The following is a 288358-nucleotide window of genomic DNA, read 5'->3' as shown; positions in this document are numbered from 1 at the left end:
AGATATCAAAGAGGAAATCAAAAAATACCTAGAGACAAATGAAAATGAAAGTATGACAACCCAAAACCTATGGGACACAGCAAAAGTGGTTCCAAGAGGGAAGCTTACAGCAATAGAAACTTACCTCAGGAAATAAGAAAAATCTCAAATAAACAGCCTAACTTTACATCTAAAGCAACTAGAGAAAGAAGAACAAATACAATTCAAAGTTAATAGAAGGAAAGAAATCATAAAGATCAGAGAAGAAATAAATGAAATAGAGACTAAAAAAACAATAGAAAAGATAAATGAAAAAGCTGGTTCTTTGAAAAAATAAACAAAATTGATAAACCTTTAGCCAGATTCATCAAGAAAAAAAAGGAGACCTCCAAATCAATAAAATCAGAAATGAAAAAGAAGTTACAACTGACACCACAGAAATACAAAGGATCATAAGAGACTACTATGAGCAGTTATACAGCAATGGACATCCTAAAAGAAATGGACAAATTCTTAGAAAAGTACAACCTCCCATGACAAAACTGGGAAAAAATAGAAAATACGAGCAAACCAATTATAAAGAATGAAACTGAATCTGTAATTTAAAAACTCCAAACCAACAAATGTCCAAGACCAGATGGTTTTATAGGTGAATTCTACCAAACATTTAGAGAAGAGCTAACACTATCCATATGAAACTATTCAAAAAACTGCTGTGAAAGGAATATTTCCAAACTCATTCTATGAGGCCACCATCACCCTGATACCAAAACCAGACAAAGATACCACAAAAAAGAAAATTACATGCCAATAACACTGATGAACACAGACGCAAAAATCCTCAAAAAAATACTAGCAAACCAAAGCCAACAATACATTAAAAGGATCATACACCATGGTCAATGGAATTTATACCAGGTATTCAAGAATTTTTCAATATATGCAAGTCAATCAATGTGAGAGACCACATTAACAAACTGAAGAATAAGAACCATATGATCATCTCAATATATTCAGAAAAATATTTTGATAAAATTCAACATCCATTTATGATACAAACCCTCCAGAAAGTGGGCATAGAGGGAACTTACCTGAACATAACAAAGGCCACATATGAGAAACTCACAGCTAACATCATAGTCAATGGTGAAAAGCTGAAAGCATTTCCTCTAAGATCAGGAACAAGACAAGGATGTGTACTCCCACCACTTTTATTCAACATAGTTTTGGAAAGCCTAGCCATGACAATCAGAGAAGAAAAAGAAATAAAGGGAATCCAAACTGGAAAAGAAGAAATAAAAACTGTCACTGTTTGCAGATGACATACTATACATAGAAAATCCTAATGATGCTACCAGAAAACTACTAGAGCTCATCAATGAATTTGGTAACGTTGCAGGATGCAAAGTTAATAAACAGAAATCTATTACATTTCTAAACACCAACAACAAAATACCAGAAAGAGAAATTAAGGACACTATCCCATTTACCATCGCATCAAAAGAAATAAAATACCTAGAAATAAACCTACCTACCTAAGGAGGCAAAATACCTGTACTCCAAAAACTAGAAGACACTGATGAAAGAATTTAAAGACCACACAAACAGATGGAAACATATACCATGTTCTTGGATTCAAAGAATAAATATTGTTAAAATAATCATACTACCCAAGGCAATCTACAGATTCAGTGCAACCCTTATCAATTTCCCAATGGTATTTTTCACAAAACTGGAACAAAAGTTTAAAAAATTTGTATGGAAAGACAAAATACCATGAATAGCCAAAACAATCTTAAGAAAGAAGGATGGAGCTGGAGGAATCATGCTCCCTGACCTCAGGCTATACTATGAAGCTACAGTCATCAAACCAGTTTGGAACTTGCACAAAAAGACAAAGATAGATAAGTGCAACAGGATAGAAAGGCCAGAAATCAACTCATGTACTTATGGTCAATTAATCTACCACAAAGGAGGCAAGACTATGCAATACAGAAAAGACAGTCTCTCGAATAAATAGTTCTGGGAAAATTGGACAGCTACATGTAAAAGAATGAAATTAGAACATTCTCTAACACCACATACAAAAATAAACTCAAAATGGATTAAAGACCTAAATGTAATACCTGATACTATAAAATTCCTAGAGGAAAACATAGGCAAAACACTCTTTGACATAAATTGCAGCATTATTTTTTTTAATCAGTCTCCTAGAGTAAAGGAAAAAAAAGCAAAAATAAATGAATGGTAACTAATTAAACTTAAAAGTGTTTTCACAGCAAAGGAAACCATAAACAAAACAAAGACAACCTATAGAATGGGAGAAAATATTTGCAAATGATATGACCAACAAGGGCTTAATTTCCAAAATATACAAACAGCTTATACAGCTCAATATAAAAAAAAACCCCAAACAACCCAATTAAAAAATGAGCAGAAGACCTAAAAACACATTTCTCCAAAGAAAACAGGCAGATGGCCAACAGGCACATGAAAATATGTTCAACATCACTAAGTATTAGAGAAATACAAATCAAAACTACCATGAGGTACCACCTTACACCAGTCTGAATGGCCATCATCAAAAAGTTTGTAAATAATAAGTGCTGGAGTGGGTGTGGAGAACTGGGAACCCTCCTACACTGTTGCTGGGAATGTATATTGGTGCAGCCACTATGGGAAACAGTATGGAGTTTCCTTCAAAAACTAAAAATAGAGTCACCATATGCTCCAGCTATCCCACTCCTGGGCATATATCCAGCAAAGATGAAAACTCTAATTTGAAAAGATACATGCACCCTAATGTTCATAGCAGCACTATTTACAATAGCCAAGACATGGAAGCAACCTAAATGTCCATCCACAGATGAATAGGTGAAGAAGATGTTATAAATATCTATATATACACATACCTACACACATACACAATAGAATATTATTCAGCCATAAGAAAAGAATAAAGTAATGTCATTTATAGGAACATGGATGGACCTAGAGGTTATTATACTAAGTGAAGTAAGTTAGACAAAGACAAATATCATATGATATCACTTATATGTGGAATCTAAAAATATGATACGAATGAACTTATTGACAAAACAGAAGTAGTCTCACAGACATAGAAAACAAACTTATGGTTACCAAAGGTGAAAGAGGAGAGGGGTGAATTGGGAATTTGGTATTAACAGGTACACATTACTATATGTAAAATAGATAAACAAGAACCTACAGTATAGTATAGGGAACTATATTCAATAGTTTGTAATAACCTATAATGGAAAAGAATCTGAAAAGAATACATATATATATGTTTATAATCACATGTGCACATAATTTGAATTCCAGGAAATGGAAGAATAAGTATTTGAGAAAAATGGCCAAAATTGTATAAAATTGATGAACATGGTAACCATATAAATCCAGAAAATTTAATGAATTCCAAGTAGAACATAATACATACACAAACACAGACACACACACACAGAAACACATACTCTCTCACAGTCCAAAATACATTTCAAGACTAAATTACCAAAAGAGAATGATTAAAGTGTTCTTGACTAAATATGCAAGCCAGAAGACAACAGAACAACATATTTAAAGTTATGAAAGAGTAAAAAAATAAAAAATAAAAAAATAACCTCTGTCAAACCAGACTACAGATATTAGAGCTATAGCAGTTTCTATAATTTATTGAATTAAGTTGGTATTATTCTGAAGAAAATTGTGTAAGTTATGATGCATATTGTAATCTGTAGAGCAACCAAGAAAAAAATAACTTAATAATGATTTAAAAAAACAGAAGAATTGAGTAGGTACACCACAAAATATCTATTAAACATAAAAGTAGGCACAGGTGAGGAACAAAATCAGCATCAGTCATATAGGAAACTAATCACAAAATGGCAGAAATGAATTCTATAGTATTAATAATTTTAGTTATAAATGGATTAACATCCCAATGAAAAGGCAGGGATTTTCTGACTAATAATTAAAAAAATACTAACCAACCTCCCAACATCCAACTATATGTTTTAGAGTCAAACAAAAATAGTTTGAAAGAAAGGAGGTAGAAAAAGATAAAGCATTCAAAAGAGTAGCAAAGAGGGCTAAAATGGCTATGCTAATATTAGATAAAATGAACTTTAAGACAAAATATGTTATTAGATACACAGAGACATATTTTATAATAAAAGGATCAATATATCAAAAAGAAATAACCGTTATAATCATGTACGTATGTAACAACGGAGCCCCAAATTTTATATGAAATACATACTAAAAGAACCAAACGGAAAATAGATAATTCAAAAAATAGTAGTTGGAGACCTCAATACCTCACTCTTAATAATGGATAGAACGATTTGTCAGAAAATAAGCAAGGATACAGAATACTTGCCCAACGTAATTAGCCCACTTCACCTAACTGATATCCATAGAATACTCCTCCAAACAATAGAAGAATAAACATTCTTTCTAAGGTCACATAGAATATTCTCCAGGATAAAACATATGCTCTGCCATAAAACAAGTATTAGTAAATTCAAAAGGATGGAAATCATACAAAATATGTTTTCTAATCAAAACAGAATTCAATCAGAAATTAATGGCATTACAAAATTAGGAAAATGCACACACACATTTTGAGGAAAAATAAGAAACACTTCTAAGTAAACCATGGGTCAAGGAAGAAATCACAAGGAAGGAATATAGAAAAAAATTAAAGGATAATGAAAACACAGCATATCAACATTTATGAAATGCACATAAAACAGTACTTAGAGGGAAACTTTAATTTTCAGCCCTTTTTAAAATATAGGAAAGATCTAAATTCACTAACCAAAAGTTCCATCTTAGGGAACTACCCAAAGGAGGCATAAGGAAATAACAAGATTGTAATAGAGATTATCATACTAAGTGAAAGAAGTCAGACAGAGAAAGAAAAATATCGTATGGTATCACTTATATATGGAATCTAAAACAATGATACAAATGAATTTATTTACAAAACAGAAATAGACTCATAGACATAGAAAACAAAATTATGGTTACCAAAGGGGAGGGAGGAGTGATAAATTAGAAGTTTGGGATTAACATATACACACTACTGTATATAAAATAGATAAATAACAATGACCTACTATACAGTACAGGGAACTATGTTCAATATCTTATAATAACCTATAATGGAAAAGAATCTGAAAAATAATATATATGTATATGTATAACTGAATCACTTTGCTGTGCAGCTGAAACACTGTAAATCAACTATACTTCAATTTAAAAAAATTAAAGATTGTAATAGAAATCAATTAAATAAATGGAAAAATCAATAAAACTGAGTTAGTTTTTGAATAATATTGACCTGTAAATAAATCTAAAAAGGAAGAAGAGAGGATTAAAATTAACAAATTAAAGAACTGAAAATTGGATATCATTATAATCACTACAGAGATTAAAAATATTTTAAGGGAATACTATTAACAATTATGTGCTAACATTAGAAAAATTAAATGAGATAGACAATTTCATGGAGAGTCACAAATAACTAAAGCTGAAGAAGCAGAAAATATAAATAGACTGATAACAAACTAAAAATGCACTAGTAACTTGAGAATTTCCACAAAGAAATGTCTAGGCCCAGATGGGCTCACACATGGATTATATCAGACATTTAAAGTAGAAATAATGACAATACTTAAAGAAACAACAAAAAAAAGAAAATGAATCACTTGTAAACACCTTTTAGGAGACAAGTATTACTCTGAGATCAAAGTCAGACAAAGAAACAGAAGGAAAAACAAAAGAAAATAACAATAACAAAAAACACAAACTCATATTTCTCACGATTATAGATGTAAAAATCCTGAACAAAGGAGTATTAAATCATTTCAACAACCTGTAAAGGTTGTTACACAGCATGCAGAAATATACTTCGTCATAAGAATGAAAGGTTGGTATACATCCAAAAATCAATTAATAAAAAATTTAATGGAATAAAATACAAAAAATGCCCTCCCTTCACCACTCCAAAAACTGTTAGAATAGCCAAAATCCATATCACAACCAAATGCTGGTGAGTATGTGGAGCAATAGAAACTCTCATTCATGGCTAGTGAGAATGCAAAATTGTATTCTGCCACTATGGAAGATAATTTAGTGGTTTCTTACAAAATTAAAATATTCTTACTGTACGAAGAAGCAATCTTGCTCCTTGGTATTTACCCGAAGAGTGAAAACTTATGTCCACATGAAAACCTGCACACAGATGACTATAGCAGTTTTATTGATGATTTCTAAAAGTTGGAAGCAACCAAGATGTCCTTCATTAGGTAAATGGATAAATATATGGTGGTACATCTGCACAATGGAATATTATTCAGCACTTTAAAAAAAAGCTATCAAGTCATGAAAAAATACGGGGGAATCTTAAATACATATTATTAAATGAAAGAAGACAGTCTGAAAAAGCAACATACCATATGATTCCAACCAGATGACATTCTAGAAAAGGGAAAACTATGGAGACAATAAAATCCAGGGGTTAGAGGTTAAGGAGGGCTGAATAGGTGGAGCCCAAGAATTTGTAGAGCAGTGAAACTACTCTGTATGACACTATAATGGTGGGTGCATGTCATTATACATTTGCTCAAACCCATAGAATGTACAACACCAAGAGTGAACCATAATGTAAACAAAGGACTCTGGGTGGTAATGATGTGTCAATGTAGGCTCATCAATTGTAACGAATGTATTCCTCCGGTGGAGAATGTTGATATTAAGGGAGGTTATGCATGTGTGTGTGTGTTGGGTGGGGGGGGGGGGTAATGGGAAATCTCTGTACCTTTCCATCAATTTTGCTGTACACCTAAAACTACTCTTAAGAAAAGCTCTCAACAATATAGTAATTCAGATGATGTTTTTCAACCTTATAGTGGACATCTATGAAGATTCTACAGGTAACATCATACTTAAAAGTAAAGACTGAATGCTTGTCCCCTAAGGTGAGGAGCTATTCAAGGATGTCTGTGCTTGTCACTCCTCTTCAACATTGTACAGAAGGCTATAGCCAAGGGAATTGGTAGTAAGAAAGGGGAGTGAAGGTAAAAGGAAAAGAAAGAAAGAATTAAAAGCATCCATATTGGGAAGAAAGAAGCAAAAATGCCATTGTTTACAGACAACTTGATCCTAGATGAAGCAAATCCTAAGGTATTCTGTACTAGAACTACTAAACAAATTCAGCAATGTTACCACATATAAGATTAATATATAGAATTTATGTTTTTATATAATAGCAATAAAATCTAAAAATGAATTTAAGAAATTAATTCCAGTCATAAGAGTATCACAAAGAATAAGATACTTAAGAATAACTTTAACCAAAGAAGTATAAGACTGGCATACTAAAAACTATAAAATATTACTAACAGAACTTAAAATCTCAATAAGTGGAGACATATTCCATGTTCATGGATTAGAAAACTCAATATTGTTAAGATGAAATTCTCCCCAGTTTGATCTACATGTTCAATGAAATCCCTATCAACATATCAGCAGGTTTTTTTCAGACTTACACTTCCTGATTTCAAAACTTACTATAAAGTGTAAAACTACAGTAATCAATACTGTGTGGTACTGTTATAACAACAGACATATAGATACATGGAACAGAATTGAGAGTCCAGAAATATATCTTCAGAATATAACAGATTTTGGACAAAGGTATGAATAACATGAATGGAAAAATGGTAATATTTTAAACAAATACATTTAATAATTGTATACATACATATAAAAACATACATACATAAAAATTCATTTAAGATTTAATATAGACCTAAGTGGAAAAGGTATAACTATGAAACTTTTGGAAGAAAACGTAGAAGAAAATCTTCTTAAACTTCAATTATGCAAAAAGTTCTTGCATAATGATATGATGTAAGATACGATGCCAAAAGCTTATTACAATTAAAAAAAAATCTTCCTCATCCCAATAAATAAAATTATTGAATCTGCCTATTCTTTATATCATGCTTAAAAAAGTTACTTAGATGTTCCCTATAAGATAGTGATTAAGCTATGCATTTCCACTCTCTTCACTTCTATTCAACATTTTGTGGAATTCCTTGCCATTGCAATAAGACAAAAACAACAAATAAAGTGTATATAGATTGGAAAGAAAGAATATGTTTTAATTCACAGGTCATATAATTATGTGTAAAGAAAAATCCAAAAAGACTTCAAGAAAACTCCATCAACTAATATTTTAAATTAACATGATCACAGGATACAAGGCCAATTTACCAAAATTAATTAAATCTATAAATTAGCAATAGAAGCTTGGCATATGAAGTTCTAAAAATAATAATGTTTAGTATTTAAAGATAAATTGAACAAAATACGTTTAAGAGCTGAATACTAAAACTACAACATTCAGGTTGAAATTACAGAGGATCCAAATAAATAGAGATAGGTAATTTTCAAAGAATAGAAAACTCAATATGACTAAGATATCAATTTTTTACAGTGGATTTGTTGATTCAACATATTCCCAATCAAATTCCATCAGGGAGATGTAATAGATAACTGACTCAAAAATATTTATGAAAATGTAAGTAAACTATAATAGCTGAAACAAAATTGATATAGAAAAAAAGATGTAAGATTTCACTATCTGATTTCAAGGCTTACTTTAAGAACATATAAAAATCAATGAAATAATAAGAGTTCAAAATCAAACCCATGCATATATGATAGATTGACAAAGTTACTGATGTAATGCAGTGGGGAATAAAATTCTTTTCAACAAATGGCTCTGAAACAACTATAGTTTGTAATAGAGATAAATACCTTGATCCTCAACAGAGGCTATGCCCAGAAATTAACTAAATCTTGATAAAATATCTACATGCAATGGCTGAAACTCTAAAATACCTAGGAGAAAATCTTGGTAAACTTGGGTTGGGCATAATTTACTTTGATGGAATACAAAAAGTATGAACAACGATAGAAAAGAAATAATGAACACATTAGACTTTTGGTCATTGAAAGTGATCATTAATAAGATGAAAATCCAAGTCCTGGAGAACAATATAACAACAATTATAAAGAACAGAAAACAGCAGATTACGTATGTTCACATTAAAATGGAGAATAAGATTGATATTTTTATGAAAGTCACCATTTGCCATTTCATCAGAATAAGGATAATTATGATAAACATCGCCAGCCTTTTCGCAACAGTAGCAGTAGCGTAATACAGGTCACTTTCTACTTTTTAATTCTTCTGGGTTTATTTTTACTACCTGTTATAATAGAGGGGATAGAATTGTGGAATTCAAGCTCTGGAATCTTATTGGTGAGAGTCAAGCAGGACATAATTTTAAAATTAGACGTAAATACACTACCATGTGTAAAATAGCTAGCTAGTGGGAACCTGCTGTATAGGGGGCTCAGCTCGGTGCTCTGTGATGACCTAGATGGGTGGGATGGGAGACAGGGAAGTCCAAGAGGGAGAGGATATATGTATACATATAGCTGATTCACTTTGTTATAAAGCAGAAACTAACACACCATCGTAAAGCAATTATACTCCAATAAAGATGTTCAAAGAAATGAATATAGGGCATGTACTTTTTTGTCTGACAATTATCTTGTGGTCTCTAACAATGCACTATTTTAATATGAACATGTTCTTTCCTTTCTTTCTACAATCTCAGTTATGTATTGGGTAATTTTCTTCAATATAATTGTTACCTCCTATAAGATGAAAACATACATTCTGTAAGCAGTATCACTTTGTCATCCACTATACTTCTGTACTATACTCGTTAACCCAGAAATAAAGTGGCATTATATGTTTTAAAAAATGCAATCTTAACGCTGCCTACGTTTACAAACACTGATCACCAACAACACAGTTCAGTCATTGACAAAGCACATTAATTCCAGGTACATTAGTGTATAAAGGCAGAAGACATATTTCCCACTGGGGTCAAATAGAAAAATGTCAATTATGAAAGGTTAGATGAACACAATACCCAGAATATTTAGAAAGATATCCACATGCTATGACCTTTCCCCTAAGATGATAATGTTGTGTGGTATGTGAAAGCAAACCTAACCTCTGGAATTTTTAAAGTCTTTTCAAATAATAATAAAGTCACAATAGTATATTGTATAATATCTGTGAATTTGTAAAGAAAGGAGCAGAGAAAATAACTATTCACAGGTCTATCATTTTCTAAGTGCATCAGCCTTACAGAATCTCCAATATTGAATCTTATTCATCTTATGAGTGAGGTTCAATGACCAGACCTGAAAGTTCCATTGGGATAGTACAGGATTAATGGTCTTGTAGTGCTTGTTTGCTGACATACTCTGCTGATTACTCTGCAAATCCTACCTTTTTCATTAATGGTAGAGAAGGGAAGGGCACTCTTTTTCAACTTCTATTACAACTTATTTTCTGCTGTAAAAATGGTCTAGTCAATTCCTAGTAGAAAAGAATTACAAGATTTGTAGTCACTTGATCCTGTTTAAAGGTCACCAAGGCTGAATAAATCAAAATATTTAAGGATAGTAATATGTCCATAGTTGAGGAAGACAGTTTACAAAGTTTTCAAAACAAAAAGGTTAATTCAAAGAAGACCTTCTTATTGACAACCAGGAATGTTCAGTATTGCTTAGTTAGAAATTTGTCACTGAAAGTTTCAAAACAAAACTTCGAGACACCCTAGGACATCAGGTAAATTTTACTCGTCACATGCCCAAGTAGTCTCAGGACATAATTAGGAGCTTCCAGTTGGATATCATTACAGGTAGGGAAATCAAGTGGGAAATGGGTTGCTGACCTACCTACGTGCTTAAGAGAAAAACAAATCTCAACAATATGTTGCTCCAAAGTGAGTGTAGCCCTATGGACCTCTCAACTTGCAGTTGGTATCAGAAGTCTTAGGCAGACTTGGCAGTCTGGCGAAATGAAAACTAAGGGTTTGTCTAAACCTGGATAATATCTTAGTTGGAAGAGATATTTATTTGATGGTTCTATATATGATTTGGCATTCTGATTAGTCATGTCAAATAACTGATTTACATTTCCTAATCACTGTGTACTATTTGACATGAACACCATCACTTTCATCAACCTGTGTAATGGTCAATGTTATGTATCAACTTACCTAAGCTATAATCTCCAGTTATTCAATCAAAAACTAATCTAGATTTTGCTGTGAAGGTATTCTGTTGATGTGATTAAACTTCACAGTCAACTGACTTTAAAGGAGATTATTCCAGGTATTCTGGATGGGTCTGATTCAATTAGTTTAACAGCCTTAAAAAGCAGAGCTGAAGCTTCCCTGCAGAAGAAGAAATTCCCCCTGTGGATAGTAGCTCCAGCTTATGACTGAGAGTCCCAGTCTGTGATTCCTGATGTTGTGGCCTACAGATTTTGGACATACCTTACCTCTCTCACATTTGCATATATCAATCCCATGCAATGATTCTCTTAACATGTATCCCTATGATTTTGTTTCTCTCATTGATTTCTGACTGATTCAACTTGGAAAACAATAATTTTATTTTAAGCAAAAGGTCATATGTATTATTTGAAAATATCCTCTGTCTCTAATAGCAAAACTTCATTTTAATAAAATTAATTCACTTACATGTTTAACAAAGTTTGGTAGAGTTATAAATATGTTTTGGTCAACTATGTATGTGCTTGTTGAAATGCAAAGTTAAATAAAATAAAAATTCTGCCCTCAAAGATTTGTGTGAAAATATGTTTATGAATACCTAAAATACAAGGTAGGAAGTGTGAAGCACTATAAAACCTAGGCAGGTAAATTACTGTGAGAGCTCTGATGAAGAAAATATTACTTCCAGTTGGGGGAATTTGATTTTCCCTCAAAGTTATGTAATAGAATTTCATCTCTATCCAGACCCAACCTTTGACTTTGGTGTTGAAAGAAGCCATCGTGGTACTTATTGTATAGTCAGCTATGTGGGGACACTTAACAGAGACCAGCCGTTCACTTCCCATGAACCAAGGTTATTCCATAATGATTTTGTGTCACAATTGATATGAACCACAGTTGAAAGAGTCTGAAAGGTGAAAGGATCACTAGAAAAGTCCATGAATCTTGTAAAAGATTACTTTTGTGGCATAGGATTTTTTAGTATTACTAACATACAACTTAGAAATGAGAGATAGCATAAGAGTTCAAATGTCACTGATAACTTTCATTTTCTGCATCTTGAGAGAGGAGAAAGCACATTTAATCTTGTCTACACTTGGGGTTTGGGTTTTCCTGTATAAGATTCATTATTATAATAAATGGCTTGCTAGAATATGTGTTAGAAAATTATTAAAATATTCCTTACATGATGTACTGCAATTTTAGCATGATGGACTTGAGATATTTTACACTTAAATAAATAAAATGCAAAACTGTCATCTCTGCTCCAGAGAGTGTAAGGATAATAACAATAATTTTAAAAGCTTTTAAAATTTAGAAACTCAACATGAGAAATACTGGCCCAAGTGCTAAAAACAAAACAAAAAAATTGAAGATCACCTATCTACTGTCTATGAACGAGCATATTTAATATGCACTGACATTCACTTTTCAGTCTGAAGAATGATATCTAAATTGACATGGTACTAATTATTCACTGGAGATGTTTTCTAAACACCAGCTTTTCTTGATGATTCCATATTTTCATAGATCTGGAAGTTAAACTTTTCTTTCTGCAGCAAGAACTTTCTTACTAATGACTACTGGTGTTTTAATTAGAGGAAATATACTAGCACTGAGAAAACTGGGTTCTCCTTATGTAGGCTTTTTCATTAAAATCGCCATACAACCTCAAGAAAGATCTGGGCCTCAATTTTCTCAACTTGTTTGAACTACATGAACTAATATTTATTATTGTTTTATATTTTAGTCTGTTATCTTTATCGTATGCTTCTTGATTCATAGAACAGTGAAGTATAAGTCTGTTGAGAAACAGAATTTAAAATGGCCTTTTCTTATATACATATTAATAACAATATAATAAGTTTTTGACCTATAAACTGCATCCTCTCTGTGCCTCAAGGTTCTTCTTAACTCAGTCCATTCTTCACAGCAAAAATAATAATTTTCATAATATGTCATTTGAACATATAACTCCCACATTAAAATGTCTTCCATGGCCCCTTGTTATCTATCAAATGAGATCTAGGCCAAAACTAGTAAAACTTGTCAAATCACTGGTCTAAGAATATAGATTTTGATTTAGAGTCCTGGTTTCGAATCCTTTTCTAACACTTATTAGATATATGTCTCAATTTCAACATCTGTAAAATAGTGACAGTAACATTGTATATTCCATAGGATAATAGGGAAAATAAAAAATGATATATTTGAAAACTGCTTGGAACTATGCTTATTACTTGTAAGCATTCAACATATATCACCTATTACTAGTAGTAGTATCATTCCCAATGCCTTTCTGTTCCTTACATATGTTCCTGTTTTATATCTCAATCTTTTCTTATACTATCAATCTTACCAGCTTAATGTCAATTCCTCTAATAATAATTCCAAGTAGTCAATAAATATTTATTAATGATGGAGTATGTTTTATCCCTTATAAATACATGAAAGGAACTTATAATCTTGTAGTGAACCTTACAAGTAAAAACAAAATTCCGTAAATTAATTAGATATGCATGAAATTCAGAAGGACATAATAGAGAATATAAGCCTGTATTTGGGAATCACAGAAAAGAATGTTTAAATTGAAGTTTGATGAGTAAATGAATAGAACATGTCCAAGTTATTAGAGCATTCCAAGTTGTGAGAAACTGACATGATCATTCCAGAAATAAGGAATTGCTTATGAAAAAGAATACTTGGCATGATTAGTTGACTAAAACTGCAACTAAATATAATTTATTTAATCTCCTTAATTTTCTTCTAATACTTACCTAATATCTAGGTGAATCTAACCATTGTCTTATTTTTTTCAACTTTAAAATGGGGATGATAATAGTGCAAATATCATAAAGATTTTCTGAGGACTAAATGAGTTCATGTAGGAAAAATGATTACATCAATATCTAACACAAAATGCCAGACAATTATTAAGTTATATGAAAACATATCATTATCATCATCTTGACAAGAAAGTACAGAGGTGATGGGGTGGGAACTTGGGTAGCCATTGATGGGGCAGGAAATGGGACCCATTATAAAGGATCCTGATCAAGAATGGCCTTTTATATCTATCTTACAAAATAATTTGGATTTTATCACTGAACCTTGGAAAGTCATGGAATTCTTTGGGACAGGGAGTGGAGGATCATATTTTCAAGTAAGAATGATAATCTGTAAAAGACAGCCACCAAGATGGTCCTCAGTGATGCTATTTCCTGGTTTTCATGCTCTTATTTTATCTATCTCCTCTCCCCTTTATACCAGAGTTTGTTTCCATGAGTAATAGGTTATGGCACATATGATGATATATGACTTCTAAGGCTAAATCCTATAAGACATGGCTCTCTCTTAGAACACTCACCTTGGCCTTGGGTAACGTCAGCTGCCATGTGAAAAGGAAACCAAAGCATCCCTGAGAAGAGTCCACTGGTGAGGAACTGAAACTTCCTGCCAATAACTAATGAGAAACTGAGGCATGCAGCCAACAACCATGCTAGTAAGCCATCTTGGGAAGGGCTGCTTCTTCAGCTTTATTTAGACTGTCAGATAGCTACAGTGCTGGTTGGAAGTCTATGAGAGATCCTAGCCTGACCACAGTCTATGAGAGACCCTAGCCAGAACCAGTAATCTAAGCTGTTGTTGAGTTCTTACTGTAAAGAAACTATGAAATAATAAATGTTTGTTCTTTTATGTTGCCAAATTTGGGGATACTTTGTAACATAGTATTAGGTAAATAATAAAAAGTTCAAGAAACTTTCATTGATATATTTTTTTTTTCCACTTATTTACCAGAGCAGTAAGCACTGTATTTGAATATAATTTACTTTCCCTGGTTATAAGTCAAGAACTGCTAATAAATGTGCTTATTAGGATGCTTTGCTCATAATACTTAAGGAGTAAGTGAATTAGTGCATTTGTACCATCACATGAGAATTACAATGGTGAATATTTCAATGAATTAAAGGAAAATCTAATTATGAAACAGTATATAGTCAAAATACCAGTCAATTTTGCTAGACTCACAAAAATTATTTGAACATTTGATAGTAGGCTCCAACACAATATTTTAAATTTTATTAGTATGTTAAAACAAACCTTTAATTTGCCTACATCTAAGTTTTCTTTTATTGTCTGGGGAAAAATATTAATCAAAATTTTTCATTTCTTTGAGGAAAAACAATTTTCATTGGTTTCTTGCTTTGAATATAAAAGAAAGATATTGTGTGTTGCAATGACACTGCAGTTAGATATTGCAGAGTAAATTGTCCTACTTAAAAGTCATTAAATGGCAGAAACCATATGGATGCTATCATGAGATGATTGTGATAATAAGCAATGGCTGCAAAACAGTGAGGAGGGCCTACCTGAGACTGAGATGAAGAATGTGGGATACAACCAATATAAGGTAAACAAGATTGAATATGTCTTACATAGTAACTGTTTGACTAACATTAAGTTATGTATATAAAATCCATCTCCATGTGAATGAGAACATTTCATAATAGCAGGATCCTGACTGAGAAAACCATACATGGAAATTTATTTTTAAAAGACATGAAATTTTGTATTTCTAAAACTAATCAATCCTCCTCAACCCCAGTGGCATGATTAGGGCTCATATTGCAATCTTCTGTTTCTCCCCTATGGGTTTCTATGTTACAACTAACTGCATTATTAACAGTCCTCAAGTGTATCTTAATTGTCTGTTATAGAAAACTGAAACAACTGAATAATAGAAGTTATTTTCAAATGCAGATGCAAAATACACCCAAATAGACCATGTGTAGTTCCTTAGAACAAATTTCAACAAATTTCAAAAGATTGAAATCATACAGTGTATGCTATCTACTATGATAAAATAAAACTAGAAATGAATAAAACAAGGAAACCAAAGATACCAAAATAATTAAAAATTAAATCATGTACTTCAAAATAGTTCACAAGACAAAGTATCAAAAAAATTAAAAATATGATAAAAATAAAACAGCAAAACTTGTAGGCTCTAGCTAAATTGAGGCTTAAAAAGAAATTAATCTTTTTACATCTACATATGAGAAACAGTGCATATTTCTGTCTCTTTCTCCATTTTGGATACCACAAATGCTAAGAAAAGTGGATGCAGTCATCTTTTATTAAAAACAAATGAAAAGAGCTGATAAAAACAAATGAAATTTTGCTTTGATCCCAAGCAAAATTGATCCAGAAAAAAAATAAAAGTCATCAAGATCAAAAACAAAATAAAAATCACTAGATAGTGTACAGACAATAAAATGACAATAAGAGAATATTATTAAAAAATTCATACAAATAAATTAGACATCAATGAGGAAGTTGAAATATTCTTTGAAAAATGAAACTTATTGAAACAGATACAAGAAGAAATAGATGATTCAAATAGTTCAATATCTGTCAAAACTTTAATAATCTTACCATGAAGGAGTTTTCAAGCTCTGATGACTTCATTGGTAAAGCCTACAAAAGATATATGAAAAAAAGTATACTATCTATTTTGAACATGTTTTTCAGACAATAGAACAGAACATCTAGCATTTGTTCAATGAAGTCAGCCCAATGAAAATAACACATCCTTATAAGGATATTAAAATAAATGAGTCTTATAATCAGTATCCCTCATAAATACAGTGTTTTTAATATTTTAATAAATTGAATAAAAAATTATAAAATATATTAACTTCATGACAAGGCAAGTGTACACAAAGGATACAAAGTTAAAGGTAATCAATTCAACTAACCACATTAAGAGACTAAATAATTAAAAAATGCTAAAATTAATGGCTCTATGATTTAAATAAATGAAAAAATAAATTATCAGCAAACTAGGAGGAGGTATTCTGGGTGGTGCTGAAATGACTGGGTTACAATATGGGGAAAGTAAACCTTTATCAATACCTCACACCATACACACACACACACATACACACACACACACACACACAAATACGTGGTGGATTACATACATCTAAATGTATTAAAAAGATAGATTAAATATCTTCATGGTGTTAGGGAAAGACTTTTTTCATGTCAGTAACAAACATATTATAACAGAAGACAAAAGATAAATTGGACTACAGGAGAAATAGAAGTTAAAAATTTCAAAACTTATCTTAAACAAAAAAAAACATTAAGCAAGTGATAAGTCAGATACTGGGAAAAAGGTACTCACACTTCACAAATCTGAATAGTGACTCAGACTAACAATATTACAACTTTTACAGATATATAAAAATATCAAAACAATTTAAAATGGACAAAATATTTGAACAAGTACTTCAAAAGAAATGATATCTAAGTTGCCAATAAACATAGGAAAAGTTGTTCTGCATTATTACTCAGTTCAAATTAAAATCACAATGGGATATACATACACATTGACTAAAATGGCTAAAATGAAGGAAATACATGTTTATTGAGAATATGCAGTGACTAGATTTTCATTCATTATAGTGTAATTGTAAAATTGTACAATTAAGTTGGAAATTATTTGGTAGTATTTGTTATAGATAACCATATACTTTCCCTATAATGCAGTGATTCTACTTTAAGTTTTTATAAGAGAAATGTGTGTTTATATCCATAAAAATGACTTGTTCAAGAATATTCAGTAAATATTTATATAAAATAACCCACATTGGAAACATTTCAAGTGTTCACCAAGAAGAGAATGAACACACTTTGTAGTATATACACAGTACTTTACAGCAATAAAAAAAGATCTAATTATTCATATGTGCATTAAAATAATTTACTCTCAAAGCTATTCTGGTGAGAGAAAGAAGCCAGTCATGAAAGAAAGAGTGTATTCTGGATTAGGCAGGTGTTATTCATATCAACAGAAGTCAGATTTGCAGTTACTTCTCCAGGTTATTTGCTGGAAAAGAATGATAGAGATATTCTATAATATTATTTTTAATGTGATTAAAAGATTTTTACATATTTTAAATGCCTTTAGCTCTATGCTTAGGACTTGTGGTTTTTACTGTATGTAGATGATATCTCAATTTAAAAAGAGAAATAATCTTAGCCTAAAATATAAAATTTTCAACCATCCTTTCATAATTCTTGCTCCAAAACATTGACTTTCAGATAATGCCTTTTGTTTCTGTGAGAGCTCACTAAACTTATGTTTCCATTTTCTTAATGTTTACTGTAGTTATTTACATTATTTATACCACTGCCAAGTTGATGATATAAATTATTTTTCTACACATTATTTTCCAATGCTAAAGGAAAGTGTGAATTTTACTGCTACTTTGACAAGAAGTCATCAGGGGAATTTGTGAAAATGCCAATCAGTACATATTTATTATTGGGTAAAATCTTTTAGGATCTTCTCATTTCTCTAATTCTGTATTCCTCCCCAGCTTTATTTTTTACCAAAAGGAACTCTCCTCTGCATCTTAGCCACACCAGCATCCTCTGGGTTTTTTCTGCACATCAACATTACCTTCTGTCACGTTCTACTATTGATATGTTTCATTTTTGCAGACATATTGCACTGGAAATTTGCATTTGTTTGATTATTTATTCAATGTTTATTTCTGCCACTAAATTGTAAGTTTCATAAGTAAAGACGTTATGGTTTGAATTTGTGAGTTTTTGGCTTGTTTCATTGGTTGATTGGTTATTACTAGGTTGGCTGATGATGGTTCTTGCTGTTTTTCTCTGTAACTTTTTGTCTCCAGCACCTTATAGTTGGTACAACATACAGTAGGAACTTAGTATCCATTAATAAATGAATATTAATAACATTTGGTTTAATCAGTTTGAGACACTGTAAAAATTACCTAGACTAGTTGGCTTAAACAACAGAAATTTATCACAGTTCTGGAGCTTGGAAAGTTTGAGATCAGCATACTGACATGACCATGTTCTGCTGAGAATTCTCTTCCTGATTTGCAGTTGCTCATCTTCCTGCTACTGCACATGACAGAGAGCAGAGAGAGAGGAAGCAAGCTCTCTCATATTTTTTTCTTAAATAAGCCTACCTCATTTTATTGTGCTTCATTTTATTCAGCTTCACATATACTGCATTTTTTACAAATTGAAGGCTTGTGGCAATTCTGCATACAACAATTCCATCGGTGCCATTTTTCCAACAGCATTTGTTCACTTCATGTCTGTGTGTCACATTTTGGTAATTCGCATAATACTTCAAACTTTTCTATTGTTATTATATTTGTTATGGTGCTCTGTGATCAGTGATCTTTGATATTACAATTGCAACAAGATTATGACTTGCTGAGGGCTCAGAAAATGGTTAGTAATTTTTTAGAAATATTTTTTTAGGTATGTACTTTTTTTCAAGATATAATGTTACTGAACACTTATAGACTACAATATAATATAAACATAACTTTTATATGCACTGGGAAACCAAAAAAAATTAAGTGACTCACTTTATTTTGATATTTGCTTTGTTGTAGTGGTCTGGAATCAAACATTCAATATATCCAAAATATGCCTATAATTGCTCTAATTCTAATTCCATTATAGGGGCCTTATGATCATAATTCCCTCATGATCTAATTATCTCCCAAAGGTCCCATCTCCAAATATGACATTGGGAATTAGGTTCAATGTATGAACTCAAGTGGGACACAAACATTCAGTCCATAGCAACACTGTAAATATAATTAGTCTTGGGTTTTACAGACCCTTAGTACAGCCCCTGTTTCTATATCTCAACAATGTACTCAAGCTTTCCTCAGCCTTCAAAAATTAAAGCCTCTAGTTTTCTGGTTCAAGATGGTAATGTAAAACTTCCTTAACCCACCTCCATCTATGGAACTGAATCTTCAGCTACGTATGGAACAATTTTCTCTAAAAAAAAAATCTCCTGAAAACTAGCTGAACAACTACTACACGTCAGGCAAATGAGAAAGAAAATAAAAACACATCAAATCAGGTAGGAGAGGCTGAGATACAATCTTGCCATAAACCCTACTCTTGGCAAAGTGACCCACAATTGGAAAAGAACTCAAAACATGGAGCTTGTCCCTGAGGAATGAAGAGTTTGAACACTAGTTATGACACCTCAACTTTTAAGACCTGCACTTGAGGGATGAGTCCCCAAAACATCTACCTTTGAAAGCTAATGGTGCTCACATCCACCAGAATCAAGAGGCCATAGTAAACTGAGAAATAGCTCTTAAAGGGCACACATGCCAAGACTCACTTGGCTCTGGGACCAGAACAGAGACAACAGATTGAGAGGTACCCAGACTTTAGGTGAAAGAACTTATTTTTTGTCTTAAGGTATCAGCTTGAGGGGTAGGCATCAAATTTAACACACATCTAGGGACTTCCTGGGATATTTTCTGAAGATGCAGGCTTGGGGGCGCCATCTTTGGCGTGTTCTCCCTCTGCCTTGCTCCGGTTGGTGGGCACCACATTTGTGGTCTTCTCTGCCACAGTCCAGCTCACTTGTATCTCTCAGAAAGAAGCTTGTACCCTCCTCTAGCACAGCCATTTTTGTGGCTGTCACCCAGGGGACACCTCTAGATTGCCTGGCTCTGGTTGTCACCAGGGCTAACACTCAAGGGTCACACAGGACTACAACCAATAGAGAAATAGTTCTTAAACAGCTATACCCGCAGGTGATAGCAAGAGGAAATCCTTCCAGAAGCCAAGACTTTCTGTGAAAGAGGCCTATTAGCTTATCTTCATAGCTGTGACCCGAGGGGCAGCGTTCTAATTAAACACTCATCTAAGGGATGACGCTAATCTTTCTAGAGACCTTGGAGGGTGGGCACTATCTTCATGCTCTCCCATTGCTGCATTCCAGAGTGCCAGTATCTCCTAGAGAGGAGCTTTTACATGTGTCTGGTGCCCCAGATTTTATGTCTGGTGCCATGGATTTTGAAGCTGCCACAAGGGATGCCTCTTGATTGCCTGGGTCTGGTGACTAGGAAAGCTTGTGATTCTGGATCCAATGGGACTTTAACAATTGGAGAGAAAGTTCTCAGCAGGTTACCACCCAAGGGCATTTCACAGGTAGCAGACTGATACACCCTTAGTTTTTTGTGAAAGAAGCCTATTTGCTTGTCCAAAATATTCAACCTGAGAGTCTGAAGCATATATCAGACAAAATATATGTAAAAATAGACTTACATTCACATCAGACAAAACAGACTATAGAACAAAGACTGTATTAAAAGACAAAGAAGAGAATTACATAGTGATAATCAATCCAACAAGAGGCTAGGCTATAACATTTGTAAAGATTTATGCACTAAACACATGAACACCTAAATATATAAAGTGAACATTAACAGACCTAAAGGGAGAAAAATACAGCAATATAACAATAGTAGGGGATTTTAATACCCCACTTTCATCAATGGATAGATTATTCAGACAGAAAATCAATACGTAAACACTGGTCTTAATACATATAGAGAAAGCACTTGACAAAATTCAAGATCCATTTCTAATAAAACCTCTCAACACAGTAGATACAGAGGGAAGTTACCTCAGCATGACAAAGATCATACACTCACTCTTGCTAACGTCAAAATTATTAGAGAGCTATAGCAATCAAAACAGTATGGTATTGGCATAAATCATACAATAGATCAATGTTACAAGACAGAGAACCCAGAAATAAACCCACACATATATGGTCATTTAATTAGGGAAAAGAAGCCAAGAGCATATAAAGGGGGAAGGATAGTCTCTTCAATAAATGGTGTTGGGAAAACAGTCACATGCAAAATGATGCAACTAGATTACTATCTTACACCCTATACAAAATTTAACACAAAGCAGACTAAAGACTTGGATGTAAGACCTGAAACCATAAAACTCCTAGAAGAAAACATAGGTAGTAACCTCACTGACATCAATCTTATTGATACTTTTGTGGATCTGCCTCCCAAGACAATGGAAACTAAAGCAGGAAAAAAAAAAAAAAAAAAAAAGGGAATTACATCAATCTAAAAATGTTCTGCACAGCAAAGGAACTCACCTTCAAAATGAAAAGACAATTTACTGAATGGGAGAAAATATTTGCAAATGATATGATCAGTAAAGGGTTAATATTTAAAATATATAAAGAACCCACACAACTCAATAGTAAAAAAACAAACAAGTTGATTAAAACCTGGGCAGAAGATCTGACAGACATTTTTCCAAAGAAAACATACAGATGGTCAATGGGTACATGAAAAGGTTCTCAGCCATCAAGAAAATGCAAACCAAAACCACAATGAGATATCACCTCACACCTGTTAGACTGATTATTATGAAAAAGACAAAAAATTACAAGTGTTGGTGAGAACGTGGAGAAAAGAGAACACTTGGGCACTGTTGATGGGTAAGTAAATTGGTGTAGTCACTGCAGAAAATAGTATTGAGATTCCCTCTAAAATTACCAATAGAACTATAGTATATGATCCAGCAATTCCACTTCTGGGTATTTATCTGAAGAAAACAAAAACACTGTCTTGAAAAGATATATCCCCCTCATGCTTATAGAAGCATTATTTACAATAGCCAAGATATGGAAACAATCTAAGTGTCTACTAATGGATGAATGGATAAAGAAAATTGCCTATATAGATATGATTGAATATTATTCAGCCATAAAAAGTAAGGAAATCTTGCTAATTGTGACAGCTTGGATGTAACTTGAGGACATTAACGCTAAGTGAAATGTCAGATAGAAAAAGACAAATACCATATGATCTAACTTACATGTAGAATAGAAAACAACAACAACCAACAAAAAACTAAGCTCATAGATAGAACAGATTAGTGGTTGCCAGTAGTGGGGGATGACAGGTGGGTAAAGTGGGTGAAAGGGATCAAAAGTTACACGCTTGCAGTTATAAAATAAAGGTTGTGGGAATGTAATGTACAGCATGGTGACTATAGTTAGTAACACTGTATTGCATATTTGAAAGTTGCTAAAAAAGTAGGTATTAAAAGTTTTCATCACAAAATAAAGAAATTTTGTAACTAAGTATGGTGATAGATGTTAACCAGACTTATTGAGGTGAACATTTTGCAATATATACAATTATCAAATCATCATGTTGTACACCTGAAACTAATGTAATGTTATTTGTCAATTATACCTCAATTTTCAAAAGAAAAAGGAAGAAAGGAAGGAGGAATGACAGTATTTTTAGTATAGGTAGTCAGAAAGGGACTAAAAATTTGAGGAAATGGGCCTTCTGCATATGGCTGGATGACTCACTGGTTGATTATATTCCTCAGAAAAGCCCAAAGAAGACATCATTCACAGAGGCAATCAGGACTCAGTCTGTGCTGTTGAGAGGGACACTGGCATCATTAAAAAGTCAACCGGTGACTGTCTTCTGTGGACTAGGCTGATGATAGAATGGACTGCTATAGAACTTATATTTGCTGATAGAAATAGAGATGATAGCCTCCCCTTAAACAACAGAGTCCAAGTAATGGTGCTTAAATGTAACAAGCTAGAGTAATACGTGCTTAAATGTAACAAGCTAGAGTAATACAATTATTCTAGTGAATGATAATGTTAGAATGGCATCATGAGGGTGGGGTAGGGGAGATCAACATGGAAATATGGAGATGGTTATGAGAACACAGCATCCCTAGGGACAAGTATATTGGTATTTAGCAAGGGTGCAAGTGAGTTTATATCAGGAGAACTAATCCTTATGGATGACAAAGAGGCTGAGTGCTAAAGTCATAGGGGATGTCCTTTCTCAGAGATAATATTTTGTGAGGATGAGATTTACGCTCTGATGTAGATTGTGCTCTAAGTCAAAGACTTTTATATGACACTGTGTTCTCAATAAGAAGCATACATTGTGCTTAGAACCAAATGTGGGGGGGAATTGAAAATTAATAATACATACAGTCACAATATTTGGAACCCCCTGAAGTCAGTACAGTTATGACTTTATTCTTGGACTAATCAAATCTAAACTCTGGGGGTGACACTCTGACCTGACAGTATTCTAGGAACTGAGTTGAGGAAAAATCATGACATTAATTCATTAGCTCAACTTAAATTTAATTTCCTTTATACAGGTTGTTATCTAGGAATGAAAGGTTAACAACAGGTAGGTAACTCAGAATCATCTAAGAAAGTTTTGACTTATACGGAACATCCTTTTTAACAAAATGCTGTAGTTTATTAGTTAGTAGATAAATGTATTAGTTAGAAGAAGGTAAATCAACTAATAATATGTTAGATAGAAACTCAAGATAGCACAATCCTAAACTGACTGTGGAAAAAATTTGAGAGGCAATCTGACCGCACAGGAATTCCCAAAGAATAAGGAATTGTTATATATATGAAAGTGAAGGTGAAAGGATTGGTTTAAAGTGTGTTTCTAAGAAAAAACGAGGATGGCACTCTTTCATTCCCTATGTATTCGGAGTATTTGCCATTGGATGCATTTTGGTTTTATTGTGTCTATAATTACTATGTCAAATACTTTGCATTATGTGTGCATTACAGAGTAACCCAGAGAAACCACTTAGTGCTGGGATCTATTCGTTTTTACACATGGCTGACCACAAAATCCTTCTAGCCAATGTTCTCTAGCACAACAAAAATTCAGAGAATATGGGTATATCCTGCTAAAATGATTCTTTTGATAAGGAGCCAGTACATAGGACCCATATTTACTGTTCATCCATCTGCTTTCCAGGTTCTAAAATTACTATTCTCTTTTCTCCCATTCCCTTTGTCCTTGTGAATTTGTGTCTTTTACAATTGCTTTTGAAGTATAATTCAACCAGAAAATTGCACAAACCATAAATTCACAGCTGGATAAACTGGAAGAAATTTAAAACAATGGAGATTAATGAATTTAACAACACCAGCATCTTAACCCCTTTCAATCATTGCCCTTATTCTTAACTATCACAGTTAATGTTGCCCATTTTTGATTGTTCCATAAATGAAATCAAATTGTAAATACTTTTAAGTGTCTAGGTATCTAAGTTTGTTCATCCTTTCAGTATGTTCTGTATTCATTTAAGGTTAGTAATGAGTAAGCCAATTTTATGTATTCTCTTTAATGATAAAAAATTATTAGCTTGGTATTATCAATAAAGCCATTATGAACATTCTGCCACATGTGTTGGTAGACTTATTACTCTTGGGTGTAGAACTTCTGAGTTATAGAAAAGGCTTATGTACAGCTTTATCAGATTACCAAACTGTTTTTAAAAGTATCTGTATTAATTTTTACTTTGAATAGAAAAAGATGGATGTTCCAGTTGCTCCACAATCAAACACTTAATATGATCAGTCTTTTTACATTTGGGGCAGTCTGGGGTATGTTTAGAGGTTTCATATCATGCTTTAATTTCCATTTCTCCATGATTAATTAATGTTAGTACCCTTTCACATTCTTAATAGCTATGTGGATATCCTCTTTTTGATGTTTCTGTTCAAGTATTTGTCAGATTATTCTATTGGGTTGTCTTTTAGATTTATTTGCTGAAGTTATATGTTCTATATATTAGCCCTGTCACTTAATATGTATTAAAATGTAATCTGTTTCCCTTTTTATTTTCCAAATAATGTCTTTTGAAGAAAAAAACTTCTTGATTTTATTCCAGTCTAATTATCAATATTTTCTCTCATGGTGTATTTTCTGTGCCTTGTTTAAGACATATTTGCCTACTTCAATATCATGAATGCAGTTTTCTCGAATGCACATGTAAATCCATGAATATATTCTTCTACAAGCTCTTTTATGCTACCATACACAATTATATGAACAACACACCTGGATAAGATTTATATTTTTGTATAGTGTAAGATAGGAGTTGGGAATAATTTTTTCTATCTGAATTTTAAGTTCACCTGTAGTGTTTTAAAAATTACATTTTTTCCTCACCTTTGCTTTAAATAAAATGACAACATCTGTGGATTTGTTTCTGGACTGTATATATTCTAAAATCTATTTACTGTTATTTGAGTGGACCTTTGAGAGGGAGGGAGATAAAGGATAATGATTCCTTAATCTATAAATGGATGCCTGTAAGCATTAACAGTTGAGTTTTGAAAAATTTATTAATAAATTGGACATTTTAATAATAGAACTAAGATTGTTTTTAGAACAGTTACCTAAATTTTTGTTATCTGAGAGTGACTTTGACTAATGACTCCTCTTGAGACTTTATCCCAAGAGGAGGGCACAATAAATCTGTGTGATGGTTAACTGTATATGTTGACTTGGTTCGCCTATGCTGCCTAATAGTTTGGTCAAACACTAGTGTAGAAGGTGCTATGAAGATATTTTGTAAATGTGATTAACATTTATAATCAATTGACTTTAAATAAAGGGGATTGCTTTCAAAGATATGTATGTGCATCATCCAATCAGTTGAAGATCTTAAGAACGAAAACTGAGGTCTCCCATAGAAGGAAGAATTCAACCTCAAGACCGTAACATAGAAATCTTGTCTGACTTTCACTTACTAATTTTTGTTCTGAAGACTGCAACTCCAACCCTTGCCTGAGTTTCCTTGCTGCCAGTCTGCCTTTCAGATTTCAGACTCATCACCCTTCAAAATGATGCAATTCCTTAAAAATCTCTCTCAATTCTGTGTGTGTGTATGTATGTGTGTGTGTGTGTGTGTGTGTGTGTGTGTGAGAGAGAGAGAGACACACACACATGTTGAAATTACTCTCTAACTTATTGATTACCTAAGTTTGGTGTTCAATGATGACTACAGTCACTATTTGAATGTTAGAATATGCCATGTGTATCAGTTTGCTAAGGTTGTCATAACATAGTATTACAAACTGTGTGGCATAAACAACAACAAATTTATATTTCACAATTTTGGAAGCTAGAAGTCTGAAATCAAGATGTTGCCAGGGTTTGTTTATTTTGAGGACCATGAGGGAAGGATCTGTTCCAAGCCTCTGTCCTTGGCTTGTATGTAGCTGTTTTCATGTTCATGTCGTGTTCTCACTATATGCATCTCTGTGTACAACTTCCCCCTTTTTATAAGGAGACCAGCCATATCGGATTAGGTCCCACTGTAATTATTTCAGCTTAACTAATTACCTCTACAACAACCTTATTTCCAAATAATCACCCAGATGTGATTCCAGGCAAGAGTTGCGTTAGTACAGTAAGAATAAAGTCACATTTTGAGGTACTGGGTATTAGGACTTCAACATATGAATTTTAAAGGAATATAACTCAACCCGTAACACTATTTGAAATGTGGCAGTTCCCCCTGATTTGATTTTTTTAGAATATTATGAATCAGGTAATATTTGTTTTTCTCTAATGTGTTATAAATCTGTCATTTAAAAATTTTACCTTCCTCCAGATTATGATCTGATATGCTTGACTTCCTTTATTATTAGCTTTTCATTTATTTTCCTCATTTCACAAGTGTTCCCTGGTTAATAACAATATGGTGGGTTTTGTTTGTTTGGTTGGTTTTTGACAACTAAATACCTAAAAGCCATGAATCTGCCAACATATTAATTAAAAGTTATTTTTATTAAAAATTTAACATTGTAAGAAAATTTTATTTAACTGCATAAAACTCATCTTTCACACTTTCTACATCATATGTTATCATAACTAGTGTACCATTCATTGACACACATTATTTTCTTTTCTATAATCTGTTAATGAGTGAGTCTACTTTGATTTTTTAGGCTTGATAAGAGTTATTAATATTAGACATTTTAATCTTCATTGTTGTGCCATAGAATGCTATGTCATAGATTGGCAGTGAGAAAAACTCCCATCCATCTCCACTATGTTTACTCAGGAATAAATGAATGCTTCAGCTCTTGCTGAAGCTTTGTTGGGGCAAATGTTTCTCTCATTGAATCCATCCAGGAAACTTGAAGGGCACATAGGGACTTTGGATAATCCTGTTCATTCATAAAATAACAGAGAAGTATACTTTAAAACACATTTCTGATATTTCTTTTATTGTTGCAGTGAAGTTACATGCTGATTATAGGCACTTTCTTTATTCCTGTATAACCTTAACTATTCAGTTGTGTAGGCATAAATATATTGTAAATTGTATGCTGCAGGAAGTATTGTCATTCAAAGAGAAGCAGGGAACATACTTACTTAGATTAAGTAAGCCTTCCAAATGGTGGCATTTATTGTACACATTTACATATTGTAAAAAGCTTTAAAAATACATGGAGTTAGTTAGAAAAAAAAAGAATAATGTGTTCTCAAAATCATTGGTGGCTGGAGTATATTGTTTTTATAAGTATATGTTTATGTGTCTTTTTCTGGTAGCTTAGACTCAACCTATGTTTGAATTTATATTAATAATTATGCTTACTAATTTAGATGGGTTTAAGAATCAATGTTTGGTTGTGAGAGCATATACCTGCTTACTGTCACTTGTTCTTAAAACACTGATTTATAAAATAATCAACACTAATATGAATAAGTCCATTAAATAATTTAGGAAAGAAACACAAGGAACCAACTTATTTTTTACTTTTGGATGATAAATAGTAGAATAGCAGGATTTTTTATTTTCTCATCTTATTACATGAGAAGTTAGCTCTATAAATCTCCATGCATATCACTGCTTGTTAAATAGCACAAAATAAAATCAATAGTCAATGAAATTGTATTTTCAAGCTTCAAAGTGCTATAAACAATAGAAAACTATTTTTAAAATCTTTTGTAAGGAATGTAATTGACAGCTTCTTTTCTGGTGGTGATAGTGGTGGTATGATTTGAATATCAGTAAAGATACTATTATAATAATAGCTATAATGTGCTACTTCAGTTTCTAAAATGATTGTGACTTATACATAGGTTGATAATATTTTCTGTCAATTGCCTAAGCACGGTCTGTTTCACTGCTGGAGAAAGTGTAGACTAGGAGACTTGGAGTCAGTTGTGACCACTGCAAAGAAGTGTGATCTTGAAGTCAGTCACATTTATTTTAGAAGGAGGTAGGCCAGATGTGGCAGTTAAATGTGCCAGCTCAGACCAATAAACATTAAGTTGATTTAATACTCAGTCCAAGAAGGTTAACAGAGAGTCCCTTAAATTTATTTTACTTGGGGTCAGTATCTCCTTAGAAAAAAATCAGTAGATTAGAGATGCTAAAAACCAGGCCTGAAAAAAATAAATGTCCCCAAAGATTCAAAAATTTTAGAAAAAGAATGACAAATTTACTAACAATCTCCTAACTTAATATTACTAAGAATGTCAGATAACATTTTCCTCAATCTTCCTTATGCCACCTGAATTTCTGAAATAAAATGAAGACTTTTGTACACATACAGAAACTGCCAAAACACCAATATTCCCCTTGAAAGGGGAAAGTAATAAAATAGAAGAAAAAAAAATGAAACCTAAGATCATACTAGAATACAGAAAAGTGTTGGTTCATACAGATTTCAGATAATATGTGATAAAAGGGAAAACAAATCAAGACCAGATCTTGTGAATAAATTTTGGGGTCATACCTGAAAAGCACCTGAAAGACACCAACGACTGTCCAGGACTCAGATGGTGAAGGCTACCTCTAACCCGATTCTGTGACAAAATAACAAGCCAATCAGCATCCAGTTCCTTGAAGTTTAAAAGTCCCTGTACAGTATCAACCCCAATAAGACTATGCCAATACACATAATAATCAATTTGTTGAAAGTCAAGGACAAAGAGAATTTTGAAAGCAGCAAAAGTGACATATAAGGGAAGCCCCATAAGACCATAATCAGATTTCACAGCAGTAACTTTGCAGGACAGGAGAGTCGGATGAAATATTCAAAGTTCTGAAAGAAAAAGCCTGCCAACCAAAAATATACCTGGAAAAAAATCCTTTAAAATGAAGGAGAGATAGTCTTTCCCAAACAAACAAAAACTGAGAGACTTTGTAACCAATTTCTTACAAGAAATGCTTAAAGGAGTTATTCAAATTGAACTAAAAACAAGCTAAACAGCAGCATGAAAGCCAGTGAAGACATAAATAAGGCTAAAGTTAAATACATAATCAACATAGAACAATTCAATACAATAATGATGGTGCATAAATTATTTTTTACCCTGATATAAAAATTACAAGACAAAGATATTAAGAATAACTATAATCACAAAAGTTTGTTAATGGATACAATATAAAAAAAAGTAAACTATGACTACAAGAAAACAAAGTGCGTGTGTATGTATGTGTGTGTGGAGTAAAAGTGTAGAGATTTTATATGCACCTGAAGTCAAGTTACTATCAACTTAAAAGAGACAATTTTAACTATAAGATACTTTATGCAAGTCTCATAGTAACTGCATAGAAAAAAAACTATGCAGATGTCAAAAAAATAAAATCAAGAGCATCAACTAAAATGATTATAAAAATGATCACATAACAAAGGAATACATCAAGAGAGGCAGAGGGGAACTTAACAGCAGCAAAACAGACAGAAAATTATTAACAAAATGGTAGTAGTAAATTCTAATCTATCAATAATTACTCTAAATATAAATAGATTAAACTCCCTAGTCAAAAGACGTAGGGTGGCTGAATGGAGTTTAAAGAAACAAGCTACAGTGATTTGTTGTCTAGAAGAGACTCACTTCAGATTTAAGGACATATGTAGGCTAAAACTGAAAGGACAAATGGTAACCAAAAGAAACCAGGAGTAGTTATGCTAACATCAAACAAGATAGACTTTAAATCAAAAACTCTCTCTAAGAAAGAAGGAGGTCCTTATATAATGATGAAAGAGTCAATTCAACAGGAAGATACAAGTATTTATATATATTACATATATGTATAATATATGTATATATATATATATGTGGCCAACATCAAAATACCTAAATATGTATAGCATATATTGACAGATCTGAAGAGAGAAATTAACAGCAATACAATAATAGGAGGCTTCAATACCCCATGTTCAATGATGGATAGGACATCAAAACAGAAACTCAATAAACAGTAGTTTTGAACAACACTATAGGCCAAACAGACCTAACAGACATATTTAGAACTTTCCATAAAAAGGAAGAGTACATATTCTTCTCACGTGCACGCAGAATACTTTCCAGAATAGATCACATATTAGGTCACCAAACAAGTCTCAACAATTTAAGAAGACTGAAATCATTCCAAGTACTTATTCAGACCACAATGTAATGAGTTTAGAAATTAATAATAGTGAGAAAATTAACAAATATGTGGAAACTGAAAAACTAATTTTTTAATAACCATTGAGTCAAAGGGGAAGTCAATAGGGAATTTGAAAATCTCTCAAAAGAAATTAAAACAAAAATATAACACACCAAAGCTTACAGAATGCAGCAAAAGCAATGGATATGGAAACAACCTAAGTTTCTGTTGGTGGATAAATGTATATACATATGTATATACATGCACACACACACAAAATGTTATTCAGTCTTTTAAAAGGAGATCTACCATTTGCAAAATTATGGATTAACCTGGAGGGCATTATGTTCAGTGAAATAAACCAGACATAGAAAGAAAAGTACTCTATGATCTTACATATATGTAGAATCTAAAAAATTTATAGATTTTATTAAATTTATAGAAACAGAGATTGGAACGGTGGTTACCAGGGTCAGAGGGTGTGACAAATGGTAAGATATTGCCAAATGATACAAAGTTTCAGTTTTGTATGATGAATAAATTCTACATAGCCAATGGTTACTATAGTTAATGACATTGTATTGTATACGTGAAATTTGCTAACAGAGTAGATCATAAGTTTTCTCTCCACCCACACACAAAAACATAACTATGTGAGGATTTGGATTTGTGTTAATTAGCTTGGCTATAGTCATCATTTCACAAAGCATGTGTATATCAAAACATCATGTTGTACATCTTAAATATAAACATTTTTTAAAAAGAGTAAATGCAGTAAGGATGATACTCTTCAGAATAAAAGAATAATAACTTCGGTTACTACTTTTTCTCTGTCCTTAATACTGCCAGTTTGCTATATTCCTGAACTGGCAGAGTAGAGCTGTTAAAAATCTTATCTTGCCTCTTTTATCTCATTTTATCTGAACTAGAATATTTCAAGAAGGACCTATAAATGTCTCACCCAATAGATACATCATTCCTCAAGAATGGGAAAACAATTACTGAAGAATAAAAGAGAAAAACAACAACAACACAAAAGACAGAAAGAAATACCCTTGGTGAGTTAAAGAAAGAAAGAGTAAACAAACCAATCAAAAATGTACATAGAAGTTAAGCAAGACTTTGTAAATGGTGAAAGTAAAGACAAATTAAGTGTTGTTGCTCTTATTGTAAGTCCCTGAGATTTTTGTGATTTTTGTTAAGCAGCATTATTGAAGTATGCTGGTTATTACAATGCCACAATCCACAATTAGCTGATAGGTTTAATTCAATCATGATCATATTACTGAGATGATATTTTAAATGTCTAATCATAAATGACACTAGTAAAATTAGTGTCATTTATAAAATTTTTAAGTACTACACTGAGTTGTACTTGAATAAGCATTATTTTTTTTCAATAAAATAATCTAAAACTAAAGAGTGTATAGTACCAGAGAACACAAGTTAATCAATGTACAGTTTGCAAAGATCTAAGAAAAGTTTCAAATCTGTGTGGATATTTCATTCATTTGTGAAATTTGCATTTCACAGTAGCAGAGAAATCTTGAGAGTTCAGCTGCTTATTTGAGGTTGTTTTTACTTCATGGAAATTGTAAACAACAAATTGAGATTACTTAAGATATAACATAAAAGATATAATCAAATAAATACACTGAAAAGAAAAATAATATACTTTGAATTTCATAATTTAAAATTTTTGAAATGCAATACATAATACCAATATGTATTAAATACCTTCAGTTTGTTAAAATCTTCAAGTTTTAAGAGTAAAATTTTAAAAAGTAGAAATGTACAAGTCCTCTGTGTTAATATATTATTTGGCATATTGTCTAAGTAAACAGACTGAATATCAATTAATAACTGACTAAATAATAGTAACTTAATAATAAAATAATGCCTAAATAAATTGAGTACAATGAAAAAAGCATACTTAATATGGAACCATTAGAATCGTGTTTTTAAGTAGTATATACTTGTCACAGTATGATACATTTTACAAAAGCAAAGTACATGTGTGTACAATAAGATTCCAGTTTCACATATCATAATTTTAAGAGTGTTTTTCTATGGTAGAAGAATTATTAGCAAGTTTTAAATTCATGATAGCTGTATGTATTGTACAAATGTTTTGCTCTAAAATATAAATTATTTCATAATAATAAAAAGCAAATATTATTAAAATATTTAATTTACTGTAGATGTTTTTGCATCTAAAATATAACATGGCACTATTTCCTTTCAAAATTTTCTAATACACTAAATGGCTTCTAACTTTTCCATTTTTAATTATCTATAGTGTAATACTTTTCATAAATGATTTTTGGCCTATATTTCAGCTATTATTAACTATCACCAATACCCATAGTGACCTTCAGAGGCCAGTGAAGAAAATATGAAATCATCGTAATTTTTTCATTTCTAAATTCAAGCAACCTTAATTATACAATCTAGGTTTTCAGCATATGAAAGTGAGAAAATTAGAGACCAGGCATACAGATTTAAAATAATAATATTCAATTTAATGTTATTCAAGGAATCAAGAAAACCCAGGCAATGAATTTCCAGTTATAAGATACAACACATTTGTAGAATCCCCATTTTCTATTTACCTCCTTGGATTAGGCAGGTAGGCAGTAATGAAAGTCTGACTTTTGAGAAAAAAATAAATGGTAAAATTTCACAAAATACCTAATCAGTGGAATAATGTTAATCACTTTTCCATTCATATTAGGACTCTCACAAGAAATGTGTTCTACTAAATATTCTTTTTCTTGGCAAGTTTTTTTGGAGGGATTTTTTTTTTTCAAATGTGAACTTACATATTATAACTTGAGTTGGTAATAACTATATATCACACATTTTAAAATCATGTGACATTACTTAAAAGAGAATTTAAACATATACCATAATCAATGTTCTAAATTTAAAAATATATTGTTTTCAAGCATAATTGGTAGGAGATAAGGAAGCAGTCATTAGAAATAAGGCAAAGTATTAAAATAATTGGATGTTTTCAACCTTAATTTTTATTTCAAGCTCTCATAGAAAGGAGACAAATAAGATATAGTAATTTTGAATAGTTCAATTCAGAATTTGTATGTGTAAAAAGAAGCCAGATGCCATTCTACTTTCTTTTAATGAAACTTTCCCCCCAGAATGTTATAGTTACTTAATAAAGGTTGTTGGAAATCAGCTGAATTACTGACACTTTCACAAAGACAAAGAAATAAAGTTAGGCTACAATATGTTTCCTGTTCTGAAATAAATTGAAGAAATATGTTTTTATGCTATTTCATTCTTACAAGTAAGATATAGTCTTCTAGTCCTCAGTGGTGGGTATTATTTGTCACACTGAGTGAAAAATTTGTTTCACATTATGGTAATCTAAAGTGGTAAAAAAAAAAAAAAAATTGTTTTTAAAAAATCTGAGACTTATAGAAGATCAAAAATCAACTGAAATTTTAAGACAAGAAAAATCTATATACATACCCTTCTTAAAGATAAAACATGTCTGAAACTTTAAATAAAAAAATGTTGTGTTCTCAGTTGGGTGCCTCTTCAAATGAGTAATTCATGACACTACTTTTAAAAATATCTCTTTTGCTTTTGGCTTATTTTTGCTTGCTTAGATAGGAATTCACTTGACTATAGAGAAAAACTACCTCTTCTCAGATAAACTCAAAGAAACTTAGAGGAAGTTACACCATGATCTGAACAATTGTGAATAGACAATTCATGTAGTTGAACAATAAAAACTTGAAATTTCCTGAATAGTTAAATTAATTTTCTTTCATTAATTCTTGGACTATTTATCTATAATCCTTATAAAGATAGTGCTTTGGTTTTAATTTTGCAGACTTCTCTTTGGCTTATTTTTGTAGAAAATTTCCCTATACTGTACCTCTTTAAATTTTTAATAATAACAAATTACAAATTTCTAAGTCTTAATAAATGTTAAAGTAACTGTGCTCAATTAAGAATAAGTTAACCTAGAGATTTTGTGAATTAAAACCTGCAAAATAGGAAATCATATTTTCAATATTTGCAAACTGAGAACATTTGTACAGTCTTAAATATTTGCACTAGGAACATATGTGCATTAAAACATTTAACTTTGTTTTCCTTTCTGTCCATATGCAAAGATTAGAAACCAGTTTTTTAATCTGGATTTTATTTTTATTTTCATATTTTGTCAAAGAATGTGTTCAGACAAATTAATAGAATTTATAATAAAAAATGAATGGAGTACAGCTATTTTAATTTTACCCTGAAACCTGAATTGTCTATAAGAAAATTTTAGTAAAAAAGACAATAGAATTCCATCTCTATTCAAATAAAGGAATGGCTACAACCCTTAACCACAGATTTATATGTATTGTAAAGACACACAGAAAATAGATGTAATACAGGGAGGATACTAATCATAGAGTTGGTACTCACCCCTTTAGACCAAGCACATAATTTCAATCCCTCTATTAAAAGTAACAAATACCTGATAAACTCAACCAACAATCTGTTATATGAGGTTAAAATGTCTAAAGGAATAAACAGTGCAAGAGTAACAGAGACTATCTCATGAAAATGAAATAGATTGATTAAAGATGGTATCTTTATTTCAAAAACATCAGAAATAATTATTACACATAAGAGCCTAAGTGCTTAGAAGTATGAGGAAAGACAAGGCTAACCTAAGAATCTTTGATACTACATAGTAGTGTCTGAAACTGTGAGGAGATATGGAATAGAGTATCTCTCAAAACTTCAATAATAAAAACTTAATGACCAATGAATTACGTTAAGTAAAAACCAATTTGAAAATGTCTAAATATAAGAACTGAATCATGTAAAATATGAAATTAATAAATTTGGAAAATTCTCATTAAGAATATAGGTATACCTCAGAGATATTGTGGGTTTGGTTCCAGGCCACTGCAATAAAGAAAATACCCCAACAAAACCAGTCACATGAATTGCTTGGTTTCCCAGTGCATAAAAATGTGTGTTTACACTATATTGTAGTCTATTAACTATGCAATAGCATTATGTCTAAAAAAGCAATGTATATACCTTAATTCAAAAATACTTTGTTGCTAAAAAATGATAACTGTCATCTGAGCTTTCAGTGAGTCATAAACTTTTTGTTGGTGGATGATTCTACATCAATGTCGTTGGCTGCTGACTGATCAGAGTGGTGGTTGCTGAAGGCTGGGGTGGCTGTGGCAATTGCTTTAAACAAAACAACAATAACACTTGCCAGCCATGTCAACTGAGTCTTCCTTTCACGGACAATTTCTCTGTAGCATGCAATACTGTTTAATAGCATTCTACTTACAGTAAAACTTTTCAAACTTGGAGCCAATCCTCTCAAACCCTGCCTCTGCTTTATCAACTAAGTTTAAATAATATTCTAAATCTTTGTCATTACAACAATCTTCACAGCATCTTCATCAGGAGTATATTCCACTTCAGAAAGCCATTTTCTTTGCTCTTCCATAAGAAGCAACTCCTCATCCATTCAAGTTTTATAATGAGATTGCAGCTATTCAGTCATATCTTCAAGCTCCACATCTAAACCTAGTTCTGTTATTTCAACCACATTTGTAATTATTTCCTCCACTGAAATCCTGAACCCCTTAAAGGCATCGATGAGGGCTGGAATCAACTTTTTCCAAATTCTTGTTAATGCCAATATTTTAACCTCTTCCCATGAATCAGAAATGTTTTTAATGGAATCTAGAATGGTGAATCCTTTCCAGAGGTTTTCAATTTACTTTTCCCATATCCATCAGAGGAATAAATCTCTATGGCAGCTATAGTCTTAAGAAATTTATTTCTTAAATAATAAAACTCAAAAGTCAAAATTATTCCTTGATCTATCCAGAATGGATGTTGTGATAGAAGGTATGAAAAGAATATTCATCTCATTGTACATCTCCATCAGAGCTCTTGGGTGACCAGGTGTATTGTCAATGAGCAGTCATGTTTTGAAAGAAATTCTTTTTTTTTCTTAGCAGTAGGTCTACACAGAGGGCTTAAAGTATTCAGTGAACTATACTGTAAACAATTGCCCTGTCATCTGTGCTTTGTTGTTACATTTATAGAACAGGCAGAGTTAATTTAGCATAATTCTTAAAGACCCTAGGATTTTAGGAATGGTAAAGGAGCATTGGCTTCAACTTAAAGTTACAAGTTGCATTTGCCCCTAACAAGAGTGTCAGCATGTCCTTTGAGACTTTAAAGTCAGTCACTGAATTTTCCTCTCTGGCTAGGAAAATCCTAGATGGTATCTTCTTCCAAAATAAGGCTGTTCTGTTAACATTAAAAATCTGTTGTTTAGTGTAGCCATCTTTATTAATCATCTTAGCTAGATCTTCTGAATAACTTGCTGCAGCTTCTACATCAACACTTGCTGCTTCACCTTTCACTTTTATGTTATGGAGATGGCTTCTTTCCTAAAACCTTATGAAAACTTGTAGCTTCAAACTTTTTCTCTGAAGCTTCCTCACCTCTCTCAGTTTTCATAGAACTGAATAGAGTTACAGCCTTTCTCTGGATTAGGTTTTAGCTTAAAGGAATGTTGTATCTGGATTGATCTCATATCCAGACCACTAAAACTGTCTCCATATCATCATTAAACCTGTTTCACTTTCTATCATTCACTTTTTATCAATCTTATTATTGTTACTGAAGTAGCACTTTTAATTTTCCTTAAGTACTTTACCTTTGCATTCACAACTTGACTAACTGGCTCAAGAGGCCTAGTTTTCTGCCTCTCTCACCTTACAACATGCCTTCCTTACTAAGAATAATCATTTCTAGCTTTTGATTTAAAGTGAGAGACATAGGATTCTTCCTTTCACTTGAAGATTTAGAGTCCATTGTAAGGTTACTATTTGGCCTAATTTCAATATCATTATGTCTCAGGGAATAGGGAGACCTGAGGAGAGGGAGAAAAATGGGGGGATGGTGGGTTGGTGGAGCAGTCACAACACACACAACATTCATCAATCAAGTTTGTCATTTCATAAGGGTGAAGACTGTAGTTCTCCAAAGGTAATATCAAAAATCAGTGGTCACAGATCACCATAGCAAATACAATAATAATGAAAAAATTTGAAATATTGAGAGAATTACCAAAATGTGACCCAGAGACAAGGAAGGATTGAGCAATTGCTGTTGGAAAACTGGTGCCAATATACTTGCTTGATGAAGTGTTGCCACAAACTTTCAATTTGTAAAAAAATGTAATACTTGCAAAGCATAATAAAGCAAAGTGCTATAAAACAAGGTATGCCCGTAGACTACAAATTTTATGACTGTTCATTCTGTAAAATCAATGATACAACTAAAATATACAAAAGTAGATGGTATAAATAGGTGTGAAAATGAAAGTACAATTTCTTTATTGAGAATCAATGGACCTTGCATTTAGAGAATAAATAGATTAGCTATTAATCAAAATAATAAAAGTAAATCCTATAAGACCTCAAAGCAAACATACAGATTCTAAATATATTCACCCCCACAATACCAAAATAACCACAAATCATATAATGGGGGAAATCAAAGGAAGCATTTGAAAGAGATATTGTGACAAATAGAAGATGACATAATCAAGAATAAATATGATTTTACAATAAATATAAAGATCTATTTATGAAAATAAATGTTTCATTGTTTAGATCACAGGGGAAAAAAGCCCTTTAAGTCAACATGAAACAAAATCTGATGACATGGTATTAAGAGTTGAAGACAAAGTAAATGCATTGAACAAGATAAAGAATGTCACCTTATAATTATTAAATTGCAATGAAATTTTAACTAAAGTTATATATACCTTATAGGATAACCAACACAATACTGAAGGAGAAAAACTAAGTTAGAGGACTGGCAATACCCAACTTCAACACTTACTTTAAGCTACAGTAATCAGGACAGTATAATGCTGGCAAAAGAATAGACAATTAGACCAATGGAAAAAAATAGAAAGCCCGGAAATACACCCCCACCCTGCAAATACTGTCAAGGGACATTTGACAAAGGAGCAAAGAGAATAAAATGGAGCAAAGATAGTCTTTTCAACAAATTGTACTGGAACACCTGGACTTCCACATGAAAAATAATAAACCTCTACACTCGTTTACTCTTCACAAAAGTATCTCAAAACTGATCATAAACCTAAATGTAAAATGAAAAACTATGAAACTCCTAGAAGATAACATAAGAGAAAGCCTAGATAACCTTGGGTATGGTGATGCTTTTATAAACAACACCAAAGGGACAATCAACAAAAGGAATAACTGAAAGCTGAACTCCATTAAAATTAAGACTTCTGTTCTGTGAAAGACAATATGAAGAGAATGAGAAGCCAAGATGGACTTGGAGAATATATTTGTAAAAGACATATCTGATAAAAGACCATAATCCAGGGGCTTCCCTGGTGGCGCAGTGGTTGAGAGTCTGCCTGCCAATGCAGGGGATGCGGGTTCGAGCCCTGGTCTGGGAGGATCCCACATGCCGCGGAGCGGCTAGGCCCGTGAGCCACAACTACTGAGCCTGCGCGTCTGGAGCCTGTGCTCCGCAACAAGAGAGGCCGCAACAGTGAGAGGCCCACGCACCGCGATGAAGAGTGGCCCCCGCTCTCCGCAATTGGAGACAGCCCTCGCACAGAAACGAAGACCCAACACAGCCAAATAAATAAATAAATAATAAATAAATTAAAAAAAAAAAAGACCATAATCGAAAATATACAAAGAACTTTTAAAACTCAACAGTAAGAAGACAAACATCCCCATTACAAAATGGGTCAAATAGCTTAACAGACACCTCATCGAAGAAGATATCCAGATGGCAAATATCATGTGAAAAGTTGCTCCATATAATTTGTCATCAGAGAAATGCAAATAAAAACAAAAATGAGATACCATTACATAACTATTGGAATGGCCAAAATCCAGAACACTAACAATGCTGAAAGCTGGTGAGAACATGGAACAACAATCATACATTGTTGGTGGGAATACATTGCTGGTGAGAATGCAAAATGGAGTAGCCACTTTGGAAGACAGCTTGGTGGTTTCTTAAAAACTAAACATAGTCTTAGTATACAATCAGCAATTGCACTCCTTGGTATTTACTCAATAGAACTTAAAACCTATGTCCACACAAAAACCTGCACATGGATGTTTATAGCAGCTTTATCCATAATTGTCAAACCTGAAAGCAACCAAGACATTCTTTAGTAGGTGAATGGATAAATAAATGGTGGTACTTCCAGACACTGGGATATTATCAGTGTTAGAAATAAATGAGCTATCACACCATGAATAGACATGGAGAAATCTTAAATACATATTACTAAGTAAAGGAAGCTAATCTGAGAAGGTTGCTGTGTGATTCCAATTATATGACATTCTGGAAAAGGCAAAACTATGGAGACAATAAAAAGATCAGTGTGTGCTAGGGGCTGAGAAGTGGAGAAATTAATAGGCAGAACACAGAGGGCTTTTAGGGCAGTGAAAACACTCTTCATGATATTATAATGATAAGGATATATCAGTATACATTTGTCCAAACCCTAGGATATATGCATAATGCCATGAGTGAACCCTAAGATAAATGAACTTTGAGTAATTATCATGTGTCAATGTATTAGATATTCATCCTTAGTAACAAATCTACCACTCTGGTGAGTGATATAGATAATGGGGGAGGCTATGCATGTGTGGGGGTAGAAGATATATGGAAAATCTCAGTACCTTCCTCTCAATTTTACTGTAAAACTAAAAATTCTCTAAAAAAAGTAAAGAGTTAAAAATAAAGAAAATAAACAAATAATAAACTGTCTTTCCTTACAAGGAAAATAACTAGAAACAATGGTAGAAACTGACCCCTGCTATTATCTCTCACTTTATACATATAATGAAAAAAATAATCACAAATAATAAAAACACAGTAGCTAAAGAAATTTTGTTTTTATGTCTTTCCTTGTGTATTCATATATAAAGCTTAGAATTAGAGAATATAATTTCTAGGTGTTATGATTATTTAAAGCACATGGAATTACATTAATAAAAAATCAGATTGTTAGTGGGACTTTTCACCTTCATGCCTCTCTCCTTGTCTACATACCATCAGTGCAGTTATGGAGAAAAATTCTGAAATGGACAGTGTGTTTTAGTGATAAATTGTGTTTTCAGTGCAACTCATTTGTAGTAAATGGCTCTCATTCTTTAGCATAATAGTTTCCATAATATTGTGAAGGGATGCTATGACCCTCATTGGGCAAGAAAAGGAAACTAGAAAGAGAAGCTAATTAAAATTGTCACTTTAGTTTCCTTCCTCCTAGGGAGAAGAAAGTGGCACTGTTTAATAAAAACATGGGTAGAAAAATTGTAAACCTGTTTATCTTCTTGTTTTCTAAGAAAATTATAGAGAAAAGACATCCCCATCTATAAAAATAATCATACACTACATATTGCTAAAAAAGTGCCCAAAGAAAAATTAATGGACTGAACTCTTCACTGAATAAGAAAGAATGAAAATACACTATGAGTAATTAGCTCAAAAAGCAAGAAAACTACCAAAGGGGGAAGAAATCACAGGGATAGAGAGAGAAAGATTTCATATGGAAAACCCACAAATTAACAAACTGAATTACTTAAAAATCAGAGGTCTTTCCTTTATGGAAAAAATTTAAATTTAAAAATATAAATTCAAGCTACTCTTATTTTGAAAAGAAAAAAACATTGAATTACACATGTGAATAATATTAGATGAGTAAGCAATCACTTTTCTTATACACAAAAAATATGTATATATCACAAATTGGATTTAATGGATTCAACTTATATTTTATGAATAATAAAACTGACTCAAGATCACAGAACAACTGTAATACAACAGTTGAAGATTAATCAATATGTTATAATAATAACAAAAAAATCAAGACCAGGAAGTTTTGCAGTATCTCCCTTAGGTCCTCTATGAAGCCACTAAGGAAAAGAAGATGATAATACTAGTTTAAATTTATGGAGATTGCAGAAAATATAGACGTTTGAAAATATTTTTTAACATTTCATCAAACATATGTTTCATTAAACATAACATTAAGGATGCCCAACATCACTAATTGTCTGGCAAATGCAAATCAAAATCACAATGAGAAATCACCTCACACCTGTTAGAATGTTGATGACTTGAACCCATATTAATACTAAGAACTTGTAGTTTTATAAAACACCAATAAGAGAGTGAACATTTAACCAAAAGAGTACAAGTTATACACACTATATATTTCTGAAGAGATGTGATTTGCATTTTTTTCCTTTAAAGTCTGTCAAGATGGTGATATAGGTCTTCCCCAACTTCAGTCCCCCTCACAAGAAGACCAACTAGCAACTATCCATAGACAAGACACCATTGTGAAAATTCCTAGAGCCCAGTGGAGTGGGCTGAAGCACTCTCATGGACCACAGAAATCAAGGAGGACCACATTAGAAGGGAAAGAGAAGTGGCTCTGCTCTGACTGCATCTCCCCTCTTGTAGGCAGGCACAATGTTTCACCAAGGAGGCTTCCCTGGGCCTAAGGTTTCTCCAGTGGGAAAAAGAAACCAGAAGGTGAACATCCAGAATCCCCAGTATTGCAGGATGCTTCCCCAAATCACATTCAGGTCTTGCCTCACAGAGATTACCGAGGGAACCTGGAAGGCTTGACAACAGGGGATCCAATAGGGACTAAGAAGGCAGGTGACAATCATTTTATGGATATGACACCAAAAGCTCAAGCAACAAAAGCAAAAATAAGCAAGTGGGACTATATCAAACTTAAAAGCTTCTGCACAGCAAAAGAAATATTAACAAAATGAAAAGGCAACATAGAGAATGGGAGAAAATATTTGCAAACCACATATCTGACAAGGGGTTAATATCCAAAATATATAAGAAACTCATACAACTCAGTAGCAAAAAAATAAATGAGTATATAAACTGATTAAAAAATGAGCAAAGTATCTGAATAGACATTTTTCCAAAGAAGGTATTCAAATGGGCAATAGGTACATGAAAAATTGCTCAACATCACTAATCATCAAGGAAATTCAAATCGAAACCACAATGAGAAATCACCTCACACCTGTAAGAATGTCTATTAGCAAAAAGACTAGATAACAAGTTCTGGAGAGAATGTGGCGAAAAGGAAGCAGAAAATCCTGTGCACTGCTGGTATGATTGTAATTGGTACAGTCTCTATGGAAAACAGTGGGCAGCTCATAAAACAAAACAAAACCGCTAGACCTACCATGTGACCCAGCAATTACATTCTGGATATATATCTGAAGGAAATTAAATGTTATCTCAAAGAGATATCTACACTCCCATGTCCACTGCAGCATTATTTGCCATGGCCAAGACATGGAAACAACCTAAGTGTTCATCAATGGGTGTATGGCTAAAGAAAATGTGAGATATACATATAGCAAAATATTATTCAGCCATAGAAAAGAAGGAAATCTGCCGTTTGCAAAAACAAACAATGGATAAACCTTGAGGGCATTATACTAAGCAAAGTAAGTCAGAGAAAGACAAATACTGTATGATCTCACTTTTATGTGTAATCTAAAGACAAACAAACACACTGAAATAGAAAGCAGATTGGCTGTTGCCAGGGATGGACAGTGACGTTTGAGGGAAATGGGTGAATGTTGTCAGAGGGTAGAAACTTGACAAAATTATAAGATAAATGATTTGTGGGGATGTAACGTACAGCATGGTGACTGTAGTTTACAATACTGGATTGCATATTTGAAACTTACTAAGAGAAGAGATCCTTAAGGTTCTCACCACACACACACAAAAAAACCTGTAATTATGTGAGGTGATTGGATGTGTTAATTACCCTTAATTGGTAATTATTTTGCAATGTAAACATACATCAAATCTTTATATTGTGTATCTTAAGCGTACACAATGTTATGTTAATTATATCTTAATAAAAATGGAAAAAATAAAACCTCACATAATCTAGAGCAAACATCTAAAACATTTAAAGTCTAGTGTTATAGACTATGTAAAATAATAAGCAAAATACTTGATCATATCAACGTATGTTTAAATATACTAATGCTAAGACACCAAGACACCATATATATTTCATTGACTTATATAACATTATATAGCAAAGCTTTCTCTAACTCTGATATACTTTCGCTTTGAAGACAATATTAAAATTTTTTTTTTCAGTATTTATAACAGATATTTTGTATATTAATTTTTCAAGAAAATTTAAAATGCTATGAAATACTTTATGAAGACTATGTGATGAAAAGGGAAGTTATAATATAACATATAAGATACCATTCCCCTTTCAGGTATCATATTTCCTATCAAAGAAAATAAATCTAACATTTTTGAATGCTCCAAGATGATGAAATATTTTATACCAATCAAAAGCAAAGTAAAAATTAAAGACAAGAACATATACTAGGTAATTTTCATTGAACAACATTTCAAGAATATTTTCTATTTGAAATAAGCAAAATAAAACATGAAATATGTGTAACATATTGAATATATGCTTTTAAACAAAAAACACAAAATTTAACACAAATATTCTGTAACAGGAGGATGAATTGGCCATTATTTACTAAATATGCTGGAACTTTGTAATTCCTGCACAAGAAACTTTGTCTTTCCAAAAGTAAATAATGTGCTAAAATGAATGATTACTTTCTAATCATGAATGGCAACAATCTTCTGGTCAAGGCTTATGTCAGTAATTTCTTAAGCCTAGACAGTAGTTTTCAATTCTTTCTTTCTTTTTATCATACCTGGCTTATTACAGAAAATATATTGTGTTTTGGAAAACTCTTTCCTGTACTTTCTAGCATTAAACAAACAGGCTTATTTCACTGATTAGAAAAGAGTGCATATATTATACAAAATTTTCTAATTATTCTGAAGAGATAAGTTGGAATATAACAGTATAATCCAACTCCCTTCAAATATTTAAGAAGTGTAGAATTGAGTTTTAATAAAACCATACCAAGTTTGGTGGTGCTTATATCTATAAATACTTTGAGAAGTTTTTAGAAGGGGATAATTTTAGATAAATTATAAATCATACTATGAGTTTAGTATTTGAAAAGCATTCATTATATTAATTCATTAATTTTTATCATGGGTTCCTAGCTTACAGAACGAAATATTTATATTTGGAAATTATTACTGCATAATTAATATTATAGAGAATGAAATATACTGTATTCTGTCACATAAAAACTTACCTGCCAACATTTTACCATTTTGACCCATAAAAGCATCAATTCCATATGCTTCAACTAATATATCTATGAAGTAGAAAACAAGTAGTTTTACTGAATGTCATACTTAGAAAACCTCTCTCCATGTATATTGAAAAATAAAGTGCTCAAAAAAATTTATAAGAATTTGAAATTGTGTTTGCGTGAAACTATTTCTACTAAATGGAAAAACTTACCAGTAGTTATTTGATATCAAAAATGATATGGAACTCCAAGTACTGACAATAAAGATCTTTAATTTTATATAGAAGGGGTAAAATTTTCATATTCACAAAGTCAATTACTTGGACTGTTTAAAAAGCTTAACACTGGAAGTTGTGATATAGGCTCTCAATCTATTGGCTAGTTTAGTTGACATTAGTTATCAATTAGATATCAGTGCAATTGAGTAGTTGGAGTCAATCCTAACATCCAAGTTTCTATCTTAAAGGCTTAGGGAATAATGCCAGTAAATAAGAAACGGGAGAACAGAAAATCAAGACAGTTAGGGTGAAAAGATCTGAGATCAGTTTGGGACATGATGAATGTAAGATACCTATGCCTTATCTAAATAAACCTGACTAGGAGGAAGGTATAAGTACATGGAGTTTCAGAAGAAGAGTTAAACAGGAGTTGAAATTTTTGGAATTATCAGCATATTAAGTATATGGAAATCATAAGAAAAGATAGAATCTTCCATAAAATCTATCAAAAAAAAAAACTGCTCCCAGTCAAGTAGATAAAAAGGATAAGTTTCTCTTTACAGAGCTCTCATTTCAAAAGATAAAACACTATGTAAATGTCTTATATATAGAAAGGATGAGCAACAAAAATGACACCAAATTTAAACCCTTTAAAAGATAAGGAATGAATCCAATACCGTTTGACCAATAAGTCAGAGAAAGAAAATGTAAAATTTAAAAATATTTTATACTTTATTATAACTTATAGATCATACAACTTAACCATTGTGAGTATACAATTCAGTGTTTTTTAAAGTAAATTTATAGATGTGTGCAAATATAATCCAGTGTAAGAACATTTTTATTATCCTTAAAATATCTCTCAAAATTCATTTTTACTCAATCCCCAATCACACCCTCCTAGTCCCAGGCAAACACTGATCTAATTATTATATCTATATGTATCTTTTCCAGACACTTCAAATGAAATGGACTCATAGAATATTTAATATTTTTCATCTAGCTTTTACAATTAGAATGGTGTATTTTTGAGGTTTACCATGCCAAGGAGTGTATCAGAAGTTTGCTCCTTTATATTGCCAAATGGTATTCCATTGTATGGATTTGTGACATTCTGTTTATTCAAAAGTTGAACAACATTTGATGTATCCTAAAGAAAATTTCAGCATCTATTGGAACATTCTTCTTAATCTAGTAATATTTAAAAGAAAATGATTGCCCCTACCACCCTTCATTCCTTAACCAGTAAAATCAGATTATTTTAAAGACACCTCAAGTTTTAGAAAACTGACTTGGCCTTCATCTCAGGTTTTCAAGTTTTAAACGTTGGATGAATAAACATCATCTTTCGCTTCCCTTCTCCGAGTTTCCCTTTTGCCCATAAATTGTGAAGTCTATTAAATTATCCCTCTTCTCTGTCTCAGACATCTATCTCTCTTTCCATTTGAAATGTCAGAAGTCTAAGAACTAATCATTTAGACATACTTTCTGGTAGAAAAATACGTTCTGTGTTTTTGCTCAGAAATAAAAAATTCCTTTAATTTCCAGTAAAGAATTCTGTAGATATAAGTGTTTATGACCTCAAGAATGTGTCCTATTTCGATCCTTGTGCAATGGGATAGAAATGTGCACAGTTAGTGGGAAAATTTTTCTTACTCTCTAGAAGTTGAGTATATCTCTCTAGTATATCATTCCTTAATATAACATAGGCATCTATTTTCAGTTATAAAACACTCCTCATCCAAACTACATAAATCAGAGAGTTTCTTTACAAGGAAATTTAAACACACTGTCCTTCTGCTAACAAAATACACAGCTTAGAATGTGTGAGAAATGAAAAGATAATATACAGTAATTTTTTTAAAGGCAATATAAAGAAAATTTAATATCAGAACAAAAAAGGCCTAAACAATGTAAAGGCAATTTTATATTAGGAAGAGTTTCAACTGACAAAGAATATAAGGGGCAAGTATTTCTATGCATAGAAGACACATAAATACATTTTAAAAAATTGAAATATGAGAGAAAACTGATAGTAACAGCTTAAATTGCAGATTTTAATAGACATCTCTTTGACAAAACAAATAAATGAACAAAATGATTCTATATGATATTTACAATTTTTGACAATACATATCAAATACTATGCCTTATAAATAGAAAATTCATTACAGCTATGCCACCAAAAAAACCCATTTGTTTCCTAAAAATAAAAAGCAATTCTCTTATTTTAATAAAATAATCAAAACAGTAGTCTTAAAGAGATCACAAAGATAAATAAACCAACTGAAAATTTGAAGGAAAAAAATCTTTATCATTCATGAATTTAAAGTGGTACTCATAATAGCAGTCATAGTTCATATAGAAAATTGATTATGAAAATATATGCATCAAATCAAATCAATTGCAGTCAAAGCTGCAATTAGAAACATAACTATAGTCTGAAACCTCTGAATTGTAGACTAAAAGAATTAATGTAGAAATTTATGTAGAATAATAAAGCAGAAAAAAAAAAAAAGACCATAAACCTAAGAAATAAACTGAATAAGTTAAGATTAAAATCAAACTAAGAAATTAGGGAATCAATCTTAGTATTTCTTTCTTACTTAATAAATCCAAGCTCTGATCTCAAGGAGAGGGGGTAAAAATAACAAAAAGTTAAAAAAACTGGGAAGTTTGATAAAGAATGAGAGAATTTACAAACACAAACTTGAGAAGGAAAAATGGAATATACAAAAAAGGTAGAAAGGATTTTGTTTGTATTTATTTTTGTCTGTAATTATTCTTTAAACTAGATGATATTTATGCAACTCTATAATAATATTTTTTTTTACAAAACAAATTATTTTCTTGGAAAATGTAAGTTAAAGTGGACTGAAAGGAAAATGGTAAAAATTTGATTAGAGCAATAATCATCAAAGATTTAGAAAAAAAGCTTTCAGTGTAATCAAAGGTCCATTTTCCTATTATGTTCCATTTATGTAAGTTAAAATACTTCTGATAAATTTTATCCTATATTTTTTAAAACTTGAAAGAGGAAAAGTACCTAAAGTATATGATAATGCAATAATAGCCTAGATTTTTGTGCTCTACTGAAAAAAAAAAAAAGTTACAGATCTTCTTCAACTATTAGCATTAATACAAAATGATAAATGAAATAGAAGTAATTAATCAATAATTATCTGGTCAAAGAGAATTTACTATAGTAACAGAATTATTTAAGATCATATAAGTTTTAATATAATTTATCATATCATCTGTTCATAGGAAAATTACAATAAAAATTAACAATTCTAAATATGTATTGGTTCTATTTACATATGTGTGTTAACATATTCTCTGGAAATGTATTTTATTTATTTTCCAAATTCTAAAATATATTTAAATTATTTGCAACAAAGTTCTTTTCTAGGAATCTATGCTACATAAGTAAAAATATTCTAAAAGCTGGGCATCAATTCTTAATTTAAAAAAAATGCTAATATGGATTAAATGAATTGTAATAGATAATAATGTATTATTTTAGTATATCTGCTTATAATAGAATTGTATGAAGAGATTAAGTATTGTAGCCATGTTGCAAAAGAAGATTCAATGACTAAGGAATACGTTTAGTTTACATAGCACAGAAATAGAGGCAGATGGGTGAATAGCAGACGAAGCTATCTTTGTAAAACAAGTTAACAAGTGAACTGTCTGCTGTAGACATGTAGATGGGCAGAGGAGAATGACCCTCCCCCCAAAAAAGGTCAAGTAAATGGTATTTTTTTCCTCAGGGGTTGATTAGGCAATTTTAATTTACTTATTTGTTTTCAAAAGATCATATATACCATCTCTAAGTCAGATAAAATTTAAATGAATATTTTTAATTGATTACCTTGGTAACCAAGATAAGGATATCAATATAGCTATTAATAAGAATAATATAAAATAACAGACAGAAATTCAAAATGAACAGCTATGTTATCAACATCACTGATTCCTATCTTCTTCTATGCTGTACTTTATTAGTTACTACAAATGTAGATCTATGCTACATTATTATCACTCTCCATTGTGTTTTTTTCACCCAGCTCCACTTACAGAGCTATAAAACCTCACAGCCCACATAAAGAAAATCTACATATGTAAAAATGAAGCTAAACACTGTCCAAAAATTTTTCAGAATGCTTTGCTGTGTTTAGCACAGAATGTACTTTACAGAGGTTTGATGTAATACTGACAGCAGAAGTCCTTATTCCAATTTGATACTAGTATAATTTGTCATATAACTCTAGTCTTTTGCCTGCCATGCCTCAAATTTTTCACTTGACACTGCTTCTTTATGGAATATTCACAATGTGACTGAAAATTGGCATGTTTTCAGTTCTTCAGAATACTGTTGACATATAACTGTCCATTTTTCCTTTATTTTAATTTTAAATGTCTCATGTTTATAAATAGGTTAGCTGTAAAATGGACTAGTGTTTGTATAATCACCAACAGTTTGCCAGTATTCAATTCCCTTCATTTTATTCCTCTGAGGATTAAATTCTTGTGGTCCTGACTACGACGCTATTAGATTAGAAACCAATTACAAAAAAAAAAGCGTTAAAAAACACAAACACATGGAGATTAAACAATATGTTATTAGATGACTAATTGATCACAGAAGAAATCAAAGAGGACATCAAATCCTGAACAAAATACTAATAAGCAGAATTCAACAACACATGGTGTATGATCAATCCCAATTGATCATACACCATGATCAAGTGGGATTTATCCCTGGGATGCAAGGATTCTTCAATATAAGCAAATCAAAGCAATGTGATAAACCACATTAACAAATTAAGGAACAAAAATCATCTCAATAGATGCAGAAAAAGCTTTTGACAAAATTCAACACATATTTATGATAAAAACTCTCCAGAAAATGGGCATAGAGGGAACCTACCTTAACATAATAAAGGCTGCATATGAAAAACCCACAGCAAGCATCACACTCAGTAGCAAAAAATTGAAAGCATTTCCAATAAGATCAGGAACAAGACAAGGATGTCCACTTGTGCCACTCTTATTCGACATAGTTTTGGAAGTCCTAACCACGGCAATCAAACAGGGAAAAGTAATAAAAGGAATACAAATTGGCAAAGACGAAGTAAAACTGTCACTGTTTGCAGATGACATGATACTATACATAGAAAATGCTAAAGATGCCACCAGAAAACTACTAGAACTAATCAATGAATTTGATAAGGCTGCAGGACAAAAAATTAATGCACAGAAATCTCTGGTATTCCTACACACCAACAATGAAAAATCAGAAAGAGAAATTAAGGAAACAATCTCATTTACCATCACAACAAAAACAATAAAATACCTAGGAAAAAACCTGCCTAAGGAGGCAAAAGACTTGTACTCAGAACTCTAAAACACTGAAGAAAGAAATCAAAGATGACATAAACAGGGAGAGGAGGAACCAAGATGGTGGAGTAGAAGGACGTGCTCTCACTCTCTCTTGCAAGTACACCAGAATCACAACTAGCTGCTGGACAATCATCGACAGGAAGACACTGGAACTCACCAAAAAAGATACCCCACATCCAAAGACAAAGGAGAAGCCACAATGAGATGGTAGGAGGGGCACAATCACAGTAAAATCAAATCCCATAACTGGTGGGTGGGTGGCCCACAGACTGGCAAACACTTATACCACAGAAGTCCACACACTGGAGTGAAGGTTCTGAGCCCCACGTCAGGCTTCACAACCTGGGGGTCCGGCAACAGCAGGAGGAATTCTTAGAGAATCAGATTTTGAAGCCTAGTGGGAATTGATTGCAGGACTTCGACAGGACTGGGGGAAAAAGAGACTCCACTCTTGGAAGGCACACACAAAGTAGTGTGCACATTGGGATCCAGGGGGAGGAGCAGTGACCCTGGAGGAGACTGAACCAGACCTACCTGTTAGTGCTAGAGGGTCTCCTGCAGAAGCAAGTGGTGGCTCTCTTTCACCATGGGGACAAGGACACTGGCAGCAGAAGTTCTGGAAATTACTCCTAGGTCTGAGCCCTCCCAGAGTCTTTCATTAGCCCCACCAAAGAGCCCAGGTAGGCTCCAGTGTTGGGTAGCCTCAGGCCAAAAAACCAATAGGGAGGGAACCCAGCCCCACCCATCAACAGTCAAGTGGATTAAAGTTTTACTGAGCTCTGACCACCAGAGCAACAGTCAGCTCTACCCACCACCAGTCTCTCCCATCAAGCCTCTTAGATAGCCTCATCTACCAGAGGGCAGACAGCAGAAGCAAGAACTACAATCCCGCAGCCTGTGGAACAAAAACCAAATTCACAGAAAGATAGACAAGATGAAAAGGCAGAGGGCTATATACCAGATGAAGGAACAAGATAAAACCCCAGAAAAACAAATAAATGAAGTGGATATAGGCAACCTTCCAGAAAAAGAATTCAGAATAATGATAGTGAAGATGATCAAAAACCTCGGAAAAAGAATGGAGGCAAAGATTGAGAAGATGCAAGAAATGTTTAACAAAGACCTAGAAGAATTAAAGAACAAACAAACAGGTATGAACAATAAAATAACTGAAACAAAAACTACACTAGAAGGAATCAATAGCAGAATAACTGAGGCAGAAGAACGGATAAGTGACCTGGAAGACAGAATGGTGGAATTCACTGCTGCGGAACAGACTAAAGAAAAAAGAATGAAAAGAAATGAAGACAGCCTCTGGGACAACATTAAACACAACATCATTTGCATTATAGGGGTCCCAGAAGGAGAAGAGAGAGAGAAAGGACCAGAGAAAATACTTGAAGAGATTATAGTCAAAAACTTCCCTAACATGGGAAAGGAAATAGCTACCCAAGTCCAGGAAGAGCAGAGAGTCCCATACAGGGTAAACCCAAGGAGAAACATGCCGAGACACATAGTAATCAAATTGGCAAAAATTAAAGACAAATTATTGAAAGCAGCAAGGGAAAAATGACAAATAACATACAAGGGAACTCCCATAAGGTTAACAGCTGATTTCTCAGCAGAAACTCTACAAGCCAGAAGGGAGTGGCATGATACACTTAAAGTGATGAAAGGGAAGAACCTACAAGCAAGATTACTCTACCCGGCAAGGATCTCATTTAGATTTGATGGAGAAATCAAAAGCTTTACAGACAAGCAAAAGCTAAGAGAATTCAGCACCACCAAACCAGCTCTACAACAAATACTAAAGGAACTTCTCTAAGTGGGAAATACAAGAGTAGAAAAGGACCTACAATAACAAACCAAAAACTATTAAGAAAATGGTAATAGGAACATACTTATCAATAATTACCTTAAATGTGAATGGATTAAATGCTCCAACCAAAAGACACAGGCTTGCTGAATGGATACAAAAGCAAGACCCATATATATGCTGTCTACAAGAGACCCACTTCAGACCTAGGGACACATACAGACTGAAAGTGAGGGGATGGAAAAACATATTCCATGCAAATGGAAATCAAAAGAAAGCTGGAGTAGCTATATTCATATCAGATAAAATAGACTTTAAAATAAAGAATATTACAAGAGACAAGGAAGGACACTACATAATGATCAAGGGATCAATCCAAGAAGAAGATATAACAATTACAAATATATATGCACCCAAAATGGGAGCACCTCAATACATAGGCAAGTGCTAACAGCTATAAAAGAGGAAATCGACAGTAACACAATAATAGTGGGAGACTTTAATACCTCACTTACGCCAATGGACAGATCATCCAAAATGAAAATAAATTAGGAAACAGAAGCTTTAAGTGACACAATAGACCAGATAGATTTAATTGATATTTATAGGACATTCCATCCAAAAACAGCAGATTACACTTTCTTCTCAGGTGCGCAAGGAACATTCTCAAGGATACATCACATCTTAGGTCACAAATCAAGCCTCAGTAAATTTTTTTTAAAAAATAATTTATTTATTTATTTTTTTGGCTGTGTTGGGTCTTCGTTTCTGTGCAAGGGCTTCCTCTAGTTGTGGCAAGTGGGGGTCACTCTTCATCGCGGCCTCTCTTGTTGCAGGGCACAGGCTCCAGATGCGCAGGCTCAGTAGTTGTGGCTCACTGGCCTAGTTGCTCTGCGACATGTGGGATCTTCCCAGACCAGGGCTCGAGCCCATGTCCCCTGCATTAGCAGGCAGATTCTCAACCACTGCACCACCAGGGAAGCCAAGCCTCAGTAAATTTCAGAAAATTGAAATCATATCAAGCATCTTTTCTGACCACAATGCTATGAGGTTAGAAATGAATTACAGGAAAAAAAACGTAAAAAGAAAAAAAAAACCACATGGAGGCTAAACAATATGTTACTAAATAACAAAGAGATCCATGAAGAGATCAAAGAGGAAATCAAAAAATACCTAGAGACAAATGACAATGAAAACACGATGATCCAAAACCTATGGGATGCAGCAAAAGGAGTTCTAAGAGGGAAGTTTATAGCTATACAAGCCTACCTCAAGAAACAAGAAAAATCTGAAGTAAACAATCTAAACTTACACCTAAAGGAACTAGAGAAATAAGAATAAACAAACCCAAAGTGGGCAGAAGGAAAGAAATCATAAAGATCAGAGCAGAAATAAGTGAAATAGAAACAAAGAAAACAATAGCAAAGATGAATAAAACTAAAAGCTGGTTCTTTGAGAAGATAAACAAAGTTGATAAACCATTAGCCAGACTCATCAAGAAAAAGAGGGAGAGGACTCAAATCAATAAAATTAGAAATGAAAAAGGGGAAGTTACAACAGACACCGCAGAAATACAAAGCATCCTAAGAGACTACTACTAGCAACTCTATGCCAATAAAATGGACAACCTGGAAGAAATAGACAAATTCTTAGAAAGGTATAACCTTCCAAGACTGAACCAGGAAGAAACCAAAAATATGAACACACCAATCACAAGTAATGAAATTGAAACTGTGATTAAGAATTTTCCAACAAACAAACGTCCAGGACCAGATGGCTTCACAAGTGAATTCTATCAAACATTTAGAGAAGAGCTAACACCCATCCGTCTCAAACTCTTCCAACAAATTGCAGAGGAAGGAAGACTCCTAAACTCATTCTATGAGGCCACCATCACCCTGATACCAAAACCAGAAAAAGATACTACAAAAAAAGAAAATTACTGACCTATATCACTAATGAATAGAGATGCAAAAATCCTAACAAAATACTAGCAAACAGAATCCAACAACACATTAAAAGGATCATACACCACGATCAAGTGGGATTTATCCCAGGGACGCAAGGATTCTTCAGTATATGCAAATCAATCAATGTGATACAGAATATTAACAAATTGAAGAATAAAAACCATATGATCATCTCAATACATGCAGAAATAGCTTTTGAAAAAATTCAACACCCATCTATGATAAAAAACTCTCCAGAAAGTGGGCATAGAGGGAACCTACATCAACATATTAAAGGCCATATATGACAAACGCACAACAAACATCATTCTCAATGGTTAAGAACTGAAAGCATTTCCTCTAAGATCAGGAAGGAGACAAGGATATCCACTCTCACCACTATTATTCAACATAGTTTTGGAAGTCTTAGCCATGGCAATCAGAGAAGAAAAAGAAATAAAAGCAATACAAATTGGAAAATAAGAAGTAAAACTGTCACTGTTTGCAGATGACATGATACTATACATAGAGAATCCTAAAAATGCCACCAGAAAACTACTAGAGCTAATCAATGAATTTGGTAAAGTTGCAGGATACAAAATTAATGCACAGAAATCTCTTACATTCCTATACACTAATGATGAAAAAACTGAAAGAGAAATTATGGAAACACTCCCATTTACCATTGCAACAAAAAGAATAAAATACCTAGGAATAAACCTACCTAGGGAGACAAAAGACCTGTATGCAGAAAACTATAAGACACTGATGAAAGAAATTAAAGATGATACCAACAGATGGAGAGATATACCATGTTCTTGGATTGGAAGAATCAATATTGTGAAAATGACTATACTACCCAAAGCAATCTACAAATCCAATGCAATCCTTATCAAATTACCAATGTCATTTTTTATGGAACTAGAACAAATCATCTTAAAATTTGTATGGAGACACAAAAGACCCCAAATAGCCAAAGCAGTCTTGAGGGAAAAAAACGGAGCTGGAGGAATCAGATTCCCTGATTTCAGACTATACTACAAAGCTACAGTAATCAAGACAATATGGTACTGGCACAAAAACAGAAATATAGATCAATGGAACAAGATAGAAAGCCCAGAGATAAACCCACGCACCTAAGGTAAAATAATCTATGACAAAGGAGGCAAAGATATACAATGGAGAAAAGACAGTCTCTTCAATAAGTTGTGCTGGGAAAACTGGACACCTACATGTAAAAGAATGAAATTAGAACACTCCCTAACACCATACACAAAAATAAACTCAAAATGGATTCAAGACCTAAATGTAAGACTGGATACTATAAAACTCTTAGAGGAAAACATAGGAAGAACAATCTTTGTCATAAATCACAGCAAGATCTTTTTTGATCCACTTCCTAGAGTAATGGAAATAAAAACAAAAATAAACAAATGGGACCTAATGAAACTTCAAAGCTTTTGCACAGCAAAGGAAACCATAAACAAGACGAAAAGACAACCCTCAGAATGGGAGAAAATATTTGCAAATGAATCAACAGACAAAGTATTAATCTCCAAAATATATAAACAGCTCATGCAGCTCAATATTAAAGAAAGAAACAACCCAATCCATAAATGGGCAGAAGACCTAAATAGACATTTCTCCTAAGAAGACATACAGATGGCCAAGAAGCACATGTAAAGCTGCTCAACATCACTAATCATTAGAGAAATGCAAATCAAAACTACAATGAGGTATCACCTCACACCAGTTAGAATGGGCATCATCAGAAAATCTACAAACAACAAATGCTGGAGAGGGTGTGGAGAAGAGGGAACCCTCTTGCACTGTTGGTGGGAATGTAAATTGATACAGCCACTATGGAGAACAGTATGGAGGTTCCTTGAAAACTAAAAATAGAATTACCATATGATCCAGCAATCCCACTACTGGGCATATACCCAGAGAAAACCATAATTCTAAAAGATATATGCACCCCAGTGTTCAGTGCAGCACTGTTTACAATAGCCAGGTTATGGAAACAACCTAAATGCCCATCAACAGACGAATGGATAAAGAAGATGTGGTACATATATACAATGGAATATTACTCAGCCCTAAAAAGGAATGAAATTGAGTCATTTGTTGTGACGTGGATGGATCTAGAGACTGTCATACATAGTGAATTAAGTCAGAAAGAGAAAAACAAATATCGTATATTAACGCATGTATGTGGAAACTAGAATAATGGTACAGATGAACAGGTTTGCAGGGTGGAAGTTGAGACACAGATGTAGAGAACAAACATATGGACACCAGGCGGGGAAAACCGCAGTGGGATGGGGATGGTGGTGTGCTGAATTGGTCGATTGGGATTGACATGTATACACTGATGTGTATAAAATTGATGACTAATAAGAACCTGCAGTGTAAAGTGTCAAACAAACAAAACAACTAATACTAAACTTTCTTTGGGTTATTTTATGGAAATATGTTAATATAAGTGTTTCAGACATTACATGAAATTTCTAAAAATATTATATGTTCTGGTATAATGTTATAAGTCATAATTCTAGTTATTACTTTAAAATTTATATCTCAGAAATAACTAAATTTCCTTGTCAATTGCATTATTATGAACTTTCATCAAATCTTTAACCATGGTCATTTTTAAGTCTTTTGTCATTTACAGACAGTTCTGGGTGTACTCTGATGCTTTTGCAAAAAAGTTCCTATAAAAGGGTTTCATCTTCAAGGAATTCATGGAAAAGACTCTGACAAGTACAGGTTTCTGGTAACTGACTATACTGCTGAACTGAATGAATAAGCATTTTCAGAACTCTAATGGAAAACTGATGAATTCTTAAAAGTGCTAACAAAAGATCAAGATGAAAAAAAAATTAATTACATGGGACTGAGTGAACTGATGAGGATGATTATAATTTTTGTGACTTTCTGTTTTAATAAAGAAAAAAAAATCGCACAAGGACTCAGAGGCAAAAAATATACAAATCAATTTTCACTGCAAAGTAAAGGAGCTGTTACAGTGGAGGATTACTGGACTGAATGTCAATATTATGACATAGTATGAGTGTGTTTCATGTTTGGTAATTGCAATCATTGTTGCTTTTGTTGTGGTCATACATTTACAAGGCTTGTTGTCAGTTTATTTATCTCTTGTAAAAATAAAATACAGTGTGTGTGTGTGGAAAAAAAAAGATGACATAAACAGATGGAGAAATATACCATGTTCTTGGATTGGAAGAATCAATATTGTGAAAATGACTATACTATCCAAAGCAATCTATGATTCAATGCAAATAGAACAACCAATGGCATTCTTCACAGAATTAGAACAAAATTTTTACAATTCATGTGGAAACACAAAAGACCCTGAATAGCAAAAGCAATCTTGAGAAAGAAAAATGGAATTGGAGGAATCAGGCTCCCCAACTTCATACTATACCACAAAGCTCAATAATCAAGACAGTATGGTACTGGCACAAAAACAGAGATATAGACCAATGGTATAGGATGGAATGCCCAGAGACAAACCCACGCACATATGATCACCTAATTTATGACAAAGGAGGCAAGAACATACAATGGAGAAAAGGCAGTCTCTTTAATAAGTGGTGCGGGGTAAACTGGACAGCTACATGTAAAAGAGTGAAACTAGAACTCTACCTAACATCATACACAAAAATAAACTCAAAATGGATTAAAGACCTAAATGTAAGACCAGACACTATAAAACTCTTAGAGGAAAACATAGGACAAGCACTCTTTGACATAAGCCACAGCAAGATCTTTTTTGACCCATCTCCTAGAGTAATGGAAATAAAAACAAAAATAAACAAATTGGACTTAAACTCAAAAGCTTTTGTACAGCAAAGGAAACCATAAACAAGACAAAAAGACAACCCTCAGAATGGGAGAAAATATTTGCAAATGAAATAACAGACAAAGGATTAATCTCCAAATTATACAAAGAGCTCATGGACTTCAATATCAAAAAAAACAAACAGGTTAAAAAATGGGCAGGGGGGCTTCCCTGGTGGTGCAGTGGTTGAGAATCTGCCTGCCAATGCAGGGGACACGGGTTCAAGCCCTGGTCTGGGAAGATTCCACATGCTGCGGAGCAACTAGGCCTGTGAGCCACAACTACTGAGCCTACGCATCTGGAGCCTGTGCTCCGCAACAAAAGAGGCCGCGATAGTGAGAGGCCCGTGCACCGTGATGAAGAGTGGCCCCCGCTTGCCGCAACTAGAGAAAGCCCTCGCAGAGAAACGAAGACCCAACACAGTCAAAAATAAATAAATAAATTAATTAATTAAAAAAAAAAAAAGAGAATGGGAGTGCATTTCACTGTCTGTGAATTAAAAAAAAAAAAAAAAAAAAAAACATGGGCAGAAGACCTAAATAGATATTTCACCAAGGAACACATACAGATGGCCAAGAGGCACAGGAAAAGATGCTCAACATTACTAATTATTAGAGAAGTGCAAATCAAAACTACAGTGACTTATCACCTCATTCCAGTCAGAATGGTCATTATCAAAATATCTAGAAACCATAAATGCTGGAAAGGGTGTGGTGAAAAGGGAACTCTCCTGCACTGCTGGTGGGAATGTAAATTGATACAACCACTATGGGAAAAAATAAGGAAGTTCCTTAAAATATGAAAAATAAAACTACCATATGACCCAGCAATCCCACTAACATATGACCCAGCATATACCCTGAGAAAACAAAAACCCAAAAATAGACGTGCCACAGTGTTCATTACAGCACTATTTACAATGGTAGGATATGGAACCAACCAAAATGTCCATCGAGAGATGAATGGATAAAGAAGATGTGGCACATATATACAATGGAATATTACTCAGCCATAAAAAGAAATGAAATTGAATTATTTGTAGTGAGGTGGATGGACCTAGAGTCTGTCATACAGAGTGAAGTAAGTCAGAAAGAGAAAAACAAATACCGTATGCTAACACATATAAAAGGAATCTAAAAAAAAAAAAAAATCGTTCTGATGAACCTAGGCCAGAGCAGGAATAAAGATGTAGACATAGAGAATGGACTTGAGGACATGGGGTGGGAGGGGGAAGCTGGGGTGAAGTGAGAGCGACGACATATATACACTACTGAATGTAAAATAGCTAGTGGGAAGCAGCAGCATAGCACAGGGAGATCATCTCAGTGCTTTGCGATAACCTACAGGGGTGGGATAGGGAGGTTGGGAGGGAGGCTCAAGAGGGAGGGGATATGGGGACATATGTATGCATATGGTTGATTCACTTTAGTGTACAACAGAAAGTAACAAAGTATTGTGAAGCAATTATACTCCTGTAGAGATCTATTTAAAGAAAAAAAAAAAATACACAGGGACAAATGACAATGAAAACACAATGATCCAAAACCTATGGGATGCAGCAAAAGCAGTTCTGAGAAGGAACTTTATAGCAATACAATCTCACCTCAGGGAACAAGAAAAATATCAAATAAACAACCTAACCATACACCTACAGAAAGTAGAGAAAGAAGAACAAACAAAACCCAAAGTTAGTAGAAGGAAAGAAATCATAAAGATCAGAGCAGAAATACAAGAAATAGACATGAAGAAAACAATAGCAAAGATGAATGAAAATGAAAGCTGGTTCTTTGAGAAGATAAAAAAAAAAAAAAAAAACTTTTAGCCAGACTCATTGAGTAAAAAAGGGAGAAGACTCAAATCAATAAAATTAAAAATGAAAAAGGAGAAGTTACAATGGACACCACAGAAATACAAAGGATCATAAGAGACTACTACAAGCAACTATATGCCAATAAAATAGACCAACTAGAAGAAATGGGCAAATTCTTAGAAATGCAAGGATTCTTCAATATTCACAAATCAATCAGTATGATACTCCACATTAACAAACCAAAGAATAAAAACCATATGATCATCTCAATGGATGCCGGAAAGGCTTTTGACAAAATTCAACACCCATTTATGATAAAAACTATCCAGAGAGTGGGCACAGAGGGAACCTATTTCAATATAATAAAAGCCATATATGACAAAGCCACAGAAAACATCATTCTCAATGGTGAAAAACTGAAAGCATTTCCTCTAAGATCAGGAACAAGACAAGTATGTCCACTCTCGCCACTATTGTTCAACATAGTTTTGGAAGTTTTAGCCACAGCAATAAGAGAAGAAAAAGAAATAAAAGGAATCCAAATCGGAAAAGAAGAAGTAAAACAGTTACTGTTTGCAGATAACAAACAGTCATCTTTACATCAAAAGTTACTATACATAAAAAATTCTAAAGATGTTACCAGAAAACTACTAGAGTTCATCAATGAATGTTTTAAAGATGCAGGATACAAAATTAATACACAGACATCTCTTGCATTTCTATACACTAACAATGAAAGATCAAAAAGAGAAATTAAGGGCTTCCCTGGTGACGCAGTGGTTGAGAGTCTGCCTGCCAATGCAGGGGACACGGGTTCGAGCCCTGGTCTGGGAAGATCCCACATGCCGCGGAGCAACTAGGCCCGTGAGCCACAACTACTGAGCCTGCGCGTCTGGAGCCTGTGCTCCGCAACAAGAGAGGCCACGATAGTGAGAGGCCCGTGCACTGCGATGAAGAGTGGCCCCCGTTCGCCGCAACTAGAGAAAGCCCTCGCACAGAAACGAAGACCCAACACAGCCAAAAATAAATAAATTAATTAATTAATTAAAAAAAAAAAAGAAAAACTCATAGCTAACATCTTAAAAAAAAAAAGAAAGAGAAATTAAGGAAACAATCCTATTTACCATTGAAACAAAAAGAGTAAAATACCTAGGAATAAGCCTACCTAAGGAGACAAAAGACCTATACCCAGATAAATATAAGATACTCATGAAAGAAATCAAATATAACACAGACAGAGAGATATACATTTTCTTGGATTGGAAGAATCAATATTGCCAAAATGACTATACCACCCAAAGCAATATATAGATTCAATACAATCCCTATCAAATTACAAATAGCACTTTTCATAGAATTAGAACAAATTTTTTTTAATTTTCATGGAAACACAGAACCCCTGAATAGACAATGCAATCCTGAGAAAGAAAAAAGGAACTGGAGGAATCAGGCTCCCTGACTTCAGACTTTACTACAGAGCTACAGTAATCAAAACAGCATGGTACTGGCACAGAAACAGAAATATAGATAAAAGGAACAGTATAGAAAGTCCAGAGATAAACCCATGCACATATGGCCACCTAGTCTATGACAAAGGAGGCAAGAATATACAATGGATAAAAGACAGTCTCTTCAATAAGTGGTGCTGGGAAGACTAGACAGCTACATGTAAGAGAATAAAATTAGAACACTCCCTAATACCATACACAAAAATAAACTCAAAATGGACTAAAGATCTAAATGTAAGGCTAGACACTATAAAACTCTTAGAGGAAAACATAGGCAGAACACTCTCTGACATAAATCGCAACAATACCTTTTTTGGTCCACCTCCTAGAGTTATGAAAATAAAAACAGAAATAAACAAATGGGACCTAATTAAACTTAAAAGCTTTTGCAAAACAAAGAAACCATAAACAAAATTAAAACACGACCCACATAATGGGAGAAAATATTTGCAAACGAATCAACTGGCAAGGGATTAATCTCCAAAATACACAAACAGCCCAAGCAACTTAATATCAAAAAAACAAACAACACAATCAAAAAACGGGCAGAAGATCTAAATAGACATTTCTCCAAAGAAGACACACAGATGGGCAAGAGGCACATGAAAAGATGCTCAATATTACCAATTATCAGAGAAATGAAAATCAAAAGTACAATGAGGTATCAACTCACACCGGTCAGAATGGCCATCATTAAACAATCTACAAACAATAAATGCTGGAGAGAGTGTGGAGAAAAGGGAACTGTCCTACACTGTTGGTGAGAATGTAAATTGGTATAGCCACTATGGAGAATAGTATGGAGGTTCCTTAAAAAACTAAAAATAGAGCTATGATATGACCCAGCAATTCCACTCCTGGGCATATATCTGGAGAAAACCATAATTAAAAAAGGTATATCCACTGCAATGTTCATTGTAACACTATTTATTATAGAGAGGACATGGAAGCAACCTAAATGTCCATTGACAGAGGAATGGATAAAGAAGAAGTGATACAGGGCTTCCCTGGTGGCGCAGTGGTTGAGAATCTGCCTGCCAATGCAGGGGACACGGGTTCGGGCCCTGGTCTGGGAGGATCCCACATGCCGCGGAGCGGCTGGGCCCGTGAGCCACAACTGCTGAGCTTGCGCGTCTGGAGCCTGTGCTCCGCAGCAGGAGAGGCCGCTACAGTGAGAGGCCAGCGCACCGCAATGAAGAGTGGCCCACGCTTGCTGCAACTGGAGAAAGCCCTCGCACAGAAACGAACACCCAACACAGTCATAAATAAATATATAAATAAATAAATAATTAAAAAAAAAAAAAAAAAAAAAAGAAGTGATACATTATACAATGGAACATTACTGAGCCATAAAAAAGAATGAAATTATGTCATTTGCAGCAACAGGGATAGACCTGGAGATTATCATACTGAGTGAAGTAAGTCAGACAGAGAACGACATATATCATATGATATTGCTTATATGTGGAATCTTAAAAAAAATGGTCCAAATGAACTTATTTACAAAACAGAAATAGAGTCACAGATGTAAAATATAAACTTATGGTTACCAGGGGAGAAAGGAGGGAGAGAGGGATAAATTGGGAGATTAGGACTGACATATACACACTACTACATATAAAATAGATAACTAATAAGGACCTACTGTATAGCACAGGGAACTCTACTCAATACTCTGTAATGGCCTATATGAAAAAAATCTAAAAAAGAGTGGATACATGTATATGTATAACTGATTCACTTTGCTGTACATCAGAAATTAACACAAAATTGTAAGGCAACTATAATAAAAATTTAAAAAAAGAGACTGCATTCACATTCACTCAGTGTGCTGCTTGAGAATTCTAAAATTATGACTATAGGACCAAAATTACTATTTAAAAAAATCCAAATTAAAAACTTTTATTGGAGTTGGTGTTTCTTAATTTGCTCTGATTTGTAAAGCATTTTAAATTGTGAGTAAGAAGTGTTATATAAATACAAATAATTGACTGAAAGATAGGTTGTTATAGATTAGTGAACAGGAAGTCAACAGTTATTAACAGAAATTATATTAGAAACAAAAATTCTTCCTAGAGAATAGTAAAAATCAAAATACCTCAAACACCTCTAAATCAAAAATTCAGTTACTAAAACACCCACCAAAATTGTATATATTTAAAAACAATAACAGCAAATATATTCTTAAACAGACAATTCAAATTACAGAAAATTTAATGGATATTCAACTTAAATATTTTGTATTGAATATAAAATCACAGAGCAACAAACATCTTGAACTTTGTTACCTTGCTATTTACCAGCAGAATTATAACTTAAACCTGGTCATTCCAGTTTCCAATTCAATATTTTCTGGACAAAATATACTTGAATTTAGATAGAATAAGAGATAAAACAATTAAAATTCTAATTTTAATGTATTTTTAAAAACACACAATATCATCAATGACATTATTAAAAGGGACTGTGATTTTTTTTCTTTAAAAAAATGTGGTTCAATGAAATGTTCTGTGACATCTCTCTCTTTCTCTCTCTCCCTCCATCCCTCCCTCTCTCCCTCTCCCTCTCCACCAGATTTTTATTAGCTGGAACTGAGCACCTGAAAAAAAAAAAGGCTTTGAAATGTTGATATTAAACATTTTCATTAAAAAAGGGGTGGGGAGTAAATTACTTTTTCACTGAAGTCTTCTAAGATCAGAACATTTAAATGTTTGCAATGGGTTGATAATCTTTAAAAAAAAAACTGCAATTAGTCTAAATTCTAATGAAAATATATCTAATGTGATTATGTTCACAGTATTTAAAAATAATAGAAGTATGTTTTTCTCCTGATTAGCTTCTTGTATATATGTTGTCTAAGCCAGACTAGATTAAAATGGGTTCTCTTTAGGACAAAATATTTACTAATGCAAAGGGTCACTTTAGGCTTCACTAAAAGAACAATTTAGTATTTGGGATGTTTGTGCACATGCACAAAACATTCACCATTGTGCTTCTACTCTACAGTGGGGACTAGTCCAGATTTTTCTCAGCAAAAGGATTCTTGTTCACTGAGCCCCCTTTCATTGCCTGTTTATTTCTACCAATGTTGTCATTTTTCAGAGGTTTAAAAATGCTGAATTATGAAATCAATGGAATATTGGTTTCATCTGGTTTTGGACAAACTACCACTCTATTTTAAGAATTAGACTGGCTCAGAATGGTTTTCATGTCACTGCTCTAAATCAAGCATGTTACATTAGATTAGGAAATGCATATTAGAAGTATGTCACTAAAGCACTCAACTTCTCTATTGAAGTTCAACTGCAATTACATTTTAACATTTTTTTCTACCGTATTATTATATACATTATGATACAGCAAGCTTTCTTTATTACCCTAATGTTTTTCCTTCCCATGCAGTTAAAAAGTGTGTGGCAGCAGAGAAGCTCATGATATCTGAAGGACAACATGACAAAGCAGCATTCCAACACCAGACTCAACAAAGTGTAGCAAAAGGACAGAGATAAAAACCTAAGTGAGAAAGTGAAATAGGTTTCTATTGAAGTACGTTAGATTGCAGAGTGGGATCCCCTGGGAAGTAGCAGAAGCTCTTTTACTGGAATCATTTAAAATCTTTCTTAGACAGAATATTTAAGCATATATTTCCTGGAACAATCTCATATTGGAACAGAGAGAGATAAGATGACCTAGAAGTCTTTACCTTCTCTAGCTTCTAATTCTTTATGATTCTGTACATATCAAAAGTATATTAAAGTCTGAGGTGCAGTTTTAGACAGCATTAAATTGTTTGTATAGTTTTATAGTTGTGTACAGAAATGTCAGGTAGTGGTCTATAGGCAGAAATACTGCAGAAGAGCACCCTGAAATTTACAAATGGATTATGTTAATGTACCAATGCAAGTTTCTGCTGAACTTAACCACCTTTTATATTCATGCAGGATAATGTGGTCCTCTAAAAACAAGGTACTGAAATTTATACTCTGTTCTGTGTGCAGTGTACTGAACCTACGAAATATGGTGATAAAATTTTTATTGAAAATCTAGTTTATAAAATAAAAGGAAAATAAACTCCGGTTATTCTTATTGACACATGCCTTCCAAAAATTAGAAATGTCTTTGAATATATTTAAAAATTATAACTGAATATATGAGAAATTCAAAATTATTTATACTTTTCAAAACTAATATTATAACAATTTAATTTTAAATATAGTCAACTCTAAAAATAGTCTGAAACCTTGCATGTCTACTTCAAACTATCATAAATATGTACTTACTCTGCTATGGAAAATGTACTTACTGGGAAAAAATATTCTTTGAGCTTGTTCTTAGATGCTTCATTGTATGATTACAACTTGACAAATCTAAAAAAAAAAAAAAAAAAAAAGATGATTTGAGTAAAAAGCTTACCTAAAATACAGAATGACATTCCTCTTAAGTAGTACATCTTAGGCAGAAGTATTGATTATCTTTAATAGCACAAATTTGTTAAAATGTAATATATATGACTTTTTTTTCTTTTTATTCAAAAAGCTAGAATTAAAAAGGTGACAAGGTAGGAATGATGAACAAATTACAGATAAAAAGAAAGTTAAGGGACACATAACCGATCATAGTAGGTATATATATACCAATAATAATAGGTGAGACCCATTTGTAATCAAATTTGAATGAATTAACTTAAACACATTTTCAGATAAGCAGAGAAATTTGAACAGAAACCAGATATTGGATATTATTAGAGAATTGGTTATATTTAAAGATCTGTATGTGTTCATGTTACATAGTGGGACTTTACTGAAAAAAATGATATGGTGTCTGTGATTACTTTTAAATAATATGTAGGTGGGCCCTAGCAAGCATATACACAAAATAGTATTTTAAAAGAGGTAGTGTTGAAGTTTCATGATGGGTTCAAAGAAATTCATGATGCTATTCTCCCTATATTTATGTATGCTAAGGACACTTTCATATTTTTAAAAGTAATATCTGATCATCATAAGAAAGTTGTAAACTGTATAAAGAAAAAAAGCACTCATAATCAATTATTTGAAGCTTTTCTATTCATTTACAGTGTTTATTGCAGTTGTTTTCTACATTTTTACTATTATTGATGCTCAGATTAATATGGCACCAGTACAGATTTTCCTTCTTTTGCACTATGAATGATAATATAGGAAAGTACAAAAAATATACATTTCTTTTCTTCATGGAATTATTTTTTTCCTTTCTGGAGATTCTATTTAAGAGGAATTTTACACAGACAGTTTGTCTTTATGTTGTCTTTCTTGGGTTTTATCAATAATTGTGTTTATCAGTTGCAAAATGATATTTATGCATATTCTATAACATATTATTACATACAAATTTCAGGCTGTATAAATCATTTAACAAACTTTCTATGATTGCTCCTAAACCTACTTCACACAAACAAATTTTGGGTGCTAGGTATATAGTCAGTGACACGGGATCAATATTATAAAATCTCATGGGGAAAAAAGGTTTATTATCTTATACACATACTCAAAAATTTTAGACCTTGAATTTGTAGAGGGTGATTGTCAACAGCTGCCTGAAACATTAATGTTGGTCATTTCAGTTACTCCTGAAGGGGTTCTGAATAGCATTTCTGCTTAAATATCTACCTCTTCCACCTTCAAAAAAAAATCCCTGCCATTAAGAACTCCTCACAATTAAGGCTACAGGCACCTATCAATTGTTTTTCCTTTTGAAGTTAAGGTAGATACTGCAAAATAAAATAAGCATGCTATAGATTCAGTTTATAGAGTCATTAGAAAACTTTTCTAACCAAAATCCAAGAGAGTTACCATTAATCACATTTAAATTCTGCATGTATTGCAGAAGAAAATGCTTCAGTGAACTTTGGTAAGCCAATGACACACTCAGTAAGACTTTTCTAACATTTACTGAGGTCTACTATGGGACTCAAATTTCTTAAGTGTTTTTGAAATTGAAATGTAAACTAATGGCTGATATTCTTAATATTCCTAATATGTTAAACAAATATTTATGAACAAGTTTAAATACATATATGGATATATTTTTATCTTAATGTTCATTAAGAATAAAGACAATAAAGCTTAATGGAAAATATTAAAATAGGTGTGAAATATAATACTAATTGAGAGTAAGTCACAAAATGGTATAGAGGGAGCATAAGGAGAGAAAACACATACACAATTCAGAAAAGCACTTTCAAAAGAGAGGAGATAAATTTGCTTAGGTCACTTATTTTCAAAACTAATCAACTGAACAGTTGGAAAAGTGGCCCACATAATATTTCTAATTCTCTTTCAGTTCCTTGGGGGAAGATAAGTAAAATCTTGATGTTCTCATCCCCATTGTAATGATCTACCTGTGGGACAAAATACTGTCTATAAATAATTTTAGTAACTTATCAAGTTCACTGAAAATGGTGATATATGGATGTTGAATTTAACATGATATTAAAGAAGTATAACAGAAATTATTTCTAGAAAAGATAGAAGAACAGGAAAGTTTATCTTCTGTGAGGCTGGAGAAAAAAATATTATGTTTCTTCACAGTTAGGTCTTTCTGAGTAAATTTTACTAAAACTAAATTTTATTTACTAAAATAAAAGCCTAAAAGTTAAATTATGACTAATTAGCCAGTGAGATGAATATCTCTGGAGTTTTATGTTTACATTTCAAGAGTAAATAAATCACCCCTTCTGTGGGTATACTCCCAGATTAAAAATCTGCAGATACTAGTATCATTTTTTCCCCTGAAAAATTTTACTTACATTCCAAAAGACTAGGGTAAGAACACAAAATCTTTCCTATTATATTTCTGAGGAGACTCAGAGTGGGAAGGGTGACTCTTTCCTATATAAATATCCACATTCACTTTTTTTGGATTTCTCCTTCACATTAGACTACATTATATATAAAATGACATCTTCTAGTTCTCCTTGTTTTACCCCAGGGTGAAATATTGGGGCAAAGGCAAAGCCACATTTGTTATTTGCTATATATAAATAGTATTTCCTTTGCCTCTCTCCATGCACCTTGTGTTGGCATTCATGACAATATTAATACATATAGATATTAAAAACTGAACATCCATATTGTGGAAATTTACAGGAAACTGGCAACACAAATACAGTCCTTCTTACATAGAGTCATTCAATACTACATAGGAATTCAATAATTCAATAATATTTTAAGGATCCAGGAAGAGAAAAAAATTAAAACCCTTAGTTTTAGATAATTTAGATTTCACAGAATGTTATTCCATGGATGCTTCCTCCAGCTTAACCCAGTGTTAACATCTTGCATAACTGTAGCACAGTGTCTAAACCAGGGAATAGACATTGATGCAAACCATAGATATTATGCAGATTTCATCAGTTATACCTGCACACGTTTGTACATATAACTTTGCACTTAGTTTTGAGTGTGTGTAGCTCTATGCAATCTTATCACAATTGGGACTTCACTTGATGGAGGCTTCACCACCAAAATCAAATTACTATTGCACCTTGATCGCAAGACTCCAACATGTTACCCTTGTAGCGCTGTATCCTACTCTTCACCATCTCAAACCCCTAACGACCATTAATCTGTTTTTCAGCTTTATAATGATGTTATATATATTCACATATATTACATATATACTCACAAATGTTATATAAGTGCAATCATGCAGTATGTATTCTTTTAGGTAAGTTTTTTTTTTCCCCCATTCAGCATGATTTGAGATTCACACAATTTGTGTGTATCAATAGTTTGTTACCTTGTATTGCTGATTAGTATCCCATGATATGGATGTACCACAGATTGCTTAACAGTTCAGCATTGAAGGACATTTGGGTAGTTTCCAGTTTCTGGCTATTATTAATAAAACTTTCATGAATATTCATTAACAAATTTTAAAATGAAAATAACTTTTAATTTCTCTAGGATATTTTCTCAAGAATGCAATTGCTGGGACATATGGTAAGTCCATTTTTATTTTTTAAAAGAATTTGCCAAACTATTTTGCTGAGTGGCTCTACACTTTTACATTTCCACCAATGTGTCAGTGATCCAGTTTCTCTGCATCCTCACCAGCATTTGCTGGGATCATTAATTTTATATTTAGCCATTCTGATAGGTGTGTAGTGATATCTCATGGTATTTTTTAATTTGCATTTCTAGATGTTGACCTTTTCTCATTTGTTTATTTGTCATCTATTCATCCTCTGTAGTAAAATTTCTGTTTATGCACCTTAACCATTTTCTAACTATATTGCTGTTGAGGTTTAGGGGTTTTTTTGTTTTGCTATTTTTTTTGGCAAATGTTTTCTTCCAGTCTATGATTTGCCTTTTTATCCTCTTAACACAATCTTTCACAGAGCAAATGTTTTTAATTTGATGAGGTCAAATTTATCAATTTTTTTTTAATGTATTGTATTTTTGGTGTCAAGTCTAAGAATTCTTTTCCTAGTCCTAGTTCCCAAATATTTTCTATTTTTTTCCTATAAGTTTTATAGTTTTGTGTTGTACATCTAAATTCATGATCCATTTGAGTTAAATTTTGTATATAGGGTAAGGTTTAGTTAAGTTTCATCTGTTTGTCTATGAATGCCCAGTTTATCCAGCATCATTTGTTGAAAAAGCTAACCCTCCTCAATTGAATTGTTTTTGCTTCTTTGTCAAAAATTAAATGGGCATATTTATGTGGAAATATTTCTGTGTTCTTAAGCTATTTTTTATGAAGATATCTCTATGGCATTATATCACTCAGAAAAAAAAAAAAAATAGAAATAAAGGCAGATAATCAACTTGCATTTAAGCTAAGAAAATAGGACAAACCGGCCTCTCAAAGACTATACTTCCTGTCCTGATTCTATTATTTAGAATTGTTCGATAATTGGGAAATATCACATCAGTACAGTATGACTGACTCAATCAGAATTCATTGTTAATCAAGGAAATAATATCCATATGCATGATCTCAATTTCTGTCTACAAGATGATGGTCTTCAAGACCTGCCACATCTCTGTATGGAGCCAAAATATATATTTCCAATTTTTCCTAAATATTCTTCAATTAAATATCCAGAAAACTCAATATCTTTAAGTTTAAATCTGAATTTATGGGGATTCCCTGATGGTCCAGTGGTTAAAGACTCTGTGCTTCCAATGCAGGGGTTGTGGGTTCGATCCCTGGTGGGGAAACTAAGATCTCACATGCTGCGCGGTGGCCAAATAAAAATAAAAATTTTTAAAAATCTGAATTTATGATTTCCTCAAGATAAGAATGAGACACGTTCTTTTCACTGCTTTCACAATTTTAGTTAATAGCAGTTTTATTTATTCAGGCACCTAAACACATGGTCAAATGTGACTGTATTTTTTTCCTGATTTTAAAGATCCAGCAGATTACCATATTCTGTCAGCTAAGGATCCCAAATATCACATAAATCATGTATGCTATCTCCATTTTCTAATGCTACTGCATTAATTTGTGTTTTTAATATTTCTTCCTTGGATGTCTATAGTAGTCTTAACTTGGCATTCTAAAACAATGACCGTGTCACTATTTCTTAATTCTGATTTCCTCAATGCTTTTGGTCACACTGCTTGAAAATAAAATCCATAACTAAGATATTTAACTTCTCTTTCATCATTTGTAAAATGAAGTTAATTTACCAATGTTTTAATGCCATTCAAAATATAAAATTAGAAAACAATTGACACAAGCTACTTAGACCAGTGACTGGCATGTAACTGCTCAAGAAATGGTAACTATTTTCATTATCATTAGTAAGTTATACAAAACCCTTGATATTTGAAACCTTGACTACATTTTCAAACTAATATTACTCAAACTTCCATGAGTAGTTTAAACTCACCCTAATGTATCCCAGTAGCCCTGTTAATGACTGAACTCCAACCCATTCTTTGGGATTCTGATCAAACATCATCCGCTTGGTAAAACATTGCCTGTTCTCTCTGGACAGTTAGGCATTTTCTCTTCCTTCTGTAAACTAATATATAATGTGTGTATTAAATTGTTATATAATATTTTCAATATTTTTACAATTTATTTCCTTCCCTGAGTTTCTAAAGATCTGGTACCTGAGCTATTATTGTACATTTTCTGTGCTTAAATGTCTAGTTAAATTAATGGAAACTTTAGTTATTAAATATAATTAAATAAGAAACATGAGATTAAAATATGCATTAAAACACTTGGTTGAAAATTAGAAATAATGACACTTCCAAAATGAGTTAAAATAATATTTTTTCATAATTTTCTAATATTACCCTCACACTTTCTTAACACATTCTCCTTAGACTAACTAGAATAAGCAAAACTGTGGTTTCAATTTCCCTTGTTTAGGTACTTACATGCATGATTATATCCTAATAAAGCTCTCTTTTATAGCTTTATTTTCTAAAGAAAAATACTCTAAATATAACCTTCAACTTGTTTTTCTTTTCTTTTGTTAAATCATGGATATACCTACAAATCTGTAGCTAGAGTGATCAGTGATCCAACACTATCTTCTTTTTCCCTTTTTTAAAAAGAAATGTTTATTTATTTTTTATTAAAGAATAGCTGATTTACAATATTATATTAGTTTCTGGTGTACAATAGACTGATGTGATATTTTTTATAGATTATACTTCATTTAGAGTTATTACAAAACTGGCTATATTTACCTATGCTGTACAATATATCCTACTTGCTTATCTATTTTGTACATAGTAGTTTGTACCTCTTAATCCCATACCCTTATCTTGTCCCTCCCCCTTTCTCCCTCCCCAGTGATAACCACTAGTTTATTCTCTGTGTCTGTGAGTCTGTTTCTGTTTTGTTACATACATTCATTTGTTTCAGTTTTTAGATTTCATATATAAGTGATAACATAGAGAACTGGTCTTTATCTGATATTTCACTAAGCATAATACTCCCTAGGTCCATCCAAGTTTTTGCAAATGAGAGAATCTCATTCTTTTTTATGGCTGAGTAAATATCCCATTATATATAGATATAGATATAGATATAGACACACACATAAACACACACACACACACACACCACATCTTCTTTATCCACTCATCTGTTGATGGACATTAGGATGCTTCCATATCTTGGCCATTGTAAATAATGCTGTGAACACTGGGGTGCATATGTATTTTCAAAACAGTGTTTTCAATTTTTTTTCCAGATATATACCCAGGAGTAGAATTGCTAGATCATATGGTAGTCCTATTTTTATTTTATTTATTTATTTATTGTTTTTTTGATGTCTAATCTTATTATTTGTTACTTTAGAACATCTCATTTTTGACTACACTCAGACTTAGAGGTAGAAGCTCTCAGAGAGGACAGCCTCAACTCTTGGCAGTCTGTTCCTGGCATTTTTCTTTGGCCTCCTTCATTCCCTTGGCCAAAAGTTTAGCATATTCTGCAGCCTTTTCCTTATTTTTCTTAGTATGCTGTTCCTTCAGAGCAATATGCCAACGTTTGTGTTGCAGAACACGTGGAGTAACAAGATGCTGAATCCTGGGTACTTTGGTCCTAGGTTTCTTACCTTCTTTGTTTAGGGGCTTTCTCACAACATACTGGCAGACATTGTCTTCTTTAGAGAGATTGAAAAGTTTGCAGATTCTGCTAGCTCTTTTGGGCCCCAGATGACGAGGCACAGTAGTATCAGTGAGTCCAGGAATATCCTTCTCCCCTTTTTTTATGGTGACCCAATTGAACACTCAGATTGGCATCCACAATGCAACCCCGTACAGATTTGCACTTTCTTTCTTCAGTCCTCCTTGGTCTATAACAGGAATGCCCATTACTCAGTAGCAGGCGGACTTGGCCATGGATCAAGACACCTGCCTCCTGGTGAAACCTTGTTTGTCATTCCCACCACTGATTCAAACCACATAACCCTTCCATTCTTCACCCAGAACATCAGTAGCAACTTCTGTGGCCATACCTTTCTCATAAAAGGTACAAAGTTTTCATTCATCGTCCACTTCAATGAGTTTCTGACAGCCAGGGGCTGGGAAAGAGATATTCACCTTCGTCCTGAAGCAGCTGATGGCCTCCAAGTCACTGCGAAGAAGAGTGGTAGTACTATTTTTAGTTTGAGGAATCTCCATACTCTTTTCCATAGCGGCTGCACCAATTTACATTCCCACCAACAGTGTACAAGCGTTCCCTTTTCTCTACATCCTAACCAACATTTATTTGTAGATTTTTGATGATAGCCATTCTGATAGGTGTGAGGTGATATCTCACTGCAGTTTTGATTTGCGTTTCTCTGATGATTAATGATGTTAAGCATCTTTTCATGTGCCTGTTGGTCATCTGTATGTCTTCTTTGGAAAAATGTCTATTCAGGTCCTCTGCCCATTTTTAATTTTTTTTTATATATATACATACAGTTCTATGAGCTGTTTGTATATTTTGGATGTGAACCCCTTATCAGTAATATCATTTGCAAATATTTTCTCCCATTCAGAAGGCTGTCTTTTCATTTTGTCAATGGTTTCTTCTGCTGTGTAAAAGCTTTTAAGTTTAATTAGGCCCCATTTATTTATTTTTGCTGTTATTTCTTTTGATTAAAAAAAAACATTGTTATGATTTATATTAATGAGTGTTCTGCCTATGTTCTCTTCTAGGAGTTTTATGGTTTCAGGTCTTACAGTTAAGTCTTTAATCCATTCTGAGCTTATTTTTGTATATGGTGTGAGGAAATGGCCTAATTCGTTTACATGTATCTGTTCAGTTTTTCCAGTACCATTTATTGAAGAGACTGTCTTTTCTCCATTATATATTATTTTCTTTTATTTATTTATTTTTGTCTGCATTGGGTTTTCATTGTTGTGTGCAGGTTTTCTCTAGTCGTGGAGAGTGGGAGCTACTTTTTGTTGCAGTGCACGGGCTTCTCATTATGGTGGCTTCTCTTGCTGCAGAGCATGGGCTCTAGGCACGTGGGCTTCAGTAGTTGTAGCACATGGGCTCAGTAGTTTTGGCGCATGGGCTTAGTTGCTCTGTGGCATGTGGGATCTTTCCAGACCAGGGCTTGAACCCGTGTCCCCTGCATTGGCAGGTGGATTCTTAACCACTGCGCCAGGGAAGTCCCTCTCCATTGTATATTCTTGCCTCCTTTGTAGTAAATTAACTGACCATAGGTGCATGAGTTTTTTTCTGGACTCTCTATTCAGTTCCCTCGATCTATGAGTCTGTTTTTGTGCCAGTACTACATTGTTTTGATTACTGTAGCTTTGTAGTATAGTCTTAAGTCAGGGAACTTGATACCTCCAGCTTTGTTCTTTTTTTTTCAAGATTGCTTTGGCAATTCTGGGTCTTTTGTGGTTCCATATCAATTTTAAGATTATTTGTTCTAGTTCTGTGAAAAATGTCATGGATATTTTGATGGGGATTGTGTTAAATCTGTAGATTGCTTTGGGTAGTATACACAGTTTAACAATATTAACGATTTTCTTAATTTACTTATCACCTAAGCACACACACACACATACAAATTTCACATATATGACATCATAGATATATGTAGGAGGTTTCTGAGAAGTTTCTTTTCTTTTTATTTTTTTTCCTTTCCTTTTCTTATTCTCCAAAAATATTGTCCTAAACCACACATACACTCAATAGTAGACATAAGGCTATGTTTCGTATTTATATATCATCATAAACATATAGAAAATTATAAAATATACAATTTGTAACCACATGCTTTCAGAAATGTGTTATTGTAGAAATTAAACTTTTTGGCACTCAATCATTATGTAAATACTTTAAAGTCATTTGACATAATTTTAATTGCTTCTTCTGAATGCTTTTATAAAGTATGCAAAATCAATTATGCCAAAATTTGTCTCAATTCACATTGTTGCCTTCTTTTGCCATTACAGTGTTCCAGCACACATGTATATCCATTAATGCTTCTATTTCATTTTTTTTAAATCACAGGAGCAGGCTTGACGAATAAAAGAGCAAATACATCTCTAAATTTTGATATTGTGGTACAATTTGCATTTGCCTTACCAATGAATAAAAGCACCCTACATATACCTGTGAAAGTCTGATGGTGGTGAAACAATTTAGCAACTTTACTAAATTTTAATTTCTCTACTTTGCAAATAGAGCAACCACTTGGTAGCTAACACCCATTGTTGCTGGTTTGCATTCTTGTCCTAAAGCACCAATTGAACTTTACTCTATTAGCCTTTGCCGGCAGGGTGGGGAGCAGGGAGAGAGAGATAGACAGACAAACAGAGACAGAGACAGAGACAGAGACAGAGACAGAGAGGGAGGGAGGGAGTTTAAGAAACTGGTTTATGCTGTTGTGAAGTTCGGCAAGTCCAGAATCTTCAGTGTAGGCTAGTAGGCTGGGGACCTAGGGAAGAGTTGATGCGACAGTCTGAGTTGCAAGGAAGTATGCTGGTAGAATTCTCTTTTCTTCAGAGGAGGTCAGTCTTTTTCTATTAAGTACTTCAACTAATTTGATGAGGTCCATTCACATTATGAAGTATAATTTGCTTTACCCAAAATCTACTGATTTAAATGTTAATCTCATCTAAACAATACTTCACAGAAATATCTGGAATAATATTTGACCAACTATCTGAGTACAGTGGAGAGCCAGGTTGACAACTAAGTTTAACCACAACAACTATGTATATGATTTCATCTTCCTACACACAAGGAAACTGAGACCTAGTACTGTCAAAATGCTGTGTTAAATCAAAAACAGACATTTTACATTTAACTAATTTTGTAGCTGAAACCACTAGTTTTCCCCCCAAGTAAAGACTATTTTCTTCCTTTCTTTCTTAGAAATAGAATCCTGGAATTATTTGGATACATGACCATTTGGAATAAACACTGTATTTCCAAGACTTACTTGGAAATAGTTGTAGTCATGTGACTAAGATCTAGCCAATGGAATGAAAGAATATTTATCAGCTGTCTTTTCCAAGATGTATCTTTAATACGAATGGGTGTGTTCTTCAGTTTTCTTTTATCACAATTGATTCTGGAGTAAATTAACATGCTAAGTATGGCAGACCAGGTAGATACTAGTAAACTGGCTTCCTTTATAAAAGCTTTAGACTGCTGTCATATTCAATTTGCTTGAGGAAGAAAGATGTTTCTATTTTTATTAAGTCACTATTATATTAGGCTTTTTATTACTAACAGGCAAATAATACGCTTGTTTTAGATAAACTCTGGTGGCTGATTACAATGTGCCTTTCTATGTTCTATACAAATCTTTCTACTTACATAGAATGGCCCACTAACTCATTCTCAAATAAAATTATTTTTCAATGATATTTTTTCCATGCTACCAATTATCTGGCATGACTTTCCAATTAATTATGAACATATTTCACTTCCATTAATTAAGGAAATATAAAATTTTAAGGTACATTTACAAATCAACGATCTACATGATATACTGACACATTGTGGGAGAGTCCTAGAAGTTTCTCAGTTATTTAGACAAAATATCAAATAGCTTAAGACCTTTATCACTTTTAAACAAGGATTTTTTTTCTAATTCTGCTTAATCATGATTTTGTTTAAAAAAAAACAATCAAAACAGTAAAGTTAAGGCCATTGTAATCCTTTTGTTCTAATAATATTACAGATTTTTGTAAAATCAGTGTTTTTATGATGCTGGAGTAATATATCTATTCAATTGTTCTTTCAAACATTGATTCATTTATCCAGCTATTTATTCTATGAAAGAATTAACAAGAATCTACTGAATACCAGCTCTGAGGATAAAAGTATACATAAGGCACAGGGTCTGCTTTCAAGCTTCTGGTAATCTTCGAAGGAAAAAAAAGATATTTATCATGCCATGTATCAGATACATGAAAGGAATAAGTATAGGATATTAGTGTGGCTAACTTAATGTTGGTTTTAATAATTCTCTCTGTTGATGTCCTCCCATGAGAAGTAGAAAAACTGGAGCTGTGAATATTGATTTCTCAATGCCTGGAGTTTTTCTTCTTTAGAATTGCTGAGAAACTAAGAGAAGACTGGAGAGTCATTTGGACATAGATTAATGGACATCTCTTTAACGTGGATCCACAGGGACTTTAAAAATTTCTCTGGTCATTATATGGCTAGCACCAATATCTCAGGAAGTTTGCCACTCATTTTTTTCCTTTAAACAACAGTTTTGTGGTAAGAATGAATCCCTAGGGGTGTAAAAAGTGTCAGTTGTTTGTATTCAAAAGAATACTCTTCTCAGACTGCAGTGGTAAATATTACTCTTTCTTTCTTAAGTAACTCATGTTGTCTGAGTCTAGGAAGAAATAACATAGACACGGTTTGTCAATATATCTCAGAAGAAAATATCACAGATGTGTCCCATCCTTTTCAAGTTCAACGTGTACCCCCACTGGATTTATCAATATTTCATGTTGATAAAAACAAACGGGGTGAGGATGAGATTTGATCAGATTTGCTGAGTCTTAAAGGAGGAAATAGAACTTAGCAGTATGTGATAAAAGTGCTAAATGGCTGAAAATAACCATAAGATGTTCTGGAACCTTTACAGGCATGCTTCTGCAGTTTTCATGACGTTATGGGTGGTAAGGAGAGGTACATAAATGTGAATAATTTTACTCATTTGTTTAGGAAATGTAAAATGATTAATTTAGTCAAGTAAAGAAACTTTTCATTCCGTAAATGTAGGTAGCCTTTGTCTTGAAGTTATGGATTACTGAGTAATTAGAAGAATCCATGGGCATTTATGAGTGAGATTTTTTTTAATTTATAAAAAATATCTCCAGACTTCGACAACAAAAACCCCTAGCTCAGAAGAGAAACAAAACAGAGTGCATAGCTGAAAGAATTCAAGAAGTCAGGGAGAATTGGAAAAAGACTTGACTAAGCAAATATTATGAAGAGATGCAGGAGTAAAAGAAAAGGACATATTTAGACTTATGGCCTTAATATTTTCAAGTAGAGAGTAAGCAGAAAAAACCTTTCATCAGAAATAAAGATTACTGTCTGACTTACTTCACTTAGTATGATAATCTCTAGTTGCATCCATGTTGCTGCAAATGGCATTATTTCATTGCTTTTTATGTTGGAGTGATACTCCATTGTATATATGTACCACATCTTCATCCATTCATCTGTTGATGGACATACAGGTTGCTTCCATATCTTGCTTCCAGTGCTGCTATGAACACTGGAGTGCATGTATCTTTTTGAATTAGAGTTTTCATATTTTCCATATATATGCCCAGGAGTGGGATTGCTGGATCATATGTTTATTTTCAGTTTTTTTAGGGAACCTCCATACTGTTTTCCATAGTCACTGCACCAACAGTGACATTCCCACCAACAGTGTAGGAGGGTTCCCTTTTCTCCACACCCTCTCCAGCACTTATTATTTGTAGACTTTTTGATGATGGCCATTCTAACCTGTGTGAGGTAGTACCTCACTGTAGTTTTTATTTGCATTTCTCTAATAATTAACGATGTTGAGCATCTTTTCATGTGCCTGTTGGCCATCTGTATGTCTTCTTTGAAGAAATGTTTACTTAGGTCTTCTGCCTGTTTTTTTACTTGTGTTTTTTGGGTTTTTGTTATTGAGCTGTATAAGCTGTTTGTATATTTTGGAAATTAATTCCTTGTGGGTCATAGGTCACATCATTTGCAAATATTTTCTCCCATTCCATAGTTTGTCTTTTTGTTTTGTTTATGTTTTCCTTCGATGTGCAAAAGCTTTTAAGTTTAATTAGGTTCCACTTGTTTATTTTTGCTTGTGTTTTCATTAGTCTAGGGGACAGATCCCCAAAAAAATATTGCTGTGATATATGTCAAAGAGTGTTCTGCCTATATTTTCCTCTAGGAATTTTATATTATCTGGTCTTATATTTAGGTCTTTAATCCATTTTGAGTTTATTTTTGTATATGGTGTTACAGAATGTTCTAACTTCATTCTTTTACATGTAGCTGTCCAGTACCCAGTACCACTTATTGAAGCGACTGTATTTTCTCCCTTGCATATTTTTGCCTCCTTTGTCATAGATTAAGTCAGACTGAGAAAGACAAATATCATATGATATCACTTTTATGTGGAATCTTTAAAAATGATACAAATGAATTTACTTAAAAAACAGAAATAGACTCACAGACATAGAAAACAAACTTATGATTACTAAAGGGAAAAGGGTGTCGGGATAAATTAGGAATTGGGGATTAACAGATATACACTACTATATATAAAATAAACAACAAGGACCTACTGTATAGCACAGGGAACTACATTCAATATTTTGTAATAACCTATAATGGAAAAGAATGTGAAAAACAATAAAAATATATAAATTGATTCACTTTTCTGTACACCTGAAACATTATAAATCAACTATACTTCAATTTTTTTTAAAAAAATTTAAATAAAATAAAGCAACGAATGGGTGACCATTCTTGATGCACCTAGTCAAAAATTACAACATGACAATTATAGCCTGAATATATAGATGACAACCAACTCTCTGACTTACCTTCATCTAACATGAACTGCCATGTTGTTTTTGGTTTATGGAATCTAAACCTCTTCCTAAAGTTGATGCTATCTGACTCCAGTCCCCAGATCTGTCAAATCCTGGACCTGGTCTCTAAGCCTGATGTTCTTTTAAACTAAAAATACTAGAGCTAATTATAAATTACCCTTGGTTCTCAGCTTTAAACATATCTCTTTTAATCATATGCTTGAGTTATTGATAAATTCATAGCCTAAAGTAGGACCAGCCTATTTTTCTACTATTTCTCTTATAATTATCTTCTAGAAAATAGTCTTCTATTTAATCTCAAAACCTGGGCTTGGGGTCTTTATGTTAGCTGAAAGACTTGTCTGGTGCCAACTTTTTGCCTGCCTATATTTCTATGGATTATTCCCAAATATCCATTAAACTCATTCACAAGTAATCTGATGAACTTTAAAAATATTGAAATGATTAAACCATAACTTGATGGCTTTTCAAATTCATTGTATAACATTTTTTCTATTTGAACCTTCTCTTAAGTTTTTAACTGCTTATGTACCCCCAATTAATTAAAATAAATAATATGGTAGCCAACCCACAGAACTGTGAGAAAAGTATATATATTTTTGTGTTAAGACACTAAGTTTTGGGATGGCTTGTTATGTGATAATAGATAACTGCTGCATAAACAGATGAACTAATGCAGAAATGGGCTGCTGCCATAACCAAAATTTAAACTATGTGGGTTGAATTTGATATAAGGCAACAAGCTCAGTCTGGTAATGCAATGCAGAAACTGTTAGAAAAGCTTGGAAAATGACAACTTACATTTGTAATAGTGAAATAATTGAAAAATGTTGTCTGTGATGACTTGGAACATAAAAAAATACATATAATATTCTTGTGAACAGTAGAAGATTATTACCAGGTAAAAATTTAGAAGTATCATTGGCTTTTTTAAACTATCAATGGCAATATACAAGAAAGATATTAACTAAACTCAAATATTAGAGTTTGCAGAAATAATTTAGAGAGAATATAAATGATCCAAAACTTTCTGATTTAGAAAATAACACTTGTTATCAATTCCAGGCTCTCAAGTTTCAAAAGATTTTTAGACCAAGAGATAGCCTCAAGGTCAAAGAAAATTTAAGATGTAGGCAACAACCAATGATTAAGACTACTGAGTAACTTAAATTGATGCCAAGTACACTCCCTCAACTATACAAAAAGGCTTCTAAGAATCTTAAGAACATTGTCTCACAGCAGCCTGAAATTTCCAAAGTTTATAGATACCTGCCCCAATTATGAGTGTGATGATTGAGGAAAGCAAAGGAACCAGTCATGTTTAGGGGAAATCCAGAGGACCTTTAAGAAAGTTGTATAGGTGAAAGTGACGCTAACTTGGACGAAAAAGGTTCAAATGCAAAACTTTTTTAAAAAGCGTCTTTCAGCCCCTACCATGCTATGAACAAGAAGGAGGTTAAGAAAGACACTAAGCTACACACATGACATTTTTTATAGAAAAAAAAGTTAGATCATAGGGCAGATATCCACAGATAACAATGGACCAGACACTACTTTAGGGCAGAATACAGGCCAAATCAAGAAATATTTGATAACTTCAGATTTGGGAGAAGTTTTTGGCTGCCACATTGCTATGGAACAGTGATTTCCATGTACCTACCATTTTTGCCATTTTCAAATGTGAGTATTTATATGACTGTTACTCTGTCCTTACATAATCATTGTATGTTGGTTGCATTATAAATCAATGACAGACTCATCTGAGAAACCATCTCTGCATACAATTTTAAAGCATGAGATTCTGAACTCATTATCTGATGTCATGATTGAATGAGACATTTGGGAGTGTTGGGAGTTAATATATGTATTTTTTATGTTGGAGAGGATATAAATCAACTGGAAGAAAATTACTGTAGATTGCTCACATTAATATGTTCTCCTTTTTATTAGAGTATAAGTAATAATACTCCTTTTTATGTGTATATACCTTGATAGTTTCCTGCCACGGTGACACTTATACAATATGTCTTCAGACTTCTTTGGCCAATGGAATACAAGAAAAGTCAAGCCAGTGAATTTTTTAAAATATTTATACATATGAGCTTGCCCCCTTTTGCTGTTTTTGGTATCATATGACTGCCTTATGAAGAATTTTCAACTAGTCTGCTGTATGATAAGAGACTCAATTTCATCTGTAATTGTAACTCAATATGTAACTCAATTTCATCTGTTATGTCATCCAACAACAGCCTGCCAACTTCCAGATAAGTGAGTAAATCCATCCTATATTATCTAGCTATCTGCTGACATAATAGATTGTTTCAGTCACATCAGCAAGTTCAAGCAAGTTCGGCTGAGCCAGTTCAAACATGAAGTATCAATAACTCAACCCACAGAATCTTGAGATAAATGAATGATTTTTAAGAGCCTGTATTTTTCAGTGTTTTGTTGTAAGCCAAAGGTAACTGACAGAAATAACTGGACATGTTTCATAATATATTTTGAACTAGATAATACAGATTAATCCAATGCAATTGACCTGAAAACACAAATCATTTTATAGGATACCCTTGTATTATATTAATATTGATAAGATGAAGAATAATAAAATAGAATCAGTAGAAGAAAATAGAGAAAGGAAATAATTATTTCAGATTTTCACACTGAAAGGGAGATACATTTTAATAAGATAGTTGCCTACCATAAGGTGTGGAACTTGTAGGATAACAGTACAGATTAATCAATTACATGGACATTGAACATTTAAAAATTATTTTCTAAGGGATTTTTAGATTTGAAGCAATTTTATGAGAGATAAAGTCAGTATGAAAATATGAACAAGTTGTGTAGTGCAATATGTCAAAAAGTTTAGTGATAAAATCAGTCAATTTTGTCTTAGAAGTAACTACTATGTCACTACTATACACAAGAATTCATTTTCGGTAATGAAGGTACAAACGTACAATCACTTTCCTTAAAGAGCCTAGTGTCTACTAGGTGATTATAAAATATATTTAGGAGATATTTAGCTCAAAAAAGGCTATATAATTATTATTTGTTTCTTTGATTATTATAAAATAAAAAATATCAGACAAGATTTGAAGTCAGAGTTGAACAATCTAATGTACAGTGACAGTCTGGAGTCTCATTGTTAACAAGAACCTGAGCATGCAAAAGAATAAAATTATGACTTTTACTATTAACATCTGGTTACTTCTCCATTGACTCTGTGTTTCAGGGAAAAAACTGTCTGAGAATTACTATACCACTAAAGCTACTTGGACAGTTTGTTAGAGATTATATTTTATTCCTAGCATGTAAAGTGGACAAAATCTGACAAACTGGCCAAGCAGCTTTAGGTAGAGTAACTCTACTTCAGACTTGCACATTGATTTCTTAGTTTTTCAATGAAAACTGCAAATAAGAGACATAATCAAATGCTCTGCTTCAAGCTGAGGGGGTTATCAATTAGGAAAAGATGGTTACAAAGCCACTATCTTTAAAAAAAATAAATAAGTTAAATCACTGATTGTGAGGGACATAATAACAGATTACCTAGATGCTACCCATTGTGTAATTCAAGGTGAACATTTTATGGGTTGGTACTTATCGGTGATCCTAGAAAACTTCTGGAAATACCATAGATAGACTAAGGCTAATTTGGAAAAAGTGTTTGCGTATTCTAAATCTCTCCACATCATGAAAAAAAGACGTAACTGTGACTGTCTTCTATTAGGACCCCACCCAGGCCTAATGAAAAATTAACTTTTGTTTTGGTTCCCAGATGATTATGAGGCAAACATTTTATAAAGTCCATGGCCCTTTCTTCATGAGCTGCTATTGCCAGTGAGTAGAGACACTTCCAATTATTTCCATGTGTTTTTCTTTCCTCAATCCAGGGGCCTGATCTATCATGAGAATGCTAATTCTGACTTTATTCGGGAGAAAGTAGTTTTATCAGATTAAGCAACTATTATTTATCAAAAATTTAAATGATCCATTTATTGATATTATTTTGATGCTGCATGCTTCTAATTTTTTCAGGTAGAAGAGATGAGGCCATTGGTGGCTTCTACTATCTCTGAGGATGCCTTCTTGAAACCTCCCCTTAGTGAGAAAGCAGAACTGGCAGGTGATTTAGTCATGCTCTCTTTTCAACTGAATATCCTTCTTGAAAAACAGGCATCAAAGAAGAGTCTGAACCATTGTGTGACCTGGTGCACAGTTTGATATTTTAAACCCCATGCTTTCAGCAAGGCAAGATTTTAGCCTCATTGTATTATTCAGTATTATTCTATGATAAAATGGCTTGTTGTCTTTGTACCACACCTTTCTCCAGCTTGAGATTGTCACTGTCACCAAAGAGATAACAGCACAGATAGAACTGTTTCTACAATTGGTTAACAAAACTTCAAGTCTTCATAGGATCAAGGACAAAGAGTAAAAGCAGTTGGTGTGGGCTTCCCTGGTGGCGCAGTGGTTGAGAGTCTGCCTGCCAATGCAGGGGACATGGGTTCGAGCCCTGGTCTGGGAAGATCCCACATGCCACGGAGCGACTAGGCCCATGAGCCACAATTGCTGAGCCTGCGCGTCTGGAGCCTGTGCTCCGCAACAAGAGAGTCCGCGATAGTGAGAGGCCCGCGCACCACGATGAAGAGTGGCCCCCGCTTGCCGCAACTAGAGAAAGCCCTCGCACAGAAACGAAGACCCAACACAGCCATAAATAAAATAAAATAAATAAATTTATTAAAAAAAAAAGCAGTTGGTGTATTCTCCTCCCTCCCCATCATGATAATTTGTCACAGGCATTGAATCAACACCACCCTTACAAGAAAAGAAGGTGGAAGTGTTAGGGACATGCCTTTTATACACTCTGGACAATGATTACCTTCTCACAGTCTGTACATAAATCTCATCAGGAACAGTTTTCTGAAGGTGCAATCTGCCTCTTTAGTAAGAAACAACAAAAATAACTTTCAAATGTTAAATATATGGTCATCTGGTTTTAGTGTAGTCTAGTTACAAAAAAAAAAAAATTACCTCTAAATGACAGTCTTATCTCTGTTAAAATAGAAAGACAATTTCCAAATAGTAAGCTTTTGTTCACCGGTATGTTATTGTGACTGTTAACAAAAAGATAACTTTATTTTTGGTGTTGTCAACCACTTTCTTCATATCCTGTTCTAACTCACTGACGAATCTAACCACCTTCTTCCTGTTTCAGTAGGGCTCCCTTACTTCCTTGATATATACATTCAATTCAAAACTTTTAAAAATTATTATTTTATAGTAGCTTCCTGCTTGAGAATGTTGAAATTGGTGCTAAGGATTGTGTCTCTAAAAGTCAATGCTGCCATTTCTGCTGCTATTCTTCCCTTTCCCTCTTAGTTTATCTGTCACATATACCAAGTTGGTCCACCCCAACTGGTTACATCTACTACCCAAGGAAGCCTTATAATCAAGAAGACCTCTGACATGACAGACTTTACCATCAAGTATCTTTCTTGAGGTTTCAAGAAGCCAAAAATGCCTTGTGTGCCCTTTGAAATTTGTAATACGTGATAAGGAAGGAAATGTCTCCATCTCTATTTGCATTTAAGGCTCTTAGAGAGTTAGCGAAGTATAATGAGATAGATTCTTTCACATAAAAAGCTCTATTTATTTGTCTTTGAAACCCCATCTCTCTAGAATAGGATTTCCTGAAGTTGGTACTACTGATATTTTAGGCATAACTCTTACTGGGGTGGGGGAGCTTCCTTTGCATTATAGATGTTTAACAGCATCTCTGACTACTACTCTCTGGATGTAGATAATATCCTCATCATTTATAGCAAACAAAGATATCTCCAGACATTGTCAAATATTTCCTGAGTGTCAAAAATGAGAACTACTAGTTAAGAACCGCTGCTATAGAATTTGAGTATCATTATATGGGGCTAATCCATGGAAAAAATCTGAGTGAAAAGTATTTTCACTAAAATCACATTTCCCTCCAAATAAGAATTTATTACTAAGAAAAGTTTGCCTGAGTGATTCCTCTCTTATGGTGCCCACAGTATACCTGCCTGTCAGTGAACCTCCCAAACATGCCTGGACACATCTATTTCATATGTTGAAAAACTGGGTTTTCAACCTTGGCTTCTTCATGATGTTTCTTTTGGTCACCATAGTCAACAAATTGCATGTAAAAAAGGCATATGATGAAATGAGCAATGATTTTAAAATTACTACTAAATGCTTAATCATCTATACTCTGTCAGAAAAATACAATAGTTCATACTGTTGAGACGCCCCCAATCTCTCCAACAAAAAGACAAGCTTAAAAAAGTATAAATATAATGAGCTTCAGGTATCCAGCAACTTGAAATTCTAAGAAATTTTGAACATTTTTTTTGCAATATGTCTAATTGGTGTGCTGTCAAAATAATCTTCTAAAATCATGTGAGATGAAAATAGATATGTTTCAGATATGGAATGTTTCAAAGGTATAATCAGATGATCAGTCAGACGTGAAAAAAATGTTTGGAACATTTTGTTCCCTTCATTTTTTTCCTGGCAATACATGGGTTATTTTTAAATTTTAGGTATGATTTTTATACTGTTCTGAAAGTATGTGTGTATATTTAAGCTTTAAGTCCTAGCCTTGGCTTTAAATGAACAATGATAGGCTTCAAACTGGGTAAATAGAATGATATTTGGTTACACAGAAAAATTGAATTTTAAAAGGCCTAAGTAAGTTGTGTTGGTTGGTCTTTTCTTCTGGAGATGTATTAGTCTTCTGTCACTTCCTGCAACTGAGTTGATTAATTTGCCCTAGGGGCAGGACAGGAATAAAGACGCAGACGTAGAGAATGGACTTGAGGACATGGGGAGGGGAAAGGGTAAGCTGGGACGACGAAGTGAGAGAGTGGCATGGACATATATATACTACCAAATGTAAAATAGATAACTAGTGGGAAGCAGATGCATAGCACAGGGAGATCAGCTCAGTGCTTTGTGACCACCTAGAGGGGTGGTATAGGGAAGATGGGAGGAAGACGCAAGAGGGAAGGGATATGCAGATATATGTATACGTATAACTTATTCACTTTGTTATACAGCAGAAACTAACACAACGTTGTAAAGCAATTATACTCCAATAAAGATGTTAAAAGTAAAAGAAAAGACTGCAAACCAAAACACCTTCCAGCCCTAGTAAGGTCAGTGGTTCTCAAAGTTGAGTCTCCGGGTGAGTTGACTCAGTATCACCTGAGAACTTTTTAGAACAGTAACTTGTCTGACTGCCTTATCCCAACAAATGCCCTCCTCCTTCCTCATCCTCATCTATTTAATGATAAAGTGTGGGTGTGGGACCCAACAATCTGTGGTTTAATAAGAAGTTCCAATGCTACTGATGCATGATCAAGACTGCAAACCACTGAGTTAAGGAAACTGGAAAACTCACATAATTAATATGGTTTGGTGAAGACTAAAGACTACAGCAAATTATTAGAGAATGTGTATCCTGTTTTAAACCTGTTGTTTTCAATTTAACACTCTGCTAGTTCAAAAAATAAAAAACAACTTTCTGTAGGATAAATTCTGCCTATTCTACCTACATGCTGCCAGTTTTTAAGGCTTTTAAACATATGCTGTTCTTCTTTAACTCACAGACTCATTTTATACTAATAATTATGTCACTTTTCCTACTTTCTCGGTTTTAATTTTATGTATCATCTGAACCATGTGGTTCAGGTCCTAACTTCATGAATTAGTTATTTTTAGAAAGTGTTATGTAATGTGATCTAAAATATTTATTCAAGGATTAAAAAGTCACTTTTTATATCTGTAAATACTCCTATGTTATAGTCATCAAATAACATGATAAGATACTTTAAAAATCAATTGAATTAGAAAAACACCAACCATTCAGTGGTTAATGAGTTATTTTGACCCTCAGCAAAGGAATGGAAAAAGTCAACTGCAACTCTGGTATTTAAAAATAGCTAATCTTCTAACAGTTCTGATTTTTTAAAATTTTATTTCAATTGTTCTTATGGTTAGTGGTGCTAAAATTTTTGTATTGAATTTTAACATGATTTTAATTTCTATACTTAAAGAGGTATTTTCACTCCATAGAAAATAGGAACTAGAGGTTTCTTGCAAGTCTTTGCAGGTATTCTGGTATTTTTTAATGGCATTTTCTTAACTCGGTGATTAGAACAATGGCATATGTTGGTAATGAATTACTCATAGGGTGATTTGGCCAAGATCACCGGAGCAAAATGTTATAAATCTAAACCTTGTTTTTTCCCAGAATGCAATAAAATCTAGTTTATAAAAAATGAAATATGTGAACTCAACCTCAGGGATATAAAAAATCAACTGAAAGCCCTGGTTTATGTGGTAAGTTTCCTGCATGTGAAATGTCAGGGATGAGTTTTAGACTTATACTCGGTTATACTGCTTCATAAACTAATTTATTTAAATATTTCCTTTAATGCCAACATTTTTGGATGATAAAAATAATTAAGGGATGAGACTGCTATTATTCACTTGACACTGTAAAAAATTTAAATACCCAGAAAGTACAGACATACCAGGATTTGAACTTCTAACCTTTCACAATATTATCTAAACATCTTATTTTCTAAGCTGTGCAGGGATTTTTTTTTTTTTTAATAAGAACGTGGGATTTTTTGTATGTGTATGTGCTAAGAATGCTTAAGGATCTAGTCTCTTAACAAATTTCAGGTATACAATATTGTTAGCTATGATCACCATGCTGTACATTAGATCCTTAGAACATACTCAATTTCTAAATGAAAGTTTGTACCTTTTCTCTCCCCATTTCTCCCACATCCCAAGTCCTGGCAACCACCATTATATTCCCTGGTTCTGAGTTCAAATTTTTTAAATTATCAGATTAATATTAGTTTTCAGATTATTATTTAAATTTTAGATCTCACACCTAAGTGATATACATAAATTGGAAAAAGGATCTTGACTCAAAATTAAATTTCTAAAAATCAGTTTTCCAAAAACTAAAATAAAATAAAAAATCATTTTTCCTAGCAAAAGCTTACTTTAGTTATTAATTTTAAAGTGCTTAAACCAAAAACATACAAGTCTTTTCATTTTAAAATATTATGCTTCTGACAGTTCTGAGTTTATATTTTTGTGTTTTAAACTTTGGATAAGAAAATTAGCCAAATCGGTAAATAGGTGTGTGTGTGTGTGTGTGTGTGTGTGTGTGTGTGTGACCCAGGCAAATCATTTGACTATTTTTATATGCGGGTTTTGCTTTTTTACTTACTGAATCATGTATTCTTTATATATTCTGAAATAATTCCTTTCTCATAAATGTCTTCTTTCAAACCCCTGATTTGTTTTGAGAAGCTAAAGATTTTGCTTTTAATGAAGTTTATTGTGTCAATCATTTTCTTTTTGATTAGTGCTTTTCTTCTCTTCTGAAGAAATCATTTTCTATCTCAAGTCATGTAGATAATCTATTTCCTCTTTTTTTTCTTTTAACCTTTCAAATTTAGCTATATGATGTTCCTGGGCTTGATTTTGATGTATGCTATGAGGTAGGAGTTTAAGTATACTTTTACATTACTTTTCAATTAATTAAGCATCTTTATGAAAAAATCCTTCATTTCTTCAGGGCACTGCAGTGGCATGCATATAACAACACAGATGCAGGTAAATTTTTAAACTTCCTATTCAGTTTTGATGGTCAATTTATACAAATACCAGACTAGTGTCTTCCTTATATTTTACAGTGTTAAGACCTCATCTTCTTCAAGATGTCCTTGACTCTTCTTGCACTTCTGCATTTCTATATAAATATATATATATATATATATATATATATATATATATATATTAGTATATGCTTGTCAACTTTTGCTAGAAAAAAAAATACCTGGAAATTTTATTAGTAGTTTCCAATCTATATCAATTTGGGGAGAATTACCATCTTTGCAATAATGAGTCTTATATACATAGTATATTCCTCCAATTACATGTCAACATTTTTTCAGTAATATTTTGTATGTTTTCTTGCCAGGAGTAAATATAGAGGTAAATATTTCATTGGGATTATTCCTCGTTATATATTATATAATGCTAATGTAAATGAAGTCTTTTTGAAATGCCATTTTCTAATTTCTTGTTGCCAGATATTGAAATAATTGTTTTTCTATATTGACCTTGTATACTACAACATTGCTGAATTTAATTCTTAGTTACATATTTATCTATAAACTTCTTTTACATTTTGTTTTATAATTGTGTCACCTGCAAATAGTTCTTCCTTTCTAGTTTTTATATATTTTATTGCTTTTTACTTCCTCATTATATTACATAAATCCTCTACTACATAGTTGAATACAAGCAAGTAGAGCATACATTTTTATTTCATTCCTAACCTTAAGGAAAAAGTTTTCAATATCTCCTCTTTACAAATGATTTTAAGGTAGTTATTCTTTATCAGATTAAGGAAGTTTCTTAATATTTGTAGGTGGTTAAATTTTTTATCATATCTAATTTTATCAAAAGCTTTTTTTGCATACTTTGAGATTATCATATTATTTTTTTCCTTTTTATTTTGTTAATGTGGCAATTACAGAGATCCACAGGAAGTTATATTATAACCAAGTTCTCAAAACCAAGGATAGAGAGAGTCTTGAAAACAGCAACAAAGAAGCAATCATCATATACATGGATTCCTCAATTAGATTAACAGCTGATTCTCATCAAAACCATAGAGGCCAGAAGGCACTGGAGTGACATATTTGATGGGTTGAAAGAAAAATAAAACTGTCAAACAACAATTCCATATCCAGCAAATTTATATTTCTAAAAATGAAGGAGAAATTAAGACATTCCCAGATAAACAAAAAACTGAGAGTTAATTGCTAGCAGAGCTTCTCTACAAAAAAATGGTAAAAAAAAAAAAAAAAAAATTCAACCTGAAAAGAAAGGACAATAGATATTAACACGAATCCACATAATAAACATTCAAACATGAATTACCTTTCTACAGTGATAAATAAACATTGATAAAGGTAACAACCTCAGTAAACCTAAAAAAAAATTACATATTTATTTGTAACTCCTTTTTTTTCTGTATGATTTAAAAGCCAACTGCAAAAAACAAAATTACAAATCTATATTGATGGACACATAATGTGTAAATTTGTAATTTGTGACAGTAACAGCACAAAAGGGAGGGGGAAGGCGATATATAGGAGAATGTTTTTGTGTACTATTGAGATTAAGATGGTATTAATCCAAATTCATTTTTTTTTATTTTGAGGTTAATTAAACTCTCAAGGCAACCACTAAGAATATAATGAAATATCTATATAGTAAAAGAAATGACAAATGGTATGGTAGAAAAAACATTTTTAACACAAGAGAAGGCAGTAATAGAGGAATTGAGGAACAAAAAATATATAAAACATTTAGAAAACAAATAACAAAAAGTTAGAATTAAGCCCTTTCTTATTTGTAATTATATTAAATGTTAATAGATTAAAATATCCAATTAAAAGAAAGGTATTGGCAGAATGGATTAAAATATCACTTGATCTAACTCTGTGGTGCCCACATAAGACACATGTTAGATACAAAGGAATAAACAGTTTTAATTTTACAAGAAGAAATAAATCAAATCAATAACCTAAAATTTTATCTTAAGGAACTAGAAAAATAAAAAACTAAACAAAAAGCAATAAGAAGAAAATAATAAAGATTATAGTGGACAAAAGTGAAATATTGAATAAAAAAAATAGAAACAACTAAATGAAACAAGGAGCTGTGAGTTTTGTTTTTGTTTTTGTTTTTTGAAAAATCAACAAAATTAACAAACCTTTAGTTTGATAAAAAAGAATGAAGGAAGACTCAAATTACTAAAATTAAGAGAAAAAGCCACCACATTACAGAGATACAAAGGACTATAAGAGATTATAATGAGCAATTGTATGCCACAAACTGGATGATCTAGATGAAATGAAAAATGTGAAAAGTTCTAAACATATCAACTAACAAACTGACTCAAGAAGAAATAGAGAATCTGAAAAGACCTATAACAAGTTAATATTTAGTCAGTAATCAAAAAAACTTCCAACAAAGAAAACCCCAATACAAGATGGCTTCATTTATGAATTGCACTAAACACTTAATGGAGAATTAATAACCATCTAATTCTTCTCTAACTTTTCCAAAAAAATACTAGAGAATAAAATACTTCCTAACTATTTTGTGAGGCCAGTATTACCCTGAAGCCAAACTCTGATAAAGACACCACAAGAAAACAAAACTACAGACCAAAAAGCTTTATGAGTACTGATACAAAAATCTTAAAGATATATACTAGAAGACGAAATCACCAGCATAGTTAAAAGATTATACGCTATGACCAAGTGGCATTTATCCCAGGAATGAAAGGTTAGTTCAATATACAAAGTGCAACAAATGTAATATAACATCATAATATAATTAAAAAATAAAGGCATATGATTATCTCAATAGAAGAAGGAAAAGCATTTGACCAAATCCAAAACCTTCTTATGATAAAATCACTCTTGGAGTAGAAGAAATAAATGTTTAACTCAATAAAGGCATCTATTATAAACCCACAGTTAACATTATACTCAATGATGCAAGACTGAATAATGTCCCCCTAAAACCAGGAAGAAGACAAGAATGTCACTTTTGCTATTACTATTGTTCATTGTACTAGAATTTCTAGTAAGATCAAGAAGACAAGAAAAAGGAAGAAAAGGCATCACCCAGATTTGAAAGGAAGAAGGTAAGGTACCTCTATTCACTTTTGAAAACATCTTATATATAGAAAACACTAATGAATCTCCAAAATACTATTGTAGCTAACAAATTAGTTCAATAAATGTTGAATGAGTTCAACAATTGAACTGAGGATATAAGAACAATATACAGAAAATCATTTGTATCTCTATACAGTAACAATGTGTGGTTCAAAATGAAATTAAGATATTAATTCAATTTATAATAACATCTAAAAAATAAAATACTTTGGAAGAAATATAACCAAAGAAGTGCATGGGTTATACACCAAAAATTATAATACATTGTCAAAAGAAATTAAAGAAGATCTGAAAATGAAAAGGTACCCTGTGTTCATGGATTGGAAAACAATGTTGTTAAGATAGCAATACTCCCAGATTGATTCACATACTGTAATTCCTATCAAAGTCCCATTTGCCTATTTTAGTAAATGTACAAGGAACCCCTAAAAGCCAATGCCATCTTGAAATAGAACAGAGTTGGAGAACTCACACTTAATTTCAAAATTTACTACAAAGCTATAATAATCAAAACTGTGTGTGGCCAGTGTAAAGATAGACATATTGATCAATGGAATAGAATTCAGACATTAGATGTGAACTCATAGATTTCTGGTCAATTGCTTTTTGCCTAGGGTGTCAAAACAATTCAACTGGGATGGTCTTTTCAGCAATGGCAATGCAACAACTAGATATTTGCATGCAAAGTAATGAAGACAGAATCCTACTTTATACCACATTTAAAAGGTAAGTCAAAATAGATCAAGTATCTAAATGTAAAGGCTAGAACTATAAAATTCTTTGACATGAACATAGGTGTAAATCTTCGTGACCTTGGAGTAGGTACTTGTTTTTTAAATATGAAAATAAAAGCATAAGCAATAATAAAAAGTTGGTAAACTGAAGTTCCTCACAATTAAAAATTTGCCATATCAAAGTACATTATCAAGAAAGAAGATGGACCTCCTAATAAGAAAAACTATTAAAAAATATTTTACCAGGTAAGAGTTTAGTATCTAGGATGTATAATGAATCCTTAAAACTCAGTAGTAAAAACATCAGTAACTCATTTAATAAATGGACATAGAACTTTTCTTCAAAGAAGATATACAAATGGTCAGTAAACGCATGAAGAAATGCTCAATATCATTACTACTGGGGAAATGCAAATCAAAACCACAATAAGATACCACTTCACATCCACTAGTTTGGCTATAATAATATTTAAAATATTATTTTAAATAAAAATAAGAAAAAAAGAAAAAAGAGAAAAAAAGAAAAATCGTATTGGAGAAGATATAGAGAAATTGGAATCTTCATCTACAGATGACAGGAATGTAAAATGGTGCAGCTATTTAGAAAAATAGTTTGGCTATTCCTCACATAATTAAATATAGAGTAACCATATGACCCAACATGTTCACTCCAAGGTATATATCAAAGAGAAGTGAAAACATGTTTATACAAAAAATTGTGCATGAATGTTCATAGAAACATTATTTCTACAAGCGGAAAAATCAAAATGTCTATCAACTGATGAAAGTATAAACAAGTCTAGTATATCCATACAATAGAATATTTACCCTTAAAAAGAAATTAAGTAATGATACATATAACAGCATGAATGCACCTTCAAAACATTATGCTAACTGAAAGAAACCAGACACAAAAAGCCACACATGGTATGACTGCATTTATATAAAATGTCCAGAATAGGAAAAACCACAGAGACAAAAAATAGACTAGAGGTTTCCAAGGGACAGAGGAAGGAGAGAATTGCAACTGACTGTTAACAGGTCTGGGGTTTCTTTTTGGGGTTGTGGAAATGTTCTTGAATTTGGTAGTGATGATGGTTGCACAACTCTGTGAACATACAAAAATCACTAAATTGTACACTTGGAAATTGTTAAATTGGTGAATTTTATATCATGAGAATTTTATCTCAAAAAATTCTTAAACAGAGGAAATTATTTAAAAATAAAGGTGAAATAAATAGGTTTTCCATAAACAAAAGATGAGAAAATCCATTGTCAGTAGACATTCACTGTAAGAATTACTAGAGGAGGTCTTCAGACTGTAAGAAAATAATCTCAGATAGAAACATTAAACTATAGAAAGAAAAGAAGTCAGTGTCATGGATAAATATGTGAACAAATATGAAAGATATTGACTATTTAAAACAAATATGATAAAACATCTTGTGAGATGTAGAAGTAAAATAACTGACCAAAAGACAAATAACCAAAGCCAAGATTGGAGCTTTAAAAATACAATTAGTTTTTAAAACTGTTTTAAAGTTCTTTTGGGGAAAACAATTTAAGTACTAACTGAAGACAGACTGTAGTAAGTCAAGATGCATATTCAAATACCTGGTGTGACCAATTAGGAACCATACAAAAATATAAAATTTAAAATGTGATTTCAAAATAACTGGAGAATTAAAAATGCTTAATTATGCCAAAAGAATAGAATAAAACAGAATTAAACAATAAATAATAGGCAACAGAATATAAATAGAAACATGACAGACATAAGCCAAACTACATCAGAAATTAAATTACGTGTAAATGGAATAAACACTCCAATTGAAGGAAAAGATTATCAACTGTAATAAAATAACAATGCATCTCTATGTTATTTGTATCTGAAATATTTCCAATATAAAGATACAAAATGGTGAAATGTAAAAATATGGAGGAACATACACCATAAAAATACTAATTCTAAAATGTTTGTGTAGGTCCCTTAAAATCAGGCAAATTAAATCTTAAGGCAAGACATACTACTAGAGAAAAAGAATGCTTTATAGTGACTCTTGTCAATTCAATTAGATGGTGAAGCAGTTCTAAATTTGTATGTACCTAATAAAATTTCAAAACCTATAAGTCAAAATTTTACAAAATTAAAAGGGAATAAATAGGCAAATCAGAGTTGATATTAACACACTTCTCTCAGTAACTAATAAGGACATTTTTCTTTAGATAACCCATAACATGTGTATTATAGTTTATATAGAGAGTAGTCATACTGACTTTGAATCCCCAGTACCTTGAAAATATTAGAGCCTATTACATATAATTGTTGGGAGTATCAAATAAGTATGCTAGGCAGATTTCTAAGATGGTCCCATGATAGCACCCTGGTATTATACCCCTTATAATCCATAAGTGTGGGTGGGGTCTGCGACTTGCTTCTAATCAATAGAATATAGTGACAGTAATGGATGTCCCTCTTTGATTAAGCTATTTTTATGGCAGAGACAAATGAGACATTACTCCCTTGATTAGGTTATATTTTAAGACAATGGTGATGGGATGTTTCTAGCATTATTGTTATATAAGACTCTATCTTAGAAAACAGAATTCAAGGGATTCTTTCTGTCTTTGAGGGAGTAAGCTTCTATGTCATGAGAAGGTCATATAGCAAAGAGCTGTGTGTTTGTCCTCAGAGACTGAGAAAGCCCTCCATCTGAAATCCAGCAAGAAAACCTGTACTCGTCCCTACAACTATAAGGAAATGAATTCTGTCAATAATCTGAAGGAGCTTGGGAGGGTATCCTTCCCCAGTCAAGACCCTAGGTGAAAACACAACCCAATAAATACCTTCTTCAGAGCCTTCTGTAACCCTCAGTAGCAAACCCAGATAAGCTCTGCCCCAACTTCTGACCTTCAAAAACTGAAAGATAAAAAATGTTTGTTTTTTTAAGTCTTAAGCTGCTGAATGTGTGCTAATTTGTTAGCTGTAATAGAAAATGGATACAATGTAATTACTCTAGAAAATGTATTTCCTTATCCTGACTGGTAGGTAGGCACTCAATGTCATTTTAATTGTGTCTTATCAACTTTTGTTTCTCACTATATACAATTATTATATCTTAAACATAAAAACACAATATAAGCCTTCCAGTCGAAAAATGCACATCACATCTATATAGCAAGATAGGTAGTCATATACCTAAAAGAGAAAGAAGATTGAGAAGGGACAAATAAATCAGGAAAAACAAATACATTAATAATTATGAATTATCTTTTAAAAAATCTATCACTACCTCACAAATATTTACGATTCATGTACTTAAAGAATATAGTGAAATATTATTCTCTTCCTAGCTTATGAAGAACCTAATGACTTTTCTGAGCTCATCTTCTGTCCCTTGAAAATAGTCTCCCTTGCTCCTACCATACTAGTTTCATTTTAGCACCTTGAACATGTTAATCGTGTTCTCTACTCAGGGCTTTTGTATCCCCTCTGGTTGGAATTTTTTTTGTTGCCAGCTTCATGGCATTCAAATCTCAGCTTAAGTTACCATCTCAGAATGGCTTTCGCCTCTCCTTATTCAAAATAGTCCTAAAATCACCGTCTATCATTCTCTGTTTCATCTCTGCATAAACACTTTTAGTGATTTTTTTTTTTTAATTTTTGAGAGTGTTGTTTTTTTGTTCTTTTTTTTTTTTTTTTGCATAATCCCCTAATGGAATTTAAATTGAAAGAGTAGGAACATTCTCTATCTCATTTCTCACTATACCCCAGTACCTAGAATATATCATGCCCATAATAGGTGCTCAGTAAATACTATAAGAATGGTGAATTTAAAAGAAAAACTACTAGATTTTATTCTTCCTTTGAACTAGGGCCCTTCTTAGCCTAGTTTGAAAAGACAATTCTATATTCAGATTTATCAGTGTTTTCCATATACTGTATTTTGTTCTATAACCTTGAATTTTCATGCTGTCTTTGTTATTAATAATTTTAAAGTAGCACTCAGAAAAATATTACTGCATTTAAAGTTTGTTTTTTTTAAACTCTAATATGTTTACAAATACTATGTACACTGCTCAAAAAGTTACTTCAAATTTATTAGACCAGGACCCAATTTGAGAGAGTTGACAAAGAAATAGTTGAGTTTGATTCTACTATAGTTTAAAATATCTTTCTTGTTATTTGACTGTTGTTCATAGAGTGTTTTCATTTATTGCATTCATTTCTAACATCATGTAAGCTCTGGTACTGAATTAATTATTTGTTCTTTTATTTATCCCAGTGAATTTTATGTGATTATAAAAGATTCATTTGATCTTGTTCAAGTAAATTATGATTTTCCACAGGGTTATCTTTTAAATTATGTCCTCTGTGTTATTTGCATATTTGTATTAGAATTATTTTTAGGACATGAGTTGTGAATTATTACTGTTTCATGCATTAAAAAATCTTATCTGTGTCACACTGAAGATGTAAATATAAATTCCTATCATGAACTATATTCAAATATGATTTTTATAAACACCTAAAGATTGAAATTGTATTTAAATTAACATGAATGCTCTCCTAGCATCCAGAACACAAGCACTCTTTTTTTGACTTAGTTTTGTGATAACACAAGAAAAGGCATAATAATTGATAGAACTTAATCTTTCTGTCCATTTGACATACTTATATTAATAGACTAATAATATTTGACATGGACCAATGATAATGCATGCATTTGCAACATTCTGAAATAATAGAACAATCATTTATTAGATTTTGAAGTTTGAAAGTATTTAAATTACTGTGCCACACCACAGTATATTATATGGCCCATGAATACTACTTTCCTATGAAACATTGTTAAAATTTCAGGAAAAGAGATACTCTTATCTCTCTATTCCCAGGACATGGATCTTGTTTGGATCATGCCCTATACCCAGTGAGGGAAAAGAAGTTAAAGCATCTGACCTGTGACCTATTTACTTCTCAATACTGTGGCTTCAGATAGAGGACCAGAAGAGGTTTGATCTCATTTTTTATAAACATGATCACTGGAACTTCTGAAAAGTAGACCAATGATATGTACAAGAAAGGATGCTTTTCTATGTAATGCTTTTAGCACTGGTTTTAACATCGGTTATTTCAAAAACAAACCTAGAAAATATTGATTTTATGAGATATGATTCCCTATAAAATGCCACATAATCTATGCTACTATTTGATATACAAAATAGAGACATTTTATAAACTAAACATTCCATGACAGTACTCTCGTCTAGAGACCTGTGTTTGGTTTAAGAACAAGAGACTTTGGTAACAGCCTTCACTATCCCAGACATTCTCTCTGCTTTTCCTCTGTTTCTTAATTGCTTGTCTTCATGAAATTATTAGTAAAACTGATATCGAGTAAGATATTTGACTCATGTGATTCTGAGTTTATATACTATTGAGTTTGTCAGCTCACCCAGTTTTCAACTTCTAGGATTGTGATAAGACCCAGAGGAATCAAGTTGTGGTACCATAGCAGTCATAATCTCAGGATAGTCTCATCTATATCTGTCTATTCCCAGGGGAAAATAAGGTAGAGACATAAAAACCCAGATCACCTCACAAAGCCTTTCTTCTTTCTGCCTTTGCTCACTCCCTCAATTTCTTTCCTTCCTTCTTTCCTACAAATTTCACAGTTGTAGCTGTTTATTAGTGTGTAAGTAACATGAAAAAGGCCACATCAGAAGCATTCTTATAAGCAAATTACCCCCAGAAAAATGCTTACAACTTGTAGGTAACCTACTTTGAGTATCTTACACACAGGCATGTGCGCATGCACTCACACACACACACACACACACACAGAGTAAATATGTTGCTCGTTTATGTAAATACGATCATAGTCTATATTTTGTATTTGTGACTTGCTATTTTTCACAATGCATTTAACAAAATATATCAGAAATTTCGTTCTTCCTTTAAATTTTCATTTCTTCCTCTCACTAACACTTTTTCCCTCACAACTTGTCATTGGGCATAGTATTCCATAGACACTGTAATGCTGGACTTCTTTTATTTAATAATGCCCAAATTATTAAAATATAAGATTGTTTCCAGTTTTCCTGTATAACAAAAAACTGCTACAATGACCATTACTGTAAATATAAACCTGTCCTTATAATAGAAGATATTATCATAATGATAATTTTTATGTTTATTCACAAATTAATATCTACTTTGTTGCAATTTCCTTCTCCTTAATTCCTACTCTATTCTCTATGTAATTTATATCATTAGTAGTCATTTTTTAATTTTTTAGTTATGTCTTTTCCATTTGTCATGGGATTATTTTATTATTGAATGGTAGCATGGTAATCCATTTCTTGTTTTTTTTATTCTTAATTTTATTGAAGTACATTTGATTTACAATATTATATTTGTTTCAGATGTACAGCATAGTGATTCAGTATTTTTATAGATTATACTCCATTAAAAGCTTTACAAAATGGTTATGATTCCCTGTGCTGTACAATATATCCTTGTGCTTATCTAACTTATACAAAGTAGTTTATATCTCTTAATCCCATATCCCAATCTTGTATCCCTCCTCCCTTTCCCTTTCCCACTCATAGCTACTAGTTGTTTTGAATATTGTGAGTCTGTTTCTGTTTTGCTATATGTATTCATTTGTTTAGTTTTTAGATTCCACATAGAAGTGATATTATACAGTATTTATCTTTCTCTGTCTGACTTATTTCACTTAGCATAATATTTCTAGGTCAATCCACTTTGCTACAAATGGTAGGATTTCATTCCTTTTTATAGCTGAATAATATTCCAGTGTGTGTGTGTATGTGTGTGTGTGTGCGTGTGTGCCACATTGTTATCCATTCATCTGTTGATGGACACTTAGTTTGATTCCATATCTTGGCTATTATAAATAGTACTGCTCTGAACATTGGAGTGCATGTATCTTTCTGAATTAATGTTTTTGTTTTTTCCAGATATATACTCAAGAGTGTAACTGCTGGATCATATAGTACTACAAAGCTACAGTACTCAAAAGAGCATGGTACTGGCAAACACAAAAAAAGACACAAAGATCAATGAAACAGAATAGAGAGCCCAGAAATAAATCAATAAACCTATGGTCAATGAGGTAAGACCATAGGTTTACTCTAAGAAAATGAGGCAAGAATATACAATGGAGAAAAGACAGTCTCTTCAATAAGTGGTGCTGGGAAAACTGGACAGCTACAACATGTAAAACAATGAGATTAGAACATTTCCTCACACCATATACAAAATAAATTCAAAATGGATTAAAGACCTTAACCTGAAACCAACAAAACTCCCTAGAAGAGACCATAGGCAGAACACTGGGACATAAATTGCAGCAATGTTTTGTTTTGGTTTGTTTGGTTGGTTGGTTTTTTTGGATCTGTGTCCTAAGGCAAAAGGAATAAAAGCAAAAATAAATAAATGGGACCTAATTAACTTAAAAGCTGTTGCTACTGAATGGGAGAAAATATTGCAAATAATATGACTAAAAATATATATAAGCAGCTCATACAACTCAATAAGAAAAAAGCAAGCAACCCAATCAAAAAATTGGCATAAGACCTGAATAGACATTTTTCCAAAGAAGACATAAAAATGGCTAACAGGCACATGAAAAGATACTCAGTATCGCTAATTATTAGAGAAATGCAATCAAAACAACAATGAGATATCACCTTACACCTCTCAAAATGGCTATCATCAAAAAGTCTACAAATAACAAATGTTGGCAAGGATGTAAAGGGAACACTGGTACACTGTTGGTTGAGATGTAAATTGGTGCAGTCACTAAGGAAAACAGTATGGAAGGGTCTCAAAAAAACTAAAAAATAGAACTACCATATAAGCCAGGAATTCCATTTCTTGTTATTAATGTATGAAATTTGTTAATAACTCAATTGTTTTACACCTTTGCATGGTGTTTCATTTTACACAATTTATTAGTTATTATGTACTCATATATGTACATTTTTTTCTTGATAGTCTTGATTTTTATATGCTTAGGAAGGTAATTTTCACTTACATATTATAAAATTATTCTCTTCTGTTTTCTTCTACAATGTCTATAATTATATTTTCTATATATAATCAACCTGGAATTTATTTTGTATATGAATTTGGAATTTACTTTGATTTTATTTATGAAGTATTCCATCATTATTTATTGCAGATCCATTAGCTATTGCTTAGAAATGCTGGCTATATTATATGATATCACATTTTGATTTATACTCATAATAATTTTCATATCACCTGCCAAAAACACAGTATCTTGTACAAGCATGCATTTGTTGATTAGAATTTTAGACTGAAGGAATATTTTGAATGAAAATATGAAGGTCTGATAATGTGGATTACTTAATCTATAACTGTAACTAAGCTCAATTAAGAACATCTATTAATATCATTAGAATATTTGCTTCCATGTTATTGTTCATATTGATTGAACTATCTAAAATATATTTCATGCCTTTTCAATACTGAACCAAATTTATGTCCTACAAAATCTCATATATATTCTACCTTTCTCTGAATTTCACAAGAATTTGCTTGTGAATTATGATGTTATTTTCCAGCTGTTTCCATCTCCCTGGTTGGCTTTAAAACTAAGATAGTAACTTTACTTTTCTGAATCATCACAGTCCTCTGACCTTAGAAATAGAATTTTGGAAAATAGAAGAGCTTTTTCCTCCTCTAAGCAGAGTTATTTGTCCATTTTTACCAGGACATGTAACCTAAAATTCTGTCAATAAAATGTGTTATGACTAAAATATTTTGATACCTTTTTAGAATCAACAGTGTAATTTTATAGCATATTAGCTAGAGCTAGGTATAAATATGCCCAAGTTTACAAATGGAATTGAATAATTTATGATTCTGCCATGTTTTAAAAACATCTCTTTGAATTTTTGGATATAAAAATTAATTTAGTAAACATTAACCATTGCAACTATGTATACTGAGACCCATATTGGAAGACCATCTATTTAAATAACATAATATCTAATTAGCCATGGAACTAATCTATGAATAGCTCTATTCATATAATATGAAGTTCTCATGTTGCTTTACAGTCAATAATCCACATGTAAAGCTAACAACTATTCTGATTTTTATGAAATATAGAGTAATTTTGCCTGAATTTGAACTGCATATATAAATGAAATTATGTATTATGTAAGTACTTGATGTGTTTTTTTTTCCACTTATTAATTATACTTTATCTGTCGTAATATGGGTTTTTAAGCATGGCAGTAGATCAATATTACTGCTATTTAGGAGTCCATATATACATAACACATTTTATTTATTCTAGTATTAATGGACATTTGATTGTTCTTAATTTTGAGCAATTATGACTATGTATAAATTTATTAAGTTGTTTATAGAATAGTTTTCTTAACATCTATGCATTTTTCAATATGTATGTTATACTATAATTGATTTTTAAAATATAACATTCAGATAGAATGAGAAAGAAGTGATAACTCAAATTTAAAGCTTATATTTAAGAAGTATCTTTCCTGTCTTTTGGGTTCTAAGAAGCAAATTTTGTCATCTTACTACCAGAGACACCATTAATTTATTCTTGACATTACATACATATTGTAAAAGCACTTTTCTTTGCAGTTTTGCTCAGTTAAGAAGTTTCTTTAAATGTATTTAAATGTATAAAAGAATAACTAGGAAGAGAATAAAGACATTGGGAAAAAACCAGATCAGCATAGTATATAACATTTACTTTAGATATTACAATTATTTTTAAAATACTACCTTCCAATTATTATTATATTAATAAAATGTGTAAATTGATGTAATGGAAGTTGTAAATAATGTGATGATTTAAGATTTAATGTAATGGTCATTCATTAAAAAATTTACCTACCAGGCTTATAAGTAAGCCAGAAATACATAGGGGAAAGCTCTCTTTTAGTGGTAGCAACTTCTGTTAAAAGAATATTTGCATAATAATTAAAAAATAATGAGTTAGAGACTATCATAGTAAATTCTGAATAATTTTGAAAAGGACATGAAATAAGTATCTTAAGTGGTTATGTAATTATAAATTGAAATAATCATCTCTTGACCTAAATTGCTCCTTTCTCAATAACTTAAACAATTTACTTAATTCCTAAAAAAACCCTCAAGTATAGATATCACTATTATCATCAAGGCAAATAAAGAAATTGAGCTTTGAAGTGCTAAGTGGCTTGTTCATGGCCTCACGCAAATAAATAACAAGATCAGGCAATTTTAGTTCAAACCCGTTTGACTATTTGACAATAATAACCCTGCCTCTAGATTTTTATCCAAAGTATGCCACCGACACACTCCCAGCACTCTAGTTTTGGTCATATCCGTGGCTCAGTACAATGTCACACTCCCAATTTCCCAAACGTTTGGTTATAGTCATCATCTTTTCATATAACTGTGACTTTTAATTCTTTACTTTTGTCTAAAGCAATATAATTTATCCAGGCAGAGGAGATGGAGACAATTATAGAGACATTTGTAAATTAATTCCTGTCTTCCTGTTACATATTCACAAAAATAAGAAATGCCTTTTGGGAAAATTATATTAAATATATTTTTGTTAGCATTATTGGAATAGTAATATTAAAATCAAGGTACTAATTATAATTTAACCAATCTACAGAGCCCCAGAATGTAGGAGACATGTGTGCTAAGTAGTGGAGAAATGTAAGATAATAATGAAAACATCTTTGTCTTCAAGAAGTGTATTATCATGCAAAGACTAAATGTTAAGTACAAAAGGGAATAACAGGACATATAAGAGAAATTAAATAAGAGAAGATGCAAGGAGATTTCAACTGAATATAGTATTTAGGTAGGGACGGAGAAAGGATGTCAGCAACTGATCATTACAATTTTAGCAAAGTTGCCTTATAAATTTTACTAAAGGCAAATGTTAAAAATTCTAGTGTTGCTATATAGATATTTTTCCCATAATCAGGGCTAAAATTCTGTACTAAAGTTTGTCTAATACAGGATTCCACAGAATCAGACACTGGACAAACATTAGAGTACAAGCAATGTATTTGGGATGTAATCCCAAGCAACACTGATGGGAGGTTGCGGATGTGAGATGGGGAGGAGAGGAAAGTCCTAAAGGAATACATTATTAAGCAAGTTACCACTGTGGGAAAATAAAGCTTAATTCCACTGTACAAGTGTGGGGAAATAGAATAGAATATGCTTTGAGTAATTCCACCAAAAAGGCAAGGAAGCTAGGATATTTATCAACTAAATCAATGTCTGACATTTGTTGAGAGCTGCTTCTGGGAACATTAACTCTCTAATAATTCCTGCTTGGCCTGCAGAAAGCCTGAGCAAGCTGAAGAAGGCTTACAAATTGCACTTCCTCTTTCATAGTGATAGGTCAAAATGCAATACCTTTTCCTTTACCTTAGGGTGATTATTCCAGTATAATGCATTACGAATGGTGGCTATAAATTTTACAATTATAGTAAAGACCTGTCAGATGTTTCTCTCATCCTCTGATGTCAATATGTCTAATGGCATCCAGCTACAGGACATTCAACTCCCTATTTTTCAGGTCTACTCAACATGATGTCATCAATATAGTGACCTAGCGTGAGGTTCTTCAGAATTTCCAGAAAATGAATATTCCTTCATGCTATATTATGACAGAAAGCAGAAGATAATAAAGTCATGGTAAAAGTGTGTATACTGCTGTCCATTTAAGTGCATGAGGACAGCTTCTGATGCTCATCTCTGATGAAGATTAAAGACATAGTTCTGGGATCAATAATATCACAGTGAAAGTTAATGGCTAAGGACTGGCTCACGTTTGGAAACTAAGTGAGTTCTTATTTTCCCTTGTAGTCTTGAGTGCTGGATTCTGATCTTTTTAAATTATAGAAGTCAAGAAACGTTCTTATTGTCTGAATACTTATTTTGTCCCTTGGCACACCAAGATATATTAACCGTCACTACAGATCTTTTTTTTTTATTTATTTTTAACATCTTTATTGGAGCATAATTGTTTTACAATGGTGTGTTAGTTTCTGCTGTATAACAAAGTGAATCAGCTATACATAAACATATATCCCCTTATCCCCTCCCTCTTGAGTCTCCCTCCCATCCTCCCTATCCCGCCCCTCTAGGTGGACACAAAGCACCGAGCTGATCTCCCTGTGCTATGTGGCTGCTTCCCACTATCTATTTTACATTTGGTAGTGTATATACGTCCATGCCACTCTCTCACTTCGTCCCAGTTCACCCTTCCCCTTCCCTGTGTCCTCGAGTCCATTCTCTACATCTGCATCTTTATTCCTGTCCTGCCTCTAGATTCTTCAGAACTTTATATATTTTTTTAGATTCCATATATATGTGTTAGCATACAGTATTTGTTTTTCTCTTTCTGACTTACGTCACTCGTATGACAGTCTCTAGGTCCATCCACCTCACTCCAAATAACTCAATTTCGTTTCCTTTTATGGCTGAGTAATATTCCATTGTATATATGTGCCACATCTTCTTGATCCATTCATCTGTCGATGGACACTGAGTTTGCTTCCATGTACTGGCTATTGTAAAGAGAGCTGCAATCAACATTGTGGTACATGTTTTTGAATTATGGTTTTCTCAGTGTATATGCCCAGTAGTGGTATTGATGGTCATATGGTAGTTCTATTTTTAGTTTTTTAGGGAACATCATACTGTTCTCCATAGTGGCTGTATCAATTTACATTCCCACAAGCAGTGTAAGAGGGTTCCCTTCTCTCCACACCCTCTCCAGCATTTATTGTTTATAGATTTTTTAATGATGGCCACCTCAACATAATAAAGGTCATATATGATAAACCCACAGCTAACATCCTTCTCAATGGTGAAAAACTGAAACCATTTCCACTAAGATCAGGAACAAGAAAAGGTTGCCCACTCTCACCACTATTATTCAACATAGTTTTGGAAGTTTTAGCCATAGCCATCAGAGAAGAAAAAGAAATAAAAGGAATCCAAATCAGAAAAGGAGAAGTAAAACTATCACTGTTTGCAGATGACATGTTACTATACATAGAGAATCCTAAAGATGCTACCAGAAAACTACTAGACCTAATCAATGAATTTGGTAAAGTAGCAGGATCCAAAATTAATGCACAGGAATCTCTTGCATTCCTATACAGTAGTGATGAAAAATCTGAAAGAGAAATTAAGGAAACACTCCCATTTACCATTGCAACAAAAGAATAAATACCTAGGAATAAACCTACCTAAGGAGATAAAAGACCTGTATGCAGAAAACTATAGGACACTGAGGAAAGAAATTAAAGATGATACAAACAGATGGAGAGATATGCCATGTTCTTGGATTGGAAGAATCAACATTGTGAAAATGACTATACTACCCAAAGCAATCTACAGATTCAATGTAATCCCTATCAAACTACCAATGGCATTTTTCAAAGAACTAGAACAAAAATTTCATAATTTGTATGGAAACACAAAAGACCCCTAATAGCCAAGGCAACCTTAAGAAAGAAAAACGGAGCTGGAGGAATCAGGTTCCCTGACTTCAGACTATACTACAAAGCTACAGTAATCAAGACAGTATGGTACTGGCACAAAAACAGAAATATAGATCAATGGAACAGGATAGAAAGCCCAGAGATAAACCCACACACATATGGTCACCTTATGTTTGATAAAGGAAGCAAGAATATACAATGGAGAAAAGACAGCCTCTTCAATAAGTGGTGCTGGGAAAACTGGACAGCTGCATGTAAAAGAATGAAATTAGAACACCCCCTAACCCACACACAAAAACTACAGATCTTTCTTGATTGCTCTTCTAGCCTTCTGCCTATTATGATAATTATTTCTACCTTGTATCTAAGAGTTCAGTGCCACCATGTGACTACTTTTATTCTAGAACCTTGCCATTCCATTGACAGAAGGGGTCCAGCTTCATGTTTGCACTCCCAATTCCATCAACCTTGAACTGCAAGAGACAGCTATCTTTGAATTCTTTATCACTTAGGTAGAAGGGTATACTCTGGACTAATACTCTCCCTGACCAAACTTTAGTGAGGTTCCTCTGAGCTCTCTTCTCTACTAGATCTCACCCTTGGTCCCTGTACTGTCTGTGACCTCCCCAGCCCAGTCTTAGCAAAGAATCATACTAAGTCATTCCCTCATGCTTTATATATGATCAACTTGGTCTGTCTTCAGCAAGAATCCTATTAAGTTGGTTTAGCACAAATACTCCTACCCTTGTGTCTCCTCTTAGTAATTTTCCATCCAATGATGCCATCACTCTGTTCCTTAGCTATAAATTCCCTGATGTCTTTTCTGTATTTGAAATTGAGCTCAGTTCTACACTGAAATCTTTCCCCTGTTACAATAATTACTAAACAAAATCTGTCTTTGATGCTTTAACTACTGTCCAGCTCTGATTCTTTTTGATAGGTCTTACCTGTGGAATATAGTCAGGTGGTAGATTATCCGGTTTTATGTTAAAAAAATGTTCTGCTATATGCATGTTTAGACCCTCCCTCAGTCTTTATTCAAGGCAGGTCCAGAATTTCCACCCTGTTACTATAAGCCATTTTTTTCAAGTTTTTAGGATCTATTCCAGAAGAATATTAGGACTCATTTCAGGCTTTCTAAATCATAAAAGAGTCGTCATATAAAAAAAAGATCCACTATCCAGCTTTATATTCTCTGTCTCAACTCCAGTTCAGCACCATAAAGATTCATTCCCAGGCATTTCTCCCATTTTCTGCTAGGTCATATTAGCAAGGTTCTAAATATCCTTAAAGGAATAATGCCTTCTCCTTCAAAGCATGGAAAATACTACTCTATTTCAAACAGAGGTTCTGTACAAATGAACTTATTTACAAAACAGAAGTAGAGTCATGGATGTAGAAAACAAACTTATGGTTACCAGGGGATAAGTGGGTGGGGAGGGGATAAAATGGGACATTGGCATTGACATATACACACTACTATGTATAAAATAGATAACTAATAAGAACCTGCTATATAGCACAGGGAACTCTACCTAATCCTCCGTAATGGCCTATATGGGAAAAGAATCTAAAAAAAAAAAAAAAAAAAAGAGTGGATATATGTATATGTATAACTGATTCACTTTACTGTACACCTGAAACTAAAACAACATTGTAAATCAACTATACTCCAATAAAAAATTTTTTAAAATAAAATAAAATAAAGCAGAGGTTCTCAAACTGTGTCATACAACAGAAAGACTTAGAAGGCTTATTAAAATATAGATTGATGACCCTTCCCCCATTACTACTTTTGGGACCGACCTAAGAATTGGCATTTCCAATTTCTTTCCAGGTGAATTTGTTGCTGCTGGTCTATTTTATGGACTGCCTGCATAAAAGGAATGAGAGAAGGTGGGCACAGGTTTGGAGGAACGCAAATAATATTTTTAAAGGCATCTTCTTCATGGTTATAAGAGAAGAGAATCTGCTTACTTATAACCAGATAGAGGCAAACAACTCTTTCCGCCCAGATAGTTCAGACAATCTGGATTTTTTAAGTTTTTAAGAGCATCTACTTAAACATCTCCACACTGCATTTCATAATTTCATTCCTTCTCTAATAGAGTACTACATTTTTCTTTTCCCAAAGACTTGCCAGGGTGTGAATTTCACTATTCTTATAATAAGATCTTGTGCTAATTTTTTAGCATGCTATGCTCTCCAGGAGACGAAGTTATCTTTAAATGTTGCCTCAGAGGGCTTCTGGATTTCACACCATACTGCTATAATTTAATATTAGATTGGTTGGTAGAAGGCTGACTTGCTGTGATTTTCTTTTTCTCAGTATTTCAATGGGAGGTAAAAGCCATCTACAGGCTACATCCTAAATGGTGCAAATTATGAAATGCCTATTCTAACTTCCACCTAGAAATAATATATATCATTTATGCTCATGATGTATTCTACAAAGGAAGTCAACATGTCACATATAACTTCAAGTGTCAGAGAAGATCAATCTTTAAAGTGATTAGGGAGATTTGAAAATATCTGGTGAAAGTACTATTGGCTTTGTTTCATACTTCTCATCATTAAATATTTAGTTCACAGTCCTTTCACACACACACACTTACCCTCTCACCACTTAAAATTATCCAGTTCCTTATCCTTTCACACTATTAAACTCAACATCCTGAATGCATTTCTTAGGGATACATGGTAGTTTCTTCATCAGAGTATAAAGGCTCAAGACAGCAAAAGATTACAATTAGCAATATATTTGATCTTATTCATATACAAATAACTTACCTAGAAATCTCAAAATAACTATATTCAATTCAGAATAGTTTTATTAGTGAAATGATCAGCCACTACACTTTAGGTAAGCGTTTGGATTAAGTGTTCCCAGAAAATTCTATTCTCAGAACACTTTATACAAAATCCAAGAAGCATGCCCAGTCCTCTCTGGTGACCTCATTATCTTCCCAATGTGTGTCTGAGTTGAGGAATGATTTTGTCAGTCATTGTCCGGAAGGACCAGGTTAGGCTCTGTGAGAGGATCCCTTTTATCTTTTAGGTCTTTGATCTTCATGGGGTGCAATTATCAGGCCACTGGCTCTTCTGTCATTTTTGTCTTTAGGGAAACACCTGCAAGCTTCAATTTTCAGATACACTGTAATTCAGACTGAATTTTAACTCATGACAGAGGTTTAAATTTAGGCATATCACTATTTAATAACTATTTTATCGAACCATATTTTATTGTACTTCACTAGGGTAACATGAAAAACTTTTAGATATTTTATAGTTTGCTCCCATAAGCTACATAAAAAGTATATATATATAAATAAGTAAAATGCTCTTTCCAAAGCCCTACATTTTACAGTAGCCTTACTATTTCTTTTTGAAGGTATTTATGTTTCACTAGTCAAACAAAAGTACCCAGCCAACAGAAGTCACATTTTGGCAGCACTCCCTTAAATAGCAGCACATATATTGTCCCAATGATGACACATACTTGGATATTCATCTAAGAAACTAAATCATGAGCACAACTTACAAGTTGTAACCACTTAGTCATAATGTATGAGAGACATTTACTATGCAACAAAATAGTACCTTCTATGCAACAATTCACTCCCATGTATTTACCCAACAATTCACTCCTATGTACTTACCCAAAAGAAAGGAAAAAATATATATCAACATAAGGACTTGTACATGAATGTTCATAACAACCTTATTTATAATAGCCCAGGTTCAAGATGGCGGAGTAGAAGGACATGCACTCACTCCCTATTATGAGAGAACCAGAATGACAACTAACTGCTGAACAATCATCGACAGGAAGACACTGGAACTCACCAAAAAAGATACCCCACATACAAAGACAAAGGGGAAGGCACAGTGAGATGGTAGGAGGGGCACAATCTCAATAAAATCAAATGCTATAACTGCAAGGTGGGTAACTCACAAACTGGAGAACAATTATACCACAGAAGTCCACCCACTGGAGTGAAGGTTCTGAGCCCCACGTCAGGCTTCTCAACCTGGGGGTCTGGTAACGGGAGAAGGAATTCCCAGAGAATCAGACGTTGAAGGCTAGTAGGATTTGATTGCAAGACTTCGACAGGACTGGGGGAAACAGAGACTCCACTCTTGGAGGGCACACAGAATAGTGTGTGCATCAACATGCAGGGAGAAGGAACAGTGACCCCAAAGGAGACAGAACCAGACCACCAGACCTACCTGCTAGTGTCAGAGGGTCTCCTGCAGAGGCAGGGGGTCACTGTGGCTCACCATGGGGAAAAGGACACTGGCAGCAGAAGTTCTGGGAAGTACTCCTTGGCATGAGCCTTCCTGGAGTCCGCCATTAGCCCCACCAAAGAGCCTGTAGGTTCCAGTGCTGGGTCACCACAGGCCAAACAAAAAACAGAGAGGGAACTCAGGCCCACACATCAGCAGACAAGTGAATTAAAGTTTTACTGAGCTCTGTCCACCAGAGCAAAACCCAGCTCTACCCACCACCAGTCCCTCCTATCAGGAAGTTTGCACAAGCCTCTTAGATAGTCTCAGAGGGCAGACAGCAGAAGCAAGAAGAACTACAGTTCTGCAGCCTGTGGAACGAAAATCACATTCACAAAAAGATAGACAAAATGAAAAGGTAGAGGACTATGTACCAGATGAAGGAACAAGATAAAACCACAGAAAAACAATTAAATGAAGGGGAGATAGGCAACCCTCCAGAAAAAGAGTTCAGAATAATGATAGTGAAGATGATTCAGGACCTCAGAAAAAAGAATGGAGGCAAAGATTGAGAAGATAAAGGAAATGTTTAAAAAACACATAGAAGAATTAAAGAACAAACACCTAGAAGAATTAAAGAACAAACAAACAGAGATGAACAATAAAATAACTGAAATGAAAAATACACTAGATGGAATCAATAGCAGAATAACTGAGGCAGAAGAACGGATAAGTGACCTAGAAGACAGAACAGTGGAATTCACTGCTGCAGAACAGAATAAAGACAAAAGAATGAAAGATATGAAGACAGCATAACAGACCTCTGGGACAACATTAAACACACCAACATTCACATTATAGGGGTCCCAGAAGGAGAAGAGAGAGAGAAAGAACCTGAGAAAATATTTGAAGACATTATAGTCGAAAACTTCCCTAACATGGGAAAGGAAATAGCCACCCAAGTCCAGGAAGTGCAGAGAGTCCCATACAGGATAAACCCAAGGAGAAACACGCCAAGACACATAGTAATCAAATTGGCAAAAATTAAAGACAAAGAAAAATTATTGAAAGCAGCAAGGGAAAAACGACAAATAACATACAAGGGAACTCCCATAAGGTTAACAGCTGATTTCTCAGCAGAAACTCTACAAGCCAGAAGGGAGTGGCATGATACACTTAAAGTGATGAAAGGGAAGAACCTACAACCAAGATTACTCTACCTGGCAAGGATCTCATTTAGATTTGATGGAGAAATCAAAAGCTTTACAGACAAGCAAAAGCTAAGAGAATTCAGCACCACCAAACCAGCTCTACAACAAATGCTAAAGGAACTTCTCTAAGTGGGAAACACAAGAGAAGAAAAGGACCTACAAAAACAAACCCAAAACAATTAAGAAAATGGTCAAAGGAACATACATGTCGATAATTACCTTAAACGTGAATGGATTAAATGCTCCAACCAAAAGACACAGGCTTGCTGAATGGATAAAAAACAAGACCCACATATATGCTGTCTAAGAGAGACCCACTTCAGACCTAGGGACACATACAGACTGAAAGTGAGGGGATGGAAAAAGATTTTCCATGCAAATGGAAATCAAAAGGAAGCTGGAGTAGCAGTACTCATATCAGATAAAATAGACTTTAAAATAAAGGATGTTAGAAGAGACAAGGAAGGACACTACATAATGATCAAGGGATCAATCCAAGAAGAAGATATAACAATTATAAATATATATGCACCCAACATAGGAGCACATCAATACATAAAACAAATACTAAGAGCTATAAAATAGGAAATCGACAGTAACACAATAATAGGGGGAGACTTTTAACACCTCACATACACCAATAGACAGATCATCCAGACAGAAAATTAATAAGGAAACACAAGCTTGAAATGACACAATAGAGCAGATAGATTTAATTGATATTTATAGGACATTCCATCTGAAAACTGCAGATTACACTTTCTTCTCAAGTGCACACAGAACATTCTCCAGGATAGATTACATCTTGGATCATAAATTGAACCTCGGTAAATTTAAGAAAATTGAAATCATATCAAGCATCTTTTCCAACCACAATGCTATGAGATTAGAAATCAAATACATGGAAAAATAGTAAAAAACACAAACACATGGAGGCTGAACAATACATTACTAAATAACCAAGACATCACTGAAGAAATTAAAGAGGAAAACAGAAACACCTTGAGACAAATAACAACAAAAAGACAATGATCCAAAACCTATGGCATGCAGCAAAAGCAGTTCTAAGAGGGAAGTTTATAGCAATGCAATCCTACCTCAAGAAACATGAAAAATCTCAAATAAACAATCTAACATTACACGAAAAGGAACTAGAGAAATAAGAACAAACAAAACCAAAGTTAGTAGAAGGAAAGAAATCATAAAAATCAGAGCAGAATTAAATGAAATAGAAACAAAACAATAGCAAAGATCAATAAAACTAAAAGCTGGTTCTTTGAGAAGATAAACAAAATTGATGAAACTTTAGCCAGACTCATCAAGAAAAATAGGGAGAAGACTCAAATCTATAAAAATAGAAATGAGAAAGTAGAAGTTACAACGGACACCACAGATATGCAAAGCATCATAAGAGACTACTATAAGCAACACTTTGCCAATAAAATGGACAACATGGAAGAAATGGACAAATTCTTAGAAAGGTATAACCTTCCAAGACTGAACCAGGAAGAAATAGAAAATATGAACAGACCAATCACAAGCACTGAAATTGAAACTGTGATTAAAAATCTTCCAACAAACAAAAGTCCAGGAGCAGAGAGCTTCACAGGTGAATTTTATCAAACATTTAGAGAAGAGCTAATACTCATCCTTCTCAAACCCTTCCAAAAAATTGCAGAGGAAGGAACACACCCAAACTCATTCTACAAGGCCACCATCACACTGATACCAAAACCAGACAAAGATACTACAAAAAAAGAAAATTACAGACCAATAGCACTGATGAATATAGATGCAAAAATCCTCAACAAAATACTAGCAAACAGAATCCAACAGCACATTAAAAGGATCAAACACCATGATCAAGTGGGATTTATCCCAGGGATGCAAGGATTCTTCAGTATATGCAAACCAGTCATTGTGATACTCCATATTAACAATTTGAAGAATAAAAACATATAATGCGCTTAATAGATGCAGAAAAAGCTTTTGACAAAATTCAAAACCCATCTATGATAAAAACGCTACAGAAAGTGGGCACAGAGGGAACCTACCTCAACACAATAAAGGCCATATATGACAAACCCACAGCAAACGTCATTCTCAATGGTGAAAAACTGAAAGCATTTCCTCTAAGATTTTGCACAAGACAAGGATGTCCACTCTCACCACTATTATTCAACATCGTTTTGGAAGTCCTAGCCACAGTGATCAGAGAAGGAAAAGAAATAAAAGGAATCCAAATTGGAAAGAAATAAAACTGTCACTGTTTGCAGATATCATGATACTATACATAGAGAATCCTAAAGATGCCACCAGAAAACTACTAGACCTAACCAATGAATTTGGTAAAGTTGCAGGATACTAAATTAATGTGCAGAAATGTCTTGCATTCCTATACACTAGCAACGAAAGATCAGAAAGAGAAATTAAGGAAACAATCCCATTCACCATTGTAACAAAAAGAATAAAATACCTAGGAATAAACCTACCTAAGGAGGTAAAAGACCTGTATGCAGAAAACTATAGGACACTGAGGAAAGAAATTAAAGATGACACAAACAGATGGAGAGATATACCATGTTCTTGGATTGGCAGAATCAATATTGTGAAAATGAGTATTATACCCAAAGCAATCTACAGATTCAATGCAATCCCTATCAAACTACTAATGGCATTTTTTACAGTACTGGAACAAAAAAATCTTAAAATTTGTATAGATACACAAAAGACCCCTAATAGCCAAAGCAATATTGAAGGAAAAAAATGGTGCTGGAAGAATCAGACCCTCTGACTTCAGACTATACTACAATGCTACAATAATCAAGACAATATGGTACTGGCACAAAAACAGAAATATTGAAATATAATTCAATGGAACAGGATAGAGAGCCCAGAAATAAACCCATGCACCTATGTCAAATAATTTATGACAAATGAGCAAGGATATACAGTGGAGATAAACAGTCTGTTCAATAAGTGGTGGTGGGAAAACTGGACAGCTACATGTAAAAGAATGAAATTAGAACACTCCCTATCACCATACACAAAAATAAACTCAAAATGGATTAAAGACCTAAATGTAAGGCCAAACACTATAAAACTCTTAGAGGAAAACATAGGAAGAACAGTCTTTGACATAAATCACAGCAAGATCTTTTTTGACCCACTTTCTAGAGTAATGGAAAAAAAAAAACAAAAAAAACAAATGTTACCTAATGAAACTTAAAAGTTTTTGCACAGCAAAGGAAACTGTAAACAAGACGAAAAGACAATCCTCAGAATGGGAGGAAATATTTGCAAACGAATCAATGGACAAAGGATTAATCTCCAAAATATATAAACAGCTCAATATTAAAAAAACAAACAACCCAAACAAAAAATTGGCAGAAGACCTAAAAGACATTTCTCCAAAGAAGACATACCAATGGCCAAGAGGTAGATGAAAAGCTGCTAAACATCACCAGTTATTAGAGAAATACAAATCAAAACTACAATGAGGTATCATCTCACACTGGTTAGAATGGGCATCATCAGAAAATCTACAAACAACATATGCTGGAGAGGGTGTGGAGAAAAGGGAACTCTCTTATACTGTTGGTGGGAATGTAAATTGATACAGCCAACTTGGAAAATAGTATGGAGGTTCCTTAAAAAACTAAAAATAAAATTACCATATGACCCAGCAATCCCACTACTGGGCATATACCCAGAGAAAACCCTAATTCAAAAAGACACATGCACCCCAATGTTCACTGTAGCACTATTTACAATAGCCAAGTCATGGAAACAACCTAAATGCTTATCGACAGACAAATGGATAAAGAAGATGTGGTACTAATATACAATGGAATATTACTGAGCCATATAAAGGAACAAAATTTGGTCATTTGTAGAGACGTGGATGGACCTAGAGACTGTCATACAGAGTAAAGTAAGTCAGAAAGAGAAAAATATTGTATATTAACGCATATATGTGGAATCTAGAAAAATGGTACAGATGAACCAGTTTGCAAGGCAGAAATAGAGACACAGATGTAGAGAAAACATGTATGGCCACCAAGGGGTAATGCGGCAGTGGGTGGGGGGTTGGTGGTGGGATGAATTGGGAGATTGGGATTGATATATATATACACTGATATGTGTAAAATAGATAACTAATAAGAACCTGCTGTAAAAATAAATTAATTTAATTTAATTAAAAAAAAAAGACAAAAATAATAGCCCCAAATTGCAAATAATTGAATTGTCTATGAACAGTTAAATAGATAATCACATTGTGTTGTATGTATACAGTGGGACACTACACAGTGGTGAAGAAGAATGAACCAATGGCATATTCTATGAGATGGATAGCCCTCGGAAACATGCTCAGTTAAGCAGATACAAAAGAACATATACTGTCTGATAAGATTTATATAAAATAATTAAAAATTCAAACATATATAAGAACAGAGAGCTGAGCAGTTGTCACCTGGCTCTGGCCTAGAGGAAAAAATTGACTGCAATGTCTCATTAGGAGATTCTGTGCTTGATGGAAACATTTTATGTCTGGATGATGACTCTGGTTCCCCAGATGTATGGGTGTATGTATATATACGCATCCTTTTGTCAACTCATTAAATTATACATTTTAAATGTGGCATTTTACTTTATGCAAATTATGCCAAACTGAAGCTAAGAAAAGAAAACCAATGAGAAAATACTTTTAAGACTATTGAAACAAATGATGATTGTAATAAAGTTCTAAGTAAAATAGTTAGCTGCAACCTAGATGGACAATTAGGTTTCTTTTGACTTAAATAAGAAAGGCTAACATACAGTTATAACCAGAATGCAGAAGACCCAGCTGTGAAACTAACTTCTTTAACAGTCTATAAAGTAATGAGATTTTGCAGTAATGACTGCAAAAATTATTCAATATTGTCAATCAGAATGGATCATGCTGGTTATATACTAGCTCAAATTCTGATAATTATAATAAAAAATTCTTATCAATACACATCCTCAGCCTACCTGAGGTTTTGTGGTCATGAATTGTTGACTCAATAATGAAACTCTTTTAAGACACCAAATTTTGATCTTTCCCTTAATAGACACCTATCTTTCCAACCCTATAATGACATATTATTAAAATAGATGAAATAAAGCAAATTAAGTCTGTTAATATTTATAATTTTGTTTTAAATTAGGAATATGTTTTTTATTATTAATATTTTTTTGAATTTTTGAATTTTATTTTATTTTTTTATACAGCAGTTTATTAGTTATCTATTTTATACATATTAGTGTATAATATCAATCCCAATCTCCAATTCATCCCAGGAATATGTTAATATTAAAATGATTATGATTTTGAAGGGAAGTTGGCATATTAAATATATGAAGAGAAATATTTATTTTGATTTATAGTTGAAGAAATATAGTTTAATTCTAAACCTGGGTTTTTATGTAGAATATATCTGATAATTTAAGTTTGAAGCACATCTGAAAATTTTGTAATGTTTCTACATATAAACTTAATTAGATTTATTTGAATTTTAAATCTCCCCAGGAAATTATGAGTTGTTCATTATTTGTATAGGTGGCTTATTTGTATATAAGATTGCTCAGTTTGGATATCTATAGTATTAACAAGAATTATATTAATATTAAAATTCTGTATATATGGTTCCAGGTGTTTAAAAATTTTATTGACTAAGATTGAAAATCGATCTATTTAGGATTATTTAGTCTGTATGTTTCACCTAGAAGCAGCATTAATAAAATTCCATATGACAACCAATTATTTCTCTTTTATAAAATTATTGGTTTACTAATTAAAATGTGAAGATTTTTGAAATAATATTAAATGCATTATATGGGAACTAAATTTTAAATGTGGTGCTTTAAAATTTGAATATGATTTGAATACCCAAGTTACTTCAAATACTTTTTTGAGTTTCCAAATTTGCCCTCAGATGCCAAAAGCTGACTCAATACAGTTAAAGTGGAGGCTCAGAATCAAATGTAATTCCATTGACAAGAGTTATGGTAAGATGATGGTCTATGGGCAGTATAATTTTTTAGACAGAGTAACTAGATAGAAAAATCAGGAAATGTATTGACACATTTCCAATAAACTAGGTGGCAAAGTACATACACTACCCAAAATTCAAAAGAATGAGGAATAAGTCACTACTGATCATAAAAATCTGCATTGTGTAATATTTTGTGGGCAAGAAATGTAAGATAAACTCTGATGGATTTGTGAGCAGGAAACACCAATATAAATACAAGGATATTCACTGAAAGGAACATAGGCAGGTAAATTTGAAAACAACAGCTAAACATGAGAAAGGGCCAATACCAGGTGACTTCAAGAGACATGTGGTAAAAAGGACTGAGGGCTGGAGAATTCTATCCTTATTAACTCTCAAACTTTACATGCCTGGGCTCCTTTCTTTGACATTGCCCCATGATAATGAGAAACTGTCACAGGTGGGTTCAAATTAATCAGGAAAGAGAAAACAGATGAATAAAAGGTGTACATATTCTGTATATACCTATACAGAAAGTGTGAAACAAGCGTTTTGTACCTAGCAAACCTGAGCATAAGGATAAATAAAGAGCACAGACAAACTAACCAACATGTTAGGTTGTGGGAAACATTGTTTCAATAACTGTCTTTGGAGTGAGCTTAAGACAATAAACATGGCTAGAGAGACATAGGTGTCAAGTATTTGGGAGCATTAAATATATTCTTATCCATATAATTAAGAGAAAATATGGAATAACAGGGACAGAGGCAGAGTATGGGTTGTAATGGCTACATGCTGTGACAATATAGAAAAAGTTCAGTCATAAAAATAATAGTGAGAGAATGGTTAGTGCATATGCACAGTTTTTTTTCATTGTTTTAAGAAATCATATTGGTGATAGTGTTACTATTATTATTCTGAGACTTTTATGTGGGTGCCTTAGGACAGAGTAAATGAGTAATTTGGGATTTTTAAAAAATTCTATCACATTGAATGTCCCTGACCACCATAATTTTCAGTATGGAAGAAAGGGGATAGAGATGTAGTAAAGAAACTTAAGTAAGCATGTATTATTGAATTTGATTAGAATTATCAATATAAATTCATTGAATACGATACATACATACACATATATGATAATTCCAATTCAAACACAAACACACACACACACTTTTATCCTCCCAACAGTATCCATTGAACGTGACAAAACAATGGAACCATGAGAACCAAGTAGCTGGTTGTGGTCTTGTAATACCATTTACAACAAAGGGCTTTTGGAGAAATGGCTGATTCCAGAATTGGGGTAGGTGTTAAAGATGAGCCTAGACAAAATACTTCTTTTCATGAAAGATATCCAGAACGACTATACAGTTCATGCTGAAAGGTCTTTGAAGCCAACTTGAAGAAAGTACCACTAGCCAATGATGGGAAAAATTATGTTTCAATAATGATAATAACTGTCCAGTTTTCCCAGCACCACTTATTGAAGAGACTGTCTTTTCTTCATTGTATATTCTTGCATCTTTTGTCATAGATTAGGTGACCACTGGTGCGTGGGTTTATCTCTGGGTTTTCTATCGTGTTCCACTGATCTATATTTCTGTTTTTGTGCCAGTACCATACTGTTTTGATTACTGTAGCTTTGTAGTATAGTCTGAAGACAGGGAGCCTGATTCCTCCATCTCCATTTTTCTTTCTCAAGATTATTTTGACTGTTCAGGGTCTTTTCTGTCTCCATACAAATTGTAAAATTTTTTGTTCTAGTTCTTTGAAAAATGCCATTGGTAGTTTGATAGAGATTTCATTGAATCTGTAGATTGCTTTGGGTAGTAGAGTCATTTTCACAATACTGATTCTTCTAATCCATGAACATGGTATATCCCTCCATCTGTTTGTGTCATCTTTGATTTCTTTCATCAGTATCTTACATTGCAATAGTTTTGTAAAAGAATGAAATTAGAACACTCCCTAACACCATACACAAAAATAAACTCAAAATGTTTAGATTAAAGACCTACATGTAAGGCTGGACACTATAAAACTCTTAGAGGAAAACATAGTCAGAACACTCTTTGACATAAATCACAGCAATATCTTTTTTGATCCACCTCATAAAGTAATGAAAATAAAAACAAAAATAAACAAATGGGACCTAATTAAACTTAAAGGCTTTTGCACAACAAAGGAAACCATAAACAAAACAAAAAGACAACCTGCAGAATGGGAGAAAATATTTGCAAATGAAGCAACTGACAAGGGGTTAATCTCCAAAATTTACAAACAACTCATACAGCTCAATTTCAAAAACAAAAAACAAATAACCCAATCAAAAAATGGGCAGAAGATCTAAATAGATAGTTCTCCAAAGAAGACATACAGATGCACAAAAACACATGAAAAGATTCTCAACATTACTAATTTATTAGAGAAATGCAAATCAAAACTACAATGAGGTATCACCTCACACTGGTCAGAATAGCCATCATCAAAAAATCTACAAACAATAAATGCTGGAGAGGGTGTGGAGAAAAGGGAACCCTCACACACTGTTGGTGGGAGTGTAAATTGGTACAGCTACTATGGAGACCAGTATGGAGGTTCCTTAGAAAACTAAAAATAGAACTACCATATAACACAGCAATCCCACTCCGGGCATATAACTGGAGAAAACCATAATTTGAAAAGCTACATGCACCACTATATTTATTGCAGCACAATTTACAATAGCCAGGGCATGGAAGCAACCTAAATGCCCATCAACAGAGGAATGTATGAAGAAGATGTGGTACATATATACAGTGCAATATTACTCAACCATAAAAAGAACAAAATAATGCCTTTTGCAGCAACATATTATTCATTAAATAAAATATTCCATTTAATAGGCTCAAAGTAGTTACTGGGAGTATACAAGTGAGTAAAAGTAGTGAGACTATGCCCTGCTTGAACTTACATTGAGACTTTCTACTGATGATAAATTCTTTGTAATAAATGAGATTACCTAGTTGGAAGGATGCATAGTAAAAAATTCCTAAATATCAAAACATACCCATGGGAAATATAAAGTTTTCAGGGAGTTAGAAACACATAATCCATATTAAAAGTTAAAGAAAGTACAGTCAAGAAAAAAAAAAGAATCATAGATATTAAATTCTCTAAAGTGAAAGAGAAGATTTAAAGAAGAGTGTATTCAACAGTGCAAAATACTGTAGTAGGATTAAGTAGGATGAGAACAAATCCCAGGGACTGAATTTATTGATGAGGAATTCATTAGTCATTGTAGCAAAAGCTCTTTCTATGTAGTCATAGAGATAGGCACCAGTTTTTAATGCATTGGGGAATGAGGTAGAAATAGAGACATTGACATTAACTCTTTCAGTCAATGAGTTTTATCATGAAAGGAAAGAACTAGGGCATGACATTGTGGATAAGACAGTTTCAAAGGAAGGATTTTCTTTTCCTGTTTTCTTTCTTTTTATTTATTTATTTATTTATTTATTTAGCATAGGAAAGAGCAATGTGTGGGTTGATTAAGGGAAAAACACTGAGGGAGAAACTGAACAGGCAATAAGAACAGCATTGGAGACCAAATAAAGTCAAGAACAATGTGACAAAGCCTTAGAAAGTAGGTCAGTGTCTCCTCTGAATAGGAGGAATATAAGGCTAAGTAATTCTAAAGAAGAGGAAAATTTGGAGGTCAGGAGCATGTATATATTACACAGATTGCTTCAAAAATAATTTGTCAAGAAATATCTGAAATATTAAGTTTGGGATATGTCCAGTCATTTTATTTTGGGTTGTATTTATGAATCATATCTCCTTTGAATACTTTACAGGCTCTAAAAATTAGTTGTCATAATTTTAATGAAAGAAGTCATTGCTTTTTGGGGAAACAAAGATTAACATTCTCTAATTTTATATATTATTCTAAAAAGTCTCACTGGGAGGTTATCACCCTCAATTTCATGATGTTAGAGCAGAACAAGTTGATACCAAATTTCATGTTACTGCAGAGTACAAAGTACATTGAGAATTACCACAGTGATGGGAAAATTTGAATAAATATGTTAATGCAAGCAGGATGTGGTGATAAACAGAAAAGAACCCAGTGGGGACCTTGCATAATTGGCCTGGATCCAGAGACATTCTGATCCAGAGAATAAGGTAGGGGACATCTTTAAAAACAAATGATGAGAATGATGCATTTTTAGAGTGTACAGAAGTAAGGTAGACAAATAGGTTTTCAGAATTTGGTTGGGCAGAGGACAAGGATCTGTCTCAGGTGTCCTTGAATGAGGGTATTTTTTACAAAGGACAGTCCTGCTTATGAAGAATCAGGCTTAAGGTAGTAAGTATGCACTCTACTTGGGATTTTTAAAGAAGACAATGCTCTGAGGAGATGCATGATACAAACTGCTATGGCTGAGTTGGAAATTCGTATGTTGAGGCCCTAACCCCCAGAACTGCAGAATACTGCTGTGTTTGGAGATAGACTTTAAAAGGGTGATTAAGGTACTATGAGGCTGTTAAGGTGGGCCCTAATCCAATATGATGGCATCTTTATAAGAAAGGAATTTTGGAACACACAAAGGACTTCAGTGATGCAAGTGCACAAAGGAAGGACCCATGTGAGGACACAGCTAGAAGACAGCAATCTACAAGTCAAAGATAGAGGCCTCAGAAGAAACCAAACCTGCCAATACCTTGATCTTGGACTTCTGACCTTTAGAATTGTGAGAAAATAAATTTCTGTTGTTTAAGTCACTCAGTTTGTGGTATTCTGTTACATCAGCTCTATCAAACTAAAACACAAACCATCTCAAGTTTTTTGTTGAATATTCCAGATCCTTCTGTCCTTCTGTTAATAAGGATGGTAATGACAAAAAAATAATAATTACAAGAATGGTCAGAGTTGTAGAATTAGTAGTAAAATCTAACAAAGTACTGAGAGGCTGGACTTTGGAAGGATTGTACACATGAATATTATACTACCAAGGCACCCAAGACAGTAGTAGTATTGGAGAGAGTAGATTGATCGAGGAGTTAAAAATGTTGAAAAAAATTGGGAAATATGCAAGGGTGGATGGATGAATGTAATAACAAGAGTTAGTAATATAATCTTATATGAGATTCAAACTAATTACGTGTGTGTGTGTCTCTCTCTCTGTATGTGTCTGTGTTTTCTCAAGAGGGAGAAAAAAGGGGCCTGAAAAGAGCTACTTGGAGTTGCCACTGGAGAAGGCTTGAGGGGAATTAGTGTTCTCATTAGAACAAGAAAGTAAAGATGGAAGAAATATATGGATAAAATTAAATATATGTGGGATTTTGCTGATAATGGATCACAAATTCCAGAGTATAATAGAGCAGGGGGGAAAAGTGAGAGAAGAGGAAAGAATGAGGAAAGTATAATACAAGTCTTTATAGTCTATAAGATGAGAGTCGACTTAGGCCTTTGTTGTTCTTGGTATGGCTACCATAATCATGCATAAAAGGTAAATTGATCCTAATTCCAGTAGATTCAAGGCAGATAGTGTGACAAAGGTTTAAATATGAGGGGATTGGAAGGCATAGGTTTTAGTTTTTACTGAGACAGGAAGACAATGGACAGATTCTATATAAAAGTAGAATTCTGATTCACAAAGTGTAACTACTTTCCCAGGAAACCAACCCTCTTATCTATGGTAAATAGCCCAGGAAGCCATCTGCTATATGTCAGACATATAGGAATTCAGACTACTATCTCAAGTAACAATTTAGGAAGCCAAACCATAAGCCCTGTAATAATTGGCCTCAAATGATTAGCACTTGATTAATAAGCAACAGCTTCTGCAATTTTTGTCCTATGTCTACCAGAGAAAACCAAACATGCACCCATAACCAATCACACAGGATGCCCTGTTTCTAGTTTGACTGCCTACAGCTTTCCCATACCAACAACCTGTAATCAGGGTCTATGTGAAATCTTCACTTTTCTCCACTCTAAAGCTTTCCTACTTTTCTGTTTACCTTTGCAACTCTGCTAAAACACAAGTTATGATGGCTGAGATTGTTGTTTAAGTCTTTGCTTATTAAATGCTAATAGTTTGGATGTCTTCAGGGAGTCATGGTCTCAATCTTTGGTCCAGTATAATGTTGATACATCTTGAAGTCAAGATCTTACTCCATGTGTATATGTACCATCTTATTCCTGGTTGATGGACTTGAGGATATTCAGGAAGCTGGATATATTCTCATTTTAGGGTTTTTTTCTCTAAACTTTCTTCTTGTTAACTCCTTATCCTGATTCAAGTCCTTGCTCAGACATCTTCTTAGGGTGACCTCTCCTGACTACAAAATTTTATACTATAATCTGTTTCCTTCTCCCTTCCACATTGATCATTCCTTATCTCTCTTAACCTGCACTTCTCGCCTTTTAACATATCTCTTATGTTATTATCTTTCATGTGTTCCCAACTACAACAAAGTGGGACCTTAAACTTAGAATAAAGTTTATGCTTGGGAAGGCTTTGACTGTAAGAACATTTCTCTGAATGAATGAAGCAATGGCAATATTTATGCAAACAATATTTATCAAGTGCCTTTTGCCAGGCACTGCTGTAGACCCTTGGAATCCATTCATTAATTAAAAAAAATCATTGCCTTTTACCATTAAAGATGTTGAAATTTAAAACAAAGTCTTGCTCCTGATAAGTTAGTTTCTACTAATTTAGCCAATAACTAAAGACTAACATTCAGTGAATTGTTAAACACATGACTACCACCTAAGTTGGTATCTGGAGAGATGTGCTGATCACTAAATCTTCTTCAGCTGTTCTTTCTGTTTTTCATCTCTGAAATTCAGAGCAATAATAATGACATCTCTTCAACTTCCCCATACAGAATGGAAAAGACATTGTTCTTACCTAGTTTTTGTCCTTGCTGTTCATGCCAACACCCCTTTCTTCAATGATTAGCATTTTTATTAATGGCTAATTTATCTCAAAAACGAGAAATTATTTATAAATTTATCTCCCTTTGCTAAGAGATTTTTAAGTACATATAAAACTCTGACACCAAATTTTTCAAGACTAGATTTTTTGCCTAAAAATCTATACATAGTTTAAAGTAGGCAGATAGCATAGTTTTCTTAAAATTTGTAACATTTCTTTTCAACACAGTGCAGTAAAATATAATGATAGTTGTTATGGGATGAATTGTTTCCCCAAAATTCATGTGTTGAAGCCCTAATGTTTGGTTCATCATAATGTGACTATATTTGGAGATAAGGCCTTTAAAGGAATAATTAATGTTAACTGAGGTCATATGGGTGGGCTCTAATATAATGTGAGTGGTATCTTTATAAGAAAAGGAAATTTGGACTCATAGTGAGACACCAGGGATTTTCAGGCACCAAGGAAAATCCATGTGAGGACACAGTAAAAAGGCAGTCATCACCAAACCAAGTAGAGTGGCCTCAGAAGAAACCAAACCTGCCAGTACCTTGATTTTGGACTTCTAGCTACCAGAATTGTGAAAAAATAAATTTCTGTTGTTTAAGCCACCCAATCTGTAGCATTTTGTGGTGGCAGCCATAGCAAACTAATACAATTATCTTTTCTCCATAATAGTCAAATTTCAAAGTAATTTATGGAAAAAGCAACTGGTAATTTTCTAGCAATAATTATTTCTGACTCATGCTTCTCTTTTGATAACAGAATGCAACTGTGTTTATTCATAAGATCCATTCAGCATCTGCAATAACTATATGCCAAGCGCTGTTTATCTGATTGTTGTGGACCAAATTGTTTTCCTTCCAAAATTCATATATTGAAGGCTCTAACCCCAAAGTGATTCTGTTTAAAAATAGGGTCTTTAATGAGGTAATTAAGGTTAAATGAGGTTGTAATGGTGGGTCTCTAATTAGATAGGGCTAGTATATCTCAGAAGAGATACCAGCGGAGTGTTTATGCACACTCTCTCTCTCTCCCCACCCTCTCTCTCTCCCCACCCCTCATCCCCCCCACCCCTATGCACCCATGGGAGGACAGAGCTAGAAGGTACTGTCTGCAGACTGAGGAGAATTTTATAGAAACCAACCCTGCTGGACCTTGACCTTGCACTTTTAGCCTTCAGAACTGCGAGAATTTTAACAAATTTGTTGGCTTAAACAAATTTCTGTTGTTTAAGCCAACCAGTCTCTGGTATTTTGTTATAAAAGCTTAAGCTAACAAATATACATTTTGGTACCATGATCTGGGGTGCTGCTATAACAAATACCCCCAAATGTAGAAGTGACTTTGGAACTGGGTGATGAGTAGAGGCTGGAAGAGCTTTGAGGCACATACTAGAACATTTTAGATTGTCTTGAAGGGAGTGTTTGTAGAAATATGGATGGTAAAGATAAGTCTGGTGAGGGTTTAGAAAGAAAAGATGAGAATTGTAAAGAAAGTATCATCTTAGAGAATACATATGTCATAATGAACTGAATATTGATAGAAATAGGAATGTTAAACGTGTTTCTGGTCTCAGACAGAAATGAGGAACACATTATTATAAACAGGAGAAAATATAATCCTTGTTATAAAGTGCTAAAGAGCTGGGCTGAATTGTGTTCTAGTGTTTTGCACGTGGAAGGCTTGTGAATGACTACCTTGATATTTAGGAGAGGAGACTTTTAAGCAACATGTTGAAGGCATGGCCAGATTTCCCCTTATCACTTATAGTAAAATACAAGATGAGAGAGATAACTTGAAGGAATTATTAAGCAAAAGAAACCAGAAATGAAGATTTGGAAAATTCTCAGCCTATTTGTACAGCAAAAAATGAAAAAGTATGCTCTAGAGAGAACACAGGGTATGGCTGAATTATCACTGCATAGAGAGATCATCCACAGATTTAATCAGCTATCTCAGCTAAGGCCAGGAATAAAGATAGGATTATACCAACAGAAATATTGCCAGCTTGGAATAAAGGGGATAGAGATGGGACAAAATGAAGGATGTGATTTCTGAAATTTTACAAGTCAATAGAGCTATCCTGTAAACACGTCATCCTTCAAGAAAAAGAAAGAAGGCCCTAAAAAGCTGTTCAGGTGCTGCCACTCCCATCACAGTTCTGGGCTCAAGACTGTCTCTTTGGTTTCAGAGGGTGAGGACTTCTTGTTTTTCAGGAGACCAGGTTGCCATTGTTGGGGGCCTCAAGAGTGAGATTGCCATCCAGGGATGCTTGGACAAAGCTACCACTCAAGTGGGAGGGAAGTGGGAGCAAGAACCATGTGGGGCTCAACACAGAGCATCCAGCCAAAGAGTATTATCCTCAAGCTTTACAATCTAATGAAATTTGTCCTGCCCAAAGCCCCTTTCTTCTTTCTAATTTCTCCTTTTTTGGGTGGGAATGTCTGTCCTGTTCCTGTTCCACAGTAATATTTTGGAAGCCTATAACTTGTCTAGTTTTACAGGTTCTCAGCTAGAGAGGAATTTTGCTTCAGGACGAATCACACCTGAGTTCCACCCACAATTGATTTAGATAATATTTAGATGATAATTTGGACTTAGAATTACTGTTGAAATGTGTTAAGACCTTTAGGCTGTTGGGATGGGGGAAATAGACTTTGCATGTGAGAAGGACATTGAGTTCCAAAGGGTGGAATGTTATGGGCTGAAGTGTGTCCCCACAAAATTCGTATGTTGAAACCCCAACCCAAATACCTCAGAATGTAACCATTCTTAAAGATAAGATCTTTAAAGAGGTTATTAAGTTAAAATGAAGTCATTATAGTGATGTACTGATTCAATATGACTAATGTTCTTAGAAGAGGAAGATACACCAGAGGTATGTATGTACAGAGGAAATACCATCTGAAGAGGAAGAAGAGGATAACAGTCTGAAAGCTAAGGAGAGAGGCCTCAGAGAAACCCCACTCTGCCACCAGTTTCCAAAACTTGATCTTGGACTCCCAGTTTCCAAAACTATGAGAAAATAAAGTGTTGTTTAAGCTACCCAGTTTGGGGTATATTGTTATAGCAGTTAATATCATTATCATCAGAATTGTATGCAGTACACTACTTGGAGTAGAAATGGAACAGATACCAAAAAAAAAAAAAGCCGTAAGAACTTTTAAAAACAAGTAAAGATAATAAGTAACCTTGAGATGCATTTAAAAATCTGCTAAAAATTCTTACACCACCATTTATAGTGATAGTAATTCCTTCACTATTATTTATAAAAAAAATAATGACCAAGTTACTGGAAATAAGCCAAAACCCATGTTTTTCCAGTTTATACTTTTCTAACAACTCTATACTCCTATTCATACTTTACTATTTTAGAGTATTTAAACAAAGTAATTTATTTTTAGCAAATTATTTTATTAGAAATTTTCACAGTAGTAGTGTCCTTGAGAAAACATTTTTATATTTAAGATAATCCATAACATTGAGATTAGTATACTTCAATATTCCTATAAAGGTAATCATATATATACAAATAGGTATATATACAAATATATACATATATACACACACACACACTCATATACACAGACACAAATATATATATATATATATTTTTTTTTTAATAGGTCAAAGTATTTGGTCAATACTGTCTCTTTAGGTATGTTCTAAGTGTTGAGATTTATTTAACTCCTACAAAAAGGATGTCACCAACATGGCAACATAGGTCATTACTGATTTGATCCCCATCATAAGAAGAATAACTGATAACTATTCATGGACAAGACACCACTGAAAGAATGTTATAACATGGGGGTGAGGCTGAAGCACCCCCTACATCACAGAGAACAAGACAGATTGCATTAGAGGGGTAAGAAGAGCAGCTACCTGCTGACCACATTACCCCTCTCCTTGGTTGACACACCATCATGCAAAGAGGTCTTCCCTGAACCTATGGTTCCTTCACTGGGGAAACAGAGTCTATAGGGTCCATCCAGACCCCCAGCATTGTGGGTCACTTTGTCTGGTTCCCAACTCTGGTTTCGCCCCGTGAGTATTACAGGGAATCTATGGTCCTTGACCACTGAGAATCTGGTTGTGATGGAGAAAGGGAGAGGGGCTTATAACATCCCTCATTCAGACCTTAGCAGACCAAGTTCCTACCTTCAGAGCACAAGCAGTAGTCCAAACCAGAGGCTTTGATCATCTGCAGAACCAAGTTAAGTGGTACAGTCTAACCAGGGAAATTGGCAGAGTAGAGGTTTGCCTGATTTGGGTCCTCAAACAAGAAGATACACTGATGCTGGAGCCCTGTCCGTTCCCACTGCCCAGGCAGGGGAGCTGAGCCATAACCCCATCCAATACTAAACATGGTTCTGGGTCCCATCTGACCAGAAGGGCTGGCAAGAACACCTGGAAACTGCATAGCCCAGCAATGTTCAAGCTGACAGAATGGTAAGCAGAGCTGATCATCTCCAGAGCAAAGCCAATACTGGGCATGGAGGTTTACCTTGCAATGACTGGGAAGGGAAGTTAATTCATAGCTCCACGTGTTGCTGAATGTAGCTCTCAGCACCTACTGAGAAAGCATTCGGGGGGAAATTTTGGAGGTGCCTGGAGGAGGCATTCCCATGTTACAGATAGGGGAGCTGACCCATAGCCCTACCCACTTGTGCATGTAACTTCTGGCCTGTCTGGACAGAGAGGATGGTAGGGATGCCTGGAGACTACATAGCCCAGCAAGCTCCAGCAGAGAGGTGAGAAGGAAGAGCTAACAGTTCACAAAATCCTTTCCAGAGAGGACAAACCATCCTCTCTGAAAGCCAGTAACTCTGTAAGCCAGGGAACATGGGGTATGGGTCAGCTTGAGTCAAGACCACAAACAAAGGGCCTTACTGGTCCTGGAGCTGCTTCTAATGCTGGGCCTGGTGGGCAGGAAAACTAATTCATCGCCCTGTTTATTACTGAATACAGCCTTTAACCCACCTAATTTGGGAACCTAACCAGAGTACACAAGAAGCTGCATAGCCCATCCAACAGCTCAACTTACCATGGCAATTAAACAGAGAGCACAGTCCACGGCTTTCCCTATCTGCAGAGCAAAACTGGTGGCCTCACCTTGCCAAGGAATTTGGTACACACTCTTGCCTGATTCAAGTCCCCAAACAATGAGCTGTACAAGCCCTGGGCCATATCCTGCTGCTCTGCCATGGCAGGGAAGATAATTCATAGTCCCACCTACTGCTGAGTAGAGTATCCAGTCCTGATTGGCTAATAAAAAGCCTGACCAGACATCCAGGCAACTGTGGAGACCATTTTACAGTCTTACTTGGACAGGGAACCAAGCCAGAAGTCCCATCCAAGAGTCCCCAGTGGCATCCCCCCACAACCTCAGGGCTTGGGCAGTTGCCTCACCCTAAAATATACCCTGATAACAGGCTCCACCTGCCCAAGGACATTACCAGCAGACACATACAGAAACCCAAACTGAGCTGACCGGTGGAGAATTCTATCTGTCAAAGCAAACCTATGAAGTCTGGAGAAGAGGAAACTGCATACCCAAATGCCAATATATGAATGGAAGGAATCAAGGATCATGAAAAATCATGTAAATATGACACCGTGAACTGATACTAAAGAAAACAACATCTATGAAATGTCTGACAAAGAATTCAGAATAATCCGCTTAAAGAAGTTTAGTGAATTACATGAACATACAGACAAATATTCAACAAAATTAGGAAAGCAATGCATGAACAAAATAAGTTCAACAAAGAAAGAGAAACCATCCAAAGAAAAAAATCCCAAACAAATGAACAGAAATCCTAGAGTTGAAAAATACAATGAATTGAAGAATTCAATAGAGAGCTTCAAAAGCATTCTTGACCATGAAGAAGAATCAGTGATCTGAAAGATAGGACATTTGAAATTACCCAGTCAGAGGAGAAAAAAGCAAAAAGAATGAAAAAGAATGAAGAAAGCCTACAGGACTTATGGGACACAATTAAAAGAAAGAGTATTCATGTTATGGAAGTTCCAAAATGGAAAAACGAAAGAGAAAGGGACAGAAAGTATATTTAAGGTAATACTGGCTGAAAAATTACAAAATGTGGGGAAAAAAATAGACATCCAGATTCATGAGGCCCAAAGACCACCAAATAATTTGATCCTGAATAGGGCTACACTGAGATACATTATAACTAAATTGTCAAAAGACAAAGACAAAAAAATAATTTTTAAAACAGCAAAAGAGAGAAATTATATAAGATAACCCCCATAAAACTATTGGTGGATTTCTCAATAGAAACTGTCCAGGTCAGTGTAGAAAGTCATGATATATTAAATATTAAAAGAAAGAATTGCCAAGCAAAAATTCTATACCCAGCAAAGCTGTCTTTCAGAAATGAAGGAGAGATAAAGACTTTCTTGAACAAACAAAAGCTGAGGAGGTTCAACTCCACTAGACTTGCCTTACAAGAAATGATAGAGTTCTTTGAGTAGAAGTAAAAAAGGACTCTAATTAACAATCATAAAAACATAAGAAAGTAGTGTAAAACTTGCTGGTAAAAGTAAATATATAGTCAAAGTTAGATTCCATAATATGGTAATGGTGATGAATAATTCACTTACAACTCTAGTTTAAAAGATAAAAAAACAAAGGTTGTAAAAATAACAATAACTATGATAATCTATTAGTTACATAATATAAAAAAATATGAAAACTGTAACATAATAACCTACAATGTGAAGGGAAGGAGACATGAAAAGCGTAAAATTTAGGGATTTTATTGAAGTTAAGTTATTATCAGCTTAAAATAGGATGTTATAATAATAGGGTTTTCTCTTGTGATTACCATGAGGCTTATATAAAACATCTTAAGATTATAAAACCCTACTTTTGCAAATATTTATGTGCCTCACATCAGAGCACCTAAATACATAAAGAAAAAATTGATAGAGCTAAAGGAGAAAATAACAGTAATTAAATAATAGTTGGGAACTTCAATAACCCATTCTCAACAATAAATGTATCATCCCAGACAGAGAATCAATAAAGAAACATCTGTTTGAAAAACACTATAGACCAAATCAAACTACAGACATATGTAGAACATTCTATCTGTCAATAGCAGAATACATATTCTTCTCAATCACACTGGGACCATTTTCTAGGATAGACAATATATTAGGCCAGAAAACAAGACCTAGCAAATTCAAGAAGATTGAAACATACCAAGTATCTCTTCTGACCACAACTGTATGAAACTAGAAATCAATAACAGGAGGAAAATTGGAAAATTCATGAATATATAGAAATTAAACAACACTCTCCTGAAAAGCCAATAGATCAAAGAAGAAATTAAAGGGGGAATAAAAAATATCTTGGGATGAACAAAAATGGAAACACAACATACCAAAACTTATGAGATGCAGCAAAAGCAGTTCTAAGCAGTAAATCATATATTAAGAAACAACAAAAATTCCAAATAAACACCCTAACTCTATGCCTTAAAAACCTAGAAAAAAACAAATAAACTTAGCCCAAATTTATCAGAAGGAAGGAAATAAATATTTAAGCAGAAATAAATAAAATAGAGAATAAGAAAACAATAGAAATGGTAACCAAACTGAATTGGTTCTTTGAAAGGGTAAACAAAATTGACAAACTGTTACCTAGACTAACCAAGAAAAAAAGGAGAGGATCTAATTCAAATAATAAAAGGAAAAGAAGACATTTCTATTCATACCACAGAAATACTAAGATTCATAACTGACAGCTAAGAACAACTAAATGCCAACACACTTGACAACCTAGAAGTAATGGAAAAAGTCGTTGAAACATATAACCTGCCAAGATTGACTCAGAAAGAAACAGAAAATTTGAAAAAACTAATTACTAATAAGTAGATTGAATCAGTAATCAAAAATCTCCCAATGAAGAAAAGCCCCAGACCAGATGACTTCACTGGTGAATTTTACCAGTGAAACTTTTAAAGGAGAATTAAGGTCAATCCTTCCCAAATTCTTCAGAAAAATTGAAGAGGAGGGAACATTCCCAAACTCATTTTACAAAGCCAGCATTACCCTGATGCCAAAGTCAGAAAAGAACAATACCAGAAAAGAAAACTCCAGGTTGATGTCCGTAATGAATATAGATGCAAAAATTCTCAATAAAATACTAGCAAACCAAATTTAGCAAGACATTAGAAAGATCATTCACCATTATCAAGTGGAATTTATCCCTGGGCTGCAAGGATCCTTCAACATACACAAATCAATCAATGTGATACATAATATTAATAATATGAAAGAAAAAAATTATATGATGAGATAAATAGATGCAGAAAAAGCATCTGACAAAACTCAACATCTGTTTATGATAAAAGCTCTGAACAAATTAAGGCATAGAAGGAATGTACTTCAATAAAATAAAGGTCATATATGACAAGCCCACAGCTAACATCATACTCAATGGTGAAAGTTTGGAAGCTTATCCTCTAGGATCAGGAACAAGAAAATGGTGCCCACTCTTACCACTTACTGGAAGTTCTAGCTAGAGCAGTGAGGCAAAAAAATTAAAAATAAAATAATTTTTAAAAAGGCATCAGAATTCGAAAGGAAGAAGTAAAATTGTCTCTATTTGCATATGACATGAATTTATACATAGAAAATGCTAAAGACTCCACCAAAAAACTGTTAGATCCAATCAACAAATTCAGTAAAGTTGTATGACATAAAATTAACATACAAAAACCAGTAGTGTGGGGCTTCCCTGGTGGCGCAGTGGTTGAGAATCTGCCTGCCAATGCAGGGGACACGGGTTCGAGCCCTGGTCTGGGAGGATCCCACATGCCACGGAGCAACTAGGCCCGTGAGCCACAACTACTGAGCCTGCGCGTCTGGAGCCTGTGCCCCACAACAAGAGAGGCCGCGATAGTGAAAGGCCCGCGCACCGCGATGAAGAGTGGCCCCCGCTTGCCGCAACTAGAGAAAGCCCTCGCACAAAACGAAGACCCAACACAGCCAAAAATAAATAAATAAATAGATGACACAGTATAAGCAAGATTTAAAAAAACAAAAAAAAAACAAAAAACCAGTAGTGTTTCTATACACCAACAATGAATTACTTGTAAATAAAAATTATGCCACTTGCAATATTAAGAATATATTAAAAATAAATATCAATATCAAAACCAAAAATATTTAGGAATAAATTTAACCAAGGAGGCTAAAAATCTTTACTGTGAAAACTATCAGAAATTGATGAAAAAAATCAAAGAAAACTCAAGTAAAATTGGAAAAGTATCCAGTGTTCATAGATGGGAAGAATTAATATTGTTAAAATGTGAATGCTACCAAAAGCCATCTATAGATTCAGTGCACTCCCTATCAAGATAGAAATGGCATTTTGTATAGAAGTACAAAAAATTCTAAAATTTATATGCAATCACAAAAGATCTTGAATAGCTGAAGAAATCCTGAGAGAAAAGAACACATCAGACGTCGCACTACCTCATTTAAATCTATATAATAGTTATATCAAGCTACAGTAATAAAAACTGTGCAATATTGGCATAAAAGCAGACAGATAAACCAACTGGACAGAACTGAGAGCTGAGAAATAAACCCAAGCATATACGGTGAACTAATTTTTGACAAGGGATCCAAGAATAATCAATATAGAAAAGACAGTATCTTTAATACATGGTGCTGGGAAAATTGGATATTCACATGTAAAAGAATAAAACAAGACCACTATCTTACACCACTCACAAAAATTAACTTGAAATAAACTAAGGACTTAAATGTAAGACCAGAAACCATAAAACTGTTAGAAGAAAACAGAAAAATTACTCCTTGACATGGGCCTCGGCAATGATTTTTTGGATATGACACTTAAAGCACAAGCAACAAAATAAAAAATAAACAAGTGGTACTATATCAACTAAAAAAGTCTGCACAAAAAAAAAATTAAAGTAAAAATGCAACCTATAGAATGGAAATATATTTTCAAACCATATATCTGATAAAGGGTTAATATACAAAATATAAAGACAAATAATCCAATTAAAAAAATAGGCAAAGGAGCTAAATGGACAGTTTTTTAAAGAAAGGTACACAAATGGCCAGCAGGTACATGAAAAGAAGTTCATCACTAATCATGAGGGAAATGCAAATCAAAACCACGAGATATCACTTCATGCCTCTTAGAAAGGCCATCATCAAAAAGTCAAGAGATAAGACATGCTGGCAATGATATGGAGAAAAGGGAACACTTGTGCACTGTTGGTGGGATTATAATTGGTACAATCACTATGGAAAATAATATAGAAGATTCTCAAAACTTTAAAAGTAGAACTATCATGTGATCCAGCAATTCCATTTCTGGAAAAACATTAAAAGGAAAGAAAAGGCATTGTCCTAAGTGAAGTAAGTCATACAGAGAAAGACATATACTATATAATCTCACTTATACGTGTAATCTAAAAAAAACAACAAAGAAAAACCCAAACTCAGAAAAAGAAATTATATTTGTGATTACCAGAGGTGTGAGAGTGGAGGTTGGTAGAACTGAAGGAAGGAATAAAAAGGTACAAAATACCAGTTATAAGATAAATAAATACTGGGGATATAATGTACAACATCATGACTATAGTTAATGCTTCTGAATATTTGAAATTTGCTGAAAGAATAAATCCTAAAATTCTCATCATAAGGAAAACATTCTTTTGTTAACTATATGAGTGGATGGTTGTTAACTAAACATTGTTGTAATCATTTTATAACATACATGTTTCAAGTCATTATGCTGTACACCTTATCTTTATAAAGTGCTGTATGTCTATTATATCTCAAGAAAACTAAAAAAAAAAAACTTACTTTATTTCATTTTTTTCTATAACTTTTACAGTATCCTGGAGTAAATTATATGAAGATTAATGAATGTCAATTGACATTTATACATAGAAATTTTATGGAAGATGAGAAGGAAATGGAAATTCTATGAAATTTATTTTCTATCATATGGTCATCAATTGTACTCATGTGTCCTCTGAAAAACACAAACCCCTAAAATACAAACCCCTAATAACCCATCTCAGTAATGTTTCTCACTAGGAAGACTATTGACATTCTGGTGAACCAACTATTTACTTATTAAACACAATAATTCTCTTTAATTTTCATGACTATCAAAAATGCCCATACATATTTTCAAATGCCCTTGGAGTGGGGCTCAGAGATAAAGGGACAGTATGAGAATAAAAGCAATAGATTGAAGTATACAGCCATGACCAGTCTAGCAGAAGAAATACAGGCCTGTTTTCTTATGGATAATCATATCTTTCCTATTGACTAATCAGTTGCATGTATGTTTAACCCTTGCAAGCCTTTCTGGAAGGAATAAGGAAGAAGCAAGTTTCTACAATGGTAATGAATTCATGTTTCCATTACAGCACCTGTGAAAATCAGAGACTGGTCTTAGACCTCCCAAATATCCCCAAAGTGAATATGCTGTTGTGGAGATCAGGCAACAAAGCTGTCAGTAAATGTTGCAAGGTCTTTAAATGTACAAAAGAGCTAGAGAGTTGGAAGATGTGGGAGTAAAATTTCTTCTCTTTTGCCCTTATACATCTTAGACAACCTTGCATTTCTAAGAACTGCAAGTGAACATTGTGGGAGTTGACAAGAAAGCATCTAAGAGTAACATTTCAAACTTGCTTTCTGAAAAGACCTTGAGACCATTTCTCCCTGAATGGAGAAGAAAGAGACTTGGCCTCAGAAAAAAGCAATAAATTGTTAAAATGTCATTTCCATGATACAGTAGGATTCTAAGGCCTTCAAAAGCTTGTTATTTTGTGTTAAGTTTAAATAACAACAGAGGAAATTATATTTTGTGTTTAGTTTAAATAACAGACCTTCTTATCTTTATCTTCCTGTCAAGAACCACATCCCCCTACCTCCGCAGAAATGCATGATAAAGAAATGTGTGGAATAGAAATGCTACATTGTGAAAGGGGAACTAGAGAAATCTCACTTTACCATTTTAAGTTCCTTGTATATTTCTAATGCAATACAAGTATTCAAACTAATTGATAAAAACTGTAACATATGAAGCATTTTCATAACTTAGCTTTTCTAAAAGAACAGTGATTTAGGAGCCAATTTTTTAAATTGTGGCCATCCTTAGATCACTGGTAATTATTGATTTAATGTTGTTTGTTTAATTACACTGTTTTCTAAAAAATATCTTAAGTATTTTTTTAAGCAAAATTGAGAGAAAATTACATATAGTGATTTCCCATATATTCCCTGTCCCACTCGTTAATAGTCTCCCTTATTATCAACAAACTACCATGAGGTGGTACATTTGTTACCACTGATGAACCTACATTGACACAACTAGATTACCTGAAGTCCATAGTTTACATTTATGGTTCACTGTTTGTGTTGTACATTTTATGGTTCTACGGGTTTGAATAAATCTATGACATGTATCTATCATTATGGTGTCATACACTGTATCTTTACTGCTCTAAACATCCTCTGCTTCTGTCTATTCATTCCTGACCCCCTAAGCCCTGGCAACTACTGATTTTTTAACTGTCTCCACAGTTTTGCCTTTTCCAGAATTATAAATTGGAATTATAAATCATGTATTCTTTTCAGACTAGCTTCTTTCACTAAGCATTATGGATTTAGGGTTCCTACATGTCTTCTCATGGTTTGATTGCTCATTTATTTTTAGTGAATAATATTATATTGTTTGAATGTACTACAGTTTATTTATCCATTTACCTACTGAAGGACATCTTTGTTGCTTCCAACTTTTAGCATTATGAATAAAGCTGATATACACATCCAGGTACAGGTTTCTGTGTAAACATAAGTTTTTCAATTCCTTTGGATAATAACCAAAAATGTCACTGCTGGATTCTATGATAATATTATGTTTAGTTTTATAAGTAACCAGCAGACTGTCTTCTAAAGTTGCTACACAATTTTGCTTTCATGCCAGAAATGTGTAAGAGTTTCTGTTGCTCTACATCTTACCAGCATTTAGTATTGTCAGTGTTCTAGATTTGGGCTATTCTAAGAGGTGTATAGTGGTATCCCATTGTTGTTTTAATTTGCCTTTCTCTGATGACATATGATGTGGAGCATCTTTTCATATGCTTATGTGCCATTTGTATATCCTCTTCAGTGAGGTATCTGTTAAGGTCTTAGGCCCAGTTTTAATCACATTTGTATGTCTTTATTGTTGAGATAAAAAGATTTTTGTGTATTTTGAATTAACAGTCCTTTATCACATGTGTCTTTTTCAACATTTTCTCCTAGTCTGTGGTTTGTCTTGTTCTCTTGACATTGTATTTTGCAGAGCATAAATTTCTAATTTTAGTGAAGTCCACATTGTCATTTATTTCATGGACCATTCTTTTGGTATTGTATCTAAAAAAGTGATCACCATTCCCAAGGTTGTCTAGTTTTACTCTCTTATTGTCTTCTAGGAGTTTACTAGCTTTGTATTTTACATTTAGATCTGTGATCCATTTTACTTATAAGATTTGTCTAGATTTATATTTTAGCATGTGGATCCCTAGTTGTTCTAGCACCATTTGTTGAAGAGACTATCCTTGCTCCACTGTATTGCCTTTGTTTCGTCAAAGATCAGTGAATTTCATTTATATTTATATTCATCTATTTCTAGGCTTTCTATTCTGTCCCATTAATTTTTGTCTATTCTTTCAGTATCACACTATTTTGATTACTGTAGCTTTATAGTAAGTCTTGAAGTCAGGTAGTATCACTCCTCCTACTTTGTTCTTCCCTTCAATATTTTTTTCAGTTATACTGGATCTTTTGTCTCTCTGTATAAACTTTAGAATTGAGTTTGTGGATATACCAAAACAACTTGCTGGAATTTTGATTGAGATTACATTGAATCTATACATCAATTTTGGAAGAAATGACATCTTTACAATATTGAGATTTCCTGTCCATAAACATGGGACATTATTTAGATTTTTGTCCTTGTTCATCAGACTTTTGTAGCTTTTTTCATATTTATCTTACACATATTTTATTAGATTTATATATAAGTTTTTCATTTTGAGAGCATGCTAATGTAAATGGTATTGTTTTTTCTTTAATTTCAAATTCCACTTGCTCTTTGCTTTACAGTAAAGCAATTGACTTTTGTATATTAATTTCGTATCCTGCAACCTTACTATAATTGCTTGTAGCTTAAGGAGATTTTTGGTCTATTCTGTTGGACTTTCTACATAGATGATCATGTCATTTGTAAATAAGACAATTTTATTTCTTTCTTCTCATCTGTTTATCTATTATTTCCTTTCCTTGTCTAGTTGCATTACCTAGAACTTCCAGTATGATGTTGAGAAAGAATGGTGTGAAGGAACATCTTTGTTTTGTAACTGATTTTAGTGGGAAAACTTCAATTTTTTCACCATTAATTATGATGTTAACACTAGGATTTTTGTAGATATTCTACATTAAATTGAGGAAGTTCCCCTTTATTCCTACTTTACTGATAATTTTTATCATGAATGAGTGTTGAATTTTGTCAAATGTCAAATGCTTTTTTGCATCAATTAATATGAACATGATTTTTTTTTCCTTTAGCCTGTTGTGATGAATTACATTGATTTTTGAATATTGAACAAGCCTTGCATACCTGGACTAAATCCCAGGTGTTTATGGTATATAATTGTTTTGTATATTGTTGGATTTGTTTTGTTATTATTTTGTCGAGAGTTTTTTGTATCTGTGTTCATGAGAGATACTGGTCTGTAGTTTGTTTTGTTTCCTTTTAATATCTTTGTCTGGTTCCATTAGTGTAGTGATGTCCTCATAGAATCAGTTAGGAAGTATCCCTCTGTTTCTATCTTCTGAAAGAGATTGTAGAGAATTGGTATAATTTTCTCCTTAAATGTTTGGTAGAATTCCCTAGTTTACCCACCTGTGGCTGTTTTTTAGTTTTGGAAGGTAATTAATTATTGATTAAATTTTAAATAGATACAGTCCTATTAGTTGTCTAATTGTTGCTGTGTGAACTTTGGCAAATTGTGTCTTTTAAGGAATTGAGCCATTTCATCTAGGTTATTAAATTTATGGGCTTAGATTAGTTCATAGTGTTCCTTGATTATTGTTTTAATGTCCATAGGATCCACAGTGGTTTCTTCTCTTTCCTTTCTGATATTACTATCATGGGTCCTCTCTCTTTTCTTCTTAGTTAGCCTGTCTAGAGACATAATTTTATTGATCTTTATTTTTATTTTTATTTTTATTTTATATTGAGGTGTAGATGATTTACAATATTGTGTTAGTTTCAGGTGTACAGTAAAATGGTTCAGTTATACATATACATATACATATATCCATTCTTTTTCAGATTCTTTTCTCATGTAGCTTATTACAGAATATTGAGTAGAGTTCCCTGGGCTATACAGTAGGTCCTTGTTGATTATCTGTTTTATATATAGTAGTGTGTATATGTTAATCCCAAACTCCTAATATATCCCCCCCCCCAACTTTCCTCTTTGGTAACCATAAAGTTGTTTTTGATGTCTGTGAGTCTGTTCTGTAAATAAGTTCATTTGCATCACCTTTTTAGATTCTACATATAAGTGATATCATATGATATTTGTCTTTCTCTGTCTGACTTATTTCACTTAGTATGATAATCTCTAGGTACATCCATGTTACTGCAAATGGCATTATTTCATTTTTTTGATGGCTGAGTAATATTCCATTGCATATATGTACCACACCTTCTTTATCCATTCCTCTGTCGCTCTTTTAAATGACATAATCTCTTAAAGAACAAACTTTTTGTTTTACTTTCTATATTGATTTGCTAGTTTCAATTTGATTGATTTCTGTTCTAATTCTTATTTATTTTCTTCTACTTACTTGGATTTAATTTGCTCTTGTTCTTCCCGTTTCCTAATATGGAAACAATGATTTTAGATCTTTCTCCTTTTCTAACATATGCATTTAATGCTATAAGTGTCCCTGTAATCAGTGCTCTTCATTAATTTCACATATTTTGATAAATTGTGTTTTTATTTTAATTTAGTTCAAAATATTTTTTATTTCTCTTGAGATATCTTCTTTGATCTATATATTGTTTAGATGTGTGTCATTTACTCTGCATGTATGTTGGAATTTTCCATTTATCTTTCTGTCATTGATTTATAGTTTAATTTCATTGTGCTCTGAGAGCAAACATCAGGTGATTTCTATTATTATCAGTTTGTTAAGGTGAGTTTTATAGCCCATAATGTGATCCATTTTTGTGAAAGTTTCATGTGAGCTTCAGAAAAATTTGTATTCTGCTGTATTGGATGAAGTAGTCTATAGATGCCAATTATCTCCAGTTGATTGATGGTGTTGTTGAAGTCAAATATGTCCTTGCTGAATTTCTCCTGTTGTATTTTTGTCCACTTATGATAGAGGAGTGTTTAAGCCTCCAACTATGACAGTGGATCTATTTATCTTTGTAGTTCTGTTAGTTCCCATCTCCTTTAGTTGATGCTCTATTGTTAGGCAAATATCCTTCTCATTGTTATGTTTTTGGATAACTGATCTCTTTATAGTTATCTAACACACTTCATTATTCCTGATAACTTTCCTTCCTTTGAAGTCAGTTCAACCTGAAATTAATAGAGCTATTCCTTATTTCTTTTGATGAGTCTTAGTACAGTATTGATTAGTATTAATACATTTTCCTACATCCATTCACTTTTAATCCACATGTCTTTATATTTAAAATGGGTTTCTTAAAGACAAAATATAGTTGAGTACTTTTTTGGACAAACTCTGACAATCTCTATCTTTTAATTGGTGCATTTAGACCACTGACATTCAAAGTGATTATTGAAATAACTCGATTAATATCTACCATATTTCTTAACGTTTTCTTTTTGTGTCCTTAGTCTTTGTTCCTATTTTGCCTTCCACTCATTTTCTGCCTTTTGTGATTTTAACTGAGCATTTTATATAGCTCGAATTTCTCTCCTTTTATAGCATAGCAGTTTAGTTCTTTAAAAAAAAAAAATAGTGGTTTTCCAAGGGTTATTAACATACACTTATATGTAATCAAAATCCACTTCCCATAACACTATACTTCTTCGTGGGTAGTGAGAGTACCTCATAATAACAAAATAATTCTAATTCCTCCTTTCCATCCCTTGTATCATTGTCACCATTCATTTCACTTATATATAAGCATACATAAGTGCATATATATATCAATAAATTATTATATATACCACATATATAATATATATAATCATATGTGTAATACATAAAATATATACATAAGTTACATAATCAAATGCATTATTGGTATTACTATTTGTACTAAGTCTTACCTATTTAATTTATTAAGAGTAAGAATAATAAGTGTAATCTTCACTTATTTCTTCTTTAATGCTTTGCTTATATATATATATATATATATATATATATATATATATATATTCAGGTTTTTGAACTATATTATTTTCCTTCTTTCTAAAGAACTTCTTTTAACATTTCTTGCAAGGCACATCTACTGGTAACAAACTCCCGCAATTTTTGTTTGTCTGAAAAAGTCTTTATTTCTCCTTTACTTTTGAAGATAATTTTGCTTTTTACAGAATTTCTAGGTTCACGGTTCTCTTTTCTGTCAATACTTTTAATATTTCACTCTCTTTTGCATATTTTCTGAGAAGTTGGAAACAATTCTTATCTTGTTCTTCTATAGGTAAGGTGTTTTATCCCCCTTTTTTCAGGAATTTTCCTGTATTTTTGGTTTTCTGTAGTTCGAAAATAATATTCCTAGGTGTAGCTTTCTGGACATTTATTAAACTTGGTTTCTCTGAGCTTCCTAGACCTGTGGTTTGGTGTCTGACATAAATTTGGGGAAATTATTAGCTAATATTTTTTCAAACACCATATCTGTTCTTTTTTCTCCACCTGATATTCTCATTAAGTGTATGTTACATCTTTTACAGTTGTCCCACAATCCTTAGACATCCTTTTCTGTTTTAATTCTTTGTTCTCTTTGCCTTTCAGTTTTCAAGGATTTTATTGGTATATTCTCTAGTTCAGAAATTCTTTCCCCATCCTTTTCCAGTCCACTAATAAGCAAATAAAAAACATTCTGAATTTCTGCTACAATGCTTTTGACCTCTAGTATTTCTCTTTTGTTCTTTTTTCTAGGATTTCCATGTCTCTGCTTACACTGACCATCTGTTTTTACATGCTGTATACCTTCTTCATTAGAGTCCTTAGCATATTAATTATAGCTGCTTTAAACTCACAGTCTACTAATTCCAACACCCCTGCCATATCTGGTTTTGGTGCCTGATCTTTGTCTCCAAAAGCAGTATCAAATTTCTTTTGGTAAGCCTTGTAAGTTTTTCTTCATAATGAGACATAACTTACCAGGTAAAAGAAACTGCTATAAATAGGCCTTTAGTAAAGTGATGGTGAGGTATAGGGTAAGGGAAAGTGTTCTGTAGTACTATTATTTTATCTGTCTTTTAGTGAGCTTATGCCTCTGAACTGTGAGCATTGCATTTTTTTTTTTTCTTTCCCCATAGGTTGGACAGGATGGTTAGAGTGACTGGAGTTAGGTATTTCCTTTTCCCCAGATCACTTTGGCTCTGATAATATCCCAGTAAGTTAGACTGTGGTTAAGTAGTTTCCCCTGAAAGCAGTCCTTGTTAAGAATAGAGTTCTTTCGTATATTTTGAAAGGGTTCACTTTGCTCTCCCCTGCCAGAAGCTGGAGGGGATTTTTCTCTGATATTTATTGTGGGAAACTGGCAGACCTCCTTTACCTATCTCACAATATTGTGGGAGCCACCCTATGACTGGGTCTTTCTCAAGTTTTAACTCTCACACTGTTTACACCGAATTTCCAGCAATTTGTAAATTACAGTTCATGGTTTCCTACCCAAGCACTTGTTCCCATAGAGGTTTCTGTTTATGATTTTCTACTCAGGTAACCAGTGACTCCCTATATTCTTCTGTTTCTCCAATCTTGGGGAAGCAATTTGCCCTGTGTCCTCCCCTCTCTTACAGATCAAAAGAAGAGTTATTTTTTTTTCAATCTGTTCAATTTTTTACTTGTTTAAGAATGCCTTCATGATTTCTAAGCTCCTTCCATGTGGAAATGGAAAACTGGCACAAACACTTTTGAGTTTTAATTTGGTATTATTTTGCATATAGAGGAAAAACTCAGATAATTATAAATGAAAAACAATGTATCTTACTATTAACTTATGAAAATCTTAACATTCTGTTTTTTTTTTTTTTTTTACTTTGTATATTTTGTTTGGTTTGATTTTTTTTAAATAAAGATGCAGTTTCATTCTTGGCAATTACATAAAATACAGTCATTGTAGTAAACTCCAAGAAATCATTATCTAATATTGGATAATCTAAAATAAATCTTGCAGACAAAGGTCTTTCTGAAGTAGATGCAATATATCCTGAGAGCAGGATCAAATTACATTCTTTCTGGCTCAGGACAGAGTGTTCACTATTAAATAGGGGACTAGATCACCTAATAAGGTTGTTGGCTACACATCAAGATATGTGTGACTACTGGGTTGGCTAGATATTTTTGTCTCATTCATGTGAAGGCAGCATAATTACTAAGATTTTTTTTTTAACCAATTCCACATACCTTAATCATCAATGGAAAATACTTTTTACATATATAATGCTGAAATAAAAGCTTTTAGAAGATATAACAGTAACAGTATTTGAAGCACTTGTAATGCTAACTAACCAGCGAGGTGTATGTCACTGTTTAAACAATTTATCCTGTGCTACTTTAATGTGGTTATTATACAGACAATACGGTCATTTCCACATCATGCATCTTTATACAGTAAGTTGCTATTGATAGGAAATCACAAGTAAAAATTTAGTAGATAGTTCTAAATTGCTTTGCAAAGTATTTTCATGCCTACACTAAGAGAATGAGACTTTCTCCTTCTCTAGAAATGCTTCCCTATTGATATTTTCATTATAATTTTTAGATTCCAGGTGAGGGTGAACAACAATTTTTGTGTTTTCTCTTCTAAACTCATCTTTTGTAAATACATTTCTTTGTCACATTCATTTTTGTAGTCTTTTACACATTGATTTGTAAAAGTTATTATATACTCTGGACACCAAATGGTTGAATAATTTGGAAATATCTCCTTGTAACTACCAAAACTTCTTTTTACTTAGGTTATGTTCTTTATTGTATTGAATGTTAACTTCAATAAAGCCAAATTTACCAATATTTTGCTTTATGATGTACAGTTTCAGTGTTATTTAGGCAATCCCACAAAACACCAAGGTTATGGTATTATTGTCTAATATTTCCTTGTAAACATTTAATTATTTTGTTTAATACATTTAAGTTCTTTTTTATTTTTATAGATGATGTAATGTAGAGGTCTACTATTAATTTTATTACATGACAATAACTGAATGTCCCAGGACTATTTGTGAAGAGTTAGTCCTTTAATCATTGATTTGTAAATAGTTGGCAAATACCAAATTTCAATTTATCTGTGTATCTGCTTCAATTAATCTATTATTCCTGAGAAAAAATTTAATGTCAATAAAATTGACTTTCCCTTTAGTTTTCTTGAGGTTAAATGTGTTCCAAAATTCTGAATTTCACAGAATTTATTAAGGAAATACTGTAGGTATACTCTGTATTACACTGCATCCCCAATATGGTCAAGGGCAACACTTTGTATGAGACTAATTAAAATTTATGTAACAAAAAATATTCATATTACATGATATAAGTAATAACCCTAAATATGCTCACATCACTTCATGTCAGATTTTTCATCTAATTTGGTCAGGTCAGGTCAGATTTTTTTCTATAGCATTAGTTATGAAAAACTTTAAAATTTTAAAATTCTGAAAAATTTTAATGGCTATATTAATAGGATTAATTTTACAGAAGATATGCAAGACCTCTATATTGTAAGTGACAAAACATTGTTAATGGAAGTTAACATAAACCTAAATAAATGGAGATATATCCTGTATTTATGGATTAGAAGATTCAATATTTCTAAGATTGTAATTATTCCCAGTTTTATTTATAGATTCAAAGAAGTTTCAATTATAATCCTAGCAGGCATGTCAAAGACCTATATAAAGTTTTTCTAAAATTTATATAAAAAAAGGATTTATAATATTAAAAAGTAAATTGAAGTTCCAATTGAAAGACCTTATTTTTAGACTAATTTTTAAGTTAGAATAATCAAGACAGTAGCATTGACATGAGAATAGCCATATAAGACCAATGAAATGAATTCAGAAATAAAGCAAAACTTATTTGGCAAATTAATGTTTGAAATTAACAGCATAATTCAAAGGACTAAATATAGATTTTTTAAACACAAAGTGCTGGAACAACTGGATATCTAAATTTTCTTTTTTTTTAATAATGCTGAAATTTACATCATACAATATAGACCTAAATATAAAAGCCTAAATTATAATAATTCTATAAGAAAAGAGGGGAAAATATTTGTTACCTTACAATAGACAAAGATTAATTGAAGAAGGCACAAAAGCACGGGTTATAAAATTAAAAGTTATATAAAGTACTTCATCAAAATTAACAACTCTTTTCCTCTTCCAAAGATACAAATAAGGAAATGAAAATATAAGTAAAAAATAGGAAAAATATTCAGAATTCATAATCTGAGGAAAAGTTTGTATGCAGCATTTACAAAGGTCTTTTAAAATTCAAAAAACAGGAAAACCAAAATCATTTAAAAATGGGAAAAATTGACCTGACACTTCAAAGATATATGAATGGACAGTAAGCACATTAAGTCACAAGATCATTAATGATTAAGAAAATGGGAATTTAAATCACAATGAGATACCATGACATTCATACTAGAATGGCTAAAATTAAGAAGACTGAAATAACATCTGTTGGTAATTATGTGGTACAACTGAAGTTCTCAGAGATAGTTGATAGGAGTAAAAAATGCTACAATCACTTTAGAAAACCAGGTTGCCAGTGTTTTAAAAAGTAAAACATATGCAGCAATCCAAATCATAGGTATTTAACCATGAGAAATAAACTGTATGCTACATCGGAAGGTGTTATTCATACCATTGCATAAAAATATTAAAATGACTAGGAGTAAACCCTTGTAAGGAGGCAAAAGACCTGTACTCCAAAAACTATCAGATGCAGATGAAAGAAACTGAAGATGATATAAAACGGATGGAAAGATATACCATGTTCTTCATTTGGAAGAATCAACATTGTTAAAATGAACATACTACCCAAGGCTATCTACAGATTCAACGCAATCTTTATCAAATTACCAATGACACTTTTCACAGAACTAGAACAAAAAAGAATTTTAATTTGTATGGAAACACAAAAGACCCTGGATAGCCAAAGCAATCCTGAGAAAGAAGAATGGAGCTGAAGGAATCAAACTCCCTGACTTCAGTCTACACTACAAAGCTACAGTCATCAAAACATTATGGTACCGGTGCAAAAACAGACATGTAGGTCATTGGAACAGGATAGAAGGCACAGATATAAACCCTCACATTTATGGTCAGTTAATCTACAAAAAAAAGAGGCAAGAATATACAATGGAGAAAAGAGTCTCTTCAATAAGTGGTGCTGGGAAAACTGGACAGCTACATGTAAAGAATGAAATTAGAAAATTCTCTAACACCATATATAAAAATAAACTCACAATGGATTAAAACCCTGAATGTAAGACTGGATACTATAAAACTCTTAGAGGAAAACACAGGCAGAAAACTCTTGAACATAAATCGCAGCAATACTTTTTGGATCCATCTCCTAGAATAATGGAAATAGAAACAAAAATAAACAAGTGAGACCTAATTAAACTTAAAAGCTTTTGCACAGCAAAGGAAAATATAAACAACATGAAAAGACAGTCTGTGGACTGGAAGAAAATATTTGCAAATGATGCTACCAACAAGAGATTAATTTCCAAAATGTACAAAACAGCTCACACAAAAAAAAACCCTTAATAACAGCTTAATAACAACAACAACCAAAAAAAACCAACCCAATCAAAAAATGGGCAGAAGATCTAAATAGACATTTCTCCATAGAAGACATACAGATAGCCAACAGGCACAGAAAAAGATGCTCAACATCATTAATAGAGAAATGCAAATCAAAACTACAATGAGGTATCACTTCACACCAGTCAGAATGGCCATCATCAAAAAGTCTACAAATAATAAATGTTGGAAAGGGTGTGGAAAATGCTGGAAAAGAAACCTTATACACTGTTGGCAGGAATGTAAATTGATACAGCCACTGTGGAGAACAGTATGGAGGTTCATTAAGAAACTAAAAATAGAGTTATCATATGATCCTGCAATCCACTCCTGGGCATATATCTGGAGAAAACTCTAATTTGAAAAGATACATATCCCTCATTTTTCATAGCAGTTCTATTTATAATAGCCAAGACATGGAAGCAACCAAAATGTCCATGGACAGATGAGTGGATAAAGAATATATGCTATATATTTATACAATGAAATATTACTCAGACATAAAAAAGAATGAAATAATGCCATTTCAGCAATATCAATGGACCTAGAGATGTTCATACTAAGTGAAATGTCAGAAAATGACAAATATCATGATATAATTTATATGTGGAATCTAAAAAAATGTACAAATAAACTTAATTACAAAACAGAAATATTCACAGACATAGAAAACAAATGTGTGGTTACCAATGGGGACAGTGGTGGGTGCAGGGAGAGGTAAATTAGGAATTTGGGATTAACATATTCACACTATTATATATTCAATGTAAGATAGATAAACAAGAAGAACCTACTGTATAGCACAGGAAACTCTATGAAGTATCTTGTAATAACCTGTAAGGGAAAAGAATCTGAAAAAGAATATATATATATTCAGTTTTATATATACATATATATATAACTGAATCATTTTGCTGTACACCTGAAACTAACAGAACATTACAAATTAACTGTACTTCAATTTTCTAAAAAGTTTCAAAAAAGGTGTTGTTCATAGCACCTTTGTTCATAATAAACAAAAAGTGGAAACAACCCTAATGTCCATCACCTGGTCAATAGATAACCAAATTATGATCTATCTGTAGTCTGGAATACTGCTCAGTAATAAAAATGAATAAATTGCTGACAGGTCCAAAAACATGGGCAAATATCACAAGCATTGTGTTATATTAAAGGAGTGAAATGCAAAAGTATATATCTTGTATGATTCTATTTATTTGAAATTCAATAAAATATAAATTTATAGAGACAGAAAACAGAGCAGTGCTTCCTAGATTTTGGGGAATGGATTGACCCCAAAGTAGCATGAAAAAGATTTTTGGAAGAAGTAAAATGTTTATATCTTGATTTTGAGGTAGTTACAAAGTGGGTTATGAATGTCAAATTTCCTAATCTATACACTTAAATGAGTTGAATTTTATTGTCTAACAATTATATCTCAATAAACATGGGATAAAATCAAATTAAAGGAAGTATTTGAAGTGGAATATTACAAGCAAAATAAATGGCCATAGTAGGGTATAAACAATGCTTAAATGACTGTCTCAGAAAATTTTTCAGTTATCTCAGTATCTAAGGAAAGAATATATTATTAAAATAATCTTAATTACTAAAACCTGATACTGAATACATTCCCTATACAGTGCACCAAGTAAAATTCTAAGAGAGTAGTATCACATGGCTAAAACAGATTTATTTCATGGGGTCTTTCACAGTATCAGTCAAGCAACTAGTTTGCTAAATTTGGTATAGATTTAATTTGGCCACTGAATACTTAATCTAGATTTCAGATAATTTCTTTTCTCATGTGTACTGATCCCTATGGCAATAAATGAATAAAGGATATTTCACTGTTTGAACACCTCTAATTTAAGGCAACTTAATCAACCCTCTTCACTGAAAGATTCTGGACTACAATTAAAGCACTAATGTCTACCTGTCAGTTCTTTTCAGGTCTGGTACCAGAGAGTAATTGCATCTCATGTATTTTCTTGTGGAAATTGCTTCATACCTGGAGGTGATATTTTTTCCTTTAATCATTTCTTCTGTATGATGTAACTGTGAGTCACATAGAGGATTTTTTGGCTACAATATTCCAATATGATTCCCCCCAATCTGGACACCATCCAGTTTAAAAATAATAATAATTTATAAGGATTCAGGAATGTCAAAAGCACATTTAATAGTAAAAAAGTCACAGTGTCTTTGCAATGTGACATGATATTTGTACAATGTTCTGATTTTTAAGGTTCATTATAGTCCGGGAAGACTATTTCCAAAATTTTTACAGATAGTACTTTGACACTTAATTTGTCACCTTATGCTTTAAAGACTTCTTGTTGCAAAATAAGTTCTTAATAGTTGACCAAAACATTATAATTAAAAAAAATAATATTACCATTAGAGGATTTTAGTAGCTCTACCAAAACATCTATGGGTCTATAATAGAAAATTAAAACCAGTGACAGACATGTATAAACATCATAAAACTTAATTGTGTATTTATATATTTATATTTATATATTTCAAGTATATTTCAATTGTGAGTTAATAATATACATATATAATCATTCATCAAATATTTGAGCTTCAATATTTACAACTGTCCCCTTATAAAAGTCTTTAGCTTAATTATATTAAATATAATTTTATCCCAATTATCATCTAAAGCAAAATTACCTTTCTCACTTAGCTTTCCTAAAGTTTTACTTATAATAATCTTTTCATCTTCAACTAATGCTGTAAGTTCCTCCAGCTCATCTTATTTCTTCTGTAAATTCCCCCAAAAATGTATTTGAACAGACTGGTTCAAGATGGTGGAGTAGAAGGACGTGTGCTCACTCCCTCTTGTGAGGGCACTGGTATCACAACTAACTGCTGAACAATCATTGACAGGAAGACACTGGAACTCACCAAAAAAGATACTCCACATGCAAAGACAAAGGAGAAGGCACAATGAGATGGTAGGAGGGGCACAATCTCAAAAAAATCAAATGCTATAACCACAGGGTGGGTGACTCACAAACTGGAGAACAATTATACCACAGAAGTCCACCCACTGGAGTGAAGGTTCTGAGCCCCATGTCAGGCTTCTCAACCTGGGGGTCTGGTAACAGGAAGAGGAATTCCCAGAGAATCAGATTTTGAAGGCTAGTAGGATTTGATTGCAAGACTTCGACGGGACTGGGGGAAACAGAGACTCCACTCTTGGAGGGCACACAGAATAGTGTGTGCATCAGGATGCAGGGAGAAGGAACAGTGACCCCAAAGGAGACAGAACCAGACCTACCTGCTAGGGTCAGAGGGTCTCCTGCAGAGGCAGGGTGTCGCTGTGGCTCACCATGGGGAAAAGGACACTGGCAGCAGAAGTTCTGGGAAGTATTCCTTGGCATGAACCCTCCCTGAGTCTGCCTTTAGCCCCACCAGAGAGCCTGTAGGCTCCAATGCTGGGTTGCCTCAAGCCAAACAAACAAAAGGGAGGGAACTCAGCTCCACCCATCAGCAGACAAATGGATTAAATTTTTACTGAGCTCTGTCCACCAGAGCAACACCAAGCTCTACCCACCACAAGTCCCTCCCATCAGGAAGCTTGCACAAGCTTCTTAGATACCCTCATCTACCAGAGGGCAGACAGCAGAAGCAAGAAGAACTACAATCCGGCAGCCTGTGGAATGAAAACCACATTCACAGAAAGACAGACAAAATGAAAAGGCAGAGGACTATGTACCAGATGAAGGAAAAAGATAAAACCACAGAAAAATAACTAAATGAAGTAGAGAAAGGCAACTTTCCAGAAAAAGAGTTCAGAATAATGATAGTGAAGATGATTCAGGACCTCAGAAAAAGAATGGAGGCAAAGATCGAGAAGATGAAAGAAATGTTTAACAACGACACAGAAGAATTAAAGAACAAATAAACAAATATGAACAATAAAATAACTGAAATGAAAAATACACTAAAAGGAATCAATAGCAGAATAACTGAGGCAGAAGAATGGATAAGTGACCTGGAAGACAGAATGGTGGAATTCACTGCTGCAGAACAGAATAAAGAAAAAAGAATGAAAAGAAATGAAGACAGCCTAAGATACCTCTAGGACAACATTAAACACAATAACATTCACCTTATAGGGGTCCCAGAAGGAGAAGAGAGAGAGAAAGGACTGGAGAAAATATTTGAAGAGATTATAGTCGAAAACTTCCCTATCATAGGAATGTAAATAGCCACACAAGTCCAGGAAGCACAGAGAGTCCCAGGCAGGATAAACCCAAGGAGAAACATGGAGAGACACATAGTAATCAAACTGACAAAAATAAAAGACAAAGGCAAATTATTAAAAGCAATAGGGGAAAATGACAAATAACATACAAGGGAACTCCCATAAGGTTAACAGATGCTTTCTCAGCAGAAATTCTACAAGCCAGAAGGGAGGGGCACAATATATTTAAAGTGATGAAAGGGAAGAAACTAAACCAAGATTACTCTAACCAGCAAGGATTTCATTCAGATTCGATGGAGGAATCAAAAACTTTACAGACAAGCAAAAGCTAAGAGAATTCACACCATCAAACCAGCTCTCCAACAATAGCTAAAAGAACTTCTCTAAGTGGGAGACACAAGAGAAGAAAAGGACTGCAAAAACAAACACAAATCAATTAAAAAAATGGTACTAGGAACATACATATCAATAATTACCTTAAATGTGAACGGATCAAATGCTCCAACCAAAAGACACAGGCTCGCTGAATGGATACAAAACAAGACCCGTCTATATGCTGTCTACAAGAGACCCACTTCAGACCTAGAGACACACACAGACTGAAAGTGACAGGATGGAAAAAGATTTTCTCTGCAAATGGAAATCAAAAGAAAGCTGGAGTAGCAATACTCATATCAGATAAAATAGACTTTAAAATAAAGAATATTGCAAGAGACAAGGAATGACACTACATAATGATCAAGGGATCAATCCAAGAAGAAGATATAACAATTTTAAATATATATGCAGAGAGACCTTCAAGATGGCAGAAGAGTAAGGTGTGGAGATCACCTTCCTCCCCACAAATACATCAGGAATACGTTTACATGTGGAAAAACTCCTACAGAACACCTTCTAAATGCTGGCAGAAGACCTCAGACTTCCCAAAAGGCAAGAAACTCCACATGTACCTGAGTAGGGCAAAAGAAAAAAGGCAAAAGAATAGGGACGGGACCTGCACCTCAGGGAGGGAGCTGTGAAGGAGGAAAAGTTTCCACACCCTAGGAAGCTCCTTCATTGGCAGAGATGGGAGGTGGCAGGGGGGAAGCTTCAAAGCCACGGAGGAGAGTGCAGCAACAGGGGTGCAGAGGGCAAAGCGGAGAGATTCCTGAACAGAGGATTGGTGCTGATCAGCACTCACCAATCTGAGAGGCTTGTCTGTGCACCTGCCAGGATGGGTGGGGGCTGGGAGTGGGGGCTCGGGCTTCACAAATCAGATCCCAGAAAGAGGACTAGGGTTGGCTGCGTGAAGACAGCCTGAAGGGGGCTAGTGTGCCACAGCTAGCCAGGAGGCAGTCTGGGAAATAGTCTGGACCTGCGTAAGAGGCAAGAGACCATTGTTTCAGGGTGCACGAGGAATGAGGATTCAGAGAACTGCCTAAACGAGCTTCAGAGAAGGGTGAGAGACGCTATTATCAGCACGGACACCAGAGACGGGCATGAAATGCTAAGGTTGCTGCTGCAGCCACCAAGAAGCCTGTGTGCAAGCATAGGTCACTATCCATACCTCCCCTCCCAGGAACCTGTGCAGCCCACAACTGCCAGGGTCCCGTGATCCAGGGACAACTTCCTCAGGAGAAACACGGCACGCCTCAGGCTGTTGCAACATCATGCTGACCTCTGCTGTTGCAGGCTCGCCCAACATTCCGTCCCCCTCCTTCCCACAGGCTTGATTAAGTCAGAGCTCCCTAATCAGCTATGACTTTAACCCCGTCCTGTCTGAGTGAAGAACAGACGCCCTCAGGCTACCTACATGTGGAGGCAAGGCCAAATCCAAAGCTGAATTCCTGGAGCTCTGTGAACAAAGAAGGGAAAGGAAAATCTCTCCCAGCAGCCTCAGGAGAAGTGGATTAAATCTCCACAATCAACTTGAGGTACCCTGAATCTGTGGAATACCTGAATAGACAATGAATCATCTGAAAATTGAGGCAGTGGACTTTGGGAACAATGATATATATATTTTTTTCCTTTTTCTCTTTTTGGGATTGTGTATGTATATGCTTCTTTGTGTGATTTTGTCTGTATAGCTTTGCTTTTACCATTTTCCTAGTGTTCTGTCTTTTTTTTTTTAAGTATAGTTTTAGCGCTTGTTATCATTGGTGGATTTGTTTTTTGGTTTGGTTGTGCTCTTCTTTCTTTCTTTTCTTTTTTTAATTTTTTTTTTGTTTTTAATAATTTTTTTTATTTTACTAATTTTATTTTATTTATTTATTTATTTATTTATTTCTCTCTCTCTCTTTCTCTCTTTCTTTCTTTCTTTTCTTTCTCCCTTTTCTTCAGAGCCGTGTGGCTGACAAGGTCTTGGTGCTCTGGATGGGTATCAGGCCTGTGCCTCTGAGGTGGGAGAGCCAATTTCTGGACATTGGTTCACCAGAGACCTCCTGGTTCCATATAATATCAAATGGCAAAAACTCTCCCAGAGATCTCCATCTCAACACTAAGACCCAGCTCAGTTCAATGACCAGCAAGCAACAGTGCTTGCTGCACACCCTATGAAAAACAACTAGCAAGACAGGAACACAACCCCACCCATTAGCAGAGAAGCTGCCTAAAATCATAAGGTCACAGACACCCCAAAACACACCACCATATGCGGTCCTGCCCATCAGAAAGAGAAGATCCAGACTCATCCACTAGAACACAGGCACTAGTCCCCTCCACCAGGAACCCTACACAACCCACTGAACCATCCTTAGCCACTGGGACAGACACCAAAAACAACAGGAACTACGAACCTGCAACCTGCAAAAAGGAGACACCAAACACAGTAAGTTAAGCAGAATGAGAAGACAGAGAAACACAGAGCAGATGAAGGAGCAAGGTAAAAACCCACCAGAACAAACAAATGAAGAGGAAATAGGTAGTCTACCTGAAAAAGAATTGAGAGTAATGACAGTAAAGCTGATCCAAAATCTTCAAAATAGAATGGAGAAAATACAAGAAACTTAACAAGGATCTAGAAGAAATAAAGAGCAAACAAACAATGATGAACAACATAATAAATAAAACTAAAAATTCTCTAGAAGGAATAAATAGCAGAATAACTGAGGTGGAAGAATAGATAAGTGACCTGGAAATTAAAAGAGTGGAAATAACTACTACAGAGCAGAATAAAGAAAAAAGAATGAAAAGAATGGAGGACAGTCTCAGAGACCTCAGGGACAACATTAAAAACACCAACTTTCGAATTATAGGGGTCCCAGAAGAAGAAGAGAAAAAGAAAGGGACTAAGAAAATATTTGAAGAGATTATAGTTGATAACTTCTCTAATATGAGAAAGGAATTAGTCAGTCAAGTCCAGGAAGAACAGAGAGTCCCATACAGAATAAATCCAAGGAGGAACATGCCAAGACACATATTAATCAAACACTCAAAAATTAAATACAAAGAAAAAATATTAAAAGCGGCAAGGGAAAGACAACAAATAACATAAAACCGAATCACCATAAGGTTAACAGCTGATCTTTCAGCAGAAATTCTTCAAACCAGAAGGGAGTGGCAGGACATATTTAAAGTGATGAAAGAGAAAAATCTACAACCAAGATTACTCTACCAGCAAGGATCTCATTCACAGTAGACGGAGAAATTTAAAACCTTACAGACAAGCAAAAGTTAAGAGAATTCAGCACCGCCAAACCAGCTTTACAACAAATGCTAAAGGAAATTCTCTAGGCAGGAAACACAAGAGAAGGAAAAGGCCTACAAAAACAAACCCAAAACAATTAAGAAAATGGTAATAGAAACAAACATATCAATAACTACTACCCTAAATGAAATGGATTAAATGCTCCAACCAAAAGACTACACTGGCTGAAAGGATACAAAAACAAGACCCATACATATGCTGTCTAGAAGAGACCCACTTCAGACATAGGGACACATATAGACCGAAAGTGAATTCTCATATCAGACAAAATAGACTTTAAAATAAAGACTATTATAAGAGACAAAGAGGGACAGTACATAATGATCAAGGGATCAATCCACAAAGAAGATATAACAGCTGTAAATATATATAAACCACCATAGAAGTACCCTCAAAATATAAGGCAAATGCTAACAGCCATAAAAGGGGAAATCGACAGTAACACAATCATAGTAGGGCCTTTAATGTTCTAAATTCACCAAGGGATAGATCACTCAAAATGAAAATAAATAAGAAAACACAAGCTTTAAATGATATATTAAACAAGATGGATTTAATTGCTATTTATAGGATATTACATCCAGAAACAACAGAATACACTTTCTTCTCAAGTGCTCATGGAGCATTTTCCAGGATAGATGATATCTTGCGTCACAAATCAAGCCTTGGTAAATTTAAGAAAACTGAAATCGTATCAAGTATCTTTTCCAACCGCAATGCTATGAGACTAGATATCAATTACAGCAAAAAATCTGTAAAAATTACAAACACATGTAGGTTAAACAATACACTACTTAATAACCAAGAGATCACTGAAGAAATCAAAGAGGAAATCAAAATATACCTAGAAACAAGTGACAATGAAAACACGATAACCGAAAAACTATGGGATGAGCAAAAGCAGTCCTAAGAGGGAAGTATATAGCAATACAGTCCGCCCTCAAGAAACAAGAAACATCTCAAATAAACAACCTAACCTTACATCTAAAGCAATTAGAAAAAGAAGGACAAAAAACCCACTAAGTTAGCAGAAGGAAAGAAATCATAAAGATCAGATCAGAAACAAATGAAACAGAAATGAAGGAAACAATAGCAAAGATCAATAAAACTAAAAGCTGATTTTTTGAGCAGATAAGCAAGATTGATAAAACTTTAGCCAGACTCATAAAGAAAAAGAGGGAGAGGACTCAAATCAATAAAATTAGAAATGAGAAAGGAGAAGTTACAATGGACACCACAGAAATACAAAGCATCATAAGAGACTACTACAGGCAACACTATGCTAATAAAATGGACAACCTGAAAGAAATGGACAAATTCTTTGAAAAATACAACCTTCCAAGACTGAAACAGGAAGAAATAGAAAATATGAACAGACCAATCACAAGCACTGAAATTGAGACTGTGATTAAAAATCTTCTAGCATACAGAAGCCCAGGACCAGACGGCTTCACAGGAAATTCTATCATTTAGAGAAGAGCTAACACTTATCCTTCTCAAACTCTTCCAAAATATAGCGGAGGGAGGAACACTCCCAATCTCACTCTATGAGGCCAACATCACCCTGATACCAAAACAAGACAAAGGTGTCACAAAGAAAGAAAACTACAGGCCAATATCACTGATGAACATAGATGCAAAAATCCTCAACAAAATCCAGCAGCACATTAAAGGATCATACACCATGATCAAGTGGGGTTAATCCCAGGAATGCACGGATTCCTCAATATATGCAAATCAATCAATATGATAAACCATATTAACAAATTGAAGGATGAAAACCATATGATCATCTGAATAGATGCAGAAAACACTTTCGACAAAATTCAACACCAATTTATGATAAAAAACCTCCAGAAAGTAGGCACAGAAGGAACTTACCTCAACATAATAAAAGCCATATATGACAAACCCACAGCTAACATTGTTCTCAGTGGTGAAAAAATGAAAACATTTCCACTAAGACCGGGAACAAGACAAGGTTGCCCACTCTCACCACTATTATGCAACATAGTTTTGGAAGTTTTAGCCACAGGAATCAGGGATGAAAAGGAATCCATATGGAAAAGAAGATCTAAAGCTGTCACTCTTTGCAGATGACATGATACTATACTTAGAGAATCCTAAGTACTCTACCAGAAAACCACTAGAGCTAAACAAAGAATTTGGTAAAGTAGCAGGATACAAAATTAATATGCAGAAATCTCTTGCATTCCTATACACTAATGATGAAAAATCTGAAAGAGAAATTTAGGAAACACTCCCATTTACCACTGCAAAAATAAGAATGAAATGCCTAGGAATAAACCTACCTAAGGAGACACAAGACCTGTATGCAGAAAATTATAAGACACTGATGAAAGAAATTAAAGATGATACAAACAGATGGAGAGATATACCATATTATTGGATTGGAAGAATCAACATTGTGAAAATGACTATACTACCCAAAGCAATCTACAGATTCAGTGCAATCCCTATCAAACTACCAATGGCATTTTTCACAGAACTAGAACAAAAAATTTCAAAATTTGTATGGAAACACAAAAGACCAAGAATAGCCAAAGCAATCTTGAGAAAGAAAAACGGAACTGGAGGAATCAGGCTCCCTGACTTCAGACTATACTACAAAGCTACAGTAATCAAGAGAGTACAATACTGGCACAAAAACAGTTATATAGATCAAAGGAACAGGATAGAAAGCCCAGAGATAAACCCACACACATGCAGTCACCTTATCTTTGAATATGCAATGGAGAAAAAACAGTCTGTTCAATAAGAGGTGCAGGGAAAACTGGACAGATACATGTAAAAGAATGAAAGTAGAAATTTCCCTAACATCATACACAAAAATAAACTCAAGATGGATTAAAGATCTAAATGTAAGGCTAGACACTATAAAACTCTTAGGGGAAAACATAGGCAAACTACTCTATGACATAAATCAAAACAAGATTCTTTTTGACCCACCTCCTTGAGATGGAAATAAAGACAAAAATAAACAAATGGGAACTAATGAAACTTAAAAGCTTTTGCATAGCAAAGTAAACCATAGACAAGACGAAAAGACAACACTCGGAATGGGAGAAAATATTTGCAAAAGAAGCAATTGACAAAGTTTTAATCTCTAAAATTTATAAGCAGCACATGTAGCTCAATATTAAAAAAAACAGACAACCCAATCCTAAAATGGGCAGAAGATCTAAATAGACATTTCTCCAAAGAAGATACAGATTGCCAACAAACACATGAAAGGATACTCAACATCACTAATCATTAGAGAAATGCAAATCAAAACTACAGTGAGGTATCACCTCACACCAGTCAGAATGGCCATCATAAAAAAATCTACAAACAATAATTGCTAAAGAGGTTGTGGAGAAAAGGGAACTCTCTTGCATTGTTGGAGGGAATGTAAATTGATACAGCTGCTAGGGAGAACAGTATGGAAGTTTCTTGAAAAACTAAAAATAGAACTACCATATGACCATCAATCCCACTACTGGGCATATACCCTGAGAAAACTATAATTCAAAAGAGTCATGTACCACAATGTTCATTGCAGCTCTATTTACAATAACCAGGACATGGAAGCAACCTAAGTGTCTATTGACAGATGAATGAATCAAGAAGATGTGGCACGTATATACAATGGAATATTACTCAGCCATAAAAAGAATTGAAATTGAGTTATTTGTAGTGAGGTGGATGGACCTAGAGTCTGTCATACAGAGTGAAGTAAGTCAGAAAGAGAAAAACAAATACCATATGCTAACACATATATATGGAATCTTAAAAAAAAAAAAAAAAGAAGATTATGAAGAACGTAGGGGCAGGACAGGAATAAAGATGAATACAGAATGGACTTGAGGCCATGGGGAGGGGGAAGGGTAAGCTGGGACGAAGTGAGAGAGTGGCATGGACTTATATATACTACCAAATGTAAAATAGATAGCTAGTGGGAAGCAGCTGCATAGCACAGGGAGATCAGCTTGGTGCTTTGTGACCACCTAGAGGGGTGGGATAGGGAGGGTGGGAGGGAGACGCGAGAGGAAGGAGATATGGGGATATATGTACATGTATAGCTGATTCACTTTTTTATAAAGCAGAAACTAACACACCATTGTACAGCAATTATGCTCCAATAAAGATGTTAAAAAAATAAAAAATAAAGACAAATAAAAGTGACTAGACAAGACACATGGGAGAATGTCAGGAATTATAATCTGACATTAGAGTTGATATTGTTCATGGTTGGATTAAATAAATGAGATTACTAAGCCATTTTTTCTCTGAGTCATTGATAGGATGTTATATGAATACATTTCATAAAACATAAGCAGTCTTTAAATGTATGATAAATAATCCTATTTAGTCAAAGGATTTTTTTTTTTTTTTTTTTTTTTACTATACTGCTGGATATTTTATTTGGTACTGGATATCTCTATAGAGATAGATAGATTTTGGTCTCTGATAGATGTGTTTATCAGTGGTAAGAAAGATTTATAAAATTAACAGAGAAAAAAACCAATATTTTCTATTTCCTGGAATATTTTATTGACTTTTTATCTAAAATGATTGAAAAGGTTATTTATTAAATGGTCTGTGGAAAAAAAAATAAATGAATAAATAAATAATAAATAAATATACACCCAACATAGGAGAACCTCAATACATAAGGCAAATACTAACAGATATAAAAGGGGAAATTGATAGTAACACAATATTAGTGTGGGACTTTATTACCTCACTTACACCAATGGACAGATCATTCAGAAAGAAAATTAATAAGGAAACACAAACTTTAAATGACACATTAGACCAGATAGATTTAATTGATGTTTATAAGACATTCCATCCAAAAACAGCAGATTATATTTTCTTCTCAAGTGCACACAGTACATTCTCCATGATAGATCATATCTTGGGTCATAAATCATGCCTTGGTAAATTTAAGAAAACTGAAACCATATCAAGCATCTTTTCCAACCACAATGCTATGAGATTAGAAAGAAATTACAGGAAAAAAAATTAAAAACACAAACACATGGAGGCTAAACAATACATTACTAAATAACCAAGAGATCACTGAAGAAATAAAAAAAATACCTAGAGACAAATGACAATGAAAACACCATTTTCCAAAACCTATGGGATGGAGCAAAAGCTGTTCTAAGAGGGAATTTTATAGCCATACAATCCTACCTCAAGAAACAAGAAATATCTCGAATACAATCTAACCTTACACCTAAAGGAACTAGAGAACAAAGAACAAACAAAACCCAAAGTTAGTAGAAGAAAAGAAATCATAAAGATCAGAGCAGAAATAAATAAAATAGAAACAAAGACAACAATAGCAAAGATCAATAAAACTAAAAGCTGGTTCTTTAAGAAGATAAACAAAATTGATAAACCTTTAGCCAGACTCATCAAGAAAAAGAGGGAGAGGACTCAAATCAACAAAATTAGAAATGAAAAAGAAGTTACAATGGACACCATAAAATACAAAGCATGATAAGAGACTACTACAAGCAACTCTATGTCAATAAAATGGACAATCTGGAAGAAATGGACAAATTCTTAGAAAATTATAACCTTCCAAGACTGAACCAGAAAGAAATAGAAAATATAATCAGACCAATCACAAGTAAGGAAATTGAAACTGTGATTAAAAATCTTCCAACAAACAAAAGTCCAGGACCAGATGGCTTCACAGGTGGATTCTATCAAACATTTAGAGAAGAGCTAACACTCATCTTTTGCAAACTCTTCCAATAAATTGCAGAGGAAGGAACACTCCCAAACTCATTCTGCAAGGCCACAATCACCCTGATACCAACACCAGACAAAGATATTACAAAAAAAGAAAATTACAGACCATTATCTCTGATGAATATAGATGCAAAAATCCTCAGCAAAATACTAGCAAACAGAATCCAACAACACATTTAATGGATCATACACCATGATCAAGTGGGATTTATCCCAGGGATGCAAGGATTCTTCAATATATGCAAATCAATCATTGTGATACAGCATGTTAACAAGATGAAGAAAAACCATATGATCATCTCAATAGATGCAGAAAAAGCTTTTGACAAAATTCAACACCCATTTATGATAAAAACTCTCCAGCAAGCAGGAGATCAGAGAAGAAAAAGAAATAAAAGGAATCCAAATTGGAAAAGAAGAAGTAAAACTGTCACTGTTTGCAGATGACATGATACTATACATAGAGAATCCTAAAAATGCCACCAGAAAACTACTAGACCTAATCAATGAATTTGGTAAAGTTGCAGGATACTAAATTAGTGCACAGAAATCTCTTGCATTCCTATACACCATCAACAAAACATCAGAAAGAGAAATTAAGGAAACAATCCCATTCACCATTGCAAGAAAAAGAATAAAATACCTAGGAATAAACCTACCTAAGGAGGTAAAAAACCACCTGTACTCAGAAAACTATAAGACACTGATGTAATAAATCAAAGATGACACAAACAGATGGAGAGATATACCATGTTCTTGGATTGGAAGAATCAATATTGTGAAAATGACTATTTTACCCAAAGCAATCTACAGATTCAATGCAATCCCTATCAAATTACCAATGACATTTTTTACAGTACTAGAACAAAAAATCTTAAAATTTGTATGGAGACACAAAAGACCCCGAATATCCAAAGCAATCTTGAGGGGAAGAAAACAGAGCTGGATGAATCAGACTCCCTAACTTCAGACTATTCTACAAAGCTACAGTAATCAAGACAATATGGTACTCGCACAGATACAGAAATATAGATCAATGGAACAGGATAGAAAGCCAGAGATAAACCCACACATAGATTATATGTTCAACTAATCTATGACAAAGGAGTCAAGGGTATACAATGGTGAAAAAACAGAGTCTTCAATAAGTGGTGCTGGGAAAACTGGACAGCTACATGTAAAAGAATGAAATTAGAACATTCCTTAACACCATACACAAAAATAAACTCAAAATGGATTAACGGCCGAAATGTAATACCGGACATTATAAAACTCTTAGAGGAAACATAGGAAGAACACTCTCTGACATAAATCACAGCACGTCTTTTTTGACCCACCTCTTAGAGTAGTGGAAATAAAAACAAAAATAAACAAATGGGACCTAATGAAACTTAAAAGTTTTTTGTACAACAAAGGAAACTATAAACAAGATGAAAAAACAACCCTCAGAATGGGAGAAAATATTTACAAATGAATCAATGGACAAAGGATTAATCTTTAAAATATAAAAACAGCTCATGCAGCTCAATATTAAAAAAAGAAACCACCCAATCAAAAAATGGACTGAAAAGCTAAATAGACATTTCTCTAAAGAAGACATACAGTTGGCCAAGAAGCACATGAAAATCTGCTCAACATCACTAATTATTAGAGAAATGCAAATCAAAACTTCAATGAGGTATCACCTCACACCAGTTAGAATGGGCATCGTCAGAAAATCTACAAACAACAAATGCTGGAGAGGGTGTGGAGAAAAGGGAACCCTCTTGCACTGTTGGTGGGAATGTACATTGATACAGCCACTGTGGAAATAGTATGGAGTGTCCTTAAAAAGCTAAAAATAGAATTACCATATGACCCAGAAATCCCACTACTGGGCATATACCCAGAGACAACCATAATTCAAAAATATACATGCACCCTTATGTTCATTGCAGCACTACTTACAATAGCCAGGTCATGGAAGCAACCTAATTGCCCATTGACAGATGAATGGATAAAGAAGATGTGGTACATTTATACAATGGAATATTACTGAGCCATAAAAAGGAGTGAAATTGGGTCATTTGTAGAGACGTAGATGGACCTAGAGACTGTCACAGAGAGTTAAGTCAGAAAGAGAAAGACAAATATCGTATATTAATGCATATATGTGGAATTTAGAAAAATGGTCCAGATGAACCAGTCTGCAAGGCAGAAATAGAGATATAGATGTAGAGAACAAACGTATGGACTTCAGGGGGGGTAAATGGGGGTGGGGTGGTGGTATTAATGGGAGGTTGGGATTGACCTATATACACTAATATATACAAAGCATATAACTAATAAGAACCTGCTGTATAAAAAAAAAAAAAGAGCAAAGTTGGAAGACTCATGTTTCCCACTTTCAAAACTTATCACAAAAATAAATTAATCAATACAGTGTTGTATTGGCATAAAGACAGACATACAGAATATATTCAATGGAATAAAATTGAGAGTTCAGAAATAAACCTATATATCTATAGTCCAAAAAAAATGTATTTGAAAGTGCCATAATCTTTGTCCAAACAGAGCAGTATGAAAGTAGTGTAAATATGTTACCCCAACTTGGATGAAAGTTTGAATAATTTGGTACTTCAGGTCTAACGTCATGATACGAAACATCCCCTCATAGCCTTTGTTGACTCAAAGTCTTGAAGTTCTCCAAATTAGTCAGATAACCACTTTATCATCAACCAAGCAGAAAAACAGGCGAACAAGACCTGAGTTTTACCTACTGTCATTTAGCACAATCAGACTTCTGTGATAATTTTGTATTTGAGATCATCATGTGCTTCTGTCAAAAACCAAAAATACTAATATTTGTCTGCTTCATTGTTACTTTAAGTGGACAATACTTCTTCATGGATCTACAGGGCCCTGCTTCCCCTGTCTCTAGAATGGATGTCCTAGTGAACCTATTTGAGTTTTGTTTTCCAAATAGTGAGTTGTTGGGGTCCTCTTGGTATTCTCACAGGTCCTCCAATCCCCTAACAACCTGAGTCTCCATTATTGAAGGCCCATGGAGTTACAAATGTGTTGCTCCTAAGTGGTGGGTCATAAACAAGAAGTCATTTTTTGTACTGCTTTCAACTGCACTCTCTAAATATTTTTAATTCTTAATGACACTTGTGGAAGATTCCATACATTTATATTTACTTTGAATATTAAAATACAACACACTGTAGTTTGAAATTCTCACACTGAATTTTTAGTTTCTTTCCTCCATGGTATAAAGTTAGGGAGAATTAAATCATGCTCTGAGATACCTCTTCTTATTCTTTTCTAGATTTTGTTCTTCCAGTGCTAGAATTAGCAAAACGAAGAGAAAAAAGGACACATAACTCTTTACTTAAGTATCTTAAGTGTGGTAGTTCACCCTCTGTAACTATTCACTATTTTCATAGGCAGTAGTCAGCAATTAGTGCTGTGTGTAACAGTGGTCCAAAGCGGCTGACTTCTCATGTGGATCAGAATACATATGTTCTAATGTGCAGATATGCCTCAAGTTCAACATAGTTCCATTTTTTTTTTTTTCCATATGTGTTTCCCTATTATAAGGGATCCCTTTTCCACCTTGGTTGGAGTATAAGGAAGATAATTTAAATACCATTATTTTCTGAAATAATACTGTGATTCTTGGAAAACTCACATGTCTTCACCACTTTAGATGGTGAGTGTGCAGTCTGCTCCATTATTATATTTTCATTCTCCTACCATCTTTCCAAATTTGCTTTTCACTTGCTCAATAGGTACAGGAAGAGATCAGTTAGCCTACTGACAATGCAAACATTAACTGGGCTTAATTAACTGAGGTTTAGAGGCTACTTTCTTTTTAGGCAAGCTCCCCGAGTATTTTGCAGTTACTCTCTCGGAATCTCCTCTCATTGTGTTAGGTAGACATGACTGGGTCTCTTTCCCTCCCCCACCTGGACACTCATGATCAGAACACGCCCAGGGATCCTCCCTTTTGTGGTCAAGGACTGCTAAGCTTCTAGCCTTATCAGAACCAAGCAAGATAAAAACTACCAGTACAGGTTGGTGCAGGTGCACCAAGACCTAAAAGGTGACTCAGAGTGACCTGGGGTTCATTATACCATAATTATAATAAATTAGCATTGCAGTTTTTCTCCCCCTCACCCCATGGGCTTCTCTTGGATGCTTATGGGTAAGTGCCTGCACACTAAATAAAAAGTTATATAACCTAAAGCTGTCGATCAACTTGTCAGTCAAATGACATAGGAAATGGGGAGGGACGACCACTCTAAAAAACCCAGCCCTACCCCCCATTGTGGGGCTGCTCTTGGTTTCCAGACAGCCCACTCTCATCCTTTCTCAGAATTATACTCTTGCTTTGCTTAATAAAACTCCTGCTGCTTGAAACTGCTCTATGTCTCTCGATTGAATTCTTTCTCTTCAAGAGATGACAAGAACAAAGAAACTGTCATTCCAGCAGTGACAATTGGACTTAAGGCAGTAAAACTGCATAACATCCTCCCTCCCTGTTACAGTCACAACCAATTATTCCCATAGAGCCTAGATGTGCCTACTTTAATAGACACTCAATACTTTTCTGATCCTACACTCAGTAGAATTTGACTCTAATGAAAACTTCTGTGTGTTTGTGTGTTGTGTGTGTTACCTTGGTTCCTGAGATGTCATGATTTCTTGAGATAGCCAAACCTTTGGCTACTTATTCTGTTTCTTTCAAGGGTTCCTCTTCCTTTTCCCATTCTCTTATTTCTTAGTGTCATTCCAGGATTTCTTCTAGGTCAGGTTCCCCTCTATTCTACTTACCATCTATCCCTGGGCAATCTCATCGAAGCCTTATTTTCAGTAACCACATACATTTTTATCAATTAATTTTTTCCTTTTACACCATAAAATGGGTTATACATCCTTACTCACTATCATGTAATTTGAAGGCTTTTTCTGAGGAAGAGTAATTTCTAGCTGATTGAACTTATACTTGGTCATGGATTTTCTCTGGACAATGAAATATAAGTGGAAGTGACTAACTGGAAGCTTCAAGAATATCACAAAATTCCACCAGCACTATTGCACTTTTCCTTCTTTTATAAATTGGCTATTCTATATGTGGGCTGCACCTTCAGCCTAGACCTTGTATTGAAGAAAACACATGGACATACCTGCAGTTGATGTGCAGCCTGATGTTAAGTCACAATTTAAAGATCAACAATCCGATCACAGTTCAATGTAAAGGTGAGGTTTATACACATCTTTGTTGTTAGCCATAAGGACATTTTTTCATGGTACTGTGACAAAATTAACTGTCAGTCCTTTCATATATTGCAAAAAAGTAAATGTATAATCTGTGCCCAAGATTGACCTGAATCCCTCCAGACAATTCACTACAACATCACAAAGGATTTTTCTAAAAATATGTTTTCAACATTGTGACTTCCAGATTAACATAAATAAGGAAGCTAGCAGACAAGAAAACATATATAATGCTTTCTTATGAACCTAACACTAAAAGGAACATTTATTTACAGGTATTAAAAGCATGATGTAATTAGGTCTGCAATAGCATCTTTGATTCTCTCTTTCCTCAGACTTTATAAACTAGCATGAATTTATTTCAGTACTTCTAATGTTTTCTTTTGACTCCAAGACCTTTGCTTGAATTGTTCCTTTTAGGTCATTCTTTAGTGATTCTTTGGTTAATTATTCACATTCATCTTCCAAGTTTTAGTTTTTATTATACTTTATCTTATGTGCCTTCTATACGTCTCTTCACCTCCCCTCAACCCCATGGGTACTCCTTCAATTTAAACCTCTATGATATCCTTTTTTACTTTCATTATAATAAACTTTTGTTTATATTTAATTAGATTGTCAACTTTGTGGAAATAGGTAAGAAGAATATTTTGTCTACTTATGTAGTTTTAGTTGTCTTATACAGAGTCTGATACCCACTTGGATCTCAATACTCATTGAAGAATAAATATATTAATAAATGCCATATTCCCATAGTGTCCAATATAGCTATTCTCTATAATCTAAATCAAATAATTTATGATCTATATCCTGAGTCCTTTCAAATTTTTACTTTTCCTTACATTATAAGCAGTCAAGAGTCCATCTTCACCTGAATCTAGGCTAAAATTTCATGAATATACAATGGTTAATTAAAATAATGGAAGTGGAAATATCCAATATATTCATTACGATTTTTAGGACAACAAAACTATATATCTACCATGTGATTGACACAGTTTTGCAAGTTGTTAGTTGTTTTTTCAACCACAATTCACCTTGATCAAATAAGACTGGAAAATATTACTTTAAGTTTTAAAAACAAGGTTTATCAATATCTACCTATATATATACATATATAGGTATACTTATTATAGAAATTTAATATAAAACATTTTCCAAATTTTGATCATAAAATTCCTGTATACATGTGGTTCATTTTTATAGGATTGAAGTAATGCATAATCTTCAAATAGTACAACAGCCGTCCCTCTTATTCTTATTCCTGAATGCTGCTTCTCATATCAAGAATTGGGGGCTATTTCTACTCTTCTTACATCTGGGCCCACCACAACTTGCTTTGGATAACAAACTTCAGCAAAATCAGTCTTCTTGGACTTTTGTGTGTAGGTCTTATGAGGATTGGAAGCTATTGCTTCTTTTAAGCCCAGCTGCAATGCTATAAGCATATCCAGGCAACACTTTTGAATGTTCTCTCTATTGCAGTCCAAACAAAAATTGTTATCTACAAATAAGGGAAAACTTTAGAAAGTAGTTAATGATAACTTCATTTTGTTTTTTTCTCTCTCAAACTACATTTTCTGTTCAGGTTATGGCATTTTTAAGTTATTTTGAGTAAGGAAAGTATAGCATATACTATCTTCAATTATCATCCATTTATGTATATTATCTGGCATGCCTTTCAGTTGCCTGAAAAAAGTTGATAAAATATAAGCAAGTCCTCACTACCAAAAGGAATGGCAAAACAGATTAGGAAAACTTTTACTTCATAATGGAAGTAGAAGAAGCATATAAAATCATATGGAGAGCTAAGCTAAAGACTCATTGACTCAGGGTCTAATAAAAGGGCAGAATTTTTATCATTACATTAATTATTATACTATGAATTGTAACAATTATATGAAGCAAAATGCTAAGTTCAAGAAGAATTTAAGAAAAATATTTATATAGAAATAATTATATTCAAGAGACTGTATTTGGTTTACTTACTTTTTTTCTATAACCCTCAGTTAGTAGAAGTCAGAGAATGTAATTTTCAGATTCTATACACTTTCAATTGTTCTAGTCTCTGAATAATACACACCCTCTCATAACTCCTAATAATTTAAATATAAAAAACCAAGGGTCTATAATTCATATAATCATCTTATCAACATTATATACGTTATAATGAATTAGGGCCACTCGAATCAGGATCAGCCAGTAATTCTGCTAAGGTTTAACACACAGGAAATCTTGTGAAGGACAATCATTCCTCTAAACTATTGGTCCAAAAGGATCTCTAACTCCTATCATCAATGAGAAGGGGAATAATTGGACTCACTCACTTATAAAATCATAAGATTTTAAGCATTTATAATAAAATTTCTGAAAATGCAAAATATAAAACGACTTCATCAAAAACATAGACAATTATTAAAAATGAAAGTATCTGGGATCTGTCAAGAAACCTGCTTTGAAAACAAGCAACACAATTAATTCAGATGCACTTTGACTTTTTAGCCTTCTGAGAATTACAATGACTCTCTTATGAAGTGACTGTGAAGGGATATTTCTATAATATGATAAATTCCTCTGCAAATTTTGTTTAAAAAAGCTTTAAAAAAACTTTTCAAATTTTCTGATTTATTTTGTAAGGCAACCATTTCAATTTAATGAAATCTATGTTCTTTTTAAACTAAACTTTGAGAAACTGAATTAAATTTCCCCAAAATTCATTGGTATGAAATCTGTTTTGTTTCTAAAGACAATTATTTTAAATTACTTATTTTAGATGTTGCCTTGTATTCTTCTGTAAGTGGTATATTCATATGTTATAACCAAATATGCATGTAGTAGGTGGAAAAGCTTTGCTATGAAATTACTGGCAGCAAGATATATTACATGAAAGAAGCAAACAACCAAAAAAAAAAAAAAAAAAACAAAACTTTAATAATTCAACATTAGGTATAATTATAAACTCATTCAATAACTATAAAATGAAAAATCAAAGAAATAAAAAAGGAAGAAATAAAAAGAAAAAAAATGGGCACGACTTAGTGACCAAAGAAATCAAGGAGTTAGTGGTAATTGTGAAAAGGGTAAAACACAAGTGATTTGAAGATTACAGACTTATGAGGCTGAAGTAGATCTGACGAGATCTCTGTAAACAAAAGGGAAATCTATTTTTCAAAGTTATTCTATAATCCTTTGACTCAGCCTTTTCTAAGATTAAGAGAATTACTTTCAACTATTCCTTTCGCTTGATTAATAGAAACTGTAAATCCACTCAAGAAAGATAATTTTCACTCTTTTGGAGTTAGAATGTTAAGAAATGGGTTTAGAAAATGGGAAGATAAAAAGTGGAATATGATTCATTATAGTAAGGAAATCTTAATAATAGTGAGATTTAAAGTATTCAAAATATTAAAATTATTTTCAAATATATAAACTGTCCATATGTAATTAAGTAAATATTCCTACCTATATATTGTGTTGGAAGTTTGGGATCAATCTGATTACAGTTTATTATTTTAAGCCTATACACAGAAATACTACAAGATGTAAAAATCATATAGATCCCAGTAATGGTATATTCACATTATTTTGTCTCCGAATGGTTAAGCACTTATAATTTAGGAATTGAAAGCCCATAATTGTGGTAGAACCCCATATTTCACCTTCAACAAACATGAAAACAATGCCAAATTGTAGATCCCACCTCCTTTGTAATGTGTAAATATAGCTCTTTACAAAATTTTTAGAGAAATAATAAGGTAATTTCTTCATTGAACACCACCAAAATGAATTTACGCGTTAGGGAGGATCTTTTGTTTACTGGAGAAATTTCACGGGCTATAGACTTGTGATATTAAGCTATTTCCATATTCTTTTAATGGTTTCTCAGATAAGGCTTTGTACGGCAAATATTGTACTTCTCACATTTTTATGTTCTAGATAAAAAAAAAAAAAAACATGGAAATTGTCTTATATGTTGTCTTCAAGGGTTTAAAACATTTCTTTAATTTTTTCCACAAGTCTTCTGGGAGGTACAAGCAGCTTATTCAAGGCTTTGAAATTATTCACACAAGTCATTTATTGCTTTCTTTGCTAAAGGATGCTAAAATTCTTCCCCTTTCTCTTGATTGCTCTTTTCCCTCTTTTTTGATTATTCCCTTGTTGGATAATTTTTCATGCTTCTAAGAAATATAAGGCTATTTTATCACAGAAGAATATGCATAATTATACAGAACATATTTCAATTTATTTAACCTTTTCTGAGATAAAGTCCAACTACAGCTTTTAAAGTATGCCCTAGTTGATACTACGCCTACATTGAACTTTCAAGATATGTCTTATGATACAGAGCCATTTAAGGAGTGTATCTTTGTGTGTGTGGATTTTAAGGAACAGTTTAGTTACTATCTTCTTTTGCCAATTAGTCTTCACTGTATAATCTGTGTGCACATATACACAACATACATTTAAAAATCACATTAAGCAAATGAGCACTTTGCAAATACAATTTTTTTCATCAGTGCTTATATTTATTGTAATTGCTCACTGTATTTAGATGACAAAATAATTTAAACTGGCTATTGAAGTAAACTTTATTTTTCTAATTTGTAATACCCAATTAATCATTTATTCACTTTATCAAAGAACATTTTTCTACTGTATTTGTGGATGCCTAAATTCAGTAAAATTTAGATGTAACTAATTTCCAGATTTTAATAATAAAACTTGGGTATTTTAATACTAACCACATATATACCAATATTCATAATGTTAGGTCCTCAAAACTAGCAAATATTAGTTCAGGAACTTATAAGAATTACCTTTTGGTTTTGGATGTTTCTCTTCCAGGTGGGATTAAGTAGAATATGGGTCTTGCCCTTACTCTAATGCAACTACTTTTGTCATTTATCTCCCTTTAATCATGTTTTTTCCTATAGTAAAGAATTTGCCTTTTTCTATTTATTTGAAAGTCTATCAATTTTTAGTGGATGATTCTTGGTAAACATAATTGATCTCCTATTTATAGGACCTTAAATATGTGATTCAGAGTAAAGAGAATATCTTATTGAATAAAGTGAAAGAATGACAACAATTTAGTTGTCTTTATATTGCAAAAATAAAATGCATTTTTATTTGTAAGTAAATAATTCAGGACTCTTCAGTGTTACTTGAAGTTTGGAATTCAGAAAAAAATCACTATATATATATTTATGTGTTCTTCATTTAATTAGGATAATAAATTTTGTAACTATTTGTTACTAGAAGAAAACTCTTATTATTTTGAAATACATGCATAGCTGGTTAACAGCCTAGAGTGAGGCGAGAGGGGAGACAATAGCAAGGTACTCTTTTGGTGGCAATTTATTTTAATTCTAAATTAAAGATATTAAATAAATTAGATTAATATATCTATTCATTTAAAGTTTTAATAAATAATGTAATTTCATTCTTACCAACTTTAAAGAACTCATGTTGCCTCCCCCCAAAATTAAATAATTATCCTATAACGGGAGGATATTTTACTAATGATTCTGCTCTTTTTCACTGATTAGATATAAGATGTAAAAAATGATTTCTCTAGATGTAGATGCACATCACCTGCAGCATGTATTTTCAAGTCCAGATATCTGCCAAAATCTGCCAGATACAATTCACATCTGATTAATCCTTTGAATTCAAACTTGCTCATAAATAATATGACTTCATGGTAAAAAAAAAATCACTGGAAGAAATTCTATGATTTATTATTATGAGGTCACCTATATTATAGGATTTATTTGATATCAGACAAAAGATAAACCAGAATGTTAGACTCCAGGCCATGAATACTGTAGTACCACCATTCCCCCCCCACCCCGATCCCTTGTTATGATAGCCCAGAGATGTAAGTGCTCCATAGTTTACATGGCACCAGCACAATCATCTTATTTGATTCTCAAAACCACCTAATGAGGAAGACTTATGATAGCCCAGACTTCCAGATAAGGCTTCCAAAAATTACAGAGTTTAATCTATGTGAACCTAGCCCTTATGATTATGGTTTATTATAGATAATTTCTGTTATAGGTCAATTTTTTTTAATAGCCAATCAAAATCAAGTATGCAGGAGAATAATAATAGCCTTATCAGTACAAAGACAAAAGTGCCAGAAAAACCTGACTTTCATTTACATTTTGGTTTGGTTTTGTTATTACTGTTTTTCATGTATTTTTGGTATTTTCTTAAAAATTTTTTCTCCTAGCCTGGACAGTCACATTGGAAATCATTGATAGTAAAAACAAAACAATAATTTTCTTAAAATTTTGTCAACCATTGGTCTTTGATCATTAAGAAAATTAAATATAATCCCATTTACCATCACATCAAAAAAATTAAAATTATTTTGGATAGGAATAAACCTACCTAATGAGACAAAAGACCTGTACTCCAAAAAAATATAGGACACTGATGAAAGAAATTGAAGACAACACAAACAGATGGAAAGATATACTGTGTTCTTGGACTGGAAGAATCAGTATTATTAAAATGACCACACTACCCAATTGACAGCTTCAATGCAATCCCTAACAAAATACCAATTGCATTTTTCACAGAACTAGAACAAATAATTTAAAATTTGTATGGAAACACAAACAACTGCAAATAGTCAAAACAGTCTTGAGAAAGCAGAACAGAGCTGGAGGAATCATGCTCCCTGACTTCAGACTATACTACAAAGCTACAGTAATCAAAACAGTATGGTACTGGCACAAAAAAAAACAGGACAGAGAGCACAGAAATGAACCCATGCACTTATGGTCAATTCATCTATGACAAAGGAGGCAAGAATATACAATAGGGAAGAGATAATCTCTTCAATAAGTGGTGCTTGGAAAACTGGACAGTTACATGTCAAAGAATGAAATTAGAACATTCTCTAACACCGTACACAAAAATAAACTCAAAATGGATTAAAGCTCTAAATGTAAGACCTGAAACCATAAAATTCCTGGAAGGAAACATAGGTAAGACACTTTTGACATAAATTGTAGCAATCTTTTTTTGGATCTGTTTCCTAAAGCAAAGGAAATAAAAGCAAAAATAAACAAATGGAACCTAATTAAACTTAAAAGTGTTTGCACAGCAAAGGAAACTATTGACAATACAAAAAGACAACCTACTGAATGGGAGAAAATATTTGCAAATGATATGACTGATAAGGGATTAATATTCAAGATATATAAGCAGCTCAACAATGAAAAACAAACATCCTGATTAAATAATAGGCAGAAGACCTGAATAGACATTTCTCCAAAGAGGACATACAGATGGCCAACAGGCACATGAAAAGGTACTCAACATAACTAATCATCAGGGAAATGCAAATCAAAACCACAATGAGATATCACCTCACACCTGTCAAAAGGTTATCATCAAAAAAGAACACAAATAACAAATGTTGGCGAGGATGTGGAGAAAAGCAAACCCTCATACACTGCTGGTGAGAATGTAAATTGGTTCAGCCACTGTGGAAACAGTTTGGAGGTTCCAGAAAAAATAAAAACAGAACTACCAGGTGATCCATAGAGCCTGATGATTCTCAATAAATAACTTATCTGCTGGAGTCTACCTTATCTCATTAGTAAATTGGGGAAAACAAGAGTTTTGTTTAGGTTTGTTGGGGAGATTACAAATCCTGTGCAGAAAACATGTGGTTTATAAAAGGAGATTGATTATTGAAAATAATACATTGTGTGATACATGTTGAGTAAAGAATACAAAATCCTGTGGCATGTTTCACACGTTACTCAACAAATACATTCCCCAAATTTATAAACTAATATTGTTCATTGATGTAAAAAAAAAAAAAAAAGGAATTTACTTAAAACCCTTTTATTTCATCTCTTTCTATAATTGTTATTGCAATGTTCCAGCATGTGTAAGCAATCACAGAATGAGGAATGAGAGAGAATTAACCATCATTGTCGAAGTTTAATTCCATTATGATATAAACTCCACAAGAACAGTGTCTTGGTCAGTCTTTCCCAGGACAAGAGAACTGATTTGTTTAGCTGGTGCCTTTGGTTTGAAGAAACTGAACTTGCCTGGATCAGCTTATTCAGAGTTCTATCTTTTAGTTCTCCCTGTCTGCAAATAAGAATTGTAATAGGGGGGAGGTGGAGAGAGGTTTGGGGGGAAGAGATGGTATTAAATTTACTTCAGAAATCACAGAATTAGTGACTTCTCTGGCTGTAGATCTAAACTGTGTTTTCTATAATAATTTTCACACACAAACAGAAAATAGCTAATGCTTTTCATAACCCAGTTTACTCAATTCTTTGGATCTATCCCTACTGTGCTAGGGAACAAGAGTTTATTTAAACACAATATTTTATTGAAATTGTCTAGTTCTATTTTTTCTTTTCTATCTTTCTTTCCTTTTTTTTCAGAATAACACAATCATCCAAATTGGAAATTATGGTTCTCAATTTACAGGTAACTTGAGAAAGAAAAATTCGATGAAGAACATAATAGTTTTCTTCCTAAAAACTGAACAAGTTAGAAAAATATATATTAATATATTCTTATCCCCAGTTATCTGGCGTTTTATGCTACCATAAAATTATGTGATATCCTGATATCATCATTAGGATCAGAATCAGAACAACACAAAAGATTCTACTTATCATTATCACTGTAGTTTTAGTATGAATTAGTTGCTAAGGCCAAAAATGCAAACCCTGTGATTCTCCAGAGATAGAGACAACATCAGAAGATTCATATAGTCAGAGACAGTAGAGGAAAAATCAATAGATGGAGAATCAAATAGACTGAGTACTACTGAAGACTGAAGAAAGAAAAGACAATAAAGTTCCTGCCTTATTTTTTCAATCACCTACTTCAGTCTGTTAACAAAAAATTACGTCATATTATTAGTTTGATATTGATATTGCAATGCTGTTTTCATTTAAATATGTTTGAAATAGAGAAGATCTCTACTTGGCTTACCTTAATGCTATTACATTTCTTAATTAGGAAATACCTTGTATGCTAGGCTTTACATATTCAAAAAATAATAAAAAATATATCACATAGTAGATGAATTTACATCTAGCTCTGTGTTCTGTACTACTTTCTGAATAGTTATAAACCAATTGTGATGACAGATGGACTATCTTATCAGAGGGTGAATATAAGTTTCCCCCATCAATCTACTTCCATTTGAGAAACAGTTGTCAGAGTAAAGAATCCTCTTTGGATTTTCAATTTCTCCCATCTTCTATATATTGGTCCTGGAAAAACTGAGCCTGTCAACTTTGGAAGAGGGCAACTGTTCCTTATTGGCCAAATGTCATTTTAAGTTGAAAATTGAGAATTCTGGCTACAGTTTGGAAGACTACAGTGGTAAAATGAACTATTTTGTGTAACATTCAACAAGGTGAAATTCAGACCACATGAAATAAAATCCAAAGTAATGTAAATTAAGTCATATTCACTGAGAATTACATGAGAAATTAAAATCTAATTTATAAAATAAACATAAATTAAATAATTAAAACTACATTCACAAAATAATTTGTATAAGCTATCCATATTTTATTCAGACAATATTGAAAGTTATTACAAGATAATGGCTATAATTTCCTGTGCTATGCAATATATCCTTGTTGCTTACGTATTTTATACATAGTAGTTTGATTATTTTAATCTCATACCCTTAATTTGCCCATCCCCACTTCCCTCTCCCCTTTGATAGCCACTAGTTTGTTTTCTATACCTATGATTCTGTTTCTTTTTTTATATACACTTGTTTGTATTATTTTTTTAGATTCCACCTATAAGTGATGCCGTTCAGTGTTTATCTTTCTTACTGACTTATTTCACTAAGCATAATAACCTCTAGGTACATCTATGTTGCTGTAAATGGTAGAATTCCATGCTTTTTATGGTGGTATAATATTCCATTTTAGATAGGTAGGTAGATAGATAGATAGATAGATAGACAGACAGACAGACAGACAGACAGACAGACAGACAGACAGATAGATAGATAGATAGATAGATAGATAGATAGATAGATAGATAGATAGATAGATAGATAGATAGATAATTTCACATGTTTATCCATCTCTCTGTTGATAGGATCTTGAGTTGCTTCCCTATCTTGGCTATTGTAAATAGTGCTGCTATGAACACTAGGGCACATATATACTGTCAAATTAGTGTTTTTGTTTTTTCCAAATATATACCCAGGAATGGAATTGCTGGATCATGTGGTAGTTTCTATATTTATGTTTTCAAGAACCTCCATACTGTTTTCTATAGTGCCTATACCAATTTACATTCCCACCAACAGTATGCAAGCATTCCTTGTTGGTCACATAATTTGCAAATAGTTTCACTACTCTGTAGGTTGTCTTTTAATCTAGTTGATGTTTTCCCTTCCTGTGCAAAATCTTTTAAGTTTAATTAGGTCCCATTTGTTTATTTTTGTTTTTATTTCTTTTGCCTTAGAAGACAGATCCAAAAAAATAGTTATGATTTATATCAAAGAGTGTTCTGCATATGTTCTCTTCTAGGAGTTTTATGGTTTCAGGTCTTACATTTAGGTCTTTAATTCATTTTGAGCTTATTTTTGTATATGGTGTGAAGAAATGTCCTAATCTCATTCTTTTACATGTAGCTGTTCAATTTTCCCAGTACTGCTTATTGAAGAGACTATCTTTTCCCAATTGTATATTCTTGCCTCCTTTGTCATAGATTAATTGGCCACAGGTACATGGGTTTATTTCTGGTCTTTCTATTCTGTTCCATTGATCTATGGGTCTGTTTTTGTGCCAGTAACACACTGTTTTGACTACTGTAGCTTTAAGTATAGCTTGAAGTCTGGGAGCATGGTATTTCTAATTTCTTTTTCCTGAAGATTTTTTTTGGCAGTTCAGTACTGTCTTGTAATACTTTGACTACATCTATAGATGGCAAGCCACATTGATTTTGTTTATTTCTGATATTTGGTTTTTTGTTTCTTTTTCTGAAAGTAATCTCTTTTATTTAATTCTATATTCTCTCACCATTTCCCTCATAGAATATATATTTGACCCTTAAAAATGTGAGTTTGAAATACCTAGATTCACTTAAATAGATCACTTAAATGGGGAAATTTTTCAACAGTAAATACTACAGTACTACACCGTTCATGGTTGGTTGAATCTGAAGATGTGGAGGAACCATTGATGTTGATGCAGAAGGACGGCTATAAAATATACTCAGATTAACCCCCATGTTTTTCAAGAGTCAATTGTAGTATATTATGGTATCTGCATCACAGTATTGTTTGAATATAAAATATTGAAGAGACTGATTCAATAATAGGATAATGGTTACAAAATAATAATGTATATTCAGTTATAAGCATGGTAATTAGGTATGTTTGTTAAAAATATGCATATTATATGATTATTTTATAAAATAATGATAAATGTAAGTCTAAATTTTGTACATAAAATATCAAAATATATTTTAAGTAAAAAACTGAATAGTGAAAAATTAATAATATGCAACATTTTTGAGGATTTTAAATCCAAGTTTTAATTTTTTTCTAAGTGTATAAAACACAGTTTTTATATTGGTTGGAACCTATCATTAATACATAAGGCAGACTATATCTTTCTACATGTTTTACTATTAGATCTTTAGAGATGATGATCTTACATTGTGCTATATGCAACCAGGAATAAATTGTTCATTTCTCCTTACTATCATGAAATGGTCTTAGTGTTTACATTAAAAGCTAAAGCACAGCCAGTTACCAGAATGGATGAAAGTTAAGAGTGTACCTCATCATTGCTTAGTAGAACATAAAACTTGCAGTTAATTGTTATAGTCCTGGTTGTTTTCCTAAAGCCTAAGTTTCCTTAGTGCAACATGGAAAGAATAAGTGCTCTTCAGAGTTATAAAGAATTTTAAAGGGTGGAAAAATAACTTTGTCATCCTAAGACCTGGGAGTTGATTAAGCCCTTCTGTTTGATTTCTAGTTATATGTAAGTAAAATATAGAAACAATTACAAAAGTTACAACCTCATTTGAAAACAAGAAAGGGAAAGAAAAACTGTAGGCCAGAAATGCAAAGTTCTTCCTTAAAACACATGTGCACAATAACATTAAGAAATTAGAGTAGAGACCTGGCATGGATGTGGGTTGCTGAAATGTGATGTTAATGCCTGGCCAGAAAGAGGAGCCACAACCGCACTGCAGAAAGCTGGAACCAAGTTTGCTGAACAAAGCTAGATAGAGACTGCATACCTCACTCATATGATCCAGGGTTTAAGGCTAGAAAGAAGTCATTTGTCCAGATAAACAGCAAAAAATAGTGTCACTCTGGGACCTGACCTCTAATATCAACTTTGAAAATAATTTGCCTAGAGTCATTAAAATTGAAATCTTGGAGTTATAGTTGGCTCTTCTTTCTCTCATGTACAATATCCAAATATGAGTGAATTCCATACGTTCTACCTTCAAAATATATTTAAAATGCAACTAATTATTACTATTCCACATTATCATCCTAGACCAAGCCATGATGATAGTCTCTTACCTAGAATATTGGAATACACTCTTAAATGATCTCCCTACCTACATATTTGTTTCAAACAGACTATTCTCCACGTTTTCTAGAGCCATCATTTTAAAACAAGTCAGCTCATAAAACCCTATAGAACTGACCAACAGCATTTTACACTACAGAAAAAAGGGCAAATTTCTTTCAATTACTTTTTAAAAACCTAAATGATCTGCTTCTCCTATCCAGCTACCTCTCCAAATACATCCCCTCCCATTCTGACATCACTCCCTGTACTCTGTCTTGACTGGGCTTTTTTTAATTTCATGAAGTTTGTTACTCACTACAAGGTGAGAACATAGAAACATGTATATAATGAGCTTTTGAACATTGGCAGATAATTTCCAGGGCCTTAGGATTTAACCATGTCTTTTGGGACTAGAATGAAAGATCACTATGAGTGAATTAACAAAAAGACCTTTCCTGAATACCCTAGTACAGGAAACCCTCTAAATATTTCAGTCACTGTCAATTTCACAATCAATGTGATGACTTTTGATTTGTCACCTTGGATAGGATTCATTCCCCATTTATTCAATCAAACACAAATCTAGGTGTTGCCGTGAAGGGATTTTTCAGATGTAATTAAAGGCCCTGAGTTGAATTTAAGTAAGAGATTATCCAGAACAGTCTGAGTGGGCCTGACTAAATCAGTTGGAAGGCCTTAAAACTGAGGCTACCTGAGATAGACAAGAAATCCTGTGCACAACAAATTCAGCTCATGACTGTGGCATTTGAGCCTCCCTGTAATCTCCTTCTACTGCTTGACCTATAGATTTCAGACCTGCTTAGCCAGCCCGCACAATTGTATAAGCCAACATTTCTAATGATTTAAATATATATAGATTATATATATTTATAAAAGTTAAATATGTTTGTGCATAGATACCATATGTGTATGTAGTATTTTTACAGGCATACATAGCTTATCCTACTATGCCAAAACTTGATTGATATAATCACAGGGCAAGAATAACTTGAATCCTTTATTTTTCTGATTATTGTCTTTCTTCTACAGCCAATTATGAGATCCATGTGGGGAGAAATCATATCTGTCTTTTCCCTTACCAAATGTATATCACTTAATCACTTAACATTAGTCAATATGCTACAGTATCAAATTGACTGTGAAACTCAGTGGTTAAATATAACAAATATTTTATACTCATGAAGGTCTTCTGAGAATTAGAAGGATCTTTAGAACTACATTATTCCAATCAATTACTCATGAATCTAGACTGCTTTCATTTTGCAGTCCTGTAAGATCAATGGTTGCTTTTAGATCTCCCAGAAGGGAATATAATGAAAGAGTTGTCACTTTGTGGCTGTAAGTAATTTCACTCAGAAGTGATACATGGCCCTGCCCAATTTCAAAGAGGCTGGAGGAATATGCAGAAATGTGGGTATTTTAGGGGCACTGTATATATCTGTAATATTTAGTAAATGACTGAAGCATATTAGGCACTAAATAATTGTTTATATAGCAAATGAATTAGTGAAAAATATTAATATTTCCTCCACAAAAATATGCTGATCTCTTGATAATTTGACTAATATTTGATGATGATATATATTCTTTAAATACAACTCTTCTTTTACAATAAGTTGCAAAGCAGTTTAATTTAGTATGCTAATTTCAAAAATATGGTTCACTACATGTAGAGTTCTTCTTTACACACTATATTTGGGAGCTATTCTATATGTAGTATTTAAGTATTTATACTATGACCCTAAATAGTGCCCCAACTATGTAGAAAAATCTTTGAGGTGTTTCAGGCTATTTTCTCTGGGAAACTTAGTGACAGGCACTCTATTCATACTCATAATGAGAATAGGCCTTCTAAACATCCAGCTTCTTTCCTGGTGCACACTTAAAGTAGATCTTGAGGTTTATAAACACTTTTGTCACTGTTAACCTGACTAGGAAATATGATATAAATTATAGTTGCATACTATTCAATGAAGAGTATTTGAAAATACAGACTGAAATTAAATTCCAGCTCTGTTATTTCCTGATTGTGAGATACTAGTCAAGTTATCTATAGGAATATTGAGACAGGTTGAGGGAATTTATTGAAATATTTTTAACACTACTTGGCACAAATTAAAGATTTCAAAAAGTTAAGTATTAGTGTATAAAAACAGAAAAAGATTAGCTTTATAATTATTGTCATTGGAATTGAATCATGTAGCTTGGACTTAGTTACATATTGTACAATTTTGATCAGGTGTGAATGATTATAACCTGACTAATTAATAATTATATCAATCTATTTGAATATTTTAATTATTTGTAGGGCTGATTCCACTATACAGTAATTTGACCTTATAAAACCATCATTCTATTAAAATGAAGCTGTGTAATCTAATCAATCTTCCTCTATTAAAGAGGCAAATTTCGCATTTCCTCTAGTAGTATCATCAAAATTATCCTTGTAAACACACATGTATGGGAATGTGTGTGAGTGGAAAATTTATATAAAATATATGAGTGCCCTTTCCTAGCTCTATTTTGTATAGAGTACAGCTTAAAAATAAAATGATTTTTATTGTCTGCTAATTATTTTATCCATGAGAATGCTAAGGAGTTAATGTTCTATAATTTGATAACTGTATCCATTAACTAAGTTTTCACTAATTTACTTATATCTCAGATACATTCAAGAGAAAATACAAAATTTCCCAGAAGGAAGAATAGTAGTCAGATGTAACCATTTAAATGTCAAGCTTTTAAAGTTCTCATAACCAATTTGTTTTCTCTTAGCAAATCATTTTTTTGAATATTCCACACACTTCCCAATATTGGTCTTGCATTTCTTACAATGCCTAATTTGTATTATTGTACCCTATATTATTTTACTCTTTTTACTCTAATCCATAACATCAAAATGCTGAACTTTTGAGTTTTGCTTTCAAATATACATAATTACTCTCCTTTAGAATTATGGCCATTTCATGTTGACTATTTATTTATTTTCCTTATAAATTATAATATATTTGACTGTAAATGAAAAACTGGTATGAATACATCATGTATCATACAGGTAAGAATTCAATAAAGCTATATTACTTTTTTCTGATGTAAATGACTAATTAATTTTGTTATAAAATTATAATGGAATTTGACCAATATTCTCATCATGATGTAATATGTGGTATTTTAATGTGTTTAAAATTTGCTTTAACCTTTAAGTTGGAGTCATTCATATTGGAAGGCAAAGATCAACTGCTAGCTAAATCAAATATGTATTTCAAATAAGGATATTCCACATTGCAGTCAGGGAAACGTAGCTTTTATGATAATGCTTCAATTTTTATCAAAATTGATCCCCTTTCTAAAATGATTCCACTCAACTCACCCTACTCATTAACATGAAATATATGAAGGACATCTGTCTCTTAGGAAACCAATAATACCTCTGTCCCTGGAGAAAACTTCATCTGAATACCAAGATATCATGGGCTGGACTGTCTAAAATATGGGGTGCAGGTGGGAAGGTCTCATTTTAATTGCTCAAAAATAACTCCATTTAAAAGTTTGCAGTGGAATTTTTACGACTTATTGAGGTCACCTTCATCTCTTACATATTAATTGAAATGATTTTTTTCATACTTGTCTTCAAGCATATAGAAGAACATTTGAAGGATCTTGTTAAGCACACTCCAGTACTTAACTATAATTTCACAGTGTTCTGAAGAATGTGCTAGTGAAATATACAATTAATAAAAATGTTACATCATAGAAGATATAAAGATTTACATCAAACAAAAATCATATTCCACTTAATGCTTCCTTAATGGTAGCAGATAATTGAGACCTGCTCATTGTAAAGTTAAAAATACCATTTCCTTAAGGAACAACAGTCTGGAATGGGTTCAGAGAAAGATTAGGTAAGCAATGCACTCTGTACTTTGTCTTCATAAATCAATGAGACCATTAAAAATCAAGTGCATTAAAACACACTATCAGATTGGGGCTATCAAATAACGATTATAAGGTTGCCATTGATAAAGTTCCAGTTTGTTACAAAAAAAAAAGATACTCACTTTTCTATATAAACCTCTTTTACTTCCCTTTATCTTACTATCTGAAAGATTGTACAAGTAAGCAAAAATCTCCATCCCCTTGCCAATATACCACTGAAAAACAAAATAACCATTTTAACTTGGGCAACAAAATGGTCCCAAATATTGTGTTTTGCCAGTATACAAAAGTAATTTACATTCAAAATTCTACAATAAAAAATATTATTTTCTCTGACATATGAAAATCTGCTTTTTATGCAAGGTGTATTTTGATGTTCTAGGCCATCCAAACCCCAAAGTGTCACAGATTGGCTCCATAAGAGGCCAAGCTGCCCAGCTACAATTTTACACTATCATAAAAATGAATACCCTATTGAAAACAGATTTGTGGTGAGATATTATAAAATCAATTTGAAAATACAATGTTAATATAAATGAGAGTATTTTCTTCGTTTACAGTTATGAATTTGCTTATATAATGTTTAAACTAATTAAGTCATTTTCCATGTAACCTTTTCTTGATAATGACATACAAAAATATTAAAGAAAACACAGTATTTAGGAACAGATGCCTTGTTTGTGATCTGTCACCCTTAATTAACTATAATTAACTAAAAGAGTATTTAATTTTAATTCTTTAATATAGGAGTTGAAAAATGATTTAAAATTCAAGATAATTTTAAGTTTTATAAAAAACACTCTGAGATATAGTTAATAAGGAAATTATATATGTATAATTATAAATATGGTTCATGTAATTGTGAAAAAAATGTGCCATTTCTGTTTATAACCTATTGCTGTTAAAACCAGATCTTTCCTATTTAGGTATCCAAAGTAGCTATTTCTCTTTGATTTGACCTTAAGAAACCTATTTGATATATTATTCACCATTAAAATATGGAGGAAACTTAGAAAAACATTCATTTTATTACCAAATTGTACACTGGATATTAATATAATAACACCTACACCAACACCAATCTCTGTTTTTCAGCATTGTGTATTAATATAAATGCTGATAATTTATACTAATAAAACTCACCCTATTATTTTTATTAATTTACTCGCACTGAATGAGTGTTGTGAACAGTCAAAATTTAGAATTAAGTGTACCCCACTAATTTGGCAATGACATGGTAGAGAGCTCAGAAGTTTCTTTTGTTCTTCTTAAGCTATTTTGGACTTCAAATATACTTTGTGAAGAGAGCACAAAGCCTCTATAAAATTACATTACATTGTAGCAACATCTGTAAACAATGGTTAAGGTAAATTGCTAAATTTTCACTATTTAATCAAAGATAGAAGAGTATAGGCATTTTCTGTTCCTTGAAAATCTTTTAGTGTGTAAACCATTTTGAGCACCAACACACTACAAATTAGACAGTAAAGAACAGGAAAAAGATTTTGTTGTGGGATCAGAAAAAACTAAGTACTATTTCTGGGTCAACCATTTATCAAAGTGTGATCCTGTGCAATTTGAACAATATTTTGGAATATCACTTTATGCAATTTAAAAAATAATTCCTAACTTTCAGGTTTATCATGACTAAACACAATATATTACACATATAAAAGTACTTAACACATGTTATTTTGCCATTCTTTGGATTGACATGTACACACTGCTATGTTTAAAACAGATAACAAGGACCTACTATACAGCACAGGGAACTCTGCTCAATATTCTGTAATAAGCTGAATTGGAAAAGAATTTGAGAAAGAACAGATACATGTATATGTATAATCGAATCACTTTGCTGTACACTGGAATCTAACACAGCACTGTTAATCAGCTATACTCCAATATAAAATAAAAATTAAAAAAATTTAAAATATCCAAAATGACACTGAATTTCTCATAGTAAGAACTATAGTGATATCAAACAGAGTTCACATTACTGAATTGATTTCTATGACCTTGTCAAAGTTTCTAAGACTCTCTGAATCTTTGTGTCTTTATCATAAATATGACTATAAAAAGTTGTGCCCTAAAATTTAAATGAGATACCATTTGCTAATTACCTAGTGTAAGATAGTTATAAATATTATAATAATTGTTTTTGAGTGATCTGATTTAAAATGACCATTCTCTTATTAGAATTGAAGATCAGAAGACCTTCATACTGTCATTGAAACACCACTTGAAGACTCCAATTTCTGATTTTCCAAGAATTAATAATATAAAAGAAAGCACACTGAAAATGGATACACCCTAAAGACTTATTCAGACACTACTCTAGTTATCAATATCTGTTGAACTATCATTATATTTGATGGTATCTCTTAATGTGCTTTTCTTTTCCGTAATATGATAAAGAAAGTAACAGCATATTGAGAGACTGCATGAGAGATGCTATGCTAAAATTATATTCCATATAAGAATTTCTTATTTTTTCTTGAGACAAAGGGACATATTATATTTGAGTGAATGTGTTCAAACTAACAATACCAATACCATGGACTGTATTTCATAAGAGCAAAATGCCATTTACTGATGTTCTAAACAATAACAAAAAGGGGGAATAAATAGAACTACACTTATTATGCCTTCATTTATTTCTGAGTTAAAGATTTTCCTCAGATGGTTTCTATAAATATTTGAGGAAATTATACAAAAGTTGGTTGATCAGCACAGAAAGAACTATCACATTGCTTTTCTTTTAAAGTTCATTTTGTGAATAAAGTGTTCAGTTTTCTGGGTAAAAGATGAAATACAACTCAAGCAGGCCAACAATCTAAACCTGATGATTAGTGAAGAAGTCATCAAGACACTTATGCAAATATGATGTGCACACATAATTACTAAGAAAGTAAGAAATGCCATTCAAGATAACAGGTGCCATATCCTGGGGTGCTTTTTCTACATTGAGCAGCAAATAAGTGCTGTGAGTCTATCACTAATGATGGATAAAAAAAGCATTTTAATAAGTCATGTAATGGCACTCAACCCAAGAATCCAAATACAAGTAAATCAAGTAACTTATAAGAGATTTTATATTTTGCTACAAAGAAATTCTTAAAATAAATCTTTTACAAGTTGCTACCAAAGACGATCTATGAATCATGCTTACAAATGTCTTCTAATGTTTATAATATATTTTAAAATTCTGAAATCACATTGCTATTCTTTCTATAATATTTTATACAGGATTAGCCACATGACAGTAGCCTATACAGCAAAATAGTTTGCCAGATACCCTGTTTTATCACCATTCCAGAAATGTAAAGCTACTTAAAGGATAGGACCTAAAAAACACTAGAAATTCTTCTCTCTACTATTTATAAGTTATTTTGGTAAGTACAGTAATTTAGATGCTAGAAGGTAACACGTAAAAGTTTTATGAGGTAAACACATTTGAGTAGCAAACAAAGCAGAAAATATATAGTCCAGTGCTTTACATTTGAAGAAAAAATAAAAATTCAATAATATTTTCTATATTTTAAATAATTTATTGTTAAATGAATTGTTCAAGGTCTACAGATTATGTTCAAACATTGTATACCTGGAGTATGGAAGCATTTATATTTTCATTGGCTTTTCTAATTTGACAATTTATGTTTTCAACTGTCTTCTCGTTTCCATTTTTATTGAGACCATTATTATTTTTTTTAACGTCTTTATTGGAGTATAACTGCTTTACAATGTTATGTTAGTTTCTGCTGTATAACAAAGTGAATCAGGTATATGTATACATAAATCTCCATATCCCCTCCCTCTTCTGTCTCACTCCCACCCAGCCTATCTCACCTCTCTTTGTGACCTCTTGGTCACAAAGCACTGAGCTGATCTCCCTGTGCTATGCAGCTGCTTCCCACTAGCTGTCTATTTTACTTTTGGTAGTGTCTATATGTCAATGCTACTCTCTCACTTCGTCCCAGCTTACACTTCCCCCTCCCTGTGTCCTCAAGTCCATTGTCTCCATCTGTGTCTTTATTCCTGTCCTGTCCCTAGGTTCATAAGAACCATTTTTTTTTTTAAGATTCCATATATATGTGTTAGCATACGATATTTGTTTTTCTCTTTCGGACTTACTTCACTCTGTATGACAGACTCTAGGTCCATCCACCTCACTGCAAATAACTCAATTTCGTTTCTTTTTATGGATGAGTAATATTCCATTGTATATATGTGCCATATCTTCTTTATCCATTCATCTGTTGATGGACACTTAGTTTGCTTCCATGTCCTGGCTATTGAAAATAGCACTGCAATGAACATTGGGGTTCATGTGTCTTTTTGAATTATGGTTTTCTCATTGTATATGCCCAGTAGTGGGATTGCTGGGTCATATGGTAGTTCTACTTTTAGTTTTTTAAGGAACCTCCATACTTTTCCCTATAGTGGCTGTATCAATTTACATTCCCATCAACAGTGCAAGGGGGTTCCCTTTTCTCCACACCCTCTCCAGCATTTATTGTTTGTAGATTTTCGATGATGGCCATTCTGACCAGTGTGAGGTGAAACCTCATTGTACTTTGATTAGCATTTCTCTAATGATTAATGATGTTGAGCATCCTTTCATGTGTTTGTTGGCAATCTGTATATCTTCTATGGAGAAATGTATATTTAGGTCTTCTGCCTGTTTTTGGATTAGGTTGTTTAGTTTTCTTGATATTGAGCTGAACCAGCTGCTTATATATTTTGGAGACTAATCCTTTGTCAGTTGCTTCATTTGCAAATATTTCCTCCCATTCTGAGTGTTGTCTTTTCATCTTGTTTAGGGCTTCGTTTGCTGTGCAAAAGCTTTTAAGTTTCATTAGGTTCCATTTGTTTATTTTTGGTTTTATTTCCATTTCTCTGGGAGATGTGTCAAAAAGGATCTTGCTGTGATTTATCTCATAGAGTGTTCTGCCTATGTTTTCCTATAAGAATTTTATAGTGTCTGCCTTAAATTTATGTCTTTAATCCATTTTTTTTAATTTTTTTTTTATTTTTGGCTGTCTTGGGTTTTCTTTTCTGTGCGAGGGCTTTCTCTAGTTGTGGCAAGCGGGGGCCACTCTTCATCGCGGTGCACAGGCCTCTTCACTATCGTGGCGTCTCTTATTGCGGAGCACAGGCTCCAGACACGCAGGCTCAGTAGTTGTGGCTCACAGGCCCAGTTGCTCTGTGGCATGTGGGATCCTCCCAGACCAGGGCTCAAACCCACGTCCCCTGCATTAGCAGGCAGATTCTCAACCACTGCGCCACCAGGGAAGCCCTTTAATTCATTTTGAGTTTATTTTTGTGTATGGTCTTAGGGAGTATTCTAATTTCATTCTTTTACATATAGCTGTGCAGTTTTCCTAGCACCACTTATTGAAGAGGCTGTCTATAATCCATTGTATATTCTTGCATCCTTTATCAAAAGTAAGGTACCATATGCACGTGGGTTTATCTCTGGGCTTTTTATCCTGTTCCTTTGAACTATATTTCTGTTTTTGTGCCAGTATCATATTGTCTTGATTACTGTAGCTTTGTAGTATAGTCTGAAGTCAGGGAGCCTGATTCCTCCAATTCCATTTTTCTTTCTCAAGATTGCTTTGGCTATTCTTGGTCTTTTGTGTTTCCATACAAATTGTGAAATTTTTTGTTCTAGATCTGTGAAAAATGCAATTGGTAGATTGATAGGGATTGCATTGAATCTGTAGATTGCTTTGGGTAGTATAGTCATTTTCACAATATTGATTCTTCCAATCCAAGAACATGGTATATCTCTCCATCTGTTTGTATCATCTTTAATTTCTTTCATCAGTGTCTGATAGTTTTCTCCATACAGGTTTTTGTCTCCTTAGGTAGGTTTATTCCTAGGTATTTTATTCTTTTTGTTGCATTGGTAAATGGGTGTGGTTCCTTAATTACTCTTTTAGGTTTTTCATCATTAGTGTATAGGAACACAAGAGATTTCTGTGCATTAATTTTGTATCCTGCTACTTTACTAAATTCATTGATTAGCTCTAGTAGTTTTCTAGTAGCATCTTTAGGATACTCTATGTATAGTATCATCTCATCTGCAAACAGTGACAGTTTTACTTCTTTTCTGCTTTGGAGTCCTCTTATTTCTTTTTCCTCTCTGATTGCTGTGGCTAAAAATTCCAAAACTATGTTGAATAATAGTGGTGAGAGTGGGCAACACTGTCTTGTTCCTGATCTTAGAGGAAATGGTTTCAGTTTTTTCACCACTGAGAGTGATTTTGGCTGTGGGTTTGTCATATATGGCCTTTATTATGTTTAGGTAGGTTCCTTCTATGCCCACTTTCTGGAGCATTTTTATCATAAATCAGTGTTGAATTTTGGCAAATCTTTTTCTGCATCTATTGTGATGATCATATGGTTTTTATCCTAAAATTTGTTAATATGTTGTATCACACTAATTGATTTGCATACATTGAAGAATCTTTGCATTCCTGGGATAAACCCCACTTGATCATGGTGTATGACCCTTTTAATGTGCTGATGGATTCTCTTTGCTAGTATTTTTTTTTTTTTTTTTTTTTGCTAGTATTTTGTTGAGGATTTTATCATCTATGTTCATCAGTGATATTGGCCTATAGTTTTCTTTTTTTGTAACACCTTAGTCTGTTTTTGGTATCAGGGTCATGGTGGCCTCATAGAATGAGTTTGTGAGTGTTCCTCCCTCTGCTATATTTTGGAAGAGTTTGAGAAGGATAGGTGTTAGCTCTTCTCTAAATGTTTTATAGAATTCACCTGTGAAGCCATCTGGTCATGGGTTTTTGTTTGTTGCAAGATTTTTAATCCCAGTTTCAATTTCAGTGCTTGTGATTTGGTCTGTTTATATTTTCTATTTCTTCGTGGTTCAGTCTCAGCAGGTTGTGGTTTTTTAAGAATTTGTCTATTTCTTCCAGGTTGTCCATTTTATTGGCATATAGTTGCTTGCAGTAATCTGTCATGATCCTTTTTATTTTTGCAGTGTCAGTTGTTACTTCTCATTTTTCATTTGTAATTCTGTTGATTTGAGTCTTCTCCCTTTTTTTTTTTTTGATGAGTGTGACTAAAGGTTTATCAATTTTGTTTATCTTCTCAAAGAATCAGCTTTTAGTTTTATTGATCTTTGATATTGTTTCCTTCATTTCTTTTTCATTTATTTCTGATCTGATCTTTATGATTTCTTTCCTTTTGTTAACTTTGGGGTTTTTTTGGTTCTTCTTTCTCTAATTGCTTTAGGTGTAAAGTTAGGTTTATTTGAGATTTTTCTTGTTTCTTGAGGTAGGATTGTATTGTTATAAATTTCTCTCTTAGAAATGTTTTTGCTGCATCCCATAGGTTTTGGGTCATCATGTTCATTGTCATTTGTTTCTAGGTATTTTTGATTTCCTCTTTGATTTATTCAGTGATCTCTTGGTTATTAAGTAGTGTATTGTTTAGCCTCCATGTCTTTGTATTTTATACAGATTTTTTCCTGTAATTGATATCTCGTCTCATAGCATTGTTGTCAGAAAAGATACTTGATAGGATTTCAATTTTCTTAAATTTACCAAGGCTTGATTTGTGACCCAAAGTATGATCTATCCTGGAGAAAGTTCCATGAGCACTTAAGAAAGTGTATTCTGTTGTTTTTGGATGGAATATCCTTGTTTAATGTGCCATTTAAAGCTTGTGTCTCCTTATTTGTTTTCATTTTGGATGATCTGTCCATTGGTATATGTGGGGTGTTAAAGTCCCCTACTATGATTGTGTTACTGTTGATTTCCCCTTTATGGCTGTTAGCATTTGCCTTATGTATTGAGGTGCTCCTATGTTTGGTGCAGAAATATTTGCAATTATTATATCTTCTCTGGGATTGATCCCTTTATCATTAGGTAGTGTCCTTCTTTGTCTCTTGTAATAGTCTTTATTTTAAAGTCTATTTTGTCTGATATGAGAATTGCTACTCCACCTTTCTTTTGATTTTCTTTTGCATGGAATATCTTTTTCCATCCCCTCACTTTCAGTCTGTATATGTCCCTAGGTTTGAAGTGCGTCTCTTTTAGACAGCATATGTATGTATCTTGTTTTTGTATCCATTCAGCCAGTCTAGGTCTTTTGGTTGGAGCATTTGATCCATTTACATTTAAGGTAATTATTGATATGTATATTCCTATTACCATTTTCTTACTTGTTTTGGGTTTGTTTTTGTAGGTCTTTTCTTTCTCTTGTGTTTCCTGCCTAGAGAAGTTCCTTTAGCATTTGTTGTAAAGCTGGTTTGGTGGTGTTGAACTCTCTTAGCTTTTGCTTGTTTGTAAAGGTTTTAATTTCTCCGTCTAATCTGAATGAGATCCTTGCTGGGTAGAGTAATCTTGGTTGTAGGTTTTTCCCTTTCATCACTTTAAATATGTCCTGCCACTCCCTTCTGGTTTTCAGAGCTTCTGCTGAAAGATTAGCTGTTAACCGTATGGGGATTCCATTGTATGTTATTAGTTGTTTTTCCCTTGCTGCTTTTACTGTTTTTTCCTTGTATTTAATTTTTGATAGTTTGATTAATATGTGTCTTGGCATGTTTCTCCTTGGATTTATCCTGTATGGGACTCTCTGTGCTTCCTGGACTTGATTGCCTATTTTCTTTCCCATGTTACGAAGTTTTCAACTATAATGTCTTCAAATATTTTCTCAGACCCTTTCTTTTTCTCTTCTTCTTCTTGGATCCCTATAATTCTAATGTTGGTGGGTTTAATGTTGTCCCCAACGCCTTGGAGCCTGTCCTCCATTCTTTTCATCCTTTTTTGTTTATTCTACTCGGAGGTAGTTATTTTCACTCTTTTATCTTCCAGGTCACTTATCCGTTGTTCTGCCTCAGTTATTCAGCAACTGATTCCTTCTAGAGAATTTTTAATTACATTTATTGTGTTGTTCATGATTGTTTGTTTGCTCTTTAGTTCTTCTAGGTCTTTGTTATACATTCCTTTTAGTTTTCTCCATTCTATTTCCAAGATTTTGGATCATCTTTACTGTCATTACTCTGAATTCTTTTTCACATAGTCTGCTTATTTCCTCTTCATTTGTTTGGTCTGGTGGGTTTTTACCTTGCTCCTTCTTCTGCCACATATTTCTCGCTCTTTCTTCTCATTTTGTTTAACTTACTGTGTTTGGGTTCTCCTTTCACAGGCTGCAGGTTAGTAGTTCCCATTGTTTTTGGTGTCTGCCCCCAGTTGGTAAGTTTGGTTCAGTGGGTTGTGTAGGTTTCCTGGTGGAGGAGACTTTTGCCTGTGTTCTGGTGGGTGGGGCTGGATCTTGTCTTTGTGCTGGGTAGGACCATGTCTGGTGGTGTGTTTTGGGGTGTCTGTGACCTTATTATGATTTTAGGCAGCCTCTCTGCTAATGGGTGGTGTTGTGTTCCTGTCTTGTTAGTTGTGTGGCATTGGGCATCCAACACTGCTGCAGGCTGACTGTTGGGTGGAGTTGGGTCTTAGCATTGATACAGAGATGTCTGGGAGCTCTCTCTCCAATTGATATTACATGGGGCCAGGAAGTCTCTGGTGGTCCAATGTCCTGAACTCAGTTCTCCCACCTCAGAGGCTCAGGCCTGACACCAGGCTGAAGTACCAAGACCCTTTCAGCCACATAGCTCAGAAGAAAAGGGAGCAAATAAAAAAAGAAAACAAATTATTAAAATAAAAAAAATAAAATAATAATAAAAAAATAAAAGAAGAGAGCTACCAAACCAATAAACAAATCTACCAGTGATAACAAGTGCCAAAAACTAAACTAAGATAAACATAAAAATCAGAAACAAATCAGTTGCAGATAGCAAACCCTAAGTCTACTGTTGCTCCCAAAGTCCACTACCTCAATTTTGGGACGATTTGTTGTCTACTCAGGTATTCCACAGAAACAGGTACATCATGTTGATTGTGGGGATTAAATCCACTGCTCCTGAGGCTGCACAGAGAAATTTCCCTTTCTCTTCTTTGTTTGCACAACTCCTGTTGTTCAGCTTTGGTTTTGGCCCCAACTCTGCTTGTAGGTCGCCTGAGGGCGTCTTTTGGAAAGTCTGAGGTCTTCTGCCAGCACTCAGTAGGTGTTCTGTAGGAGTTGTTCTATATGTAGATGTATTTTTGATGTATTTGTGGAGAAGAAGGAGATCTCCACGTCTTACTCCTCTGCCATCTTGGAGGTCCCTTCAAGACCATTAATATTTTATAACTAACAACTCAAGGACATTATGGGTTAGATCCGAAAAAGTGGCTGTGAATTCAACTATCAGGAGGATGCATATAACTTCAGCAGAAATTATGCATGCTTTTGGCTTATGCACCTTGAGGTAGTGGTTTCTAGCGTTAAAGATTCATAGTAAAATTTAAAAGATATGGTTGCTATCAAAGTCCAAATAAAATTGTTTTGCCATGCATGCACTCATCCACATAAAAGTTTGACCAAGCTATTAGTAATATAGGAGCACAATGATTTATAGTTGTTTTCGTTTTTAGTAAGACAATACAATTTCAAATGTATTTTTTAAAACTTGAAAGATATTACATGATTATGTATTTATATATTCATGCATTTCTTGACTAATGACTCACTTTTACTATCATCATTTTTACACATTTGAAAATTTCCCATTTAGAAATAGAAGGAAAAATCTGGTGATGCATCTCACGATAAAAGTTCTCTCAAACTTTAAGATTTTCTCACTCTGATACAATTGGAATTGTTTACGTTTTGGTCTGGTTACCTTTTTCTATAACAATAATCATTGATCTGTTATAAACAAGACATTTCAGATAACAGAGAAAATGCTTTTAAAATAAAATGGAAAATGTTTCTCTTTCAGTCATCCACACATTCAAAGACACATGCTAGGTACTTTCTTTGTGCCATTAAAACCTCTATACACTTGGGACACAGTATTGAGCCAATAAAAAGCTATCCTACTTAGCTGCAGTTCTTGTGAAGGAAGAATATTGTTAAGAAAACAGGCCCAGAATGGAGTTGTTTATGTAAAGCCCCAGGTCACCAAACCAAAACTTAACTTAGTTACAGTTTTGGCTCTCACAAAAATGGAATCTTAGCCAGCCAATCAGGAATCACCTCATCAAAAATAGTTAGGTAATCTACCTGGTAACCAACCACCACCTCCCAATGCTTTATCACCTATAAAGAAATTTTGCAATAACAAATCTACTTTTTGCCTAGTATAACTTCCTTGTTCTTGCTCCCTTCTGCAAGAATCTCCCTTGAAGATTCTTTTTATCTGCTAGACTGTATGCTGCTTGATTCATGAATCACTGAACAAAGCCAATAAGATCTTTAAAATCGACTCAGTTGAATTATGATCTTTGACAACAATTTTAAAAATTAGCACTCTAGATGATAATATATGTTTGGCATATATTTTAAAGGCATACTATTTTAAAGAGGATAATCAGGAAGGGTCTCAAATATAAGCTAATATTTGACAAAAATGCCTAAAGCATGAGACACCAAACTACATGGATATCAGAGGGAAGAATGTTCTAAGCTCAGAAATAGCAAGTACACAGTACTGAAGTTGCAATGTATTTGCCACACTAGAGGAATAGAGAGGACACTCGTGTTTCTGGATTTAATGAGCAAAGGGAGAAGTAATAGGAAATGAAAGCAGAGACTTGAGAGGGAGGCCAGAGTATTTGAAAACCTTATATGAGATTTTTAATTCCAATTTGAAGAAACTAAGAATCCATTTGAGAAATATGATTAGAAGAATGACTCTTTGAAAAGGATCTCCTTAGCTGCTATGTTTGGAATGGATTGGGGAGGAAAATCAAAGGCAGAAATATGGATAACATTTTCAGGCTATAGGACAATTTGGCCAAGAGTTAATGGTAGCTTGGACCAGCTTATTAAGACAGATGTGTTTAAAAGTATTGGATGCTGGTATGTTTTGAAGATAAAGTAAACAGGATTTGTTGAGGAGCTTGCTATGAGATATGATGGACAAAATAAAAAATGACTCCAAGTTTGTTGGTCTGAGCAACTGGACGAGTGGAGTTTCTATTTATTATGAAGAGAAGAATGCAAAATAACCAGTTTTGGAAGGAAGATTTTGAGATTAAATTTGACTTGTTAAGTTTGATATACCTAACAGAAATCAAAGAAAATGCACAGTTAAATATACTAATTTACACATTACAAGACTGATCTTCCATAGATATATAAATTAGGAAAAATTTTATGGTATTTACATGATATATAAACCATGAAACTAGAAGAGAAAATGTACAGAACTGGTCCAGATAGAGAACAGAAGAATCATGAGGCCTGAGTGTTGAAGCAAGTCAAATTAAAAATTTGAAGGGATAAGAAGGCAAAACTAAAGGAATTAAAAAGCAGAAGCTTGTAAGGAAGGAATAAAATCAGGAGTGTGTGATATTGTGAAGTCAAAGGAGGAATGGGTACCTAAAGTGTTCAAGTACTACAAATCGGTCAAATAAAAGGTCGAGCATTGACCATTAGAATTAGGACAATAGGGGTCATGGTTTATCTTGAGTAACAGTTTGAGTAGAATGGTATGGGGGAAAGATAATTATAGTGAGTTAATTAAAGGATGAGATCTTAAGATTGAGTACAAAGCAAGGATGTCCTCTCTCACCACTTCTGTGCAACAGGGGACTAGAGATCCTAGATAGTACATCAAGTTAACCAAAAGGAATAATAAAGAAATAAATAAAAATAAAACTACCTTTATTTTGAGATGGAAAGATTATCTGCATAAGAAACCCAAAATACTTAGTTTCTTAAAAAATAATTTGTATAATATGTAAATTTATCAAAGTCTTTAGGAAAATGAGAAAATATAGTAAGATTATCAGGCAGCATTAAGGACCCAGCAGTTACTGGTAGTAATGGATTTAAAGATGAGTTAATGTAGTGTTTCCTTCTTCTCTGGCCACATTTAGTGGCACATATTCAGCCATTGAAGAGGTAGAAACATGGATTTAATAAGGGTGATATTTTTTCAGATATGTACTTCAGAAGGAGAGAGAAAGGGAATTGAACATGTGAATCGGGTAACAAAAAACAGTACGAATGTGGTTAGGATCAATAGATTTTCAGATCTAGTAAGTTCTAAAAAATTTGGAGTCAGGGTGTTTGTGAGAGAGAAATGGAAAGGTAGTTACTTGGAAAGTGGGATGCATAAAACTGAGGCTAGCATATTGGTACAATTCTTGGTATTGACAAAAATCACTGGTGAGGCAGTGTAGAGGAAAAGCTCCCTGAAAAACTCAAGGACTGAGAAAATTTGAGACACAGGTATCTCAACATAAATATTGAAATGATCAAATATTATGACAGGAATATTTTAATTAAGAGGTTGAGTAACAATGACATCTGCAGTTGATTATAAAAGTAGGAAAAATGATAGGAAATAATTTGTTTTTCAAAAGACTAAAGTCTAAGTGTTCATAGGAAAACATAAGTGAGAATAGAACCAGAGCGAAGGTGTTGATATTTAGAGTGGAAATACTATTACTTTGCTCATCCTGATCTCCTTAGTGTCCTCAAGAGAATGGTGGGATTCATGTAAACCAAGAGACAACTGTATAAACGAAGTCATCAATTAATTAATATGCACTGAGAAATATTACTTTCAAGTGTTCCAGATACTTTAATATGCTGGGACAATGCATATTCTTAATATATTGCATTTAAATTCTACATTCTTGAAAGACAAGAATATTGTCAGGCACAATTATTTATTTGCATGAGAATATTGTTAACTATGCATGTTTGCTGCTGAGACCTCAGAGAATAGATTTTTTAAATCTTGTTTTAACCTTATTCTTGTTCTGTTCCTTGGTTTGCTTTAACTATATCTGAATAAATATGTTTCATATTCCTGAGGATGCATACAGTCATACATATGGAAACTAAATTTCTCCAACTGAGGTTAAGAAGAATTCTGTTATTTAAATTTTTTTTTATTTCTTAAAATAAAATCAAATAATAATATATTCATATCATTTAATCTCTTATGTAAGTATATTTCATCCAATATAGCCAATATGGACACACTGATACATTATACAAAGTAATTTCAGTTGGATCAATTGACCTGAGAATAGCATTGAAAGTTAATTATAGCTATCAACTACTGAGGCAATATGAAAAGGGTTTTTTCACATACAAATTCTATAAAGATATTTATTGATAGTACTCAAACAAACAAACCTATGAGAGAGATTACATTTTGATCCCCACTTTACAAATGAGGGAACTGAAGCATAGAAAATGTAAGCCACATGCCTAATGTCAAGAATTAAGTGAAAGAGCTGAGATTCAAACCTCACGAACATGGCTCCAGATGCCATGTTGCTAACTACTACAACAATTTGTATTACAGGTCACCCAATACCCCAAATGGTATATTTTAAACTGATTCCAAAAAATGAATTCTTCATCTGTCATCAAAAGTCTTGCTTTTATTTAATGTTAATGATTTTATGATTAGTCACATTACTGAAATATCTTCTTTTCCAATGCATAGAGATTATTGGGGAAAAAATAAAACAGAATGCAACTTATAGGCCTTATGTTGCTGGCAGTTTTCTTTCAGACAATACTTATGGAGATGAATATCAGTAATTTAATTTTTAAGCATAAGCAACAAAATTTGAAAGTAAAAACAGCAACAAACTAATTTGAAAATCTATTTTTTCCATTGTGTGGTAAAATGGAAAGTTTGGAATTTAATGTCCTAAACATCACAGTTCAGATTACAGTTCTACCACTAACTAGCTGTATACTACTGCTTGGGCAAGTGAAGTTAACTTTCTGGACTGCTATTTCTTCATCTGCACAATAAGGTTAATAATACTTCCCTTACAGAATTATTGGGAATTGAATAAAATTAGGAATTTGGAATAACTGAAAAGAGACTGGCCCATTGTGAGCATTCAATAAATGTCAATGATATACTCCAATCTGATCTTTAAACAAAAAGCTTTCCTGGGTGCGGGGTGGAGGACATGAAACTTTTAATTTATTATTTACTCTAAAAGGTCAGAAAAATTATTTATCTTAAGATCTGCATGAACTATTTAACTACCCTGCTATATTATCATTTTACCTATATTTTCAAAATATAATGTCAAGCTAAGCAATATGATCAGTAAGGTAAACATGGTACAAATAGAAACCTGAAAAAAAATTTTTAATCCCAGTTGTTATTCTTAAAATTTTGTCCTTTGAGTCTTAGATTATATATAGAAAACCCTTATAAAAACTAAAATTCTAAGAACATCTACTGCACTTTAATATTCATTAAATAAATATTAAGAGAAGGATGCCATTAAATTTTTTTAAAGAAAAAGAAACTACACAGTACAAAGCAAAATGGCTTAGAATTCCTTCTCTCATTGCAAAATGAAAATAAAACGGGCTTAAGAAGTTTTGTTTTATTTAATGTAGTTTTTTTTGAAGATACATTTTGTGACAACAGACACACAATTATATTTTTATTGCCCATATCCACATACAAGGCAGAAAATTATCATTAGTTCTTAAGCAAACTGAAGGACCAAAAGCTGGGGAAAAAAAATTAACTCTTGCTTTTATAAACCCTTTATAACCTAAAAATCAGTTAAGATCTCCTCAATAACAAGTTTTAGGCTGAATAAAAAAATAATTCAAGCAGATTACTCTTTAAGTGCTCAATAACTTGAAATGCTGCCATTCTATTCTAGACTTTTGAAAATCAATACTAGAAATGAATCAGGCTGCAAGGGATTCATCTACTATAAGCTTTCTTCTGAATCCAGACAAAGTAAGAAGAGTTATGTTATATACCACTGGAAAAGTGTCATGTAGCATTGATTTACTATGTTAGTGACAGCACTGAAAAAACAAATCAAGCTACCCAAGAAATAGCAAAAAATGCACTCTAAAAACGTCCTTTGGATAACATTATTAGCCCTGGGTAAAATCACAAGGCACAGAAGTACATTGAAAATAGCCATGAACCTCACTCAATTCATTTGACCTCTTGCCTTACAAAACTCTAAAAATTTTAGTTTAATATATTTATCATACCTTTGTCACTATGAAATGCAATTCTATTTTTACTTATTAAAAACAAGGTTGAATCAATAAATATGACACAAACTAGTAGAAAACTTACTGTTTTGAAACAATGCAGCTTATGTAATTTGAGCATCCAATTCTTAAGCAATACTTTGAGGAGTCAAAGGTGAATTCTCTTTTTCTACTAAGTAATAGGTAAGATATAAAAACATACAAGATATTTTCTACTTAGTTAATATAGAATAATGATTTTTTATCACAGCACAGGCTTTTCACTTAAGCCAATTTAGCAGACATCTCATTATTCATTTTCTCCTTTTGCTTTATATCAAATTTTGATTAATATTCCATTATGATATAATGACATTCCTCTCCAAATAGCCACAGTGACTTTAATTTTATCCTATGACTGTGTTATGTCTCAAATAATAGAGTTTTTTCATTTATCCATAAATTCAAGACATGTTATAATTAAAATTTAATTGGACAGTAGCCTAAGGTATGTAAAAGGATTGGGACATATAATTCAAGTAACAATTTTTTTTCCTCTCACAATTGAGGTAAATTCATGACATAAATGAAAATCAAATGAGATTTAATTAAATTGCTTCAGATTAAAAGGTTATTTTCTGTTGCCATTTAAGAATTGATATGTAAGTCTAAGAAATTAACATTCTCCTAAAATATTTTTAACAAATAAAAATCAGAAAGTCTATCCCACCTTTCCATAGTTATACTTATCATCTCCTCCATGCATGTATTATTTATGACTATGTGAGTCTGACAAGAAGATGAACAGATGCAACCTCATATTCAGAACTGTAGCCATTTTTGAGAGAAAAGTCACAACTCCCTAGGAATTACTGCCTGGATTAAGAACAGCTTGTTTCATAGAACATCAATTTCTAAGCTTTTAAAAGAGCAATTTCACAATCCGACATGAGAAGGCATGACTATTGGCCCCCTTACAGAGACTAAGATCATGTGAGCAGGTGTGGTGCCCAGTAGAAACTGTGATTTATCATGCTACTGTCAATAAACTACAGAAGAGTTTGGGTCAAACAAATAGGAAGCCATGGTGGAGGGCCATGGTACAAGGAAGTCAAGTAACTGGGGAGCCAAACTTGGGCTGGGCTAATTTAATTTTTTAAAGCTGTAACCCAGTCCATGCCTTAGGGATACAATTTCTTTCTGGCAACATTTTCTGTGAAGCTAAAACAGCTGCTTCACCTATCGCAAATCAGATACTGTGCTATTTCAAGCAAATGTTTACCAAAAATAACAATTGTCGGCATGCTTTTCCAGAAAACTTAGATTGAACAGAACAGATTATCACGTCTCTAAAGTGAGGGTTGACATAAATTACATTTGCTAATAAAAATTGCTGATATTTTTTGTAATGTAAAGAAATTAAGCAAATTTCTAAAGATGCTATAAAATAATATATAACCATATATTTCAATAACATGATCTAAAAATTAGTTATACGTATAAAAGGCAACAGGTTTATGAAATATATACCAATCCAATTTGGAACATTTTTAACCTTTTATAGTATGGAAAATTTCTAGAGTACTTAAAATAGTGGTTTATTAGTGAAAATTTAATTACCATTATATCTTGCTAGATTTTCATCCTCCTAATAAAAAGATAACTTCACCAGAAAACCAGGTCTGATATCTTAAACACTGAGTGTTTTTTTTTTGTTTTTTTCCTTTGGGTTTTTCAGCACATTGATTGAAGACTAAACCAGAAACTGCTAAAGGACTAGCCAGCATAAATCTGAAAAGAAACTTTCCCTATATGACAATGAAAATACAACATATTTATCTATTCACTATAGGGCATAGAATTCAGCACAATTCAATATGGTAGCTGAAGTAGGACTTGTTTTGTTTCCCAACTTTAAATGCCAGCTCCTCTTTTGTAATCTGAACTTTTAATCTTACAAAAATAGAATGAACATACTAAACAGGATAAAGCATGCACGACTTAGTATTTTTCTATGAATGTCAGTTGGAATCAATATTACATAAGCACAAAGCATATTCGACAGCACAATGTTAGATGGCTCTTATATGCCTCAGGAACAGAAGAAAGTCTACAAGACCTCTGCAGAAGCTGAAGGTCAGAATGTAAAGAAACCTATATCCAGGTCCAGGAGGTGCATAAAAAATGCCAGAAGGCAAATTCTCTAGCTTCTGGCTAAATTCAGTGAGATGTCACAGTCCAGATGAATCAAGTTTCAGGAAGTAGGATGAATGTCAAATGGCTTATGCCAAAGAGCAGCTTGTTCTTGGAGCATGCTTAAGGCCATTTTGTTCAGAGATTTCAGAGAGGAAACAACCTGCAATTGTAATTCTGAAAAGCCCACTAAAAATCATTAAAAAAAAAAAAAAAGATCTTTTAGACACACTGAATTATATTAAATGACTGACTCTGCCTGCAGCTTCCTGAAAACCTTTTTTTTGTTAGAAAATTGTTTCAAGAGCAGAATGAGGATAAGTCCATGTAGCATTCTGAGCCAAAGTTAGCAGATGTCCTCTTATCTTCAATGTTACATGAACAACAAGGCAAACTGAATAAAGCATATGGACTTGACAAAATTCAGAGTTGGGTTTAAATAGAAACATACAGTGGCCAGTTTTAAAGTTTTGAATATACCTTCCTTTCAAATAATATGACTGACAGCTATGTGCTTGGTTGGCCATAGACATCCAGCCCATTATTACAGCCTCTCTGATGCTGCCAAGATGACTTCTATGGTTCCAAATGGCAAAGCCACAGCTAACACATTAGTAACATGCTTGCAATGCTCATATCACCCAACATTAGCTACACTGATGTTCCATCTGTCAGAAACATAGCTGGCACCTGAATAATAAAAGATGCTATATTAGCATGACTTAACAGAACAACAATAGCCACCATCTGTTTATTGAAAGCAAGAAAATTTGTCTAAACCTTGGCAAAATCTTGCTTTGTAAATAAATATTTTCTACTGGTGAATTGGGTCAAAAATATTGCAACAAATTTTATTTAAATGTTTTAAAGGGGAAAAATTATCAAATATGATGTTGCTTTACAATATATTCTATAACTAAATGTCTAAATAACTTAATTCTACTTGGTGAGGGAGTCATAAATTCTTGTTCATGGAAGTAGAAGGGGAAAAAAATGACTGTAGACACAAAAACTAAATGACCTACATATGGAAAATATAGCCTTCCCTTGGTTTCCACAGGAGATTGGTATCCACAGGGGGTCCTAGAATGAAACTCCATGGATGCTGAAGTTCCTTATAAAAAACGGAGTTTTGTGAGTGTAGGATCTGTAAATACAGAGGGCTGACAGTGTGCATGAAACATTACAATAAAAGTCGCCAGAAATTTGAATTCCTTATGGCATAAAATATAATCTTCCAATGTAAAACTGCAGTTTAAGTGAACAACAACAACAAAAAACTTCAGCCCAGACTCCTTTCCCTAATCACAATAACTATACCCCCCAACCTTTTACTTAGCTGTTAAAGAAAGAAAATACAGAAGGGAACCAAAATCCACAAGTGAATAAACAGGGAAAGTGGAGATGGGTAAAGTTAGATTTCTATAGATCCGTAACTTAAGGAACTTAAAAATTTTGCCCATCACTTTTTTTATGTAGGACACAGAAAGCAAATATGCTGAATTATAAATGTTCTTACAAAGTATCTACATATTTGTTTTCAATGAAGCCTGACCTATATGTAATTCCATGCTTATTCCAAAGAGAATAACTTCTTCAATAATATATAGGTAGTATATAACTGTCTTTTCACTTCAAATTTATAATTCACACTTTTTAGAATATATGAACTTATGTTGTTATTCTCGCTAGCATTATTAAAATTACCAGATAAATTGAACAATAAACATAAAATCAGTCTTCCAAGATTAGTAATATTTGATTTCTACATGAGGGCATTTGTAGATTTCTCACCAAACTAGTTAGCTTTATATTTATTCTTCCTGATTTCAAATCTCATAAATATGGTACAAGAAGACATTAATGCAGCTAACATTTATTAAGCATTTACTAAGTATAAGGGATTAGTCTAATTTCTTTTGTACTATTATTTAGTTTAACTCTCACAACGACTCTTTGAGATAGCATCATCATTCATTTAAGTTTACATCTGAGGATTTGAGTGACAAAGCTCAAAAAATGGTCTAGAGTCACTCAGTTAGGAAGTAACAGAACCGGGTTTCAGCCCCTGGGAATCTGGATCCAAAGCCTGTATTCTCTCTTAATAAATATACATGTTTCCCCCATATATGTTTGAATACTGCTGTAAGTATGGTCTGATAAATCACAGGTACTGTGGGATTATTCCCATTCAGCTGATACCCCACTTACAGGTTGCTACTTTGTATCATCACAGGGCACCAAGATTTGGATACACTAAAATTAAATCTAATTTTATACTAACAATTATTAAATCATGTCATTCAGTAGGGAGCTTAGTTTCAAGTAGTGTTTCCAGGTATTTTTGACACAATAAATCTTTTTCAAACCTGTTTTTCAGCTTTATAACAATTGGAAAGAATTTTAAACTTAAATGTTTTAATTTATTATATATCACTTTAAAACATATGTTGCATGACTTGGCTTTTCATAACAATTTGGAACTCCATTTTTAACAAATAATGTATTATCTACTGTACAGAATCATTTGTTCTGTATAAATTAAGTAAGCACACTTTCTTTATATTTTGCCAAATCGTTAAAAAACATATTAAGTAGTATAAAATCAATAATTAAATTTGGTATAACCTCAGGGTTCTCTCTCCAGGTTTAAAACAATCCATTTATCAGCCCTCTAGGTATAATTATTCATCCAGTAACTATTACACATAAATGAACTATCATCTATCCCCCTAGAGTGATATATTATGAGATATTTCCTGAATCAGACAATCTAATAAACATACAAATGAAATAAAATCTTGGCATTATGTGAATTTAAATTTGCTGTTTGACTTCTAGATGTCATTATTTTCCTTCCAAAGTGCTACCACATCATCTTTTATATTAGCTGACCTAAAATTTTTTCAGCAGTAAACATTTAATAAATCTGGAAGTTTTGGAATCTACATTTTCACCCTTTAGTATACCATATATCATCTGTTGTGCCTCAGCCACTGTCCTCTAACCTAAACACACCTAAATTTTGTCACTTTTACTTGTCTCTATTTTTATATAACAAATAATTAAAGCAGATAATATCTCATTCAATAGTAGTGACTATAACAATCTCTCTAATATTTTATTTGGATTACAGAGTGAGGAGAATTAAACATCTTGATCCAAGTCTTTATCCAAATGTACAAGCATAACTGCATGGAATCATCTTTCCCTTTCTCTTGGAAATCATAGAAATTCAAAATGAATGGGGAAAACCCCAAAAGTTACATGATCAGTACAAAATCTGACAGACATTATCTAGATTTCATATTTTAGGCAGCATTTGCAAAAGCAAGTTGAGCAGAATTGATTTTGAATTGAAATTGGGTAGAAGCTTTTAAAGAAATAAGAAAAAAATTCACCAGTGCCAAGAAAGATCAACCACTGAAGTCCCCAGAAAACAACAGCCAAACCACTAAAGGAGTGCAGCCTATTATGAAATGCAAAACTATCCTGTAGTTGCAATAAGGCTTGTTAGAACAAGGATTAAGAAAGCTTGTTGACTGAAGTACTTCTGGATCTCTTTTGGATCAGAGAAGCAGAATAGCTAGGGCCACACAAAGAAATCCATAGAAAAATTATGTTTGCAGAAAGAGTCCTTCTGTAAAAATACAGCAGGAGAATATCTTGGGTTCAAATGTGTCTCCTCATGCCAAAGAATCCTACAAATAGTTGACCAAGGAATTTAACTCCATTCAAAGACCATGAACATAAAACAGAACTGGCCAAGAAATAAAATTTTAAAATATATTGAAAATAAAAACAAATTATAAAGTTGGTGAAGGCATTCATCAGAAAAATATTTGCACCAGTTTAGCTAGAAATTGTGCCCCATATAGTTACTGAATGAAGTCTTACTTCTGTGTAGAAAGAACAAATGCTAGAAATGGAAACACAAAAAGAAATGGAAAGACAATGGAAGGAGATGATTCATTAACTGGAGGATTCAGAAAAATGGTAGAAGAAAAAAAACATGGAAATTAAGACAAAATTGGAAAGTCCCAAGGAAAAGTACCTGCTGTAGAAACAAAGTAATTTGGAACAAGGATTGCAACAAAAAAGCAAGCAAAATGAAATGCAAACAGAAAGGAGTTAATACGATTTGAGATGGTAAAGAAAACCAAATGAAAGTATTTAAGATGTGATTCAAGACAACTTTGTAGCACCTACAATAAGCCTGGAATTCTGATGATATTCAATAAGTGTCTGATTTATGATTGAGCAAAATTAAATAGATAGTGACAAAAATCCACTGTACACTAAATAAAATTGATCCAAAATTTAGCTAAAATGTGATATAGTCTTAAAAATTAATGAGATTTAAATATAAAGAAAATGAGGATAGTAATGGAAAAAGATCATGCAAAACACTGAACTTCAGAACACTAGAAACACTTTTGTAAAATTGTCAAGAAATAAAATATATACACAGCAAACTAAACTTCAATTATAAAAGTTACAAAAATGGGTTTTTAACATACAAATCTCAAAAAACTAATGTTATAGGAGCCCTTTTTAATATAAACCACTAAATAATAAACTAACAGTTAAGAGGCTCTGAGGAAATAATAAAAGATTGTTAGGAAATATTGAATATGTTTAACCAAAGAACTAAAACAGAAACAAATGTGAAGCCTGGACTGAGAGGAGAGACCCTAAATATTTTAGCCTTCACAATGTAAAATAATACCCTTAAGAAAAATTAGTAGTAGCTTATAAATTAAAGAAGTTTGGGGATAAAGTAAATTTATTGATTATTTCCTCATGTATAATAGCTGAAGGTCATGGAATATTTTACAGCTAAAAAGTTTAGTGAAATTTTTGATTACACAAACCCTGAAAATGTAACAGCTTTGGCTATTGTTATTGGAGGAGAGAATTTGGGTGTGGGAAGAAGGAAAAAAACACTAATTGATTTGTTTATTACCTTCTTCTGTTTTCTTTGCTTTTTATGAAGGAAATAAATATTATCCAAATAATGGATTACTAAAGCATTATATAAAGTTGTAATTTTCATAAAAGGCAGAGTAAAAAATTGAAACTTTCCTAAATGTTGAAAGAACTACACAAAATTAAAATGTAACACGTAGTTAATAAAATATTAGAGAAAATATGTTAAATAACCTGAAGAACAAAATGCAAACATATACTATATCAATACAGTACATTTATAATATGTATGTATCATATAAACAACAAAATTTAGAGAAGAAACAGGATGATATATAAATACAATAGGGGAGAGTAACATCAGCATCATAGCAATATAATTAGTTTCTCTTTTCTCTCCCTTTTTTTCTAAACTACTAATTAGGTAGTCATAAGCGAACAAAAGTGCCTCTGGCCCTTACACCAACAAACCTGGAAGGATTCTAGCCCACCTATGTGTCCGGAAATAAACAAACAAGATCTCAGTAAAGACGTCAGATCCAAGGGAGCTGGTGAAACTTCCCCACCCCCACTGGCTGTGACTGAGGGAAAAAACAACTTAGAGAGTACAAAACCAGGCCGATACCCAAGGGTTAGAGAGAATTTGTAGAAGACAAGCCTTCCTGAGATTCCAGCACACCACTGGGGCAAGATAGAGATAAGTTTGGACATATAGGAGAGGGAAAAAAATCACCAGAGCCACCTCTGTCCCCAGGAGAACACTGCACTGGGGTTAAGCTATCTGACAGCAGCAGTGTGACCTCCCACAGAGGATGTAGAAAGAGAAAGTGGTGATTGTCCAGCTATCCCAGTTGTGTGAGTTGCAGCTGGAGAAATCTGTTTCTTTTCAGTAGTAGCTACATTTCTAAGGAGGGATATCCATGACTGGGTGAAGGGATGAGAAAGGAAGAGGCAGATAAGATTACCCAAGATGATTAAAGGAATATATTTCTGCTCTCTGTTTCAGGACATCAGCAGGATGTCCACCCACAAGACCCTGGTAGTACCCCACTAGAGGATCGCTCCACTGGGCCCCCAGGCACCTTCAAAGACCCAAGTGGTAAATCTACACATCACCTGCTTTACTGCTGGTTCCTTGTGTGTCCTCCCAAGTGCATCCACAAGAACAAGTTCAGGTAGACAGGGAGCATGATCAGAAAATAGCCAAGGTCAGTGGGCAAGGGAAAACCCATAAACTTGAGCTATGATAACACCTTCTGGAATATGAAAGAAAGGTTTCTAATAGCCAACCTGTTGAATTGTAAGAATCAAAGACACCATAAAGGCTCAGTTAAAGAGGTATCTACTATTTCAAATGTGAAAGCAGAAGCACATACTTATAAACAATTTTAAAAAAACAAGGTATATAAAATTTATTACAAAAAGGAAAATGATCATTCTCTAGCAATTAACTCAGAGGCATGGAATAGTGTGATCTAACTTACAAAGAATTCAGACTAGCTGTTATAAAGAAATCCAACAAGCTGCAAGAAAACTCAGCCAATTCAATGAAATCATGAATAAAATTAATAAACAGAAGTTCTTTACCAAAGAGATTGAAAATTTAATTTAAAAAAAAATTCTGGAACTGAAGAATTCAGTGCATGATTAAGAATGCAATAGAGAACATCAGTAACAGGGCAAGGCAGACAGAAGAAAAAATAAGTAACTTGGATAATAGGAATATGGAAAGAATGCAGTTAGAAGAGGTTTGAAAACTAAGCTTTTAAGAAATTTAGGAAATCCTATGAGAGCTATTGGATGTAATCAGAAAGGCAAATATTAGAATAATTGGGAAAGGAAAGGAAAAGGAAAAGAGAAGGAAAAGAGGGCAGAGAGTTTATTTAAAGAAAATAGCCAAGAACTTCCCAAACCTGAGGAAGGACTTGTACACAAAATTTCATGAAGCTAATTGAGCATTCTATTATCTTAACACCAAATACTTTCTCCAAGACACGTTACAGTGAAACTATTAAAAAATCAATTACAAAGAAAGAATCTGAAAGGCAGTCAGAGAAAAAAAGAAAGTAACTTACAAAAGGAACCTCCATTAGGCCATCAGCAGACTTCTCAGCAGAAATAATGCAGGCCAGTAGTGAGTGGATGGCACATTCAAATGCAGGCCAGTAGTGAGTGGATGGCACATTCAAAGTGTTGAAAGATAAAAATTTCCAGCCAAGAATACTTCATCTGACAAAGTGAACCTTCAGATATCAAGGGGGAATAAAAGCATTCTCAGACAAACAAAAGCTAAGGGAGTTCACCACCACTAGACCAGCCTTGCAAGAAATGTTGAAAGGAATTCTCCAAGCCGAGATGAAAATATGTTAATAAGTTACATGAAAATAAATGAATGTACATAACACACTGATAAAGATGAATAATAGACAGTCAGAATTAGAAAACTGTAACTCTATATTAGGATGGTGTGTTAACCACATAACCACAGTATAATGGTTTAAGGAAAAGAATATTAAAAATAATTATAGCTATTATAATTTTTTAAGGAACACATGACATAAAAAGAGGTAAATCATGACATCAAAAATATAAAAGGGGAGGAATAAAAGGATAGAGCCTTTGTAGGTGAATGAGGATAAGCTGTTATCAGCATAAAATGGATTGTATTTTTTTATAAGATGTTATATATAAGCTTCATCATAACCACAAAGCAAAAATCCAGATTCACAAAACATAAAGGGGAAATAGAGCATACTATTGTGGAAAGCCACCCATTTGCAAAGGTAGGCAGAAACAGAGCTAAGCAGAAATAATGAAGATACAAAATAACTAGAAGGCAAATGATAAGATGGCAGTAAGTACATACAAATCAATTATCACTCTAAATGTAAATAGATCTAATTCACTAATCAAAAGGCAGAGTGGCTGAATGTATCAAACAAAACACATACACACACCACGTACACACACACACATACAACCAACCCAATTATATGCTGTTTACAGGAGACTCATTTTAGCTCTAAAGACAATTATAGGTCTAAAGTGAAAGGAATGGAAGAAGATATTCAATGCAAGTGGAAACCAAAATAAAGTAGGGAAGCCCTACTTATATCAGATAAATAGACTTAAGCCAAAAATAATAACAAGAGACAGAGAAGATTATTAAATAACTACAAAGGGGTCAATACTTAAGAAGAGATAACAATTGTCAATATATATTCATGTGACACTGGAGCACCTATATATAATAAGAAAATACTAACAGATCTGAAGGAAAAAATAGCAACAATACAAAAATAGTAGGGGATTTCAATACTCCACTTTCAGCAATGAATAGATCATCCAGACAAAAAAACAGCAAGGAAACATTGGATTTGAACCACACTTTAGACCAAATTGACTTAACAGATATATATGTAACATCCCAACCAACAATTATAGAATACATTTTCTTCTCTAGTGCACATAGCACATTCTCCAGAATAGATTATATGATAGGACACAAAACAAGTCTTAGCAAATTTAAGAAGGCTGAAATCATATCAACTATCTTTTCTGATCACAAGGGTATGGCACTAGAAATCAACAAGAGGAAAGTTGGAAATTCTACAAATATGTGGAAACTGAACAACACACTTCTGAACAACCAATGCATCAAAGAAGAAATCAAATGGGAAATTTTAAGTATCTCAAGACAAATGAAAATGGAAACAGAGCATAACAAATCCTATAGGATGCTAAAAAAGCAGTCATGAAAATATATGCATTTTTTTGCTGTAAACTAAGAATGAAAAAGATCTCAAATAAAAACCTAACCTCATATCTCAAGGAGCTAGAAAAAGAACAAATTAAGCCCAACTGTAGAAGGAAGCAAATAATAATGATTAGAGTGGAAATAAATAAAATAGAGACTAGAAAAGCAGTAGAAATAATCAACAAACTAAAAACTGATTTTTAAAAGATAAAAATTGACAAACCTTTAGACTAATGGAAAAAAAAAGACTAAAATTACAAATTAAAGAGGAAACTTTACAATGGATTCTACAGAAATACATAAGATCATAAAAGACTACTATGAACAACTATATGTGCCAAGAAACTGGATAACTCAGAAGAAATGGGTAAATTCCTAGAAACAAACAACACACCAATACCGAATGAGGAAGAATCAGAAAATCTAAATAGACCAATGACAGGAGACTGAGTCAGTAATCAAAAACCTCCCAACAAAGAAAACCCCAAGACCAAATGGCTTCATAGAATAATTCTATCAAACATTTAAAGAAGCATTAATGCCATTCTTAAACTTTTCCTAAAAAAACTGGAGAGGAAGGAAGACTTCCAAATTCAGTTCTACAAAGCCAACATTACCCTGATACCAAAGCCAGATAAGGACACTGCAAGAAAAGAAAACTCTAGACCAATATCTCTGATGAATATAGATGCAAAAATCATAATATATTAGCAACCTGAATTCAAGGACACATTAAGAGGATTGTACATCATGACTAAGTGGGATTTATTCTTGGGATGCAAGGATGGTTCAACATACACAAATCAATAAATATAATACTTCACATTAATAGAATAAAAATTAAAATCACAATATTATCTCAATAGATGTAGAAAAAGCATTTGACAAAGAACATCCTTTCATGATTAAAAACCCTCAACAGATCAGGTATAGAAGAAACATACCTCAGTATAGTAAAGGTTTTATAGGAGAAACCCACAGCTAACATTATACTTGATGGTGAAAAATTGAAAGTATTTCCTCTAAAATTGGGGAAAAAAACAAGGATGCCCACTCTCACCACTGTTATTCAATATAGTACTGGAAGTCCTAGTTAGAAAAATTAGGCAAGACAAATAAAAAGCATCCGAGCTGGAGAAGAAGAAGTTAATTGCATTATTTGCAGATGATATGATTTTGTATATAGAGAATCCCAAAGACTCAACCAAAAAATTGTTGGAACTAATTAATGAATTCAGTAAAGTTGCAAGATATAAAATCAACATACAGAAATCAGTTGCATTTCTACATACTAATAATGAAACATCTGAACAAGAAATAAAAAAAACAACAACTATCCTATTCACAATAGCATAAAAAGCACTAAAATATCTAGGAATAAACTTAACCAATGCAGTGAAATATCTGTACAGTGAAAGATTTGTACAGAAAGATCTGGCAGTGAGAACTCCAAGACTTTGATCAAAGAAATTGAAGAAGATACAGACAAATGGAAAGACATCTTGTGCACATGGATTGGAAGAAATAATATTGTTAAAATGTCCATACTACCTAAGGTCATCTATAGATTCAATGCATTCCTTATCAAAACTTCAATGGCATTCTATACAGAAAGATAAAAAACAATTCTAAAATTCACATGGAATCCCAAGGACCCTGAATAGCCAAAATATTCTTGAGAAATAACAAAGCTAAAGGTATTACATGTTCTGATTTCAAACTCTATTACAAAGTTATAGTAACTAAGACAGTATGGTATGGGCATGAATACAGACACAGAGATCAATGAAACAGAATAGACAGCCCAGAAATAAGCCCATGCATATACAGTAAACTAATATTGGACAAGGGAGCCAAGAACATCCAATGGAGAAAGAATAACCTTTTCAACAAATGGTGTTGTGAAAACTGAATAAACACATGCAAAACAAATTGGTCCTCCATCTTACACCATTAACAAAATTTACCTCAGTTTATCAAAAATTTAAACATAAGGCCTGATACCATTAAACTCCTACAAGAAAACATAGGAAAGAAAGTCCTCAATATTGGTCTTGGTAATGACTTTTTGGATGTTACACCTAAAGCACAAGCAACAAAAAGCACAAATAAACAAATAGGACCACTTAAAACTTAAAAAAACTTAAAATCTTCTGCACAGCAAAAGAAACAATAAAATATAAAGGTGACCAACAGAATGGGAGAAAATATTTGCAAACCATATATAAGATCCAAGATATATAAAGAACTTATAAAATTCAATAACATAAAAACAATGAAAAAATTGGCAGAGGAATTAAATGGACATTTTTCCAAAGAAGATATATAGATGTACAACAGGTACATAAAACACTGTGGGACATTGTTAATCATTAGGGAAATACAAATCAAAACCACAATGAGATGTCACCTCAAACCTGTTAGAATCGCTATCATCAAGAAGACAGGAGGTAACAAGTACTGGCAAGGATGTGGAGAAAAAGAAACCCTTGTACACTGTTGAAGGTAATGTAGATTGGTTCAGCCAGTATGGAAAACAATATGGAGTTTCTTCAAAAAGTTGAAAATTGATCTACTATATGATCCAGAAATTCCACTTCTGGGTATATACCAAAGGAAATGAAAACAGGATATCAAAGAGATATATGCACTCCCATGTTTATTGCATTATTATTCACAAGAGCCAAGGTATGGAAACAACTTAAGTGCCCATCAACAGATGAACAGATAAGGAAAATGTGATATATATATGTGTGTGTGTATATATAAAGTGGAATATTATTTAGCCATGAGAAAGAAAGATATCCTGCCATTTACAACAACATATATGGATGTTGAGGACATTATGCTTAGTGAAATATTTAAGTCAGACAAAAACAAATACTGTATGATATCACTTATATGTGGAATATAAAAAAGGCAAACTTATGAAATCAGAGAGTACAATGATTGTTACCAGGGGATAGAGGGTGAGGGGATACAAAAGATGGCACTTGCAACAAGTAATAAATCAGCCCTAGAGATATAATGCACAGTTTAGTGAATATAGACAACATTATTATAAGCATCAAACTTGCTAGAAAATTAGATCTTGATTATTCCAATCACTAGAAACAAATGATAATTATGTGATATGATAGAGGTATTAATTATTGCTATAATTGCAATCATATAACAATATATAAATATATCAAATCAAAATGTTGTATACCTTAAATTTGTACAATGATATATGTTGTTATACGTCAATTAAAAAAGAAACACAATAGGATGGTACAAGATATTTTTCTTAACACCTTTATTGAGATATAATTGACATACCATATAATTGACCTGTTTAAATTATAAAGTTCAATGGCTTTTTCTAGATTCACAATGTTTTGTAGTCATCATCATAATCAATTTTTTTAACATTTTGATTACCCCCAAAAGAAATTCTGCACCCATTAGTAGGCACTCCCCCCTTCCTACTCTAGCAGTTTTCCTAGTCATTTCCCTAATCTAATTTCTGTCTCTATGGAGTTGCTTATTCTTGACATTTTTCATAAATGGAATCACAAAATATGTGGTCTTTTGCAATTTACTTCTTTCACTTAAATATTTTCAAGATTTATCCATGTGGTAACATGATCAGTAAATCACATTTTTAAATTGCTGAATAATATTCCATTATATGAAATATATATTTTATTTGCCTATTCATCTTTTGGTATATATTCAGGTTCTTTCCATTTGGGGACAAATATGAGATCTTAATTTACCTTTCTCTATACCTAACTAAACAAATTAATGAAAAATATTTAAATATACAGAAAAGTTAGAAATTATTAATTCAGATTTAGTTGAGTTGTAGTCTCTCTTTAAAATAGTGAATGCATCATCTTTTAAAGTGTTGATAGAATATTCACGATAATTGACCATAAAGCTAATCTCACTATATTCAGTAATTTCACTAACACAGATGAATTATAGATATTACTTTATGCTTTCACTGCAGTGAAACCTGAATTTATAAAATGAAAAAAAGACTTTAACTTCTGCTAATTAAAAAGTATTGCTAAAAATTCCTTGTATCAAAGACAATGGGATTTGAAGTTACAAATTAAAAACACAAACAAAACATACCAAAACCTGTGTGATAAAGTACTGCTCAGAGGTAAATAGAAACAAAGTGATAGAATTAATACTTAGATTTATAAAAGAATGAATGACAACTAAATTAAGCACCCTACTAAAAGATGAGAAAAATATCAAAACAAATAATAGAAAGGTCAAACACATAATTAATAAGACGAAAATTAGAAATCATGTTATGTAGAAAATACTAGAAATCTAAACAAAAAATTCAAAGGGGAAAAAAATCTGAACATTTTGGCTTTTAAAAAATCTTTTTAAATCAAACTATTTCAAGAAAAATTTAAGGTGAAAATGCATATAAAAATGATAAGGTTAAAATTGGCACAAACAGGGAATTATGAGTATTATCATTTAAATTTTTTAATACTCTGAAAAATATTTGAAAACCTAAAAAATTATTTTCTAGGAAAACACAGTTTATCTAAGCAAATTTAGAAAAAGAGAAACTGACTAAAAAAATGACTTTCTATAGATGGAATGCAGAATTCTTCAACTAATAAATAAATGAATACAATTTTTTAAAGATTAAGTTCAATTAAGATAGTAGATTTAGATGGTTTGGCAGATGAACACTACCAAATGTTTAAAGATAAATCTAATTTATTTAAGGTATCATAAAAAGAGAGTCATGTACCAAAATGTTCATTGCAGCTCTATTTACAATAGCCAGGACATGGAAGCAACCTAAGTGTCCATCATCGGATGAATGGATAAAGAAGATGTGGCACATATATACAATGGAATATTACTCAGCCATAAAAAGAAACGAAATTGAGTTATTTGTAGTGAGGTGGATGGAGTTAGAGTCTGTCATACAGAGTGAAGTAAGTCAGAAAGAGAAAAACAAATACAGCATGCTAACACATATATATGGAATCTAAGGAAAAAAAAAAAAAGGTCATGAAGAACCTAGTGGCAAAACAGGAATAAAGACACAGACCTACTAGAGAATGGACTTGAGGATATGGGGAGGGGGAAGGGTAAGCTGTGACAAAGTGAGAGAGTGGCATGGACATATATACACTACCAAATGTAAAATAGATAGCTAGTGGGAAGCAACTGCATAGCACAGGGAGATCAGCTCTGTGCTTTGTGACCACCTAGAGGGGTGGGATAGGGAGGGTGGGACGGAGGGAGATGCAAGAGGAAAGAGATATGGGGATATATGTATACGTATAGCTGATTCACTTTGTTATAAAGCAGAAACTAACACACCATTGTAAAGCAATTATACTCCAATAAAGATGTTAAAAAAAAAAGAAGAATGTTCTTAATAAACTCCATCTGGTTCCCTTCACCCCTCTCCCTCAATCCCAATCCTGATTCTATCTTCATATCTACCTCTTGTGTGTGCACACACACACACACACACACACACACACACACACACACACACACACACACAGAACAAATTCACTGATGGGTATGTTCAGAAAAATCTTAAGTAGAATGTCGGCGTATAGGAAAGGATGAGTTACGTGGTGGTTTTTTAAAATTCACCATTCAGCAATACTGCTGCCTCCATGGTGGTGAGACCAGAGAAGCCCAAGACCACACAAAGGAGTTGATAATGTTGAAATAAATTTCGAGGCTCAAGATGGAGCTGCTCCTGTCCAGGGTGCTAAGTCAGCAAGCCAAAACTTAGAATCAACATTTGTGTCCTTGTTAACACTCTGCCTGACCAGAAAGGCAGCACATACAGCCCGACAATCCCCAAGTGCCAAGCCAGCTCTGGACTCTATACTTCTTTCCTCCATTCCTCTCCCCCAAAACAAGGTTGACTATATGGCCCCAGCCAATCAGATATTTTATATTTTTCTCTTTCTTGTTCCTTATCCTATAAAATCTACCTGCCTTCTGCCCCACTTTGCAGTTCTCCAACAGGAAACTGTCCATTTCATGAAGTGTTAAGCAAAGTTTGTTTGTATCATCTAAATTGTCTTTATTTTTCAACAATAGTCACATGAACATTCATTTTTCAGTGGTGATACTAACTTACTGAACACTCATACTACAAACACTGCTTTTCTGGATTTAAAACTAGAGCTCTAGGTTGGTATTACTGCTGGAAGTTTGTTCGTTTGTTTTTTGTGGCATTGCTGCATTCTGAAAAGTAAATGGACGTTTGATATCTACAGGGAGTAAGTGATAAATTGATACATAAATGCAAGAAGTATTGTACAAAAACAGGTAAAATCTTGGAATCACAGACTTACCATCTGGAAGTAACCTCTTGGAACAGTAAGATCTAGCCGTTTCGGTACATCTGCAGCATTAGTTCTGGCGTCTGAGATTCGAGCTTTTGTAATGGGATCATTCACGGCTGTTTTCAAACTTGATTGTATACTAGAACAACCTGGGAGGCTTGTTAAACCTGATTGCTGAGCCCCACCACCAGAGTTTGTGATTGTTAGGTCTGAATGAGGTCTAAGAATTTACATTTCTGATGAGTTTCCAGGTGATGACAATAATACTGCTCCAGGGCCGCACTTCAAGATGTAAACCGTGGCAGTTTTGGACACAGCCAGAAGTCTTCTTTCTTTAAGCATATAGAGGCTCTATTATTTCTTCTCTCTCTCTTTTACCCATTTAATGATTTCATATGTATTTTTCCTTTATATCAAAAGAAAGCTTGTCCATCACTGTAACAAATGTGTTGAGTTAGAAAGTGATTATATTGAAATACAGAGTAGGACCATGTTTCTAAAGTAAATTATCTTGAAGTAAAAATGAAAATAAAAATAAATAAATCCTTCAAATTCAATAATTTAACACAACAAAAGTTTATTTTTCACTTACTCTGCATGATCATCAAGGAACAGTTGTTTTTTTCAAGTCTGTCTCACCTGTGGACACAAGCTATAGAAGAAGTTATCATTGAGAATATCATTAGTCATTGAGAAAAGGAAAGGGATACAAAAAATTGCACAGTGGCTTTTAATGTTTCCACCTAGAAGTGGCATACTTCATCTCCACTCATTTTATTTTCTAGAGAAAGTCACTCAACCACACTTCAAGTGTTGGACATCTTTTATGCCTCATCTCAAAACGGCTCAGCCCTCCTTTTGGCTTTGACTTTTGCTGTATTGAACCAACTATATACTTATGGCCTTACAGTACCATGGTTTAGTGGCATGATGTATATCTTTCTTTCTGCATAAAGGTTTCTTACCCAGCCATTGAAATGAATTTGTAGGAGAGCTCATGCAGTCATCCAAGGGTACACAAAAACACATGTCTGCAAAAGGGTAATATCCCCTGGATCAATCTTTAACCAATAGGCGATTAAAATAACCCTCTTCTTCTTTCCAGGAAGTCAGTTCCATGTTTGATCCTGCATGACTTCTCAGAGGATTTGGAGAGAGATTGAGTTCGAGTTTCCACTGGAATAATAGCTCAATAATTCATCTTGGATTGACTTTCCCATAGTTGTTTGTTTTATTCTTCCCAGTTTCCTCATTCCTATTTCCTGAAATTACTTCCCCAAGTAAAATATCTACATGTAAACCCATCACTCAAGCTCTGTTAAGACAACTAACTTCAAAAGGGCTAGAAAAATACATTTGTACAATATGCCCAGAAGAAAGAAAGCCAGATATTTTGTTGAACATCATCATTGACTACTACAGTTAGTAAATTAATGATATGGACACATCAAAAGTAAAATATATTTTGACAAAGTAGGATTTATGCTAGGAATGCAAATTTAGGTAAACATTTACAAAACTATTGATATAAATAATGCATGCTTAATAAATATTTGTTAACTGAACACCTTATTTTGAGATCAAAAGATAAAAAACACCTGGTAATCTACATAGATGATGAAAAAACATTAACAAAGTCATTGAAAAACCATTTATCAGAATTATTATTTGATTGGATAGAAATATTCTTTATATGATAACATAACTCTACCTCAATTCTAAAATGAGTATCACGTTTAATGGGAAAACACTACTGGAATTTTTACTGAAGCTAGAAACAAGGCAAATGCATTCGCCAATGCAGTAATAGAAGAGAAGGGTGCGATAGTTATAAAAAATGAAGGGAGGAGATAAAAATATCATTCACATAAACAATATACCAGTATATCTGAAAGGAAAAAGCAAAGAACTATTAAAAACTACAAGGAAACTATAACAAGTCAATTGTATATGTCACAACTATGTTCATACATATGAAGACCAATATGTAGGAAATATCACAATCATAAATAAAATATAATATTCTTATGAATAAATTTAAAGAGAAATGTTGAAGACTTGTATAATAATAAACCAAAAATAATTTAAAATACTACCATAGACACGAAATAAGAGTTGGCATGTGGAATAGGCATAACATATTCTTTCTAGCCATAAACAAAGGGTAAACTTCGATCATCATACCATATGCCATGATAAATTGCAAATTGGTTTAAGCTTTAAGTTAAAAAAAGAAAACAATAAAAAAATGTAAAAGATTGGAATAGTTCTTTGAAAACACAGGAAAAAGAAGGCCTTTCTAACTCTGGTTCCAAATACAAAACTAAATATAATATGATAAAATAAAAGATTAATAAAATTAATTTTTTAATAAAGAACTTCTGTATTAACACAGACACACACACAGACATGCATATCATAAGCAAAATCACAATACAAAAGCAAACCAGGAAAGAAATTTCATCTCATATCTCAGATTAATGGGCTATACTTTTTAATACATGAAGAATCCCAGAAAACAAAACCCAACAAAAAATTGGAAAGAACATAAACAGTGATAAAATTTTTAAAAAGACCGTTTAAACATATGAAAAGATGTTTAACCTCCCTCATGAAATATACTCTTTTCTTCTATCTGGTTGGTATATCTGGGTACCTTTGATCACACTTGGCAAGTCTTTTGGGAAGGAGCAACTCATACTTTGCTGATAGGAGGATAAACTAGCACAAACCCTATGAAAAGCATTGTAGCAATATTCACATAACTTTTGATCTAGCAATTCTACTTCTGAGTGTTTTTCCAAATGATGTATTTGCAGATTTATATAGAAATATGTTTATAGTATCAGTCATTGCATCATTTATTTTAGAGCAAATGATTGGAGATAGTCTAAATATTAATTAAGATTTAAATAATATATCTATATGCAAATATTATGAAGCTCTAAGAAAGCTCTTTATACTGTTACAGAGAGTGTTCTTTAAAATGTATCTTTATATTTAGAAAGTATAGGGTAGAACAGTGTGCATAGGAATGTTTTTAACTGTAGGAAATTAGAAATTCCTAAATTTGTATTTGTATAAATGTGAGTGAAAAACTCTGGGGTGATACACCAGAAAATATGAGTGGTTCCCTTGTGTGGAAGAATGGCAAGAACAATCAGAATTGGGAAGGACATTTTTCATTATATCTTTTAATGTTTTTAAAATTATAAGCCTTATTAATATATTCCCTATTTGAAAAACTAAGTTATATCCATGGTTCAAATTGTAGTAATCTGTGCCAGTATTCTCATCTTCCTGCTTACTTCTATTCTTTTTCTCCAGGAAGGACATGATCTTCTTTTTATTTCCCAAGGTAACACTGAGACAAATACAGGTAAGGACAGTGCTTACTTAAAACTTTATTTAATATGGGAGGGGAAAAAGAGGATGGAGTAGAGTGGTGGTAGTGATAGTGGGGAGGAGGTACTCATGTTTAATAAAAGGGAATAAAAAGCATCTTAGAACAAAAAAATTAAAAACCAATATTAGTCTATTAACATCAGACTATTAAAATGTAGTAGTTTTTTTTTAACATTTCTTACTTCCTATCTCTTTCTTCTGTTGCAAGATAGACCCTTTACCATATGTACCCTCTAAGTTCTCTTCCCTTTTGAATCTCAGAACCTTGAAAAAAATATTTCTAAAACCACGTACAGGAAGTCCAACAATCATGTAAGGTTCTAGTAATATTGTATCCACCATTTTATTTTTTTAATGCAAAGTAGCCCAGCTCCTTTTCATCTCAAACTTTTCATTGCAGACAATGCTTTTCCTTTAATAACCAAGGGGTGATTAATGTATTGTATTAAACAAAAAGGTCATCTACCTTTAGTTTCCACTATTAGAAACACAAAGAACTGGCAGAAGCTTTAAATTAAATGTTTTTCTCTCATCTCTTTCAACACATTGTTTTAGTATCATGGATTTATTTGGATGACTCACCAGTTTGTACTTTAATAATTACCTTTCTCTCCTTCTCTTAAAAAGATTTTTTAAAGGAATTTTAGCCATGGAAATATGCTTATTTCTGAACTTACATTGACATTTTCTTTTCTGATGTCAACACAAAAGGAAACATCTCCCTCATCTTGCAAACAATGATTTTCAGACATCTTCTATAAATATTAATGTATTGTTATGTACACATAGTATATCCACCATGTATTGCAGCCCCCTCCATTTACTGTTTGTATGAACTTGGAAAAGCTATTTAAACTTCCAGTTTCTTATTTTCTTCACCACAAAATGGAGAAAATATTTCAAGGGCTGATATGAGGATTAAATATTTCCTTATGGACTCTGACATCCTTCACCAAGATGAGTTTATGTTTGACACTCTTCTAAACCTACTTGATCATTCATATACCCTCCTAATCCTGATCATTTTCTGACACCCCGAGAGAGCCATTCTACAGTCGCCCATCTCACTTTGCTCATGCTCCAACACCACACTCTTGGCCAATCTAACTCCTCCTACAGTCTTTGTCATGGATGCTTACCTTGATGTAAAGCACCCAATAATTTTAATAGTAAATTGTTCAGTTTCAGAAGAGAAGAGAGGGCAAAGAGGGAGAATAATTTACTGGATTTGACATATTGTGTTTTCATTATTACTCCACGTGCAATATTTTTTGTAATTTTCTTCGTAATTTTTCTTTGACTCCGTTATTTAAAATATTTTGCTCAATCTACAATATGTGGAGATGTTCCATATAATTTTTTGTTATTGATTTTCAATCTAATCCCATTGTTGTCAGAGACTATTCTCTGTATTATTTCAATACTTTGAAACCTATTAGGGGCTTCTTATGACTCATGGTCTTACTCGGAATGTTCTGTGTACCTCTGGGGAAAAAAAATTTATTCTATATTTGATAGGAATGCAGTGTGTAATGTTCATTTTGTTTATAGAGCATTTCAATTTTCCTGAACAGTCACTGATTTTTATAATTGATTATACCAGTTTCTGAGAAGTATTAAATCTCTACCTAAAATTATATTTATTTCTCTCTCTGGTTCTTTCCAGTTTTGCATTTTGTTTTTTGAAGAACAGAGAAGTTAAAATTTTTATTTATTTTAAATACTTCGACTATTAAGTCATTATAAAGTATCTTTCTTGCTCACAAATGTCTTTGTCTTGACATCTACTTTTTCTGATATTATTAAGCCAGTCCAGCTTCCTTACGCTTAATATGCTTAATACTTAAACCTATATCCTTCTATCCTTTTACTTTCATCTTCTTACTGTCTTTACATTTAAATAAAAAAATGAAAAATACATAAGCATGTGTGCTTGTGTGTATACATATATACATATGTATGTATATATCTATGGTATGTAATATATATTTCCATTTAACAACATACTTAACATTTTCAGTGCTCTGTTTCATTGTTATATTTGCTTCTATTGACTATTTTTTTCTCTTGGCTATGTGTTACATTTTCCTGTTGTCTTCCATATCTAAAATTTTCCTTGTATGTTGGCATTGGGAATATTAAATTGTTGAAAGTCTGGATTTCCTTTTATTCTTCCAAAGATTTTGAGCTTTGTTCTAGTAGACACACAATTATTTTACTGGTGGATTCACTTTGTCCTATAAAAGCTTATGTTTAGTTCCGATAATGCTGTTTTTAGAGCACTACCGTAATGGGTAGAGCATTTCCTATTAAGGTGTGATCTTTCTGGGGTCTCAACTGATTGTCTGGGCAATGAGTGAGTTTGTTCTTCTCAAACTAGGTGTAAATGTAATTTCTCTGATCACTGTTAGAGTTCTAGAATTTCATGTACCTCACAACCTCTCGGTAGGCTGTTTTCCACCAAGCTGGTATTTATTCTCTGCCAAATCTCAGGGAGTCTCACCTTGAGCATGTGCAGCTTAATAATCTGACAGAGAGTCAAGGGAACCTATTTAAACTTCTGGACCTCTTTCTTTTTATAGTTCCCTCATTGCTGGTACTCTATCCTGAAAATTCTAGATACATTAGCAGTTTATAATGCAGCTCTCTCCTTTTTCATTTTGTTCTGTTTTAAATGGACTTCCCTGTACTATGGTTTGAAAAATGACCATAGGTGGAAAGCCAGGGTAATTGTGGAACTGACATCATATGTTACCCTTATTTGAATGGTAGCGTCTTCACTTTTTGGCATCTAATATATGAAGAATTTATTTAATATAGTCTATCAAGTTTTATAATTATTTCTGGTGTGAGGATAATGTTGATACTCACTACTTTGTCCCTTCTGGAACCAGATAACATCTGTTAAATTTTGGTTAAAATTTTCTCTTCAGTCTTCTTGTCTTCCCTCCTTGTATTATCTGCCTATGTAGATATCACTCATTCATTAAATCACATGTATAAATCTGTCTTTAACCTTGATTTCACTCTTTAGTTATTGGACCCAATATACAGGTTTTTGCTGAAAATTTCCACTTCTGTAGTCTACCAGAAAATCAAACATAACACTTTGATTCCAAAATCATTATCTCTTTCCCCTATTCCATAGTCCTATTTTATTCATTTCACAATATTTTCTCTTCCCTTGATCTGATTAAAATCTCTAAAATCAAAATATTATCTATCTCTCACAGTCCCAAATGCCAACAAATTTTCAAATATTGTTGATTCTTTCTTTGCAATGTATTTCACATCTAAAATTTTAGTAATTAAGACTCATTAATTACACGTGGCAAACACACTGGCATTAATGTAAATAGGTAGAATAAATTTCCTCTAAGTTACAGGTTGTTTCATATAATAAAATATCCGGAATGCATCCATAATTAAGAAATGGAGTGGAATATTTAAGGAGCTTATATTCAGGACTCTCATTTTCTCCATGTATTTTCTCTTCTCTGAACATCTGCTTCATTTTTCTTACTACAAATGAGCTTTCTTTGCTTCACTGTTCATGTGGAATAAAATTGTTATCCAAACCACCAAAGTTTACATAGCCACTATTAAAAAGACAAGATTAGAAAGAGATTTGTTAGACCCAAGTTTAAATTTGTAAGGAATGGTATCATTAACTTAGATAAGATAATATTATCTCTGTAGACCAAGGTCTAGAAAAAGACTGATATTGTTTAGATTGGCTACCAAACAACATCTCTGGTAACACATGCATAGTTGTTTTGGTAGGACATTGTATCATAACAGGTCAACAACGAATAGCTGGTTATATTTAACCTCTTAAACACTCAGTATTCACACACTTTTTTTTTTTTTTCAAATACACATAGAAGTTATCTTAGACCAATTTTTTTAATATAGAAGACACCCTTGTTATAACACTTATTGCAATCTGTCAGGTATTATAGTTTCTGTAATTAAGTGTGATGGAAAGAATCGAGTTGAAATCAAATAAATTTTCAAATAGAGCCTCTATCATTAATTACCTTTGTGACTTTGGGAAACGTATTTAGTATTTATGAAGTTTATATTTCTGTAAAGTATGGATAAAATAGTACCTATCTCATAGGCTTTTTATAAGAATACATAATACAGGAAGTGCTCAATACAATACCTAGTACATGGTATATAGTTCAGTAAACCTTAGCACTATTATGCCTACCTTTCTCAGTAGATTTTAAACCCTTAGAAATTAGGAAGTAAGTCTTAAAATTAGGAAATAAGACTTAAAATAAGTCTTCCTTTTGACCTTCTTTATTGTGCTTCAATAGGCTTTTTTCAAATAGTCATTGCTCAATAAATAAATACATATTTATTTATTTAAGATAAATTGTTGTTTTGCAAACCATATTTTCTGGCCAAAAAGTCAATGATGTCCCTCCTGACAACCAAAAGTTATTTGTCAGACACTACCATTCTGATAGTTCTTCATCATAATACTGGGGAAAAAACTCACTGTTTTTTTTTTTTTTTTTAATGTTCCTTTCTTGTTTTCTGTATTTCCAGTTCTCCCTTGAATTTTGTGACTTCTTTTTACCTGCTTCCATTCTTGTTTCCATAACTTAAATATGGTGGAAAAAAACTCAGGTTATGGTTCACAGTTCTCATTTCTCTCAGTCATCTTACTTAACCATATCATCAAAACCCCAGGTTTATATATTAACTCTATGCAGATTAATTTCAAATCTTCAGCTCTGGCTTCTCTCCTAAGCTTCAGGCTTTCAAATTCTATTACCTACCAGAAATTGCTTTCCAAATACTTTGCTAGTTCCACAAACTCAAAATTGTGAGACAATTTCAGTCATCTCTAACATTTGTCTTAATCTTTATTCCCTTCAACTTTCAGGTTTCTATAAATATCACCATCATTCCCTCAACCACATAGGGTTGAATTCTGGCAATGTTGTAATTTTGGGGATACAACTGAACATGTGCAAAAGAAAATAATGTGAAAGAAATCTAGAGTAGAAGGTGGGCTATAGCAAAATGAAAACAGATACATAAAACAATTCTATTATTTTGAGAAAACTAATGTATATTTTTAATAATGTATTAATTTAAATATGTTTATTGAGAAACTATTAAATGTTAATCATTGAGGAGATAGTAAGTCAGATATTGACCCTGCTTTGTGAAACTTAAACATAGTGGATAACAGGGACAAGCAAACAGGAAATTTCAAAACATATTGTTAAGTGTTAAGAGAACATACTAGAAATATGCAGGATGAACACCTAACCCAGTCTTGGAGACTTGAACAAGGCCTTCCAGACAAAGCTTAGATATGCATTCACATGTGAGTGAGGTAAAGCGAGAAAAAGGTGCTCCTGGCAGAAACAACAAAATGGTTGACTAAAATGTATTACACCATCTCTGAGTATTAAGGAAAATTCATTAAGAAGGGTTTAGCATTTGCAAATCTGATGAGATATGACTAAAGAGCTCATAAGAACCAGAAAATGTAGGAGTCATGTTAATGAGTGTGGACTTGATTCTAAATGTAATGGAGACTCAGTGAAATGTTTTGATCAAAGGAGTGATCATAATCAGGTTTAAGCTATATAAAGGTCGCTCTACATTTACGTGACTAAAGGAATTGGAGAAGGCCAAATTTTATAAGTGTAAAAATTAATACAGTCATAATAATTCAAACAAAAATAGATGTGTCCTTTATTTAAGTGAAAACAGTGAATGGGGTAACAAATAGACAAATTAAGAACAATTAGGAAATCTTCTCGAAAGGATATTGCAACTGGTTATGTGTGGGGAAAATTGATGTTATGTATTAAAGACAACTAGACTTCAGGATATGTCTAGATCAGAATTCCATGTACAAATATTAGGGTAGCTTAATGGATAAAGAGATAGAACATGATGTGTTTGCTTAGGGATAACATATAGCTAGAGAAGAGAGGTGAAGAATGATCCTTAAGGAATGACTATATGGAGGGGAGTATAGAAAGGGAAAAAAAATAGGTGCTCAGTGAGAAAGCATCTGAGGAAGAGGTATTGGAAATCAGATAGTGTGGCAATATGAACACATTTGAAATAATATTTCAAGAAGGAAATTATTAATGATAAAGTCAAATATTGCTAAATGAAGAAGTGAAAAGAAATTGAAATTGTCTCATGGATTTTACACAGAGTGTGGAAGACAAATTATTTTCAGGAGATATTCAACAGAACAGTGGCCTTCAGAGTAAATAGAAGGCAAAGTGAGAAGAGTCACTTTTGATTATTGTATAATATTAAGCTTTGATAGCAAAAAGAGAAGAGTAGAAGCTGGAGAGACATCTCTATTTGTGGATTTTGTTGTTTCACTGTTCTTTGTTTTAAGCTTAGAGACACTTGATCATGATTAAATTTTTATGAAAATAAGCTAGTAATGAAGTAGAGATTCACTGATCAGGGGTGAATGAAAATAGTGGATGGAAGATGCCATGAGAAGAGTGGAAAGGATAAGCTCTGGCTGGTAAGTGGGGAAATTAGCTTTAGAAGATCAACATCTTCTCTATTCAAACAAGAAAAATGAGGAAAATTTAAATGCAGATGATAAAAATTTATCCTGTGGTGGCAGGAAACAGACGGATTTCAAATATAAGGCTTCTATTGCATAGGAAATAGGAGAAATGTAAGTATAGTGTTTAAATACATAGGCTTTACACATAGATTGCTTGAATTCAAATCTCATCACTGCCACTTATTCTCTGTGATATTAAGAAGCCCCTGAATTGAACATGCTTCAGTTTCCACATAAGGTAAATGGTGATGAACATAGGCCCTATCTCATAGGTTGTTGTGAGGCTAAATGAAATTGCTCTTAGTGAATTGCTTAGGATTTTCCTAGTGCAAAGTAGCAACTTGTTATTATTACTGTTGTTATTGATTCATAAGATTTAAAGTAGAAAGTTTGTAGGTAATTGTAGAAAGATTTTATATGAAAGAAAAATCGTATTGAATCTAATTAACATGAAAGAAATAATTTACCCAGGAAACATAGCAGAAGCTAGGGAGTTCATGTTCCCATTTGAGATCGAACACGATAAGTATGTGTTCACTGTTTGGGTTAATCAACTGATTTGAGTGAGTTTTGACTAAATGAATAATACTTTTATCAAGCTGATTGATTAATAAATGCAAAGACTGTTTTACTCTAAAAATTATCTGAGCATATGGCATAAGTATATACTAATTTCAAAAAGCAGAACATTTTTACAGAAGGTACATCTTTGAAACATATGAATAACAGAGAAAATAGACATTGATACAGATACTGAAATATTTTGTCCAGAAATCTTTCTGAGTAAGTGACAACTTTTCTTGAAACTCTACACCCATGCACAAAGTTTTACCAAAGATGAGAATATCTTCTATTAAGCATTCTGATAACTCGTTCCACAATCCTATTAAAATGTTTACTTTAGAAGTACATGAAGAATCTGTATTAATTCAGGTCACAGATATATCCTAATTTTGTGTCATCTATTGAATATTTATTTATTTATAAGTTACTAGACATAATATTTTATTAAGTTCTTTGGTCTTTAGGTTGATGGTTTGTGCTATTTCAAAAGTTTAGACTTAAGTTTTAGATTACATCTATTTTTTGGAGACAATCACTTATGTTTCTAGATTTGGTCATGGGAATCCAAGGAAACACTGTGTAGACAGAATATTTTCTTTTTATCATATCTCTACAGCCATTATTAGGTGCATTAAGTTTATCCATGAGCCCATTATTATTTCACTCTATAGAAAATATAATTGTTAAAACATTGTATGCCTGTTTCCGTAAACTGGTGATTGTTTCAAAAAAATCTGAAAAAGATACAGTCTGGAAAAAAATGTCAGTAATCATCTAACATTTAGTAAAATGAATCTACATAATTTTCTAAAAGCTCTTTTGTAGTATGCATCTTTCTATAATAAAATTATTCTATGAAAAGAAGGTGACATTTTAAGCTCCTTTTCATAATTCTGTGCACATTATAGCAAAGGTCTGTGAGGAAGATCAAAGGTGATTCTCAATGTAGGAAACTATTTTGTCATGCTAGAAAGCTTGTTTGTAGTTGTCCTGAAATGCCAGTAGTGGCTTAGAATACTATTTCATGCTCAGCAATTTTAAAGAAAAGAATATTAAATTTGTCTTACTCAAGAAATTGGTCTTTAGCCAAAAGCCACAGCTAAGTTCAAAATAAGGGAAACATTGTATGATTTGCAAAACATGTTTGTGTAATATTTCAAGGCAGGCATTATTACATTCTGACATATTAATTGATTAGATACATTGAGAGAATGGTGCTTTACATAGAGAGAGAGAAAAAAAGAGAGCGAGAGAGAGAGAGAGAGAGAGAGAGGGAGAGAAAGTCTTCTTTGGCATAATATTGTGTCAATTACTGCCTTGAATATCTCTCAAATTATTCCTGAACATTGTTTACACATGTTGAATATCTGTACCAAGATAAAATAATGATGGTGAAATTATTTTCTAAATGGTAAAAAAAAAAAAACCCACAAATAATGCAAGATAATGTGGTACTACAGAAAGCTATATCTCTACCATCTTATTTAAATCATTTTCTAGAAGCATGGTTACAATCCAAGAAAATAACTCATAATAACGTTTCTGTGAAGCACATCCTTATTAAAACCACTAATCCAGTTTTTCTCCAAGCCTTGGGGCATTTTGCATATTTGCCTGGCTATAATATTTAATTATGAGACTATAGTTTTCTAATTTAATTACTTTAAAATTTAATTTAGAAACATCAAAAGTCCAGTCTAAACATGAAAAATACATTTATATTTCTAAATTTTTAGTTTTGTATTGGAATTAAAGTCAATAATGTAATTCACTAAATTATATTTACATGTTTCAAGCTCTTGTAAGATTATCTTGTTCGTTTTTATTGTGGGCAATATCATAAAAAGTACTTAAAGTGGGATGCCGTTTGGTTAACCTGAACAAAATGTGGTGACCACAGAGAAATATTGTATATTGAGTACCCTTTCAAATGAATACCTTTGGATCTAAGATCTAAAATGATATTTTTAGCACAGTGAAGCCTTCAGAAAAAAAAAATTAGTAAAAATTGCTTTGTATCACTAACTTTAATATCAGGTTAAAAATTCTGACAAATGTGCACATACAGAGATTAATGTTGTCCATCCACCTCTAAGCAGGTATACTCTGAAGTAGTTACAAATTCTAAACATTTTTAAAAGCATGATTTTAAATTCTGTGCAAATCATAAGTACATTAATGTATATACAATATTCTAATTAATGGATAAAAACAATAGTTTTATTGATTACTTCAATGCTCACTGAATGTACTGCATGGAATTCTTCAAAGTAATTTCTTAACTCTGCATTTGCAGAGGATAATGAAGAATTGATATTCTGAGTCTTATTTAATTAGTTGAAATAGCAAACCTAGATCTAATATTTTATCTTAAATATGAATTAAATTAAGGTTAATAATAGGATGTAGGTGAGAAAATACTGATCTGTTAAATAGACTCCTTAACCAGGGTGAAAGAAATCTAGAAAAAATGAGAAAAATACAAATTGATCACATTAATAGTAACCAACAATTTACTTTGTCTTAAACCTCTATACTTACTATTTTTGAAAACTCTAATATAGGATTTTTCATTGCCATATTTACATTACTGATACTGAAAAATAATTTCCCTTTAAGTGGTCAAAGGAAGAAGAAATTTTGAAATATGATTTAGCATTAGAAGATTTAATTAGTTCCCTTAGAGAAATCTTGATTCTGATTGTTGCATGCAATTGAGAAGCAGTATTTCTGGGTGAAGCCATGCTTAATTTATCATGTACTCAAAGGTCTCTTTTAGGCTCACTTGCTGCCTACAATGCTTTAGTTTGACTATTTTAATTTTGTAATTCCCAAAAAAACAAAAACAAAATCAAATTATTTTGTATTGGGTGACTTTAATGATGAAAAGGATAAGAGAACCAGAACATTTTTGGAACTGTTTTGTTATATGTGTATATATACATGAAATGAAACATTGTTTTTTGTAATATATCAGACACCATTTCATCAACCAGTGTGCTTATTTTTCTTAATATTTTGGACTTATGGCTTTTAAAACATAAACTAACACATTAGGATGGAATTTATGCACAAAACATTTCAAGATGTTGGTGGCTAGAAAACGAACTGAACCAAAGAGAATAAGAAAAATAAGTCAGTGAAATTTAATTCATTGAACCTTTAATATCAAATCAGCAAATCAATACACTAAATGTAAAATAGATCAAATAATTGAGCTTTATTACAAAGGACAGAATAGTTTTCTACCACAGATACGAGGCTATTTTTAATATAGGTTAGCAAATAAGTCTCATATAGGGACTCTAAATTGCACATAGTCACAAAGTTGCCCTTTGGATAAATTCTCCTAGGACATGATAAAGTAATTAAAGGCATAATTTTGATTCCTTCGTGGTTAGAATGAATATGCCTTTTTACATACGTACACATACACAGAGATGCTACTATCAATTTAACAATTATGCCAAGAATAAGTAAAAAAACAAAAAACACCTATACTTTGTTGAAGGAAAGATGATTCAAGAGAGATGCCTTTCCCTTCAAAGCTAGTTAAGCAAAAATGCACCTTAATCCTCTAGCTTCAGTGTCTAAGGTCGTATCCGTTATGCCTGTTGAGTTATGCAGCATTCAAAAGCCAACACTTCTGTCTAGGTGTTCAATCACAAACAGACTCTACTCAAGAGCTTATTCCTGGAAATCATATCCTCTTACTGCTACATCATCAGCTGCTTTTTCCAGTGAATTCTTTCCCTTGGCATTCAGACATTCTCCCATCTTTAGTAAAGCAGATCTATGCTACTCAAACCCACTGTGTATATTATCTTCATTTCCACACCTCCCATTTTTCTTTCCTTTGTCTGTATTTAAATATTTTTTTGATTGACAAAAGTGTACATAAACTATAAAAAAAATAATGTAATGGGCATGCCTTTCTTTACATTCCGCAATATTATTGTGTATATTTATACTTGCTTTATATATTTTACCTAAAGTAACAAATAAAGTTGATATCTCAAACTGCTTCTGTTTTCCTTCTAAGATCCCACTTATCACCCACTTCTCCAATACCAACTACCTTTATGTATTAGTCACGTAACCAGGGCATATTCCTATAATTTTCATACATACACACACACCCATACATCTATTCAAGCATACATATACACATATGTGTGTGCATGCATGCATGCATATTTATGTATCCACAGAGATATAATATGTTTATAGATGAGGACATTTGAAAATTTAGGTACAGAAGGTTTAAAAAAACTTCCTGAAGATCAGAGAACTAATAACTAATGGTCTCAAGATCCAAATACAGACAGTCTCACTCTGGAGACCATGTATTTATTCAGTATTTGACGTTCAGGGAATACTTGACCCTGATTCTCATGCATCTCTCTATAGAAATTGCTAAGTGTGTGTTATACACAAAAATTTTTTTTGAAAAATGCCAATTATTTTTACCAAGAAATTGCATTAATGAATATGTCACTAGCAATTATATACAAATTTTTGTTTTCCTATCACATTGCCTGAATTTCATATGCATTACCTTTGATTATTGTTCACTTCTTATTTTTTCTAGTTTATAGAAATTTCTTTATATATATTCTGAATTTTATTGCCTTATTGATAATGCTGAAAATATCTCCATCCACTTTGTATCTTTTCTTTGAATATAATTTATGTTTCTCTGCCATTTGTATGTTTAATAATTTAATGCAGTACTATTGCTATTTTGTTTTCTGAGTTCTGAGTTTTATATTTTACTAAAAAATACTATGTAACTTCAAATTATTTTTCAACTTCCAGTTTCACTATTGGTTTCTCATTCATTAGCAATTTATTTTATTGTAAGTTATAAGAAAAGGATCTATTTCTCTACCCACCCCCATATATCAAATATCTACATATCATTATGTCCTAGAATAGATAGATTATTGAGACAGAATAAATATAAAGTCTACAATTTGTCCTAAACATATGTGATGATTCGGAAATGGGAAGGTAGAGAGAAAATTAGTTATGTTGTTTGCTAAAGATCAAGGAATTTCTCATCCTTTATTAATTTTTAAAGTTATATTACCATGTACCGATTTTGAATTTCATTTTTTTGGTTTACATCTATTGAAATAATCGTGTTTCTTCTCCTTAAATAGGTTAATGTAGGTAAATAAATTAAGAGAGTTTTCAAAAATGAGATATCTTTGCTTACTTGGTATGAGTTCTTCTTGATTATGATGGTTTAAACATTTTAACACGTGAGTGAATTTATTTTTTAACAATTATCTCAGAAATTTTATTTCTACATTGTCAAGGGAAATTGGTTTATATCTCTTTTTAATGATATCCTATGCAGTTTTACTCATAAGATTTTAGTAGCCTTATGAACTGAGTTAAATAGGTTTTACTCTTTTTTCATTTTCTGAAACAGTTTGTAGGAACTAGGAATTATTTGCAAATTGAGGTTTGAAAAACTTACATGTTTTCACGTAATAGCTTCTAAGGGAAATTTTTAAAAATATGATTTAATGTCTTTCCTGTTCTTAGAACTAATTGGTTTTCCATAGTCTATTTAAGAGAATTTTGATAAGTAGTATTTTTCTGGGAATTATATACCATTTGCCATCTAAGTTTTCAAGTATGTTCACAATTTTTTTTTAAATTTTTAATTCAGCAAATATTTATTTAATGTAGCTATGTACCTAACACTCATTGTTATTAATGTGTATTCTTTCTGTCTCTCTTACTCTCTGTCTCTCAATTTTATTATAACTTTATTTTATAAATTTTTATAAGAATAAACATTTGGTATTCTTCACATGAAGATGCACACACACATCTTGCCTCCAAAATATTTTCATTGTCTTTCAGGAAAACAATATAAAAATAAAGATAGGTAAGTAGGTAGGTAGGTAGATGAGAGATAGATAGATAGATAGATACATAGATAGATAGATACATAGATAGTAGATAGATAATGGAAAGAACATGGTAAACTAATCAAGGGTAATTTACAAAATGAATGCTAGAGATGATTAAATTTAGCATTAGTTAACAACACAGAACAGATGGTCAATGCTGTGAAACTTTAATGACATAAAAACAGTACATTGATGCAGAAGAGTGAAACTTCCAAAAAGATTTGGAGAAACTGGTTGTTTAAAGGAGAACAGAAAGAGTTGCAGGTAAAGGTGACAGAAGAATATTCTTTTCTAAGTATGTCATGAGTCTGGAGTAGTGTGGAATAGTGATGAATATTAAGAATGTTTTCCTGCAAGATTACATCTTTCTATATACTAATTTTTTAGAGTCAAATATGAAATACTCTTTCTGCACAGGTATATAGATTTTAAAGTATTTGATATTTAAACATAATTGCAGTAGACTAGCTTCCTTCTCAGTGAAAGCTACCTGTGTCAACCTAGATGTCCCTATGTCCAAACCTGAGACACCTAAAATTTGGTGTGTGGTTGGAGCAGCCTGAAAAAGCAAGCATAGAGTACTTAACCCTATAGGTAGTCAAGCTGTATATCCAACATTGGGTGTGGCAATGTTAATTGATTTTTCTTAAAGACAATTTGCAGAAAAGGCACCTGGGCTTGCACTTCTTAAAGGGGACACTGATGGGGTAAATTTTTTAAATATTTAACAAATATTGACAATGCAACGGCCAATCAGAATGGAACTAGCGCTGCCAATATTTAGCAGGTAAATAACAGCACTGAGGCCATTCCTATGCAGGCTATTTCCCAGTGTTCATTGGCAAAGAACTATGTGGAATGTTCCCGAGGGAACAGAAACTAAGAAATATTAGTCCTCAATTCACTGGTAAGGCCTAGGCTGGGAGCAGGGCATGAGCTTTGAATTGTATATATTTTTTTAAGTACTCATTAGTTTGGACTAGAATTTTAAACAGAAACCATCCTTTTACTTGAGAATAACTGACAAGGCATGAGATCCGCTCATATTGTCATTAGGTATAGGGGATTCTGAATGCTCAGGGGAACATGTGCAAAGTCTGTGAAGAGAAAAAAATTTTTTTTCTAGTTTGTATGCCTGTGAGTCCACATTATTCAATAAATTAATGTTTTTATATGTGGAAAATAGGTTGTTCGTTTACTTGCTGCATAGTTTTCCATTAAGTGATTTAGATGTTTACTTAGTTGAAATTATAGAGGTTGTTACAGTGTGTGTTTTGCTTTTACATGTGTATGACAGTTTTAAGAAGTAGTATTAGTCAGGAATGTTCATGTTGTGCTATGATAACAAACCGCAAATATCACTGATTTAAAACAATACATATTTATGCTAAGCCCAGTATAGTTTCAGAAAATTCACAATGCATTTGAAACAACGTGGTCACTAGTGATTCAAGATATCTCCATAGCTGAATATTAGGGCTGGAATATGCAACTTTTATCTACAGGATCAGGGAAGACAAAACTGGATCTGCATACAAGCAATTAAATGCTTTGGACTGAAAAAGCAAATGACATTCCTACTCACAACCTATTGGCCGGAAAATGTCATGTGGCCCAACCTAAATTCAAGGAGGGTAGGAAATATAATCCACCATGTGTTGGGAAACATGGAAGAATAGGATGAGAACAAGCACTAAAAGTCTTTCCATAGTCAGTTATTAGCTGTGTCCACTGTCTTTTGGAATATATGTTTTAACCTTTAATAGATATCACCTAATTATTCCTTAAAAATGTTTTTATCAGTTTAAATTTCTACCAGAGACATATAAGTTGCTAATGACTTCCAGTCTTGCCAACCCAGTTAACATTTAAAATTTTGCAAGTCAAAATAGGTATATATGTGCAACGAATCCTTGTTCCCTCTCTATAAATTGCCTATTCATATCTTTTTAAATTTTTGTCGTTGGATTTTTTTAATTTAATTTTTATTTTATATTGGGGTATAGTTGATTTACAATGTTGTGTTAGTTTCAGGTGTACAGCAAAGTGGTTCAATTATACATATATGTATATATCCATTTTTTTTCAGATTCTTTTCTCATATAGGTTATTATAGAATATTAAGTAGAGTTCCCTGTGCTATACAGTAGGTTCCTGTTGATTATCTAAATATTTTATATATAGTAGTGTGTATATGTTAATACCAAACTCCTGATTTATCCCTCCCCCCCACCTTTCCCCTTGTAGTTGGATTTTTTTTTTAAATGTTCTTATTGACATGGAGAATATCCCATACATTCTGACTACTAATGCTTTTCTGTTATGTATGTTGTAAATAGCTTCATCAATTGGTGTCTTGTCTTAATTTTGCTTAATATTTCATTCCTTGTATATAAATGTTTAACATTATGTATCTATATTTATTAAAACTTTCCATCTTAAAATGCAAGCAGTGCCTGTTATTGATAGTACTGTGGGCAGTACAGTCCAGTTTCCCACCAACCCCAAGGCTTTTCTCAGTCTTATCTTAACCAGAATCTTTATCAACAATTCCCACCCTTTCAATCAATGCAAATTCGATAAAGTTTTTGAACCCATCTTGTACATTTGTAGAGAAAATGGCCCAAGAAAATAAAAAGACTGATAAATGTATGCTTCTGTTTTGATAGTTGCAGAAATAAGAGGTTGAAATGATTTTATAACCCATACCTCCTCTCACATAATCTTCCAAAATGAAGATCTAAGAAGAAAGAGAATTTGGGAGAAAAAAAAAAAAAGAGAGAGAGAGAGAGAAATTGAAGTGAGATTGCTAGAGAAAGTCATTTGGAAAATTGAGATACTTCTAAAACACTGCTGATTTTCAAAGATGATAATTTATCTTTGAAACTTATGAAATTAAAACAATTAAGATATTGAAATGTCTTCAGGGAAATTCAAAGCTATATTTTTCACTCTGAACACAGCGATCAAATTTTTCAAAATGGAGTTTAAAAAACACACAAATGTGTACATCTTTAGAAGAATATTGAAAAGAGAGAATAAAATGTTTGAATCCCATTATGTGCCTAATAGAAATTTAACATTTTCTTTGATATACTTTCCTAAAAAATATATCATTCTATAATGTTACATTTTATCTTTTAATGATAAAAATGATCATGTTATGGGTGTACACACACCCATACACATTCATTTATGTGTTATTTCATTTCAAAACCCATATTAAAATCAAGCAATATGACTCTGAATCAATTAAACATTAATTGTTGTAGTTTGAATTATTGCAGCATTTATTCTCAAAGAATATATGGCCAACAAGGCATTTTTATGAATTCTAGAGTTTTAAGTGGCTATTTTACTACTGTTATCCTTTATAACACCTTTTTTTCTTTAGTATGCTGAATTAAGTGGTGTCTGATAACATGAATTTGGAGCATTTTGTGCTAATTTACAAAATGAAAAGGAATTCTTTTTTAATCTATAAAATAGAAACTCTAATTGCTCTGTCAAAGCTAGAATTTATCATCACATTTAACTGAGTCATCTGATAATTATTATCTGTGATTCGTTATTTTTATTTTTTGAAGCAATTTCAGACCAGATGTCAAAGATATATATGAAAGTACTATATAGTTGAAGTCTCTATTGTTTCCACTAAAAGTAACACTTCAGTTTCAGTGCTCAATACATGTTTAATCTTCACTGGAGTTTAATAAACTATACATAAGTCCAGAATAAAGGAAAATGGAACTTTTAGAAGGCTGTCAGTTTATCTCTTATTCTTTCCAATTTCTTTTTCCTTCTTTTTCCTCCATCATTGTCTTGCTCACACATCTGGTTTAATTTACTTAAGTCTACTGCAGTATAAAACACATAGAATCTTAGAGCAGTAATAAAAATAAAATGTCAATATGGGAATTAATTTATTCAATATAGACACCCAAATTAATTAATTGAGATCATTAAAAATATCTGCTGGCAATTACAATTCCTATGTACAATAGTTAAACTTTATTAACAGAGTAATCTATGGCACTTATATCAATCAAATATATTTGCAAAATAATTGAGAGAAAGCATAATATTAACATATTGTGGCATTTCAAAGTTCTAAACCCCATTGATAATATTAAAACTAAGTTGAAAATGCAAGGTAATATTGTACTTTTCTCATTATAATTTAGATTTCAGAAATTTTAGAGATTCAAAATGGAACATTACTGACTTTGGACTGATATGAATGTAAACAATAGATAGAAATATCTAAAGTTTCTTTATTTTGACACTTCAGGAATAGAATATTTAATGAATACAGTGACAAAAAGGGGATAATTTGGGAAATGATACCTCATTGAATGAAGCACCACAATTCAAAGAGACTAATGAATCATGTCTATTAGAACAATAAACATTAGGGAGTCAAGAAAGTCCTACAGTACTGTTATGTTTTAGCAAAACCATGAAATAGGATTGGCTTCTCCATCTATCCTCCCCTTTAGTTTCCCTAGTGGACAAGACATGAGTAAATCCCTCCCTACCTATCCCTGACCCCCTGAGACAATGGTTATACAGTAATGGCTCTAGAGCAACCAAACCAATGAAATGTCACTATTAACAGAAAACAATAAATCCCGTTAAATCTGGAAAAAGCAGAGTTATGATCAAATAGGGCAAACAGTGCAACATCTTCAAAAATCTTTGAACAGTAAGAACTCAAGCAGTGAAAATGAAGTGCAGTTTACACAAAAAAATAGTATCAGGTATTGAATAAATATTTCATATCAACCCAATAAACTAATATTAAATTAAAAAATAGGGATTTCCCTGGTGATGCAGTGTCACCAGGGAAAGAATCCGCCTGCCAGTGCAGGAGCCATGCGTTCGATCCCTGGTGGGGAAGATCCCACATGCTGCAGAACAACTAAGCCCGTGTGCCACAACTATTGAGCCTGCGTTCTAGAGCCTGCGAGCCACAACTACTGAGCCCTCGTGCCACAGCTACTGAAGCCCGTGTGCCTAGAGCCTGCGCTCCACAGCAAGAGAAGCCACCACAATGAGAAGCTCGCACACCACAATGAAGAGTAGCCCCCGTTCGCTGTAACTGGAGAAAGCCTGCACGCGGCAAGGAAGACCCAACACAGCCATAAATAAATAAATAGAAATTAAAATATATATATATAGTGAAGTTTCCATTGCAAACAGAAGTACCATTTGCTATTGTGAATTGTCTTCATAATTCGCAATTACTAAAACACTTATGCCAAAAACAAACTACTCTATTTTGTAAGTTACTAATTTGCTAAAATTTGAAGATTTAATTATCATTCCTATTAAGAATACTTACTTGAGAAAGGCATTACTACAATGAGTTGCCATAAACAGACTTTGCTATTTCATAATAATCTATTTACACACCCAGTTTATATAAAATAACATTAGAAAAATAGAATGCTCCAAAATCATTTATCTTTTCCACCTTGAAAATTAAGTTAGATTTGTGAACGTGTATCTAAAAGAACAACTAAAAAATAATTGTCTAAAAATAGCCAGACTAATGAACAATAAGAAACTCATGAATAATATTTATTTTTGAAGTTTCATTGGAAATAAACAATGAAATACAATATCTTTAAATTTAGCTCTCAATTACTTGAAAGATTTTAAAAATATGTTTTCCTGTGTCAACACACAGATTTTAATCACATAAATTAGTTTCAAAACTGGAAAATTTAACTACAGAGTCTTTTACCATGGTCATCCTTAAAATGCTATTTTGAAATAGCATTATGAATAAGCCTATTTGGCTGTTCTGTATTTCTCTAAAGCATAAAAGAGTAAATGTAATCTTTGTCAATACCACTCAGTTTCAGATAAAATTAACAATAACATCCCATTTCTTTCATCAAAGATAACTAGACATACAAAGTGTAGTTCTCCTTTTAACAGGAAACCATTCCTTTTCTCTATTTCTGTTCTCTTCCTTTTTCTAAGCTTGGTAAGTTAATGACTGACTCACATAGGAATTATTTATAATTAAATTAAATTCTAAAAAAAAATTGTGTAAAATATATTTAATACAAAACAATAAACAAGTACATGATTAATTGCTTGCAATATGCTTAGATTTAATGTGTGGAAATGAAGATGATGCAACAGCTCAATGCCTTCAAAACAATTCAATATCCAACTGGTATAAAAGCTCATTATTTACTGTATACTTAACCAGTCTTTTTGAAAGAATTTGCAATATCTCTTGTGGAAATGACACAGTAGTCTTTCTTTCTAGTCAAGTTGATAATATTTCATCTTATTTTAGTGTAATTAGAGAACAATTTCCACAAAATATTAAAAATTCTAATATACATGAAGGTGATTATAAAGTAATGCAAATATGCAATTGACAGTTAAGAAATCTCATTAAGCAATCTTTATTGTTCTGAGAGGTATTGGCCATAAAATAAAGAGCAAACTTCACTTTTCTCTCATTCATGGTTATATATCTGAAAGCAGATTTTCTCTTTGTCTTAGTCTAAAAGTGAATCCTTCTCAAGCTGTAACCTGACCTTTTCCAGATGACATATGTGCACATTTTCAAATAATATTTGTTTGCATATGGACATCTCCCCAAATTCTTTCTCATTAAACCGCAACAGCCTGATCTTAGATTCAGAGAAGACTGTAAATGGAGTAGAAAACAATGCTCTTCTTTTGCAACTTCATGAAGTAATGACTAGCACAGCTTTCAGACAGGATCTGCATCTCCTATTAGGCAGTAAGAGTATTATTGTTCATACACAGACAGTTTTGTTTGTTTGTATTTTTTTTTCCTATCTTGTCTCCAAAAATGGTGCCCTGGTTCTTCTAACTGGTCACTAGAAATACGATTGTAAGCAATATTCATATATGCCAAATACTGTCAGATGACATAAGCTAAAGAGAAGATTTGGGGAAAAATTCTTATTTATAGAGTATTGTATGTGTTTATGTATTTATTTAAACTTTCATTGATTATTTTTGAAAATATTTATCACTGCAAAATTTATTTGTTGATACTGATAAATTTTGTCATATTGGAAATAATTGGAAAATAATTTTACTTTATATAAGACAGACTTGTGTTCATGATTTTCGTCTTTTGTAGCTTAATAGTATAACAATATAAACTATTGGCTATTACTGTCACCATCACTTTATCTCTGATGTCATTAGAATTTTGGAACATATAAAACTAATATTCCCTTTAATATTTAACAAAGTATTATAGAAAGTACATCATGTTTGTAACTTTGTATAATCACAAAATGTAGTTTCATTTTACCTTTAAAATGAGAGGTTAAATGAAATTTGTTATATAATTCCATAATAAGAAAATACCTTCTTTGGATATCATTTTGCTTTTACCCATAATATATATATATATATTTTTAATTTATTTTATTTATTTATTTTGGCTGTGTTGGGTCTTTGTTGCTGTGTGCGGGCTTTCTCTAATTGCGGCAAGCGGGAGCTACTCTTCATTGCAGTGCGCGGGCTTCTCATTGCGGTGGCTGCTCTTGCTGCATAGCACGGGCTCTAGGCATGTGGGCTTCAGTAGTTGCAGCATGTGGGCTCAGTAGTTGTGGCTCACGGGCTGTAGAGCACAGGCTCAGTAGTTGTGGCGCACGAGCTTAGTTGTTCCGCAGCATGTGGGATCTTCCCGGATCAGGGATCGAACCCGTGTTCCCTGCACTGGCAGGTGGATTCTCAACCACTGCGCCACCAGGGAAGCCCCCCATAATATTTTTTTAACTTACAGTATTTTAATCATCAGATACCAATTTTTAAAAATGAAAGAAAAATCATTGAAATATCTGGATATTTGAAAATATTACATACCATTTGTTAGACGAATAGCCAAATGCTGGTTTTGTCTAATATTTACACAAATAGCTTTTGTTACTGCTTCAAGTTTGAATTAAATATTCGTAAGGCTTCTGCCTAATATAGAACTATAAACACTATTTCTTTTTACCATCTAAGAAACATGTGTAACCTGAAATTCTGTAATGTGAAAACAAAACCTGAATTACCAACTAAAATTTAAATTTCCTAAATAAACTTAGTGCACAAGTTAGTGGATAATTGCAGTTCTATGTGCTAATCTGTGCAAGTCAATAAAGTAATTTGTCAAAATATATTAATTACATAATATTTCTAATGGTAAGAAATGGGAAATTCTTCACATGTTATAGTATGAGGTACTGGTATTATGATATATTATATATCAGGTAAAAATCATGATGTGTATCTACAATACTAACAGTGGAAATAGTGTTAAAAATGATGCATAATATTGATTCTTCCAGTTCAAGAACATGGTATATTTCTCTACCTGTTTATGTCATCTTTGATTTCTTTCATCAGTGTTCTATAGTTTTCTGAGTACAAGTCTTTCATCTCCTTAGGCTGGTTTATCCCTAGGTATTTTACTCTTTTTTTTGCAATGGTAAATGGGAGTGTTTCCTTAATTTCTCTTTCTGATTTTTCTTTGTTGGTGTATAGGAGTAAAAAAAAAAAGATAGCAAATAAGGACCTGCTGTATAGCACAGGGAGCTCTAGTCAATACTCTGTAATGGCCTATATAGGAAAAGAACCTAAAAAAGAGTGGATATGTGTAAATGTATAACTGATTCACTTTGCTGTACAGCAGAAACTAACACAACATTGTAAAGCAACTATACTCCAATAAAAATTTTTTAAAATAAAGAAAAAAATAATGCTTAAAATATGTAGAGAATAATTACAAGTGTATCAATTTAAAAACACTGGCACAAGTACCTAAATGTGTATAAATAACATGAAAGGGTTGTAACTATACTCTTAATGATGGTGGCCTTTACAGGAAAAAATAATTGCTTTTAATACGTAGTAAGGGACTTTAAAAGGAGTTTATTTTAAAATATACTAATGATATTGTAAAGTTTCCTTTATTTCTACTAGGTATGTATTCATGGGGTATTTGTGTAACATGGAAAAATTAAGTGGTTATTAAATCTTAGTAATTCATTAGCAGGTAATATTATGTGTATTTGCCATATTTTGTTGACACTAAGCCCTGGATAAAAAATTGTTTAATCCTGAAAAATCTGCTGTCCTGATACTAATAAAAGTTTGGAGCATGATAAAAGATTTCCTACAATGAGATTAAAAGATAATTTAAATGATTTTTGCCACAGAGGAGAAATATATTTGAGGCTGGAAATAACAAGTGATAGTATGGTAGATCTTATGACTATTTAGGGTCTAGGGAATTGATTTCAGTTCTCAAATCTACAGTTAGGAGAATGTGAAACATGACCAATAACTATTCTAAGTAAAGTATTAAGCATCTTATTTACTTTTTGTAAATAAAAATATTCACCTATAATACACATATTCATGCGTCCAAAAGCTTACAAATAATGTATACCATCTAATAAACAGATTTATTATAAATATAGAATTGCATGCTTTACCCAACTAACTTGAAAAGATCGTAAGTTCATATATATTTTGATATTCCAATATATTCCACTTTAAATGTACATAATAAAATTAATGATTTTAAAAGTAATGTATGAGTTAAAGGATGTCATATCAATAGCAGGTAAAATGCATAAGTAAAAATATATAATTGCGCTATATGTTAATTTAAAGCTAGAGAATTAAAGAAAGATATATCTAGTATACTAATACCATTTTGTTTTAATGGTGATTAGTTATTGATGTTATTTATTAAATTTTCCAATTTTATATCACACTTATATATGTGACTGAATGAATATATAAGTCTGGAAAGACATGTATAAATATGTATTTGAAATTGGGCTGCTTTATATACAATATGGAATATATATAATATATATACATATAAATATTTCTTAGAGATTCATTTATTCACATAAAGTCATGTTCCCATTTGAGTTCTATAGTGTGTTCTGGTGATACTTTTTAAAAATTCTGAATCATTTTTGAAAGTAGCTATTGATTAATATAAAAGTTCTAATAATGCAATTTAATAATAGTCATTTATAAATTCTACATGATATTTAGGTGTCATATGTTTATGCATTTGAAAATAAACTTATACTACCAAATATAAAATTTATTCCTGCAGCTTTTTCTAACTTTCATATATTACAAATAGAAACTTAGAATTTCCATTTCAGGGAGCACCAAAGAAAAGCATTAAAAATTAACCTCAGTCTGACCATAGCATTTATCTGAATCAAAAATCCCTAATATGTCCACCTTACAATGGCTAAAATGTATGTATTACTAAGAATATAATTTAAAGGATTAAATTATTCAAATTGTAAGTATACAACATAAAATATTTTTAATTTTACAATACAACTAATGCTTGGGTTTATTTTTCTCCTCAAGTGTGATAAATGATTTTCACACTAGACATTTTTAAAACTTCTTATTAAACTCAAATTCCATTTACCACTATAAATTATTTTAAAATCATTATATTATGGTTATTATTATTATTGCAATTTTTACCTTAAGAATTTTTTCTTAAAAAAGTTTTTATTATTAAAATTATGTAGGTCTTTAAGGCACAAAAGTCCAATGTACCATAAAGCCACCTGATTTCAATTGCGACTGAATGGCTCATAAGCCCTAGAGTCAGCTCAAGCCAGGCTCAAACATAACCATACAGGGAAACTGTATTGGATGAGTGAATTGAGTAAAGTTTAGAGGGTTAGTTTGATTAAAATGAATTGTCTACTACAAAGGCCACTAATTTTCTCAATGGTTGCTGATATTCCTTCTGAAATAAATTAAATTTTACAATCTGTACCTGTTACATTTTTCCTCAGACAATAAGTCTCAGTAGTTATAAAGGAAAATTTTAAATTTTTCATTATTGTTGACAGAAATGTGATAATTTTATTATGGTATATCTTACTTTGCATCATATATATATGTTTTATATGTTTATATATTTGCAGTCATACATATTTGTTTAATTTTTCTACTACTCCTTGAAACACTTGAAAAGGGGGGTTCTTCTTACACGTAAAGCGTAATGACTGAAAGAAATTAATAAATCCAGAGACTATCAGCTTAATTTATGATGGTGAACAGGTAAATATCACAAGAAATATATTGGAAATTCACTGAATATTCACAGCTTATTAAAGTCTATATGTAGATAAAATTTCTTAGAAAGTATATACATAAATAACTGGGGCTGTGTTTAATTCTGAAACATATGGGGAAACAGCAGTCACATACATGCAAATAGTTCATTCCATTAAGTTATTTTTTAAATAAAATGTAGAATTATGGGATATAGGGCAAATTTGACCACTACCTTCCAACAAAACTTTACTGAAAACATCAGAGAAATATAAAAATGTGGAGAGACATGCGTCCCGGATAGAAATTAGGAAAAGTCATCTACCACTATTGAGAAATTTTAAGTCTTCTTGCTAGAATAATGTAGAAGGTCCACAGCAATTCTCCCTCCAGAGAAGGTAACTCAGTGTAGCAATGACATAAGTAGCAGAAACAAGGCTTGAGCTCTAGAATCAAGGGTGACTGTGCAACAGAACATTCCACTTGACAGCGCATTCATGAGGCCATTCAAATGATTCAGAAGCATATCCACAATAGAATAGAAATCTGCAGAACTTCTGCTATTAGGAGAGGGCTCAGTTATGAAATAATGAATGGTAGCTATGGGAAGGAGAACTGACACAGACCTAAGAAGTACTGGAGTGAGGGTCAAACACAATACTTGACATAGAAATTTGGCTTTGAATATGTTGACTTCATGAAATCTGAAGAAACTCCACATAGAACTGGATTTGTCTATGATTCTTTACTTTTCTCCAAATCCCTTAGGCATACAAATCAATAAAGTGTTAATATAAACTCACATCAACCAGCCATCCAACTTATGTTCCAGAAAAAGGATTTAAATACTATATTAGAAGACAAGAAATATATATGCATAGGATTTTTGAGCAAATGTCACAAATGAATAAACCAATATTCATTCAAAGATAAGTAAAGAAATAGAAAGAAAAAAATTGAGAGACGGTATAGCTTCTTGTTTAATCAGATTTGATTTTGAAATACAAGCTTGTGTTGAGTTCTAGCGTGGTCACATTGTTGCTGTGTGACCATGGTCCAAATACTCATAGTTTCTTAATCTCTAAATTAAAATAATGGAATCTATTATGCTATCATTGTGATAACTGATTTAATAACATCATGAAACTTAAGACAGAAAAAATCACAATTTATATTATCTTATGAATGGAGCCCCCTTAAATCCACAACAATATAAGCTTACACAAAGTTTTATGTTCAAATATTATATTAAATTTCTACTCAGAATTTAGAGATAAAGCATATCTAAAAAATTTACTTGATTCTTGAACTATATTTTTGACATCATTTGCACCAATAAAGTTCAAGAAAATGTGAATTGTTAATAGAGTTTAAACAATGAGGTGATGGAGAAAAATATTTAGGGACATAAGCACTAATTAAGAATAAAATGCAAAAAACTAAAATACAATTTGACAAAAATGTTAAAACTATCAATTTAAACTTTCACATAGGCAAAAACCTTCAAAAATGACTATATCTGGAAGTGATATCAGCTAGAAAAGAGAATAGGCTGCAACAAGTTTATATTCCTCCACAGAAACATTGAAAAACTAGTGCAAACTGTTGGAACCAACTTTATCAGAACTTTGGAAAACAATCAAAGATTTAATGTCAAAGGTTATAGGTCATCAAAAGAAAGTCAACTTAAGTACTGTAAGAAAGCTTTGTGGCATATTTAGATGCCCTCTCCCCACCCACTTCCTTGGCTTGTTGGAAGTCTTGAAGATGGCAACTCATGTTTCCAGTATGGGAACAAGATCCCTGCTTCTGGAGAAAACAAAGTAAACCTTATTCCCATATTATTGTGTATGTCTATTTTAACCTATCTACGGTCTGCCTGAAGGATTGATTACAGATGTTCATTTATGTTTTGCTTACTGCAGAATTCACTCAGCTCAGAGAAACAGTGAGCATTACTCAAACACAACATAAGGCAGATGGTCAACCTGAAGAGACCTGGAGTAAAAGATCACATACAAACACATGAGACATACAATAGATACCCTAAGATCTGGAAGGAACAACTAGAGAGAGTTTATTTGGGAAATTAGGGCATTCAAAAGAACCCATGCTTATGGAAGAATAGAGAAAACCACACACATTCTCAGAGCAAGACACATGTACAGAAAAGTCCTAAGACCCTAATTTTTCACCTCAAGCTGATCCTTAGGCTGGGGGCAAGCCTGGCTAAGTGTTGAAGGAGATCTCCAGTGCAGACTCAATTTGCAAAGACTGAGATAAATTTGTTTGTTTAGTCCCTGGTGTTCAAGGAAATCTTTGTCAAAACAGTAACTGAACACAAGCTAAGGAATAGACACTTCAGAGACCACATTCAATAAGAAATATAATCTCTGATAAAATAGTTTAGAACAGTCACTAAATAAATGGACCACTAAGGGCTACAACAATCAAGTTTAAAGAATAGCAAACCTTGGGAAAGGGAAAATCTGACTTGAGAGTTATCCATTATGATAATCAATGACTAGTTCTCAACAAAATATCACACGGTATATTAACAAACAAGAAAATATGGCCTATTCACAGGAAAAAAATAAACTGACAAAAATTATTCTGAGGAAGCTCAGAAAATACACTTACTAGAAAAAGAGTTCAGATCAACTATCTTAAATTTGCTCAAAGCATTAATGCAAATCATGGGAAAAGAGTTAAAGGAAACCAGGATTACAATGCATAAACAATAGAAAATATCAAAAATGAGAAATAGATTATAAAAAGGAAACAAATAGAAATTCTGAAGCTAAAGAGTTTAGTAAGTGAAATAAAGAATTCACTACAGGGGATCAACATCAGATTTGATTAAACAGAAGACAGAATTATGAAATTTGAAGATAGAAAACTTGACATTTTCTGAGGAGGAAAAACGATGAAAAACTGTGAACATAGCCTAGGGGCTTATAAGATACCATCAAGCAGACCAACTTATGGATCATGGGAGTCCCAGAAATAGAAGAGAGAAAAAAGCTTAAAAAGAATATTTGAAGAAGTAAAGGCACAAAACTTCTCAAATTTGCTGAAAAATATGAATCTATACTCCAAGGAGTTCAATAAACTGAAAGTAGGATAAGCAAAGTGATCCACACTGAACACATTATAATCAAACTGTTGGAAGAAATAATCAAAGAGAGACTCTTAAAAGCAGCAAGAGTGAGGTGTCTCATTATATAGAAGGGATCCTCAAAAACATTAACACCAAATTTCTTATCAGAAACCAAGAAGCTAGAAGGCAGTGGGATGACATATTTAAAGTGCTGAAACAAAAAAAATGCCAACCAAGAATTCTATATGTGGCAAAACTGTTTTTCACAAATGAGGAAGCTATTAAGACATGCTTATATCTAAAAGGAAAAAAGAAAAAAGCTGAAGGAGTCTTATACCACCACACATGCCCTTAAAGAAGTGAAGATCTCTGGTAAAGGTTACTACTGGGCAAATATAAAATCTAGTAATAACCTTTTTTTGTGTGTGTAGGGTGGTGGTTGTAACTCTGCTTTTTATTTCCTATATGATGTAAAAAACAAATGGCGAAAATTTTAACAAATCTGTTGTGTGGAACACAATGTAAAAGATACAATTCATTACAATAATAACATAAGTAGGGGAAAAATCTGTTTAAGAGCAGAGTATATGTATTCTATTGAAAGTAAGTGGGTATCAACTCAGACAAGATTGTAATACATTTAGGATGTTAAATGCAATCTTCACAGTAACATAAAGAAAATATCTAAAAAATATTCACATAAAAGGTGGAACACAGAGCATTTTTGGGGTAGCTAAAATACTACGTATGATACCATAATAATGGATACATGTCATTATATATTTGTTCAAACCCACAAAATGTACAACACCAAGAGTAAATAATAATGTGATCTATGGACTTTGGATGATTGAGATATGTCAATGTAAGTTCATCAATTGTAACAAATGTACACTCTGGTGGGTGATGTTGATAATGAAGGAGGCTATGTATGTGTGGCAGCAGTAGTGTATAGGAAATCTCTGTACCTTCCCCCAATGTTTCTGTCAATTTAAAACTTCTCTAAAAACATAAAATCTTAATAGAAAAAGGAGTATATGGACTTGTAATTGAAAAATAATTCTGAATCTATGTGAAGAAAAAAAAATATATATATATATACACAAAAGAAAACAAGAAGAGAATAAAAATGTTTCACTCCTAAAAAAAAAAAAAAAACAACTAAACATCAAAGAAGGCAGTAATGGAGGAAATTAGTGACAGAGGCATTATAAATACATACATCAAAAAAAACAAAATTTTACTAGCTATTGCTTTTAATGTATGTGGATTAAAATCTCCAATCTCCAATGTCCAATACTTAGAGACAATTGAAAACAAAAACACAACATACCAAAACTTATGGGGTGGGGTAGAATCAGTGCTCAGAGGAATATTTACAGTGGAAAACACTTACATTAAAAAAGAAGAAAGATCTCAAATCAATAACCTAACTTTATGCTTTGAAGAAAAAGGAAAAAAAAAAAAAAATAAGCAAACTTAACCCAAAGCTGGTTGAAGGAAGGAAATAATAGAAATATGAGAAGAGGTAAATGAAATAAAGATTAGAGAGACAATGGAGAGATTTAATAAAATCAGAATTTGTTTCTTGGAAAAGATTTTAAAAATTAACATATCTTTAGCTATATTGACAGAGAAAAATAACTAAAATCTGAAAAATGGGGACATTACTACTGACCTTACAGAAGTAAAAAAGTTTATAATAGAACACAATAAACAATTGTGCACTAACAAATTAGATAATTCATAAGAAATGTACAAATCCCTTGAAATACACAAGTTACTAAACTGACTTAAGAAGAAATCTCTCAGCAGAATTATAACAAATAAAGAGATTGGATTAGTAAACAAAAAACTCCCAACAATGAAAACTTCAGTATTAGAGGCCCTCCCTGGTGAATTTTTTCAAACATTAAATGTTAGTTAATCCGAATATCTCTCAAACTCTTCCAAAAAAAGTGAAAAGGGTGGACCACTTCTTAACACATTCTGTGAGGAAAGACAACACAAGAAAAAAATTACAGACCTTATCCCTAATGAATATAGATGCAAAAATCATCAACAAAATTCAGCAAACTGAGTCCAATACTATATTAAAAGGATTTTGCATCATTATAACGTGAAATTTATTACAGGAATAGAATAGTAGTTTAACATAAGAAAATCAATTAATAGAATACAAAAAAAAAGAAAAAAAAGACCTACATCATCTCAGTTGATACAAAAAAGTCATTTGACGAAAATCTACTTTCAGGATAAAAATGCTCAGAAAACTAGGAGTGGAAGGGATCTTCCTTAACATAATAAAAGCTTTTTAAAAAACCTCACAGCTAACATCATATTCAAGGATGAGATTTTCTGAATTGTCACTGGAATTACTTTCTAACAGGCAAAGTCGTAATTGTAGTAGATGCTATGACTTCCATAACAAAAGTACCATAAACTGGGTGGCTAATACAATAGAAGTCTATTGTCTTACAGTTCTGGAGGCTACTCATGCCACTTGAAGGTATTGGCAAGTTTGGTTCTTTCTGAGGTCAGGGAGAAAGAATCTTTTCCATGCTTTTCATGTAGCTTATTTTTAGGAATCTTAGGTGTTCTATGTCATACAAAAGCATCATCCCCACCTCTGCTTTCATCTTCACATGACATTTTCCCTGTGTGCAAGTCTGACCCAAATTTCTGCTTTGTATAAGGACAGTAGTCATATTGGATAAGGGGCTCACCCTACTTCAGAATGACCCCATCCTAATTAATTAAATACAAAATAACCCTATTTCTAAAGAAGGTTACACTCTAAGGTACTGGGGGTCAGGACTCCAACATATAATTTTGGGAGAAAACAATTTAACTCATAAGAATCAGCAAAAGTCTTAATCATTCCAGCATCAACTTTAAGTCCAAGATCTTATCTAAATATCAACTCACTGACCATAGGAAGTAACATGTGATACAAGATAGTACAATTACATCCTCTTTCCTGAAAACTTTAACCATGTGTTAAGATTTCAAAAACAGTAGTCAACTAATACTGGGCTTTCTGATGGCACAGCACTAAAAAGACTTTCCACACATATTTTTGGCTGAGATCAATGGACCTGTCTTAGTTCCCACTCTTCCTGAGAAGAGATATATACCAAATCTTTATTCAACTCTCTTTGCTATTCAATGTCCTTTTGATAAACTACTTATTCATGTTTCATTTAGTGAGCAAACATTTTTGTTGTTTGAGATTGAAGAATCCTGATAACATAAACCTAAAGAGAAAAATAATAAGGAAAACTAAAATATAAATTTTCACGGAAGCACAGATTTAATATTATATTTTATTGAACATTAAATAAGGGTTAATGAACTATAATCACAACAAAGGTTCAGGAATAGAGAGAAATTTCTACAGTTAAAATATTAACTGAGATTGTAGTCATCTTTTATTATAACTCCTAATATATTATTTTTATATTTATGTGTACAATTTTCATACCTGATTTCAAAGTAAGCCAAATCAGAGCTCAAAAAATGTGATTAAAAATGAGTAAACACAATCACCCAATTCATCCCACCCCCGTTTCCCCCCTTGGTGTCCATGCATTTGTTATCTACATCTGTGTCTCTATTTCTGCCTTGCAAACAGGTTCATCTGTACCATTTTTCTAGATTCCACATATAAGCATTAATATACAGTATTTGTTTTTTTCTCTTTCTGACTTACTTCACTCTGTATATAAAATAGATAACTAATGAGAACCTGCTGTATAGCACAGGGAACTCCACTTCACTGTACAGTAGAAACTAACACAACATTGTAAAAAAACTTTATCCCAATAAAAAAATAAATAAATTTTTTTTAAAAAAATGAATAAACCATTGACATGCAGTTATCAACATGCCATAATAATGTTGAAATATTGACATCAGCTTCATCAAATGAAGGTTATCTCATAAAATAATTTTTTTTTTCTCAAACACAATGTTGGTATATAACACTTAAAAGAACTGCAAGGTGATTTACAATCTGAATTATTTCAATAGCATTTTTTAAAGAATTAATGTTCTTATATTCTAAACAAATCTGGAACGTAGACTACACATGTAGGTTTAATTGAGGAGAATGCATTTCATGGATAGAAACCTATCCTAGAGTAAGAAGAACTTTGATGATAATAATGTTTATGGTGGATATATAATGATGCGAATGATGGCCATGATGACTTTTGTTGAAATTATTGACAGTTTTAACAATGTACTTGAACTCTTCTAAGTCATTTCTGTGTTTAATATTATTTAATTATTGTAAAATTGCTACAAGATGGAAATCCATTTTTTGGAGAAATTAAACACAGGCCAGAAAATCATAAAGTCTTACCAGAATTTAATTCCACAACACAGGGTAGAGGTCCTTATTTCCCCTTTCTAAAATAATGCTTCATCTTCTAAACTGATCTTAGTTATATAGACAGAGCCATGAAGACTAAAATATGGGCAAGGAAACCAGCTTGAATTTTATAGATCTGCCTTAGTTAGATCCTAAAAGTTCAGCGTGATGATTTTCACTTAACTCAGAACTGTAACGCAGTAGGCAAGCTAATGAATTTTGCATGAGCTAAAGCATATTTTTGCTCTCCTAAGCCATACCTGTGCATATAGTTAAATTTTTTCAGGTAATTACTTCCAGGTGCTTGCCTATAGGAATTAATTGCAATGCAATGAAATCAGAGTAATAAACTAATCAGCAAAAATTAACCCACAGGCATGTTACAGAGACACGTATATTTAAATGGCATCGGTATTATAATTTGTGGATTCTGAATGTTTATGTTCATGATGAAGACAATCTCCTCCTAAGTAATTAGGAAGATCTACATACAACTAGGTATGTTTGGTGTTATCCTAGGCTCATTAGAATATTACACATGCCTATTTTCTAAATGGGACATTTAGATTTTTGACATAACCATAGAGAAATATTTACAATTTGATTGTCCCATTGTTATAGTTAAGTAAAACACAGTACAGCTTTCTTTTTAGTATCTTTTCTCATTGATTATAATTCTATTAACTGTCAGGGGACTTTAAATTGAATATCAAAATTAATTTTGGTGAAGAAAACTAAAACACTTTCTACAAACTTTTTATTGTAGCATTTTTTTTTTCATAAAGAAATTCTGTCTTAAGTGACTGAATTGCCTTCAAATCATGTATAAGAAAGATAAAGTTCCATCCATTTCAAGTCATTAGCTGTGGTACTTAGTATTGTTGCATTTGAAAATGTTGAAATAAAATCAAGACTCCTGGTAAGAGCATACTAAATTAAATATAAATAAATAATAAAACTGAGATGATTCCTGCTATGATAAAGATGGACTCTCCCCAACATGCAAACTGTGAAATTAGAATACTCATATCAGAATAATATCTTGGAATTAAAGTTGATGTGTACTTATAAAAAGATGTTATCAAACATAAAATTCTGAAGACAACAAAAACTTTACACTACCATTTATGTTAAAATAAAGTAAATTATTTCTGTTTTTGTAAGCTCAAGTAAATAATTATGAAAGTATATGTAAATAAGAAGAAAATAAAATTATATATCTGTGTGTATATACATAGCCATTCAAATACATTCTTTTTGTCAGATATTTTGGAGTTATATTTTTATTCAAGTCATCACAAAGTTCTTTTAAAATAGTACTACTGAGCAACACTCAGGTGAGAAGGCAAGGCAACTTTAGTGGAGAAGCTTATCTGCATTTTTCCTAGCTCCCCTATTTCTACTTAACTTGCAAGAAGGAATATTAAAAAGATGAGGAATGATTAATGAAATCCAATCCCTCCAGAAAACTTGAGAAAGACAACTACATGCTAAAAACACAAATGATCCTCAAATTTACTCTTGTATAAAAATACCATATGAATTAATATATATAATCTCAGGGGGAAAAAAGTAGTATTTCCTAAATTTCAAAGATGAGGTTAGGTGTTAAACTACAGTCAAGTTGGGAAAAATATTTTTATTCCACCAGTGCCTATGAGAAGTGCATCACATATCAGAGACCACCTTAAGTGCACATGATAATCCTTATTATAGATTTGGTGGCCATTGTTTTAGGAAAAAAGATTGAGGTCACTATAGAGAACACAGTATTTTGGGTATCATGAGTATCAGTTACTAATGATGCAAGCAAAGGCAATCCAAATCTCAGCATAACAATAGACTTTTATTATTATGCTTACTGGAAAGTAGAACAACTGATAAATCTCTACTTCAGAATTTGGGTCTACATGTTCACAAGCATGGCTTTGCCATGAGCATCAGTTCTGATAATAAGTTGGGGCATCCTTGTTCTGTGTGACTCTCACTCTCTGGAATCAGTACAATATAGGAGGAATGTTCTTATCATGGTAATGTTAACATGTAAGAAACAAATAGAAACATAAGATGATCTTTAAAGACATAGCTCAGAACTAATACTCTGTCACTTCACCCACAGGCAACTGGACAAAGTAAGACAAATGGCCAAGCTTTATAACAAAGATATAAGGATACACATTCTGTGTCATATAAAAGGCACTGTGATCACATGAAAAATAACTTAAACACAGGGAAAAAATTGGTATAAAAATGCAATCTACCACCTATAATTTGCCAAATACCAACAGACTTTAGTGAAATCAAGCCACTATGAATAAGAGACACAGAAGCAGTTACAAGAAATCTAAACTCCAAAGACAGTAGATGTATGCTGTAGGTGTCAGTTGCATAAAGTAGAATTGTTATTTATAAAATGTTTTTAAAAATAATGAATGAAATTACAAATCTAAGTTGGTAAACGGTCTCCAATGAAGAGTCAGACTTGAAAAATCAAACAAATTTCTAGAAGTGTATTATATAGCTGTTGAAAAAGTTGATGGATGCAGGGACTTCCCTGGTGGTCCAATGGTTGGAACTCTGCACTACCACTGCAGAGGACACAGGTTCGATCCCTGGTCAGGGAACAAAGATCCCACAGGCCACGTGACACAGCCAAAAAAAAAAAAAAAAAAAAGTTGATGTATGGGTGAAAACGCTGAAAAGAGAATTAATGATCTGGAAGAAATATATGAAAAATTCATTCATAAAGCAGCATAAAGATATGAGAATAAGAAAAAAGAGAAGTTAAAAATAATGAAAAAATTAGAAGTTTCATCAAATATCTGACTGGGGGCCCAAAGGGAAAAATGGTGAGAAAATGGTAAGAAAAACTAAAGAAAAAACAGTTATGGATTTTCCAGAACTGATAAAAAAAGATATGACTCTACTGATCCAAGAAAAATATCATATCAAAGGCAGAATCAAATAAATAATCATCGTATATCCCTGTTTTCTGAGTCTTCTGAAACTAAAGCTCATTTGAGACAGAAAAGATTTTGAAATCAATCAGAGGGAAAGACATAATTAGAAAAATTATCACTACAGCAACAGAATGTGTGGCAATAACAACTAAAACAACAGCAACAAATGGAAGCCAAAAGGTAGTGGAATAATATTTACACAGTGAGAACATAAAAACATTTAACTTATAATTGTGTATCCATAAGTTCATTCTTTAAGTCTGTGAGTCTGTTTCTGTTTTGTAAATAAGTTCATTTGTGTCATTTCTTTTTAGATTCTACGTATAAGTGATATCATATGATATTTCTCTTTCTCTGTTGGACTTTCTTCACTCAGTATGACAATCTATAGGTCCATCCATGTTGCTGCAAATGGCATTATTTCATTCTTTGTATGGCTGAGTAATATTCCACTGTATATATGTACCCATCTTCTTTATCAATTCCTCTGTTGATGGACATTTAGTTTGTTCCATGTCTTGGCTATTGTAAACAGTGCTGCAATGAACATTGGGGTGCATGTATCCTTTTGGACCATGTTTTGTTTTTGGATATATGTCCAGAAGTGGGATTGCAGGGTCATATGGTAGCTTTATTTTTAGTTTTTTTAAGGAACCTCCATACTGCTCTCCATAGTGCCTGTACCAATTTACATTCCCACCAACAGTGTAGGAGGGTTCCCTTCTCTCCACACCCTCTCCAGCATTTATTGTTTGTGGACTTTTTTGACGATAGTCATTTCTTTTTTTTTTTTTAATTAATTAAGTAATTTGTTTATTATTTTTGGCTGCGTTGAGGTTTTCTCTAGTTGTGGTGAGTGGGGGCTACTCTTCATTGCAGTGTGCGGGCTTCTCATTGCGGTGGCTTCTCTTGTTGCAGAGCATGGACTCTAGGCATGCGGTCTCAGTAGTTGTGGTTTGCGGGCTCTAGAGCACAGGTTCAGTAGTTGTGGTGCCCAGGCTTAGTTTCTCCTCGGCATGTGGGATCTTCCTTGACCAGGGATTGAACCCGTGTCCCCTGCATTGGCAAGTGGATTATTAACCACTGTGTCACCAGGGAAGTCCAATGATAGTCATTTCGACTGGTGTGAGGTGATACCTCATTGTAGGGAAGGGTGGGGGGAAGGGGAGTTAGGGAGTTTGGGATTGACATGTACACACTGCTATATTTAAAATGGATAACCATAAAGACCTACTGTATAGCACAGGGAACTCTTCTCAATATTATGTGGAAACCTGGATGGGAGGGGAGTTTGGGGGAGAATGGATACACCTACATGTATGGTTGAGTCGTTTTGCTATGCACATGAAACTATCACAACATTGTTAATCAGTTATACTCCAATATAAAATAAAACGTTAAAAAAAAAAAGTTTAAAATGTTGTTTTGTGTATCCAGCAAAATCATCTTTCAAAAATAACTGTATTGATATTTCATTGTGGATAGATAGAAAGATTCAGTTATATAAGATGAATAAGATCTAGAAATCTATTATACAACATTGTAGCTATAGTTAACAATATTGTACTGTCCATTTAAAAATTTGTTAAGAGGATAAAGCTAATGTTAAGTGTTCTTATCACAATAAAAATAAATGCAATATAAAATATTTATAATACATAAAGCTTACCACTGAAAATTCTGCTCTAAATGGACTGTTAAAGGACATACATCAAGAAAAAAGAAATATTCCCCAAATGGTGTAATATGCAAAAAGATGAAATTTTAAATGTATTTATTTGGTTGTTTCTTGGTTGTTTTTTTATTTTTGTTTTTAAATTGTATTAGGAGTTGAGGGTAACTTACTGATGAAAGTAATCTAACTGTTGATGGTAAAAAAAAAAAAAAAAGGTCAAAATCAAAAGATTCCACTAGTGTGTGTGTGTGTGTGTGTGTGTGTGTGTGTGTGTGTGTGTGTATGTGTTGGGGGGTGGGAGGGATTGGAGTTTAGTCACTTTTGTAAGTTAAATATCTATGGTAGGATACTGTGACTTTCCTGTTATGGAAAATATCATCTGTAACATCTAAACATAATAGAAAAAGCAACTATCTGAAGGTAGTAGAGAATGAAGAGGAGGAGTTTTATTCTATGGAGATTTCACTTTCAGAGCAGGAGATCTATAAAAAGGAAGTGCCCCTTTTCATCACTTGTAGGATGGGAGAAGTTGAAGAAATTGCAAAGTGATGGGATTAAAAAAAAAAAGCAACGACAAGCTTTCTGTCCATGTCAATCAGAGTACTGATTTAGATCATTAATGGCCACTGGCAATGGAAGAGCATACAAAAATAGAAAGAGTTAAAGAGGAGATCTTAAGTACTGTCTGCCAACATGTTGGCTAATCCCTGAAGTACACATGTGCAAAAAAGACTCAGTAAACCTCAGGTAAAAGTAAACAATCTGAAGCTTGGTCTTCCTTCTCAAGAAACAGTTTGTAGTTCATGTCCAACTAAGTTAATTGCTACTAAAACAAAAGAAACATCACTAATTAGAAGAAAATAACAGAATTTGGAGTCTCCACAACATAAAATTTTAAATGTTGGCGATACAATCCAAAATAATTTGACATTTAAAGAATGAGGTAAATGGAGTCTTTCCTAAAGAGAATAGACAGTTAATATGAACAACCTGATGATGATCTAAATGAGAAGTATAATATAAAATAAAAATATTTTTAAAATTTTGCTCTTAAAGAGTGAAAAGATAGAAAAATAAAACTACAAAACTAACCAAATGGGAATTCTTGAAATAAAATATATGAAAAAAAATATTGCATAGACTTAACAATAGCATTGCGATTTAAGGATGGCTAATGGGCATAACGATATTTCAATAGATGCTACCCAATCTGAGAAATAGAGAAAAAGAATTGAAAAATATAAACAGAATCACAGAAGTGTTAGGTATTATGAAAGAGTGAAACAAATGTTATTAGAGTTTTAGAAGAAAAGAAGAAAGAGAATAGGGAAGATAATCATTTATTAAATACTGAAAAATTAACAAATTTGATATAAGGTATAAATCTATATATTTAGATGTTCAATAAACACCAAGAAAGATAAACATTTTTAAAAGCTGTGCCAACTCAAAATTTAAGAGTCAAGCTCTTAAAAGTCAAAGGTAAAACATGAGTTTTAAAAGCAGCAACAGAAAAAAGTTGTTTTGACTATTCTAGGTACATATTTCCTATTACACATTGATTTAACAAAGTTGGAGCACCAACACTATCTAATTTTAAGACTTATTATAAAACCTAAGTAATCAAAATACTGTGGTACCGCTGTCAAGTTAGGCAAATAGTCCAATGGAATAGAACAGAGAATCAGGTAATAGAAAAACACATAATGGAAAACTGATTTTTAACAAGGTGCAAAGCCAATTCAGTGGAGATTGGATAATTTTTTTTAATAAATAGTTTTGTGAGAACTGGATATCCATATGCAAAATAAATGAAGCCTGGATCCACATGTTGTATCATACATAGATACTGCCTCAAATTTTATCATATATCTAAATGAAAAACTTAAAACTATAAAACTTCTAGAACAAAACATAGAGAAAAGCCTTTGTGATTTTAGCTAGGCAAAGCTTTCTCAGATATGACAACAAAAGCATAATTTGTAAAAGACCAAATTGATAAAATACACTTCATAAAAACATAAATAAAATCTTGGCTCCTCGAAAGTCTGTTAAGACAATGAAAAGCAAGCTACAAACTGGGAGAATATGTTTGTAAGTTATATATCTGATAATGGACATGGACTTAAAATATATAAACACCTGATTCTACTCAGTAAAAAGAAGTAAATCACCCAAGTAAAAAATTGAACAAAGGATTTGAATAGACACTTTACTATAGAAGATATATGAATGTGAATATTCACAAGAAAATATGCTAAATATTTTTAGTAATTAGAAGAATGGACATTAATGCACATTAAAGACATAATGAGATACCCCTTTTTACCTATTAGAATGCCTAAAACTAAAACAAACAAACAAACAAACAACACTGACTATATTATTGGCAAGGATTTGGAGGAATTGTAACTCTCATACAATGCTGGTTAGAATGTAATACATATATAATATATACATACGTATGTCTATATATATTAAGTAATTAATTATTTATTTACACACAGACACACACACACACACACACGTGCGCATGCACACACGCTGGTATTATAAAACAATAGGAATGAATGTATTGTAGAATATGTATTAACCTATATAAGTTGTAGTAATAAAATTCTGACAGAACAATGTAAATAATTTTTCTAATGTTTAACAGCAATCAAAATAATAATAATGATAATAATAGTAATAATAATGTAAGGAATTACACGGTCACTAGAGTGAGTTTCTAGATTGGATTGTTAATCAAAAACTAGAGACAGTAGGTGACCCAGCACAAAGTTTATAGTTATCTTTAGGAAGGGATAGAGCATCATTCACAGAAGCAGGACCTCGGAAGCTTTAATTACGCAGTTATAACTTCTGATGTCCCCAGACACATGAGATGCCCTTTGTTGCTCAAGATGCTCTTGTGCAGGATGATGACAAGAGCTGACACATAAATCAGGAGCACAAGGAAGCTGAAAATTACAGGTTGCCTCTGCTAAACTTGCCAGTCACTAGCACCTGGAGGGGTGTGTACTGTGCTCCCATTCTTTAATGTACCTGAAGTCCACAATCATACAATAAATAATCCCAAAAACAACATCCTAAGGTGTTTCAGTACTCATTAATTAGTGCATAGAAATCCCAGCTAAACTCTCCAAATAGATACATACCTTTAGATGATCCCAAAGAAACTTGACTAGGGGTTAACGTCCTTCAAACAACCCTGAAACAGGAAGAAAAAATCACATTAAAGATGTTAACCATTTAAACAACAACAACAACAGTAAAAAGCAGCAACCAAAAAAGAAACATACTTTAGAATCATAGAAAAAACACACATCTAATCCAGGCTGGTGGTTACCTCTGGAAGGGAGGCAGGAAGGTAAATTGGAGAGGAGCATAGAAATTGAGAACTGAAGGATTTTGTCAATGAATGTTCTAGTTCTTCTTGTGTAGGTGGTAGGTTCATGAGTGTAAGTTATACTATAAAAATAAATACAAAATTAATATATAAATAAGAAAACAAAATAAATATATAAAATGGAAAAATAAAGGAGTGAGAATCAGACATAAATTAGTACTTAAAATTAATGGAAATTTTTGTACTTGAAATTTTTAATGAAGGAGAGTACTTTGACTTTTTTTTTTTAGTTTCTCTCTATTTAATGCTTTCAGGGTTGTTTCCATAATAATTCTTTTTTTTTTCTTTTTTAAACATCTTTGTTGGAGTATAATTGCTTTACAATGGTGTGTTAGTTTCTGCTTTATAACAAAGTGAATCAGTTATACATATACATATGTTCCCATATCTCTTCCCTCTTGCATCTCCCTCCCTCCCACCCTCCCTATCCCACCCCTCTAGGTGGTCACAAAGCACCAAGCTGATCTCCCTGTGCTATGCGGCTGCTTTCCACTAGCTATCTATTTTACGTTTGGTAGTGTATATATGTCCATGCCACTCTCTCACTTTGTCACATCTTACCCTTCCCCCGCCCCATATCCTCAAGTCCATTGACTTTTTTTATAAAGTAAATATTTCATAAAAAGACTAGAGACACTGTTCTTGCTAAATATTGCTTTGCAGAGAGAGAGAAAAAGAGAAAGAATATATTTTATTACATCAGCAACGTTCTAGCTACTTGAAAGTTTTGTTTTCCTTATTTTTTTCTCCCTAATTACCCAATTATCTAGAATTCTTAAGAGCTGAGAAGTCTAATTAAAGCAAATGTAAACGATTTTAATCCCTCAGTCTAACTTTTAAATAATTTACTATTATAAACTACTAATAGTATTTAATGAGTGATTTATTTATGTTAGGCACCATACTTTGCTTGGGTTGTGCTATTTTATCTTCATAATATGTGAGTTGGCAATTTAAATATTCATTTTACACAAGAAGAAATTAAAGTTAAATTAGGTAACATAAGAAACCAAGTTACTTACAAAGCTTGAAGTTATCAGGAATTTATCCCATTCAGTTTGACTGCAAAATTCATATTATCATTGCTCTGACAGAAGCTATCTCAACTCTTAATTCTGGTAAGCATCAACATCTTTCTTAGGAGGTAGTGGAGATATATATAAGAAATTTATCTATGATCTCTGATTCTATTCATGACTGAACCTGGATGTATAGCTTCCATACAGATTGCTATTGAAAAAAACTCAACTTTTTAACAGCGTGACTCAGAAGCCCTAGCTCATGAGGGCAGCTCTGGCCATGTGGGCCTTTCTCGTTTCATGTTTAGGTGCCATATCTGCCAGGACCTAATAGCAGGCTAGCTGCTAAATTTAGAAAGATGTATATTTTTCTGCTATACGTAGTATGGCTTTCCTCTATACCTCTAGGGGTCTACCTCCTGCTTCTTCTGTTGGACCTGATAAAAACTCTGCACAGCCTGTGTTTTGCTATCATAGATATCTCTAATGATATGTGGTCTGCAGGCTCACATGTTTCCATTGACAGGGCTATATCTGATGCAGAGTTCTTTCCTATTTTTGATTCCACTCAACTCTGAGAGACTTTTATACCATTCAGTAAATAGGACTTAGCAATATTATTGTTATGAATTGGTCAAATTAATACTTATTAAGTGAAGCACATGGTGCCAGATGGTGAGCCATGGTTCAACAACAGACCACAAGAAGAACAGAAATAGAGAAGTTTATTACTCACAGATCCTGGAGGAAGTACATGGCATGCCTCAAGAGACTACACAGGGAAGGTCAAAACAGAGTTCAGTCATAGACAGGAACTGGGGCACACACCCTTATTAGAGTCTGTGCGTGGAGTGCTTTAGGGTTCTCAGACCAAGGCTGGATTGGTCAATTCAAACCAAAAGAGCGGGGTTTCGCTAAACCACATGTGGGCTGTATCTAAGGGGAACAGAAAGGGAAGGAACTGGGAGACAGGGGAGACTTTTGATCAAGGGTTGTTGAGGGAGTCATATCAGGAATTCATATTTGCTTGTGACTGCAGGCTGCTCTCTAGGGCACTGAGCTTGCATGAGGGGACTAGTGTCAGTGTAAAATCAATGTAGTCTGCTTGGCCAAACAAAATGTTGCTGAGGCAGAAATACCAAGGAATAGCTTAGCTAAACTCTTGACAGTTATCAAATATGGATATGCTACTTCTGGAACCTAACGGGGCTTACCAGGCAATGTGCTTCCTTTTTTAGTAATGAAAATTGCAAGAGGCAATAATTTGCCCTTTACCTTAGACTGTCCAACATGCTCTATCAAAATACTTGCCAATCCTTGCTCATTCAGTATGATTAACATGACGCTATCAACATAGTTGGACAATGTGATATTCTGTGGATTGTCCAGATGGTCCACATTCTTTAGAGTTATAACAGAGGGCATGAAGGTGGACATAGCCCTAGTACAAAACCCTAAATGTATACTGTTACCCATCCTACATCAGTGCAAATTAGAAATGATACTAAAAAGTAATATATATAAATGTTGTACCTGGATTCATGTTAATATACTCTAGTAAGATATCACAATCTGTGTTGTAAGGTTTTTGTAAGATATCACATCTGTTTCAATTGGGTAAGATGTCACATGAGTTTCAATTGAGGTTACTACCCGGTTTAGTTTGCAGTAATCTGCTGTCAATATCTAGGATCCACTAGTTTTTTGCAAGGGCCAGTCTGGTAAATTACTTGGGTTAAGATGGGGACCACCACCCTGGAATTCTTTAGGTTTTTAACTAACCTCTGCCATTCACTAATCCCTGCCATTCTTTGTATATGGCACTGTTTTTGATGTATTACCTTGGGTGGGGATGGGGGTGAGGAAAGTGTTCAAAGTCCTCTATTTGGCCTTCTCTGTAGATTGTTTTCTTTTCTTACAAGATTAGGAACAAACGTGTGTGTTCTGCCAACTACTAAGTATATCCATTCTAATTGTGTTTTCTGGGCAAGGGAAGTGATCACTGGGTAGATTTGTGTTTTATAAACTGAATCTTGACTAGAACTCTATGTGCTCCCAGAGCAGCCAATGGGACAATTTACACACCTGAGTCTTGATGTCAATTTTAACCATGTGTAAAATTATCCTAAAATATCTGTGTATTATCCCTTTCCCAATGTATGGCTATTGGAATAAATGTCTCTAGTGTGCTTCGAGGAAGCATATAAATCTGCTATGGTGCTATAAGGTCTTTCTTCATGGAGAATGGGCATCCCTTTCAAAGAATAACAAGTCTGAAAATTTTCTTGTCCTAAAACTAGGCCAAGGATTGTGAACTATTGAATTGCGGATGTTGCCCACAGCCTTCTGATACTCTTTCCTTGATTAGTTAAATAAATAAAGCAATGGACTTGTTGACTATTCATCAATATTGTTCCTAAAAATTATGAGATATATTAATTATCTACAAAGCTCTCAGAGTTAGCGCACCTTGGCTGACACTCTGACTTTGAAATTCAGTACAATATTTGTGTCTACCTTGATTCTAATGGTTAAGTGCTCCAGCTTGATCTTTATTATGTTGGGAACCTATTATCTCCATTGAATAAGGGAAGCCCTGTTCTACAATATCTCTCTTATCACATTCAAAATGGTTCTTCAGGTCCTCCCACAGTGTATACAGTCAGATAGTAGGTGTTATGGGTTGAATTATGTCCCCCCAAAGTGCATATGTTGAATTCTTCACCCCACGTACCTCAGAATGTGACCTCATTTAAAATGGGTTGTTGCACAAATAATTAGTTACGCTAAAATAAGGTCATATAGGAGAAGGGTGGCCCTCTAATCCAATATAACTGGTATTCTTATAAAAAAGAGAAATTTGGAAATAGGCATGCATACAACGGGAATTACATATGAAGAAGAAGGTAGAAATTGGAGTCGTGCTTCTACAAACTAAGGAATGCCAAAGATTTCTAGCAGACTGCCAGAAGCTAGGTGAACAACACTGAACAATTTTTTTCTCATAGACTTCGAAGAAACCAATCCTAAATTTCAGTGTCCCATTCCTCCCCAATCAACATAGCACATTTGCTGAGGTTGATCATTCAACTTTCTCTGGAGCTTTTCTTCAAAAAACTTAAATCTTAATCCTGATCATCAGCATGAACAGACTTCTTCCTGATGGAGATGAATGATTCTTTATATGATACCAAGGAAATCCTCTGGTTTTTATATTTTACTTAAAATAGGTATTAAATCTCCCTCAGCCTTATATTTTCCTTTGTCAATGATTTAATAACCTTCAGCAATAGTCATCCAATTTCACAGCCATTATTTCTTCCCATAAACCTCTCAAATGCCCGAGATATTGTACCTTCCACAGCATTTCCTTTCATCAGTATCCTGTCTCAGGTCACTCCCAGCTAAAGTATAGCAATTGTACCACTATAGCTTGCCATAGGCTATCAGGATTCGACCATCCATCAGTGGTGAGGATCTACACCATTACCAAGTAGGAAACTTACAGTGAAGTTCCTGAATCTCATTTTTAAAACCTGCATCATAGGGCTACCTTTTGTTCCAACTGTCTTAGTTTTGTTCCCTGGGTAGCACACTCTGAAATACATAGATTTGTATGCAGGAAATATATTATAAAGTGCTTTGGGGAATAAGATCTGTAAAGATGTCAGAGTAGCAGGATTTGGCAGACAGAAAAGTTGAACTGCCATAAAGTGAATTAAAAACTTGGGTAAGGCAACTCCCTTTGGCAGAAGCCAATTCTAGGAAGGCTGAGTTGTTGGCTGAGCAGCCAACACTCTAAGCTAGAGAAGATTGCCTCCATTTGATTTGAGTGGTATAGCACTACTAACACTTCAGATCTTTTTGTCTGCTCTAGAGTTTATTACAAATGGATTTTACATGGATTTTTGCTTTGTTTTGATTTCATTTTTCTTGTCGCTTTTAGGTTTTTTTTTTTCTAACAGAAAATGTTTGGTTATAAAACGTTACTAATATTAGAAGTCTCCTTGACCTTTTTAAAAAATATATAAACCTTGTACCATCTAAAGTTAACTATGTCTCACCTTCTATAAATCTTGTCATTCTCATAATACTAGGCAATGCATGTGAATTTATTTGGATATTTATGTATAAAACAATTACTTCAAACTGTTTGAACTATAAATTAGATGATTTTGAATATAAAACTTAGAAAATGATATGGAGTAAGTTACTCCTTAATGATGGAGTGACTTATATAGGAAACTAATCCATCAAAGTAGTAAAATGCAACAGAACTCTTTGTTCCATTAAGTGTCACATAGAAGTGCTTCTCAAACTTTTCAACAGAAGTAAAGAAAAAGAGGAGGTTTGCACATCTACGGGAGATTTAGATCTGTCCCCAAATTGCCATTATCAAGATAGCTTCATCTTTCTCATAGCATCTGATGGTACAATACATAGATTTCTGTAATTTTAAAAAAAATTTTGTAGCTCATAACATTGGAATATAAGTTCTAAGAGAGAGCAGGGCTCTGTGTCTATTTTGTTTATAATTTGTATTCTTAGCACCTGAAACAGTAACTGACATAAACTATTTGTTAACTAATGAAGTAAAACCCATTCTACAATAAGACAAATCGTATTAAATGTAGTTTTCTGTGCACACATTTTTGAAGCACAGACAGAAAGAAATTAATTGCTGATGATGGAGGAAAGAGAAAATGCTGCAGGATGTGTGTGGTCCAGGAACTGTTAGAATTTTGTCTGGTAGTATTCTTTCTTCACGAGGCTTCCCTTAGTGATGGCTAAGTGCCAGAGAGTTGTGCACAGGTCTTCTTGTCAGTTCCCAACAATGGGCAACTCCTGCCTGCTCTGGCTTTAAGAAACAGTTGATGCAATGGCTCTGGCCTCTGCCCACCCTGATTATCATATCTGCCTTCATGCCTCAGAAGAGGACCAAAGATTACCTCACAGTGACGCTCAAGTCTGGCTGGCCTGGGCAAGAACACACTGGTGCAGAGGCAGGTGTACTCGCCCTTTCTGTGATGCACACCTGCTAACTATTGAAGATACCTACCACCAAGTGTTGAGCTGCAACCAGAGTCTGGACACCCTGCACATCACTGACACCACTGGGTGCCCTGCAGCACCTTGCCATTGCCAGGGGCCACATCTTCATCCTGATTTACTCATCCTGGTTTACTCTTTACTCAACAAATATGTGAACCAAGAAGCAAACCCTGGAGGAGCTGGAGCCTGCCTATAAGCTGATGTGTGAGACCAAAGGCAACAACCTGCATAAGTACCCTATCATGCTGGTAAGTAAAATGTGCCATGAGAACCACAAGGAGCTGGCACTGAGGGATGGTGCTGTTTGTGCAATGGAATAAAATTGCACCTTCGTGAAGACATTTGCCAAAACTGATATCAGTTTGCAGGAGCTGTTCCATATGCTTTTGAACCACAAGAAGAAGCTTGCCACCTGCCTCCAGTCTTCCCAGATGAAATCCCAGATGCCTAAGACCAATAAGAATCTGTGTGGTAAGTACATTATCATGTGAGCTGGGTTGTTTGTTTTTTAGATATCGAGTTACATGAGCTGTTTATATGTTTTGGATATTAATTCCTTATTGGTCGTATCATTTGCAAATATTTTCTCCCATTCAGTAGGTTGTCTTTTCATTTTGTCAATGGTTTCCTCTGCTATGCAAATGCTTTTAAGTTTAATTAGCTCTCATTTGTTTATTTTTTTTTTTCTCTTGTCTTAGGAAACAGAGCCAAAAAAATTATTGCTACAGTTTATGTCAAAAAGGACTCTATGTTCTTTTCTGAGTTTTAGGTTTCATGTCTTTAAAATAATTTTTAAAATATTTTTTAGTCTTTAAATCATTCTTCACCTTACCATTTTTGATAAAAATTAATATTGTACTTTTTGCTCTTTATGTGTCGTATATTTAATTTCTCAATTATTTCATTATTTTATAGGAGAACATTTATTTCTATTCATATAGAAATGCCATAAAGATATTATAGCTATTATTTCTTTTACATCTTATATATAAACATATTTTTAAGGCTTAATTTATCTTTTAGTATTTTACTATTACATTATATTTTTAGTACATACACTTTTTATATTAAATACATTTAAGAAAACTTGATCTATATCAGCAATCACATAATACTAACAGCTCGATCTTTTGGGTTGCTTGTCACAATCATATAATCATTATGGCATAAAACATTCCTACCCTAAGACCACAGTGCTTTGTTTTGCCAGGTTTAGAACCAACTGATAAGCAAATATCTTTTATAAAGAAAGGCTCTATCCTCTTCTGACTAAGGCTCATTTTGAAACTAATATGTATATCTTCTTGCCTTGGCAACAGAATACAGGTGATATGTCACTTGCCACGAAGAGTCTTTCAGTCCATTCTTAGATCCTCAGTTTCAGCTGGATGATGACTACCATCCTTTTTGAGGAGCCAAATTAGGACTTTCAACAAATATGTGAATATTATGAGAGAACAACAACAAAAAAAATAACATATGTCCTTAATTAAGTTTTAAAAATCAATGTGGACATATTAAAAATACATCAGCAAATCATGTTTATATGATCAAGAGTTCATCATTAGTTGTAAATTAGCAGGACAACAATTCACTACCATACCTTACATCAAATTTCATGTAAAGCAAGTGATATTTCTAGAGCTCATTAAATATGTTATCATGAAATGGATTTATTTAGTCCAACAGTTTCTATGCTTTCCACCATAAGCACTACACTTTCTGAAAGAGTCTTTTGTAGATGTCATTCAGATATATCTTTAAAATCACATGGCAAGCATTTTGAACTCCCACACACCTCTGTACATTCAATCAATCCTGATGTGTAGAGGCTCCCCATAGGACTCAGACTAGTTGAGAGACACTATCCTAAATGATCAACTGAGTTTTACAAATACAGATACAAAAATCATAACTCTTGCCTTTAAAATATACTTTTTCTTACATAAATGTTAGCATAGATTGGTGATATACTGCTTTCATGTTAAATAATAGGAATGGCTTTGGTTTCATAGATTTTCCTAATCCCTCTTTCAGAATTGCCTATGATACTATTAAATAGTGGCTGTTAGGATGGTACAATGTTGCAGTATACAGCCAAAGCATACTGGCCACTGATTCCTTACTCTTCTGCTTCATAAACTTCCCTGTAAGTAAAGAAGATACTTATCTTCAATAAACCCAATGGAGGAAATGAAATGTTTCTCTTTCATCTCTGGGCTTTATGAAATATCTAATGCACTAACAAGCAAGAAGAATTACCTAATGTTTAGCTCTTTTGGTCAGGTTTTCACTGGCTTTCAGTGAATATTTTGTATGTATGTATTTCACTGTCCTTTACTCACTGGACTTCAATATTACACACATTCTAACTGAACATATTTTCTTTATGAATTATCAAGAAAAAAATAAAGCAACTGTACTTGCTAGCCACTCTTAAAGCACAGGCTTCAAGGATATTATCTGATTATCAAGTCTTACTGATGTCTAAAAATTGTATTCAAGAAACAAAATATGCAATTTTAGAATATTAAAATATAAGTATAGATTTTTGGAACTGTATAAGGATATTATATTCTCCTAAGATGTATTAAATATACAAATATATTAAAATCTACATGTATAGTGTAGTATATGAGCATAGATGGGTCTTTTCAGGATAAGTAAATGGAAGATAAGTACCATAATAAAAATACGTTTCTTACGTAATTTATTTTGAGTTCATTTGTATGAATTAATTTACAGTTAAACTAATACCTTAACCTGGTTTCTACAAAATATCTTGCTGGAGTTTTGATTAATGTTGTATTGACTTTGTAAATCTCTTTGGAGATAATTGACATTTTAAAAATTCTAAGTTCCATTAATTTATATCTTCTTGACTACTCTCATCAGTTTTCTTTTTTTTACTTTTTAGCATACAGAACTTGCATATGTTTGTTAGCTTTATACCTAGCTTTGAAATGATTTTTTGAGCTTAATAAATGATACATTTTCAATTTTAATTCCCAATTATTCATTATTAGTATTGTGAAATGAAATCACCTTTTATGTATTGACATATTCTCTGACATTGCTAAATTCACTTACTAATTTTAAAAAGTTTTGTATATTCATTGGAAATTTTAAATGTAGATTTTTCTTCCATTGCAGCTCTTTTTTTTTGTTTGTTTGTTTTAATTCTCTACATCTCTTTTCTTTGTTTACCTTATTGTATTCATGGGGATATAAAGCTATTGATTTTGAGGACTAACAATGGACATTCTGGCTTTGTTCCTAATTTAGGGACAAATAATTAGTCTTTCATCATACATACATAATGTTAACTGTAGAGATTGATTGTTTGTAAATGCCTCATTTTATTAAAGTTTCATTTAATTCTGAATTTGCTGCACCTTTTTAAATGACTATGAATGCTGAGTCTTGCAAGGGCTTTTTCTGCATCTATTGCTTTTTACAAGTGTCTCCCAAATACTGATTTTTTTTTCATTGTCATTCAATTGAAAATACTTTTACATTTCATTTGTAACTTTGTATTTGACCCAAAGGTCATATGAAAGTATAATTAATTTCCAAATATTTGTGATTATCAAAGTTATCTTTTTAGTATTGTTTTCTAGCTTAATTCCATGTAGACAAGGACAATTCTCTGCATAATTTAAAGTCTTTTAAATTTGTTGAGATGTGTTTCTCACATTGAATATGATCTACCTGGGCGAATCATACACACTTAAAGAAAATGTGTATTCTGCTGTCGTTGGGTAGGTTTTTCTGTAAATGTAAATTAGATCTACTGATGAGCCTGTCTAAGGCATGTTTTCTCTATATACTGGGTTCAAACTTCTGCTCAGGTCTCAGGAGAGGGCCATTCTCAGTGGTACTATCTCTTTTTTCTACTGGCAGCTAACATCTAATTTTGTAGCTTTGGTAGTTATTATAAGAGAAAGTATTTCCTGCTCCTCCCTCAGTGGTAGGAGACTTTGAATGCTATTAACATAGGATCTCTGGTCCAGTATTCTTTCTTATCTCACTTCTATGAGTAGAAGTTTGTTTTCCAGGAACTTTTCTAGCTACAGTTTGTCTTCTTCCTGACTCTGGCAGTGACAGTATTTCTCGCCCTTCTCCAGTGGCATAAAGCTTTTAATTCATAATGGGTAAGGGTTTGTGTGGGGCTCTGTGTATTTCCTGTAGTAAAAGTTGATTCTGTGCTTTGTGACCACCTAGAGAGGTGGGATAGGGAGGGTGGGAGGGAGACCCAAGAGGCAGGAGATATGAGGATATATGTATATGTATAGCTGATTCACTTTGTTATAAAGTAGAAACTAACACACCATTGTAAAGCAATTATACTCCAATAAAGATGTTAAAAAAAAAAAAGTTGATTCCTTTCTTTAGGATTGCACTACCTTGGAAAACCTCCCTAATCTACGTCCTGTTCTCCTGTTCTTTTGTGCATCACATGGAAGTTCACACAGAAGATGGATGACTGTATCTCTGGTTCCAAGTCCTTCCATACACTTATTCTAGCCTACACTTGGCCTATAGCAATTTATAAAAATTTTAACTGGATTATTTTGACCCATTTTTATAGCACCCAGTACCTCTTCCCTCTATGTTTTGCTACAGGTGAATAACTGCTTGTGTCCTGTTTCTTATAGAAGGGCTTGTCATTCCTTAGATTTCAGTCTACTTAATTGCCCTGCAACTCTGATGGATTCAAGAAAAATTATGATTTACTTTATTCATATTTTTCTTTTATTATGGTGGGAGCATCACCCTTTCAAGTTTTATAAACCCTAAACAGAAGTGGAATAAGCTCTGACTTATTGTAAGCTTTCTCTTTGCCTTTAAATTTCAATGTTACTGTAATGTGCCTATGATTAATTTTCTTTGTATTTATTTTGCTTAGAGATGGTTGATATTCCTGTATTTGTGGCTTTATATCTTTCATCATTTTTTGAAAATTTGCAGTTATTATGTCTTTAAATTTTACTTCCATACCTTCTTATATTTTGTTTGTTTGTTTTCTGTGTGCTATTTAAATATAAGTTAGACCATGTCCCACATGTCCCTTCCATGCTTCTATTTGTACCTTTTTCTTTTTCTTTTTACTTCTGTTTGAATACAGCATATTCACTTGTCTTCCCTTTTGCTTTGTACAGTATGCTATAAATACTACTTGAATGCTAATTTCAGTGATTTTTTGTCAGTGCTGGGATATCCCTGTGATATTCTTCATCTTTTTCTCTTTTTTATTTTCTCAAAATATTAATCATAATTATATTTTGTCAATATCTGTTAACTCTATATTTTGGATCACTTAAATGTGTTTTTTGGTTTTCTAACATATGGTTCTGTTTCCCTGCATGCTTTAAAGTATTAAATAAGTGTAAGAATTGGTAAATTACATTATTTTTCAGCATATATAAATGGCTTTTAGTTCCTCCCACTAGAGGCAGAGCATATTTCTCTGACATTGAAATTGGAATTAATCATGTTACTAATTTGGCTGAGAAACATTAGTGGATATGGCACAAGTACAAGTTTAAAGTCATTTTGCATGTAATTCACCATCTTTTGCTTCTACCATTATTATGAATGCACCCTAAAAGGGCCACTAGCCACAAAAGAATGTGGATCAGACTTGATCCCAACAGTGATCAGGAGTCAGGCCCAGTGGAACCAAGCCTATAGAAGACAAAAGTATAAACATTGGAACCTATGAATATAAGAATAAGTGATTATTTCAAGCAATAAATTTTAGTGTGCTTTATTATACAATCTTGTGATAGCAATAGCTGGCTATTGCAGCAAGCATATGTAAGAAAAAAATAATAATAGTAACTCCAAACTGTTAACTTTCTCTACAGAGAATTTATGTTTCTTTTGGAAGGCTGATAGAGAATGGGTATATTACCTCAATCCAGCACTTTTAAATTATAATTCTTCACAATCTTACCTGAAAGCTATATATTTTTCTTAAGGCTCATTATACCTAGCTAATTGTTGTCTTCTTGCCAAGAAAAAACAAAACAAAAACAAACAAAAAACAAGCTCTCTCTCCCTATCCTTCTCTCTCTCTTCTTAATTTACAACTGTTTCTTTATTCTGGATTTCTTTTAGCACTGCCCCTCACCCCCCCAAACACACACACACAAACAGACACAGTCTTGGAGATGACAAATGCCTCAGGAAAATTGTGTTCTGAGTGATGGATCTGTTGGCCTGCAGCTCTCTTTCCTCTAGGATCTTGGTCCTCCAATCCCTGGCTATCTTGATAGTTCTAAATTTCAATTTATGTCTCCCCAGGCCTTTGTAACTGCCTTAAATTTAGATTGTTTTTTTAATTTAGACAGTGTGGTCTACACCAATAATCAGCAACCTCAAAAAAGAAAAAATCAGCAGAAAAATGTAAGGCTCATCTCATTTAATTTTCTTTATATTTTGGTCTCTTAAGTTCTCTCTGATTTTGTTACCCTCCAATACCTCAAAGAGGGTTCTTCTTGCTGTTGTGACAAAAATAATAATAATAACAACAATAAATCTAGCTCTTTAGCTGTTCTGAGTAGAAGTATTAGTTTGATATGAGCTACCTTATTATATCTGAAAACAGTATTTTTTTTTTTTTTTAGGTAATCTTTATTCCCTTCCCGTGGCTAAAGGTTTTTGTCACTTTTTCTAAATGTACTGTCTTTTCACTACAGTGCATCAAGATGAGAATTTATTTTTATTTATCTTGCTTGGAAATCAGCATGTGCTTGTTACTGAAGAACACATGTCTTTCTTCAGTCCTGGAAACTTAGTAATTATCATTTCCAGTATTTCTTATCTGCTATGTTATGTATTTTGTTCCATTAGAACTATATTTGGACCAATTGTATAGTTTATCAATCTCTTGTTTATGCTTCTTAATTTCTTTTATGATCCATAATGCTTATATAAATCACTGTTGCCAATGTTGGGGATAAGAACACTTGAGACACTTTTATGCTTTTATTTGGATAAGTTAGCTAGAGTGATATAGTGACTAATATATTAAAGTATGTAATGTATTTATATGTGTGTGAATGTGCCTTATAATATTTAGTAGGACAGTAAAACACTTTTAACAAAAGAATGCAGCTGATAGAAGGGCTTGCCATGTTTGGATACCACAAAAACGACAAAGGCGGTATCTACATAAAGACAACAGAAAAGTTTGGCAGGGAACACAAAATCACAGATGGTTGTAGGTGGCAGTCTCCTAGCAGCAGAAACAGATTTTCCTGAGAAAACATTTCATCAAAACTTTGCTTTGAACCAGTCTGTTCTGTCATATTGAGGACAATATTCAGGAAAAAAAAAAAATCTTTGCTAACATACAGCCAACAGAAGTTGGAAACTGTTTATGTGATGGTTACACTCTAAAGAGGAAGAGAAGATAAATGCAAGGTCCTAATCTTATTTTCATCACACAGTCTTGAATATGGCCAGACCTAAGCAAAGTAGTACACTAGGTAATTTCACAGACCACAGCTTCTCTGCCAATGTCCTACCATCCCTTCAGTTGTTCTCTCTTATTCTAAGCCCCCAGGAGAATTCAGTGTCTTCAAACCTCCATGAAGGATCTATAGCTTTCAAAGAAGTTTACACTGACAAGATTTTGTGTTTACTTTTGAAATAAGTTAAACTCTTATACTAATTGACTGAATCCCACTGATTTACCTTGGAAAATCAGAAATAATCCAAAGGAAATTGTTTTGTCTCTTAGAAATACTATACTGTTGACATTTTTTTGTATTATAATAATGCTTCTTTTGACTGTAGACATATTTATTCTTGAGCCATTATAGGAAATTGTGCATAACATTACCTACAGTTGGTAAATAAGAGTATAGTTTCTGTTAAATGTGGCTTTAATTATCAAACAAAATTCCTAGAACTTTCAGCCTTACCTGTTTTGGGAGTACACTATTTTCTATTTGATTGAAGTAAAAAACCCAGTGTATTGTAGTAGTTATCATTACAAGCCCTTTCCTAGGTGAACTCTCTAAACCTCAACTTACTCATCTGTAAAATAAACATTAATTTTCCATCTCATGAATATTTTTATAAGCAAAAATTTGAAAACTTATATAAAACACTTAACACCAGACTCTAATTAAGTACTCAGAAAATATTAGTTATTATAGCTAATATTTTTTAGTTATAAACTAATGTTCTTAAAGTAATGAATAATAATATTTTAAAATTGTTATAGGCACCACCCACTAGCAGCTGGCAACAGCTCTGGGACCCCCAGAGAACCAGCTCTGACCATCAGCAGGCCAATAATAGCGCTGGGAGTCCTTGGGGCTCTCAGCCAGCTTCCCCAGGATCTGGCCCCACCTACCAGCAGGCAGACACCAGCTTTGTGATACTGGGACCCACAGCCAGCCTCGTCAGAACTGACCCCATGCACCAGTGGGCTGACATGAGCCCTGGAACTCCTAGGGCCCTGTAGCCAGACCACCTGTGCCCCGGCTGCTACCACCAGCAGGACAACACCAGCTATGAGACACCTTGAACGCCCTTAGCCAGCTGCCATGGGATCCAGCCCCACCCACCAGTGGGTCAGCATCACCTTGGGGATGGCCCAGACACTACACCCAGCCATGTCAGGAATGAGCCTACACACAGCAGGCCAAAACTAGATCCAAGACCCCTAGCCCCACAATCACTCACCCCAGAACCTGACTCCATCCACCATTGGGCTAGTATTAGTCCCAGGACCCCCTGGGACTCCTTAGCCATCTGTCTCATGACCCAGCCCCACCCACCAGTGGCCAGCAGCCTCTGCACAAGAGCCTGACAATCAACCTGAATAGGGTCTAGCCACATCTACCAGGCCACCCACAGTCAGCCCACCTCAATGGAAGAATGCACACAGCCTACATAGGGGCATCCCTAGACCATGTAGCTCCAGTGACCAGAGGGGAGTGGACTGCTGGAATGCACAGGACATCTCCTACAAAAGGTCATTTCTCCAAGGTTGGGAAATATAACCAACCTACCAAATACCTAGAAATAAAAACAGCAAATTAGGCAAAGTGAGGCAACAAAGAAATATGTTTCAAATGAAGAAACAAGATAAAACTCCAAAAGAAAAACTAAGTGAAGTGGACATAAGCAACCTACCTAAGAAAGGATTCAAGGTAATCATCCTAAAGATGCTCAAAATTCATGGGAGGAGAGTGGATGAATAGAGTGAGAAGTTAACAGTTTTTAACAAAGAATTTAAAAATATAAAGATGAATCAAACAGAGATGAAGAATACAATAACCAAAATTTTAAAAATACATTAGAAGGAATCAACAGTAGACTAGATGATACAGAGGAATGGATCAGCAAACTGGAAAACAGAGTAGTGGAAATCACTGAAACTGAACAAAAAAAAAAAAAGAAGAGGAAGAAATGAGGAAAGGTTAAGAGACCTTTAAAACAACATCAAGTGTACTAATATTTGCATTTTAGGGTCCCAGAAAGAAAAGAGAAACAGAAAGGGGCAAAGAACATATTTAAAGACATAATAGCTGAAAACTTCCCTAATGTGGGAAAGGAAACAGACATATAGGTCCAAGAAACAGAGTGTCCCAAACTGGATCAACCTAAAGAGAAGCACACCAAGACACATTGTAATTAAAATGGCAAAAATTAAAGATAAAGAGAGAATATTAAAAGCAGCAAGGGAAAAGAAACATGTTATATACAAAGGAACTCCCATAAGGCTATCAGCTGACTTTTCAGAAGAAACCCTGCAGGCCAGAAGGGAGTAGCACAATATATCTAAAGTGATGAAAAGGAAACACCTACAAACAAGAATACTCTACCCAGCATGGCTCTTGTTCAGATTCAATGGAGAGATCAAAAGCTTTACATACAAGCCAAAGCTAAAAGAGTTCAGCACCACAAAACCAGCTTTATAAGAAACATTAGAGGAACTTCTCTAAGCAAAAAAGAAAAGGTCACAACTGGAAAATGAAGATTATAAAAGGAAAAAGCTCATCAATAAAGGCAAACATATAGTAAAGGCAGGAAATCATCCATGCACAAAGCTAGTAGGAAGGTTAAAAGACAAAACTATGCTACTCACACAAAAACAGAAACATAGACCAATGGAACGGAATATAGAGCTCAGAAATGAACGCACACTTACATGACTATTAATCTATGACAGAAGAGGCCAAAATATACAATGGGGAAAAGACAGCCCCAAAGACAGCCAATATATGATGTTGGGAAAACTGGACAGCTACATGCAAAATAATCAAACTGGACTACTCTTTCACATCATACACAAAAATAAATTGAAAATGGATTAAAGACTTAAATGTAAAACCTGGAACCATAAGACTCCTAGGTGAAGGGAGTAAGCTCTTTGACATCGGTCTTAGTAACATTTTTTGGATATGTCTTCTCAGGCAAGGGAAACAAAAACAAAAAATGGGACTGCATCAAACTAAAATGTTTTTGCACAGTGAAGGAAACTATCTACAAAACCAAAAGACCACCTACTGAATGGGAGAAGATATTTGCAAAGGATATTTCTGATAGTGGGTTGATAGTCAAAATATACAAAGAACGCAAGCAACTCAGCATCAAAAAAACAACCAAATTAAAAAAAGGACAGGGAATCTGAATAGACATTTTTCCAAAGAAGATATTCAGATTACCAACAGGCACATGAAATGATGCTCAACATCACTAATCATCAGAAAATGCAAACAAAACCACTATGAAATATCATCTCACACCTGTCACAATGCCTATTATCAAAAAGACAACAAACAACAAGTGTGAGGGAGGACGTAGAGAAAAGGGAACCCTCGTGCAGTGTTGGCAGGAATGTACATTGGTACAGGCACTATGGAAAACAGTAGGAAGATTGCTCAAAAAATTAGAGGTTGAACTATCATATGATCCAGCAATTTCATTCCTGGGCATTTATACAAAGAAAACAAAAACACTAATTAGAAAAGATATATGCACCCATATGTTCTTTGTAGCATCATTTACAATAGCCAAAATATGGAAGCAATCTAAATGGCCATCAATAGATGAATGCATAAAGAAGATGTGGTGTGTATATATATATATATATATATATATATACAATGAATATTAAACAGCCATAAAAAGAATGAAATCTTGCCACTTGCAGCAAAATGATGTACCTAGAGGGTATCATGCTAAATGAAATTAGTCAGACAGAGAAAAACAAATACCATATGACTTCACTTATATGTGGAATCTAAAAAAAACATAAGAAATTAACAAACATAATAAAACAGAAACAGAGTTATACAAACAGAGAACAAACAGATGGTTGCCAGAGGGGAAGTGGGCGTGGGTGGAAGGAAATAGGTAAAGGAATTTAAGAAGTACAAACTTCCAGTTGCAAAATAAATGTCATGGTTTTGAATTGTACAGCCTGGGGAATATAGTCAATAACTATGTAATATCTTTGGTGTCATAAGTAGACTTATTGTGGTGATCGTTTCAAAATGTATAGAAATATTGAATCACAGTAATGTATAACAAGAACTAACATAGTATTCTAGGTCAATTGTATTTTAAAAATAAACAAACAAACAGAGAAAAAGTGATCAGATTTGTGGTTATCAGAGATGAGGGTTGGAGAGGGGACTTGAATGAAGGCAGTCAAAAGGTACAAACTTCCAGTTGTGAGATAAATAAATACTAGGGATGTAATGTACACTATGATAACATTGCTGTATGTTATATATGAAAGTTCGGAGAGTAAATTCTATGTGTTCTCATCACAAGGAAAGCTTGTTTTATTTCTTTTTCTTTAATTTTGTATCTATATGAGATGCTGAATATTCACTAGACTTACTGTGATAACCATTTCCTGATGTATGTAAGTCAAATCATTATGCTGTATACTTTAAACATATACAGTGCTGTATGCCAATTGCATCTTCATAAAACTGGAAGAAAAAAACAGCAACTGAAGTAATATAACTATATTTCCTAATCACACTGGTTATGTCAACTAACAGCATTATGATGGAAAATAAATTCAAGGCAATGAGCACTGGGCACAAATAAAAAGCAGGAAGACATGAGTAAAAGCAATAAAAGCCAAGATGAATCAGACAAATAAAAAATAAAAATTGTTGTATGCTGAATGACAGTATCTCCACTCTCAAATTATTAATCCTGAATGATTTTTAACAATTACTGATATGATCATCTCCTCTTTAGTGGTTTAAATGTATGCAAGATAGATATGTTTCTTATCGGTTTAATTTTATAAGTGCAGCATTTATAATATTGTGTATTTATCTTAGAATATGTCATAAACAATTTTTATTTTCTTTAGTATTCTTCTTTATAATCTTAAGCAGGAGCATACACCTTAAATAAAATAAGTCAATTATAACTAACAAGCTATTAAATTGCACACACATTTACCAAATTGTTTACATGTGTTTGATAACTTATACATACGATGTAGAATTAAAAACTGATATAGTCACAAACTTTAGGAGGGTTAAAAACATTTGATTTATAGTTAAGATTATAATAACTTTAAAATGTCATCCTCAATAACAACCAAATTTAACAACAAACACAATAAACAAAAGATTTATCCAAAGTTATTGATAACTGACAAGAATGAGTTGTGGGAAAATGTCAACAGAACCAACTCAGTGGTTTAAAATTAGAGAAGAGGACTACCCCGGGGGAAAACGGACCCGGAAATTGGAAAGAGTACCTTCCTTAGAGATGGAGCTGACAAAGATAAGGCAGAGGCTGAACTAGCCAAGAGAAGGCAGTTCACTAAATGAAAGCCTGAGAGAGAACCTTTGGGAAGTTTTTATTAGTTCCAGTATTACAAGGCAGAGTTGGGAGAAAGCATTGAAAAAAAAAGCACACTACTATCTTTGGACACAACCCTTCCTTAAGTGTCAATGCGCTAAAGAAAGGAAAAATAATTTTAAACAAATTTTCACTTCAAAGAATTTAAATAGATGTCATTTAAAAAATAATGAGATGATAATTCAGAGTAAAGTTTTAAGGGAACACTTAATTTGTATTTTCTTTTCCAACTGTTCATGAAAACAACATTTTATTTCCATTCAGCACATAATATCCCAAGAAAATATGTTTTTTAGGAAAAATTATTGCCTGTTCACATTGTACTCATATTTCACTTAAACACCTTTTCTGCTAGAACACTGATACTTCAGCTACCTCAGTATGCTATCAATAAGCTCCTGTAATATAACATTTTGTTTTCTTGTCTTTTTGTTGATATTCTTACAGGTTAAATGTAAATACTTTTTCTGGTTGACCACTCTAATGAGGAGCTAGAACATTAAAAAAATAAACTAATTCTCTGAACTAAATGATCTGAAAAGAGTATAAGATACATAGGAAAACACATCAAACATAAACTATTTTAGTAATAGCAGGTCTGAGAAACAGAAGTGCAGTCATTTAGAAAACATGTAAATTTACTGGTGAAGAAATTTGATCGTGAAGAAGCATGTATATTATCTCTGGCTTTTAATGGAGCCTCTACAGCATTGTGGTTGAAACTTAAATGTAGGAGGTTTGGTTGTAGAAAACAATAATCCATTTACTCAGGGGACATTTTTGAAAATCACATTTGCTCCTTACTTTTTCAGTTCTGACAAGCATCCTGGCACATTTTTTATTGACAAGATAAAGAGAAATTTCCCTTCACCAATTATATGCAAGATAACTAGGAAATTACCAAAATATTTTGTGGTGATAACGATCACTAAAATTGTATAATTATTATGCACAAAATCAGGAAAGGGAAAAAAGGAAGGAAGGAAGGAAAGAAGGAAGGAAGGAAGGAAAGAAGGAAGGAGGGAAGGAAGAAAGGAAAGAAGGAGGGAAGGAGGGAAGGAGGGAGGGAGAGAGACAGGTAAACCTGATGAACAAAAGAAACCTGAGTATTATTAGCTTAATAAAAAATTTTAAAAAGAGAATGCAAAGATGTCACTATTACCAAATTACTGATTTCTTTAAAAAGTCTTTCCAAAAAACAGGAACAAAAAGTTAATTACCTTATATTAGAAAGCACAAAAGGTTCAGGACTTTTTATTTCCGTCAAGCATAGCCTTGTCTAATCATTAATAGCAGAATGTTAGTGATAAAAGAGAAATAAGCCAAGTGACAGCTTTCCTTATGTTCACTCAGCAAATACATGCTTAGCCATTTAAACCATCTGGTACACAAGTGTTAGAGCAGTGAATGACTGGTGGGAAAATCAGTGGTGTGATATCAGTGGGGAGAGTCCACTAAAAAAGAGAAAGGTTTCCAACTGTGACAAGAGATATAAACAAAGGACCTGAATGGTCATTCCCCATGAAGTACAGATAGCTAAGAGAGAAATTGGAGTCAAAGGGAAGTTAGAGTTGATAATCTAGGTTGGAAGCCCCACTGCTACATTCTTTAGTCTGCTGTACTTTAAGAAGTAAACTAACACTGTAAAAATAACACTTGGATGAAAACCAAGCTGTCTTCCAACACACAAATCAATATTGTTTGAAAAGGAGGAATTTTTGCTGAGAGCTGTGTCTTACGCATGCTGTTGATGCAAGTGTGATGATTTGGTTTGTTCGTCTTAACACTTTAGTTGGTGTTAATCATGGCAGGTATTAATAAAAGTAGAATTCATGATCCTGATTTATTCTACCATAATTTTCTCTGGGTAATTGAAAAATGCTTTTCAAAAAAGGTGCTGTAGCTATCCTTAGTAGTAGATAACATACAAAGAATAATTGGAGGAAAGGTGGTCAACCAAATGGTGGAAATTAAAAATACCAGAGAAAGATATAAGCTATATAACTTAATAAAATATAATTTCCACATTCCAGTGATTTAGTGTAAATATAGGAGAGTCTTCTTGCAGTGATGGTACCACATCTCAGTGCAGAAATGGCACTTCAGAAACTTAAAGTGATAACATTAAATATAAATTACATTATGAGGTTTGTATATTTTTTCAAAATCTGGTATTATTTTGTGTGTTCAGTTATATCGCTCACTAAACTCTAAAGTGAAATTTCTATTACAACTAATCGAATTTTTGTTCATTTATTTTGCTTTGCTCACATGTGGAAGAAGCTACCTCTACTCTGTACAATGTCTTTTTCTCTGTTTAGCCTCATTCAGCATTTCTTCAAGTCTGACTTCCTCAGGAATGTTTCCCTAATGATGGTTCCCTATAATGAGCAACCCTATTAAATGACTATCTGGAATGTGAACTGTAGCTTACTGCCATGTTCCCTAATGTTATTAGTATAAATTTGGCACACTTATCATATCAGTATTTGTTCAGGATTATTTTATTTTTTTCTGCAGTTTGTGTGTATAAATAATGTCTCCCCAAGTAGATTATAAATAATTTTTTACCATGAACATGGTACCAGATACAATTATTTTTGATCATGGACATGGTACCAGATACCAGATACATAGTTAAGGTTTCATGAGGAACACAGAGACCATTATAGAATTCCTTTCTTTTTAATTAGTGTGAGATTTAGCATAGGAATGTTGTGCTTTAAAATTATTGAACAGGCTGGAGGAGCAAAGTCAAACATGGAAGCCACTAACTCTCAGCTTTAACTATAGCTTTCAGAGAATGAGAAAGGTGTTCCTCTCATTCAGGTAAGGAATTTCAGGATTCCACTACTGATGTGTACAACTTCCTGCCATATTCAGGTAGATGAATCAGAAGGGAATGCTTAGAAACCATTGCAGAAATTCCCAAGCTCATCCATCTGTCTGATGATGCTGGCAGAAGAAGAATATTTCTTTTATCTCTCTTCTAACTTCAAGATCTCACATGATTTCATCTCATTGATGTAACAGAAATGAAGTGGCTCTGTAGGCAAGGGAGTCTAGGAAACACAGTTCCTAGTCTTACAGCTCCAGCAACAGAAGGAAGAGTATAATATGAGGGGAGGGGATTTAAGAAATTTTTCTAAATCGTACTCAGCTGTTGAATGGGGATGTGTCAATTATTTGAAGTCATTTATCTCAAAAAAATCCTTTTAATAAATTAGTTAATTCATAACTTAACTATTTTATGATTAAAACTATTATTTGTATCAATGAGTCTCCCATTTAGGGAGAATGGATGAGAATAGAGTGTTTTGTGGTTCCCTGAACATAGAAGGACCAACCCACTTCTCAGACAGAATAGCTGGTGACAGTAATACACCAGGAGAAACTAATAAGAGATGCATGCAGATTCCCATAGGTGGATGGGACTATGGGCAGCAAGTCACTGAAGCTAAAGTTTTATGATAACTTAAGGTATTTTAAAGTTTTAAAGATTATTCAAGAAGAAGAAGCAACTGTACTTCCTTTCCCAAAGTTTTTACACTACATGAGTTTCTTGTAACCTTAAAACCACCCTTGGGGACCTATGAAAAGACAAGTAAGGTTCAGGTTAAGGCTTTTCACCAGTTCAGTGGGATGGTGACCCAAAATGAAACTTTAGATGAGTTATAGAATTCTGTAAAATTATATTTCTGCCACACTCAAGTGTAAATTAAGATTAATACTTTCTGGAGAAGGATATTATATCTAAATTAGACTTTAGTTTATGAAGCTGAAGGAAGAATTTCATGGGATTCTACATTTATATTTTTGTGCTTGAAAATATTTGTTTTTAAACAATGAAGGTGAAAATATGTCTCTAAGGCAGGAGTGGTAGATGCTGCTACTCACAGGTTTGGACAGCAGATTTACATCTTAATCCTTCTGCTATAGGATTACTATGTACAGTTAGAGTTATAGATTTAGTTATAAACCCTACCCAGCTTTCTCCCTCTTATGCCCCTTCTAGAAGACCCCCAGTTGTGGTTTTACCATTCTAAGGCATTTTTGATCAATATTACACTAGTCTGTTAGGAAATACTACACTGGAAATTATTATCGGATTTTATCATGGATATTAAAGAATTATGATATTCATTTTTATAGCTTCAACTTTAGCCAAATATTTTGTTAGGAATATTTGTATATGAACTGCATAGTAACTATCAGTCATTGGGAATCTGTGGCCATTCATACCTCAATCAAATGACACCAAAAAATAACAAAGGTTCGTAGAAATAGGTGAGAGAATAGAAGAAAATGGAAATTTACCATGTTCCCTAGACATCTGTAATATGTTGTGCCTTTTAAAAAATATAAGGAGAAATATATTTTCTTCCACATTTAAATCAAACATTATATCATTGTGGATAATTTACATTTTATATTTCATCATTACGTTAAAAATATATATAAATTATCCAGGATATGTGTGTGTGTATACATGTATACACACATATACATATATATGTATGTTATAATTATGAGATAATGCCCATTAATATCATTCTTTTTAAAATAGACCATTTTTGGTATGTAATATTTTCACATGTTAAAATGTCAAGTCAGGGGTTTTGAAGGGTCTGAGATTTTACCCTAATTGTACACTCGAAACTTAGTTAGCCTCTCATGGTTGCACATACCCTGGCAGATAAACACAAGGCTTTTGGGTTAGAGACAAAGGACAGTATTAATCATAGCAATAGGTGTGAATAACATATTGCATCAATTCCTCAAGTCCCAATTCTCTCATGTGACACATTAAAGACTGTGAATTGCCTGTGTATACAGTCAGAGTATTACAAAAGATGAACCTTGAGATTAAGAAACCCTGATTTTATATGGGGGCTGCCCATAAACTTGACTATTTATCCTACTCTAGAGAAAGATGTTATCTTAATATCCTGGAATGCAATTGAACCTTCCTTGGGAAAAGAGGGAGATGTCTCTGTCTTTGCTATCTTGGAATGTAAGTAAATCTGCTTCAGTGGGAACCACTGTCTCTATTTTTCCGACGGTGTGCACTTATACAAGCACAAACACAGAAAAGTTCTTTTCAGACCATCACTTTTCTGTGTTTGACATCAATATTGAAAAAGTATAACCATGATCAAAAATGCCTTAGAATGGTAAAACCACAACTGGGGGTCTTCTACAAGGGGCATAAGAGGGAGAAAGCTGGGTAGGATTTATAACTAAATCTATAGCTCTAACTGTACATAGTAATCCTATAGCAGAAGGATAAAGATGTAAATCTGCTTCCAAACCTGTGTGAGTAGCAGCATCTACCACTCTTGCCTTAGAGACATATTTTCACCTTCATTGTTTAAAAACAAATATTTTCAAGCACAAAAATATAAATGTAGAACCCCATGAAATTCTTCCTTCAGCTTCATAAACTAAAATCTAATTTAGATATAATATCTTTCTCCAGAAAGTATTAATCTTAATTTACGCTTGAGTGTGGCAGAAATATAACTTTACAGAATTCTATAACTCATCTAAAGTTTCATTTTGGGTCGCCATCCCACTGCCCACTTTTGGAAAATTTTAAAATGTTATTTTTTTCTTAAAACATATGATATTTATGTCTAGATGGAAAGCAGTTTAATTTTAGTTATCCTTTCTACATTCTCCTGAGAATTTCATCCTAGTAGACTTAGGATTAAGAAGGAAATGATGTTAATAGTGGGTCCATGATAGCATTTTGGAAAGCAGACCGGTTATTATATTTAGAGATAAATTAATAAAGGGCATTTGTTGTACTTTAGCATTTGACAACAGAAAATGTCCATAATGAATTTATTCACAGGAATAAATACATTCAGTTCTGTTTAATTAGTAGTTTGTGAACGGCAGGGATTCTATACTACGTAGGAAACTCCTTTGCAGTATTTCTGATAAATGGATACCATTGTGTTTGCCTGATTGAATGATTTCAGTGGTAGAGATTCATCACTTTCATCTGGAATTATGAATTCTTCAAATGCTGTATAATTGTAACACATCTTTTTGGTGTCATACTGGGCCAATATTTGGTGGTACTGTATAACTTACAGAAACAATTTTAATATGCAATCATACACCTAATTTTCTGCAAATAAAAAAAATATAATATAATCTAGTTAGTAACAGACCCAGGCCAGAATTCTTTTTTTTGTTTGTTTCCACTGTTCATCTTTTTCATTATGCCAGACAGTAAGATAACAGTTGTAGTCGTATACCCATTACTACTTTTACTATGGGCCTGGCTAGCACTGAAAATCCCGGATAGACACGGATTTAAAATACAAAGAAAACATTTCTAAAGCAAACTGAGGAATAAATTGAGCCTTTATTTACTTTGAACTTGATTTATAACCTGAAATAGAGGAAAAAAAATATTTTTTTTGAAAGTGTGTGATTGAGAGATTTATAACATGTAAGACTTTACTGTTTGAAGTGAAAGAATTGTTTCACGCAGTAAAAGGTATGTTTCAAAAAGTTTATAAATATCTTCATTTTGCTCATAAATATTTTTGAAAAGCCAGAATATTCATGTTAATAAGGTAAAGTTAATTTCACTATTATATGCATTAAATATTAGTTTACTTCAAATAAATAATCAATGTCTTCAAAGTAGGTTACCAAAACCATATAGGAGTAATAGTGTACATTCTTGATTCTTCATAGTTTCCTGCTCAAATCAGAATTACCAGTTTGATCTTAAAAACCTCAAATGAGAATTTACATCCGAGAGCCTTTTATTGCGCCTGAGCAGTGTGAATAGGCAGCCTGGATAGATGTTTTCTTTGGACCTACTGATCTCCATATGCTTCTTTGCTAGCAAATTCCTGCTGTGAGGATTATCATCTGTTGCTAGGATATCATTAATCAGTAGATGATTCTAATCTACTCCCACAATACCTCACATTTATAACCCCTTATGCATCAGTAAAACTGACCAGAAGAGAGTATTTCACTGTAAAGTAGTATTCAGTGAGTAAAATGTGTACAAATTATTTTGTGAGATCATATTCAAAGTAGTTCACAGCAATTGCTTAGAATTTACATTCCCATAATGTTCACCTAAATCGTGATTATTCCCTATACTATTAGAATCACTTATTCTCATATTCCATTCAGCATTATATTTCCAAATCTAAATTATCAGTTTTACAGATTATTAAAGAAGTTATAAAGCTTAATTTTGTACATTTGCCACAATTCCTTAGTTTAATGACGACATTTGTCTCAACAATCTGGTGGGCTAAGCCATTTTCCAGGTCAGCTTAAGTACCTTAAACAAAATCTACTGAAAAAGTAACATTAAATCATGTCTTTAGCATAAATGCACAAATTCAGAAAGGTCAGAGAAGAGAGCTAAGCTTGGAGAGCACTAAAGGAAATAAACTGAGCTGGGCAAGCATTGGAGCCAAACAAAATGATGCTGAGACAAGACTCAGCGAGGTTAGAAGCCCAGCTAAGCTAACGGAGAACAGTGCTGTGTTCAAAAAAAGAGCAAGAACTCTAGGGAAAGCTTAGAGGTTGTTAACAAAATTTGTTATGAGTTCCTCTACCTATTAATGGACCTTAGCTGTTTCAATCCCATCTGTGAACTGTCTGGGCATACAGAGAGTCATTGCTGAAATGTAATAGTGATGAGTTAATTAGGGGGAAAATTAGTAGGCTACTTTAATAGACTATTGTTTTCTTAATCTGTTTTTCAAAAATAAAATATGTAGAATCCACTTCTAGCTATAACATATTAAGTGCTATTTGATCGGTTCTACCATTGTAAACAATACTTAAAATAGACAAAATATATGAGACAGTTCTTTTCAGGCATTGGACAGCAGGAAGTTCAAGTTTATAATTCATGATAGAAGGGAAACTCTTGAGATGAACCACGTGATCAGCCTTGCTACAAGCTGCACTGAGCTAGAGTCCAAAAAATCATGGCGGTTCCCTGAGCAAAATGATCAGATCAGCTGAAGAATTTGGAATCTACAGGACAAATCCTTAGAGGGAAAGTAGCTGTGCAAGTGCGGGACCTCAGAAATCATTGTGAGAATTTCCCCGATGAATCCTTTTATGACAACTGGGCTGTATATGCCCAGAGCAAAAGCTCAAGGCTTGTCAGAGAGTGCACCCATTTATCAAACCTACTACAGGTTTGAGAGGCAAGTCAGTACTGGGAGATTTTAAATTTTCAGTTCATCATAATGTCAGAATA

General features: G+C 33.0%; 1 non-coding gene and 1 pseudogene across 1 annotated transcript; one reads left to right on the top strand and one right to left on the bottom strand.

Moving 5' to 3' along the window:
* Positions 1-73462: 73462 nt before the first annotated feature.
* LOC118894048 lies at positions 73463-263619 on the bottom strand (annotated as a pseudogene).
* Positions 255668-255740, top strand: TRNAG-ACC. Its single transcript has one exon. It is a non-coding gene; the product is annotated as a tRNA-Gly (tRNA).
* Positions 263620-288358: the final 24739 nt, after the last annotated feature.

This window comes from Balaenoptera musculus, chromosome 4 (genome assembly GCF_009873245.2).
Source record: "Balaenoptera musculus isolate JJ_BM4_2016_0621 chromosome 4, mBalMus1.pri.v3, whole genome shotgun sequence".
NCBI classification, from domain to species: domain Eukaryota; kingdom Metazoa; phylum Chordata; class Mammalia; order Artiodactyla; family Balaenopteridae; genus Balaenoptera; species Balaenoptera musculus.
Note: the sequence above shows the minus strand (reverse complement) of the source record. Positions and strands in the feature narration are given on the sequence as shown.